The 276,631-nt window shown below is 52.3% G+C and overlaps 14 protein-coding genes, 1 long non-coding RNA gene and 1 pseudogene across 39 annotated transcripts in view; 6 read left to right on the forward strand and 10 right to left on the reverse strand.

The window, feature by feature from the left end:
- Positions 1-2,795: 2,795 nt before the first annotated feature.
- Positions 2,796-24,313, reverse strand: LOC146439053 (cullin-9-like). Its single transcript, XM_085054470.1, has 42 exons — positions 24,110-24,313; positions 23,821-23,882; positions 22,103-22,711; positions 21,166-21,320; positions 20,271-20,789; positions 20,009-20,144; positions 19,613-19,803; positions 18,743-19,118; positions 18,347-18,548; positions 17,858-18,065; positions 17,591-17,784; positions 17,241-17,458; positions 16,864-17,095; positions 16,363-16,468; positions 15,843-16,070; positions 15,588-15,678; positions 15,343-15,514; positions 15,059-15,164; positions 14,794-14,889; positions 14,529-14,704; positions 13,862-13,995; positions 13,607-13,783; positions 13,254-13,369; positions 12,775-12,957; positions 12,270-12,427; positions 11,751-11,961; positions 11,487-11,652; positions 11,216-11,361; positions 10,920-11,037; positions 10,284-10,480; positions 9,946-10,205; positions 9,505-9,868; positions 9,063-9,203; positions 7,598-7,762; positions 7,333-7,496; positions 7,101-7,194; positions 6,823-6,897; positions 6,295-6,405; positions 4,889-5,006; positions 4,411-4,544; positions 4,136-4,227; positions 2,796-3,758 (listed from the first exon to the last, which is right to left on the reverse strand). Exons 3-42 carry the CDS (start codon positions 22,695-22,697, stop codon positions 3,569-3,571), a joined length of 7,515 nt encoding a protein of 2,504 aa, XP_084910596.1. The 5' UTR covers positions 22,698-22,711; positions 23,821-23,882; positions 24,110-24,313; the 3' UTR covers positions 2,796-3,568.
- Positions 24,314-27,561: 3,248 nt separating this feature from the next.
- SRF (serum response factor) lies at positions 27,562-41,844 on the reverse strand. 2 transcript variants are annotated; one of them, XM_085054488.1, is made up of 8 exons: positions 41,292-41,844; positions 39,698-39,964; positions 34,350-34,608; positions 33,839-34,018; positions 32,113-32,232; positions 31,235-31,426; positions 30,631-30,707; positions 27,562-30,366 (listed from the first exon to the last, which is right to left on the reverse strand). In XM_085054488.1, the coding sequence occupies exons 1-8, from the start codon at positions 41,733-41,735 to the stop codon at positions 30,271-30,273; spliced, it is 1,635 nt and encodes a 544-aa protein (XP_084910614.1). In that variant the 5' UTR covers positions 41,736-41,844; the 3' UTR covers positions 27,562-30,270. The 2 variants fall into 2 exon arrangements, with proteins under 2 accessions (XP_084910614.1, XP_084910615.1); XM_085054489.1 differs by lacking the exon at positions 33,839-34,018 and having other exon boundaries at positions 41,292-41,843.
- Positions 41,845-47,313: 5,469 nt separating this feature from the next.
- On the reverse strand, positions 47,314-84,731 carry PTK7 (protein tyrosine kinase 7 (inactive)). Of its 4 annotated transcripts, none has more exons than XM_085054474.1 (20): positions 84,620-84,731; positions 59,595-59,888; positions 58,933-59,035; positions 58,238-58,428; positions 57,459-57,606; positions 56,376-56,506; positions 55,861-56,127; positions 55,525-55,658; positions 54,999-55,134; positions 54,769-54,888; positions 54,474-54,623; positions 54,058-54,208; positions 53,587-53,714; positions 53,109-53,312; positions 49,881-50,036; positions 49,473-49,705; positions 48,841-48,921; positions 48,609-48,760; positions 48,356-48,534; positions 47,314-48,153 (listed from the first exon to the last, which is right to left on the reverse strand). In XM_085054474.1, exons 1-20 carry the CDS (start codon positions 84,714-84,716, stop codon positions 47,993-47,995), a joined length of 3,216 nt encoding a protein of 1,071 aa, XP_084910600.1. In that variant the 5' UTR covers positions 84,717-84,731; the 3' UTR covers positions 47,314-47,992. The 4 variants fall into 4 exon arrangements, with proteins under 4 accessions (XP_084910600.1, XP_084910599.1, XP_084910601.1 ...); XM_085054473.1 differs by having other exon boundaries at positions 53,100-53,312; XM_085054475.1 differs by lacking the exon at positions 84,620-84,731 and adding an exon at positions 82,633-82,778 and having other exon boundaries at positions 53,100-53,312.
- A 117-nt stretch (positions 84,732-84,848) lies between these two features.
- Positions 84,849-89,524, reverse strand: LOC146439056 (heme-binding protein 1-like). 2 transcript variants are annotated; one of them, XM_085054505.1, is made up of 5 exons: positions 89,294-89,524; positions 89,120-89,205; positions 86,337-86,478; positions 86,008-86,191; positions 84,849-85,860 (listed from the first exon to the last, which is right to left on the reverse strand). In XM_085054505.1, exons 1-5 carry the CDS (start codon positions 89,439-89,441, stop codon positions 85,686-85,688), a joined length of 735 nt encoding a protein of 244 aa, XP_084910631.1. In that variant the 5' UTR covers positions 89,442-89,524; the 3' UTR covers positions 84,849-85,685. The 2 variants fall into 2 exon arrangements, with proteins under 2 accessions (XP_084910631.1, XP_084910632.1); XM_085054506.1 differs by lacking the exons at positions 89,120-89,205; positions 89,294-89,524 and adding an exon at positions 86,848-89,113.
- A 100-nt stretch (positions 89,525-89,624) lies between these two features.
- Positions 89,625-115,227, reverse strand: KLC4 (kinesin light chain 4). Of its 6 annotated transcripts, none has more exons than XM_085054482.1 (16): positions 115,072-115,227; positions 104,202-104,468; positions 103,783-104,013; positions 103,417-103,495; positions 103,105-103,330; positions 102,715-102,802; positions 102,306-102,407; positions 101,828-102,001; positions 101,573-101,672; positions 101,028-101,080; positions 98,522-98,589; positions 98,333-98,441; positions 97,435-97,557; positions 90,621-90,745; positions 90,450-90,507; positions 89,625-90,093 (listed from the first exon to the last, which is right to left on the reverse strand). In XM_085054482.1, exons 2-16 carry the CDS (start codon positions 104,448-104,450, stop codon positions 90,004-90,006), a joined length of 1,875 nt encoding a protein of 624 aa, XP_084910608.1. In that variant the 5' UTR covers positions 104,451-104,468; positions 115,072-115,227; the 3' UTR covers positions 89,625-90,003. The 6 variants fall into 6 exon arrangements, with proteins under 6 accessions (XP_084910608.1, XP_084910606.1, XP_084910607.1 ...); XM_085054480.1 differs by having other exon boundaries at positions 97,408-97,557; XM_085054481.1 differs by lacking the exon at positions 115,072-115,227 and adding an exon at positions 114,933-115,039 and having other exon boundaries at positions 97,408-97,557.
- Positions 115,228-115,257: 30 nt separating this feature from the next.
- Positions 115,258-116,907, forward strand: MRPL2 (mitochondrial ribosomal protein L2). Its single transcript, XM_085054503.1, has 6 exons — positions 115,258-115,545; positions 115,631-115,772; positions 115,860-115,975; positions 116,065-116,175; positions 116,500-116,573; positions 116,663-116,907. Exons 1-6 carry the CDS (start codon positions 115,296-115,298, stop codon positions 116,873-116,875), a joined length of 906 nt encoding a protein of 301 aa, XP_084910629.1. The 5' UTR covers positions 115,258-115,295; the 3' UTR covers positions 116,876-116,907.
- Positions 116,908-118,254: 1,347 nt separating this feature from the next.
- Positions 118,255-132,564, forward strand: LOC146439059 (cullin-9-like). The gene is made up of 29 exons (XM_085054472.1): positions 118,255-118,870; positions 121,084-121,238; positions 121,615-122,133; positions 122,260-122,395; positions 122,601-122,791; positions 123,275-123,650; positions 123,845-124,046; positions 124,334-124,541; positions 124,615-124,808; positions 124,941-125,158; positions 125,304-125,535; positions 125,922-126,027; positions 126,320-126,547; positions 126,712-126,802; positions 126,876-127,047; positions 127,226-127,331; positions 127,501-127,596; positions 127,686-127,861; positions 128,395-128,528; positions 128,607-128,783; positions 129,021-129,136; positions 129,433-129,615; positions 129,963-130,120; positions 130,432-130,642; positions 130,741-130,906; positions 131,032-131,177; positions 131,356-131,473; positions 131,913-132,109; positions 132,188-132,564. The coding sequence occupies exons 1-29, from the start codon at positions 118,276-118,278 to the stop codon at positions 132,470-132,472; spliced, it is 5,892 nt and encodes a 1,963-aa protein (XP_084910598.1). The 5' UTR covers positions 118,255-118,275; the 3' UTR covers positions 132,473-132,564.
- Positions 132,565-132,776: 212 nt separating this feature from the next.
- LOC146439060 (phosphofurin acidic cluster sorting protein 2-like) lies at positions 132,777-188,250 on the reverse strand. Of its 2 annotated transcripts, XM_085054478.1 has the most exons (25): positions 187,982-188,250; positions 153,029-153,116; positions 147,902-147,991; positions 147,454-147,579; positions 147,101-147,263; positions 146,858-146,949; positions 144,805-144,885; positions 143,947-144,006; positions 143,194-143,345; positions 139,079-139,172; positions 138,693-138,764; positions 138,257-138,387; positions 138,002-138,134; positions 137,771-137,875; positions 136,356-136,462; positions 135,918-136,072; positions 135,714-135,824; positions 135,516-135,618; positions 135,119-135,151; positions 134,714-134,756; positions 134,576-134,618; positions 134,343-134,484; positions 134,026-134,249; positions 133,716-133,829; positions 132,777-133,616 (listed from the first exon to the last, which is right to left on the reverse strand). In XM_085054478.1, the coding sequence occupies exons 1-25, from the start codon at positions 188,173-188,175 to the stop codon at positions 133,501-133,503; spliced, it is 2,772 nt and encodes a 923-aa protein (XP_084910604.1). In that variant the 5' UTR covers positions 188,176-188,250; the 3' UTR covers positions 132,777-133,500. The 2 variants fall into 2 exon arrangements, with proteins under 2 accessions (XP_084910604.1, XP_084910605.1); XM_085054479.1 differs by lacking the exon at positions 135,119-135,151.
- Positions 188,251-188,341: 91 nt separating this feature from the next.
- LOC146439061 (transmembrane protein 121 pseudogene) lies at positions 188,342-196,000 on the forward strand (annotated as a pseudogene). Of its 5 annotated transcripts, none has more exons than XR_014850661.1 (3): positions 188,342-192,198; positions 193,178-193,284; positions 194,468-196,000. The product of XR_014850661.1 is annotated as a transmembrane protein 121 pseudogene, transcript variant X3 (transcript). The 5 variants fall into 5 exon arrangements; XR_014850660.1 differs by having other exon boundaries at positions 188,343-192,198; positions 193,178-193,281; XR_014850659.1 differs by lacking the exon at positions 188,342-192,198 and adding an exon at positions 192,677-192,812 and having other exon boundaries at positions 193,178-193,281.
- Positions 196,001-197,225: 1,225 nt separating this feature from the next.
- Positions 197,226-206,906, reverse strand: RRP36 (ribosomal RNA processing 36). The gene is made up of 7 exons (XM_085054504.1): positions 206,716-206,906; positions 203,384-203,522; positions 199,972-200,038; positions 199,076-199,180; positions 198,879-198,953; positions 198,655-198,772; positions 197,226-198,417 (listed from the first exon to the last, which is right to left on the reverse strand). Exons 1-7 carry the CDS (start codon positions 206,876-206,878, stop codon positions 198,278-198,280), a joined length of 807 nt encoding a protein of 268 aa, XP_084910630.1. The 5' UTR covers positions 206,879-206,906; the 3' UTR covers positions 197,226-198,277.
- A 57-nt stretch (positions 206,907-206,963) lies between these two features.
- LOC146439063 (neuronal PAS domain-containing protein 4-like) lies at positions 206,964-211,391 on the reverse strand. 4 transcript variants are annotated; one of them, XM_085054492.1, is made up of 8 exons: positions 210,357-211,391; positions 209,649-209,815; positions 209,413-209,549; positions 209,146-209,251; positions 208,755-209,001; positions 208,378-208,487; positions 207,818-207,953; positions 206,976-207,602 (listed from the first exon to the last, which is right to left on the reverse strand). In XM_085054492.1, exons 1-8 carry the CDS (start codon positions 210,455-210,457, stop codon positions 207,302-207,304), a joined length of 1,305 nt encoding a protein of 434 aa, XP_084910618.1. In that variant the 5' UTR covers positions 210,458-211,391; the 3' UTR covers positions 206,976-207,301. The 4 variants fall into 4 exon arrangements, with proteins under 4 accessions (XP_084910617.1, XP_084910616.1, XP_084910618.1 ...); XM_085054491.1 differs by having other exon boundaries at positions 206,964-207,602; positions 209,413-209,815; XM_085054490.1 differs by lacking the exon at positions 209,413-209,549 and having other exon boundaries at positions 206,965-207,602; positions 209,649-211,391.
- LOC146439064 (uncharacterized) lies at positions 209,566-212,941 on the forward strand. Its single transcript, XR_014850665.1, has 2 exons — positions 209,566-209,706; positions 211,385-212,941. It is a non-coding gene; the product is annotated as an uncharacterized LOC146439064 (long non-coding RNA).
- KLHDC3 (kelch domain containing 3) lies at positions 212,373-232,853 on the reverse strand. Of its 5 annotated transcripts, none has more exons than XM_085054498.1 (11): positions 232,579-232,850; positions 225,542-225,777; positions 223,072-223,248; positions 220,775-220,890; positions 219,367-219,438; positions 218,950-219,163; positions 218,585-218,671; positions 217,204-217,312; positions 213,646-213,719; positions 213,219-213,297; positions 212,373-213,007 (listed from the first exon to the last, which is right to left on the reverse strand). In XM_085054498.1, the coding sequence occupies exons 2-11, from the start codon at positions 225,693-225,695 to the stop codon at positions 212,941-212,943; spliced, it is 1,149 nt and encodes a 382-aa protein (XP_084910624.1). In that variant the 5' UTR covers positions 225,696-225,777; positions 232,579-232,850; the 3' UTR covers positions 212,373-212,940. The 5 variants fall into 5 exon arrangements, 4 of the variants coding, with proteins under 4 accessions (XP_084910624.1, XP_084910627.1, XP_084910625.1 ...); XM_085054501.1 differs by lacking the exon at positions 232,579-232,850 and adding an exon at positions 232,210-232,231; XM_085054499.1 differs by lacking the exon at positions 232,579-232,850 and adding an exon at positions 230,363-230,476.
- Positions 232,854-232,974: 121 nt separating this feature from the next.
- MEA1 (male-enhanced antigen 1) lies at positions 232,975-234,181 on the forward strand. Its single transcript, XM_085054507.1, has 3 exons — positions 232,975-233,213; positions 233,293-233,407; positions 233,474-234,181. The coding sequence occupies exons 1-3, from the start codon at positions 233,001-233,003 to the stop codon at positions 233,635-233,637; spliced, it is 492 nt and encodes a 163-aa protein (XP_084910633.1). The 5' UTR covers positions 232,975-233,000; the 3' UTR covers positions 233,638-234,181.
- On the reverse strand, positions 234,045-261,729 carry PPP2R5D (protein phosphatase 2 regulatory subunit B'delta). Of its 2 annotated transcripts, none has more exons than XM_085054487.1 (16): positions 261,595-261,729; positions 260,697-260,798; positions 253,985-254,204; positions 252,647-252,846; positions 252,149-252,259; positions 250,697-250,789; positions 250,106-250,236; positions 249,935-249,994; positions 249,144-249,252; positions 248,219-248,272; positions 245,318-245,488; positions 243,214-243,341; positions 240,377-240,478; positions 237,805-237,877; positions 237,241-237,357; positions 234,045-236,896 (listed from the first exon to the last, which is right to left on the reverse strand). In XM_085054487.1, the coding sequence occupies exons 1-16, from the start codon at positions 261,619-261,621 to the stop codon at positions 236,759-236,761; spliced, it is 1,836 nt and encodes a 611-aa protein (XP_084910613.1). In that variant the 5' UTR covers positions 261,622-261,729; the 3' UTR covers positions 234,045-236,758. The 2 variants fall into 2 exon arrangements, with proteins under 2 accessions (XP_084910613.1, XP_084910612.1); XM_085054486.1 differs by lacking the exon at positions 261,595-261,729 and adding an exon at positions 261,247-261,359.
- Positions 261,730-267,913: 6,184 nt separating this feature from the next.
- Positions 267,914-276,631, forward strand: part of ABHD12 (abhydrolase domain containing 12, lysophospholipase) — a 38,381-nt gene continuing 29,663 nt past the window's right edge. The window contains exon 1 of the mRNA XM_085054508.1: positions 267,914-268,181. Coding sequence (XP_084910634.1) covers positions 268,021-268,181 — 161 coding nt within the window. The 5' untranslated portion in view covers positions 267,914-268,020. The remainder of the gene's footprint in view (positions 268,182-276,631) is intronic.

A 276,631-nucleotide genomic window follows, 5' to 3' on the forward strand; every position in this document is an offset into this window, starting at 1 on the left:
ATAATTAAATCCACTGCCTCCCATCACCATTCTCTTCCTAACTCAGAAGCTATTAATCACCATAATCCTTGCCTCAGCAGCCCTAGGAGACTGAATTGGACTAAATCAAACATAGATTTGAAAACTCATAAGCATTCTCTCTTAGGTTGAATAGCCATAATTATTATGGCAATAATAGCCAAACAACCCCTACTAACTTCCTACTTCTTAATAACTGCTACAATAGTCCTCTTAATGCAAACAAAGTTCAAAACCCACCAATGATAATGGCCTAAAGAACAAAAATACCCACATACTCAGTAAAATCTGTCTTCCTAGGACAACTTCCCCTGCTACCAGGCTGTCTAAATGACTTACAATTGAAAAACTTACTAAACACAAAATGACCATAACAGAGTCACTACTGTGACTCTCACTACTAGGATTTTTCTCGTACCTTCTTGTACCTTCTCCTCACATACTACTCAACAAGCACACTTCCACCACTCCAAAAAAAAAAGGCCCTAGCCATAAATCTATGCCTGTCACTAACCAAAACTCTGCCCAACAAAAACCATAAACCTAAATGATCATAACCCCTAAAAGCCAAAAAGAAAAACTTAGCCCTAATAATTGAACCTGCAACCCAGTCCCTAAGACTAAACTCTAGCATTAATCCTAATGACTGTATCTCTATTCCTAAAAATATTTAAAATTAACCCCTCACCTTAAATTGAACCCCAGTTCTTGCACTAACCCTAAATGTAACCAAAATGACTGTAAACCTAACATTAATGCTACCACCTACTGCTAACCCTATGTACAGCAGCCCTAGCCCTAACCCTAAACTCAAAGCTAACTCTAAATTTATCCCTAACGACCATAACCCTAACCTAAAACTCAAGCCTAACCATAATACAAACCCTACACCTAAAACCCTAACACTGACTATAATCCTAGTTCCTGATCTACTGGACAATGCCCACTAATAGGTGAGCAACAGGCTCTCAGCTAGAAATTACCTTGTGGGGTAGATTGTTCATTTTAAATGGTTAGGCACTAATAATCTTCTTGCTGGGAATGCCTCCTTCCAGTTATTAAATTTGTCCTTTCCAAAGTTGGTAATGTGGGAAGATGGGTAAGTTTGGTGTGTGCCTCAAGGGGATTTGATTTGGAGTGGTAACAGGCAATAAATTAAATTGTATTATGTTAATTATTACATAACACTGTATATTACCACTTCTTTTACTTACGTTCCTGACATGGCAAGCCAGCACAGTGCAAAATTTCTTCCTTCTCCAAAGGATGCCATTTGGAGAGGAAATCTGCCATTCAGAGACTAGGGTCTCACCACAGACTGCTTCTGGGATCACTATGTTGCTTTTTGATCCCAAATTGATGGAACTCTGTTTTCCCTTCCTCCTGGAGCAATCCACAACTTTCAGAATTAATTCCCTACACCTTCTTGATGAACTATCAATGTTTAATTTTAGCAGAGGAGTTGGCAATTTGGCGCAGTCAATATGCGTTTCCATCTCTTTCCCAAGGACTCAGGGGAGGCTGACTGGCATTTTGGCTCCTGGATTGTACTTCTTGACAATAGATATGTCATCTGCCTTTTCCCAGTAACTGGGAGCAGCCCCTTGACTGACCTTTTAAGGACGATGAAAAGTGGCCTTGTGGCATCTGCCAGCTCTTTCAGTACTCTCAGACACACCCCATGTAGTACAGAATCACAGAATGAGTATTGTTGGGAGGCACCACAGTGGGCCATCTGTTTCAAGCTCCCTGCCCAAGGAAGGTTATCTCAGAGCACATGGCACAGGAATGACAATTGAAGAAGGCCCTTTTGTTGTCCCTGACATGCTTGGCCAGTGTCAGGGAGGTAGTTTGACTGGGACCTGTCAAACCCTAATACAGGTGTCCTACAAGCTCAGGGAGGACAGAAAGCTCCCACAGAGCAGAAGAGCAAGGTTTGATTTGACTTTCAGTACAAATACTACATGAGAGCAGAGACTCACCATCCTTCAGACTCTTTGGGTTTTAAGCAGGCATTCAGGAGACACTGAATGAAGAACTCCAGGCGTGAGTCTCCACATAAGCAACTTGGGCATCAAGGATGTTCTGCTCTGTCCTCAACAACCTGGGAAATTCAGGTTGCTCTTGCAAGGACTGGTCACAATGGGACTCCCCCAAGTGCCCCTGAGCAGAAGGCCCAGAGAAGTGGCACAGGGAACCCATTGCCACATATGGGAAGCAGGGTTGGGACTTCCACTATGACAGACTGCAGGACTAGGAGTTATGAGGTGTGGGAAGCAGCAAAATCAGTCCTCTCTCCTGGTCTGTCCTGACAGTTGCTCCTTGTCCAGCATCCCATAAGAACCCCACATTCCTCCCAGATGACACCCAAGGCCTAAGAGCCCTGTATCTCCAAAACAATCCCACAAACACCCAAATCACCCCTCAAGCCCTGAAAGCAGTCCCACATACGCCTTTTGCTGAGCACCAGATGTTACCACCTCCATGAACATGCAGGCATCCTGTCATGCACCTGGTCCTAGAAACACCAACCCCACCACCCTGTAGGGTCTGGTCCCCTGCCCTCTTTCCCACCCTTTCCCATACCTCTCCCTGTTCCCTGAACTGTCCAGGAAGGAAAAGCCACTTTGCAGGGCAGACTGTGTGGTGCGGGTGAGGATCCCAACCACGCAGTAATTTCACAAATAACTTCTGGGATAAACACATCCAGGTCACATCCTCCTCCCCTGAGGATATCCTCCCTCCACTCCCATGTCCCCCACAGATAAGAAGAAAGCTTGTGCTAGAAGAAAACGGTTCATTTTTTTAAACAGAACTTTTTTTCAACCCTTGTTCCTCAGGGTTTTCCTTTTTTTTTGCAAAGATACAGTATAATTTGAATAACCTCTGCATATATATATATATAAAATATATGTGTGTGCATATATTTATAAACTTAAACAATCCTGCAAACTTGTGTCACTCATAGCAGCCCTTCCTGCTTCATAACAGAGAAGAAAACTCCAACAAAGGGCAAAAGTGCAGCCCCTGTCAACCAGAGGAACTGAACAACATCCATCTGTGGCTGGAGGGAATCCCACCAGCTCCAGCTGGGAGGCTTTAACTTGAGCATAAATGCATCTCTCTACATTTCTAGACACTGGCCATTGCTAGCCAGTGCTCTAGGACATGTGCCACCATCCCCTGTGCCCAGCCCTTGGGAAGAGCACACCAAGGACAAAGAGCAGCCCTTTAACAGGTGGCAAGTTGTCCTCACTCTGCAGGTGGACTGTGACTTTCTAACTCAATAAAATACCTATAGGCAGAACTGGAGACAAAGGAAAAAGGCAAGAAGATGTGTTTCTGAGAGAGGTGGCCACAGTAATACAGACCAGCTGCCCAGAGCAATGTTCCTGCATATTAAAGGATCACTGAGCAAGAAGCTACCCAAAGGAAATGATTGTTTGGTCTGAGAGCTCCTCCTTGCCTTTAAGGAAAAACATTAACACAAACTGGTAGAGACAGACTAGAGGCAGAGGTCCAAGCTGGCAGGCTGGGTGACAGAACACTTCTAGTCATAGCTATCATCATCATCAAAGTAAGAATCACAATCTGATCCATTATCAATCATAAAGTTGTCTTCATCGAGGTCATCATCATCATCATAGTGTTCTTGCCACTGTGGATCATACTCCTCATCCTCAACCTCTTTGCCAGCTTCCTCTGTGTTGGGAGAGTCACACAGGATGGTATGTTTTTGCCTGTAGAGAAAGAGAGCATAAGAGCAGAGCCTCTGCTGTGAGCATCAGCTGCAACCCAGCTCCACAACACCCTACTGTCATTGTCTCAGCATCCCCATCCAAAGAAACTCAAGAGAGTCCAGGGAGAGCAGCTTCCATAACTGAGTCTGCCAGTGATGGAGCTTTCTTGATCATGACTGCCTACAAGCACAGGTTTTGCTGGTTTCCCTACACCACTATGTCACTTAAATTGCTACCTCAAACCACAGAGCAGGATGCAAGCAATCAGTGTCTGTCATTCTCTCTTTTGTATGGCAGTGAGCACAGGAGAAAACTCTGCTCACCTGCTTTATGTCTGCACTCACTCACCTTCCTGTTACCTCACTAAGGAAACTCACCCTGTACACACAAGGCCTGAATTAGGCACATTTGCAAGTTTCAGCTTTCTCTGAACAGCATCTCCTGAAGTCTGGAGCCCAACATGGAAATCCTGTTAGCAGGAAAGAACAGCCAAAAGAGAGAGAAACAATATGTGATCTAAGGTGTGCTGCAAACCCCTTCCCTGCACACACACAATCCTGACTACCCCCTCAGCTGATCAAGCCCTTTGGTTTGCCCACAATCAAAATCAGACCAGCCCAAGACAAGCCACGAAGAGGCATGTGGCCTTCACCTGTGTGGAGTGCCAGAGAATTGCAAAGAGACGCTCCTTGATCTGCCGCACGAACTCCAAACCCGCACGGAAATGCTCTGCTTTCAGGAGCTGAAGAGAAGTGGCCAAGTCCTGGTACTGCAGCAGGGTTTCCTCTGCAATTCAAGGCCAACAAAGTCATGCTGCATCCCACACTCCAGAGCAGAGAGCAAGTCCTTGGCTCTGATTATGAAGTCACCCATAGCTACTTAGGTCTCCTGTGCACATACATCCCTCTTTCAGAACAGACCATGTTGCTCTGTACTGCATCAATCTCCACTGGCAGCCAAACTGCTCCAGTGGACTTCCTCAGAAATGACATCAAGAGGGCAAAAATGGACTGGGAGAAGTCAGTCCAGCTGGGTGTTAGTATGTATGCTATTGGCCCACTACAGAGCTGCTGCTCTTTGAATACAGCTGGAAATGCTAATCACTGCTTCAAAGAGGCTGCAGGACTTACCCAGAAGGATCTGCAGAGAATTAGTGAGCAGCTCTAGGTTCTCAGTCTGCTGTTCCACAATATCCATGCTCTCATTGTCCTGGTTATAGTAGCTGTACACACAGGAGTAGGCCAGCACCTGGAAAAGTACAAATAATGTTGCTAAGCACCTTCCTGCAACTGCAGAATGGGCAAGAAGAGAGCAGCACCAAACCCTTCCAGACCTCTCTATTAACAGTGGCCTCTGGTCTGTGGCCATAGCCCAGTGACCCATTATGCCAGGCTAACTAGAGCTACTAACAAGATTGGACATGAATGTGCAATTATTTTATATTGAAGTCTGAAATAACTGATTGTTGCCACCTGCAAACCATCACAAGAACACAGACTGTAAATGCGTAACAAGGGTGACTGACCAGACAAAGAGTCAAACCCACCAGCACACAGACCCAAGGCAATGCTGGGCAGCCCAGGCTGAACAAAAGTGGAAGTGAACTAAGAGAATGGAGCCCAAAGGGAAGCAGCCATGGGGCTGTACAGCACTAAGAGCCCACAACAAAGGCATTTCACCAAGTGGCAAACTTCACTTATGAATTAATAACCCCTAAAGTCATGTAGATACCCATCAGGAAATGAGATCACTGTTTCCGTTTAAAGAAATGGGCCAGAAAATTCAGTAACAGCAGCAGCAACAAGCACAAGTGATATGTACCCCAGAAAAACACAGGGAGTACCACATTGAATAGGTGAAATAGGGTCAGGCACCCTTGTCCCACATGCCTCTCTCAAAATCAAGCAAAACCAAGGTGTATATGCAAAGTCAGTACTGCAAAGACAATTCCCACCTCCTGCAAAGACAATTCCCACCTCCTGCCTATGTTTCAGGACAGAGCAGGCCTAAGCTGTCACCATTGGCTGCACTACAAATCCTTTTAATTGTGGCTATCAGGACATGCAGGAGGTAACTCAGTGCTTCCAAAATATCTATAGTTCATGAAATGAAGTTAAGAAAAGAAAATCATAACATAAGCATCAAGAGGAACCTCCTAACTGTAACACAGCATTAGGAGACCTTTTAAAGGTAAATATCGTCACTGTGGCATTTCAAATAAGAATGGACCAAACCCAGTAGACAAAAACCCTAAATACAGACTCTGTGTTGATTCCATGGTGTCAACTTGAGCTAAGTTCCTAATCCTATGACTTGACTGTAAGGAACACTGCAAACTGAGCTCAACTCAGACTGAGAGCAGGGAAGGGCAGACATGAGTTCTTCCCCTGTCCTGATGCTATTCCTCCCCTCAAGCTTTCTCTGTCTCCCCTTGTTTGGAGAAGAACAAGGCTGATGTCTCCTCATTTTAAGAAAGGCATGAAACACACCAATCAAATTAAGTCTAAACCTCAGCAAGACTATTATCCAGCCTTACCTTCCGTGCCTGTTCTAGCACTTTGCAGGCATCAAAAACAAAGGTCAAGTTCCTAATTTTTGGCATCTCTCTGATGGAAGAAATGCTGTTCCTCAGACTTACGGCAAATCCCTGCAATAACCAAAGGAGGGGGAAAAAAAGGTCAATGTCACTGTCAAGCTCCACAAGATTGAAAAAACAGCACTTTCCACACAAACAATTGCTAAGCATTCTGAAGTGCCATCCCAGAACATGCAGGCAGGCAGCAGAGCATTTATTTAATGCATCCAACTGTGTGATCTCTACTGCCATCACTTCAATCTTTTACAGTATCTCAGCTCTAGGCAGAGTTCACCCTTCAGTCACCATTGCTTCCAACCACTGCACCACTATGAGCCTTAATGCCAGAGCCAGGGCAAAATGATCAGGCATCCCCACTTGGATGTGAAGGCTGTTTCTCAGCAGAGAGGACACTTACACAAAAAAAACCTGCCCTGCACCAGGGCTGAGGCAGCAGTCAGCATGTGCAAAGGAAGGAGGAGGCCTTACCCTTGCATGGTGATGAAAGGTGCATCTCTCATTGTAATCCTGGAAACGCTTCTCCTGCCAAGCTGCTTTACTCACCTGAAAGGAAAAGTATAGGAACCTGGAGCAATTTCTCTCAAGTACCAGGGCTACCTGGAAATGGCTACCTCACATACAGACTTAGTGCCAGCATTACTGACAAATACACAAAGTCCAGAGTAAAGGGCCCAAGTGGAGATCCTCACCACCTCTGAGGCCTCTGAACACAAGCATGAACCACAGAGATACAGCAAACCACTCACCATAGCAGAGCAGTTGTAATAATCCTTGTGATTCGGCCTCCAGGGCTTGAGGCAGCGCCAGCAGAAGCCGTGGTTGCACTTTGCACATGTCATACTGCAGGGCAGAAGGACAATGGGAATCTCTCAGACCTAACAGCCACTTGCAGACAGCTCCTTCCAGTGCTCCCCTACACTACAGCAGTGGAGTGTGCCACCCAGTCAGAAAAACAGTAGCAAAAAAATGTATACTCACTGCAGGCACCCCTCATTTTTCTCTATCTGAGCCTGGCAGTTTGGGCAGTGCTTTGAAATGAGCTTAGCCAGATGTTTGCTTTGGGCTTCACTTGTCATGCCCTCATAGTATCCATCATCATCCACCCACCGAGACATGTGGCTGCAGCTGGCAGGATAATGGGCCTGAGAGAGAGAGAGAGAGAGACAGTCAGTCAACCACACAAAAGCAGAAGGGTGTGTGCCAAACCTAAGACAGTACAGCCTGTGATCCAGCTTGGCCTCACCTCTGGGAAGCTGCAGTTGAAGCAGGATATCCAGGAGCACTTGGAACAGGCTCCTCCATAACCAAGTCCATCCTTGAGGAGGATCTGATCACAGCCCTGAGGGTTGGTGCACCATGTCAGGTTGGAGCAACACTCAACATAGCGTCTGAGAAGGGCTTTTTCATACTGTAATGAGAAGCCACGAAGGAGATTTAAGCCAGAGAAGCTGCATGGTTAGGCCTTACAGCCAGGGTCTGGTGCTCTGGGCTATCCATCTCACCAAATAACTGCTTACAACAAAACAGCACTCAGTTAGTCATGTAATTCCATTATTAGATCTTCATACAGTAATCTAGTTATTTTGAGCACAGCATTGGACCAGAGACTTCCACAGATTATTGCAACCTAAAATATTCTGTGACTGTGTGTCTCTGCATGAGACATTAACACTCCAGCCATACCACTTACTCATCAAAAGGAAAACATTTCAGTGAAAGCATCAGAGCAACTTGTTAAAATTAGCTGCTATTTATGTCCACCTGCAATAATTATTTCTTTTTATAAAACAGTCACAGCAACAGGCTATTAAATCCTGCTTTCAGACACGTGTGACTGTGGGATTTACAAAGGCAGTAAGGATTAATTGTCCAGATATATGCACTAATTCTCCAAACACTTCCTATAAAAAACAAGACACAAGATACACCTGTCAAACAATAGAGCAATGAAAAGACACTTCTGCCCAGCAATTAGCAAAGGGTCTGTCATGTGAGAGCTACAGCTCTGCCATTAGGTGGGGAAGGCAGTCAGCACTAATAACTAGAAATTGAAAGAACAGAAAAAGTAGCTCCTGCCTCAGAACAAGCAGCTACTGCTGTAGCCTGATGACCAAGGTCTCAGGCAAGCAGAGTTCAGAAAGCCTGGTTTAGAGGTGTCTGTAGACTCACAGACTTAGAGTGAAGATTACATTTGATGTGGTAATTCCTGCCATCGTCAAAAAAACCCTGAACTGCTCAAAGCCAGAGACTGATGGAAGTGAAAGGACATAGGGGTCACTGATGCAGCAGTAAAATGAAATTGCTCATGTTTTCGTTTGGCCTAGATTTTTATTTCATTATTATTGTTTAATTGCTTCCAGCACACCATTAGAGGATACTTGTCATGAGCTGCTACCATGGCTCTCATCTGGTCCTGAACTAATGATGTCCCTGAAATGTTGTTTGCTGGAGACACATTTAGAGCAAACACCACTGTGCCCTTTTGTTGATGTTATGCTTTCCTGAATTGCTGGTATTGATCATAGTCAGAGCCAACAGAAGAAATACGGTTGGCCTCCATCATCACACTGCCAGCCTTAGTAACAGGAAGGGGAAAAGCAGCAACAAAATTATCTAATAATGATACCAAAATCATTATTAGTGCTGACCAAGTGCTGACCAAAATGAAAGAGAGCTTGGCCACACAGCACCCACCCCTCCTACCTCACCTTGGCTATAATCTCCTCCGAGGACACGATGGAGTAGATGAAGGCTGTGGTTGGCTGTGCACGGCACTCGGATATGGGACAGGTGCAGTTGACAACCATGTTCTGTTCAATGCGAGTCGTGAGGTATTCCCTCCAACAGGGCTGTCAGGGCACAAGAGGAGAGATCAGACCTAAACAGGGTTGTATGACTCTGGAAGCTCTCCCCACCCAGCAGAGGGTGCACAAAACCCCACAAATCACCGGGGAGTACTCAAAAGCACGAAAGTGGGAACAGACAAATCAGGGGGTAAAGGACCACAACAAAAAAAGTGAGCTGAGGAAAGAGAATGTGTAAGCTCTGAAAAAAACCCTGATAACACCACTCAACAAAGAACAGCTGTTCCAAGTAGGTAACAGCAATTCCCTGCCAAGTAGCAGGAACCAAAGACCCCAGGACCTTCACCTTGCAACAGTAGTGCATGCAGCAGAGCATTGGTGGCTTCTCAGTGGGACACAGCTGGTTCACACAGACTGGGCAGTGTGTTCCAGGACTTGGGGGAGGCTGAACATCCGGCACTTGCAGCCCTGAGGAGATGAGCAGGGCCTCACGGTTCTCCACATAGCACTGGATCAGGAAATCCACATTCCACCTACAGTGCGTGAGCAGGTGCCGAGCAACATCGTCTGGTATGCTCAGAGTATCCTGGACCTGCTGTACTGTCTGGTTCATGAGCAGCTTGGCCTCCTCTGGACTGAGCGTGTGCCCCATTGGCACCTGCAGCATTGCCATGAGATATTCTTCTGCCCTGTCTGTGCCAGGATTCAGCCTGGCAGGGAGAAATGTGTCATGTTCACACACGGTGGAGATGCACACCCCTCCTCCCCTGCTGACATGCATCCCTACCAGTGCAGGCTGTCTCTGCTGTACTCCTCTGGAGATGCCTGTGCTGGCCTGCACTGGAAAGTCATCTGTGCTTGGCCACCAAGAGGTGTTGTGGATTTAGCAGAGATGTATTCCAAGACATGAGGCCTCCCCTCCTGGCGCCGGAGATAGCCCTGGTTCAGCAGGTGCAGGATGCAGGACAGCACATCCACGCTGTGGCAGCAGAAGCTCAGGAACTGCACCCCTGGCCCCAGCTCGCCCTTCTGACAGGCATCGATCACCTACGGCAGCAAGGGAGCCCCAATGCAATGGCTGCAGCCCCAGGCAGCCCCTGTGCCCCCTCTGCACCACCCTCATACCCTGAACACCAGGTTGTCGATGTGCAGCTGCTTCTCCACCTTGAGGATGCGGGTGATGAGGCAGCACAGCACATTCCTCTTCCTCTCCAGAGCGCTCACCTCGGCCCTCTCTGTCTGCAGGTACCTCTGCTGGGGCAGCAGCCTCAGCTGGCGGCCGGAGGCCTGGGCCAGGGCTGCCTGGTTCAGCCGCAGTGCACCTGGAGCCAACGCCCAAGCCAGGCTCAGCCAAGCCTCGAGCTGGGCCTGAAGGAGCCCCAGGGCACACGTGTGGCTCTGGGACCCAAGCTGGGCCTCCCGCTGCTGCCCGCACCGCTGGCCACCCCAGCCCTGTCCCCAGGTGTGGCCCCAAGCCACAGCCACGCACACAGCCCCTGGCCCTGCCCCAAGCCCATACACAGCCCCGAGACCCGACCACCCACGCTGCCCCATGCCTTGTGCATGGCCCCCAGCCCCACCCCACACATCACCTACAGCCCTACGCTGGCCTCAGGCCCCAGCCTGGTGCACAGACCTTGCCCCGAGCACCAACACAGACCCAGCTCCCTTGCTGGCCCTACGAGCTCGTGCACCCTAAGCCCAGCACCCCCTTGGGGTTCAGACCAGCACCTCCCCTGGCTGCCCCAGCCCCACACTCACCCCCTGGAGTGCAGCTCCCCACCAGGACACTGTGGCCGTGGGTCAGTGGTGTCAGCGCGTGGTGCACCAGGTCAGCAGGGAGCCCAGTAGCCTGCAGCAGGGCCTCCACAGCCACCTCCTGCAGCAGGGGGTGGGAGGGCAATGGCCAAGACCCACTGGCCACTGGCCTGGCCAAACAATGGGGTCCTGTGCCCCAAACACTGCTGGAGACCCCACCAGAAGGGAAGGGAGGACACGGCCCTGCCATGTTCCAGCCTCTGCTGCCTCCCTCACCCCACCATGGCCCCAGCTCCTACCTCGGCGCTGTTGAAGCACAGCAGGATGTACATCTGCAGCGTGGACACATGCAGAACACAGTCTCCAAACTGAAGCTCAGCATGGCCCAGCCAAGTCCACTGCAACCGACGGGGCTTCGTGCACTCCCAGCCCAGCTGGCTCTGACCTGCCAGAGACAGTGTCAGGGACAGGGACAGCCCTGCCAGGCATTCCCAGCCCACCCCAGCACACCACCACTGGTGGCTGAGCTGCCCTGCAGGGTCTGGGCACAGCCCTGGCCACAGCACTCACTCTGCCGGCAGAAGTCAGCAAACTCGTCCAGGGGGGAGCTCAGCACCGCCGGGAAAAATCTCCCAGGGTTATCCATGTAACAGAGCGGAGAAACAGGCCAGCAGCGTGGGGACAGGGCCAGCACCTTCACCTCCGGCACATCTGCCACCGCGGCTGTCCCCAGCACCTGGGCACAGGGACATGAGAGCAGCTCAGGTCAGGCTCCACGATCCCCCTGAGGAATGTCAGCAGCCTCCGGCCTCCCCACTCCACCATCCCTCTCACCTCGTCCAGGCCTGTGTCCAGCTCCAGCAGCCTCTTGTCCTGCTCCTGCAGCTGGAAGAGGCGGAATTGCCGCTGGAGCTCCTCCGACTCGGCCAAGTTGCTCAGCATATCTTGGGGAAAGCGGCTGGGGAAGCACAGCCCGATCTGCTCCACGATGCCTCCTTCCAGCCACGACGGCCCTTGCGCCAGGAGACGATCCCCCAGGTAGTGCCTGCCACGGCCACCAGCGTCAGTCAGGGCTGTGCCCGAGCCCTGTGGCCATCAGCCACCCTCCAGCAGCCAGCCACAGCTCCGAGCCCAGCCTCACCCCACGGCACATGAGCCTGGCACACGCGTCTCCCCTCCCTGTCCCCGGCAGGGAATGTGCCTCGGCACACTGGCAGCACCCAGGGCCCTCTACACTCCACAGCCCCAAAAAACTGAAGCAGGAGCATCACTGCCACGCTGGGCCAGGCTCCCCCAGCACACCTGGCCACGCTGCACCAGGCCCCTGGTTCCAGGGAGACACAGCAGCCTCACCTGTAGAAGTGTTCAAAGGTGTGGGCAAGCTCCAGGCCACTGAAGACGACGAAGGGCTCCAAGAACTGCTGCAGCTGCTCCAGAGGCCCCACGCTGCCCGCAGCCCTGCGGAGCTCCTGGATCTGCACGTCAAGGTAGCGGGCAAACTGCTCACTCACCTGCGAGGGACAGGGCTGGCTGCACACAGGACTCACCAGGTGCCCAAAGGGCCGGGCTGGGGGAATGTCCCTGCGGGAGCAGCTGGGAAACTCTGGCATTCCCAGGACGGGGCTGAGGGTGCCCAGGCACCAGCCCAAGGCAGCAGTGTGCCAGGGCTGGGCCCATGCTGGGATGAGCACCACACACCTGAGCTGGGCACCACCCGGGGCCACCGCAGGGCAGGGCTCTGTGGCTCGGGGGCAACAGGACACCACCCACCCAGAGCTTGTCCCGGTGCCATGGGCCAGGGCAGCTCCCCAGCCCGTGCCCAGGGCCATAGCACCAGGGCCGCGCTGCCTCGACTCACGTGCAGGGCAGTCAGGAAGGAGAGCTGCAGCAAAGCCCCCGCAAAGCCCTGGCCCAGGGCCAGCACAAAGGCGGCCTGCTGCCCAAAGAGCTCCTCCGTGGCCCCTCGCAGGCGCTGGTACAGCTGGCAGTATTGCTCTGCAAGGTCTGGTGCCTGCCCTGCTGCCTCCAGGAACTGCTGCACCTGTGGGAGCAGTGCAAGGGCTGAGCCCGCAGCAGGACGTGCTGCAGCAATGTCCCCAGCCCCAGCCTTGTCTCCTGACCTGCAGCATCGGCCAGGGCACAGGGCCTGGCTGACACCCAAGCCATGCCAGGGGGGCAAGCGCAGCAGGGCTGTCCCCACATCACTCCAGGCTCTGGGGAGGTCTGATACAGCCCTGTGCCTTCCCCATGCTCCCAGGGCACTGCCAGACCCCACTTCCCGCTCCATCCCCCCAGGGCAGGTCCCACACACCTCCCAGGTGGCCCTCCAAGCTCTACCTGCTGCTGCACCACGCCACGCCAGCACTGCGAGATTCCCCACAGGCCTCTCGACTTCTCCACCACCGCCTTCGCTGCCCTGGCTGGAATCTCCTTGTTCTTCCCATCCTTCCCACCTGCCAAGGGTCAACCTCAGGCTCAGCGTGGCTCCATGGGCAGGCCCCACACACTGACTGGCCACAGCAGGGCTGAGGGGACACTGGGGAGGCACGGCCACCGCTGAGGTGTGACCACAAGCCTTCCCCAGCTCAGGAGCATCCTGTGCCATAGGACGCTCCCCAGAGGAGCCCCACGGCCACAGCCTGGCACTCTGGAGCCCACCCAGCCCCACGGGAGGGCAGCCCCAGGCTCACCAGCTGCTCTGCTCTCCTCTGGCTCAGGGCCACCGGGGTCCACGTGCACCAGCAGCTGGGTCAGTTGCCGCACGCAGGAACCAAAGGTAGCCCTGCGCCCTGTGGCACGGCGGGGCAGCTCCATGCTCTCCAGGTACTCACTCAGCAGCCAGGCCAGGGGACTCACACCGTCAGGGTCTGCAAGGCCAACCAGACTCAGAGCCAGGGCCCCTGCCTGGGGCACGGCACGGGTGGGTCCCAGAGAGCTCAGGGTACCTGGGCTGGTGATGCTCTGCACCAAGGGGTTCACCAGGGCCTCCCAGAACGTCCTGCCCAGTGCCCGGGCTGCCTCGTCGTCAGGAAGGAAGCGATTGGCAAAGCTCTGCTCATGCTGCAGCGCCTGGTTCAGCCTGCAACAGGGAGCGGGCAGCACACAGTGCCAAGGGCTGCAGAGCTCCCGTGGAAAGCAGAGCACAGTGGCTGCTCCCTGCTCTGCCCCTGCCAAGCCATGATTGCTCGGTAACCCCACTCACCCTCAGAACCCAGGGAGGGCCCCTCGCTGTCTCTGGGACCTGGCCCAATGGCCCTTGGGGCCCTTAGAGCCCCTGCCAAATGGGGGCTGTGCAGTGCCTGTGGCCACGAGATCCTGCTGTGCCTGGCTGACCTCTGCCATGTCAGGACATGACAGCCCCTGTGGGGGACCAGCATCCTGCTCTGGGGGTTAGCCAAGGCCACATGCCCAGCTTAAGCCCAGGGGACCCCAAGGTGGCTCTGGCCCTCCAGGACCACTGGTGGCAAGAAAGGAGCAAGAGCCCCTCCCTTACAGGTGGCACACCCAGCTGCTCCTTTCCTAGCCCCGAAGTCCCCTCACAGGCTGCCAGCAATGTTCTCCCAGGGCCCTGGGACACCAGGGACGCGATGGCACAGCCAGGACACAACTCACCTGCCAAAGAGTTGCAGCAGCTGTCCCCGGTCCTGGCAGATCTCCTGGCTCCAGGCATGAGCCCGAGCAGTGCAGGAGAGGAACGTCCGGCGGCGCAGCTGCTCCTTGAAGATGGGCCAGAAAGAGGGCGTGGGCCCCAGCACCTCGATGCCACGCACACGTGTGTCAATGCCACCCTATGGGACAGCAAGACCCTCAGTTCCTCAGGTATGGCCTTGACATCCCACACTGCCCACACCCAGGCCAGCCCCCTGCTCCCCTTCACCTGCTGGCACCGCTTCACCCGGATCTGGATGATGGGCCAGAAGCGAGTCATGTTCTCCAGCAGGATCACTCTGCTGTCCGACGGCAGGATGGTCACCTGCAGGGAGGCACTGAGCCCTCAGCATGACAGGCAGCCTGGAAGAGGCTCCTGCGGTGAGGCTCCTGCCATTCCCACCTCCCTGAGAGCACCTCCCAGGGCCTCACAACAGGGCCAGACCTCCCTGGGACACAGCAAGGACCAGCTCACCACTCCCACGGGGACTCACCGCATTGAGCTCCGTCCTGATGGTGGCAGGGCTGTCCCCGCCCAGCACCACGACCCGGGATGGCATATAGCTGGAGTCCTCGCTGGCCACCAGCATGCTCATCTCCCTGCAGCACAGCAAACATGGGGCTGCCCAGCACTCCCCACCTCCCTGCCCTGGCTCCCCACAGCACCACGCCCTGCTGGCCGTGTCCCACTGCCCCCAGGACGGGGCCACTGTGGCAGGGCTGGCACAGATCCCCAAAGCCCTCTCTTTCACATGCAGCCTTCCCGGCCCAGCCCCACCTGATCACCACACCACACTGCATGTGCACAGTGATGAAGTGGGAGCCTGTGCTGCCGTTTGACTCCCAGTAGGTCTTGGGGTTCCTGTCCGTGAGTTTGCTGGCCTGGTGCGAGTTGGAAGAGACCTGCACCTTCTCCCAACACTTGTCCTCCTTCACCTCCATGCTGGAGCCTGTGGGCAGAGCACGTGCAGCTTCCAGCCACCAAGCCAGTACCTGGGGTCACCTCCCATTGCCCGCACTCACCTCGGCACAGGTTGTGCAGGAAGACGTCAAAGAAGGGGATGCTGATGGGCTGGTGGCTCCGGCGGTGCTCCTCAATCTGTCCCAGGACCAGCTATGGCATGGGGCAAAGCTCTTACTAGCAGCCCCAGGGCCTCCTCCCCTCACCCCCTGCAGGGCTGCAGCACGCAGAGAGCACAAGGCCTTCCCTCAGTGCCAGGACAGCCTGGTGGCTCCCAGACCCAGAGCCCCAGCCCAGCCGTGCCTCCCCAGGCCCACCTGGATGCAGCCGGCCAAGATGCTGCTCGTCAGCTTCTTGTAGAGCATGGCGTACTTGTCACACTCTGTCACCAGCTCGAGCAGGGCTGCTGCCAGCGACGGGACCGTGCTGTGCTTTTCCAGGGCTTTGAACAGAGCCTCGTGGATGCCCACGAGGCACATCACCACCACACAGTCCTTGCTGGCACTGCCCAGGCGGTGCAAGAAGCCAACAACCTCCTGCAGCACCTACAGAGACACAGCTGTGAGCAGTTGGGGCACTCCTGGCAACTCCCTGGACCCCCAGCAGCTGCAGCTGCAGCTCCATTCGCCTCATCCCAACTCCAGCAGCACCTGCCAGAGCCTGGCCAGGCACAGCCAGACACCAGGACATGGACAAGGCCAGGACAGCCACTCCCCACCTCTCCCAGAGCCTTGGACACAAGGCCAGGCTGCCACCAGCAGAGCCCTGCTTGCCCAATGCCAGGCTCAGCTGAGGCACAGCCAGCCCTCCCTGACAGGAGCACCAGAGCCCCCTCACCTCCCAGCTGCTGCTGTGGGTGTTCAGGGAGGACACACAGGGCTCCACACACTCATGCCAGGGCAGCACATCCTCCTGGTAACTGTCCAGAAACTTGTTCAGGATCCTGAGTGACAGAGGGGGCCTGCTCAGGCTGAGGCACAGCGACAGCAGTGCTACAGGCAGCCCTGCTTCCCTGCCCCACCTCAAAGGCACCTCTCAGGGACTGGGAACCGAGGCTTCCCTGAAACCTTGGACACCCCACCAGCGCCCAGGCATGTCCTCAGCTGCCCCTGCATATCCCAGCCAGCACCCAGGCACACACTGCTCTGTCCCCACACCACCCTGCACCCCAGGACATCCCAATCTGCACCTGCCCACGTGCTGGGGTGAGCCTGCCCCCAGTGAAGAACAACCCCACCAGGACCCACAAACAGCTGCTGGCTCTCCCCAACATCACCACCAGCACTCACACATCTGCTGTGGGGGTCCCACACATCCCCCAAATCCTCCTGCACCCACCTGAGGATGCTCAGGCTCAAAGCCTTCTCTGTCCCCAGCAGCTCCAAGCTGCGCAGCAACAGCTGGAAGCAGCTGTGGTCCTGCAGCAGCTGGGCCACCTGGCCAGAGGCAACAGAGCCTTCGCCGCAGAGCTGCCGCTCCAGGGCCACCACCACCTCCTTGGACAGGACGCCGTCCTCCAGGCGATCCAGGAGCATCTGCACGCCCGTCGGGTCCAACGGGACCTCTCTGCCTGCCGTGACAGGGACACGTGAGCCCAGCCCAGGCACTCACTCGAGAGGCAGCAGCCTCCCAGGGTGCTCTGCCCCGTCAGGCCAGGCAGCCCTGCCTGTGGCACCCACGGGGCCGTGGCAGGGGCAGGGTGGGTGGCACGGTACCTGCTGCCTCCGGGCCCAGGGGCAGCCGGTGCTCTGCCAGGCGATTGATGGCGCTGAGGGCCAGCACTGCCTGGGGACAGCCGCTGCTCTGCCCATCCCTCCAGCAGCTCTGCAGCACCCCCAGGAGACCGCAGCTCGCCAGCTGCTCTGCCAGGCCCCGATGCCCATCCATCAGCATGTTCACCACCAGCAGGCCGTTCTGCACCCCTGAGGAGCCCCTGCAAGGACAAAGCCGTGCCACTCTCCTCCCCCACGCACAGAGCCTCCCCTGCACCCACAAGCCACCTGCCCACCCTGCCCATCCTTCCCCCTGCAGATTCCCCCCAGCCTCAGCCGCTCTCTGCCCCTACCCCGGGACCCTCTGCATGGTGCTCAGGGCGGCAGGGATGGTACTCAGCAGGCTGGCAGAGCCCTCGCTGGAGGCAGAGCCGATGCTGGCAAAGATCTCCCGCATCATCTGCGCGTCGCTGTGGTTCCAGGCCAAGGACTTCCCGGCGGCACCTCCCGGCTCACCGTCCGCAGCTCCCACCAGCACCTTCAGGGCCTGCAAGGACAAGGGCAGTGCAGAGGGCAGCCTGGGCACCCCTGCCCAGCCAGGGCATCCCTCGGGCACTCACCGCCAGGCCAGCCTGCTGCACCAGGGCGGAGCAGCCGTGCTGCTGCATGCAGGCCAGCACTGCCCGCACGCCACCCTCCGTGGCAAAGGGCACACGCCACTTGTACTGTGCCAGCAGCACGGCCAGCAGCCGCAGTGTCACTGCCACCAGCGCCTTCTCGGCCACCTCCGTGCTCAGCAGCTCCACTGCCACCTGCACCAGCTTCTCCCTGCATGGGAGAGGACACCTCAGCAGGAGCCTCCTGCCACTGGCATGCCAGCACCTTGGGCCCTGTCAGCCACCTCCTTCCTGCCCACACTGTGGCTGGGGCAGCTCTGTGAATGAGCCTGCCTGGGACAAAGGGACACAAAATCCACCTCTCCTCCTGCACCTCCCACCCTTTGCTCTCCCACCGCCTCCTCCCACACTCCCAGCTCAGTTCTGTCCCCCATCCTGCCTACAGGGCTCTGCCCAGGCAGCAGGAGGGGTGTGCAGCACCCCAGGGCTCACCCAGCACTCCTGGAGCCCAGCCCGCCCTGGGCTGTGCCGACTTGCTGCTCCAACTTGGGCTCCTCCTCCAGGATCTTCAGGATGTGCTTGAGCCCAGCTAAGCGCAGCCCCACCGCTGAGCTGCTGCTCTGGATCAGGTCCACCACGGCTGCAGTCTTGGCCAGTGAGTTGCTCTCGCTCAGCCCCTTGGAGCTGCCCAGCACTGGCCAGAGGGACAGAGGCGTCAGGGCAGCAGTGACACCTCCAGGGTGCCACACACCCACACACCCTGCACCCACAGGTCCCCCCACTTCAGGTGACTGCTGGCTGCCTGGCCCCCCATGCCCCGCCCAGAGCCTTTCCCTGTGGAGGCAGCAGTGCTGCTTCCAGCACCATGCCTGTGTAGCAGGACATTACCCTTGCTCTGCTCCTCTGTCACCTCTGGGAAGAACAGCCCTTCCCTCTCAAAGAGCTCGCTGAACAGCTGGCAATCCGACTTCACTGCCACACTGTGGGCTTGGGGTGACCCTGGGGCTGCAGAAAGGTCATCCTCCGCTGCCTTGGCCATCATGCCTTCGGGGCCAGCGCTCCTGCTGCCATCGCCCTCTGAGGACACTGCAGGGCTCCCTCCACCATCCTGCTCCGCTCCCCTACCGAGGAAGTATCTGGCGTAGACATGGGAGCCACGCAGGTCACGCAGAGAGCTGCCCTGGCACCGCTTCTCCAACACCTGCAGCACCTTCTGGGCCAACTCTGCAGGCACTGACAGCTGCAGCAGGGCTTCTTCATCCACCTGACAGCCACACCGATGGGGGCAAGTTAATCTCGGGCTCACCACAGACCCCACGCCCCTCGTGGCAGCCACTGGCAGAAGGGACAGAAAGGCTGCACCACCAGAGGTGCCCAGGGCCATTCCCCACTGCCACCCTCCCCTGGCTGTCCCCAGCCCAACTCCCACCAGCCCACACCTCCCACCCGAACTCACCACCCAACTGCAACTGGCACAATGACCCCACAGCGTTGCCTCGCCTGCCCAAACCTTGCTGGACAGTCCCTTTTGCAGTCTGGGGACACTGCCTCTCCTCTCATCTCCACTCACTGCTCTGCTGGGCCAAGCTCCCCACGCTTTTGCCATCTCTGCTCACCCTCCCATTTCTGCCCCATTTCTGCCCCATCCAGGCTGTCCCTGCACAGCTCACACTTGTCATCTCCTCTGGGCCTGGTCCCTTCCCTAATGTTCTCCTTGCTCCTCCCTCCCATTTCCCTGCTGCAGGCACTGGCTCCTACCTGCTCTCCCTGCTGCTGCTGGATGAGGCAGATGATCTCTTCCTGCTCCCATGCTTCCAGCTTCCTCACAAAGAAGAGCAGCTCCCACCACTCGGCACGGCTCAGTGCCTCTGCAGCCTTAGGCAGCCGCTGCCCCAGGTAAGGCAGGGAGTACAGCCCCGCCAAGGGCTTGCACAGGAATGGCTGTGGAACTGCAGGAGAGCAGAGCAAGGAAGGACACTGTCAGCTCTGCCGACTCACCCATCCTCTGCTGCACACTCTTCATTCCCCAAGGAAAGAGCTCATGCTGGGCAGAAGAGGTCCCCATCGTACCATAGCATGCTGGGGGAAAGGGAGGTGACAGGAGGGCAGTGGGAGAACTGGAACACGCTTGAAGGAGACCGATAGGCTGCTCACCTGCTCTCAGTCTGTGGTTTCGTCTCAGGGTGTTCATCTTCTCGTGGCCCTCAAGCTCCTTTTGCTCTGGAGGGCCAATGATCTCAACCATGTGCCAGTGAACCCAGTACGTACAGCCCAGAGCTTGCCAGTACACCTGAGGAGGAGAGCCAAACACACATCCAGCTCAGGGAAGGCAAGCCCAGCCCCACTGTTTCTACGCAAGGGTGCACAGGAGAGCAGCCAGGCCCCCTGACACTGCCTGCTCCCCCAGCAGGGATACCTGCACCGGGGGCATGCCGTCGTTGCTACCGCGGAAGTCACCCTCGTCGCCGGCGCTGACCTGCTCGTAGTCCTCGAGCATGCGCACCCTCATGCCGCTCACCAGCGTGGCCTGCACGTATTCCACGTAGCTGCTGCGGCTGGGGAATGCTGAGCGTGTCTTGAAGGTCACAGGCTCCTTTTCTGGGGATGTGGGGGCTGCTTCAACAGCAGTGCTGGCCGGGGTCTTGTGCTGGAAGATGGAGCAGGCGGTGCGAGGCTGCAGGTCCTGGCAGGGCAGCGGCTCTGGCTTGTGGCTGTGGCTCCAGCCCATCACGTGCACTAGCTCTGAGATGAGGTTTGCCATGGCCATGCTGAACTCAAATTCCTGCTTCACACGGCTCCTCTCCTCAGGGACAGGGCTGGGCACAGCACAGCCCTGCTGCTCCTCTCCCTGCTCCATGCCGCTGCTCAGCTTGGCCAGGAGAGACATCACACACAGGTAGCGCTTCATCAGGACAAACAGCTGCTTCCCAGGGATCTGCAACGAGCACAGCTGTCACACTCAGCCTGCAGAGCACCGCCAGCCCCCACCTCTCTCTGAGCCACCAGTTCATTCCCAGGCAGGCTCCTGTGAGATCTCCAGACCAGCTGGCAGCAGCAGAGACCTCTCAGCTCACTCTCACCTCCCTGCTCACACACAAGGCTCTCCAGGTGCCTCTGCACCACCCCCAGCCTCACACCAGGCTCACATCCTGTGCCAGCTCTCCCAAAAGACAGTCCTGCTCACCTGCCCACCTTCAACTGCCCTCTTGTCCCAGACAAGGGCACCAGCCCTGGCCCCCCACTCCCACCCCTCCTGGTCCCTCATGCCCCACAGGCCCAGCACTGGTGGCTCCCACAGGGTCTGCCACTACCTGTGGCAGGTGAATCCCCTCGAAGGACATGCAGTGCTCTGCAGACGACGTGATCTCAGCAAACAGCTCCAGCAAGGTGCAGCGGCTGTCAAAGTCCATGTGCTGCTCAATGCCATCCTGCTGGCTCAGGGACAGCAGCACATAGGCTCGGCTCCCTGCAACAACAACAACAAAAACTCTTCAGGCCCCATAGAAACAACCCTCACCCCACCCTCCCTGTGACAGATAGCTGCAGGGAAGGAACAGCTTTGCTGCTCAGTGCCACCTGATCCATGTTCTGTCCCTTCATCTGGACATTTTGCTCCATGGTCTATTTTCTTCTACCCCTAATGCTGCAAGATTCTCACAAAGCAGCAATCCCAATTAACTGATTCCAGAACAGGGTCTCAGGGAAGAAAAGAAGTCAAACTTTAAGCTGAATCAGCCCCTCATCTGCCCCACTTTGGAGCTGCATGAACTCAGGCACTAGGACAGGGAAAGCCAGATGTTCTGTGGGATACACCACAACCAGCAACCTTCCAGGTGCACCCAAGCCTCACCACGCACTTCTAAGCCATGGCAGCTCCTCTTAGATGAGGACTAGCCTCTATCCAGGGCCTGAGAAAAGGCTCCCTGGCAAGAAGCAGCCAGAGTCTCTCCAACTGAGAGCATGCAGCAGTCACTCCAACACTCTGCCAGCCTCCTTGGCCTAAGTTCTCTTAACAGTTAATCAGCATCCCAGCTCAGAAACCTGGCAGAGGAAAGAGTTCCTAACCTAAGAGCAGTCCAGACAACTGCAACCAAAGGAAGCTTGGAAGATCCAGACTGATTCTTCCCCTTTTGCCAAAAAGCCCCAAGACATGCTGCTTCCCAGGCATCTCACCCCTCCCAAAGGCCTGGCACCCCTCAGCTGCCCAGCAACACCTCCTCAGCAGCACAGAGCAGGAGCAGCCCCCACCTGCATCATGTGAAGCCAGAGCCCGCAGCCCCTCGCCGGCACTGCGGCGAATCTGCTTCTCCTTGTGGCACAGCATCCTCATCAGCAGCTCGAGGGCTCCTGTCTCCCTGAAGGCGCCCGCCAGAGAGCCGATGCTGGCGTAGGCGCTCAGCACGTGCACGGTGCTCAGGATGGAGCACTGGGGCGTCCCGGCCTCGGCCACCTGGCGCCCAGCTCGCTGCACCAGGCTCCTGACATCGGCCTTCATCTCCAGCAGCGAGGCATCGTCCAGCGGGACATCCGCGGCCAACGGAGCCGCCGCCTTCTCCTCTTTCGGCCGCGGCCCTTCCAGCCTCCTCTGGCCCAGCAGCGCCGGGCAGCTGGCACAGACCTCCTCTGCAGACATCCACATGGAGATGCTCTCTGCCTTGCTCTCTGCACAGGAGGCACTGCTGCCTCCCGCCGCTCTCTCTTCCGAGCTAACGATGCTCCACTGGACCAGGTATTCCAGCCTGCCGTCGTGGCCTCGCCGCTGACGGAGAAGCTCCTCTGGGTGGGCCTGCAGTTTGGGCCCCAGCTGCACGAGCAGGTTGCCATTGTGCTTCTCATTCACCATGGCAGCAGAGGTGTCTGCAGAGACAGAGGGGAAGCAGGGTCAAACTTTTATTTCTTAGCTGCATGCTGGGGAAAGTGTGAGCAAGGCCCTCAGTTGCTTGACAGCAAAAGTGGTTGAGGCACAGCTATTGATCCCGAGATCCCACACCCAGGATAAAGCTTTGAAGGAAAACCCACTTCACAGAGGCTCACATTCTCCTTCCAAGAAAGACAGTTTTTCATACACAAAACCTGTTCCCAGTATTACTGGCACACACAAAAGGAGGTTCTCCTCAAAAAAAAAAAAAAAAAAAAACTATCAAAATACACCAAGGCAAAATAGAAAATAATTATGGGAAACTTGAGTCCTGTTCTCATCTCTGCCACTGTCCACAACATGACCCTCACAAGTTGCTGCTTTTGCACACCTGTCTTCCCTCTTGTTATTTACCATTTACAATTGTTTACACTGTGAGTTTACCTAGAGCTCACATTGCTCTCACCATGCATAGGGACCTTTGCATCACCAGGCCCTGAAGAAAATAACGAGCAATTTCTCAGATCTAGTTCATACACATCAAATCAGGTCACTACCTCAAAGTCTCTCAGTATTCCCTCCTTGGCCTCTTCTCAGAATTTTTTGTCTTTACAATGTTTCATCAACGGACAAACTCAACAGAACTAAAAGACTGCTGGTCTCTGTTACCTGATTGTTCTGCACCTTGGGACTACAAAGAAGACACAGTGCTTCTCTGCTTTCATCCATGCAAAGAGGAGCATGGAAATAATTTGCTGTCCAAAACTGAGTGCCAGCAATCAGCAACCAGCAACAAATAAAACCATGGACTGCATTAACAAAGGATTCCAGATCAGACTGATAGGAAGGATCTCAGAGGAGCTCAATCAGGTGGCAATGGGAAACACTCCTACCATTTACACACACTGGCAAGGGAAGCAGTGAAGCAAAATGCTGTTCAGCTGGTGGTAACACCAGTCGTTAAAAAACGAGTGAAGATACCAAAGAAACAGTCAATCCATGTTCAACCAAAGAAGATACTAAACATCAAACACTACGACAGGCACATTAAAAAAATCTTCCAGGTGCAGAGAGAAGCAGTGTCAACTCCCAAGAAATTCATACCTACCTGCAATTGTGCTGCCTTCCTCGGAATTTGCAGCAAGCCAGACGGGAATCTTCTTGCAGTCTCTGTAATAAAAAGACCACGTTACTCTCCTGTGCTCTGTAACAGCGCTAAAATGCCCCACCATAAGCCAAATAACTGTTTTCTTTAAATGAGCTCGTATAGCGCACACACAGAGGACAGCTCGCACCGCCGCGCCTCGGTCCTGGCGCCGCGGAACACACGGGCTTCCCTCCGGGCGTCCCGGACACCCCGGCAGACACCGCGCCCCAGAGCCGGGCCCTGCGCTCACCGCTGCCCCGCCGCCCCCGGAGCCACAGCGAGCCCGGCCAGGGCAGGGCACGGCAGCGCCCAGCGCCGGGGCACGGAGAGCCGACTCACCGCCGAGGCGGGCAGAGGACAGCGGCCCTTGCGGCGCCGGCCCCACCCTGCCCACGGCCCGGGCGCGGCACACAGCAGCCCCGGCGCCACGAGGAGACGCCGGAAGCGGCGCGGAGCTTCCGTGCGCTCTACGGGAGGCGGCGAGGGACATGGAAGAGGCGGGGGCTGCGCGTTCCGTGTCCCCGCCCCGCCGCGTCCCCGCTGTCCCTCAGAATCCCGGGATGGGTCAGGCAGGAAGAGACCGCAGTGGGTCATCTGGTCCAAGCTCGCTGCCCAAGCAGGGTCATGCAGAGCACTGGCACAGGGTGGTGTCCAAATGGGTCTTGAATATCCCCAGCTGGGGAGACTCCACAGCCTCTCTGGGCAATCTGTGCCAGTGCTCAGGCACTGCACAGTAGGGAACCTCTGCCTCATGTTCAGCTGGAGCTTCCTGTGCCTCAGTTTGCCCGTTGCCTCTTGTCCCATTGCCCAGCCCCACGGAGCAGAGCCTGCTCCATCCTCTGAGCCTCCCTGCAGACACTGACAGACACTGATGAGGGCTCCTCTCAGTGTCTCTTCTCCAGGCTGGACAGCCCCAGCTCCCTCAGCCTCTCCTCAGCAGGGAGGTGCTCCAGTCCTTCATTATCTTTGTCACCCTCTGCTGGACCTGCTCCAGGAGTTCCTTGTCTCTCTTGTTCTGAGGAGCCCAGAACTGGACACAGCACTCAGCTGTGCCTCGCCAGGGCTGAATGGAGGGGCAGGATCACCTCCCTGCCCTGCTGGCAATGCTCTTCCTAATTCAGCCCAGGATCCCATTGGGAATGTGCTGCAAAAGACCTGCTGGCTGCCCCACACGGGTCCCTCGGGACAGCTCGTGGCTCCCACAGGGGTTTCAGGCCTGAACTGGCACTGGAACACAGGGTCTGTCTGTCCCCATGGGTCGCAAAGCTGCCATTCCCTCACGCTGGCTGCACACTGGGAACGGTGGCGAGAGGTGGAAAAACCAGGAAAGATTGGAATATCTTCTGATTCTCCTGGCTAGTATTAGAAACCAGATCAAATTGAGATTGTGAGCTGCAGACTGCATCGGCTGGAGTGTGCTGCTTTTTGGTAATGCTGCACTGTGTGTTGGTACCATTTCTCTGTGATTAATTGTCAAGGGCTTTGTCAAGCAGGATGGGTGGCAGGAAGGCTGAAAGCATGTCATGTCAGCACTAATATCATTACTGCAGATGCACCATTAATCAAGAAATACAGTGCAGCAATGTCAGGCCTGTGGCCCTGGGGTGGCTCCAGCCCTGCACCCACCCTCCATCCACCCTGGTGGCTTCAGTGACAGCTGCACTGGCTCCAGGCAGGTTTGGGGCTCTGAGACTGCCCTGTTCTCAGCGTTGCTGGGGAGCCAACTGCAGCCAGCTGCACACAAGTTTGGCCTACTTCCAGTTCCTTTCCAGCTTTGGTGTCACACCAATCTGAAATGCCCATACCATAAAATCTAAATTCCTATCCTTTGCCCATACTTCCCTTCCTTGAGGTGCAGGTTTGTATCAGTATGATAACAGTTGTTTTAAATTATAAACAAACATGAAAATCATCAGCTAACTGGATGAGACTCTGCTTTCTTACTTGATCCTGGAGCAACTTCATGTATGTGCCCAACCTAATTTCTACCCTCAGTACTAATGCAATGGATTAGACAATTTCCGTGTTTTACAATAGCAATCAGCAATTAATCCAAACAATATAATTGCAATTAACTATAGGCTGGATAAAACAGTGTTGTGCTGCATCAGTTTGTGGAGACCATCCTCTAAACCTCCAGTGGCACCAATGGTGGATTGTAAATGTTTGTATTTCCAAGCCACACTCTTGATTTCTGCATTAGTACATGTAATCTCTGTTGATGCTATTGATGCTCTCTTTCCAGAATCCCATGGATGCTCTAGAAATCTGTGTGTTCTCAGTTAATAAGTCATTTTCCTTCCCCATTCAGTACCACGACATCTTGTTTGTGACATGGAAAGGTTTTCTGTGGTATTCACATGGCCTGCTCTGATGTCTTTGCTCTGATGGTCTTAACACTGTGTTTAGGTCATTTATCCCAAAAGTAAAGATGGTATCTGTGTTGCCTTGCTCCATGGTACATAAGTGACACACTGTGCACAAGTGGCATGGGATTGCTTGTGCTGAAAGGAGGTTCATGGTGCTGAACCACAGGTTACACCTGTGCAGGCGTGGGGCTGGTAGTGGTGTAATTTGCAAAATTGAAGCACCTCACCTCCTAATGGGGAAACAGCCATTTCAGCTGTGTTTTGCTCCTAAGCACTTTCTGTACAGTCTTGTTCCTTCCTGAGGTGTTTTCTCCAAACTGCACACTCCAAACTGATGAGTGCTAAGCTTTCCTCACACTATACTGGCACCTGCTCCAGGAGCTGACACTATGGAGTGACCAGCAGTAGCATTTTTAGCTGGCCTACTCTTGCCCCAGCAGCCCTGCTGATTGTAATCAGCCCCTCTCCTTTTGGTTTTATTCACACTTTTAGACATTTTACTGAGCACCCATGTGCCCTTGGCCTGGCATCTAGGCCTCTGCCTGACTTTAAGTAATGTCTCTCCAGTTTGGATTTTGAATATTGCTTTATCTTCTTGGAGCAGTTTTCTGCAGGGAATTTAACAGTCTCCCTGCTCTTCCCTGTTAACACCCATGAATTAGAATAACTCTTTTTCAAAATTCCCCATTCCTGGTTTTCACTTCTCTTGACTGACACCATGCCCTGCTCACCAGGGACATCATTCCAGAGCTTTTGGGAAGGACAGCCCTGCTGTCAGGCACTGGACCCCTCTGGCCCATGCATTAAGTCTGGGACTCCAAAGCAGAAGTCCAGGTGGTCAGGAATCACCCATGCAGGAGGCAGTGGGGATGGAGACTTTTGCAAAGAGCCCCTTGTGGAAGTGCAGATGTTGGCTGTGAAGGTTGCAGCCATTGAGATCTTCAGATATCAGTTAATGTGGAACAATTAAGAGAAGTTAACCTAAATAGCCCCTAGCAGGAGCAGGAAACTGATGCTGAGGCAAAACAATGTTTACTTTGTGATGGGTGATTAACAGGGGTGATTGGGAATGATTAAGGCCATCATCTCTGACATTAAGACCAAGTTCTTGTAACGGCTAAAATTATGCTTTGTAACAGTATAAAACCGTGATGTTTCTGTTCAATAAACGGAACTTTGCATGAACCAGGCTGAGTCCCCAGTACAACGCCGACAGCCCTTCGCTCCCCATCTTCCTTAGTACCCAAGCAGGTGCAGGAATCTGCCCCTGATCCCCATTTGTTGGCCCTAAGGTGTGCCATCCCCTCCTGCAAAGCATGGTCAAGATCCCAAATCTGTGCACAAAATGATAACATTTATTGAAAGAGTAAATTTTTTTTTAATACAAAAAGAAAGCTCTGTACATAGTACTGTGATTACTTCCACATCCTTCCAGAAACACAACCCTGGAAACTGGAGGGAAAAAAAAAATAATCCCACACACACTTATGCGTACACACACACACACACACGCACACACACACCCCTCAAACCATTAAAATGAACTAAAAATGTCACCACACAATAAATGCCATTTCATCCCTGATACACAAGTGTTCTTACAAGTCTGCACTTAAATAAAATACACCATTAGCGTTTAACCAGCAGTTGCCTTTGGGGAGCCAGGGAGGGGATGCAGTCAGACACCCTGTTGCAGCAGGGGCTCTCCTGCCATTCTGGCCCAACAGCTCTGCTCCATAGTGCCAGCAGAAGCAAAGCAGAGCAAAGCCAGGCCACAGCGATGTGCTGGGGCAAAGGACAATGCAAACTCTAACCCCACGCTTCTCCTGGATGAACTCCTAGGTACCCAGATGGTTTTGGAAGCATCACGGAATTTTCCTACACCTAGCCAATGGGACATGGCTCCTTAGAGCAAGAATTCTAAGGGGAGGCAGCATGCAGTGTCACCCTCACCAGATGGGCCACCCCACTCCCCACAAGCCCTTCCCAGGCTGCTAACAGATCAAAGGCTAAAAGACCCTTCTGGGAATTCTTTGCACAGGGAACTTGGAGGGGAGCTGTCCACATCTGTGCTCTGCAGAAAGGCTGTAGAAGTGGAACTACAGCCCAGATCGTCAGCCAGGAGTTCAGGAGATGCTGCCTGCACAGCAAGCAGGGAGAACAGGGGTTAGCCACTGCTGGTCACTGATCACAGGGAGGAGTGGGGATGCCCATATCCCTTAGGCTGTCACAGGCAGCACTGCTCCACACCAAGAACAGTGACAGAACAGCTGTAGGTCCCTGGACCAGAAGTGAACAGGGTGATCATCAGAAAACCCAGCCCACCTCTGGCTCCTGGGCACACAGAAAACTCCCTGCTTCTGAGGAATGGGTTTCCCACTTCCAGACACGAGCCACTGCTTCACTTGCCTTCTGCCCATTAAGCCCAAATTTATGGGTATGAAGTCCTCATTACAGGTAAAGAGGAAACAAGCATCCCACTCGGTTCAGCTTGATCCCTGGCACATGCTGGTGGATGGAGAGTGCAGCTTAAACGCTAATGCTGAGGGAACATGTCCAAGGTTACAATACAAACTCAAAAGCAAGGCCCCTTTCCTGCCTCCATGCCCGCCCACCCACCCCTCTCCCATCCCCCTGGTACAAACCCCATTAAAACTGTACAGGAGCCAAACTTTTATTCCTTAAAGAATTACATAAATACTGAGTTTAACACTTAGAAAAATAAAGTAATTTTCTTTTTTTTTCTTTTTTTTCTTTTTTTTTTCTCCAAGGCTTCTTTTGTCTTTAACTTAAAAAAAAAAAAAAAGTTACAGTAGCTGCTTCTTTCCCTAAGGATTCAGCAGCTTCTCTCACTTGCTCACTCTCCCTCCAGGGACAGGGCTAGGTAGCAGAGCCATTCACAGCAACTCCCATGCAGGACCAAGCATGCCCCAGCCCTTCTCCCCCAGCCTTGCTGAGCCTGTACAGGCATCACAGCTGCTCCCCCACAGACCAGGATGGCCTGCAGGTCACCCTGGTGCTCAGAGGAAGAGCCTGCCACCTGCCCAGCAGCTCAGTGCCCCGTGGGCTCTTCCCTTTGACATTTGAGTTGTTTCTCCACCTTGCATCAGACACAGAGATCTAGAATGCGCTGGCTGGAGCTGCAGGGGGATGTAGTAGAGAACCAGCCACAATCCCCTGGGTGTATGGAGTCCAGAAGCAGTGCGAGGGCTGAGAGTGTGGGGCTGAGCAGAGCACAGGACCCCCGAGGAGCTCTCCAGGGCATCTCTGTGTTCCTGGGCATCTACCGACCACCTCATCTGTGCAAGGGCAGCCGCTGGGGCAGGGCCAGTCAGGCTGAAAATCTGCCAGGCAGCCCAGCGAGGAGGCACTGAGGGCAGAGGGCTCACTGTAGTGCATACAAGGAGGACAGGGCCACGTGCCACTGGCTGTGCCCTGCCCTCTGGGGAGAGGGCGTGCAGGCCCAGAGATGCACATGCAAGCTGGCCCCTCTCTCCTGTCCGGAGCCCAGGGTGAGTTGCTGCGGCCAGGACCTGTCACCCCCACAAAGGCACATTGCTGAGGCCAGCAGCACAGCCACAACCCACTCTGCTCCAAGCTGCACCTGCACGATGGCTCCGGGTCTAAGCTGAGCCCCATGCAGAGTAAACACTCACGGGCAAGGTGACTCAGAGCACCCAGAAGGAGCCACAGCCTCCAGCTGGGAATGGCCTGCAGCATTTATTTACAGTGCAGAGCAATCCTCCCCTCAAGAGACAAGTTTCTTTGGCTGGCGTGAGACAAGCACAGCTATTGCAGCATCCAAATGCCCCAAGCCCTGCATGGCCCCAGCACGGCTCCACCCCGGGTGGGTCCTGCAGCCCCACGAGCATGCCTGTGTGTGTGGGGGTGGGTGAGTGCGTGTGTGTGTGTGCATGTGTGGATGAAGGAAACGTGAAAAGGCAACAATAAATAACTGGTGCAGTCTGTACGAGAAGGAATTGCTGCCAGCCCTGACACTGGCATGACAAGCCAGAAACAGAAGGCCGGCAGCAGAGGCCTCTCAGTCACTCTTGGCGCTGTGTGAGGTGTCCAAGTTGACCACCTGCAGCTCCGTCAGGCTGCTGCCACTGCTGCTCTGCTGCCCGATGACAGCCATCTAGAGAGAGAAGGGAGGAGGAACCACTGGGGGACAGCACACCATAGGACCATGCGTGCCAGCAGCTGGGGGGCACTGTCCTTCCTGGACACCTGTCCAAGGAGGACAAGACTCCCTCACCCAAGGCTGGGTAGCACAGACAGATTTCCCAGACCTGAGGACTGACTCTACCCAGCCACGTCTGCCCAGACACACAAAGGATGTGCAGGCAGGAGAAGAGCAAGAATAAACCCTGAACACCTGCAAGTACAACTCTGTGCCTACCTGGTGAAGCTGGACAGCTGAGACTGGGATCTGAACAGTGCCTGATGGGGCTGTCAGGAACACCTGGGGGACGCCACCTGCCACAAAAAGAAGCACAAATGATACTGTCCCTTAAACAGTGTTCCCCCATGGATCTTTTCTTGGTGCTCCATGGAGCTTCACATGAACAAAGCTGCCTATTTAAACACATGGAGACATTCCAGAAGAAAGCCACACGCACTAGTTTTCCAGATGCTAGGAGAATCAGGCACAAGTCCTCAATCCAAGTCTTGCCCACATGGCTTCATGCCACTTTGCCCCGTCATGCAAGTACACATCCTCTCCAGAGCCTCCTGTCTCCCTCTGCTGCCTGCCCCACATGCTGCCCAACCCAGAAACCCTCACCCTTTTTACTCAGCAACAGCTCATGCAATCCTTCACATAAGAAATGACAAAACCTAAAAGCACACATCGAGCATCGCCCTCGCCAGGCCTTTGTGCAGCCACTAGGACTGCTGCGAAGAAAACCCTTTGAGATTAACACACACCATAAACACACGCGAGATGAGAAAAACCAGAGTGTCAGTGCATTCTCAGGGAGCACTGACCTGGACAGCTGCCTTACCCTGATCCTGGACCTGGCCGTGGGACACCTGCATCGCTGAGGGCGCCTGTGGGAAAGCGTTGAGCACCGCGAGCCCGCCGTCGGCCAGGCCGGAGGTTGGCGCGTACATCACCGCGTGCGGGCTGGGGTACATCATGTGGCCGCCCACGGTGGTTGGCACAGACGACGTCATGATGGTCGCTGGGAGGGTCACTGCCACCGGGACAGACTACACGTGAGCACACGAGAGGAACCAGCCACGCTCACCTGCCTGCTCAGCAGCCCTACCCCAGCCACCCTGGGTATGCTGTGCTGAAGCATGATGGATACCCAAGGATTCCCATCCTTGTCTCCCAAGCTCTTGGGCAAAACCCCCAGAGATCAAGCAGGAGAGCTCACACCTCTCCTTTCATGAATATGAAGGGAAAGCACAGTAGCGAAACATCCCAAGACTAAATTCTACTTGCATCTCAATCCCCTGATGAAGCCTTAATAGAGCTGCTGAACTAGATTCAGCCTGCATCCAGGCACCCGAACTCAGATTTTGCTGACAAAAAGACTGCATGGACAGTAGAAGTCTCAAGCAGATGTGAGCCAATGCCTTGTGCTAGAGGCAATGCTGCTTCACTAAGAAACCCCCTGACGACTGAGCAAGCTGTTTCCAGCTCCACAGTGCAAATAAGAGCAGATAATGTATCTGGAGAGGCTCGGAAATCCCTTGTATCTACTTAGATACAGTGTAGCGCAGGACATGGCAACAGGGACCAATACACCTGGGAAACTGTCAGAAAGGATCGGATAGAGTTGGTCTGAAGAAGGAAACCGGGCAGGGAGCAGGCAGGAGGCCAGTTGGTTATCAACAGGGGTTAGGAAGGCAGACAGAAGGCGGTTACCAATACCTGTTCCGCTGGAAGAGGTCTGGGTAAGGTCAGTGCTGCTGTCACTAGAGGGAGACGTTTGTTGCGGTGCCTGGTGCACCTGGATTGCCTGGACTGGAACCTGCTGAGCCATGGTACCACCTGGGGAGAGAGAGGAGCCCATCAGCCTGTGGCTCCACAGGGATACAGGGTATCTGGGCCATGTGAGAGCCCCCCCAGTCCTTCTCTGGCTGCACACAGCTCCACAGCACCACTCTGTGCTGCATTAGGGAAGGCTAGACAAAAGCAGTGTGTGGCAGAGACCAGAGACCAAAACCTGCTCTTTCCTGGCACATGGGCCAAGAAGGGGTTAACTGGCCTACAAAGCTCCAGAGAGTGAAGAAAAGGCCACAACAGCTTTTGCCCAACTCCCAGCCATGACTCAGGAACATCTGGGACCCTCCTTGCCATTCCTGGCTCCACCAAGACACAACAGATGTTGGGAGGAGAGGGCACAGCTTTTCCTCCCCAGTGCTTAGCCAGCTCTGCAAGGATCACCTTGCTGCACCGAGTGAAACCACAAGAGCCCAAATGCCCACACCAGCTGGGCTCTGCTGCCTTCATACTCTGGAGCCCAGCTCCATCCTCCACAGGGCACTCAGGGTGCAGCACTCACCTTGATGTCACCCTGCCCATGACCTCAAGGATAGCACAGTGCCCTGCACAGGGATTACAGAACACCTGGTTTCAAGGTGTGCATCCCAGACCTCCAGGGACCACACAGCCTCTGTCTCTGACCACTTCCTGCAATGCACTTCAGATCCAGAAACAGAGCTTGGCACAGAAAGTTTCCCTAAGGCTGAGGTCCTGTCTCCAGAGGGAAGAGCAAGGGATGCCAGAGAGCAAGAATCACTGGCCACCTTGCTCATACTGGGCATTTCCCCATACATCACATCCTAGAGACACACATTAGTTATTCTCCTGGCTCCTCCAGATCACAAGGGAAATCCAATTCCCTTGAATGGGAGCCTGCTGTCTGCCAAGGCCCCCAGGAGCCTTAAGCATTCCAAGGAAGCGCAGAAGTTATCAGAGTCATCGACTTGGGCACAAATAAGCAGGGCACGAGAAATACTGCATCACTTGGTGCTGGTCCTCAGATGATGGATGCCACTGCAAAGGAGAGCCTAGCCCTATTCTGAAACTCCATCCAGGAACATGTCCAGCCCCAGAACAAAACCTGGAGAGCCTCAACTCAGCACAAGAAGAAATTCCTACAAAGCACAATGCGCAGCAGCACCATTTCTCTGCTCTGGGTCTCCCCTAACCTATCCTCTGTGCCGTGGTTCAGTGGCTGACTGCAGATACAAACACAGAAGCAAGGGCAGCTGCTCAGAGCCAGATACCAGCACTCAATAAACAACCACTGGGCACTCCATCAGTTCTAACAGCACAGTTCAGCCTCAGCACAGCTGGACTGGGGACTTGTCTCCTCTGCATCTGTTAGCCGCAGGCCAAGCCCTGGGGCATGAGACTGAAAATCCGCTGCTTCCCTTGGTCTGCATCCCCAAGGACGCCACTCCTGCCTCTGTCAAGCATTCTCTGCCCTATCTTCCCATCTCTCCCCAGCAGCCACAGCCAGGGTTCCCTGTGCTCTGCCTCCTCTGTGCTCCCACCTCAGTCAGGGGTCAGCTCTGTGGCCAGGCCCAGGACCCTCACAGACACCTCCATCCCCCCATCTCTAGCAAGAGGAGGAGAAGCGAGTGCTGACCTGTCAGCGACACGATCTGCCCTCCAGCTCTGGCAGGGAAGTGGAAGACTGTCTGCTGTGCCTGCTGTAGCTGTCCAGCTGTACCCGTGACCACCTGGCCCTGCTGGCTGGAAAGAGCCAGGGAGTGCGGCTGTAACTGAGTGAGAGGAATGGTAGGGGTCCCCGGAGAAAGGGAAGCACCTGCCGAAAGGAGGGAGAAAGAAAGGCTTTGTCAACCACCAGCTCTTTTCACTCCCTCCAGGCTTCTTGGTGCTGCCCTGGGGTCCCAGCTCAGCTCCCTGCCACCTCCCAGCAGCAGGGCCAGCTAGTAGCTCTCTAAAGAAACAGTCACTACATCTTCAGCCACTGGCCTGGCTGCGTTTGAGCACGGAATCACAGCCAGGCTCACCTTACAGCAGCAGCCACTCTACTTCCCTTCTGCCACTAGGTCTCCTCTCCCCTGGAGAGAACAGCAACACACTCCAGGTGCAGAGATGGATGGATGCAATCCTCAGTCCCTAAAGGCACTGACCTGACATGAGGGTGAAGCCGGTGGGTATCGGCATGAGGCCCCCAGACGTCACTGCACTGGCTCCAGTAGTCTTCAGCACTGTCCCGTTGGCACTGGTGACGGCATTGGGGCTGATGCTGGCAGACACTGGCGCCAGGTAATTGGTGATGGGGAATGACGGGCCACTGCTGACCTGCATGGAGGTCGAGGTGGTAGGGGCTGTCTGGATGGACGTTGTTCCCGGCAGGTTGGTGACAGTGAACGCGGGTTTCAGGGCGTCCTGCGAAAGGAGAGATTGTGACAGCTCAGACCGGCCCGTGAGACATCTGCCCATGAGACCAAACCAGTCTCTGTAGGTTGCATCCCCTTGCCAAACCATAGCCCCCAGAGCCTGCTGCCAGCACGTGGAGCAGAGCCAGGGGAGCAGAGAAGAGCTGCTTGTACAAACATGAGGAGAGCTGGAGAGAGTTCAGCGTAAACTTTGGATACAAGCCCAGGGCCACACGGGTCCCCTGAGAGCCTTCCCTGCAACACACCAGGGGACAAAGCAACCCTTTCCCTCCCCAGGGGTCCCCAAAATGTTGAAGAGGAGAATAGCCTCTTTTTGGCACACAACAGGCAAAAGCAGCCCTTGCGGGGACAAACATAAAGGCATAGAGTCTCCTGTCAGGAACACACACCACTTCCCTTAAGGCAGGAAACACGACCAAGAACAAGCTGAGAATTAGCTCTTAAAGGCAGCTGAACACTGGAAGTGACAGGGGAGAGGTGAATAAAGGCAAACCTGGACACCAGGGAGGGCCAAACCCAGCCCTGACAACAGCTTTGGCAGGCCCTGGGGAATGCCTCCACACATCTCCTGGAGCACAGGCCAGGAAAACCTGACTGTAGGAAGCATCTATTTACCAATGCATTGGCAGGAGATGGGCTTGAGGCAAATGCTTCCAAAGGACCCCACGTGTTCACTATGGCCAGCACAGTCCTGCAAGGAGCATCAAAGCTCCATGCCTGCCTGAGGACAGCACGGCCAGAGGAGCTGAGCACCAGGAAAAGGGCTCTGTGCTGGGCCAACACTGGCCTGAGAGAGTGGCATCCCAGGTCTGGGAACAAGGGAGGAATGTGTATGCCAGGCTACAGTAACACACTAGTTTCCACAGCCACAAAGCACGTGGCTGGATGTGCCTTGGATCTGCATGAACCAACCAAGCCCAGCATGATGCCTGCTGCCTCTGGCAGTCACACTTCACCTAACATGCCTCCATCCCCTAAATCCCCTTTGGAATACCCACAGTGCCTGTGACTCTTCTCCTGCCCTGCTCATCTGGACAAGAGCACACTGAGAACACACTGCTTCACAGGAGCCCAAGTCACAGACCACAAGTGATCTGCTGTCCCCATGCCCTGACACAGCTGCCAGCATGCCTGGGAAGAGTTAAGGCTGCCACACTCCCACCCCTCCCACTGCAGCTGGTGGGCCCAGCTCTCCCACGTGCTAAGCCTTGTTCCCAGCTTGTCAAGCTGCCAGGAGCAAGGAATTCACAGCTCAACGAACAGCTAAAAAAGGGAAGGCAGCCCATTTTGGACAGGGGGATCCAATCCCAGGCACTCAGTCGTGCCCCAGGGCCCAGGGAGGGAGGAGAGCAACACCCCTCTGCCTTGGCACTGAAGTCCCTGAAGTCCAAATTAGAAGAAGCACGTGATAACAGAGCAAAGCCCAGCAGAGGCACTTTCCATTAGCTCAACCAGAAACTCCTGCCATCCCACATGGGACATGGGAGGCTGTGGGTGCCCTCCTCACGTGGGTGACAGGGCAGAGCTCTCCCCAGCCCACTAGGGAGCCAGAGCAGAGTTGGGCAGGACAGGTGCTGCTCCCAGTTGGAAAAGCCAGGGTTGCTCATCCTCAGCTATAACCCTAAAGCAGCATACCCCTGAGATAGAGCCCCCAAGCAGCCAGGGCACTCAGCACCCAGTCATACTCCACACTCCCAGGCCTGGAGGAGGCATCCCAGAAAGTTCACAGCACTCTACTCAGGGGGATTCCCAGGGCTCCCTGGAAGCACAAGGGCAAATCTCAATACAAAGCAAAGGTGCTTGGGAGAGATGCTGCAGCAAGAGACTTGAACTGTGCATATCCCATCTCTGCCCTCCCTATTCTGACACAGGCGAGACTCAGGTTCCTCCCTGTTACTGTGTTTCTCTTTCCCTGCAGCAACAGCTCCCAATACAGAAAGAGACCTGGGAGAGACTTTGGGATTGGACACCCATTGCTATCTCCCCATGACTGTCTGGGATGCCTCAGCAACCTCCTGGGCACCTTGGCTCTTTCCAGCACCCTGGAAAGCCCAGACTACACTCATGAGGCAAGTCATGGGTCACTTCAACAGACATTACCCAAGGGGCCATGGTCAAACTCTGAGGGAGACAGCAGCCCTGAAAGCCCTTCCCTTCCTGATCCAGCTGGGATCCACTCCCCACCACAGCTCAGTGCAAACCTCAGTGTGCAGAGCAGTGTCTGCAGAAGCAGCACACAGCAGAGAGGAGCAGCACAGCAGCACGTGTCTGCCCAGACCCACACCACAGCAGCATGAGTGGGTCACAGAGCACAGACCAGGCCACCTGATGCCCATCCTGGACCACAGTAGGGCCTTGGGGACAGAAACAATCCCACTCCACAGCTTTTGGGGACTGCCTGAGGCAGTGCCGTCCAGCATGGCCTAGAGCCCCAAGACAGAATCATTACACAGGCATTGCAGGACAACAGACCTTGGAGGTATATGGGAAATTCCAATCTGGTCTACAACACCTGGTCTGCATTCCAGATGCTGTAGAAAGTCCCACATTCTCCCATTCCGGAAAGAGATGACCAAATCAGGGCTAATCCCATGCTCTCATCCCAATCCATAGCCCCTGAGCTCCCTCCAAAATACCCTTTCCCACACAAGCACACCCAGGAGACTGCACACAGGCAGTGTCCTTTGGGGCACTCATCATAAGATGAGAGAGGTATCATCATGAGGATACAGCTACCATCTCAGAAGCACAACAAGCCCCAGTCCCAGCTGCAGACCAAGCTCAGCACCATGGCAGGGAGTTTGGGTCTGGCAGAGCAGGAGGATTTCAGAGCTGCTGCTGGTGTAGCACAGAGGAATAACCAGCAGGCTGCTGACTGTAGGTAACAGCCTGGCTGCATTGTCTTCCCACTCTGCTGCAGCAGCTCAAAACAAGCAAGTTTTGTCCATCCAGAGCTCTGGGAAGCAGAGCTCACACAGGAAGGTCAGGGAGTCTCTTGGAGCATCCCATGGGGCTGGGCCTGACGCTCTAGGTACTGAATCTCCTGCCATCTCCTCAGATGAGGCACCTGTAACTCAGCCTTGTGTACTACCCACCCCTCAGCAAGCACCAGCCATCCAGCATGGCCCATCCACAGGCTCCTTTCATCCTCAGAAGACCTCTTGGTCTAGTTGAATTGAGCTGATGTCTCCCAGAGCACCAAACAGCTTCCAGGTCTACAGGAGCCCCTGTCCCCAGCCCCAGGGCTTGCCATGACAGGCCAGCCAGGGGTGGGTTTAGTTAGAATGTCAAGCAGAGGACAGGGCTATAGGGCTCCTCCAGCCTCACATCAAATGCTGGCTGTGGCCACAAAGCACCCCAACACTGAGCATTACCACTGGGATGGAGCTTTCAGGGTTGCATCAGACAGTGAGAAAAGAGAAGTTGTGTTAAGAAGGTCTCTGCAGAGTAACTGCACCCCAAGGGCACAGTTCCCTTGGGGCCAACTAGCAGTACTTCCAGGAAGAATCCAAAGGGATGTGACGTGGACTAGTCTCATGCCAGGGACAGGTAATTTGTCTCATTACAAAATGCCCACAGGACTTGCCTTTTCACCCAGGAGAAGCCCAGGAGGCACAAGTCCTTACAAACACAGGCTGCACAAGGGAGAGATTGCTGGTGTTAGAAGGCTTCTTTGCCTGCTGGAGAGGGCTGGCACAGCAATCAGAGGCACTCAGGGAAGACATGCCAGGCTGGGACAGCCAGGACTGGTGCTGGGATCACATCAGTAGGAACCATTCCCAGGGACTCTCCTGGGCTCCAGCACAGGGACTCCAGCCACACTTTGGCCCACCACAGCTCCTCTGCCTGCAGGGATCTCTGGGGCTGCTGATGTTTCTCAGGTCTCAGCAGCAATAAGCTTTTGCTCAGTGCAGCACTGCACACATGTGGGGAAGTGGACAGTGAGGAACAAAGGCTGCCAGGTACCCAGCAGCACCGTGACCAGAGCTGTTGTGCTGCCACAGTATAAAAGCAGGCAGCTGAATACCCCTGCAGCCCCAGACATGCTGGGCTGCACTCACTGCCTTTGCAATTACAGCACAGAGACCTCAAGGTTCTGTCTGCTTACTGTCTAGTGGCTACTGCATGGCAAAGATGTCGTGGCTTGAGCACAGACTGTTGGAGAGCTCCTATGACAAGGCCACAGCTCACCTGGAAGGACACTTTTGCAGCAAGCCTGATAGCCATGACATAAGCACAGGTACAGCAGGGCTGCTCTAATTTCCAGCACCCAGTGGAACTGCACACAGGCCTGGGAAGCTGTGGCGAAGTCCCAAATGCAGCATGTCATCCCAGCCTAGCACCACAAATCCCTGCCTCCCATCTCCAAGCACCTGTGGATCTGAGCACCAGCCTGCAAAGGAAGCAGTAGGGATATAGGACACAGCTCTAAGGAACAGTGCCAGGGAGCACAGGGAAAAGACAGGGGCCTTCCAGTAGAAAAGCTGACTCTGCCTGACTCTGCACCCACAGGCAGAATTGCCACCCTGGGCAAAAGGCCACAAGTAACACGGGCAGGCAAGGGCCAGCGTCTGCAGGGACGACAGGCAGGGAGCAGAAATGGTCTGTCCAGCCAAATGTTTCCATTCCCCATGTCCTCCCTGCCCCCTTCCAAAACAGCACCAAAGCAAGAGACAGCTGCAGCTTATAAGGAATGTGAGGGGCCCTGCCAGGGACGCTGGCGAGGGAAACCAGGCCTTATAAGGCCATGGAGGCAGAATCAAATTTTTATCAATGAGTGCGAGAGCATGGAGACGCCTGGGGAGAGATAACAGTGCTGAAAGCTGGCCAGGGGGGTGGGCTGGGCCAGTGGGGAGTCATGCTGCAAGGGTCTGGACCAGGATACCTGCCACCCGCTTCCCTCCCTCTTTCAATCACCACTACTATCAGCCAAGGAGCCAGCCAGCCCCGAGACAACACAGCACAAGCTCGCTGCAGTCACAGCAAAAGGGGACTCATCCTCAGCTGTTTAAAGAGGGCTGGGGATGATCACAGTTCCCAGCACAGCCCACACCTCCCTGGGTGCCCAGGACCATTACCTTGGTCTCCCCACTGCTGTCCGACTCAGACACCTGGTAGGTGAGGTCCGTCTCCTCAAAACCAGTGGCACTCATGCGCTGGTCAGTGGTGGGGTCCGAGCGTGGCGGCGAGTCCGGGGAATTGAGGCATGTCTGGATCAACGCCTTCCCCGTCTCACTGGTGATCATGGGCTGCAGCTTCCGTGTGGCAAACGTGTACACATGGCCCGTCTCGCTGGCCACCAGCAGCAGGACTTGAGTGCCAGTCAGCGTGGAGAGCTCGTAGGCCTGCCAGCAGCACAAGGGAAGAACAGGGAGTCACAGGTGACAGGGACAACACACAGTGCAGGACAAGAGCCCCTGCATGTCCCCACACTCCCAGAATGCCCTTCCTTCTCTTCAAACCAGCTTCAGCGCCCTGTCACCCCAGAGGAGCTGTGGCCTCTAAAACTAACCCAAGACGGGCTCTCTGCAGGTTGAACTGTCCCATGCTGTGTTCCCATCTCCTTTAGCACACCCTTAGGGAATGTGCCTGACAAGAAGCCATGGGTAGAGTGGTCCCCTCAGCACAGTAGTCTGAGAACAGGGGGACACAGCGTTATCTCCATTCTGGGAATCCTGCTGGCTTCTCCAGACATGTCTGGATGCCTCCCTCACCTCACCCCTTGGTGATGTTACTTGGCACATGTCTCTGCTACCTCATTCCCCTCACCAACACCCCATCCAGGCTCTGACCCAGATTTCCCTCTCAGGCTCCACAGTTCTGAGCACAGCTACACCCAAGCACCCCTGCAGCAAGGCCATCGTCCCCCAGGTGAATACCTGTGGACTAGGAAGTGCACTCTTCATATGCCATCACTGCACACTCAGTGGTCTCACAAAAGCTTCTACAGACAGGATGGCCTCATTCTATGATCTGTGGTCCCGTACATCCAGGACGTGCCAAGCAGTACCCCACACCCATTCCCACCGTCCCAAGCTCAGGTGGGATGCAGCACTGCCCAGCTGTCCAGAAGATGCTCTCAGCACCACCAGGGATGCAGGTGAGCCAGCAGCATCCAAAATCCCCCAAGTTTCTAATCTCTGCACACCAGGAGCCACGGATTACACTCTGGACCAGCCAAGACGTGGCGTTGGTCCCTTCCGTGGCCGAAGCAGCCAGTCCTACCAAGCCTTTGGTGGGGCAGGGCAGTCCAGCTGTGCCACCAAACACTCGGTGTTTTGGTGGCGACTCACAGCGAGGGGTCCCGAGGGCGCTGGTCAGCTCCGGACGCTGCACCAGGACAGGCCTCCTCGGGCACACCACTCGTCTGGGGACCGCCGAGCACACCGACATCCCGCGGCCCCGGGGGCTCCCGCTCCCGGCTGCCCAGCTCCCTGCCGCAGCTCCGCCGGGGGCTCCCGCGCAGCCCCCCGGAAGGGGCTGGTGCCGGGCCGTCCCTCCGATCCCGCCCGCGGGACCGGGAAGCCGCGGCGGTTTCCGGGCACGGCCCGCCGGCCTGCTCGGCGCTCGGACCGGCGCGGGGCTCCCGCGGACAGGTGGGTGCCGCCCGACACTCCCGCCCGGCCCGGCCCGGGCCGCCCCCCCGCACCGGCCGGAGCCGCCGGGCCGCACCTTCTTCATGATGCCGGTCTTCCTCTTGCTGAAGGTGGTGTAGCGCCGCAGCTTGTTGTCGATGAACTCCATCTTGATCTTCACCCGGCCCCGCGTCTTCTTCCCGGGCTTGGCGCCGCTCACGGCCCCGCCGCCCCCGCCGCCGCTGTAGGCGGCCGCCGCCGCCGCTCCCGCCGCGGGCCCCGCCGCTGCTGCCGCCGCCGCCGCCTCGGCCAGGCCACGCTTCACGCCGCGCCGCTCGCCGCCCAGCTCCTCCTCCTCGGCCGACTCCGAGTCGCCCTCGCTGCCGCTGTACAGCGCCTCCCGCTCCAGGCGGCCCCCGGGCGCCCCCGCCGCCGCCCCGCCGCCGTTCGCCCCACGCGGCACCGGCGACCGCCCCAGCCCCGAGCCGCGGGCCAGCGCGGCGGCGGCGCCGTTCCCGGCCCCGGCCTGGCTCGGCAACATCGCGGCGGCGAGCGCGGGTCGGGTCGGGCCGGGTCAGGCCGGCCCCGCCATGTCCCCGCCGCGCTCCGCGCTCACGGCCCCGCTCCGCCGCCGCCCCCGCCGCGCCGCGCCGCCCCCATATAAAGCGATACAATGTTGCCTTTTATGGCGAAGGCGCTCCTTATATGGGGCGAGACGGCGCCCCGTCGGGAGGCGCCGTCCCATTGGCTGGCGGCCGCCGAGCGCCGGCGCTCATTGGCCGCCGGGTGGCGTTTGATTTGCATACGGTCGGACCGCGCTCGCGTCACGCCCGGGTTGAAACACGCAAGGAGGCTCTTAAAGGGACAGCGCGCCCGACCAGGGGCGCGGGGCGCTCGGCCGGGGGGCTGCGGCGGGGCGGGGAGGGAGCGGGGGCTGGGAACGAGGGCTGGGACACCCCCGCTGCCAGCCCTGTCCTCGGCCCCCCTCCCCTCTGCCAGCTCCAGGCACGCGGGTCCTCGTAGGGGACACACCACGTGGCTCCAAGATTCCCTGCCTCGCCATGCTCGGGACCCAGGCAGGAGGGGCTCCGCACCACCCCGCCTGACTCCCAGCGATGCCACCAGCTGTTGCTCAAGGCAACTCTGCACCCCGGCTGTTGTCACAGCCTGCAAGGGACAACGTGCCGTCCGTTTGTCTGCGGTGGCTGCAGGGGCACCAAGAGGCTCTGGGGACACGTGGGTGCTGGGGGTGTGCAGGGCACAGCACTGAGCACATGTGTCCCAAACACGCATTGCTGAAGCACAGGCTGAGCACTACCCAGGAGAAAAAAGGGCTCCCATTTAACAGGATGGGCCTCAGCTACCTTCAAGCCCACAGGGGGGTGAGGCTGTGTTTCTGGACCATGGCCACCCACGGGTGGGACAGAGCACAGGTACAGCTGGGAAGAGGCTGGTCAGACCCCGGCACAGACCCTGGCTCATGCCCACCCTGGCTCTGCACATCAGAGGGCTCCAAGCACTTGGCTCAGGTCACATCCTCTGCAGGTGTGACCCAGGACCTCCCCAGCAGAGGGACAGCCTGCAGAATCAGGATGACTGTACAAGGCACACTGCACATGGTCAGCAAAGGTGCAGGAGGGACAGCACAGCCCCAGAGCTCAAAGCTGTGAGGACAGAGAATCCTTAGGTGAGAAAAAGGTTCTCCCACACCCTGTCCTACAGACACAAACTGCAACCCAGGCAAGACCCCACCTCTAGCAGCAGCAGTCCTGCCACAGACCCATGTTGTGTCCTGGGCACCCCATGGAGGGTTCTGCAGCTTGCACAAGCCCTTTCCATATCTGCCTCATCACTCACAGGACACGCACGCTCACCGCCAGCCCTCACAGCTGTCCCCCACAGCCCAGGGCCAACCTCCTACAGAGCAAGGGAGTAACTGCAAACCCAAACACCCCCCTCACTGCCACCACCGCCTCCCCCTCCTCCCACCAGCCATGCTCCTCCAGTGAGCACACATGCCATTTATAGCTCCCAGCAGGGCTGCTGGAACTCACATGCCTCCCATCACATGCCCTGGCTACCCTCCCTTCAAGCTGAGCACAAACTACACCTGGCACAGGTGAGGCCGAGGCCTCACCATGTCCTGCCAGGCTGAGAAAGGGTCAGCAAGACCCTCTGCATGGCTGGAGGTACCAGTTAGGCTGGGAACAATGAACACATGGATCTGCTAGCCAGAGCCAGGCCAGTCTGCCCGCCTAGCACGAGTGTGCAATCACTGCAGGTACCAGGATTTGATTTTCCCTTGCTCGTAGGACAGCTATGTACTCCCTTCCTCCTCTTTCCTGGGCCTTCGGATTGTAAGGACACATGAAGGCCTTTTCTCCCCATCTGCAAGAGTGTCTGCTTAGGCAAGAGGTGGGATCTGGCTTGCTCTGGGCTGGCTCATCCCTTCTGTTGCAGTCCTTTCCTTCCCTAGCCTCATCCTGAGGATGCTTTCCAAGATGCTTGTACCGCTTGTGCTCTGAACAGAACCAGAGCTCCAGCCTGCCCCAGCTTCCTGGGATGGCAATCTCTCACCAAGGCAGTCAGATCCACGCTGTAGAGCCAAGTCCTGTCCCCAGGCCACCCTCACCCACAGGACACAAGTTACCAGCAGGACCTCCTTTAACCAAACCAGCAGCCACTGAAAACTGAATGCAGCTTGAAGGAAGTTTTCAGCCTCTCACAGCCCTATTTCAACTTTAGGGCTATTCTCATTTACAACTCCCACATCCTAAAATTCCCATTTCTAGCCCTGTTCTTACACGTGTTTAGGGCACAGCACTTGACAGTATGCCTTAAAAACATCTTACCTGATTACTCCCAAAGTTCCCTCCAGAAAAGTTGCCTGGCAGCTCAGTGTAGCACAGACCCTGCTGCCCCCAGCATTATACCAGCCCTCCATGTCCCGTTTTCAAACCCCTAGGCCATTGCAACAAGCCTTTCTTCATCCTTTTCCAGCTCTTCACCCATACTTCAACAGTGTGCTGAGGCTGTGATGGTTTCCATCCTGTTCCAGATCTTCCTACTATTGATACTCCAGCTGCTTTTTCTGACTGCTGCTGAACACAGTTAGCTGCTCTTTTCTTAGCAGCCAGATCTCTTCTATGAGCAGTTAACAGCTAGAATAGAGGAACTGCTGCACATGTAAAACTAGGTTATGGCCTTTCTTAATGTGGTTTTTGTTGGTCAGCAGACAGGTGCAGGAGTGGGGCTGCTCCCTGAGGGGTGACCCCATTGCCTCATGAACAGGTATGAACCCACTGTACTGGAGCAGGGCAGAGACAGGTGTTGGCATCAGGGTCCATCCACAGAGCAAGCCATGGACGAAATTCAGCATCCACTTGGTCGTGAGATAGAACCAAAATCATGACTGGGTAATAAGGCTACAATATATGCCTAGGAGAGAGGGCTAGAGGCAAGGCCAAAACAGCAACACCTGCAAACAAAACAAACCTGAAAGCACAGGCTTGAGCTTAAATGCAGCTCAAGAAGGTGGGGAAGTCCCAGGTGAGGTGCTCAGGACAATTAAGGCCCATTAGTTTCCACACAAGTGCTTGACATAGCTGCATAACAGCCACAAGGCAGCAGAGGAAATCAGAGCAAAGCAAAAAGCCTTTCCTCAAGCTGCCCAGCAGATCTGTGCACTCATCAACCAGAGGTACTCAAAGGATGCAGAGGTGCAGGGGGAATTTGGATGACTTTATGGCAAGACAAAACATCAGAGACTACTGGAAATGCCTGGTTTGGAGGTCTTCATGCTTTAGAGAGTTGGTAGCTGGGACTAACACACATCTGCTTGCTGTTCTCTTACACTGTTCAGTAAATGTTCCATTTTGGCCACAGCTGCTGGCTCAGTAGGTGGACCTTTGCTCTGATGTTCATTCTGGCCCTGGATACCACACATTGTCTTCTCTAAGGTGTTCCTTCACTTTGGGCTGAGGCAATTGGATTCCATCTCTGTCAACTGCCCAACAGCCTCTCTCTCCTGCAGAGGCTCTGATTCCCTGTTCTACTCTATCACATTTAACTAGGACTGTATTTGCTCAGCTTGCTGTTTCCAAGTCCTTTCGCCAATATCCGCAAGGATACAGAACTTTTTCATGACATCACTCCCAAAAATACACAATCCCAACCCCCGTCATTCTGTATTTTTTGGGTCTGAAGTTAGTCCTAGCTTTGGTGACTCTCCATTTGGGTGCTTCCCTGTAGTCACCAGGTCTTGACTGCATGGCAAACAGGCAGTGGAGTCTCCAGGCTGTGTTGGGATAAAGCAGAGCACCCAGTTCTGATGCTGCTCACAGAACCAGCTCACTGCAGCCATGCTAGACCCTCCCAGTACATCAGACACCTGCATGCACAGAGCTGGCAGAACAAGGACATTACTCCCCAAATCCTTGGCATCTCTGGTCTCTAGCCATGGCATCACTGAAGTTCTGCTTGGCTAGGCCACAAGTGGCTTGGCTGCAGGGATCAACCCACAGAGTGCTGTGTTCCTGCCTAAAAGACAGCAAAGTCCATAGGAATGGAATGGATGGAAGAAGTGGAAAAAAGGATATCAAACAGCAAATGCACAGGACAGGCCACTTGCAAGTTGGGAGAACACATTGGCAGCAGTGCTACAACACTCACAGGCTTCAGAAGAGTTGCACTCACACTGGGAGGAACTGGGGGAGCAACAAGAGGGACATGGAGCTACAAGGAGAAGGCACATCCTGCTACCTCTGCTCCTAACAGCTCTTCCCAGCATGCACAGTCCCACCAGTCCCAGGCTGTGGCCAAACCCTTGGGTCATGGAGGCAGCGAGGGGTCAGGGTGGTGGTCACCTGCTGCCAAGCCCACTACGCCAAGGAATACCAGGTCAAGTGAACCAGACCTGGTTGTCCTCCTCTAGAGATGGGCCCAACATCCAGCCACTGCCACAGCTTAGCTTGCCAAGAGGCCTTGGCTTGGGGAGAGCTGTCCATAGCTCCCAGCTGCAAGACACAAGTGCTGGAAAAGGGAAAAACACTTTCACCAGTGGCAGAGCAACTGCCAGCAAACTTGCTTGCACCCAGTTCCCAAGCCTGGACCAAATCTGAGCTCAGAGCCAGCCAGCATATTTCAAGAAATGAGCACTTTCCCCCCTACAGCATCTCCACAGCTTCTTTGGGGGGCGGGAAGAGGATACTGGACATTTCTGGTCCATCCCTGATTAAAGCAGAGCCAACTACACTGAGTAGTTTAGGACTTACCAGGATTGAGTATCTCTGATGGTGATGATGGAGATGCCACAGCTTCTCTGGGACTCAGGCCTTTATTACCCTTGAGGGTAAGGATTTCCCCTAATACCCAATATGAATGTCCCTGGTGCAGCTTATGCCCATTGCCTGCAGTTCAGCCCCCAGCAGGCCTCCTGGAAAAGCTCAGACCTGTCTAACTCCCCAACACAGCTGTGCAGCCAATTCAAACTGGTCTGCAGCTTGGCCAAACCCAGTGCCCCACTCTGGCTCCAAGGGACAAGCCCATGCTGGCTTGGCTCACGTTCATGCTGTGGGGACTGGGGCTTCTTGCACATCATGTGCGCACCTTTCCTCTCCCAGAAGACTGCCAGGACCCTGACACTGTCCTGGGCCATTAGCACAGGGGAGAGGGCTGCAGACCACATGTGACACCATGACATCCCCCAGTATGGCCATCCAGGCCTGGCCCTGATAGCATCCTGCAAGAAGCAGCAGCTGAAATCTGTACAAACCACAGCCCAAAGAAGGCCACAGAGGTGGGTGCACAAACCCAGTTATTACCTCCGCTGGGGGGAACCCATCAACCATGAGTGGCACTTTTCTTGGAGTCTGAGAGGGACATTTCCTCTTGAGACAAGTCCCTCTTGGACAGCAACGCAAAGAGACAGTAAATGCCGAGGCAAAGCGCTCCCTCAGGGCACACAAAGCTGGGAAGAGCATCTCAGATTCACCTGAGAAGGGGGCAAAGGGGTTAAAGACAGCAGACAGATGCCAGAACAATGAGCCCCCAGCCCTTCCCAGGAGCCACGTGGAGGAAAACCGCTATCTGACAGCAGGATTTTACAAAGACAAAAAACACAAAAAAAAAAAGCGCCATCTTTATTGAGAGCAGCACATAAAAACCCAACAAAACCCAACCCTTCTTGGCTGCAGTACCCTCCACTCAAGCAAACAAACTAACCCACTCTAGGCTGCATTCCAGTAACAGAAATACTATGGTAGGGAGGAGTCAGCGCTCTGGAAGAGGGAGACAGGGGCTCTGCCCAGAGTCTTAAGTACAAAAAAAGGCACAGGGTAATTGGGAAAGGTAGTGAGCTCCTTCATATGCCAGGCACTTTGTGCTCCTGTTGGCTGGCCTGTCTCCATGGGGAAGGGGAAGGCAGGCATGCCTAGCACAGACGGACGGAGAGAGCGCCGGGCCAGGCCGGCAGAGATGGATGTGGCGAGCAGGGCTGCCCAAGCTCTCGCCGTGGGAGGGGGAGCTGCGCTCCATCCACACCAGCAGCCTAAGGGCACCGGGCTGAGCAGGCAGGGGGCAGGAGGCAGCAAGGGCTGTCTTTTGGGACCCACTGGGGAGGGGGGTGGGGCTGGGGTACACTGGCTTGTGCTTTGAGTCCAGCAGCTGCTGATGCCGAGCTGCTCGCTGGCGCATTGGGGTCGGGCTCAGCAAGGGGCTGCGGGAGTGCCGGGGGGTTCCCAGGCACACACAGACCCCTGTCCACCCCGCCACATCCTTCACCAGCAGGGGCTGGGGTGCTCAGGCTTTGCTGTCAGCTGGGCTGTCCCCAAGGGTGGTGGCGAGCTCGCTGAAGGAGGGTCGGTCCTTAGGGCTGGGAGCCCAGCAGCGCTGCATCAGCTTGGCCAGGCGGGAAGGGCAGCCCTCGGGCTGTGGGAGCTTCGTCTTTCCTGACTGCAGACCTGGCGTGGAAGAAAAGTGCAAAGGGCCATTGGGAAGGGGTGTGATCCTCTCTGCGGGGTGCAAGGAGGGCAGCACTTCAGGCTAGGATAGCCTCCCCAGCCAGAGCAGCACCGTGTCAAGAGTGGGCCTGTGTGGTCCCCTTTACCACACAAAAAGAAAGTAGGCTGCAATTCCAGGGACAGCACAAGGTACTCCACATACCTGCTAGCACCTCATCATCTGCCAGTGGAGTGTAGGGCATCTCCCCATGCGTGAAGACCTCCCACATGAGCACCCCAAAGGACCACACATCCGACTTAGTGGAGAACTCATCTTCCAGCACAGCCTCGGGTGGCATCCAGCGCAGTGGGATCCAGGCCTGGCGGAAATGGTAGTACTCGCTGCGGGCAGGACAGGCAGGTAATGAGACTGGTGCCACTCCATCCCCTCCCATTCCCCTGTCAGGCTCCCTGACCTGTTGTACACATCCTTGCTGAGGCTCAGGGATGAGACCTTGACCTGCCGCTGGGCGCTGACCAGGCAGTTCCTGGCTGCCAAGTCCCGGTGCACAAACCTGCCGTTGGAGAGGTGCTCCATGCCCAGGGCCACCTGTGTGCAGAGAGACACCTGACCCCAGAGAGATGTCAGCACTGGCTGCCCTCCTTCGGCTCCCCAGCCCCACAGCACTTCCAAAGCTGCACGGTCACCTTATGTTTGGTAGTGAGTGGCTGTGGCTTCAGAGACTCATCTTTGCTCTTCGAGATTCTCAGAAACTGCTTCAGGTCCCCCTGGGAGACAAAGAGCAATTCAGAGTCAGCACCTCTACATGCTGCCAAGTCTCATTGGTCCCTGCAGTGCCTGGATGTGGCAGACCCACAGATCCTCATCCACTGGACCATGGTTCCTGCCTGTCCTCCTGGTCCCTGCCTTGTAGGGCAAGCCAATATCTTGTTTCTGGGCCTCAGCTGGCTAACATCAGGGCAAGCAGGCCTGAAGTCTCCAGGTTTTTCATGCTGCGAATTGATTTCGCTCCTACCAACTCCAGACTCCTCATAGCCCTTAGCATTCACAGCCATTCTGCAGCATGGAGTCCTAGAACTTAGCTTACATAGCTGAGTCCAGGACATAAACCAGTAATCAGGAGGATGTAGAGGACAAAGTCACTGCCAGGAAACTCCCATTCCCCTTGAGACTCTTCCAGAGGCTGGGAATAAGCCCAGCCTGGTCTCCCTACACCTTGACTGCCCTGTGCTGCCAGCCTCTTGTCACGCTTGCAGGCCCCACGCCCACTGTTGTCACATCCCTGCTTTACTGCAGGTGCTGCTGGTAGGACCCTTACCAGGTCTACGTACTCCAGGACCATGTAGTGTGGCTCTGCCTCACGGCACAGCCCCAGCAGCCGCACCACGTTGGCATGGTTCAGCTTCCCAAACATCTCTGCCTCCCGCCTGAAGTCCAGCTGCAGCTGCTCATCCCTCGTCTGCAGGCTCTTCACCAGCACCAGCGCTTCACCCTCACCATCTTCTGCACCTTTGGCTTTGGCCAGGAACACTTCACCAAACTCCCCCCTGCCTGGAAGTGTAGAGGAGCACAAGGGAAGGTGGCATGCATTAGGACAGCACATGTGCTTGACAGTCCAGTGGCTGCAGGGCCCTCTGCACCCCAGCACATCCTGTTTTCTGGCTAGGACCTTTCAGCCACAGGTTTCCTGCTGGAATGGGGTCAAGGCCAGGGTGGCCCAGCATACCCAGGGTTGTGATTGTCTGCAGGTTGGAACGCGGAAAGTGCATCTTGTCGGTAGCGCTGTGGCGCTTGCTGGCCCCAGAGCTGCTGCCCAGGTTGGTCAAGGCCACTTCTTCCTGAATCTCAGCTGTCATCTGCCCGTTTTGCAGCAAAGCACCACCTGCGAGGGAAGCACAAATAGCCTCAGCATCCTGCCACACCACACAATGGAAGTTACGCTGGTGCTCTGACACTCCAAGCACTCCAGCTTGATGTCCAGTCCCAGGCAGCAGAGTAGCCTGGCCTCTGCTTTTGCCCCACCTCTGGCAGCCCTGCAGCCACCCTTGAAATCAGATGCTGAGCAATGGCTTTGGTCCCAGAGCCAGCCAGTCCCATCTGGCCTTGTCCATCCCCTGCCACTCAGTCATCAAAGCAGAGGCTACATTCAAACTACCATTGACAAAACTCCGCAGGACAGCAGCAGGATATGGGATGGGTGAGGCAGAGATGGAGCAGAGTGGACACTGCTCATTATAACCACAGTCTTTCTTTGCCCAAGAGCCTCTCAAGTCTATCTGGCATCAGCTGCTGCAGTCTGATGTCCCTGCTCCTTACTCACTTCCCAGCAAGCCAGCAATACTTATGTCCTTGAAAATATTCAACCTGTAAGACCAGACCAGCCTGGATTTTAACTGGCTGGGCTAAAGCAGTGCTAGGAAGTGCTGTCCTTGCAATCAACCCCAGCAAGCTTTCTGCACAGGAACTTCACTAGAAATTTCCCTAGCACAAACAGAAGCCAGAGAACTGGACAAAACATGATAGCCTTGAGAAAGGAGAGAAGCCTGTGTTTTACAGGCAGCTCGTAGGGGAATGACTGCATAGAAAGCAAACCTTGATTGTAAATTCATTTACTGCTTGGATAAAACCTGGTTACTAGGAAGTGGTACTTTCCATAAGATGAAGGCAGGAGTTGGAATTTAAAGCAGGTCACAACCCTGAGCTAAGGTTGGTCACACACCTGCACCATCACTCTGTACTACTGTGCATACTCCATTTCAGCTGCTCCTGGAACAAGCATCAGGCAAAGAGCCATGCAAAAGGAAATCATAAAATTAAGACTTAACCCAACATGAGGCAACTCCAAAAGAAATCCCACTGCCTGTAGTTTCCACCACAGATTACTGTATTGCAGTGTACCTACATGCCTGCTTACAATGCACATGTGCAAGACAGGTACCAGCATATCTGAGCAGGTCTGGCTACCATGACAGGGACCATGGCTTTGTCACAGGTAGGACTAGAGCTGGGAACACTGAGATATGCTGACTTAAGAGCCGTGGCTACTGACAGCTGTCTGCCCTCATACAGCCGAGTAAGGTTTGCAGAAGACAAAAGCGAAAAAACATCACTTATCCTATAAATCAAAGCTGGATGCTCCTCACACTCTCCCTGATTTTACACTCATTATCAGCAGGACTGTTTGACCCTGTGCTGTCTGCACTCATGACTAATCGTGTCTCAAGACTACAAGCTTGAAGCCAAGAGGATAACACAAGACAACCACTGCAACTGTGCCAAAAAAATCCTGAAGGCTGCAGAGTGAGTGTGCTGCCACTGAGAGACAGCACCAGCAGGCAGCAACAAGAGACACTTTTGAGAACAGACATTCCCATGTTTCACAGAACTCGGACAAGGCAGCTGGTCACAAAGGCACAGGAAGCTTCATTGATGTAGTGAGCAGTCCAAAGGGGAAGCAAGTGTAAAGAGGCTGCCTGCTTTGCTCACCTGCCTGTAACACCTGAGCATCTCCTGGAGAAAGAGATAAAGCCATGCTGCCCTGGAGACACTAGCACAGAAATCAGCCACCACAGCCATGAGCTTCCCTAAACGCTATGTCTGTATTCCAAAAAAAAACCCAAAACAAACCAAGCAGGACAGTCAGACAGGGATACTGAGAGCAAGCACTTGTTAAAGAGGATGTGACACACCAAGGACATGACCTTGGAAGGTAGCTGAATGGTTTGGTTAGGAGTGCACTGATCCATAGGAAATCCATAGGAAAGATCCACTGCAAGTCCATGGAGAGCAGTGTGGATTCTGAGTGCGCTGAAAAAGTCAGCTGGTGGTCAGCCAGACAGTACTTGTAGGTACTGAGGCAGGTGCTGAGATTCTTTGGGTCACCCAGCTAACAAGGGACCACATCAAAAGGAGGTAGAGCCAGATCTTTGAAGACCATGGTGAATGGAATGACTCCACTAGAGCTGACAGCAAACACAAACCACTTCCCCAGAGAGGCTATAGAAGTACCAAAAAGGAGTGTAGACATCTGGGCAGCTCAGTCTGCTTCTAAGAGTGAAGATGCACCTGGCAGCTAAACTGGTTCCAGATGAAGGGAGTAAGAAGAGGAAAACTCTAGCAGAAGAAAAATATAATAAAGACAGGCCAAGATAAAAATCTGACATCACCTCAGAAAAGATGAAAAGAAATTCTTTTCCAGAAAAAAGATGCTGGCCAGAGCCTGCTGGCAGAGGTGAATTGCCCACAGAAAGAGCTCACAGGGGTGACAGATGCAGGGCACAAAGATACACAGATGTTCCTGCATCCCTGCTCCTAGGAGGTTCCCCACAGCCAGACTTCTCTTCTGGAGATTTGGCTCTGTTCAAAGTGCCAATGCAAGGGGAAAACCAGGAGGCAAACCCAGCAGTTGTGTTTTACCAGGCCCTCACACCAACTCACACATGATTAGGACATGGCTGTGTGCTGGAGAACTGGGAGAGAGAACATCTGCATTTTTGGGGAGATCCAGGGAATTAGGAACAGCAAACTCAACTGCATCCCACCACTTACAAGTCCTCATTGGAGATAACAGAGTGGGTTCAGTGAAACATCTCTCCAGCACCAGGAGCTTCTGAACTGTGATTTGAAGGGGCCAGGAGAGCACTACTATTCCATTACATTGCAATAGGGGTCCTTCCTCCCCTGGTACATGTGATGCCATGTGCAGGCACTGGGATGCAGGAGTGACACATGACTCAGCGGACAGAGATGCCACAATGTGAAACTAGGATTCAGGTTTCACACTAACTTGCCTATTTCTCACCTGGCAGCAGGTCTCTGCCACCAGCCAAAAACAAGAGCAAGAGACCATGGGTTAGGAGTCCCATTCCCTGGGAGCTCCCTGCCCCTCAGCCCCTCCAGCACAGGGATAGGGGACCAGCAGTGAAGCCCCAAGCCTCAGGCGTACCGGCCTCACCGTTCAGACATTCCATTTCAGGCTCCTCGCCCTCTGGGTGCTTCTTCAGCCTCTTGGCTTTTCTCCGCTTCTTGCAGTAGAACATCAGCCCCAGCACGATGATAATGTAGGCAACAGCTGCCCCCACTGACAGCCCAATGGTCTGGATCATCTTGTAGGGTGTGTGGCTGCCAGGTCCCTCATCCTCTTCTGCTGCTGGCTTGTCTGTGGGACAGAGAGCATCCAACACACGGGGGTGTGGAGGGATTTCCCAAATCCTGCTCAGGAACCTGCTGGAGGGGTGTGAAAAGCCCCAACCCCCACCCACTTTTGTGGCCACCTCCTCACCCAGCCACAGCACGCTGGGCACATCCCACAGCACACTGTGCTGCTTTCCAGTGGGTATGCTGCTGTGACCACCTGGCAGGTACAACTAGGGCCAGGAGCAGGGCCCAGAATTACCAGGGATTCCAGGAAGTCACGTCCTGGCTCTCCTTACCTACAACATATAGGAAGGCCTCACGGTGCTTGATATTGCAGCTGTTGCCAGCAATACAGGTGTATTTTCCAGAGTCCTCAGTGGTGACGTCGTAAATCACCAAGGAGCCATTGGGCATGATCTGAATCCTGCCAATCACACAGAGCTCTTTGCAAACATCAGAGGGCAGAGGCAAGCTTGGGGTACCTGCAGCCCCACTTCCCCAGGATGCCTCAGTCCCATGTCCCCACTGCCACCGGCTTCCATCTCCCCAGGATGCCTCAGCCCCATGTTCCCACTGCCATCAGCTGCCATCTCAAGCTGTGGCAGGAAGGGTAACCCTGGGGCCAGGAGAGTCCAGGTCGTGGCACGTGGAGTCAATTATGTGCCCAAGCTGGGAACCCAGGATTGCAGCATTTGCACCCTCATACCAGGCAGGCATGGGGAACATCCTGCTGTGCTACATTTCAGTTTGGAATGGAGGCTCTGTACCTGGGCAGGAGCTTGCCGGGATCCAAAATTTTGTCCTTCCCTTTCCACTGGATATGTGGTACGGGGTCCCCCTCTGCCTGGCACTGGAACATGGCTGTGTGGCCCTGGTACACCGTTGTGGGCTCTGGCTCTAGCTTGAAGGTGACGTAAACTGAAGGCAGAGAGGCCAACATGAACACTGTCAGGTCCTGGGAATGGTGCTGAGCTCCCCCAAGGGAGCACGACCAGCACTGGCACAGTGGCACACACCCTCTTGGGCTGTATGCAAAGCACTGACAAACCAGACACTCGAGTGCCATGGCTCAGGGTCAGGCCAGACACTGCTTTCTCTGCAGGGCATGCCAGGTGCCACCCAGGCAAAGCCAGTGCAGGGCCAGCACAGCAGAAAATGGCCCTGCCTGCCACAGAGCCCTCACCTGCTACCACGAGCTGCACGGTGGCGCGGATCTCGCCCTGCGGCCTGTTGGAGGCGATGCACGTGTAGTTCCCCGAGTCGCTCCTGCTCACCTTGTGGAAGGACAGGATCCCAGCATTGTGGCTGACGTGGGATGGCAGGCTGCTCCCATCTGCAGGATGTAAAGAGAAGGATGCAGCAGTCATGCAGGAAGCACTGGGCCACACTGCTGCTTTACCCACGCTGGAGGTGGGACAATGCAAAGTTCCCATGGTCCCAAGTCAGATACAGAGGTATCACAAGCAAATCCCCCTGACCTGTCTTAGTCCACTGGATGGTGGGTTTTTCCCGGCCCGTGGCTGAGCAGGACACTGTCACCTCCTTATCAAACTCCATGCATTGCAGTGGCTGAGGTGGTGGGGTGAACTTCAGCTTCTCTGCAACAAACAGAGGTGACATTTAGGCTCTCCCCAGCCACGGGAGACCCTGGAGCTGGAGGTATCACACCTGCAGCCACAAGGGAAGGGCTGAGGTGCTGTCAGCATACCCAGCACGTGCACCCGTGCATATCCCTCAATGCTGCCTGCTGGGGTGCTGCTCACACACTTGTACATGGTCCCATCGTACACCTCCACGTTGTTGATGCGCAGCGTCCCGTTCTCCGAGATCTCAAACCGGGAGTCCTGCCCAGAGGGAGGGAAGGAGCGGGGCAGAAATGACACTGTCACCAGCCCTGGGATCAGCCCTCATTGTGGCACTGCTGACACTCCACATGCCACACCATGCTTTAGATAAACACATCCCTGCTCAGACCCACGTGGAGAACTGAGACAAGCTGAGGGGACCCTTCTCTTGCCCCTGCCCCGAAAGCACAAGACTGACTGCCAGCCAAGTGGCAGGAGACAGTCAACTGTGCACCCATACATCAGTAGCATGGAGATAGTGCCAGGAATATGGGCAAAGTGGGGGTGACAGGGATGCTGGGCCTAGGAACAAGGTGAGAAACAGCAGGAGCAGAGCAGGTGCCCAGCAGAAGTGCCCAAGAGGGGCAGGGGCTTTCCCTGTTGCCTCACCTCAGAAATGGAGACACCATTGCGGTACCAGGTGACAGTGGGCTTCAGGGAGGCCTTGCTGAGGCAGTGCAGGTATCCTGGCTTGCTCTCCTCCAGCTGGCTGTCCTTGGGCATCTCCACCCATTTGGGAACCGCTGGGCACGAAAGCAAGGGGTTACACAGGGTCACTCACCACCCCTCTGGCCAGCACCAGTGCAGAACACACACAGGTAGGGTGCAGCCAGCCATGAGAGGTGCCTCTCTGTATCAGTGAGATGATAAGCCATGCTGCCCAGCTCACCCTAACCCCCTATCCAGCCCCTCTTCTGCCCCCACCCTTTTCAGAAAGTTGCCTACTAGCCACAGTGATGCTCAGCTCCTGTTTCTTCTCTCCAGCCTTGTTGGCAGCATGGCACGTGTAGATCCCTGCATCCATCTCAGTGATACTGGTGAAAATGAGCTGCTCTCCCTCTTGGTACACCCTGCCAGCAGTGGGAACTCGCTCCTGGTTTCTCTCCCACCAGACCTGGGGTGGGGGTATGCCTTGTGGGGCAGGGCAGGACACACGATGCCCCTGATTTGCTGTCAACACCTTCGGGGAGAAGGGTGCCATGTCTTCGATCTCTGAGAGGAGCAAAACACAACAAGACTCAAACAGCAGGAACATGTAAGCCAACCTACCAGCATCACCATTCACACGGGAGGCACCATTTAAAGGAGAGAGCACACAAACTGTGTTTGCTCCCATCATCCAGCCAGCAAGGATGAACTATTTCATGCATTGACCCACTGCTGTATCATCACATAGCTCCACAGTGACACAGCAACTCTGGGACCCACTGCCCACCCTGGCACCAGCCCCAGGAGCTCACCTGCCAGCCGCAGAGTTGCCTTCAGCACAAGAGGTTTCCCCCTCTGCCCACGGCCAACGCACTTATAGATGCCGGTGCTGCGAGCCTTCACCTGGGTGATCAGCAGGGAGCCATTGGCAAACACGGTGGTCCTGGGCACGTGGGGAGAGGAAGGGCTTAGTGGGCATCTCTGCAGAACATGGGCCAGAGCTACAGCACTGAAATGTCCTGCATGAGCTCATGAAACCAAGAGGGTGCCGAGCCAAAGCTTCCCAGCACACATAAACAAGGAGGTGGTGGGACACATTCTTTATGGAGGAAATGAGCTCATTGAAATCTTTTTCTTGGTGAAGAGCTGGCTCTCACCAAAAAAATGCATCACCAAGCATGAGCCAGTTGTGAGAGCACACAGAGCCAGAAGAAGGGGCAGGGGACACAAGGTGGCGCCCGGGGGCTGCCAGGCAGAGGACAGCCAGCATCCAGATGGCTCTGCTTGCCTTCCAGAGTCTGGTGGAGACACACCCCAGCTCCATGATCAGTCTCTGCGCTGCAGATTGCCCCACACTTAGGCTGTCTGGGGCTCACAAACGCTCCTGGCAATGGGGATCACCACACACTTGTATGTGGAAGTGCAAGAGAGCCATGGGGCAAGTGATTGCTGTGCAGATGCTGAGGTGCTGAGGGCTGGGAGGCCTTCCCAAGTCTGGGGATCATATGTTGGCATCTGGTACTGGGACACATCCCTGACTGTGAATTGCCCCAAGTGGGTGTCTGGACCTTGAGCTTCCTTGGCTCCACAGAATTACCACATCTTGGGCTGAGAGACATCCCTAACTGTAGGGCTATCATGCATGGGCATCTAGAACTGACACCCCAGAGACTTGTGTGAGGACAAAATGCTTCCTGAGTCCTATTCTGATAAATGCCATGCACAAGGACCAAGTCCCTGCTAAACCCAAGCCAGCCCAGCTGACAAACCAATCCCTGTGGCCACTCCGATGTTGCATGCTTGCCCTCATGCACAGACAGGGCTTGACCTCTCGCTTCTGGAACACAGTGCCCCTCTCCTCCCAGCCCTGCCCACATCACTGGGGTCCCTATTACTTGGATCTGTTGGTGATGGGGTTGTCTTCAAAGAGCCATTCCTGTGTGGGAGGGGGCACAGCTGCAAACTGGCAGTCAAACATGGCCTCTTCATTCTTGGTCACGATGAGGTCCTTTGGGAAGATCACTGCCTGAGGAAAGCTCTCATCTGCAATGGCAGAGACCACAGGAGGGTGAGAGGAACAGCAGGGCCTGTGGTGTTCCCATTCCAGTGCTCTGGGGAAAGCTCAAAGAAGAGCTGGGTGCACCCTGCGAGCCCAAAGGAGGCAGATGTGCCAGCACAGCTGGAGTTACAGACTCAGAACCCAGGACTGCATGTGGGAGCTGCTCTGGGGAAAACACCTTCGGCTTCCATCAAGGCCCTGAGCACCCTGGTTCCTAGCACACAGATCAATGCTGTCACTGGACTGCAGATTTCCTTGTCCAATTCCAAATACCTCTCTAAGGCCAACAATTCCTGCCCTCCTTGGGCCTTGCCTCCAAAGGCCAACAGGGCATCTACCCACATGGCAATGATATCAGCAAAACCAGCAGCACCTATAGCCTGTAGAGTCCAAACCTGATGCTCCATTATGAGAGAAAACAGCACAAACCTGTTCCAGAAAAACACAGGGGCAAATGAACACCCGCAGACAGGGCTGGGTTGTAACCTGGCCAGGATTTGTTAGGTCTGTCTCTGCACTGAGGAAAGTCACACTAGCCTGACACTTCCCCTGCAGCCTGGCTGCTGTCCTGCAGCAGAGGGGAGGCTGTGAGCAGGGTGGAGAAACACAACTCACCGATGACATTGAGCGTGAAGTTGTCCTGGCTGCAGACGAAGCCGACGGCGCTGCGGGCGCAGCAGTAGTAGAGCCCATTGTCATCGGGGCTGGCGCTCTGCAGGGTCAGCGTGCGCTCCTTGTTGCTGACAGAGTAGGTGCTGCGGCCGTCCGGCAGGGGACTGCCATCCCGAAACCACTGCCACACGGGGCTGCAAGACAGGGGCAAGCAGGTGACCTGGGGCATGGAACCGTCAGGGCTCCCCAGAGAGCAGGTGTGCAGAGGAGACAGCCCAGAGATGGCCCATTTCCCTGGCTCTCCGTCCCCGCTGCTGGCCCCGACACAGACACGAAGCCATGAGACATGCAGCCAAGTGGACGGGACACGACTGGAAAGCGACGGAGAGTGACTGCAGCACACCAAGCAGCTCAGCAACTGGACTGTGACAGCCCATCCTTACTGTGCTCCTCGCTACGCGGCTCTGGGGAAGCCGTTTGCCTTCTCCCACGGTGCTCAGCCACAGGCTCAATCCTGCCTTTCGCCTTCCCTGACTCTACTGAGTTCTTGCGGGAGAGAGGAGGGGAGGTGGGGGAGGAGGAGAAAGAAAAAGGTGGCGGGGGAGAGGGAGGGGGATAGAGAGAGAGAGAGAGAAAGACCACACAGCCAAGGTGCAGGGGCCCCTGGCAGGGTCCACTCCTCAGGAGGCAACCCTTACCGTGGGTGGCCATCGATGAGACACCGCAGCACCACTGTGGAAGAGGGCTGGATCTCAGCAACGCTGTCCGGCTGCTTCAGCATCACACTGCCTGTCTCAATCCCTGTGGGATCAAAGAATACCAACACAGCTGGCTCTCCAAACCTACAGAGCCCGGGTGGTGGTTATTGGTGGCTCACTGATAACCAGAGCAGGCAGCAAGGGCACAAGTGTGCTCAGAGACACATATGCTCTCAAGCCAGCATGGAGTAAAGAGACACCCACACTGCAAAGGTCCCACTTTGCCCTCTGCAGCTGTTCTCTGAGGGATAAGGTGAGTCCTGAAAGGACCTGCAGTGCTCAGGACCCACTTGCTGCAGTAACATGCCCATTTCACATGCACAAATGGGAAAGGCAGCAGGAGAAAGCATCTCTGACAGCCTTGGGGACACCAGAAGACACAAGAGGTCTGTCTACAGGACATGATGGACATGGTAGCTGGAGAGGAATCCTACTTGAGCAGCCCAGGAAGTCTGATCCCGCTCTGACCCACACAATCACCAGCAGACAACCTGGAAAAACTGTTTCCAGCCTTGGGCTCTCTCAAGAGAATGCTACTCCCTGTGTGCAGCGAGCAGCACCAGGCTGCAGCGTGTGCCCTGCTGCCATCACCCCACACTCACACTTGATGTTGAAAGACGCGTTGGCTGAGCGTGCCTCCTCCCCAGTGAGCACATTCCTGGCCAGGCACTGGAAGACCCCGGCATCCCGGTGCCGATCCACAGCAGCAAACTGGAGGTTGCTGCCTTCCTTGAAGCGCTGCTCCGTGTCCTGGACGGGAAGCCCGTCGTGCAGCCACTCGAACTCCACGTCCGCTGGCTCCTTCACCTCACAGCGGAGGATGGCGCTGCGGCCGTGCAGGGCATCCTGGGAATAGGGCTCTTTGGTGAAAAGGATGCTTGCCTGAGTCCCCACGGCTGCAAGACAGAAAAGGGAGGGCATGGTTAGAGCGAGGGAAGGAGGACAGTGCATCAGGTAAGCACGTGTGGTTTTCAAGGGTCTCCAGACTGTCAAAGCCATGGCAGGGAGAAACATACCCCAAAGCACATGTGTCAAAACTAATCCAGAGATTCAAGAGATCTATGCTCAGATGCCAGCACAGCTGCTTTAAGACTGTCTCCAGCAATCACTGGAACAGGGGTGCCTGAGCTTGCCACAGCCAAGGAGAGCCCTCTGCTCCAGGGCCAGGGGCATTAAGGTGAAACTCCCATTACCATCACACTTCCAGCCTGAACAGAGAGGAGTCTTGCAGTGTATAAGCCAGGAAATCAGTCACCAAAACACAGGCGAGCAAGCAGCTTCCTGAGGAGTTCAGATGTTTCTTTGAGTGCTTCTTGTACTGTTTTTTGGGATGCATCCTAAGTTTCAGCCTTGCATCAAGACTGCCCCTGATCAGAAATACCCATAGACTGTTTCTAGGTTTTCCTCAAAGTCCCTCTCCATGGGACTACATCTCTGTCTCACCTCCACATCCCCAGAAATTACCCAGAAAAACACTGGTCTGGAACAAGGATTGTCTATGGGAATAAACACAGCAGCTGCTGGAACACAGCACAAGAGGATGCAACAGGGACACCACAAACTTGTGCTGGTGACTCAGCCCACTCGCAAGTAGAAGCAGAAACAACAAATTGCAATACTTGTTCTCAGGGTCTGGTAGAGGCCTGAAAGGCTGGAAGCATCTCTCTACAGCGATGGAAACCCCAAGGAGCCCTCCATGACACTTTAATGCCCACCCAAGAGCTTAGAGTCCTGAGGACAGAGCAGCCAGTGCATCCCTAGGCACGCCTGGCATGGCTGCTGAGGAACCATGCTTGCACATTCCCAAATCTGGCTGCTGCCTGCACACAGCCAGCCATGCAGGCACTCTGCTCCTGTTACCAGCTGGAAAAGCAAGGAAAGCAGACAAAGGACAATTCAGCTCATGACCATGGCTCTTGGACTCTCTTCCCAGCACCATGCTCTAAAGGGAAGCGAGCCAAACCAGGCAGATTTTGAGCATCTTAGGATGCAGATGAACAAGAACGTGGTCACAACAGTGTGTTCCCACCACTGCAAGAGAAATAGCTTCAGAAAGTGGTTGCCTGGACAAGTTACATTAACAGGATTCAAATCCAGCTGAAAGGCAGTTCCTCTTTGGACACCCAGCCACATCTTCCTACCTGGTGTTTGTATAAAAGTCTGGTAAAGGGATACAATTTGACAACACATCTCAGTCAGCCAGAGCTAGGGGTAAGGAATCCTTCTCCAAAAGAGATGTTTTGAGTATCATTAAATTCCAGAAAGCCACAAGAGCCCTTCCCATGCTGGAAAGCCTTTGGAGCCTGCTACACAATGTAGGGGCCAAGTAGATGCTGCTCATGGGCATCCCAGTGTCAGCCACATATTTCCTGCAGGGCTGGTCTGAGCTACCCCACTCACAGCAATAGCAAGACAAGAGACACTCATACAGGATGAGGCTCCAGTTCCCCAGCTCCAAACACATCAGCCAGGAGCAGGGGCACCTCAGCCTGTATCTGCTAAAGCCTCTTCCCCATGGTCCAGACAGAGAGAGCAACAAAGTCCTCCCACTGTGAAAACCACAGAAGCCTCTTCCCAAAGACATTGGGACAGACCCAACTGTAGTCCAGGTCTTTCCTGCCTGCAGCCTTTGCAAGGTGTGACGGCGGGTACAATTCTAATTTTCAGTCACCCCAAAAAAAGCCATTGGGAAGGAGGCAGCAAGGAGTTGGGAGGTCACAGGAACAAAACAACAGCATTCCACAGGGTCTAGGATGTGGATGTCACTGCAGCCTGGCTTTCTACCTTCAGCATCCATTTGAGCCACTGACTTTGGTAAGCAGGCAACATCCAGTGAGCATTGCCCTCAGCCAGGTGAAGTCCCACAGCTCTTGGGTTGACATCACTTGTCAACTGCACTCACAGAACTTAAGGTCACCAGGAGTAGTCACAGACCGACCCCTGTGGCCTGGGTGACAGAGCTGCTGATGGTGACCAAAGTCCTGTTTCCTGGGTCTCATACTGAGCCAAGTCCCATCAACAAGCTGTGCTCCAAGGGTCAGCACGTCCAGTGAAGTTTCCATGGCCAGCTGCCACGCACCTCCCTAAGGGTAGGAACTATCCATCAGCCTGTGACAGCTGTCTCATGAACGCAAGACGAACACATGCCTCAAGGTGATACAACGTGCAGGAACATGTGTCACATCAGAGCTATCTCATTGAGAGCACTCAGCAGGGCAGGAACCACCCAGCCTCACTCAAATACAGCCATGTGCTCAATAGCCTAAAAGCTCCAGAGCATCAGAGCTGAGCTCACGCCAGAACAGGCTGCTGGGTGAGACAGGCAGGAAGAAAGGGGAACAGAACAGCCAAATCCACTCAGGTTTGAACCTACAGGAGCCAGGTCTGTTATTTTCCACAGACATGCCTCAGGACACCAGGCATATGTCCATCAAGCCATACCTGTATGGTACAAAGCACGTGCCAGGTAGCAGGCTGCATAAAGAAAGCTCATGAAGCAGATGGATTTGCTCTGCTCTTGGGGTATCAGCCTACTGGTCATGCTAGTGTTGAGTTTGTGATGAGGCACCTCTCTCTGAAGGTGTAGGCCATCAGAGTATTAAGATATTACATTTTAAATGACATGCACTTCTAGCATTAAATCATTGGCATTACTGATATAACACTGAAGAGCAGCAGAGCTGCTCTCACCCTGTCACTGACAGCACAACTGCACTTTACTCAGCACTGATCATCTGAGAGCTTTAGCTGCCTCATCACATGCATCCTGCTGCTTCAGCATTCCCCATGTCCAGGCAGAAGGACATGGCTCTGTGGACAGAGGACATGATGAAGGCTTGGCACAAGTCCCACATGGGAAGCAAGGATGTTACCAGGTGTTAGGAAATGCCAGGGTGCAGCTCCCTGGTGAAACAAGACAAACTATTTATGTTGTTGTTTTCCATGCTGGGGAAATGGACACAACCCTTTCAGCTCAAGCAAGATCCCTGTGATGAACATCTCGTGAGCACAGGTGTCAAGGCAAGCTCAGATAAATAAGTGTTAAAGTGCAGCCAGAGCCATAAACTTGTGTTTTGTTCTGACAGTAACACCCAAGGTGCCACTGATGAACTGGCTACACATGCTGGAAACCATTGTCCCAGCCATGTATCAGATTTGGGCTGCAAGGAAAGACCAGTAGCAGCTAGATGTGGTCCAGACAGTTTTGGGGTGGAAGACATCAGAAGCCCAGAGCTGGACACAGCTTTTCACAGTTCTGCAATCCAGAGCACCAGGACCCAGTGTTCGGAGATGGAAAGTGCTGCATTTGCCTGTAACAGCTGTACAGCCCTGGTTCAGGAAAAGGCTGCAGTCAGCAGGGCTCATGCATCCCCCCTCTACCTCTTGGGCTTTTGGGGCAGAGGCTCAAGGAAGCTGTCTAAGCAGGGGGCTACTATGTGGGATGCTATTATGCCAGAGTTTGGTTAAAACCTGCATAAAGCCAACAATCTCCGCATGTGCTGAATTAAGAAGAAAATGACTCTGTTTGTTCCACTCACCAGCTGGAGGACCTCCCAGCTCTCCTGTGTGGCAGAGCCACGGCCATGTGTGGCTCAGCCACCGGAGGCTGCTCCAGATGAGAGAGCAAAGGCAGCCCCAGCTCAGACTGGACACCTTCCCAACAGCATGCTTCTGCTGTGGTTTCATGAGCTCATCTGGGCTGGGACACATTGCTGGGAGCTGCTGACGAAGCAAAATGACTCTTTTCCCTTAGTGAGAGTCACCCCAAAAACTATCCAGCAACACCACATCAGCATCAGACAGTGCAGAACTGTCCCCTAACAGAGCTGGGCCAGCCACAGTCCTGCAAAGCCCATACCAACATGGAGCAGTCCCAAATGTGTGTGCTGGCAAACATCCGGCCTCTGCATATGCATGGAACACAAGCCACCCCCGGCTGGGAGAAAAAGAAACCCTCCACACATGTTTCTGGCCTAAAACCATCTCAACTGTGGCTACAGAAAGCTTTTCAGGAAAGCTTCAGCCAGATTAGATAAACATGTCTGAAATGCAGCACAATTGAAAACACCCAGTGGTGTGCTACCCAAAGGATACCTAATTGAAATACAAAAGCCTCCTGTTGAGGTAATAGATAAAGGTTAAATGAACTGTGTAGGGAAGTTGAACTAGTACCTGCAGGTCCTCTGGATATCATTCCCACACACCACAAAGCAAATCATCTGCAGGGAGGGGCTGTGCACTAGTAGGATGCACAAGGATGGAGAGAAGAGCAGGCTCAGGTCACATTCTGGCTCTGAGATCATCCTTACAGCAAAGATCTGAGTGCAGGAGCATGGCATCCTTCAGGCAGTGGTACCCCTGCTCAAAACTCATATCATTTATTTAAGGAGGTAAATAGCAGCTTCCCAGGAAAAACAGTGACACCATGTGCATTACCAGTCCTAATTTCCAACAAGTGCATCTCAATTCACCTTTTTGTCTTTGGCTGTCCCCAGGACTCAGCCACTGTCAGACTCCAGCCTGAGCACATGCAGAGCATTGCAGGGTGACAAACAAAATGAACAAAGCCATATCCAGGACAGACTTGTCAGCAACCCTATGAAGTCAGTCACTGCTGTTTGAAGCTCAGCAGAGTGAGTTTTCAATCCTATGGGATTGCCAGGAAGCAAAGGGCTCTCCACATCTCTGCTAAAGGAGACACAGCCCCATGGTAGCCAAACCTCTTGAAGGCTGCCACAGCATTAATGCAGTGATGTGGCAGCAGACTCAGCACAGACTGGCAATGTCTTTGGAACCATTCTCCACAGCTAGAAGGGTGAAATACATCAGTGCTGCTCTTTTCAGCAGCCAGAGCTGTAAGAAAATGCACCAAAAGAGTAATAAAGATCTGGGGGAGCCATGGCAGAGCTGAGGGCTAGCACAGGGAAACTGGGGCTGAAATTCTGGGGGCTCTCACATCCGTTTACCACCTAAGAAGCACCAGGTTTGGTATACTCTAAACAGAGAGACATTGTAGAGCTCTGGGGGAAGGAGTTGGCAGTGAATTGCCCAGCCCTATGTCTCAATGCTTGCCCTCTCAGGCTGGACACTGTCCCCCCACTCTGCCATGGAGATAGCTGAGCAACCTTATGGACTGCAGACCCTCATGGGGTGCTGGACTTCGGTGAAAGGCAGAAAATGTGTGGGGTGGCAGGACTCACCCTTGGCAGACCAGCCCTCTCTAAGGCTGTATTTAGGGCTGCAGCCAACGAGAGTGTCTATGGTCCTGGCACAGCCTGGACACGCCTGGCAGTGAAGGCACCTACCCCACCTTCTGCACCATACCAAGAGGCCTGAGAGCACCAGGAATGCTGCCTGGTGAGTCCCTGCCATGGCACCAAGCCCAAACATTCATGGTCATCTTCCAGGCTGCAAGGACATGGGACAACATTACAGGCCCAGGCTCGACCTGAGCTGGGTTTTCTATCCATTGCTTTAACACCTCAATGCCAATCCCATAGGCTCACCTGGGGACCCTCCAGTAGCCCAGCACCATCTGGGTACTGCAGAGCAACTGGGCAAGCTGGGGAGACCAGGCAGCACATCTCCTGCCCTGCCTGACAGGCCAAGCTGCCTACATCTTGAAACAATCCTAAAATCATGGTCTCCTTGCCTAACGACATCACTTGGGAATGCAGCCTCAACCACAAAGCCTTCAGCTGCTGCACAGCCTCAGATTCCTGCTGAGTCCACAGTCACCCCTCTCACCTACAGCCGTGCTGGGGAAGCAACAGGCAAGGCAGCTGGAAGAACAATGCAATGCTCCAAATCCCCAGCCCTGTGGGAGATCCATGCTCCCATCAACCCCAAACTGCCCACATCCAGGCATGCCCAGGGCAGCTCCTGGGCACCAGCTCCTCCAGACTAAAAGAGCTCTGGACAAAGGACAGAAAGGGAAAAGGAAAGGATCCATTCCATTCTGTACCCAAGAGTTTACCAACCCCAGAGACACCACAGGATATGAGTAATCCCAAAGCTGCTTGCAACCAAACAAGGAACTAAAAGCATGGGAATGGGATGGGGGAGAGGGCTGTGTGCAAGTATAAGGTTTCTTGGTTTGGAAAGTGAGCCCAGCACTGTGGTGCTTCTGCAGCTTGTAGGCCAGCCCCACTCTCCAGCCAGGCCTCAGGAGCATTATTCTGCAGATTTGCTTCCAGGAGCACTTCAGCAAAATTCACCCTGGGTCAGCTCAGCCAGATGTGCAAGCCAATTCCTTTAATGCTCTGCACCTGGAACTGCAGTTTGGAGGATCTGCAATTCATCTCCAGTGACCAGGACAGCACCCAAACTGCATCTATCCTTCCTCCCCTGAAGGGAACCATCCTCCACTACTTCTCCCCTGCGAGCCAGAGCATTAGACCTGTCCCAGCTACAGAGGGGGACATCTGGCTTACAGGAAACAAATAAAACTAAGACCCAGAAATACCAGGATGCAATGGAAGCAGCCAGCTGCAAAAACTGGCCCAGCCAGCTGTTCTGGCAGAGGACATGGCTGGACAGCATCTGTCTGGCCTCTCAAAGCAGAGTGGACCTCACATGCTCCCACACCAGAGCAAGGAGCTCACATCTGTCCCAGCTCCAGTGTGGAGCCAGATCTTCCTGGGGCTGCACAGCAAAGACAAGTCTGACCTGACGTGGGAGCTGAATGTATTTACACCACCAGCTCAGCACCTAATGAGACAGAGAGCTTGGTAACACACTGCTAAACATTTGCTCCCTGTCTGTTGTCATTAATAGCTGGCAAAGATGCCGTGTTCCCTGGGAAGGCACTGCTACAGCACACAGGTGGGAAGTCTTTTCCCACTGACTCCCCAAACCTGTGGGGCCCTTTGCAGCACCCAAGGAGCAGAGCAGTTCACTCAGGGAAGGCTCTGGGCACCTTGCAGCAATCACACAATGCACTTTGCTGTGGAAAGGAAGCCAGGGATAGAGCTGGGAGAGAGAAGGGTGACCTGGCCAGAAATGCCCTTGTCCCCACCACCAACCTGAGGTGAACAGCAGGAGTACCCTAAACCTACCCCCAGGCTGCAGCACTTCGGACTCAGACTGAAAGGCCAAGATTTACAGACCCTTTCACCCCTTTTTAACTAAGACACCAACTCTAGATGGGTCATTCAGCTAGTTAACAAACCTCAGCAAAGCAGGGTGGCAGCGACAGCTTTTAGCTGCTAGGAATCCATTTCTGAGACATCACCACCCCACCATATCCACACCGTGTCCTTTATGCTTCTGCCCCGGCCATTACTCAGACCACTGAAGAAACAAAGCCTCTGCAATTTGTCCAGCAGCAACACAGGCTATTTCTCTTTGAAACCACTAAGGAGAAAGAAGATTTGGATGAGCTAATGCACTCACTCATATCGCAGTGCCACACTCGCTCCCAGCTCTGTAAACCTGCAACAAGGCAAGGCAGACACAGGCAAAGCATCACTCTGAAGCTGCCACTGCATCCCTCAGCAGCATGTTTAGCTGCTGCTAGCCCCAAGCAAAACCAACAAACCAGAGCCACAGCTTGGAGGATGACTTGGAGCCCTGCAAGCCCAGGGGCAGAGCTAAGGGCCACAGGAAAGACAACCCCTGAAGGAAAAGAGCAGAAGAGCCTCAGAAGCTCACACTCAGATCCCATGTCCCAAACACAGGACTGATTTATCACCATGTTCTGTGAGAAAGACATTGGGCCACAGCAGAAGTCTGGTGTCAAAGGCAGCCATAGGCACGTTTTCAGAAAAGACCATGCCCTGTGCTCCATCCCAAGGCCACAAAAGGCACAGCAGGGATGGTGCTAGGGCTTGGGGTCCTGGCCTCTCAAAGGTTTCAATAACACATTCCCATGAAGTGTTATCAAACAGGTCTTCTCTTTAGGGGCAACTTAAACATCACTGTCTGCAGGCAGCAATTCCTTCAGTTGCCAAGTCCTTGGGAATGGCTCCAGCTCTTAGGCTTTCCTTTTAGTCACTCTTGGATCAAAGAGCAGCAAACTCTGAGTTCAAGCCCTGGCTCGCTTCCAAAGGCTGGGCAATGAAATCACTGAGCTAGAGCATCCTGAGCTTGCTGGTCCAGAGGACAAGCCGAGCCCTCTGTCAGAACAAGGCTCCACTGCCTGCAGGCAGGTTTAACTCCTCATGTGCTGGGTGTGCACTGCTCACCAGCAGCTCAGCCCACGCAGGCTTGGCAGCATTTCCTACAAGGGAGCAACACTCAAGACACTGAAGTGCTGCTAATGCTCAGGACTGCAACTCTCCCCTGACAGCCCTTTATCCTGCTGCAGCCAGGCACAGCTTGCACAGCTCCTCTGCCCACATGATACCTAGGGCCCAATGGACCTCACACACTTGTCCTGTTCTCTCTCATCCCCACCCACAATTCTCATCCTAAGCTGTTAGCAGCACTTTGCTGACCTGCAGTGCCTGGGCTCCTTCCAACCCAGCCTTCACTGCAAACAGCCACATTTGCAGAGCAGCAAGCCAGGTCTCTCTAGACCAGAGGTGCCACAAAGAGCAGCAGGCAGTAAAACCACTCACCTGGCCTCCTCTCCTGTCCTGTCCTCTGCTGCATCAGCCAAGCACATCATACCTCGATTCCATCTTCTGCTCCCACAGGATGCAGACTGCCACAAAGCAAGCAATGCACCCCGGCATCTGCTCTTTGTCCCTGCGAGGCTCTCAGTGAGCACAGACCTCCTATTCATGTCTCCAGCGAGCCATGTGTTTCCTGACACAGTTCATTATGAACATGCTCATATAAAAGCAGATTTTTGGCATGCCAGAACTGGGAACAACACATGGGTCAGCTTTTCCTCCCCTCCTGGTCACAAGCGCAGAGCCAGCAGGCTCACTTGCGCCAGCTGAAGCCGTAGAAGCAAGCAAGGAAAATCATGAATGCTCAGTAACATGAGCAACCCCCTGCCTCCTGGGCTGGCCCCTGCAGCCACATAAAGCAGCTGCTGGGAGCATGTCTGCTCCACACACAGCCCCTTCCACTGCTTAGCAGATACCGCCGGAACGGCAGCCAAGCCAAACACCCAGAGATATTTGCATCTCCAAATTATTTCCAGCCAGCATGTTCCTCCATGCAAGAGGTTCCAGTCAAGAAAGCCTCTCAGATGGGTAGAGTTGCAATAAACCACCAGGCCAGATGGAAATGGTTTGATTCAGGCAAGGAACTCTGAACAGAGTGAGCAGTCCAACATCTGGAAAGTCTTTGGGCACCCATCATATAAGGTTTTTAAAACGACATCTTTTCCCATTCCAGTTAAAGTAAAGGCAAAAACTCACTCTGCACCCAGGAAAGCAATCAGGGGCGCAAAGGCAGAATTTCCAAGAAATGCTCCGCTGGAGTGGCTTTGGCTTCATGAGCCAGGAGGAACTGGACCAGTACCTATGAGCTCCAGGTCATATTGGTGTGGATCAAGATGATTGGGAATTTGGGAAAACATCATCCATTCGCCCCTACAATTGCATCATGCACCTGGATCCACCAGCTCTGCTGTGAGAGTGTGGCTCTGCTCAGATGACCACTGAACCTCTGCCTGCTGTGGCAGTTCAGTCCAGATTAGCAAGAGACATGATGCCTGCACAGCACAGCACTGCTGAGCTCACTCCAGGTGGCCCACAGCACCTCTCTCCACTGCTTTCTGTGAGAAGCACAACCAAGCAAATACTGAGAAGCCAATTCTGCCCTTCAAACCAAGCTTTAGAATAGGAAACAAAAAAGAAAGAAAGGAAAAGGGCAAAAGCTGCAACTACTTAGCACAATTCCCATTAGTCTCCCAAAAATTGTTCAGAAAGGCTGCAAGCTGTGGTGTATCCTTGCCCTTCCAGGCCCAGAATCCCATACATAGGAATGGCCAAGCCCAGTTTCTGAGCAATTATCAGAAGAAACCAGAACAAAGCCACTGTTGTTTGAACACTGTGAATCAATCGCTGGAACAGATGTAAGGCAGTGCTGGCAGTGATGTGTTGGGGTACAGCTGGACCCTGGGAAGAGCTCACAGCCACACTGCAGGGCAGCCTCTGCTGCACACAGCTCCATCCCAAGGCAGGCAGGCAGGCACTGTTCATGCACCTGCTGCAGGAGAAAAGGCCATTAGAACTGAGAAAAAGACTCAGGACAAGCACAGTGAGCCCAGGCAACCAGCTGCAGACTCTTGACAGCTGCCAGCACTTGTCAGGATAGCCAGGCTATCCTGGCACTGACCTCACTCACCTGCCCAGTTCAAACTAGTTTGGGGCATCCCTACCTCTGGTTCTCATGCTACCCATCCTATTACCCCAGCCCAGACCCTGTCCTCTCTCCAGCCACACATCCCACAGGCTTGCTTCTTCCAAGAACATCTCAAGCTCAGTTTCCTAACTCTGCCATAGGAGCTCCCTGGCAGTGAGCTGAGATCCTGCCTCCTTGTGTGCCCAAAGCCAGGCGGCAGCCAAACCAAAGCAGCAGGATGTGGTGATACCCTCTGCAGTCAGGGACAGGTGGGTGGGGAGTGAAGTAAGAACTAGCTGCTACCCTGGCTATCAACAAGAACAGCAAACAGGGCTGCTACTCTGCAGCCACAGAGTGATGGAAGTATTTCAGGAGGTTCCTAGTCATTCCCAAGCCAAGCAGGGCTGTTTTCAACCAATACTGCACTGCAGGCTGACCTGATCCAGTGGGGCAGACACCATGCTACACAGTTTGTCCCCAAGGCTGTGGGATTTGATGGTGGTCTTTGTGGAGAATGTGTCTGGGCTGAACTGTGAGCTGTGCTTTGCCCCACAGTTTCTCCCAACATCTCAGCACCTTGCTCAAACAGGAAAAAGCGGGAGCAGGAGAGGGAACTCCCATGGCAGCCAAGCTCCTCGTCTCCCTGAAACTGCTGGGGCTGCTGAACCAGAACAACTGGCCTTGGAGCTGCAGGAGTTGTCTGTCTGCCCTGGGAGCACGTTGACACTGCTCCAAGGCATGCTCTGCTGTGCCCATACTCCCAGCACCCACTGCAAGTGGCATCTACAGAGGACACTGCACCCAGGGAAAGGATGCTGTTCTTTTGGGTCATTGTGTGGTCCCAGGACCCTAAGAGAAGCCCAGACACCCTTCCTGGGCACCCAGCCCAGAGAACCAGCCCAAGCCATGAGTGCAGAGCTGTAGTCATGCAGCTGGGAGAGGAACAGGGCAGAGTTAGCAGCCAGATCACTTCTCCTGCCCCAACTCTCAGGGCACAGCTGGGTTCTGGCAGCACCACTTGGCCCCTGGCTTGTGGAAAAGGCAGCTTGCTTTGGCTGAGTAAGTGGGCCCATACCTGAGCATCACAGACAGTGGTGGCCATGAGACTCCCAGGAAGGTCAGAACAACATCTTCATAGCAGATGTACAGAGACAGAGGGACAAGTGAGAGAGAGAAGACCTCAAGCCCAGCACAGGAGATGGGAATCCTGCTGGCTCAGTGAAACCATCTTTAACAAGGCATCAGCCAAAGGCTCCTGAGCAGACATTGCCAGCTGCACTGCCAAGCCCCAGTGAGAAACACAAATGTTTCAAGGGCGACTCAGCACCACTGACAGGCTTGCTGCACCCACCTGTCTTGCCAACCAACTCTCCCAGGCTTGCTCTCAGCCCTTGAGCAATTCCCTGCTTTCCTCATAAACACCTGATGTCTGCTGCTGGCAGGAGACATAGTGATCTGAAGGCTAAGCTCTCTGGCCAGCACAGCACAGCCACTGCACTTTCCTACCACTAAAGGAAACATGGTATACAGATGCCAAGCAGAACCAGGATGAGCACAGTGGTCTTGAAGGATGATGCTTCCCCTGCAATTTAAGCAGAGCCATATGAGAACACAAAGGTCTTTACCAAGCAGAACTCCTCTGGTGGTAGAGGAGAGCCCTGGTGGTGTTGAACAGGCAGGCAGGTCCTGCCAGCAGGGAAGAGCTGTGACAGAGCTGGCTCAGCACTCCTTGCCCCAGGGCTGAAGGCAAGGTCTGGTGGCAGTGAGGCTGCACTGCTGCACCCACAGGGTCTGTGTGGCTCAGAGCTCATCCCATGGCAATGGGGCCAGCATTCCAGGTATCACACCAGTTCTTGCCAATCCATCCTCACATCCTTGCACTCAGGCTGAGGGCCAAAGGCTGATGCTGTTCCTGCCATCCCAAGCCCAGCCAAGAGGGATTCCCCCATAGCAGCACTGTGTGTGTGGATGGAGCTCCTGGCCAGGGCATTGCGTTTTTCCTGTTCCAGCTCAAACGCCGTTCCAGATGACGGGAAAAAACAGAAGAAGCTCCATAAAACTGTCTGGCATTTCCCTTCAGCAAACAGGAGCCCCAGCCAGCCGCTGCAGAGAATGGAAGCTCAGGCTGTAAAGACAAAAGGGCGTGGGGGTGGGGGTGGGAAGAGGCCAGGGCAAGGGAAGCAGTGCAGAGAGGAGCAGCACGCACACGAGCCCTGCAAGCAAAGCCAGCTGCTTCAGCAACACACCATCGAAGGCAAAGCTGCTGCTCACAGCAGCAAGGTGGCCAGGGCTGCACGTGGGGCACTCCTGCCAGCAAGCCCTCCTTGCCCTCCCAGCAGTGTTGGCTGGAGAATGAAGCATGTTTGCCCCTGGACGTGCTTGAGTGAGCTGTTTCTCTGCATGCTGCCACCAAACCTACTGAAAGGAAGAAAACCTCGCCAGTACCACTCAAACCTGTGCTTCCCTTTGGATACGCTTGGTCTGGACATCTTGCAAATCCTGCTTGGGGCCAAGTGAGAAGGCTACAACCTTACCCAGCCAGACCCCAAGAGATGGCTCACCAGCAAACTCCACAAACACCCCAAGAGCAACAGAGCAGGGCCAGCAGCTGTAGAGGCAACGAGGGGACAGAAGTTGTAGTCAAAAATTCACATCTACACTACTGCAAATACCCTCTCCATTTTGCTGACAGCTATATGTTTACACTATCTGTATGGACTTCAAGCCCATCCATAAGCAACTTGCTGGTCCCAAAGAGGACTCAGAGAGCTGGGGACAAAGGGACAGCTGCACTTCTGAGCCTCGCGTGCAGGGAAACAGACAGGGAGCTTATTTATATCCCAAGCTCTGCTCTAGGATAAATATTTTAAATCTCTCTCCAGGTCATGTCAGTATATTTACAGCTAAGTTTCCCTTAGTTATATGCCTGTGGAGACTCAGATGGATTTGCCATGAAGCCAGGAAGATCCAGCTGGCCAAGCTCTCCACACAGCTTACAGCTCATGGGAGAAATGGTTCATCCAGTGCCATGGTCTTGAAAATGACACCCATGCTCTGGCAACTGCTGCAAGCATTCAGTTGTGCACCCCTTCCTGCTGCTGCCTCTGTACAGCCCACCCACAAGCATGCACCCAGCCACTCTGCCTTCCCAGGAACAAGGAGAAGTCATGGAGACTGGGAAATGCCACAATACAACACTAGAGCAGGGGCAATCCTACTGCAGGGCTCCCCACAGAGCACAGCTGCATTGTGTGTCTCACTCGAGGTGAGTCTCTGGAGCATCCTGCTTCACCACTTGATTTACTGAAGGTTTAACCAGCTTACTCCCCTCCTACAGGAAGGAAAGAAGCTCCCATGAGAGGCACATGCCCTTCCTAGAAGCCACCACAGTGCTGCAAACTAAAAAATGCAGTGAAAAGGCAACTGAGGAGACATCTGAAATAGGTCTCACTCCATCAGTTGCATTGGTGCCTCTTCTATTTATACAGGCTCTGCCCTGTTGGGTTTTGACCTCTGGCTGCCTCTGAAGCTTGAAGAGGATGGACTGGTAGCCCAGGGCTTCCCAGTGGGCTCATGTGATTTCTGTGCCAACCCTCACGAGTGTTTCAGGAACACTCGTTCATCAGCACTGCCTGCTGTGCACTGCTCGTCCATTTTCCATCTGTGTGGCACTGGCTTCTTCCTGGCTACAAAGCACCATCCACAACTCCCCACATCTGTCTCCAGCTACGTCCCACAGCTGTGCAGATTTATCCTAGATCCTCTTCTTTTCATTGCTAGAAAGCCACAGACCAGCCCCATGTCACAATCATCATCTGTGATTGTGCAGGGAAGTGCTGTTGTCTAGGACCTACCTCCTGGGAAATACATCACCAGGGAGGCTGGACTTGCAGTGTCACTTCTGCAAGCATAGAGGGCACAGAAAAGAACAGTTCCTTGTTTATGTTCATTAAAGCCATTTATGAATCTATATTAAAAGCCACAAAAATAGAAAAGCAGATGGAGAAGCTAATATTTCTTCTGCTCATGCAATATTAATTGAGAGGTAGCTTCTCTATGAGACGTTGCTACATTATCTCAGCTAAAAATGGAAAAAAGTCACTGAATGGGGAGAATATGTAGCAGGGCACTTTCTGGAATATTTTACAAATCAATAACTAGGGAGAACATTTGCTACAGATAAACCTAATGCAAATCCCCAGTGTCAAATTAAAGAAAAGCTTGGCTGAAACAGACTCACTGAGACAGAAATTCATACTAACCACATCTCCTTGATGAAATATAGTGCTTTTCTCCACTGTGGCAGAAAAGCTGATTTCCAATATATCTGGAGAACACAAAGTTCTTACTGGACAGACACAAAGCCACCAGTGTGAAGAGTACCTGGACATCCAAAGCAACCAAAGGCCAAGGAAGCACACAAACAGTGGCAACAGACACTCAATGCCACAGACACAATACATGATGGCCAAGGATGCCCAGTATGACCTTTGTTATTTTTTTGCCAAAATGTTAACCATTCAGATAAATGCTTTCTGCTTCAGACCACATGGCTTTGAGACTTTGCTTCAGCTGAGCGAAGAATCCTTATCCAGAAAGTCTCATGATTTCCAAGAACCACCTGAACATCTCAGCAGCCCTGTCCCAGCTCTGCTCTGATTTCTCACCAACTGGTGTGAACTGGAGGCCTGACTCAAGAAGACAAAGGCAATCTCAAGATGGCAGGAGGAAGCCACAGCCACACCTGGCAAAACAGCAGTGCCCAGAGGCAGGCACTGGAGAGAAACCAAGAAACAGCAAAGTCTGGGAGGGGGGCGTGTGGCATGCCATGGCAGGTCTGGATACAGAAGAGGAATCAGGAAGAAGTGGAGATAGGAGGCACAACTGGAAAAGGAGCAGCTGCACTCGCACCAGAACAAGGCATCTAAAGGCTGCAAGCACACACACAACATGCAGGGAGAGCCATCAGGAGTGAACTCAACAGTGAGGGGAAAAAAAATCAGATGTGCTGCCGTTGTAGCTCAGCTTTTGCTTGAAATATGATGGACAAAGAACTGTTCAAACCTAGTTGGAGGAAAGAATGATCACAAAACAAGATCTCACTGCTACAGAAGAAGTCTCAGCCCAGAACTGGCCACTCCCATAGCACCTGCCAGGTGCTCACGTGTGGATGGTCAGGAACAAACAACATCAAGTAACTCATGAGAAGCTCTGGTTTCTTTGGTCCAGGACAATTTGCATAATTCTTGCAACTGCTGAAGGAGACTTTTGGTGTTGGCAGAGGCAACTGCATGACTTGACTTCAGCAACACAAACCCATCTACACTCCCATGAATGGTTAAGGAGAATTGGACACACTGCCCTTTGTGACACCCTACAAGACTGTCTGGCTTTATCCTCTCTGGTCTTGTCCTTACTGGGAAAGATAAAATCCATCATCTTCTCTCCCATAAACACTTCCCAGTGACCCAGACACTGCCAGTGCCTTCGAGAGAACCAGCAGCATGGAGCAGCTCCCTGCCACAGGAGTGCTGGGCTGCCCCAGCAGAGCCAGGACACATACCAAAGCACACTGCAGTGGAGAGCAATAAAGGCACTTGCAAGCTGCAGCTTGTCCTGCCCTTAACCATTTGGACAGCCACTGTATGGTTTGAATCAAAGGCTTCCTTTGTGCTCCCCAAGAAGCCAATGAGCAACTGCAATGAGGAGAGCATTTATAGCTGGTCTTAAGCAATACCATGCCTACCTTGTGCCAGCATCACTCACAGAAAGGACAGCCTCCCCGGAGGCACATGAGCCTCCCCTCTGCAGCCAGAATGGGACTTGGCCTCCACATGCCATGGCTCTGGGGACAGACGTGTCTGGCTTTCTTCTGAGGTGACAGAGGACAGAGCCAACCTGCCAGTCTGCCCAAATTGACAGCACTAGGCTGCAGTCTTGGCTGCTCTGCAGGGTGGCCTGAGATGCATCAAAGTGTAAAATCCTGCTGCTGGGACAAACCTCGTTTCACAACAGCATCACAGGAGGGGAAAAGGTATAAAGCCTGTCATCTTGGAGCTACAAACATCTGTCATTAGCACTGAGGCCTGAGAGCACAGCGCTCACAGACACTCCTGTCTTACAGGACAGGATTCTCCTAGGAACTGAACACAGGTCAACCAGGGGCTGAAATACAGGGAGACTTGTAATCCTCACTCAAACCCCAGTCCCTTTCTGCACCAGCTCCCAGCACAGACAGCAAGCCTACACTGCTTTCACCCAGCATGCAACATCTTGTTTTCCAGAGAGGGAAGGTTCATGCCCTGAAATCAAATGTGTCACACCACCCTCCAGACAGGAATCTGCTTGTATCAGTTTTCTTCATTCATCATCCTGCACAATACAACCATCAATCCAAGACATCCCAATCTCACAGAAGTGCAGACCACCTGACAGTGGTGAACTCAATTCATGCACGCTCAGGGACCCTCTGCACACTCCAGTTCACAGATGCCAAAATCCCTGCCTGCTCCATTCAAATCAGAGCTTAAATTGACAAGGAGAAGACAGGCCATTGGTATCCCACTGGCAAGCACTATCTCACAGGAGGAATCATTAGTTAAAACCAGCCATGCCTCCTCTCCTGACACACACACTGTGTGCATCCACCATGCAAGGTGACAGGAGTTCATGAGTGCTCCTCACTGTCTCCTCCTGAATTCTACAGCTGGACCTGGCTGGTTTTCATTCTGTTCTCTGGGGCACCTGAACACCTCAGAAATTATCTGTTCACTACCAGCAGAAATGTTTTAATGACAACATGGGCCTTGCCTGGATGCCACCTATAATTTTTAAGGATAAGAATGCATTTTCAAGAGAAGCCCTTGCAGAACAATTCCAGAAGGTCAGAATTGGAGAAGAGAGGAGGGATTTTTGAAAGCTGATCAAATAAAAGGAGGAGCCCCAGGCAGTAACAGTCTGCAAAGAGTATCAAAATAGCACCCACCCATCAACTTTCCCAAACTGCTAAGACAAGCAAGCTTGGGAAAGTCAGAGCTGGGCAAGCACACCAAAACTCCTCATCCCAGGCACACAGACCAAGCTTTCAGAAACTTGCAAACCACTCTGAAGTGCCTCCCTTGCCTTTCTCTTTGCTGATCAGACAGCATTTATTAGTTATCAGAGCAGAGGTAAGCAGTCTGTTCTGTGACCAGACAGAGACTGCTTCCCTGAAAGACAAGGCTAAAACTAAGACTAGAAGTACTGTACAGGTCAGCCTTTTAAGCTCAGGAAAAACATTTCTGTATGAAGTTTAAAAAAGAACTGGCAAGAGTGAGAAACAGAGCTGGAGCAGCAGTCAATGAAAAGCACATGCACCGCAGACCTGGCTGCCAACACAAATTGATGCTTTGAAACAAAGACCACTTGTGTTTTGGCTTAAAGATCTTCCACAGCTACTCAGCAAGGGCTGCTCAGATTAAAAGGAGACACAGGTAAACACAGAACAGTGCTTACTGCCAAGTATTTCTCTTGAATAAAGGAATGACCAGAAATGGAATCCTTGCCTTGACTGGGTGGCATGGGTTCATCCTCACTGCGTTGCACTGTGCCAGAGAAGGCAGAGGCAATAGGAAATGCAGGACAAACCTATTCAACCTCTATTCAAGCAGCAGGGACCTGGAGAGCTGCAGCTGCTTAAAACACTGAATATGCCTCCAACCTCAAGAGCCCACAGGAGCTTCACTACACCCAGCCTTCACCATCTCTTTCACCCATTCCAGAAGGAACCCCAGACAGTTGTTCTTCCAGTGCTTCACTCCCTGAGACTACAGACACCTGTGTGCCTCCTGCAAAGCAAGACTCTGGTCTAGCTCCCAAACCAACCTACATCCATATTAAGACAAGCCTTGCAAGCCTCTGCTCCTTCCTACTGCCTGCACAGTGATACATTCAGAAGGCACAGGAAGGGTGAAATGGGAGATGGTCTTCCCCGCAAAGATGATCCTTCCTTCAGTCTGGTCCTTTTTTAGGCACACCAGCTGTCCACTCTAAACCAAATGGCAAAAGCAACAGCTCCCATTGCAATGGAAAGGTGGATTTGCTGGCCCTGTGTGACTTCAGAGATGACCTGACACTGCTCCTTCACATAACACCCAAAAGCAGTGCAGGAAAGCAGCCACTGTGATGGGCAAGGAAAAGCAGAGAGCTGACAGCTCATCAACACAACCAGCATAGCAGATCCTGACAGGGTCTGGTAGGATGAAGGAGGTGGAAGTGCAGGTCTCTGAACAGGCCACATCCTCCAGAATCAAAAATCCACGAGCTTGCTTCCATATGCTGTGGTTCAACAGTGTTGAAAGGCATTAAGAAGCAAACAAATGAGTTTCTAAAGAACTTCAGGGCCCATCACCTTACTCACAACTCCCTGTGAACAATCTCCCCAAAAACCACAGGAGATGCCCAGTGTTTCTGGACTGCTGAAAGCTCACAAGGACATCAGGAGCAAGAGGTGAACCATGTGCAGAGTCTCCAAACCACGGCAAAGCCCAGGGAATGGCCCCCTCTCCAGCAGCAGCAACACGAAAAACCTGAAAACCTGCAGCATTCCCACCTCCTTCCTCATCAGGTCTCCCTCAGAGAACAAATCCTTCCATGTCCAGCAGTGTGATTGCTTCTTTCAGGCAAGGCAGCACATAAGGTATGCTACAGGCACAGCACAGCCCTTTAACCCCTCTGTGCAATACAACATCTGCTCTTCAACAAACTAGAAGCATTTACAAGCAGCTCTTGGACGCCACCTCCCAATGTCCTCCAGGCAAGGAGCAAGCCATGGAATCAGGCCACCCACCTTGGCACCTCTGCCATGCTGAAATGCACACTGAGCCCAGGAAACAACATGTTACCAACTGCCAAATTATCATTTCTCCATCTCTCTTCCTCCTCTTCTCGAAGACACAGTTGATTTCTTATGAAGGTAAAAGACACTACAGTTGCCCTTCTCCCAACTTGGACATGATCAGCCTTCTCCAGCAGGTACTGCCATGCCAAAGGTGGGGCTGCCTCTTTCACTTAGACTGCAAAACCCACTGCGCTGGTTCACAGCCTTTGCAAACCCCACCAGCAGCAAAGCTAACACCCTGTACAACTTCAACCTCATCAAGAAGAGTGTTCCTGTGCATCCACCAAGCATCTTGTTAGTCTTGCTTCCCTCCGGACCTCCAAAGAGCTGCCTGTCCCAGCCCATGAGACCAACACTCTTGTTAAGAGAATGAGAACTGTTCCTTGGGGTCTGGACAAACAATTGCATGTCCTCCAACCTCAGGGAAATTTCCCTCCAAACACCACAGCATCAACTGCCTTCACAAAGAGCACGTTTGTACCCAAGTCTGTCCACTGCTAAATAAGCATTTGTTCCAAGTTCCCAAATATCGAAAGCTGTGGAAACACCCACTGCTAATGTGAAATATTTTGCATTCCAGGCCTGAGAGGTATGCTTGAAAATGTTCAGAGAGGAAAGAGTGTTTATTCACTGGGAAGAGGTGTACTAGGTCCAGCTATTTACTTTAGTCCACGTGTGCTTGCTGGAATACAGCTTTGATCTTTCTAACTTAAATAGCAGATGAATTGAAATGAAGGCAAGAGAAATAGATCCTCTAGTAAATACTTGTAACCAGGCCTCACAGCCTTCAGATCTTTTTGAAGTGCCTTATCACAGCCAAACTGGCCTTTGTGCTCCTGTCCATTGACCCAAGGCCAGGCTCTTCTCTTCCTGCCTTCTTCCCTCCATTCCCCTTGGGCTCCATGGCCTTTAGAGAAAGTGCAGCCCACCTTCCCAGGACTGTCTGCTAGGATGCAGACAAAGGCCAAACAAGGTGGGACCTACCCATCTGAGCCATCCACTCGCCTTCCTTAAACAACAGAGATTCAGCACACTGGGAGGAAACGCACTTCCATCAGCAAGAACATTCATCACCCAGCACGCAACTAAATACAGGTGCTTGCTGCAGTTCAAACATCTGCCCATCAGCTTTTAGAAGATGGCCTCATTCCAGGTCAATTAAGAGCTCAGAGGACATCTTTAAAGGATCTTTAAACATGACAACCCACTGACCAGTGCCAGTTCCCCGTGGTTCAGGACCCCACTGCACAGACAAAGAAGTGTCTATGGCCACGACTGTGCAGTTGCCATGCCTTTGAAGCTCCTGCCACATCGAGGTTCCAGCCTGCCCACAGCACTGTCTGAACACAGCCAAGTCCCAAGGGGGATCAGATCATTCCTGTTTTCAGAAATTTTCTTCTTTAAGACCAGGCTTAAAGCAAGCACGAGAAAAGAACTGCCATGCAGAAATACACAGCTCAACACAGGACATGGAGGCATTTCCAGAACAAAATAGACCTTTTGGGGTTTTCTTTTTGCTTTAAAGGAAAGTTGACTCAGCAAATATTTCCTCTGCTAGCATTTCAACCACATGTTCCAGCAGAAGTCAGCACACATCTGGCACGCTGCAGTGCCACTACCAGAAAGATCACAGCTTCACTGAACAATGGAGTGGAGGAAGAGGGACCAGCAGTCCAGGCACCCAGCACTTCTGGAACACATACGTGGCAAAGGACCTGTGTGAGCCATGGATACTCCACACCTCCCAGGTCTTTCTCCAGTGCTCTTTCCGAACAGTAGCCACAGGCAAAGAGATACAATGCCCTGCAGCCCACAAAACTTACCACTAGCCTGTAAAACCTAGACATCAAACTGCACGTTTCAGCTACACTGATGGCGCCTGAGATTTTTCACAGTGTCTGTGAGCTGCATGTTTCCCCCAGTGCTGTATGATTTGGTCCTGCCCAGCAAGAGAAACAAGGAGTACACCTGACTGGAGCGGTGCAGAAACTCCACCAACTGTGGAGTGGCAGGAAAGGTGGCAGACAGCCTCACAGACAGGTCTGCACATCCAGCTGCCAGTGGTGGCCTGCTGGCACGTAGATGAATGCTGTGCCAGGTCCACAGGACCCTACGGCTGCAAAACTGAGCCCAAGATAAGCATGCACTCCCCCTCCAGAAAGTTCCCAGAAGGCTGCCAAGGCGGGCAGCAATCACGGTGCTAATCAGCTAAGTAAGTGCTGCTTTTCGTGCTTATCAGCTGTAAATTGGACAATACTTGCCGCCTGGCAGCAGGGCTCAGCCACGGCTCCAGATATGGACGGGCAGCAGCGCTAAAGATATCTTTCCCTCAGAGGCAGTATTCTACCCAGGTGCTAAACTAAGATTGCTCTTGATTTTACAGCACAATCTGCAAAGCAAACTCTGCAACTGTGCACGGTGAGACAGAAGGCACGGCAAAACAGCTACTGGCAAAATGCGGGATCCTCCCTGTCTGCAGGTTTCCTAAGTGAAGAAACGAGGCGATGTGGCATGGGGCAGCCGTGGGACCCTTCAAATCCAGGCTGAAAGACAGCTCGCGGCCCCTGTGGCTCTCATGCACAGCCAAGACCTTGGGCTTCTCAGACAAGGAAAACGGTGCTAGGAGGTCAGTGGGGCGAAACACCACGGAGCAGAGCGAGAGAGGGAGAGTTTGAGCCTTGCAGCTGGACACGGAGAAAAGCAGCAGCCAGGAACATCAAGGAGCCGCAGAGCCCGGGCGGGCAGGGCGGGTGGCACGGGGGGCGGGGCGCAGGGCTCATCCAGATGCGCTCGGCAAGGGACAAAACCCCCTCGGCGGCCGGGAGGTCAGTCTCCACGGGTGGGAACTCACCGCGCGCCCACTTTTTTCTCCGAGCTCGGACCTGACCAGAATTCACGGGAAAACCATCGGCTGCTGCGCGCAGCCTTCCCGGTGCTAACGCTGCCCCCGGGGCCCGGAGGGGCCAAGCCCGGCTAAAGGAGTCTCCGGCAGCCCTCCGCGGAGCGCGCTGCTCCGGGGCGCCTGCTCGCCATCTCCCAGACGGCAAACGTCTGGGGTATTTGCATCCCCGCGGATCTCGGCACGACGCTCCCCCTTCGGAGCGGGCGGGCGGGCAGGGCGAGCCGGCGCACGCCGGGGAAGGAGAGCCGGGCGAGGCGCCCCGGCGGCTCCCGGAGCGCAGCGGGGCTGCGCGGGGCTGGGGCGCGGCCGCCCCCGGCGGGGAACAGATGGGGCCCCACGCAGCCCCTGCTCCGCGCCCGAGTCCGGCGGGACGAGCGGCCCCCATCGCCGCCGGGCTCACGGGAACCCGAGGCGGGCGCGGACCACCGGAGGCTCGGCCCCGGACACGGCCGCAGCACCTCCAGCCCCGGGGCCGGCCGCGGACCCCCGCCCGCCGGCCCCAGCGCGGCCCAGCCACGGACGCGAGGGGAGGCGCGAAGCTCCGCCGCCCCCGCCCCGCCGCCGGGACCACATTCCCGGGCTGGGGGAGCCTGCGGTGGCTGTCCCGACCCGCACTCACCCAGCACCAGCAGTGCCCGCACCGCCGCCATCCTCCGCACCGCCGCCATCCCCCGCGCCGGTCAGCGCGCCCGCCGGACCCCAGCCATGCCGCCGCCGCCGCCCCGCCCGCCGCCGCCGCCGGGAGGGGTTCCGGAGGAGGGGCGGCCACCGGAAACCGGGCGGGGTCGGGAGGAGTGGGGTCCACCGAGCAGCGCCCGGCTCGGCCCCCCGTGCCTCCGTCGCGGTGCTCGAGGCTCAGGGCTCGCTGGCGCCATCCCCCGCAGAGCCCCTCGGGCGCGGCGGGCCGGGAGGGTGGCGCCGGGAGTCCCGCGTACCCCATCTGCTCCTGCCAGCGCCTCCGGGGTACCCCGAGCAGCGAGGAGGCGACGGAGCTCCCCTCCCGCCCAGGGGCTGCTTGTAGCCGGGCTGTTTGCTAAACTGATGGCAGAAGCTCCCGGTCTGTACCGCTGTGAGAGACACTGTGAAGGCACTGGGGCAGCGAGGAGCCAGGAGCTTCGCACGCTGCTACGGGCAAAGGGCTGGACACACAGCCTTCGTGCACAGCACACTGCCTGCTCCTTGCTGCTCTTCTGCAGGGCCCAAGCTGGGGCACAGCAGCAGGAGCTGGTCTGGCCATCTGCATGGCCAGAGTCTTTCTGTCCGACCCAATGCCTCCAGTGAAACCTGCTGCAGCCCTGCACCACCGGCTCTGGCAGTTGTCACTGTGAACACCAGCTTTCCAGCCGGTTTGTTGAGTCGCCAAAATGCTGGTTTTGGTACTGCATGGAAGACTCGCCATCAGACATGGCCCGGAGCACTGCTGGATCCATCACAGAGGATGCTGGAGCTTTTGCTCAGCAAAACCTGTGGCACAGGTTTGGAGTGTATCTGCCACCCTATGTGGCAGTGCCAGCCTGGTACTGCACCAGAAGCCCCCCTCATTACCACATCCTGGGAGATCACAGAGCTGCTCCCACAGGCCATGCAGTGGAACTCTGCCAGTAACCACAAACCAGTCCCCTCTTGTGGGAAAGCCACCACCTCCTGCCACCAAAAGCTGTTCTGGTTTTGGTTGGGGACCAAGCAGCCTCAGAGGAAGTGGTAGCCTACTCAACATGATCTAGAAAGGAAGTTTTACTTCCACCTGCAAGCTCAGAGCAAGCGAAGCAGCTGAGGTATAGTAAGAGAAAGGGTCTCTGTCCCACACACACTAGCAGACTTTGCTCTCCCACTGATGCTGAGCCACCTGACCCCACCCTCACATAAGGAAATTGCTGCTTTCCCCAGGAAGTAAAGTGAGCTAAGCACTGCTGATCCAGGTGTCGTGACTTCTCTGAGGAGCACTTGCTGCATCAGCCCTCAGTGCTGCAGGCTGTCACTGCATCTCCTGGGTCCATACTGCCTTTAGTGCCCCAGGAGCAAGAACTGTATCACAAGATAGTCAGGAAAACACTGTCTGCCCTTGCTGTGCTTACCCAGCCTCTGCCTGAAGCTGCCTTGCTCCCCTGCAGAGAAGGGTGTAGCCTGCTCAGCCCCACTACCCACAGTGACAGGCTGGGCAGCCAGGCTCCTCACTGCCAGAGAGCAATCCAGCCTGGAGAGGACAGTGAGGAGCATCTGACTGAAGAAAGGAGTAGCAGAAGCCACCTATGCTGCTAGGGCAGTGAGACCACAGAGCTGGCTGGGCCTTCCCCTATTCCTACCCCCCAGCTGCAGTGCAGGGCCAGAGCCAGAGTTTGAGCAACAGCAGCAGACAGCAAGACATACAGCATGAGGAAACTCATTAGGAACTGGGTCTGAAGCAGTCAAAAGTCCCTCCACACCAAGCCAGTTAAGCACATCCCTGCAGAAGTGCAGCAGTTACTGCAGCCAACCAGCACGATGTGCAGTCACATTTGAATTCTCGCTCCCAGAGATCAGATGCCCACGTGGAGTACAGCCACAGTATCCACCTTCTGCAACAGGGAAAAATGAGGCAGACCTCATCCAACAGAACACCACCTTACCTGCAGGAAAGTGTGCCCACAGTTCTTGCAACAGCAACAGAAGCAGCCTGTGCAGCAACGCATAGGCTGTGCTTGGCTGAACAGGAAGCTGTAACATGGACTAATTAGAGCCCCTCTAATTAGCCACAGCTTTGCAGCCTGGAGCATCTCCAGGAAGGAGACAGCAAGGCTCTTCCCAAGCCAAACCAGGCACCCCACCACCCCCACCATCAGTGATCTGTAGCTGCAGTGGTTTGAGCTGGGTTTATTTACTGTTGGCACGGCCAGCTTTCCCCAGGAAAGCATGATGGTATTCATGGATGTGAAACTTACTGATCAATGCACAACACAACACACAGTGGTGCCGCTGCCGCTGCTCTCTGGACCTGCCCCTCTCAGCTCACAGCAGGTCTGCAAAACAGCACCCACAACACGTGGACAAAGGCTGCCAGCGCCCCAGTCCTGGCTGAGGAATGGTGAGTGACAGACAGGGAGGACTCAACAGTCCAAAGAGAACCACCCCAGCAGGAAACATTCAGGATTTACACCTAAATTCAAGCCCTTTTCCCCTGTGAGCCCCACTGTCCCTGTAGCAGCATTTCAGTGGCTGGTTGGGACAGACAGCCATTCTTACAGGAAGCAGGCCAGAGGCTACACAGAGCCCCACATCTTGTACAGTCATTTGCCTTCTAGACACCATCACCTTGTGATTCTGCCGACCACTAGACCGACTAGCCTCCCTGGCACAGCTCTGCAAGCCCAGTGCAGGTCAGGCTAGCACACTGCACAAGCCCACACGGTTACTGCCTTAATGAGCCCCCACCATGTGCTTCCCATTAGGAGCTTGATCTAGAGCTTTTCCTTGGTGCCAGCTCCAGCCTCAGCTGTGGGGGCAGGTGAAGTGCAGACCAGGCAGGATTTCCCCTGGCAGGACCCTTGCAGGGCAGGCTGCAAACCCACCCCCCAGTCTCTTGGTCTCTCATTGTGTGGGTGAATAGTGGGTCAGGATGTGCTCCGTCTCCTTTGGGTCAGAACTGCCATCTACACCAGGTCCAGTCGCACGCTGGCTTGCGGTGACGGAGGGGATTCACTCTGCCTGGCAGATGAACCAGATCTCATTGCGGCGCTGAGGGATGCTGGGATTTTCGTAAGAAGCCACGATGTAGGTTTCCCGCAGCACCATGTCTGTGGAGCCCAAGAGCTCCCAAAAGAGATTGATCTCCCTCAGAATAGTCTCCTCAGTGGTCATCCCATAGAAAACCCTGCAGCAAAGGGAGCAACATAAACAACATAGCCAGCACATTCCCACCGCCAGAGCTCCCATCCCTCTGCCCAAGGAACCACAGCAGCCACGCAGGGACTTTTACATCTCTGCTGAGCTGAGAAAACACCTCCGGTGCTGGGGTCACCTGGTTATAACCCGGAGCGGTGCCCTCTCAGTGATGTGGATTTCGGGGTCCATAGGAACAGGGGGGTTTTGCTGGAACTCTCCTGGCAGATAATAGGCAGTTAGGACCTCACGCTCCAGCTCGGTCCCCTCCTTGGTCAGGTGGATTTCGTTGAGCACTGGGACTGTCATGCCCAGATAGCAACCTGGAAAGAGGCAGGCAGGCAGTGAGACAGGTGTGTTAGCAGCAGCAGCAGCAGCAGCAGCCCTCCTCCCCACTTCAGCTGGACAAGTGGCAAAGCCCTCCCTCTGTGCAGTCTGCCAGTCCCTCCAGCCCCTGCCTGCACACACCTACAGAGTTCTCCTTGCAGATGTAGCGCATGAGCTTCATGAAGCTCATGGAGATGCTCTGCTCATACATGGGCTCCCCCATGGTGACACAGGCCCACTTCCCAGCTGGGTACCGCCGCTCCTCGTAGGCTGCTTCCTCGCACTGAAACAGGCCACAGACAAGCCAAGTCAGAGTCAAGCACACTGACAACACTGCAGCAGCTGGCTGGGAAACCAACACTGACAGGCAAGAAGCAGGGAGACACGAGCCTGCCAGAATGAGAAGCCCTGCTAGGTGGTGGTTGGCAGAGCAGGACAAAGGTGAGGGGAGCTGGCATCACACGCATCTCAGACAAGGATACTTATAAGCACTGGGCAAAAGTCAGCAGAAGTCAGCAAAAGGAAAGGCACAGACAAGGGGCAGGGTGCAAGGGGGTCTGGAGGCTCCTGGCATGCACAAGGAATGCAGCACATCCTCAGCAAGGGGCACAGGACTTTCAGTTCCTCTTGAGTCTCTGTCCAACCTACTCACAAGGATGTTCCTGATTCCACGCACCCAAAGGCCTCCAGTAAGGTTGATGTTGTTCTCAGGTGTAGTGCCTTTTCCCTGGAACACTGTGTGCACATAGGATAACAGAAACATTCCTGCCCAGTACAAAGGAAAATCTGGCAGAAGAGCTCTAGCACCCAGAAAAGTGAAAACTGGAATAAAACTCAGATCCCTCTCCCCTATGAAGAAGTGACAGGAGGAAGAAGAGACATGAACCCAGCTGGGGAATTTTCTGGGATAGGTCAGAATCTCTATTTCCAACACAGAATGTCCAGTATTCTGGACATTCCTGACACAGAAGGAGGGCAAGGGGAGTGGGGAAATTGCATCTGGATATGTTCATAGTTCAGCTCATGGCATGTTTGTGACCACAGGTAACACATAAACAGGAGCTGGGAAGTTGCAAACAGCACTGATCTTCCTGCTCTCAGCTTGTTCTTCAGATCAAAGTGGTCTTGAGACAATCTTGTTCCACGGAGCTCAGGGCATCTTCCCAAATTTCTTGTTTCCACAGCTGTGCTGGCAGTGACAGAACCAGGAAGCTGTGACCAGACTCAACACTGGGTGCAGCCTCCCCTGTGCCACCACCCAAATCAGTTGTCTAGCCTGAAAACCAAACCAAAGGTAGAAGGAAGGCACCTGGCCTGTTTGTGTGCATCAGTGGAATGCCAGTAAGAAGAGCGCCCCAAAACACTGTGGGCCAGGCAGCATTCACCTTCTAGCTGGAGCCATGCCTGCCATTGTCCCACCAAGCAAAGCAGTGCAGAGCAGAGCAAGAGAATTTTCCAAGCAAGGAAACTGCCAGCCCCTCTACACTATCTGCAACTCTCATCTGCCATACCATCTGCAACACACCAATCAATCCAGTAAGTCACAACATCTGGTTGTGCCACAGCCTGATCCTTATACTAAGCACCACCACTCTGGATGACACTTGGCCAAGAGGAATGTTGAAGATGCTTCACACAGATGCAGCAGCAACAGTTCCCTGCAAGATGAGCTGGGAAACTGAGTCCTGACTGAGCTGGGGACTGAGTGCTGACAGAGCACAGAGCTGTAAGAGACATAATAATGCACTTGCTTCCAAGAGTATGAGGGCTTGTAGCACTGATAGCTCAGGAGAAGCAACCAAATAGTACTGATCTGCCTGATCCTGGCAAACGTATCCCTAGGAGCCCCAGTTTCAATGTCCCCTGAGCATTGATGTCAGGCAGTGGCTCTTCTCACTCAGCCTCACACTCCAAGAATCCTCCTCAGGCACAGATGGGATGCCAACAACAACAAAAGATCTTCAGTTCCCACAAAGTCTTGGGGCCCCATTCCTGCCTGGGATTGACACAGGCGGAGAAAAGGCCAGATTAAGTCCCTGGGACCCAGAACAAGGAAAGAGGCAGTGTGGTGAAGCCCCAGTTCAGAGCTGCACAACCCACATGCTCAGACATGTTCTACAGGGAGTGCTGGACCTCAGCCCAGAAGAAATTGGTTAACCACTTCTCATATAGAGGACAATTGACAGATGTCTTCTTGGTAGAAAGCCCAACTAGGCCTGCAGAGACACAAGAACCAGTCTGACAAGCAGTTATTTCTCAAAGCACAGAAGCACTCTTATGTACGAGATGAAAGTAAGTGTGCAACTTAGCCAGCACGAAGAGAAGATCTTCAGGCAGAAAATACCATGTTTGGATTGGCGGTTGTGACTAACAACAACACATGCCCAGGTCTGACAGCCACCATCACAGGCCTGGTGTTCCCACAGACACATCTTTATCTTGTGCCAGCTGAAATCTCCAGCTCAACCAGCCAACATAACCAGCACAAACACACAGGCAGCAGGGCTTCGAGCTATGCAACAAGGTGTTTTGAGAACGGCAGGGAGCAGGCTCTGAACTGAAAATTCACTTTCTTAGATGTGCCCACCCAGCAAGAGGATAGGCTGATAAAAGAGGCAGCTGGAAGTCAGAAGACCAGAGCAAGGAGCAAGATTTGTCCCATTTTAAGATAAAGACCGGGAGGCTGAGCACTGCCATCACTCTACACAGGAGGAGGTGCAGGAGCGGCAGAATACTGCACCGATCCAGAGGTGCCATCCCGGCCGCGGTGCTGCAGGAACCCCGGCGAGGCTGGTGCGCGCATGCCGACACGAGGCACCTTCCCTGCCAGGGAGAGGCTCTTCCTACCCCCGGGCTGGCGGCAGCACCCGAGGCAGCCTCACCCCGGGCGGGCAGCCGGCTGTGCGGAGAGGGTCAGGCCTCACCTTCCCGTGCTGCGAGAGGGAGACGTACGGCACGGGCTCGCGAGCCTGGCTGTGCCGGGCCATCTGGGCGATCGGGCCTGCCATGTCTGCAAGGCAAAGCACACGAGAGACGAGGCTCGCCCCGGCCGCAGCGCGGAAGGAATCCCGGTCCGTGCCGTCAGCCCCGCCGCTCACCTCGGGGCAGGTTCACTCGGTGCGTGCTGGCCACGGCCTCCCAGTGGGCGAACAGCCGTCCCTGCTCCTCCTGGTCCTCCTCGCCGTCGCTGCCGTCGCCGGGCTCCTCGCCCAGCCGCTCCAGGTCCTCCAGCGTGATCCGCGCCATCGCGTCCGCCGGGATCCGGACGCGGACCGCCCCGGGGCGGCACAGCCCGGCCCAGCACAGCCCGGCGCGGCCGAGAGCGCCCCCTGCCGCTCCGGAGGACCGCGAGCGGACTGTGCCACCTCACTCCCCCAGCAGGCGGCGCTCGCCCCCTCCCCCCCCAATCCCCCTCAGGCCGAGGCGCGGTCGCTTCTAGGGTCGATTTTATTTAATAAAATAAAGTACAGCGATCATCCGGCGGGGGACCGGCGTCCCGGGGCACTCCCGCCGCTGCCCCGGCCCGGGGACAGCCCTCCTCCCCGGGCTGGCGATTCTACCTGGCGAGCGTGTGTGACCGGGACCGAGCATGCGGCCACCAGAGCTGCGGGCCCCGGCGAGCAGCAGAGGAGCATGCGGGCGGGCTGCGGTGCCCGAACTAGCTAGGGACCCCCGGGGGAGGCCGGGCTGGGCAGGCAGACGGTGGCACGAGAACCGGTGATGGGGAGAACAGAGGAGGTGGTGTGGGGAGGTGCCGGGCGCTGCCCCGTGCAGCGAAGCCAGGGTGCCCAGCGGCAGAGCAGCCAGGTCAGTTGGAGGAGAGCAGGGAGCTGTGGGAGGACAGGTCCATGCTGCTGGCGCTGAGGCCTCTGCTCTCCGCACGGAGGCCTTGGGTACCCTGGAAAAATAAAACGCCCATGAGGTACCTGCAGTCCACTTCTGTGCCCCAAAGCTGCTATCCTAACTCCTGCACCCCCTGCAAGCCAGGACTGCCCTGATGCTGCTGTCACACAGAGTAGCTGCTGCCTCTGCTCCCTTTCTGTGGCTGAGCTCCATGGGGAGGGGGGTGGGTGCTTGGAAGCAACAACTTCAGATTTGGAGATCTGACCTTGAAAGAGGGGCTATGCAGCTGGGGGATTCTCAGCACTGCACCTGGGGCCCGCTGTTATGCCCTGTCTTGCTGCACCCCTGGCCCCACAGCCCCCAGCACCATGCCCATTCCTGCACCAGCCCCACCACTCACACTGTGCTTACCTCAAATGAAGCATCGCTAGACTTGTGCAGGTAATTTAAGGACGCAGCTCGTTTCATGCTACAAGAAAGCAGAGGAGAGCAGATGTGATCATGCTGTGAGTGGTCAGCCCCAGATGCACAAGGTAGCAGGGCCCCCACCTGCCCTGTACCGAGCCGGACCCTTGCACCTACCTGGTGTTCCTGGGCTCCAGGGGACCATTGCCCTGCAGTTTCTTGACCAACATCTCACTGCTCCTCCGTATCACATCCCGGATTTTCCCCAGGGAGCTGCTGCGCTGGAGAGTGCCACTGCCATCCTGGACACAGAGACACAAGCCAGGGTGGTGGCTGAGTGGCACTGATCAGGCTCTGGCATGCTGCTGATGAGTGGCTGGAACTGGCTCCAAACATCCTCTTGCCCACTTGTGCTGAGGATTTAGCCCTGGCTCAAAGCAGGCTTACTGCTTGCTACATGGCTTCCCCTCAGCCTGGTTCTCTCCAGGACATGATGACCATGGAGTCAGGGATCCCTGCCACTATTATCTGGCTCATCCAAACTGATACTCCCTCCTGGCCAGTGCAAGCTCAACACCCAGACAGTGCACAAATGGCACTGGCACCGCCACAGCCCTGCTCCAACATGACACAGCTCCAGCACCTGCAACAGCTCAAGCAGCAACTACCAAGGAGGTCCCAGTGGCCAGGAAGGCAACAAGCCCTGATGGAATACCAAGATTAGGGATATTTTGCTGCTGGGACTTTCAAGGACTCTCCTCTTTTGCTGCTGGCTGGAGACCATCCTCCCCCTCCCCTTGCCCTTCTTCACCATATCATCACTATTTCTCCTCTCAGCACTCATCCCAATGCACACCCTGGTCCTGCAGGCTCACTCACATCACACAAGACCACTCCACATTGCACACACAGCCTTGTCTCACCTCTGACATCCCCAAGACAATTAGCTTTGAGCCTTTGGAGCAATTCAGGCAGCTCCACTGGGGATGCATTAATTTGGCTGCATCAGTACTGTGTTGCCAAGCAGGAATCACTACTGCTACCCCTCCTAGCTACATACAGCCCTAGTAGCTGCCCCAGGGGTGGCACTTTGCAGGGCTTTTTTTTTATGTCTGCCTGCTTTTTCTGAAGATCAAAACCAGCCTAAAATCTTGTCCCCCAGCCTGTTTTCTCCCACATGCCTCCAAAAGCCCCCAGTACTTAGCAAGGGGCTCTCAGACCTTGACAGCCTCTAGCCCACCTCCTGCACTTAGCTCCACATGCATGTAAGGCATAGGTTGCCAGCATAGCACACCATGGCCCCATGTCATCATGGCACCAAGCTCTTCCCCTGTGGCCTGGCCTGCTTGTTACATAAAGTTGTGACACCACTGCTGATGTGGAATTACTTTTGCTCTGATGGCCTGGTAACAGCAGTCTTCCCTGCTCCTACTTCAAATGGCCCCTAGAACATTGGGGCAGAAGAACCCAAGGTAAGGTGATGGCAAAATCCCTTTACTCCTTAGGAAGGTGTGAGGGAAGCACTTTGAAGCATGCTAAGTGACCAAAATGCCTTGTGGCTCAGGCTAGCAGGAGCAATTACCTCAGGACTGCCCATGCAGCTCTGCAGGTGAGCAGGGTCTCTGCCTTAGGTCAGTCACCCCCTTGTGCAGGCCACTACAGATTGTGGTGCTGGAGAAGGCTTTTCCAGCACTTCTGTGCCTTGATTTACCCAAAGCTGATCCAGCCCTAGACTGCTATCTAAGCTGACCAGGACTTTTCGTACCAGCAAACCTTTCACCTGGTACTCATCTCATCCCTTCTTAGATAAAACAAGTGCATTGAACATCTTCACTTTCTCATTGGGATGAGGATTTTCCAAATTGAGAGCCATGTGTTGCTGCTGCAAAGGGACCCACTCACCAGAAATGCAGAGAGCACTAAAAGCAGCAAAGTAAACAATTCAATTCCTGCACGAGGCATCCCGGGCAGGTTTTGAATGAGCTGAACATCAGTGTGTAGCATTAGCAAAGATGGGGAGGTATCTTTTGCCTCCTCACCAGACTTACACTGGGTTACTACTCTCCCTGCATGGTATTGCTATGCCAGGCACTGTTCCTTTTCCCAGGGCACACAAGCCAGGGGTGGAAGAGGGAACACAGCTGAGGATAGGGGAGCAAGACCGTGGTACAAGGGCAGCAGGATCAGGCCAGGAAATGTGCTCTTGTATCAGAGCTGGAGGATGGAGCCACATTTTCCCAGCTGCAGTGATGCAGACTGACTGCAGACCAACACCAGAACCAAATGCTGCTGCATGCTGGGTTAAAAATAGCCTCTCTTCTCCCCCCACTCCCTTTTCTGACGGGATATTTTTAACCCAGAACATTTATGGGTTTGGTTTGCCGCAGAGCCCCCACCCCATTGCACCCACCAGGATGAGAGCATTCAAAAAGAAAAAAAAAAAAAAGCAGCTCTGCCACTGAGCTCCTCTCTCCACTGCATGCTCCCACCCTGCCTAATGCATGGAGGCAGAAGGCTTGGGCAGGATCCACATGCTGCTGAGCATGTGGAGCTCAGCACTGAGGGACACAATGGGGCATTTCTTTGGCTAAATAGAAATGCCTGTTGGGGAAGGTCCAAGCTCAGATGCCCCAGGGCAGCCCTGCCACACACAGTTACAGAGCTGAGGTTAGCAGCAACTCCAGTTTGGAGGACAGGGAGAAGCTCAGTGGAGCTGGGTCGTTCATCTGCAATACTCAGCCTGGGAGGGATGCCCTGGGGGCAGCACATGCCCCTGTACACACACAGACACCAAGCACCCCCACACCTGCTCCAGCAGCATTTGCACCCACCACCCCAGGGCTCACCGACGCTGGCCTACAGAGCATGGAAAGAAGCACAGGGCAGCAATTTGGGTCAGTCTACCTTTAATTAGAGGTATGGTTGTTACAGCACCAAGTCCAGGACATGGCAAAGCACAGTGGCAGGTGGCCCTGAGGTCCAAACACACCCTGCCCTGGGAACTCACCACTCTCCAGAAGCATGGAGCAGCACTGGGACAGAAAAGCAGGGAAGGTACAGCCCTGGAGCATTCAGCCCTGGGCTCCACACCCCATGGTCCTGAGGACAAGCTTCCTTCCAGTCAGCACAAGCTCCCAGGGAAGCAGCATGCATGTATCTCAAGGCCTCTGCACCACCACAGGAAAGCCAGGCCCAGACAGACACAAGCACATTTAGTATCACAACCTGCCAGATAACTAGCATAAAAGAAAGGCTCTAGCTAAATAAATAAGGAGGAGTCCTGCGCTGGCCCCTGGGCTCTATCCTGCTGGCTACAGCCTCCCCAGCTTTCTTCCCAGACAGGAGGGCCAGGGAGTTTCACTTCCTGTAGGAGGTGGGATGAGGGTGAACACCCAAAGGTGTGAGACTCAAGACAGCAGAGGTCTGGCCCTGGGACACCTTCCATGTCCCAGTAATGACTAACAGAACCAGACCCTGTGAAGGCCTGAAGCCATCAGAGGCACTGAGCCACCCCCACACCCCATCAGGGTCAGCACTGTGATCCTATCAGTAACAGGGTTACAGATTTCCCACCCACTTGGCTAGGGACAGCAAGACTGCAGTCAGCCCCAGGGACCTGTGAGCAATCCAGTCCCTTCCTCTGTGGCAACCTACCTCCAGCCATCCCATCTGCTCCCACATGCTCAGAGCATCTCCAGCCCTAGCACTTTGCTTCCTCATATCCATCTTTGCACCTTCTTTTTCTCCCAACTGCTCTGCTCCAATCCAGTCCATTCCCCATCTCAGCCACTTCTAATGGTCTGGGGTCTGGCCCCTTGCAAAAAAAGTTCTTTCCTCCTACCCCTCCTCTGTCTTCAAGGAACAGTGAACAACTTCATCCTAGCTTCTCCCACCAGCCACACCTAAGAACCCTGTAGCAACGAGGGGCTGATTCACCCCTTAATGCCAGATGAAGAACCTGGATATAGCATCCAGTCAGGAGGTTGCAGCCAAATATGCTTGTGCTGGCCAGTCCTGTGCTGGCCTGTGGCTGTTTCCCCCTCACCTCATCTGGGATGTACAGTAGCTCTATGGGCTGCCCTAAACTCCTGTGCTCCTGTAGAGAGACCCACACACTGCTCCTGGGTTACAGAGCTCAGCAGGGAGGAGGGTAGTAAGGTGGGGACTGCCCTGTGGTGCAGGGAGAGCCCAGCTCACTGGGGACCAGCACAGGTTTACTACAAGGCACTAATATCAGCTAAGCCTACAGGGAAGAAAGCAACTGGGGCACATGACAGCCCTGACTAGGCCAGGCCGCACTGTCCTATAACAGCCCTCCATCCTTCTGCCTCTGTAGAGATGGAGGCAGAGGATGTCTAGTAACAATGGAGTCAGCAAGCCTGGAGTGAAGACAATCCCCCGCAGGCCTGGGCCCCAGGGATGTGCAAGGGCAGGCCAGGGGTGGGGGCACGCAAGGGGACGGTGGCCCATCACCCTGGCCTGGGGGAGCTGGCAGCTCCTCGCAGATTCTTCCTGCTCTTGCTGGCCACGGGACTGGAGCTGGGCCATGTGGCCAGGCACTCCTCTGCAGGCGTCACGGTGCCCTCGCACGCCAGGAGGGTTGGGGGACTGGCGTGGAGTTCTCGCCGAGGAAGGAGGGATGGTGTGGAGGAAAAGTCGGAGGATACAACACAAACATCCAGGTGACTGCGGTGGAGGGGAAAGAGGGAGTCTCGGGAGGCATTTAAGCCTAGTGCACAGAGAGGAGAAAGACACAATTTACAAGGCTGTGAGATTGCAGGTCACCTAGGGAGCAGGCAGGGCAAGGCCCAGGCTGCATGCAGAGACCACAGGCCACATCTGGGCAGGGAGAGAGCCTTGTGAGGCTGAAACTGCAGCCTCACTTCTTTGCTAGTGGGCTAAGTGGGCTGGCAGGGACAGCTAAGCTCAGGGAGGAACAGCCTGGGTCTCCTGCTCCGAGGGCTCCCTGCTTCTGCACCTTGGGTACCTGCCAAGGCCTCTGCACCAGAGCTGCTGCCACCCCCCTGCTCTCACATCCCAATTACCTGGGCAGCAAGCAGCTGGTCCAGGCCCTGGGGTGCTTCCAGAGCTGCCTATGGGTGCAGGGCACAGAGGCCCCTGGCACCCTGGGTGATCCCACAGCCCTTCCTGCAGCAGAGGACAGCTAAGGGAGAGCAGCAGAGGCTGCTTTAAGGCAGCACATCTGAGGTCTCTGGACCAACACAGGGAACAACAGGCTGTGACAGACAGGAGCAGGAGGAGCTGCCTCAGCTTTCTTTTGCATGGAGCTGCAGCACTGCTGGCTCAGAAGAGAAGACTGGCTATATGTGCAGCAGGCTGGAACAGGAATCATGGCAGCAGCTGTGTCCCCCAGCGTACTGGGCTAGCCTTCAAATCTGCTATTTGCAGCTGTCTGGGTCAGGGAAGCTCTGCTAAGACCCCTGGGCAAGGGCCATGAGCAGGGACTATTCCCCCTGCCTGGGACAGGCTGGGAGAGGGTGGCACTGCCTACTTGCCTCAGGATGATCAGCTCAGAGACTGTCAGGAAGGTCCCCCAGTGCAAAGAGATCACCCAACACCAAGCACAGCAAGGAGGAGCTGCAGAGAGACATCAGCCAGCACAGGGACCAGGTGATTCTAATCCAAACCTGCAGCCCTCCCTCTGTGCTTGTCTAGCCCCCTTACTAATGGTGAGTGCAGGGGCCTAGAGTTGGTGCCTTGCTAGAGCTAAGACTCTCTTTGGCCCTGATGTCAAGACCTGGGACAAAGGAGGGCCTTGCATCTGGCAAAGCTGCTGGGTCCACTTGAAGGTCTGTTCTCCAGATCCCCTTCAGCCACCTCCTGTGTACAATCCACAATCAAGAGAGCCACCAGGCCTCGGGCTTTGGGTGTTGAAGGGCTGTCATGGCAACAGGGAAGAAAAAAGAAGAAGGGAGGGAGCTCATGCAGGTGAGGATAGAGCAGAGCCAGGTGGGGAAGAGTTAGTGACAGCAGATGTGAGGGGGCAGCAAAGGACTCTGTGTGCTCAGTGTCTTCCCTGTGCCATGCTGCAACAACCCCAGCTACTCTATGCTCCCAGTCAGAGTTTGCAGAAGGAATGTAAGCATTAACAGCTCTAGCAGCCCTTGAGCCGAGCACCCACCAGCACCATGCTCACTTGTTGCTTCTCCATCCTCCTGCTTGCAGGACACAAAAGGCACCTGTTTCAGACCTGGATCACTATTTTCCTCCAAACTCAGTGCTAGTGACCAAAGTCACCCTCAGCCTCAGAGCAAGCCTAGACAGGTTCAAGTTGCCCTGTTTGTGCCTCAGCTAACACCAGTCTCTTGTCTCTACTGGTCAGCCCAGCTTGGCATTCTGCAAATACCTACCTTTTATCACCCCTGCTTGGCCAGAGCCTGCTGAGGGCACAAGACCAGCAGAGTGGGACAGCAAAGATGCTGGCTGCAGACTATTCCTGTGCCCTGCAGTCAGTCAGTCAGTCACAGACACACCCAGGCATATCACACACACACAACCCTCCCCAGGCTCAGCATCAGCAGTGGCACAGTGCAGGACAGACAGCCAAATGGCTCTCACAGGCTGGGTGAGCCTGAGACAGGGCTGATGCTCTCAGCCAGGGCCTCCAGAGGGGAGCAGCAGGGAGAGATGTTAATAAGGTTACAAGCCTAAGATTAAGGGCAGACCAGGACCAGCTCATGCTGTGCACTGCCAGGGCCTGGCAGCTCCCTGGAAGCAGGAGCCCTCAGCTGAGACTATCTGTTCTGTACACCAGAAGCCAGACCCAGACACACACCTTTACGGGCTGGCTGGCTCATGCCAAGAAAGGGGAAGGAAATGTGCAGGGAATGAATGGAGGCAGACAAGGATGCCACGACAGGCCACGCGGGGACAGCCCTCAGCCAGGCTGTCCCTTCCCTCTGGCAGCCGGCTGAGGCCATTCTTGATGGTGTCTTGTACTTACCCCGCTCCATTCCACGCCCATACTCACTTCCTCGCTACCGTCTGTGGCACTCTCGTACTTGACGCTGCCTCCCAGGCTCCGACGTCTCTCTGTGCCATCCCCCTCCTTCAGGATCTCCACCACCTTCGTCTGGTTGATTGGGTCAATGCCCTGCAAGTTGCAAAGGGTAAAGAAGAATTGTGTTTTGTCTTTCTGCATTCCTTCCCTGTAGAGATCTGCTGTGCCATCACTGTGCTTGGCTCCTGTTCCCTCTCCTGGCCACTGCCCCATCACAGCCAAAACTGCCCAGCATGGATGGAGCCAAATGCCATCCAGCACTTAGCCGGACTGGACTCCCAGCTCAATGAGTCCCCACAAGGCCATAACCAACCCTGTGAAACAAGGGCTTGCTACCCTGAAGCTGACAGCTTTTGTTCTTCACATTTTGAAGTGTGAAGGATTCAGCTGTCCTTCAGTCTTTGTGCTGGGTGCTTACAGCTCCTGCTTTATTATTTGAGGATTGAGAGGAGCTTAAGGCAAGAGGTACTCTAAGAAATTCTAAGTCTGCCTGTGGACAAAAAAATTAGTGTGAAGAAAACATCCCAGTAAGTGTAGTTCTCCCTACTAGCTGACAAAGCCTGGTACCTGCCTTAACCCAGCTGCAGAATTTCTGCACTCAGTGAGCCATGCCTTCCCCAAACATCCACATACAGACATCTGCTCCATCCATGCACATATGCACCACCCCACACACCTAGTACCTCTGCACAAATGCAGCCCCAACCACTAAGGTGCTCAGATGTCATGGGAATGTAAACCAAGAACATCAGAGACTGCAAGGCCCAGGAGAGTCCCTCACCCCACCCCAAACCCAAGGCAGTGCCATAAGCTGCCACCCCAAACCCTACAATGCCCCCACACCAGGGAAGGTCCCCCTGGGGGTTACCTGTCGCCGGGAGCGAACTGCGCACTCCTCCAAGGTCTCGGCTGCCTCCAGCTTGCCCTGGCGCCGGTACAGCGCACCCAGGTTCCTCAGAGTGGTGTTCACAGTTGGGCTGTGGTAACACAGGGAAGGTGAGCAGGAGCCCTGGGTCACCCCTCCAGAGTCCACAGCTGCCCAAAAACCAGCTCTTACCTGCTAACCTTACAGGCCTTGTACCAGCCTCCATACTCAGCATAGGGAGCGCTGTCTCTGTGCTTGCTCTACAGGGTGAGGAGAGATGAGAGCTGTTAGTCCCACACCTACTGCCCTCTTGGGCCTGTGGTCTCCCACTGGATGCCAGGGTCAGACCCCAGGCTGCCCCCCTGCACCAGCCCAACCTTTGGAAACACAATATGCAAATACAGTGATGAAGCCCAGCAGGTTCCTGGTAGGAAAGTTAAAAGCATATTTGCTACAACAGATTTGGGCCAAAAGCAAAAGTGAGATTCTGGTTCCAGGAAGGAGCATAATCCCATCTCCTTACCCACTTCCACGCTACTGAAGGCAGCGAGGACAACACAACCCATTCTCATGGCATAATGGAGGGCATGACACCCCAACCAACACACAAAAGGGAGACAAAACCCCACAGACATGCCAGTCACCATTACTAAATCCCTCAGCCAGGACCAGCCAGCCACATCCCAGCCTTCAGCCTACAAGGTCAGGCCTGCCCCCCAACAGCTCAGCCCAGTAGCTGTCTCCTCCCCATGCCCAGCCTTTGCACCCCAAAGCTGGCTGGCTGGCCTTGTCCCAGCGAGCTGCAAATGGGCTGCCAGCCAGAGCAACAGCAGAGGAGGAAGAGCTTGATGCTTGAGGAGGAAGATCTGGACAAGCCACACTGCAGAGCAGCAGCTGCTAGCCCTGGGTCGGTGGGACTGTGGCACCAAGCAGGAGCTGGGAGTCACTGCTCCACAGCACAGGTTACCCTCTAGCCCAGACGAAATTTTGTCCATGGGAACCACTTTTCTTACTCAGTCCCACTTCTCAGCCCTTTATCCCATATGCCAATCTCCCTGTGCCATAAGCACGTGGTTTTTGTCACACCAGAGCCTACACAGCCTGGGCAGGCACCAGGGACAGGAGAGTTCAGGACTCCATATACCTCTGGAGCTTGTTAAGGAGCAGCCCTAAAAGGTGTCTGAACCTGATGGGAAAGGTGTCAAATTCTCTAGGGCAGATAAAGCCTTGAAGGCCAGGGCTGCCAGCTGTGCCCAAGGCCCTGCTGCTGGCTTGAGCTGGCCTCCCTCTGCCAGCAAGAAAGAGGGGCAAGGGACAAAAGTACTGAAGCTGTCAGGGGAATTTCATGCATTTTAACAGAAGATACAGAAACACATCAGCCCCAGCTGATGGGCCAGCAATACAAGCAGGTCTGTGACTACTGCTGCCTGGACAGGAATGCCAACCATGCTGTGCCACAGCTGCCTTGGGGACAGGAGCCCCAGAGTCAGGGAAAGAGGCTCAGACCTTACCTAAGATTCACATGTAAAATTAATCTCTTACTCCAACTGTGAGTCTCTAAGCCTGCTCTCTTGCCCCATGTCAATGCTTGTATTATCTGGAGCACAGCTTCATACTACAGCTATCTACATTTGACCCCTTAATTCTCCAAAGATACCATCAAAAGAGCCTCAATCCCAGAGTGGGCAAGCAGAGCCTGATCTCTATTCCAACCTGTGTTTCTCCAGGATGGTGCTGCAGCAAGGGCAGATTCTTTGCAGCAGAGCCTTCAAAGCACAGCAACCAGAACAGTGTAAAGCTGAGCAATGCCCTGCACTGGGAGCCATGCAGAATGATTCAACAGGCAGACACAGGATGCTGGTGGGAAGCACCTGGCAGTGCCCTGCTTTTCAGGGCTGACAGGATAGGATGCATCAGTCACAAGTCAAGCCTGCCAGACTGCTGCCTGAGTCCTTGTAGGGTTGGGGCCTGCTCTGAGGGCAAAGGAAAAGGGGGGTCCCACTGCAGGTAGAGCACTAGATCAGAACCCTTCATTCTGCTGCTTCACCCACCTGCCAAAAAATAGATGGGGCCTTAGACTTGGCAAAAGCAAAGACAACTCTGCTGCATTTATTGACTCACCACAGAGCAGGACCTGGGCTCTAGGAGCAACAGCAGCTTTGCCTTTCAGCCAAGGCAAACATAATCCATTTCTATCCTCTTTCAGAGGCCAGCTAGGACCTGCCCTTTCCAGAGATATTTTTCAGATTTGGTTCCATTTAGGAAATGGTGACAGCAAGGTGACAGCAGCAGTTTCTTCTTGACCTCCATTTTTCCCCAGACAGCCTCAGAGCTGCTTCAGAAGCTGCTTATGCTCTGGGTACTGGCAGCTCTTCGAAACAGAGTGCCAAGGCCTTTCAGCACAACCCTCTGCCATCTGCCATCTTCCATCATCTGCATGCCCAAGAGGGACCAGTCACTAAAGCAGAGATAGCATGCAGCCATGGCTGAGAGGTCAAACAAGCCTGACCAAGGAAAAACACCCTGCTCTCTGATGGGCCTTCCTTTCCTGCTGCCCCAGGGAACAGGAGTGCTGTATCCCCTTTCTCCAGACACCTCCTGGCCTTGGCAGCTCTTCAGACTGCAGCTTCTCCAGGGAAGAGGAGGTAAGGGATAGGCTGTGATAAAAGAAGATCAAACCCCCTGGGATCAGACTCACCTTGCTCATCTCCTCTCTCTCCTCTGCATGCATCCAGATTGGCTTGTGCTCATCTGTGTGGAGAAGAATGCAGAACAGGTCCACTCACCACTCCACCCTGTTGTTCACCTCCTACACAGCCCAGCACTCTGTCCCCAGAGCTAGCACCTCATCAGAGGGAAGTGACAACACTTCCAGATCCCCCTCAGTCCCTGGCCCAGAGTCCCAAGAAAGGCAACCAACACTACAAGGGCAGGACAGTGGAAGGAAAGAACAAATACTTCCCCTGGGAGGACATGTATCAGGTTCACAGGAGAAACTTCAGCCTATGCCTGGCAATAATAGTGCAATTTACTATTCCCAACCCTTTAAAGAGTGGGTTCAGACTTCTGAGAGAGGAGAGAGAACAGCACAACACACTAGAATGGAAACATCTCAAGGGCTGCCCAAAGCAAGGGCCCTGCAAGGCATCCTATCCCTCAGTCTGGGCAACATCAGAACCAGGCAAGTCTGGGCTGAGAACCAGGAAACCCCTCCCCAACCCTGTGGGCTTCTACTGTACAAACCATCCACAGAGCCAAACTCCTTCACGTGAGCACGGGTAAGGATCTCCTTATACAGCACCTCTGCATCTTTGTATTTGCCTTGCTTCAGGTAGCAGGAAGCCTGCAATCAAAATAAAACAGCTCCAGCCTCAATGGGAAACAGATTAATTCTGCCCACCTCTTGCAGCTATTGCTCTGCATCTAAGCACCAGGCAATGCTCACTTCTCCCACAGCACCCCTCCCCAACACCACACAGCCTCTCCCCAGGGCCTCACCAGGTTGTTCTTGGTCTTTGCCACATTGGGGTCATCAGGACCCAGGCAGCTCTCATAGATCTCCAGGGCCCGGCAGTAATAGTACTCCACCTCCTCGTATTTGCCCTGGTTCTGGCACAACAGGGCTAGGTTGTTCAGCTGCTTGGCCACATCAGGATGGTCTTTGCCTAGAACCTGGGTCAACAAAAGAGAGAAGCCACAAAGACTGCAGCAGACTCCTGGAGTTAGCAGACACTGTATTCCCCCCAGCATATGCCTATGTCAGACAAAAGCCAAGGACTGGAGAAGAAGAGAAATTCCAGCTTCCAACTCCTGGCAGACCCCTCTAGGGCTGCAAACTCTGGAGAGACAGGAAAGGTGGTGGCACAATCAGCAGGTAAAGAGACTAGATAGGCTCTGGATCTCTCATGCACACTGAGGTAATGGGAGAAAGCCCACAGGGAGAAATGAAAGGAAAAAAAGCTTTGGAAACTCCTACCTTCTCACGGATCTCCAGGGCTCGCTTACACAGTGGCTCTGCTTCTTTGTACTTCCCTCTCTTGCCATAGAGAACAGCCAAATTGTTCAAAGTTGCTGCCACCTACAGAGCCAGAAGTTTCTTCATGAAACAAAGCAAATTCCAGTGGGACCAAACAAGGGGTGCAAGCAGCAGTAACAGTGGCTCTCCCATTTCCTCCATGCCTGCAATACTGCTGCTTTTTAAGAGAAGGAGGTCCAGAGACAGACAGCTGCCCTGCCTATATCGCAGGATCCAAGAGCAGCCAGCTCCTTACAGGCCATACTGAACCAGGCAGCAGGAAATATTAAAGCAGTAAAACACTGCTGAAACAGTGCCCCAGCAGCACCCAAAGGTGAAGAAGTGACTTAAAGAGGAGGGAGACACTCACCGCTGGGTGGTCTTTGCCTAGAGTCTTCTCACGGATGGAAAGAGCATCATTCAAGAGGTGTGCTGCTTCTTTGTATTTATTCTGATCCCTGCAGTGCAAAAATCAACCAGCTATTTGGGATTTGGACACTACAGCCCACAGAAGGCAGAACTGTGAATAGTCCTCCTTCCACACAGATCCAGCCCTCACTTTCATTTCTCCATTCCTCCCTGCTTTAGTCAGTCTTTAATTATATTGGGGAGTCTGGCAAACCATATACCCCATCTAGGCCAAAACCTTTCTGAAAGACAAACCACTGTAAGCTGAGAAAGCCTCAGGATGTGCTGTAAAGGGACAGAGGAGATGCAGAAAGCTGTCCTGGCCCAGTCCTGCCCTTCCCACCATGCTCACCTGTACACTAGTGCTAGAATGTTGAGCATGGTAGCCACATCAGGGTGATCATGGCCTGATGTCTTCTCCAGGTCCTCCAGTGCCTGCTTGCAGAGCGGCACAGCCACCTCATAACGTCCCTGGGAGGCATACTGGATGACAAGGTTGTGGAGAGTGCGCAAGCGTGCGGGAATCTCATAACCTCCCTGCTGGGCAGCTGCCACGGCACTGCTGTGCTGGTGGGGCACTGTGGGCACAGAAATAAACACAGCACAGTTGGCCCAGCAGGCTTGAACAGAGACAGGTAGCAACCATGCATGAGCAAACACTTACATCCAGGACCATGCTCCTCCTCCTCATTTGGGAATAGGTCGTCCAGAGAGTCCTTGGTGGAGTCACCCTCCTTCTCCTCCTGAGAGGATGAGAATCACATGTTGGTTCTCAACAGAGACAACAGCAGCCTAGGCTGAGTCAGTTGCCAAGCTCTCATCCCTTCTGCAGCCCACCAACTCAATTTCCCCTGTTGCCTCTGCTTCCATCTCCTCCCACAAAACAAAATTCAGAGACTCTGCCCCATGCAGGCCCCCTTCCCCCCAGGGAAGGCGCAAAATCCAGGGCAATGTTATCACACCTAGGCAGCTCTCCTGGTCCAACCTCCCAGACCCACAAAAGCAGATGCTCAAAAGGACTGGGGCATACCGAAGGTGAGACATCCTCATCATACTTCTTCAGCTGGTTCATGAACTCAAGGTGTTTCTTCTCCTCCTCCAGCTGAGCCACGGTCTGTTCACTACGCTGCAGCTTCTGCTGGGTGTTGGCAAGCTCATCACGCAGCCACTGGTTTTCCTGGCACAGCCTCCGCACCTGTGCACGCAGCTTCTGCTTCTCTGACTCCACGGCATTCAGATGGTTGGACAACGCCATCATCACCTTGGTAAGAGGCTCAGTCAGTAACAACCACAATCCTGTCTCTCCCTCACATGCATGCTCAGGGTTCCACCCATGCCAGCCTTCTACACTTAGCTCTTTCCCATCCCTGCAGTTTATAGGAAATGGCCACACACCCCCTTCCCCTGTCAATCCCAGGTAACACGTAGGGGATCACCCACCACTCTCACCTGAGCTTCTCCAAGCCCCAGTTCTATCATCTCCACTGATTTGCGGAGCAGGTTGGATTTCTCATGCACAAGATTGGCTTCTTCATCTTTCTTCAGGCACTTGATGGTCTCCAGCAAGCTGTGCAGGATGGAGTTGTGTTCATTCTTGAGTGCTTCCAGCCCTTGCATTACCAACTTGGTGTTGGAAATTATCTCCTCTTGGCTCAGCTTGTCCAGTTTCTCCTCCCTTGGGTACACCATGGTGGACATAGTCCTACTCCTGCAGCCCTGCACAGAGACCAAGGCAAAGCCTGAGTGCCCCAGGGCTGTTGCAGAGAGCCACAACCGGACACAAGTATAACAACCTCCTTCAAGCAGTCAGAGACAGCATTTAACTGATTGCCTACTCTAAGCCCTTCTCCTTCATCTTCCCCTCTCCCTCTGGCAGCAGGCAGCTGTCAGGGCACGTGCCTCTGCTTTTGTGGCAGGGAGTTCTGGCAACCAGTGCAGGTGGCCCACGTGGACAGGGGACAAAAAGGCCACAACCAGTGCTGACCTCCAACACCCCCACACTCCCAGCAGGGGGAAGACTAATTTAGCTTCCATTTAAGAGCAGAGATTTGCAGTTGCCAGCTGGGGTAGCAATTCACACACCTTCTGCCCACAGACCACTGATGCAGAGAGGCTTTCAGAGCTCAACACCTCTTCTGACTGCAGAAGAAAGGGAACACAAAGTGAAGGGATGCCAGCTCAAAGCTTTCTGCTTCCTCAAAGGAAAATCTCCTGGAAGAGCATCTCAGACAGGGAGGCATCAGTGGCATTACTGTGCCAAAATACTGCCTGACCAGAAGAGTACATCCTGAGGCTCACATCCTCAGCCCAGAACTGCCATTATGGCAGCAACAGACATGCCACCAGCAGCACACACCACACCACTGCCTGCCTGGGGAAGCTACAGTCACACTAACAATCTTCCTGCAGGTGTCAGCTTGAAACACCAACAGCTTTTCCATCTTCATCCACCCTGCTGCCAGCCCAAGGACTTCTCAAGATGGCCTAAGAACTCTATATTCCTTCCCTGTCCTGTTCCCCCTAGATATACAATGGGAGAGTACCAAACTACTGCTTTTGCACAGGGACACAAAGCGCTACAACCCACAATGCTAGTATGGCTGCAAGATCCCTGCATCCAAAGTCCAGGAACTAGGGAAACACAACAGGCCAGAGGGTGAGAGACACAAGAGGCAAGCAAGACCCCTTACAGCAAGACCCTGGCTGTTCTGTGACTCACTCACCTAGCCCAGTCCCAGCCTTCCCTCCAGCTGGGCCACCCCAGCAGCTCCTCACATTACTCAACAGTAAAGCCACCTCCCACCTTGCTATCAGGTCACTCCAAAACCAACCTCCTGCAATGCCCTGTGCAGGCAGCACCTGCCCAGCAGCACCTCCTTGCTACCTGGAGCTGGCAGAGGCCTCTGCAACCTGAGTGCCCAGAGCCCTGCTGCAAGGAAGCTGGCAAACTGCCCAGAAGCTACACAGGACGAGGTGAGGTAATTGCTGCCACCAGATCTGCTTTTGACCTCCTGCAGGACCCACCTCTGCATGGTTTGAGCTCTTAGTTCAGCAGCTGCCTTCTGCCTGATTTACTGAGTGAAGAGAAATACTGCCCCAGCTACAGGAAGAGAGACAGCAGAGCTCCCTTTTCTGCCAGGGCTCTTCTCCTCATCTGTGCACTCTGCCCAGGGTGATCCCGCAGTCCAGCTGCCAGGGAGCTACTGGGGAACACACCCTGAGAAATTGAGAGGCCCAGCTTCCTCCTCACTGCAGCACTTAAAGTGAAGATGACAAACAGCACCAGGACAGTCGTTTTAAGTACACACATCTCATTATTAAACCCACTCATCTCCTTCTCTTTAGTCTCACTCTTCCTGCAGTTGTTTTATAGGCCTGAAGTCTCCTCTCAACTCTTCTTTGGTTTCTGTTCCAATGATGTACATCCATTCCTCAGGAAGGGGAGCAAACCCGCGACACACAGTGGAGACCTTACTGAACCTCAGCAGGGCAGAAACACCTCATGTCTCTTGAAGACTGGGTTTCTGTTCACACCTCTGAACAAGAACTGAGTCATCCTCCCCCAAAGTCACAATGCTGACTTCACATCCACTTCATGATCTAGCATCAGCACCAATTCTGAGTCACACTTCACTGTACCCTTCACTTTTGGGTATCTGTCATACTCCACGTGCAGTTAACCCTGTACGTTGGGCATTTGAGACCAAAACAGTCTAATCTGGACCATGACTCATGCCAGTTTGCTTTGGAGAAGACCATATGATAAGAATAGCAAGAAAAAACTCATTAAGGTCAAGATAGAGGACACAGACTACTGTTTCAAAAGGAAAAACAGGTCTGTTGAGAGTTGGTTGCCACTCATATCCTATCTTCCAAACTTGTCCTCCTAAGCATTCTGGTCAACAGTTCCCTGGTTATTCTTTTTCCCACCATTATAAAACATCTGGAGTGTGATGAAGTCTTAAAGCAACAAGGGAAGCCTTGCTTAAGACAGACTTCTGCAGGCAAACACAACTCAAGAAGAAAGGTGCAGCAATTCCCAGCTCAAGAGAAAAGAGGTTGGCAGCCCAAAGGATGTTAGTGCTGCCTCACTGGCCAAGCACTCTTGTGCTCTGAAATAGGTCCAGACAGCTTCCCAGGAAGGCTCAGCAGGCACTTACCTATTCCACAGAACCCAATGTGATAACTGCTAAAGCATCAAATGGCCCCATCACTGGCTTCAACTTGTAAGGAAACACAGCCCCAGACTTGCAAACGGGGAAACAGGCAAGCGGGAGTTCTCTGGACAACAGGCAATGCTTGGGACACAAGAACAGACCCAAGAATGGCCTCATACCCAATGTACAAAAAAACTGGAACTCTGCTCTAAAACTCACACAGCTGAGCAGTACAAGTCCCCCTGGGTACTGGGCCAGCTGTGAAATGCTGACAGTTTTCACAGCAGCATCACTTATGTCTATACAGAAATCTTGCTGCCATCTTTTGAGAAGTACAATACAAACATATTGGGAAGAGGAACACGTTACAGGATAAAAAGCCACCAGAGCTCACACCTTCCTAGGTAACAGAGTCAGACAAGACCCAGATCCATAGAAAATCAGCCTAATTAATTCCACTGTACACAGAACTACTTCTCAACTGTGAAACTGCTGTGTGTTAAACCACCAGCACCTCTACTATAGCAAGATCCTTTCTTCAGCCCTTCCAGTAGAAAATATTCAAGCATTTCACAGTTTCCACAATCAACTTGGTTTTTGAATCTTTTGAAAAAGATTTCAGACTGAGAAGCAAATATAAATCAAAACATCATGACCCACATCATGCTACCCTGCAACTACACCCTCAGACCCTTCAAGGCATACCAACAGAGGCTTTTCTTCTCTCACTGGCTGTGCAAACACCTGTAACAATCTCGGCTTTTCTTCCCTAGGTTGACATCCTGGAAGTACAGCTCTGCTGGGTCCCAACACACTTCCAATGTTCAGTGGTGGACAGAGGATTGCCCAGACTGGACAGAGGGTGCAAAACCTAAGAACAACACACAGATGCTCAACAAGAAAACAAACAGAAGCCTCGAGAGAAGTCATTTGAATGCTGCTACCTCTTGTACAGCAAAGAAAAGTAACAAAGGTGGAAGCTGACTTATCCTTCTGAAGCATGAATTTTCCCCAAAAGAGCCTTATTTCTAGTTCTCCCCAGTGCTGGCAGGTCTACACTCAGTGCTCAGCCCTCCAAAGAGGAAATGCTGTGGCAGCCAACACCAAGATCAGGCAGGCTGAGGCTGCTGTACATGCACTCTTCCTACTCCCTTACATTTAGTAAAGGGCACTGAGTGTCCTTTATCCAGGCAAACACTCGAAGATTCCTGCAGCACGGAGGGGATGCATCATGGTTTGCCTTTTGCAGGGTGGGGCTCAAACTGGAAAAGGAAGAAAGAATGCTTTTTTACTGAGCTCCTTGAGAGATGGAGAGCCCTGTTCCTAGCTTATCCTGCTGCAGTCCTCATGGACCTGCAGGTGTCCCAGCCCAGGTCTCCACCCGCACGTTTCCGCTCTAGTTGGCACGTCTTCCCTATTTACAGTGAGCTGCTAGAATAGCCTGGCTTTCCAACACCCATCTCATCTCCCCTCTTGTGCTCCCATTTGGAAGACAAGGAAGGAACATGCGTGCACTGAGCTTTGTGGCAGCTGCAGCAATCAGCTGGGAATCCATCAGCAAGTACATCCTGCCAGGCAAAAGCCTTCCTCCTGTATTCAAGTGCATAACCGCGAAATCACTAAGCATCAGCAATTTCAGCAGCTCATTTTTCTGCCTCTCAAAACTGCTCCCACATGCAAGACCTTTAAGAGGAAAGAGCTGGAAGCTTCACTGCCTCTATCTTCAACCCACAACAGCTACAAGGATGCCAAATTAAATGGGTCCAAGTGAATCTTAAAGCTTAGGTTATGATGCCTCATGCTAGAAGACTATGGGGGTGGCGAAGGAGAAGCACCGGGGAAATCAGGACTCAACTACAACAGGACAGAAATTTCAGGTCTACAAACTACTCAACAAATTCAGTTCACTGCCTCCCTGCATGTCCCTAGACCCACATGAGACACAAGGTACCATTCCAGCTTGCACATAACAATAACTGCAGCTTCCTTCAAACAGCAGATGGTCTGCTAGTACTTTCTGTAAAGAAGTGGAGGAGATTTTCAGCGGCAAATTCTTCCGCAGGAGAAGGTGATCCAAGGATATAAGTGATATAAAGTAGTTGCAGAAAGCTGGGTTCTAGGAAAAAAGCTTCCTGTGGAAAGGAGTTTGACCCACAGCAAGAACAAGTGACCACATTTGGGAGATAGATAGCAATGGTAGCACTTAGAAATGGAAACACAGGGCTTTGTCTTGCTTCACCATAATTATCACAGTCTCCTGCTGTGAGACATGCTTTTGCTACCTGGAGAAACAGCAAGGTTATACATTTGGGAAGAAAAATTACATGATAAAAGCAGGGAAGGTTTTCTGGTTTGTTTGTTTGTTTTTCTTTGGCCCTCTGCCAGCTCATTACTGTTGAACAACAAAGGGTCTCTGGAATAACTGGTTGACCTCCAATGAATCTAGAAGTGAGATTGCAAATAAGACAGTGAGCCTTCATTCCTAAGAGAGGCTGCAACAAAACCTAGACCTAATACTTTGGACGCTGAAAAATAAAATAAAAGTACTAAAAAGCAAACAGAGTGCCAAAGTTGCAGCCACCATAGAGACTATAAAACGAGCACAGATTTTCTTCTCTTGATACCACAGCGCCAGAAAGCAAACAGACTGCAGGAGATTATAGTCAGCTGTGCAGAGCCTCTGAGGCTTCCACTGCACAGCCAGGACACATTGACACTGCCAGGAACACCTGCACACTGACACACCACTGCTAGAACAGCCACTGTGCTCACGGTCACCACCCCAGGCCACCTGGAGCAGAACCGCAGAAAAGAGACAAACCGGCACTGCTGAGCTCCACATCCAAGTTGGTATTTCCAGAGCTGGTCTAATATGGGCAAAATAAGAAATGCTGATGTTCACGTGAGGCACAAAGCAAGGAAAGGTGCTCTGTGATCCTTGTTGCATTTGCCAGAAGTGCCTGCATGCTCCCTTAGAGCCACTAAGAACACACAAAGATGACATCAATCAGGAGTCAGCATTCTGGGAGTTCATACCCAACGCATCTCTGAGCGGCAATCATAGTCAAAAGATGTCACTCAAACTCTAATGTGCATGACATTCTCTGCTCCCAGCTGTCTCACAAGTTTCTACACCCTATTGCCAAAAAAGGGGTCACCTAGAGAGTCCCATCTTCTGCCCAAAGTTCTTTCCCAGCCTGGAGCTTTCTTGCACTGCAGACAGTCTAGAGAGTTAAACCAACACACAGGTGACTTCAAGTACTATAGAAGGACTGTTGTGTTGTAAATTTCTTCTCAGTAAGAGTCTGGCTTGAGTATTACTTGAAGAGTACAGCTTGGAACGAATGTTTAGAGGTCTTTGGTCCATTCCCTCACTCAAAGCAGGTATGTAATCAGGTATCTGTGTCTAGCTAAAGGACTGTCTCCCAAAAGTGAGATCCCACAAACTCTTCAGACCCCTGTACCATGATTTAACCATCCTCTTGTGGGAGAAATAAAGATAGGAAAAAAAAATTCTTCATCTGAATTCCTTAGATAAACTCATTGCATTTGCCTTTAGTGAACATCTCTTTAGGACAAAGGGCGAGGTGCCACAGCTCTAGTAACTGACCCAAGGCCCAGAGAAAGGGAATGCAGTGCCTGCTTGCTTCCAGCAGGGTCCCACAGGGACAGTCCTTTTGTCCCAAAGCAATCCACCCGCAAAAACACAGCATGCAATGAAGGCAAGAAGTTGTCTCACATTCTCCTATGCCCTAAAACCAGGACTCTCCTTGGCATTCAGGCACCTCCTCACACAGTTTTGAAGACAATCTCCAAGCTCAGAAAGGCTTCACCCAACCAGTTTCCCCAATCCTCTGAGTCACATATAACCCAGTACAAGTTGACTGTGCTGCTGATATGCCTTGATCCCTGTCCAGGGGATAGGGAAGGCTGTCCAGAGATCAAGGCTAGGATTGCTTCTTCCAGCAGCAGCTGACACATGCTACTGTGAAGCTGGTGGTGAAGCTCCAGGGTTTTTTTCCTAGATACTGGAAGGCTTGTGTTGGGAACATCTGTGCTAACCAGCAGGCAAGAGGCCCAGAGGACTAGGACTAAGGAACTAGATTTGCAGCTCAGGTGGAAGGGTTATCCTGCAAGGACACTGGAGCTGAAGGGAAAGAGTGTTAAGGGAGCCTCCTAATACTCCTCTCTGTCCCAGAACTTTCAGCTCCCTACCACCTACAATTTCTAATAAAACACATGACGTAACATAACCTTCCTGAAACCCAGGGCAAGTTGGTGATAAGGTGGCTTTACAAGGACTTGGCCACAGTGACCCATATTCAAAGCACTACAGAAAGAGCACAGGAGCTTCCCATACCCCTCACACTTCCCAGGCCACAGCTGGAAATGGACAAGACAAAAGGTACTGGCATTTATTCTGACTGACCAGAGCAAGCAACTCCTGTATTATCAAAGCATGATCCAATTGCAATATGGATTGTACTCGGAGGAAGACAGAGCAGGTAGTCTGATTGGCTTTGTATCAGATCATTCATTCCTTTCAAGACCAGAAAGGCCTCACTCCATTCATTACTACCAAAGAATACAGATATTGGAAGCAACAGAGATTAAAAAAAAACCCAACAAAACAACCAACAACAGCAAAACCAACCAAACAAATCAAATAGCCCCAATTTGTGCCATTAGCAGAAGGCCATTTTGCTCTGATTGTACATCATATTGTTTACAACCCCAGCTGGCTGGGAAAACCTGCACCTTCCAGCAGGCCATTGGAATGAGAACAGCAGTCGTCACCACTCCTACCAGCAAGCTTATGCTGGCACCTCCAGATCAGCTGATAAGACCTTGCTTTTAAACTTGCTCATGTCTGCAGCAGCTCACCAAATCCGTTCTGCATCTGCTGCGCCTGGGACTACAGCAAAACACCATTAAAACATGTTTCCAGGCTAGTGGAGACAAGAGCTAAGCAGCTGGAACAGAGCCAGGACAAGCATCTCTTCCCAGCTTCAGAATCTGATTGGGAGTCTCGCACTATAAAAAACAGAACGAGAGCCATTACCTTGCCCTGACAGCATGAAGCAGTATTAAAGCAGGCAGAGTAATTCCCAGGAGCCAGTGCCTTTGCAGGCATCTGTCTAATGTGAGGGCTATGCACTGGATGTGCCTGAGCAGTACGGGAGATAACCTGGATGCAGATGGGAGCAGCAGTAGCTCTGGAGCCACTCTGTGTGCCCTGAAGGGCTCTGGAGTGCCCACACTCCCTCCATGGTGTACCTGGGGCACCTGCAAAGACCAGCTGACTGCAGGCTGCAAGACTGCGCTACTATTTCCAGAAGCAAACAGGTTTTGTAAACCATAGCAAGGCAGTCAAAGTCACAGGGACAAACCTCTACCTGCCTAACAAGCAAAGGATCTGTTTTATCTCTGGCTCCCCTTTCTGGCTAGAGGTCTTTGAGGAGCTATGTGGCTCTTTCCCAGCAAATTAAGCATTTATCCAGCAACTCTGCCAAGGTCAGAAACTTGCCACGTGTCCTTTATGCCCCAAGAGCCATTTTGGTATTTGGGGTTAACGTTGTTGTTTCAACCTGGACATTCCTCCAAAACAGCAGATGAGAGAACACATGCTTCCTGCTCCTTCTGCCAATTACAGCAAAGCACAGCCATGTTTATTTACCCTGTGTCTGAGCTGGCCAGATCTTTGACCTGATGTATGCTGAACACCACCCTCTTTCCCCACAAGCACAGGCAGGGGTGGGTGTTTTCCGTATCTCCAAGGCGGCACGGCAGAGAGGAGACCAAGGGCACTAGAGGAGACCTGAGCACAGAACCGCAGCAGAGTGCCAGATGCCAGCTATGCAAGACGCAGGGAAGCCTGCTGTTTCTGGTAATGTGCTGCTGCCTCCCACCATTGTGCAGATTTCTCCCGGCTGCCTGGCCAGAGCATTCTACCGCAACACCATCCCCCAGCTCTTCTTCAGACACCTCCTCCCAGGCGCATCCTCTCCTTCACAGAAGCTTACAAGCATTTTCCCCAGCCCACCACCTTCGGTAGGGTGCACCTCCACGTCGGAACAGCTTAGGAAGCAGTTAATTAATGGAAGGAGGGTTTGGGGCAAAACGAGGCTCTTTGAGAGCCACTGCTGTATGACCTGCCTCCGTCATCGTTTCTCCGGCTTTGTCTGGCAGCAGGAGGCACGCCCGCTGCGTATCCTTGAAACAAACAAGCCAGAGAAACCCCTTCACCCTTCAGAACCACCACAGAGAAATTCTGCGCCCACCTGGCTAACTGAAAGCTTCGCAAGGAAAAAAAAAAGTTTTCACCAGCTCTGCCCGAAACTGCGCATCAAAGCGGTCCTTTGTTCCAGGATGGCTGGGCACCCTGCCCGTCTCAGTCACCGGATGGGAATGTCCCCCGCCCCACGCCGCAGAGGAGCGGTACCTGGCTGCCTGCAGCGGCTTGTCCAGCGCCGGTGCTCGCGGAGGCGGCGGAGGAGCGGCGGCCGCGGCGCTGCGCGGCTCTGTGTGCCGCGCTGCCCTCGGAGCTCGCAGCGGCGCAGGCACCCGGCGCTCGGCAGCCAACCACACTGCGGCAGGGGGAGGGGAGGGATGCGGACAGGCTCCGGGAACAGGACGGTCGGACGCTCTCCTGGGAGCGCAGAAAGCGCCACGCACGCCAAGCCCGCAGCTCCCTCCTCAGGGATGCACAGGAGCACCCAGGAGCAGGGCCGAGTCCCCGAGGTGCCGCCAAATGCTGCCCAAGGAGCACTGGACACCATCAGGCTCCTGCTCAGCCCGCCAAAGCCCTGCTCCATCCCACCCTCCATCCTGTGGCGGATGGTTTTACATCCTGTTTGGTATCACCCTCGCCTGTGTCCACATTGCTGACCCCATCCCAGCCCCTAAAGCCAAGCTGGTTTAGCTGCAGAGAACCCTTCAGCTGCGTGGTGCTATTGCTGTGCCCACAGCAATGGCCAGATACAGGAGATCTGGGAAGGCTGGAGCCCTGCTGTGTCCACACGGCACAGTGTGGAGCTGGGCTGGTCACCACTGGCAAGTACTTTTACAGTCTGTGGCTGCCCTACTCAGAGAGAAGCAACGACACAAGATCCAGCCTGGACTGTTGCTACAGCCATCCCACCCACGGTAACACACAGTTGTCATGGTGCTCCCTACGATGTCCCCAGTTACCTACACCTGCCTGAGCCAGTACTGCACTGGTGCTCCTGTCCCTCCCCACAGATCTCCCCAGAAGCGGAAGGGCTTCAGGTGTCCCAGGAGGAACAGCCCAGCCATGTTGACACGCAGGTTCTCTCTTGCCTCATCTCACAAAACATACTTCTTTCCTAAAGCACCTTGCTGTCCTCTCTTCCCTAGTTCTGGAGGGCAAACCTGGCTGGCTGTGGGGCACATATTGCTATGGTGTGGTCACACGTTACACGTGAAGTTACACAGCAGGAGCGCAAACATACATTATTTGTGTTACAGTGCAAGCCATTCCTGGCAATGAAGACACAGACTAATTATAGAGCAGTGAAATCCCGCAGTCTGTGCCCACAGCACCCTGGAAACAGCCAGGGCCGGCACTTCGGGCTGACCCACCGTTACTATATACACACTCCGCTCCTCCCTCGGGGAGCACCCGGTCTCCGCCAGCCGTCCCTGCGTGGCAGTCGGCCCTGCCCGGGGGGAGGCCGGGAGCACCGAGCCCGCGTACCGGGAGCTGCCCGAGCAGAGCGGGCACCGGCACGGCTCCCCGGGCGCTGGAGGGGGCTGGTCCCGCAGGGCGCGCCTCGCCGGCTCCAAAGTCCGCAGAGCCGGCAGCGCCCTTAGCGCCGACCCCGCTGACCCGCAGCGTTACCGCGGCCCGCCGGACCCGGGCACGGTGGGCTCGGCCCGAACGCTGCCCCCGCCCCCGCTCGTTCCGCTGCCCCGGCGGCCAGGGCGCGCTGCCACGGTCCCCAAGCCACGCCAGCCCCAGCCCCACTACGGGAACCTCCGCAGCTCCTCGCGGGGGTCCCACCGCCCCCTCCGGCCGGCAAGGGAGCGTCGCGCCGGGAAGGCCGCCCCGCTCCGGCCTGCACCGCCGAGCTCAGCGTGTCCTCCCCTCTCCAGGGCCGCCGAGGGGAGCGACCGAGCCCCCGTAACCCCGCCCGTCCAACCTGCTCGGCTCGAGAGCTCGATGGCGATCCCGGTCGCTGTCCCGGTCCCGGCGGGGGCGGGGCGAGACCCGCAGCCGGCACCACCCGCCCTCTCGGCGGCGCAGCCCCTTTAAATCCAAGATGGCCGCCGTCCTCGCCCCGCCCGCGGCCGTGCGCCACCTGCCGGCAGTGCCCCCTCGGCCCCCCGGCGGCCCCGCCCCGTCCGGCGACCCCTTCCCGCGGCCATGGCGGCGCTGGGGCTCTGCCGCGCCTTCGGGGCGCTCCTGCTGTCGGCGGGGCCCCGCCGGGCCCGGCCCCCCGTGCTGCCGCCCGGCCCTCAGCCCTGGCTGCCGGGGCCGGTGTCGCCGCCTGTCGCCTGCCGCGGGCTCAGCGGCTCGGCGCCGCGCTGCACCACCGACCCGCTGTGGAAGTGCCGGGTCAAGTACACCGTGCGGCCCGTGGGCATGAAGAAGACGGGCGGCCGCGATCACACAGGTGTGCGGGCGGGCGGGCGCGGGCGGGCTGCCGGGACCGGCTGGGCGAGGAGGGTCCCGCCTGCAGCCGCTCCCGTGTCCCGCAGGCCGCGTCCGCGTGCGGGGAATCGGTGGGGGACACAAGCAGCGGTACCGCATGATCGACTTCCAGCGCCTGCGCTACGAGGAGGGGGCCCCGCCGGGGCCCTTCACCGAGAAGGTCATCAACGTCCGATACGACCCTTGCAGGCGAGTGTGGGGTGCGAGCTCGGTCCCGGGCCCGGGCAGTCGCGCCAGCCGTGCCCCCTGCTCACCCGCCGCGGCTTCTCCGTGTAGGTCGGCTGACATCGCCCTGGTGGCCGGCGGCAACCGCAAGCGCTGGATCATTGCCACGGAGAACATGCAGCCAGGGGACAACATCACGAACTCTCCTCACATCGGCAGGATGGCAGGTGCACGCCAGGGCCGGGGGCAGCTGTGCCAGTCTTGCCGAGGGCTCGTCGGCTGCTCCTTGCCCAACTTGTCAGCTTCTGTCTTCCAGTGTCAGCCAACGAAGGGGACGCATACCCGCTGGGGGCTTTGCCTGTCGGCACACTGATCTGCAACCTGGAGAGCCACCCTGGGAAGGGAGCACAGTACATCCGGGCAGCTGGTGTGTCCTCGCACAGGGAGCCCACTGTTTGTCGGGATTTGGCGGAGCACAGATGGAGAGGAGGGCAGGGGGGACATTGCTCTGGATAGCCAATAACAGGGAGTTGCTGTCTTCTCCTCATGTTAGAGTGCAACACATCCCTCCAGAGAAGCGGGGGCAGCTCTGTCCTGTTGATTCCTCAAGGCCTTGTCTTCAGCCAGAAGTGCTGCATTTAGTACAAGTGTGGGGCTTTGAGGAGTTACCAGCATGGGCATGTGCTTGCCACAGGGTGGGATACTTTGTCCTGCTGCTCAAGGCATCTGCCTCCTCTCTTGCCTGCTGCAGGTACTTGTGGGGTGCTGCTGAGGAAAGTGAATGGGACAGCCATCGTGCAGCTGCCCTCCAAAAGGCATATGCAGGTAAAGGAGCTGTGTTGTCCCTGGCTTGACAGCCTGAGCACACAACCGTGTGTCCCCAGGGAGGGCTGCAGCTCTTGTCTGTCCCCTAGGTGCTGGAGACCTGTGTGGCCACGGTGGGCCGCGTGTCCAACGTGGATCACAACAAGCGGGTGATTGGGAAGGCGGGCCGGAACCGCTGGCTGGGCAAGCGCCCACACACGGGCTTGTGGCACCGCAAGGGTGGCTGGGCTGGGCGCAAGATCAGGCCTCTGCCGCCCATGAAAAGCTATGTCAACCTGCCACGAGTCAAAGCCGTGGAGTGATGCCTGGAGCCAATAAAGCGTTTTTTATGCCACTGCTGTTGCATTACTAATGTCTTTTATGCACAGGGCCTTGGGGTGCTTTCCTCCCTTCCCCATGGGTCAAGTTCAGCTGTGTTCAGTCCCTGGCAGGAGTGGGGTTCCCGGGAGAGATGAGTGTGGGGCTGTGGACTGCCTTGGTTTGAGTCTGAGGTTGGTGGGTGACTCGGTGCGGTCAGTTGGCTCAGTCGTGTCAAATCTTGCTGTAGGACACCCGGGCTCTCCTCTCACCCTCAACCTGTCGAACAGCGAAAGCAAGCGCACAGGAAGGTGGCTTCCAGCCAAGGTGACTGGGAAGCTGGGGATCGCGGACCTCAGCGCTTCCCAGCCCCGGTAGCGCCTCATGCTCCCCAGCCCCATTTCTGCCGCCGGCCGCTGCCACCTCTTTCCCTCGCCGCCTTCCCTGTCCCACCGTGCCCCGTCCCTCTGCCCACCAAGTGCCACCCTGTGCCTCATCAGCGCCCGGACGAGCTCCCCGGTGCCGCCCGCCCAGGCCCGGCCTTCACGGCCGCCGTCGGGCGGGGTCTGCGCAGGCGCCCGCGGCCGGAGCGGCGCGGAGCGGTTCCGGAGGTAACGCGGCGGCCCCGCGCGGCGCCGCGGCGGAGGGAGGGCGGGCTGGGCATGGCCGGGCGCGGCCGGCGGCACCCCGAGCGGAGCTGGCCCGGGGAAGGCCCGGGCCGTTTAGGGGAGGTCTCGGTAGCGGCCCCCGGCCGGCCGCGGAAGGGGTGCGGAAGCCGAACCGGGCCGGATAAGGCGCTGCGCGGTGCTCGGCGAGCTCTCGCTTGGCCCGCGCCTGGAAGGAGCTTTGATGCTGCCGCTGCTTCGCCGGCCCCGCGAGCCCTGTGCCCGGGGATGGCAGTGCCGTCCCGCATGCCTTTAGCGTGTGGGCCCCGGGCACGGGCCTATCCCTGCACTGTGTCCCCAGTCCCGCTGGGGTGATGCGCGGCGGAGCCCTCCAGCGCAGACTTGCACTGACCCCCCTGGCCCAGCATGGTAGCACGCAGCCACGTGTTGTAGCTGAGCTTTCTGGGGAAGGCTGCCCTTCCTGGGCACTGCTGTCCGTATTCCTGCCATGCCCACAGCTTGCTTGACAGTCCAAAAATCACTAGGTTTTGCCCTGTTACCTTGTTACTACATATATGCAGTTTTCCAAGGAGAAAGTCAGCTATATCTTAAAGTTGTCGTTTTAGGGGTTTACAGCACTGTCCTTGAATACAGCCAGTACAAAAGCACATTTTATTGGTTGCAATGCCATGTCACCAGCACTGTGACACACAGGAACACAGATCTCTAGCCATAGCATGCCTCAGTCACCTCTCCCCAGCTCCTGCTTCCCCTCTGTCTCTGCAGACACCTCTGCTGCCATGGTGAATGAGAAGCACAATGGCAACCTGCTCGTGCAGCTGGGGCCCAAACTGCAGGCTCACCCAGAGGAGCTTCTCCGTCAGCGGCGAGGCCACGACGGCAGGCTGGAATACCTGGTCCAGTGGAGCATCGTTAGCTCGGAAGAGAGAGCGGCGGGAGGCAGCAGTGCCTCCTGTGCAGAGAGCAAGGCAGAGAGCATCTCCATGTGGATGTCTGCAGAGGAGGTCTGTGCCAGCTGCCCGGCGCTGCTGGGCCAGAGGAGGCTGGAAGGGCCGCGGCCGAAAGAGGAGAAGGCGGCAGCTCCGTTGGCCGCGGATGTCCCGCTGGACGAAGCCTCGCTGCTGGAGATGAAGGCCGATGTCAGGAGCCTGGTGCAGCGAGCTGGGCGCCAGGTGGCCGAGGCCGGGACGCCCCAGTGCTCCATCCTGAGCACCGTGCACGTGCTGAGCGCCTACGCCAGCATCGGCTCTCTGGCAGGCGCCTTCAGGGAGACAGGAGCCCTCGAGCTGCTGATGAGGATGCTGTGCCACAAGGAGAAGCAGATCCGCCGCAGTGCCGGCGAGATGCTGCGGGCTCTGGCTTCACATGATGCAGGTGGGGGCTGCTCCTGCTCTGTGCCACTGAGGAGGTGTTGCTGGGCAGCTGAGGGGTGCCAGGCCTTTGGGAGGGGTGAGATGCCTGGGAAGCAGCATGTTTTGGGGCTTTTTGGCAAAAGAGGAAGAATCAGTCTGGATCTTCCAAGCTTCCTTTGGTTGCAGTTGTCTGGACTGCTCTTAGGTTAGGAACTCTTTGCCAGGTTTCTAAGCTGGGATGCTGATTAGCTGTTAGGAGCATTAAGGAATGTTAGGGGCAGCTGTATCTAGCAGCCCCAACACTTCTCCTGCTCTACTGGATCCCAGGCTAGGGAGTCGAGTTTCTCAAGCTGAGACATGCAGCTGCCACTTTCCCATTTGCAGGTTCAGCCAGTAGCAAAGGTGAGTGCCCATCCCAGAGCACAGACATGTGCAGGACTCTGACAGCACACACTTACAGGACTCACATAAACACAAGCACAGCCAGCCATGTGTCCTCCTGCTCTTCGTCCTGCAGACACAGAAGGTTACTCCTGCCAGCACACACTGCATTTTCCAGGTTCACAAGTAAACACATTTTCATGGATCCCTTAGATACCAGCATGGCCCTTCTCTCTGTCCTGCACCCATGCCTGGATCCAAGCCCCTCTACAAGTCTCAGGGGTCCCCCTGCTCATCAGTTTGTCAAGCCTGATGCTTGCTAGTAAACCTGTATCACTCTTGTTTCACAGTCACATTCATGCATCCCTTGTGACTTCCAGCAACAACCACCACCCATCTCATACCTTGGTCTGGACCCAGGACCTCTTCCTTGCTAATCTAGTGAGAAGTTTTGCTAACGAATTACAGGCACAGCAGGGTTGGGAAAAATGCAGACACCCTTTCCCCCTGGCACCAGGCACTGCAGTCCTGGTTCAGCTGCTGGTGCTGAAGTCCTCAGTTGCCTCCCTTCCAGTAGATGTTCTTTGGAACACACACTGTTCTCTCCCCAGTGGCTGATGACTGAGGATCCTGCCTATCCAGGCACTAGCACTGAGACACTTGCACTTGCCCCAGTAGCTGGCATCTCAGGCCAGGGATTCCTACACCTCTGATCAGGATAGGGCAATTTGTACTGGGTCAGCTGTACACCAGTCTTCCCGATAGCTGGCATTCCAGCCTCAAATCCATGAGACCCTCCTCAGATCCAGAGAGCGATGGCACTTCCAACTGTCACTCTCTCCACTTGCTGACTCCATAGGTCTCCCACACACCCAGTAAGGCTCCAGTTCATGGTACCAAATGCCACTTATGCAGGTCCCACCAGCAGCTGGCACTCGGTCTTTGCAGCACACACACATGGGGTAGAGAGACAGTTTGTAAAGATTTAATAAGAGGGTGTAAGAAAGTAGGACAAACTGTCAATCAGGTACAGGGCTGTCAGACAAACACACTGACCAGCCGTGCTTTAACCATGACTGGCTCCTTTCACATCCCTTTCTCCGCACCCCCTTTTGTGTTCCCTGCCAATTCCAATTAATCAGATAGTCTTACTGAAAAATAATCATTCTCACATGCCAGATGTCCTTACTGATCGTTGTGACTGACCAGATTTGTTTCTCCTCACTGCCTCTATTAGCATTTGTCAGTCAGGTTTGTGATTCCTTATGTTCTTGTTTATGGCTTCCTTCTTATTTTCGCTTTTTGCAGTGAAAAGGTGCTTGACTGGATACACTTAGAGGAACAGGTTCCTTCCACATACCCTTGCAATGAAGACCACTGCCAAAGGCCTTGACAGAACCTGGTGGGTAGAGGCTGGTCCTCACCCAGTTCTCTCCTTTAAGAGGAGCTGCCATGGCTTGGAAGTGCGTGATGAAGCTTGGGTGCACCTGGAAGGTTGCTGGTTGTGGTGTATCCCACAGAACATCTGGCTTTCCCTGTCCTAGTGCCTGAGTTTGTGCAGCTCCAAAGTGGGGCAGATGAGGGGCTGATTCAGGTTAAAGCTTGACTTCTTTTCTTCCCTGAGACCCTGTTCTGGAATCAGTTAATTGGGATTGCTGCTTTGTGAGAATCTTGCAGCATTAGGGGTAGAAGAAAATAGACCATGGAGCAAAATGTCCAGATGAAGGGACAGAACATGGATCAGGTGGCACTGAGCAGCAAAGCTGTTCCTTCCCTGCAGCTATCTGTCACAGGGAGGGTGGGGTGAGGGTTGTTTCTATGGGGCCTGAAGAGTTTTTGTTGTTGTTGTTGCAGGGAGCCGAGCCTATGTGCTGCTGTCCCTGAGCCAGCAGGATGGCATTGAGCAGCACATGGACTTTGACAGCCGCTGCACCTTGCTGGAGCTGTTTGCTGAGATCACATCGTCTGCAGAGCACTGCATGTCCTTCGAGGGGATTCACCTGCCACAGGTAGTGGCAGACCCTGTGGGAGCCACCAGTGCTGGGCCTGTGGGGCATGAGGGGCCAGGAGGGGTGGGAGTGGGGGGCCAGGGCTGGTGCCCTTGTCTGGGACAAGAGGGCAGTTGAAGGTGGGCAGGTGAGCAGGACTGTCTTTTGGGAGAGCTGGCACAGGATGTGAGCCTGGTGTGAAGCTGGGAGTGGTGCAGAGGCACCTGGAGAGCCTTGTGTGTGAGCAGGGAGGTGAGAGTGAGCTGAGAGGTCTCTGCTGCTGCCAGCTGGTCTGGAGATCTCACAGGAGCCTGCCTGGGAATGAACTGGTGGCTCAGAGAGAGCTGGGGGCTGGCGGTGCTCTGCAGGCTGAGTGTGACAGCTGTGCTCGTTGCAGATCCCTGGGAAGCAGCTGTTTGTCCTGGTGAAGCGCTACCTGTGTGTGACTTCTCTCCTGGACAAGCTGAGCAGCGGCATGGAGCAGGGAGAGGAGCAGCAGGGCTGTGCTGTGCCCAGCCCTGTCCCTGAGGAGAGGAGCCGTGTGAAGCAGGAATTTGAGTTCAGCATGGCCATGGCAAACTTCATCTCAGAGCTAGTGCACGTGATGGGCTGGAGCCACAGCCACAAGCCAGAGCCGCTGCCCCGCCAGGACCTGCAGCCTCGCACCGCCTGCTCCATCTTCCAGCACAAGACCCCGGCCAGCACTGCTGTTGAAGCAGCCCCCACGTCCCCAGAAAAGGAGCCTGTGACCTTCAAGACACGCTCAGCATTCCCCAGCCGCAGCAGCTACGTGGAATATGTGCAGGCCACGCTGGTGAGCGGCATGAGGGTGCGCATGCTCGAGGACTACGAGCAGGTCAGCGCCGGCGACGAGGGTGACTTCCGCCGCAGCAACGACGGCATGCCCCCGGTGCAGGTATCCCTGCTGGGGGAGCAGGCAGTGTCAGGGGGCCTGGCTGCTCTCCTGTGCACCCTTGTGTAGAAACAGTGGGGCTGGGCTTGCCTTCCCTGAGCTGGATGTGTGTTTGGCTCTCCTCCTCAGGTGTACTGGCAAGCTCTGGGCTGTACGTACTGGGTTCACTGGCACATGGTTGAGATCATTGGCCCTCCAGAGCAAAAGGAGCTTGAGGGCCACGAGAAGATGAACACCCTGAGACGAAACCACAGACTGAGAGCAGGTGAGCAGCCTATCGGTCTCCTTCAAGCGTGTTCCAGTTCTCCCACTGCCCTCCTGTCACCTCCCTTTCCCCCAGCATGCTATGGTACGATGGGGACCTCTTCTGCCCAGCATGAGCTCTTTCCTTGGGGAATGAAGAGTGTGCAGCAGAGGATGGGTGAGTCGGCAGAGCTGACAGTGTCCTTCCTTGCTCTGCTCTCCTGCAGTTCCACAGCCATTCCTGTGCAAGCCCTTGGCAGGGCTGTACTCCCTGCCTTACCTGGGGCAGCGGCTGCCTAAGGCTGCAGAGGCACTGAGCCGTGCCGAGTGGTGGGACCTGCTCTTCTTTGTGAGGAAGCTGGAAGCATGGGAGCAGGAAGAGATCATCTGCCTCATCCAGCAGCAGCAGGGAGAGCAGGTAGGAGCCAGTGCCTGCAGCAGGGAAATGGGAGGGAGGAGCAAGGAGAACATTAGGGAAGGGACCAGGCCCAGAGGAGATGACAAGTGTGAGCTGTGCAGGGACAGCCTGGATGGGGCAGAAATGGGAGGGTGAGCAGAGATGGCAAAAGCGTGGGGAGCTTGGCCCAGCAGAGCAGTGAGTGGAGATGAAAGGAAAGGCAGTGTCCCCAGACTGCAAAAGGGACTGTCCAGCAAGGTTTGGGCAGGCAAGGCAAGGCTGTGGGGTCATTGTATCAGTTGCAGTTGGGTGGTGAGTTCGGGTGGGAGGTGTGGGCTGGTGGGAGTTAGGCTGGGGACAGCCAGGGGAGGGTGGCAGTGGGGAATGGCCCTGGGCACCTCTGGCGGTGCAGCCTTTTTGTCCCTTCTGCCAGTGGCTGCCACGAGGGGCGTGGGGTCTGTGGCGAGCCCGAGATTAACTTGCCCCCATCGGTGTGGCTGTCAGGTGGATGAAGAAGCCCTGCTGCAGCTGTCAGTGCCTGCAGAGTTGGCCCAGAAGGTGCTGCAGGTGTTGGAGAAGCGGTGCCAGGGCAGCTCTCTGCGTGACCTGCGTGGCTCCCATGTCTACGCCAGATACTTCCTCGGTAGGGGAGCGGAGCAGGATGGTGGAGGGAGCCCTGCAGTGTCCTCAGAGGGCGATGGCAGCAGGAGCGCTGGCCCCGAAGGCATGATGGCCAAGGCAGTGGAGGATGACCTTTCTGCAGCCCCAGGGTCACCCCAAGCCCACAGTGTGGCAGTGAAGTCGGATTGCCAGCTGTTCAGCGAGCTCTTTGAGAGGGAAGGGCTGTTCTTCCCGGAGGTGACAGAGGAGCAGAGCAAGGGTAATGTCCTGCTACACAGGCATGGTGCTGGAAGCAGCACTGCTGCCTCCACAGGGAAAGGCTCTGGGCAGGGCATGGGGGGCCAGGCAGCCAGCAGTCACCTGAAGTGGGGGGACCTGTGGGTGCAGGGTGTGTGGGTGTGTGGCACCCTGGAGGTGTCACTGCTGCCCTGACGCCTCTGTCCCTCTGGCCAGTGCTGGGCAGCTCCAAGGGGCTGAGCGACAGCAACTCACTGGCCAAGACTGCAGCCGTGGTGGACCTGATCCAGAGCAGCAGCTCAGCGGTGGGGCTGCGCTTAGCTGGGCTCAAGCACATCCTGAAGATCCTGGAGGAGGAGCCCAAGTTGGAGCAGCAAGTCGGCACAGCCCAGGGCGGGCTGGGTACCGGGAGCACTGGGTGAGCCCTGGGGTACTGCACACCCCTCCTGCTGCCTGGGCAGAGCCCTGTAGGCAGGGTGGGGGACAGAACTGAGCTGGGAGTTCGGTAGGAGGGGGTGGGAGAGCAAAGGGTGGGAGGTGCAGGAGGAGGGATGGATTTTGTGTCCCTTTGTCCCAGGCAGGCTCATTCACAGTGCTGCCCCAGCCACAGTGTGGGCAGGAAGGAGGTGGCTGACAGGGCCCAAGGTGCTGGCATGGCAGCGGCAGTGGCAGGAGGCTCCTGCTGAGGTGTCCTCTCCCATGCAGGGAGAAGCTGGTGCAGGTGGCAGTGGAGCTGCTGAGCACGGAGGTGGCCGAGAAGGCGCTGGTGGCAGTGACACTGCGGCTGCTGGCCGTGCTGCTGGCACAGTACGAGTGGCGTGTGCCCTTTGCCACGGAGGGTGGCGTGCGGGCAGTGCTGGCCTGCATGCAGCAGCACGGCTGCTCCGCCCTGGTGCAGCAGGCTGGCCTGGCGGTGAGTGCCCGAGGGATGCCCTGGCTGGGCGGGGGTGCCCAGGCTGCCCTCTGCACTGCCCTTGTCCTTGCAGGCCCTGAAGGTGCTGGTGGGAGCTGCGGACGGTGAGCCGGGAGGTGCTGCTGGGAAGTTCTTGGCCTGGAACCACAGCGACGCGCAGATGATGCGGGAGATCTTTGCCAGCATCGGCTCTGCCTCCAGCGAGGGCTCTGCCAGCCTGCTGAGTACCATCCCTGCCGCCCTGAGCACCATGCAGAGGGTCCCGGGGTAGGGGCAGAGAGCGGCTGAGGCTGGGGGGAATCTGCAGGGGGAAGGATGGGCAGGGTGGGCAGGTGGCTTGTGGGTGCAGGGGAAGCTCTGTGCGTGGGGGAGGAGAGTGGCACGGCTTTGTCCTTGCAGGGGCTCCTCAGGGGTGCAGAACGGCCTGCTGGTGGTGAACATGCTGATGGATGGGCATCGGGGCCTGGCGGAGCAGCTTGCAAGCTGCGGTCTCCTGGCGGTGCTGCAGAGCTGCTGGAGGGATGGGCAGAGCAGCGGCTGTCCCCAGGCAGTGCTGGCCCTCAGCGCCATCAATCGCCTGGCAGAGCACCGGCTGCCCCTGGGCCCGGAGGCAGCAGGTACCGTGCCACCCACCCTGCCGCTGCCACGGCCCCGCGGGTGCCACAGGCAGGGCTGCCTGGCCTGACGGGGCAGAGCACCCTGGGAGGCTGCTGCCTCTCGAGTGAGTGCCTGGGCTGGGCTCACGTGTCATTGTCACGGCAGGCAGAGAGGTCCCGTTGGACCCGACGGGCGTGCAGATGCTCCTGGATCGCCTGGAGGACGGCGTCCTGTCCAAGGAGGTGGTGGTGGCCCTGGAGCGGCAGCTCTGCGGCGAAGGCTCTGTTGCCTCTGGCCAGGTGGCCCAGCTGCTGCAGGACCACAGCTGCTTCCAGCTGTTGCTGCGCAGTTTGGAGCTGCTGGGGACAGAGAAGGCTGTGAGCCTGAGCATCCTCAGGTGGGTGCAGGAGGATTTGGGGGATCCCCACAGCAGGTGTGTGAGTGCTGGTGGTGATGTTGGGGAGAGCCAGCAGCTGTTTGTGGGTCCTGGTGGGGTTGTTCTTCACTGGGGGCAGGCTCACCCCAGCATGTAGGCAGGTGCTGATTGGAGTGTCCTGGGGTGCAGGGTGGTGTGGGGACAGAGCAGTGTGTGCCTGGGTGCTGGCTGGGATATGCAGGGGCAGCTGAGGACATGCCTGGGCGCTGGTGGGGTGTCCAAGATTCCAGGGAAGCCTCGGTTCCCAGTCCCTGAGAGGTGCCTTCCAGGTGGGGCAGGGAAGCAGGGCTGCCTGTAGCACTGCTGTCGCTGTGCCTCAGCCTGAGCAGGCCCCCTCTGTCACTCAGGATCCTGAACAAGTTTCTGGACAGTTACCAGGAGGATGTGCTGCCCTGGCATGAGTGTGTGGAGCCCTGTGTGTCCTCCCTGAACACCCACAGCAGCAGCTGGGAGGTGAGGGGGCTCTGGTGCTCCTGTCAGGGAGGGCTGGCTGTGCCTCAGCTGGGCCTGGCATTGGGCAAGCAGGGCTCTGCTGGTGGCAGCCTGGCCTTGTGTCCGAGGCTCTGGGAGAGGTGGGGAGTGGCTGTCCTGGCCTTGTCCATGTCCTGGTGTCTGGCTGTGCCTGGCCAGGCTCTGGCAGGTGCTGCTGGAGTTGGGATGAGGCGAATGGAGCTGCAGCTGCAGCTGCTGGGGGTCCAGGGAGTTGCCAGGAGTGCCCCAACTGCTCACAGCTGTGTCTCTGTAGGTGCTGCAGGAGGTTGTTGGCTTCTTGCACCGCCTGGGCAGTGCCAGCAAGGACTGTGTGGTGGTGATGTGCCACGTGGGCACCCACGAGGCTCTGTCCAAAGCCCTGGAAAAGCACAGCACGGTCCCGTCGCTGGCAGCAGCCCTGCTCGAGCTGGTGACAGACTGTGACAAGTATGCCATGCTCTACAAGAAGCTGATGAGCAGCATCTTGGCTGGCTGCATCCAGGTGGGCCTGGGGAGGCACGGCTGGGCTGGGGCTCTGGGTCTGGGAGCCACCAGGCTGTCCTGGCACTGAGGGAAGGCCTTGTGCTCTCTGCGTGCTGCAGCCCTGCAGGGGGTGAGGGGAGGAGGCCCTGGGGCTGCTGGTAAGAGCTTTGCCCCATGCCATAGCTGGTCCTGGGACAGATTGAGGAGCACTGCCGGAGCCACCAGCCCATCAGCATCCCCTTCTTTGACGTCTTCCTGCACAACCTGTGCCGAGGTGAGTGCGGGCAATGGGAGGTGACCCCAGGTACTGGCTTGGTGGCTGGAAGCTGCACGTGCTCTGCCCACAGGCTCCAGCATGGAGGTGAAGGAGGACAAGTGTTGGGAGAAGGTGCAGGTCTCTTCCAACTCAAACCAGGCCAGCAAGCTCACGGACAGGAACCCCAAGACCTACTGGGAGTCAAACGGCAGCACAGGCTCCCACTTCATCACTGTGCACATGCAGTGTGGTGTGGTGATCAGGTGGGGCTGGGCCGGGAAGGCTGCATGTGAAAGAGAGGGCTTTGGGGATCTGTGCCAGCCCTGCCACAGTGGCCCCGTCCTGGGGGCAGTGGGACATGGCCAGCAGGGCATGGTGCTGTGGGGAGCCAGGGCAGGGAGGTGGGGAGTGCTGGGCAGCCCCATGTTTGCTGTGCTGCAGGGAGATGAGCATGCTGGTGGCCAGCGAGGACTCCAGCTATATGCCATCCCGGGTCGTGGTGCTGGGCGGGGACAGCCCTGCCACCATCAGGACGGAGCTCAATGCGGTGAGTCCCCGTGGGAGTGGTGAGCTGGTCCTTGCTGTGTCCCAGGGAGGTCTGGCCCTGTTGTGAGGCCCTGGGAGGTGCTCTCAGGGAGGTGGGAATGGCAGGAGCCTCACCGCAGGAGCCTCTTCCAGGCTGCCTGTCATGCTGAGGGCTCAGTGCCTCCCTGCAGGTGACCATCCTGCCCTCAGACAGCAGAGTGATCCTGCTGGAGAACATGACTCGCTTCTGGCCCATCATCCAGATCCGGGTGAAGCGGTGCCAGCAGGTGAAGGGGAGCAGGGGGCTGGCCTGGGTGTGGGCAGTGTGGGATGTCAAGGCCATACCTGAGGAACTGAGGGTCTTGCTGTCCCATAGGGTGGCATTGACACACGTGTGCGTGGCATCGAGGTGCAGGGGCCCAAGCCCACTTTCTGGCCCATCTTCAAGGAGCAGCTGTGCCGCCGGACGTTCCTCTCCTGCACTGCTCGGGCTCATGCCTGGAGCCAGGAGATCTGCCAGGACCGGGGACAGCTGCTGCAACTCTTTGGCAGGTGAGTTGTGTCCTGGCTGTGCCATCGCGTCCCTGGTGTCCCAGGGCCCCGGGAGGACATTGCTGGCAGCCTGTGAGGGGACTTCGGGGCTAGGAAAGGAGCAGCTGGGTGTGCCACCTGTAAGGGAGGGGCTCTTGCTCCTTTCTTGCCACCAGTGGTCCTGGAGGGCCAGAGCCACCTTGGGGTCCCCTGGGCTTAAGCTGGGCATGTGGCCTTGGCTAACCCCCAGAGCAGGATGCTGGTCCCCCACAGGGGCTGTCATGTCCTGACATGGCAGAGGTCAGCCAGGCACAGCAGGATCTCGTGGCCACAGGCACTGCACAGCCCCCATTTGGCAGGGGCTCTGAGGGCCCCAAGGGCCATTGGGCCAGGTCCCAGAGACAGCGAGGGGCCCTCCCTGGGTTCTGAGGGTGAGTGGGGTCACCAAGCAATCATGGCTTGGCAGGGGCAGAGCAGGGAGCAGCCACTGTGCTCTGCTTTCCACGGGAGCTCTGTAGCCCTTGGCACTGTGTGCTGCCCGCTCCCTGTTGCAGGCTGAACCAGGCGCTGCAGCATGAGCAGAGCTTTGCCAATCGCTTCCTTCCTGACGACGAGGCAGCCCGGGCACTGGGCAGGACGTTCTGGGAGGCCCTGGTGAACCCCTTGGTGCAGAGCATCACCAGCCCAGGTACCCTGAGCTCTCTGGGACCCACCCGTGCCATGCCCCAGGCAGGGGCCCTGGCTCTGAGTCTGGTTGGCCTTGCAGACCCTGACGGTGTGAGTCCCCTGGCCTGGCTGCTGAGTGAGTACCTGGAGAGCATGGAGCTGCCCCGCCGTGCCACAGGGCGCAGGGCTACCTTTGGTTCCTGCGTGCGGCAACTGACCCAGCTGCTGGTGCACGTGGACCCTGGTGACCCTGAGCCAGAGGAGAGCAGAGCAGCTGGTGAGCCTGGGGCTGCCCTCCCGTGGGGCTGGGTGGGCTCCAGAGTGCCAGGCTGTGGCCGTGGGGCTCCTCTGGGGAGCGTCCTATGGCACAGGATGCTCCTGAGCTGGGGAAGGCTTGTGGTCACACCTCAGCGGTGGCCGTGCCTCCCCAGTGTCCCCTCAGCCCTGCTGTGGCCAGTCAGTGTGTGGGGCCTGCCCATGGAGCCACGCTGAGCCTGAGGTTGACCCTTGGCAGGTGGGAAGGATGGGAAGAACAAGGAGATTCCAGCCAGGGCAGCGAAGGCGGTGGTGGAGAAGTCGAGAGGCCTGTGGGGAATCTCGCAGTGCTGGCGTGGCGTGGTGCAGCAGCAGGTAGAGCTTGGAGGGCCACCTGGGAGGTGTGTGGGACCTGCCCTGGGGGGATGGAGCGGGAAGTGGGGTCTGGCAGTGCCCTGGGAGCATGGGGAAGGCACAGGGCTGTATCAGACCTCCCCAGAGCCTGGAGTGATGTGGGGACAGCCCTGCTGCGCTTGCCCCCCTGGCATGGCTTGGGTGTCAGCCAGGCCCTGTGCCCAGGCCGATGCTGCAGGTCAGGAGACAAGGCTGGGGCTGGGGACATTGCTGCAGCACGTCCTGCTGCGGGCTCAGCCCTTGCACTGCTCCCACAGGTGCAGCAGTTCCTGGAGGCAGCAGGGCAGGCACCAGACCTTGCAGAGCAATACTGCCAGCTGTACCAGCGCCTGCGAGGGGCCACAGAGGAGCTCTTTGGGCAGCAGGCCGCCTTTGTGCTGGCCCTGGGCCAGGGCTTTGCGGGGGCTTTGCTGCAGCTCTCCTTCCTGACTGCCCTGCACGTGAGTCGAGGCAGCGCGGTCCTGGTGCTATGGCCCTGGGCACGGGCTGGGGAGCTGCCCTGGCCCATGGCACTGGGACAAGCTCTGGGTGGGTGGTGTCCTGTTGCCCCCGAGCCACAGAGCCCTGCCCTGCGGTGGCCCCGGGTGGTGCCCAGCTCAGGTGTGTGGTGCTCATCCCAGCATGGGCCCAGCCCTGGCACACTGCTGCCTTGGGCTGGTGCCTGGGCACCCTCAGCCCCGTCCTGGGAATGCCAGAGTTTCCCAGCTGCTCCCGCAGGGACATTCCCCCAGCCCGGTCCTTTGGGCACCTGGTGAGTCCTGTGTGCAGCCAGCCCTGTCCCTCGCAGGTGAGTGAGCAGTTTGCCCGCTACCTTGACGTGCAGATCCAGGAGCTCCGCAGGGCTGCGGGCAGCGTGGGGCCTCTGGAGCAGCTGCAGCAGTTCTTGGAGCCCTTCGTCGTCTTCAGTGGCCTGGAGCTTGCCCACACCTTCGAACACTTCTACAGGTGAGGCTGCTGTGTCTCCCTGGAACCAGGGGCCTGGTGCAGCGTGGCCAGGTGTGCTGGGGGAGCCTGGCCCAGCGTGGCAGTGATGCTCCTGCTTCAGTTTTTTGGGGCTGTGGAGTGTAGAGGGCCCTGGGTGCTGCCAGTGTGCTGAGGCACATTCCCTGCCGGGGACAGGGAGGGGAGACGCGTGTGCTGCCAGGCTCATGTGCCGTGGGGTGAGGCTGGGCTCGGAGCTGTGGCTGGCTGCTGGAGGGTGGCTGATGGCCACAGGGCTCGGGCACAGCCCTGACTGACGCTGGTGGCCGTGGCAGGCACTACCTGGGGGATCGTCTCCTGGCGCAAGGGCCGTCGTGGCTGGAAGGAGGCATCGTGGAGCAGATTGGGCTGTGCTTCCCCAGCCGCTTTCCCCAAGATATGCTGAGCAACTTGGCCGAGTCGGAGGAGCTCCAGCGGCAATTCCGCCTCTTCCAGCTGCAGGAGCAGGACAAGAGGCTGCTGGAGCTGGACACAGGCCTGGACGAGGTGAGAGGGAGGGTGGGGTGGGGACGCCAGAGGCTGCTGACATTCCTCAGGGGGATCGTGGAGCCTGACCTGAGCTGCTCTTTTGCCCCTGTGCCCAGGTGCTGGGGACAGCCACGGTGGCAGATGTGCCGGAGGTGAAGGTGCTGGCCCTGTCCCCACGCTGCTGGCCTGTTTCTCCGCTCTGTTACATGGATAACCCTGGGAGATTTTTCCCAGCGGTGCTGAGCTCCCCCCTGGACGAGTTTGCTGACTTCTGCCGGCAGAGTGAGTGCTGTGGCCAGGACTGTGCCCAGACCCTGCAGGGCAGCTCAGCCACCAGTGGTGGTGTGCCGGGGTGGGCTGGGAGTGCCTGGCAGGGCTGTCCCTGTCCCTGACACTGTCTCTGGCAGGTCAGAGTCAGCTGGGCTGGGAGTGCACGAAGCCCCGTCGGTTGCAGTGGACTTGGCTGGGCCATGCCGAGCTTCAGTTTGGAGACTGTGTTCTGCATGTGTCCACGCTGCAGATGTACATCCTGCTGTGCTTCAACAGCGCCGAGGTAGGAGCTGGGGCCATGGTGGGGTGAGGGAGGCAGCAGAGGCTGGAACATGGCAGGGCCGTGTCCTCCCTTCCCTTCTGGTGGGGTCTCCAGCAGTGTTTGGGGCACAGGACCCCATTGTTTGGCCAGGCCAGTGGCCAGTGGGTCTTGGCCATTGCCCTCCCACCCCCTGCTGCAGGAGGTGGCTGTGGAGGCCCTGCTGCAGGCTACTGGGCTCCCTGCTGACCTGGTGCACCAGGCGCTGACACCACTGACCCACGGCCACGGTGTCCTGGTGGGGAGCTGCACTCCAGGGGGTGAGTGTGGGGCTGGGGCAGCCAGGGGAGGTGCTGGTCTGAACCCCAAGGGGGTGCTGGGCTTAGGGTGCACGAGCTCGTAGGGCCAGCAAAAGAGCTGGGTCTGTGTTGGTGCTCGGGGCAAGGTCTGTGCATCAGGCTGGGGCCTGAGGCCAGCGTAGGGCTGTAGGTGATGTGTGGGGTGGGGCTGGGGGCCATGCACAAGGCATGGGGCAGCGTGGGTGGTCGGGTCTCGGGGCTGTGTATGGGCTTGGGGCAGGGCCAGGGGCTGTGTGCGTGGCTGTGGCTTGGGGCCACACGTGGGGACAGGGCTGGGGTGGCCAGCGGTGCGGGCAGCAGCGGGAGGCCCAGCTTGGGTCCCAGAGCCACACGTGTGCCCTGGGGCTCCTTCAGGCCCAGCTCGAGGCTTGGCTGAGCCTGGCTTGGGCGTTGGCTCCAGGTGCACTGCGGCTGAACCAGGCAGCCCTGGCCCAGGCCTCCGGCCGCCAGCTGAGGCTGCTGCCCCAGCAGAGGTACCTGCAGACAGAGAGGGCCGAGGTGAGCGCTCTGGAGAGGAAGAGGAATGTGCTGTGCTGCCTCATCACCCGCATCCTCAAGGTGGAGAAGCAGCTGCACATCGACAACCTGGTGTTCAGGGTACGAGGGTGGTGCAGAGGGGGCACAGGGGCTGCCTGGGGCTGCAGCCATTGCATTGGGGCTCCCTTGCTGCCGTAGGTGATCGATGCCTGTCAGAAGGGCGAGCTGGGGCCAGGGGTGCAGTTCCTGAGCTTCTGCTGCCACAGCGTGGATGTGCTGTCCTGCATCCTGCACCTGCTGAACCAGGGCTATCTCCGGCGCCAGGAGGAGAGGCCTCATGTCTTGGAATACATCTCTGTTGAATCTACAACACTCCCCACTTCTCAGGTCCAGCCACAGGTTGCCTTCCAGACTGTAGAGATCAAGACAACAGCCAGCCTGGCCTCTACTGAAAGGAAACAGACTTTTTCTACATTCAGATAGAGGAGGACCTGGCTGGGAGGACTCAGGCTGGGTCCAGTCTGTCTCTTCCTGAACTCTTATGAGTTTTATTTTAATAAATGAGCGAAGCTCCACCCAGTCCCAGCTTGTACTGTGTTGGGGAGCTCAGTTGGCCCATGGCTGGGAGTGTGGCCAGGCCATACCCCTGTGGTTGCTGTGCTCAGGCAGCCCTGGAGTGTCTGTTCTCTCCTAGCTGTGCTCAGTCATGCCCTCAGTCATGCCCACAGACATGGGGGCTCACACACCCACACCCACACCCACCCCCACACACCCCCACACCCTGCCATAATGGTAACAGCATTAATTTATTAAAATTAATCCCGAAAAGTAACCATACAATAAATTTAAAAAAAATAGAATCTTGTAAAAAAAAAAACTCAGGTGCCCTCATCCCACACCTCCAGCTGGCAGCACCATGGGGTAGGGCTGGTTAGGAAGGGATGGGGAGATGAAGAGGACAGCCTCAGCAGCAGGGCTGCAGGGGGACTGGAAAAGCTGCTGAGGCTGTGCTGCAGAGGGCAGGGCCAGCACAGCAGTGCAAGGCTGGCAGTGGGGCTGGCAAGGGTGATAACAGGGGTTGGTGGGCCCTGCTCAGCACCTGCCCCCTGCACAGAGCAATCTGGCTGGCTACAGCACTGGGGAACCTGCCTGGGTCCAGCCCAGCTGGGGCCCTGGCTGGCTACAGGGCTGGCCTGGCAGGTGCATCTGCAGAGAGTGGGGCCCAGAGCCCTTCCTGGGGCCCTGCTGGCTGGTGCCAACCCTTGTCCCAGGCTGCTGTTGGGGGTCACGGGAGGCAGATGGCATGGTGTCCTGGCTGGTGTTGGAGGGTGCATGGACCCGGTCTCACTGGCCTCACCTTCACGGGTCTTGGCCCACAGGGTGCAGGTGTGGTATCCCCCACCACTGAGCAGGCAGAGACTGGTCTGCAGAAGATGGGGACAAGAGCATGTCCATCTCCCTGTCTCCTCCTGCAACCCACTGCAGCTGCATTCCAGGGATGCCCCAATGTCTCACACACTCTTCGAGTAGCCGAAGATGCCCACAGGGAGGTACTTGACGTGTGTTGGCCACTGTGCTGCCAGCTGGAAAAACTTCACATCGTTCCACTCCACCCCATCTATGGAGACTGAGAGGAGAGGTGCAGTGAGGTACAGCCCTACCACAGCCAGCCTGTGCTGCCTGGTCTGCCCCGCTACAGCCCCAAGGGGCTGGTACCTCCCCTCACCTCGCAACATGGTGTTCTGGTGCTTGGCTGTGCAGATGAGGCGTGTGATCCCTTCAATGACTTGGCTTTTGGGTTCCAAGTCCTTTTCTTTTGGTTTCTTGCTCAGGAACATCACTGGGGACCGAGGCCAGACAGGACCAATGTTAGGGTGTCCCCACCGGGCCCTGGATGGGAGCCCTTGCCCCAGTGCATTGACTAACCCCTGCTGGGCCACATCTCAGCCCTGCCCTCCTGCAGGCTCCTCCCCCACCCTTTTTGCAAAGCACTGTGGCCCCACAGCCAGAGATCACCCCAGAGTGGGCTTGGTTACCTTTCTTGTTTTTCTCCTTGGTGACCACGGTCATGGCCATGGTGCTGGGGGGCACCAGTTCCCCTGTGCTGGGGATGCGGCTGACCTGGAGTGAGCGGAAGTTGCTCTTGAGTGTGTTCTTGATACCCGTCTCCCGCTTGTCACCCTCCTTCTTCCTGTCCAGCCCTTGTGTTGTCCAATAGTCCACCTGCAGGCCCATCACCTCCACACCAGGGCTCAGAGACCTGGAGAAGATGAGCAGCACATGCAGCACACAGATGCTGCCCCTGTTCCTCTCCCCACCGCTGCCCCAGGCTGAGGGGGCCTTGTTTTCTTACCCAGCACCCGAGAGGCCGCTGCTGACGGACGGAGAGGGTGGCGGGGTGCTCACGGTCTCCTTGCCATAGGGAACAGCTGCGCTGGAGGCTGGTGTTGAGCTCAGCAGGGAGGGGGTGCAGACTGTGGCATCATCCGAGTCCACTGGGGAGGAAAAGTGTGGGTTTGAGAGGTTGGAGGACACCAACAAGGGCCTCTCTGAGTGGAAAAGAGCTGAGGACTCCCACGGACTCACCGGAGGCACTGAAAGACTGCTCCACCAGGCCCACCTTCACCACCTGCAAAGACAGACAAGTCAGAGGATCCCTAGCATCAGCAGGGCTGTGCCCTGCCCGTCTCCCCTCAGCCCCTGCTGGCCCCTCAACACACTCACCCCCACAAAGGGGACAAACTTCTGGCAGGAGTCCTCGTCGGGGCTGCAGAAGGAAGAGAGGCTGGTCAGGGTCTGGGTGTGCTGAGCATCAATTGCTCTGTGACTACTAACCTTGTGCCCAGGCAGCCCTGCACTCGCAGGGGTCAATGCTGGCTCACATCCACTAGGACCATCTCCTTTGCCCTCCCTCCCATGAGACCCCCTGTCCCCAACATGGCAGCACAGGGCACACTACACAAGGAGGCAAGGAGTTGTCCCCTCCAGTGCTGGGAAAGGGCTTGCATGCGGGAGGGCAGCCCTGGCCCACTGTGGGGTCACGGCTCCCCTGCACAGCAAGAGGGATGGACGCACATGGGGAAAGGCAGGGAGGGGCCAGGCAGCGGCACAGCAAGCACAAGCCAATACCTGATATAAAAATCAAAATAGAGACTTCTCTTCCTTGGGTGCCAGAAACCAAGAGAAGGGAGAGGTGAGAGTGCAGCTGGAACACGAGCATCAACCCCCGGGCAGCACAGTACCAGCTTGCAGCCCCACCCAGCCCATCCCAGCCCTGGCAGCTGGTCCCCACCATTGGGGCTGTCACAGCCACAGCTACTGGAGGGGCCAAGGACACCAAGAAGTGGCACGGAACGGTGCTGCACGCCTCTCACTATGGGACCCCAGCTCCCCTCAGCACCATGCTGCTCCTCAGTGGAATGCAGGGCCTCACTCACTTGTCCCCTGTGTCCCTCATTCCTGTCCTGGGCACGTCCCAGACCGGGGCCGCATGAGGGGAGGACAGGCGCCCTGGGACCAGACTAACCTCTTCTGCTTGTAGGTCAGCATGGCCTCAGAGATGGGGAGCTGGTGAGAGAAGCTGGCTCCAGCGATGAACTGGGCGACACGGCCTGCTATATCCACAGTGTCTGCGGGCATAAAGAGCCATGAAGACCTCAATGACAGCTGATAGAGAGCTGTCCCCCTCAGGGCACTGCTGACTCCAGCCTGCCCTGCTCCTCACCTGCGGTGGGTGGCTCAGCCCTGCTGAACAGCTCCCGCCACGCTGTGTCCAGGAAGAGAGTACTGTACTTGTTATCCACCGAGGCCAGGTACTTGGCCAGAGGGTGAGAGCCTGCAGGGCAGAAAGGCAGCATTGGCTTTAGGCAGGGGAGTCTGGGGAGGTGGGAGAGGACAGGCCTGCAGCTGGGCTCCCAATGGCTCTCACCCAGTGGCACAAGCAGGAAGCGAAGGTAGTTGAGCCAGTCGGGTGTCTTGCTGGCCAGTTGCTCCACAAAGAAACGGAGGACAACACTCAGGTAGCTCTGGTCCCCTGCCACTACCACCTTCACCGGGGGAGGCATATGGGAGTTACAGTTACAGCTGCGAAAGGGAGAGGAAAGGAGACCATGAGGGATGTGCAGTGGCTCAGTAGGTGGGCCAGGGGACATGCCCGGCCACGCCAACTGACAATATCCAGCTTGGTGTGCACTGCCATGGGCAAAAGCAGTACCAGCACCCCCCACTTTCCCCAGGGTCTACACTTGTTTCTATAGTAGTGTCCATAACCCCAAAGGGTCCTAATGAGCCCTGGGGAGCCAGGGCCATACCCAGCCCTTCTCTGAATCCATACAGTGCCACCAGGCTGAGCCCAAGCTGTACTCACTATCGCTGGATGCGGGAGACAGTGGTGTTGAAGGCTGCCTGGATGTCTGCCACGGAGCAGGTGGATACAACCAACTGCTTGTGCGCCTGGAGCTGCTCACTCACGTACTGCCAATGCAGAGAGCTCAGGTTAAGGCACCCTGGAGGCATGGCAGTGCTGGCCAGCACCAGCCCATGCCTGCCCTGGGTGCCCCCCAGATTAGAACTGGGACACCTGTCCCCACCCGTGCCATGCAAGGAGGCCAAAACCATCAGGTCACTCACAGCTGCATCTTGAGCATCCCTGCTCCTCCCAGCTCTGCTCTAGGGGCCAGCCAGCCCCCTGCTCTCACCTTTGAGCACAGCAGTCACCACCCTTGCCATGACAAGGGCAAAACTGTGCCAAGAACCAGGCTGCGCTTCTTGACATAAGCAACTTGGTCCAGGGACCCTCTGATTTAAATCCTGCCATGCCACAGCAGGGCCCAGCTCTGGGCTCAGTCTGCCTCTGCTCACTCCCCTCCTCTTGCTCTGTCCAAACGTGGCACTCCAAAATTGTTCTGTCTCTTCAGGTGTCTGCATGCTGTTCAAGAGTGGTCCAATAGGCACTCAAGCCAGATGGGGGCTAGGAAGGACTAGTTCTGGGAGTGGGCATTGACCCTTTTTTCCCTATCCCAGTGGAACAAGCCAAGACTGCACAGCCTGAGACAAGATTTCACCACCTCTCACTGAGAAGTCCTTTCTTCTGCCATAAAATTTTCCAGCACCGTTTCTGGATGTCAGGCATAGCTGCAGGATCCTGAAAGGGTCTCACAGGTGTTATATCTAACTGCTTGTTTGCATGTTTGCACGCAGGTACATTTCCCTGCTCACCTTTAGCAGTCAAAAGCTTTAGCACTCCAGGTATGGGGGAGGCAGGAGCTGGGCCTCTCCTTGCATGGAAATGAGGCAGGAAGGCCTCACATCCCACCCTGCCTAGAGACCTCAGCTCTGATGATGTAGTTAATCCTCCCTGGGAGTGGCAGGTGACACACTCTTCCATCTCTCAGTGGGAAATACCTCCCAGGGCCTGGTGCCCACAGAGGAAGGGAGCCCTTTGCCAGGAAATCCAACAAAGCTCTGACCCATGGGGTTCCTGGGAACCAGGACCAAGCAGTGAGAGCCTATGGTACAGTCCACCAGCCAGCCTTTCTGGGACTGACCAGGACATCATGTTTTGAGGATCCAGTGATGCCACATGATGGAGGAGACACACCTGACTCTTGTGTATGCAGCTCAGAACCATGTAAATGCACTGCCTCCCTGAAGGAAGTGCCACAGTGGGGGAGAGGAGGGCACAGCTGGTGCCAGTTTCCCTAGGACACCCTGCTATGACTGGGAGAATCCACCCTGCTGACAGCTGCCTCTATGCATCCAGCTCCCATCACACCTACTTACCTGCCCCTGCCACTCAGCGACATTCACCAGCACGATGCTCTCAGGAAGCTGCTCATCTGACACCAGGATCTGGTTCAGCTGGTCATAAACAGACTTTCGGGGTACCTGTGACAGCATCACCACAAAGGTTAATGCCAGGCAGCAGCCACCCTGGACACTGCCCATGGCTGAAGACCTGGCAGGGTTCTTGAGTGAGAAGCCTCCAGGCAGGCTGGCTCCCAAGGGCCTCACCTGGGTGCTATGCCATGAGTCTGGAGAGCTCTCACTGTCCAAGCTGCTGGCACGGCCACCCTGTCCCTTTGAGCTCTGCCGGTCCTTCACAGACGTGCTGCGGGGACGCCACAACTGCTTGCTCTCTGCCTTGCTGTGAGGGAGAAGCAGGAGAGGCAAAACTGTTGAGGAAATTTCATCTCTATCAATCCCCACTCAGTTCAGAGAGCCAGTGTGACCTGCTCAGCCCTGGCAGGGGGCACAGACCTGCCTTACCTGGGCGATACAGCACTGGGGAGCTCGGTTTTGGTCCCAGGGACCAGCTGGGCCAGTCTGTCCATGCTGCCTTCCCTCATGGCAGCCTCTGCAGGGGCCAGCCGGGAACACGGCTCCTCTGCAGCCAGCTCCTGAGGGCCACACACACAGTCACTTCACACACACTGCTCTCCTTGCTTCTACAGGGAGCAGCCCTACACCCATGGGTGCCCATCCAATGATGGGCCTGTTGGCCCCCCTCAAGAGCCAACGCTGCAGGGCCTCGGGAAGGCTGGGCTGCACCTCCTGTAGACTCTAACATTCCTTTAACTCATGCTGCTCCCCAGCACAATCTACTTGTCTTCCCAGCCCTGCTCCCAAGCTGGTAGACAACCCAGGTACTCCAGAAAGCAAGGCGGGGTCTCAGAGAGTCCCACATCCCATAGCCTGGACTCACCACTGCAGGGACGTCTGTTCCTGGCTCTTCTTGTGGTCGCTGTGCTCCTGGCTTCCGCTTGTCTGCCTCGCCCTGGGGGACAGGGAGTGGGGTCAGAGCAGGACGGAGCACACTGAGCAGGGTAGCTGCCAGTGACCCACACTTGGCTTCACAGAACACATGCTCCCACAGGGGAGCCCGGCATTCCCCTGGGACTGGCCCCAGAGGATGCCCCCCATCGCTACCTGTCTGCCTGTGCTGGGAAAAAGAGGAAGAAAGAAGGAAAGGAGCAGCCCCAGGCAGGTGCTGCCAGGAGCTGTGGTCTCAGAGTGCAGGCATTGTGGGGGTGCTGGGCTAGCTGGGGAGGGAAAGGGGCATGAGGTGGTGGTGGTGGTGGTGTAACTCACAGGGCTGCCCGACTCTTGATCCTGCCCTTTCTGGCTGTGCAGACTGCCGATCTCAGTCTGGGAACCAGAATGAGAGACTCCCTCAAAGAAACGCCTGCAGAGAAACAGACAGACGAACGGACGGACAGACAGACAGACGGGAGAGAAAAAGGCAGGAATAAGAGAGGAACAAAGTCACCATGACCCCAGCACACCCCCACCGGCCTGTCCCAAGCACAGAGCCCTGTGGAGAGGTCCTCAGTGGGACACAGGGCCAGAGAGCCAAGTGTCTGGGTGATGCACAGCTGAGGAGCAGACCTGCCAGCAGTGCCCCCTGTGACCCCGGGGAGCTGGAGGCAGGATCTCCCAGTGCTTTCTGCCTCAGGTGATCCCCTACCCCTGGAGTGCAAGCAAGGAACTGCCACCTTGCCCCATCTCACTGGTACGTGGTCTCTGTCAACACCACAACTCCAGTGTGCTGCTGAACCTCTCTGCCTCTTCTGCACCACCACAGCTTCCGTAGCTTTCTGCTGCCTTCCCTTCTGTTTTCCCTTTTCCAGGGATGATTCCTTGCCTCTGCCTGCTGCTGCTGCACACTTCCAGCTGCAGTGCTCACCTTCCCTTTCTGCCTTCCCCTTTCCCAAGGCTCTGAAGATCACAGTATTGCACACATAACCACACCTCAGGCAGTGCAGTACTTAAATTTGCCAAGTTTTAGGTCTCTTAGTTGACATTTTGGTAGAGCTGCAGAGTGCAGCTCCGATGTTCTGTTTTCAAATCACCATGGTTCACACAGGAACTCTTTTGGGGCAGCCAGGACAGTCTCTGCCACTACAGTGTGAACTTCCACCTTTGCTTACTCTTTTTTCACAGATTATTAATTTGCCAAGGACCCCTTTCACAGCCTGTGGGCTGCTCAAAGACCAGTCTTTAGGAAACAAGCAGGGTCTGTCACTGGATCTCACTTGCCAGTTTTCCCAGGACCTTTACAGCAACCAGAATCCACCTGCAATGTGTGACTTTGCTGCAGGAGATCTGAGCTAGATTCCCTCTAAACTATGTGTATGTGCTCATTAACCCCCACTAGGCACCTCTCCTGATTTGCCTAGTGTGCAGATGGGGATATCAGGTTGCAGGTTTCCAGGGATGGCCACAGAGGTGTAAGATATAAAGAAGTTCTGTTAGGACTCCATCAGAGTTTCTTTCCATTGTTTTCTACTTTCCTCATCAGGATATACCTGCAGCTTCCTGCAGGATTCCTCCAGACCTGTGAAATCCTGACTGCTCCTTTTATTTTCCTTTTAGCATGCTTCCTCATTTGTATACAGCACACTGTACTGCCAGGAACAACAGTGTTTGTTAGGTTTTACTGCTCCTAAAAGGACTGTCCATCTCTGTAAATAAATGATTGCTCCCACACAGAGCAGCTCTTCAGCAGCAGTGTTTATGCACTGGTTGGGAAAAGTCAAGGCTTGATTTTCCCCTCACTGGCTCTGTGACCAGCTGCTTCACATGCTCGCTTAGCAATGCTTCAGGTTTAGAGTCACAATAGTGCCCTGGAGAGACATTTTCTCCAGGTCACACTGGTATAAATTATGTCTCCTTTTACTAACATATTTCTTCTCTCTCTGCCCTTCCATTCTCTGCTACAAAATCTCAGGCATTGTCACCACCTGTACAGTCATTACTCTACACTTGCCTTTCCCCATCCAGAAATTGCAATCCATACAGACTATATTAGTAACTTAAAAGTCAAACCAGAAGAACATACAAGTTTTCCAATAGTTCACCCCTCAATCAGCCTTTTTTTCATATTCCTCTGTACTGTCCCAAGTAATCCCACCAGAATGTGACATACCCTTAGAGCCACTGGCACCACGAAGAGCAATCTTCATTCTCTTCTTTTTCTTAGGCACTGGATGTGTTTAGACTGTATTATACTTTCTCTGGCTTTCAACACTCTATTTAAATTGGGCTGTCTTCCCCTTTCCCCATGAAAGCTGTGTTTGTTTGTGCCTTCTCTCACTTGCAATTCAGAAACTTTCATCCCTTGAGGATGTCACACTAAGCAGAGAGCTCTTCTGCAATTTCCTGCTCTGCAGTTTAAACGCTCTCCTCCTATAGGCATGATTGAAGCCACATCTCAGCATGCTGAGATTCAGGTAAATCCCAGCCCTTCTGCACAGCCTCCTTCTGTTCTAAATTAATTTAGCTGCCCTCGCCTCACCCATTTTCCCAGTCATCTATGAAAACACTTGCTCCTTCACCTCTGACCTTCCATCAAGAGGTCTGACTTGAGGTCCTGCCTAACAGCCTTGGTTTCAGCTCATTTTGCCCCAGTGCAGGAGCAAACTGATGCTGCATGGCTTTGCTGGCTGATCAAAAGGATCAGCTCCCAGCACTGTCCACTTCATACCATTAATGCCCTTGCTCCACAGAGATCTTCACAGTGTCTAGCAAGACTGTCTATGACAAGAAATCCAACGTGAGGATCATCTCAAATTTACAGGCTGGGCTGTAATTTACCAGCTGAGAAGGCTACTTAGCACTTGGGAACCACAAAGAATACATGAAACACCTTGGCAGGTGGCTTCCACATCTCCTTAGAAAAATACAGTCCCAGTAATGTGAATTCCAGGAATACACACACACTCAGCACTGCCAGAGACTGAGGCACTAGAGACCAAACCAAGCCAGGGACACTTTGTGAACAGGATGAAGAACAGCTCAGAGCCCAGTATGCTGTCCTTCCAGAAATAGCACCAAACACACCAGGAGACTGTAATGGCAGGTACCAGCACAAACTCTGGAATGCTGCTCCAGTGACCAGATGTTCACAAGTAGGCACTTGCAGAACCAGGGTGGGGGTCTTACATTTAAATACTCTCTACAGACTTCTCTTACAGTTTCACATAGCTTATATGCATAAACCTTTACCTGACCACATAAAGACCTTTCTTTTTCTCTCACAGCACCTTTGTCTCCTTTGATGAGAGACCATGTGAAACTCCTTTTGGAGTCCAAGTAGACCGCTTAAGCAGCTTGCCCATGTGCCTACTGTCTCCTTCACAATGATTTGAGGGTTTGTGGAAAACCCGACTTCTGTCATGTTTCTGTTTTTTCCCAAGTGGCCCATGGGTTCCAGAATCCAGCAGATTTAATTTCAAACAGATTGCCTATGGCAAACCATCCCTACTACTCCTGCTAAGTACCTTCAGCAGGGATACCAGCTATTCCAAATAGTAGTTTTAATATATATATACATATACATATATATACATATATATACATATATATATATACATATATATATACACACACATATATATATATACACATATATCTTTACATGGCAGAGAGGTCAGCACTAGATGATCTTTCAGGTCCCTTCCAACCCAGGCTATCCTACAATTCATTGATTCTCTATATGAAAGCTATAGAAACAACAGTACCAGGGGAGCTTGGTTTGACTACAAGAAACCCAGCGCACTATGACACAGTCAAGTAGAAAGACAATAAAAGACAACTTTTTCACAAAAAGACAGCACAAAAGCACAAGAGCCATGAGCAGAGAGGCCAGGTGAGCACAGATCACATGGGAGCAAAGCCTGGATTCACTGCATGGTCCACCAAAGACCTCTGTGCTGTGTCAGCACTTCTCGGCAGAGCAAGTCACCAGTGCCTGGGGAATGGGGTGAGGAACAGTGCTGATGGTTGCTAGTCACATCTCCACAAAGGGTGGGAACACAGCATGCACATCTCACAAGGACTGGTCCAAGCAGTTACAAAGTGCTTAAAAGACAGGCATCATTCAGTGTGGAGAGCCCAGAGAACACCAGGATTGTCGGCAGAAAATTATGCGAGCTGGGAGCAGCCAGGACTTAGATCAAACAGCACTCTTCCAGCAGATCAGTGTCAGATGCTGGGCTGGCAGAAGAATAAATGAGACTATATGTGATGGAAGCCAGATTTAATGGGCAGTTTTGAGTGAGGAGCCGGGGTGCCAATAGAAGGTGGCAATGGGAGCAGAGACAAGACAATGCCTGCATTAGCCCAAGCAACAGAAAGGTGTCGGAGAGCATTTCTCCAGGTCCCATAGACTGTGCTGTTGGCCAGAGACTCTCTGCAACCCTTACCTCAGGGTGGGCTTGGGTGTGCTGTGCACACTCTCATTGTCCTCAATCTCTGGGCCGCTGTCACTGTTGTTGCACTCTTCCAGGCTGTCATAGAGCAAGCCCAAGTCTTCTTCTGCCTCCTGAGTCTGATCTACGGGGTCAGAGTCCAGGACCTGTGGGACCAAGCCCAGAGAGCAGTGAAGAGATATGGAGTTACTTGCAACAGGCATGTACAAGCTGCCTGTCAGTCCTGAAGCACACCATGGCACTGTTCCCATGTCAGGGAGACAAATCCAGGCTGGGGAAGAATCCAGTGACATTGTCCTTGGGCCAGGAGCATGACATCCAAAGAAGTCACAGAAACCCATCATACTTATTGGCAGTTAAGACACCTGGGAGGACCTTCACTGGCTGTGCTGTACACTTAGCCTGTCAGCTAAGACAAGCTATCCACAGGCTGATGTTAGCCTGCTGTCAGTCATGGACAGGATTGTCCCTCCAATGCCAGCTCCTGGTGCAGAGCCAGTGTGTGACAGTACTCTTCTTCCCTGGGCACCTCTCCCCAAGAGGAAGGTGCTTTTTGATTTGAGCACATGGCTCAGAGCTGCCTTCTTGAGGCAGAAGGCTTTGGAAAAGCCAAGGCCTAGTCTCTGGTGGGTCTCACACCACCTTTGGCACATCATGAGCCTTGTGTGCATGAGTGGGAACCTGCACTCTGACACCTATACATCTGCAGGAGACACTGCCAGATGGAGCAGACCTACTGCTTCTTACCTCTTCTGTCACTTTAAACCTCTTCAACAAAGCCACAAATTTCTGCTTGAAGTTTGGTTGCTAAAACAAAAGAAGGGAAGAAAAAAAGATCAGCAAAATTCTGAACGATGTTCCAAGCTGAGTAACATACAGGCTGTGGTTATTCTCTCAAACATGCTTTCAGCTCCCTTCTGGGTCCAGAGGTCCAAGGTCAGCTATGATTGCTCTCTCTCTCTTTAAATTTGCTGCAGGACTTGGACTACATCTGTACTCTACAAGAAGCCACTGTCTGGGCATGAGGGAGGATGCAAGAACTCGTACTTTCTCTGCTACAGGCTGGAAAAGCACTTATCTGTCTATTTATCTGATTTCTCCCCACACCATCTGATTGAGCAATACTGCCTTCAAGCAAGAAAAGATGGGGAACAAACACAGGAAGAAGGTGGCCAGGGATCTGCAGGGCTGAAGTCAACAGGGATGAGAAATTTGGAGAGCAAGGGTCTGGCAGAGCAACTTCTCCATTCTGCAGACATGCAGAAGAGCTGCTAATAGTTCACCTTTCCTTGTGCCTACCTTCCCCTTCCTCAGGAAAGGAAAGGGACCTTGTCACAGGAGCAAATCAAAACTGTGTTGCATACAGATCACCACTGATAAAAAGCCAGGCTGAACACAGTACAGACCATGAACTGTACAGACATGTACAACTCTGAACAACAAGTTAGCTCATTAATAGCAAGAGTTTTGCTCCTTCTCAGAGCCAAGGGCTCTCTTCCCTGCCTTGCACCAGTGCCAGCATGTCCCCAACACCCTTCACTGCCATCAGGGAGGGGAGAAAGAATGGAAGAATCCCTTCCATCATGTTGTAAATGCTAATGTTACTCTGGTCATTGATGTGGTTCGGATCATTTTCCTCCTGGCCTTCTTGGTTTTCCTCAAGTCATCCTCTTCATCAAACAGATCCTGCAGGCAAAAAGTCACAGCACATCAGAACAACTAAGTTCAGGGAGCAGCACCTCCTAAAAGATCCCCTGACCCACATTTGCCCTCCATTTTGAAAAGCTTTGATCCACTCTGCTCCCAAAGTCTTGTTTCTCACTTCTGCTATCTCTCTCTATGGAGCTCCTTCTCTCTCCTTAGTACTGTCCCCCCTCAGACCTTCATTCCCAGCACTTCTGTCCCCAAGCCCCTCCAGAGAGGAATGTATCACCAAGATTAAGAGGAAAGACAGCCTTCTCATGACCTTTGTGTTCTCATGCTCTCCTCTCTCCAGAGTTAGCTCAGAGGGCACAGCACACGAATGACAAAAAGCCATTTATTCCAAGTATTAGCCTTAACAATATGCACAACTCCCAGGGACATGGGCTCCGGATGTATTAATCCAGCATGATGGGACAGGTAATCTGGAGGATCCTTGTGAGAGACTGAAATGTTAATGGTTAATGACTCAAACAAATGGCCATTTGCAAAAGCAGCACGTGCTTTGCTGAAGCCCAGCAAACTGAAGGAGAGGAGGAGAATCTTTGGATGCATGGTGGAGAAACCTCTGATCTGCATAAAAACAGCTTAGGTGCAGAAGGGTGAGCACCCATAACCAGAGGTTGACCACAACAAACCAACCTTAGTTTAGCAACAAGCTGTGTTTTGAGCCAGATAAAGGAAGAGGCCACAAGAAGCAGATCCTGCTAGGTAGGATAATGCTTTTTATCAGGCCAAAATCCTCCCTTACACAACTGGCTCAGGTGTAAAACTTCCTCCCCCATCCCCCCTCCCTTAGGCCTGAGGGTATTCATCCCCTCTGATGGGGCATAACTGGCTCAACTACAGTGAAGTGAGAGAGAACTCTCATGTCTTAGGAGGTGTCAAACTATCAAAGACCCCCAAAGCACCCCCAGACTCATTTCTGAGGCCTTTTACCAGAGGACTGCACTTAATCCAGTGTTGCAACAGAGCCACAATGTTACACTAGACAGTGTAAAACTCCCCACTCCAGGGAAGGTATCTGGGCATTCCTACCTAAACCTAAATGTATATTAACCATTGGACTCCCTGTTTCAGGATCTTCCCCCACCAAGACTGTGACCATCACTTTGACCAAGCAACAGTCAAGTCTGATTCCACATGTGGTGGTATCTTTCCTCTCCACTGTCTACTCTTATCCTTTCTTTACCTCTCTTTCTTTTCCTTATATATTTTGATAAGTGATATCTTTTTATACTCTTGTATTACTATAGGTGATAAAACCAAAATGGCTACATACCTCCTTTCCTTTGCAACCAAGTTGTTCTGAAATAAACCTGCCATATACACATATATTTATAAGCACTGGTCATCCAGTGTTGTTTCACTCTAATCTGCCTCAAGGGATCTATTAACATGAACCTCAGTTACCCCAGATAACAACCCTGAACAGGGGTTTGTCCCTGTGCTTTATCAGCACATTACCACAAGGCTTTCTGTGGCCTCAAGTACAGGCACCAGAGCAAGAGGACAGCAAACAGCAGTGACAAAACTCATCACAGTGCTGGGATGGGTCTGCTACCTCTGACCATTTTCAGACCTAGACAGTACTTCTTCCTAAAATCCCTGTTCGCTCTCAGACAGTGAGGAGTCTCAGACTTGTTATCACAGGGAGAAGGGAGAAAACCATGGTGCAAGGTGGAGGGGGCTCAGCAGGGATCTTCTGCTGCAGATCAGACAGCTCCAAAGACAAATGGGTGAGATCTATGGCTCTCCAAACTCCTTTGCCTCACCGTGGACTTGACAGCAGCCCACAGTTCTTTTTGCTGTCAGGTATTATGGCTTTCTGCCCTCTGAATCAGTGTCAAATGTTTATGAGGGGATGAGAGGCTCAAGGTGATCAAGAACCTCAACCCCTGACTCTTGTCCCTGAAACAGGACCAGGACATAAGGCACCTTGCCAGGCCTCCCTTACCTGACCCTGCACAGCATCATCACTGGCTTCCTGCTCCGAGGAGAAGCTGTCATCCTCTTCTTCAGAGTAGTTATCAATGTCTGGGGAGCGATCTGAAAACAGACAGTGCAAATGCCCCAGCTAAGCATGATGCCTGTCATGGCTCCAGTGAAAGGACTGGCATTGCTGGCAGCACTGGGGGATACACTCCGTTCGTTACCCATGTCCCAGACGTTTGCCTTCAGGCCTGAGCACTAAACACACCTGAAGCTTTGATTTTAGGACCTGAGGGGACGTTCCCATCCTCATGGTCAATGGGCTGACTGGACAAAGAGTAGATGCTGATTTCAGCCACTCGAATGTTCACATCCTTCATGTTGCTGTGGAGGCCCAGAAGTTGCCCACCATCCGTCGGGTGCTGCATGACCTACACAGACAGACAGATAGACAAGATCCCTGACAGGGTGACACAAGGGCAGCTGGCAGCCCACCCCCTCTATATCATAGCCAGCCAGCAAGCCAGAACACTCATAGCAATGAGACCCAGCCCAGTTCCCTGCCCAGTGCTGGCACAGGAAGGTCATGTAGGACTCCCCTTTGTTCCCAGCAACCTATACCTCAGCCATGTTAATGATTCCCACTGCCAGGGTCTTGTAGCCCAGGATGGTGCGGTTCTTATATCTCTTCCTCCGCTGCAGCATGATCTGTAGTTTGTTGCCATCTCTTTTGAGGAAGTGTGGGTACTGGGGAAGGGAAGCACACAGAAGACGGCAGCATGAGGGCAATGACACACAGGCAGAAAACTCTTCCTCAATGCTGATGAGGTGCCCCTCAAAGGCCCCCAGCACCTATCCATCATCCTCCAAATCCCAATGCCCAGCAAAACAATCTCTGGAGCAATGGAGCAGCCGGCCAACAGCAGAAATCTGTTCTGCTATGATGTGGGCTTGGCCAACCACAGGAGGCCTCTCCACAGAGGCTGTGCCTTTCACACTCAGCCCTCAGGTCATGCTTGCTGAAAAATGCCAAGCAAGGGAGCTCAGGGGACCAGGCAACACCAGGTACCTGCAGTGAGAAGGTCAGCTCCAGCTCAGTCTCCATCAGGCCTCCAGGCGGGAGGACGTATTCATTTGACCTCAGGACTCTCTTTGAACCCTAGAACAGACAAACACAGCTGAGCTTGGCCACAGACTCCACTGCATCACACACACAAGTCAATGGTGTTCACAGTCCACGAGGAAAGAGAGAATGCCTTGACTCTGTTGTGTTCCACCATGCAGAGCCACCTTTCACATGCCTATCAACACTTTGCAAAAGCCTGCAGTTGCTGCAGTATCCCCTGAGCTGCCAGAGGCCCCTTCTCCTTGCCCACCTGCCAGGGAGCACTTGCTCTTCACAAGCCTGCTCCGCTTCATCTGGCTTTCTGCACCTGGAGTGCCAGTCCCATGCTGTGGAGGGACACTCCCTAGGGCCACAGGGAGCCATGCAGGGGGAAGGAAAAGGTCCCAACACACTGCCTGGCCAGGAAAGGGACAGAACATGGAGACATCTCTGCCCCCAAGCCGACAGACCTGGTGCAGATCCCTATCTAAGCACAGCTGGCAGGGTGGCTCTGCCAGGACCAAGTCAGGATGTCCAGGAGCACAGGGGCTCCCCTGCTTGCTCAGCTCATGTCTCAGAAAACTCTCCTAGTATTTTCCTCAGGCAACAGTCTTTATCTCTATAACCATATAGAAATGGTTATTACCAAAAGGGCAGTAAGAGAGGCACTTTTATCATATTCTCAATCCAATTCTTTCCTTTACTTCTGTCCTATCTTTACTATCTCTATGTCTTGATTTCTGACAGAGACACTGAATGACTTGGGGGATGAAAAATGCTGTCTGCATGCAGCAGGCTCTCTTGGATGCAGGGTGGCACAACCCACAGATCCTCCCAAAAGCTGTCTGCAATGCTGTTCCCAGAGACCATGCCAGGAGCAAGGCTTTCCTGTGAAAGGCCTTCCTAAAATGGAAGAGAGGAGGTGGAGCTCATCCCCTTCACCATCTGTGAGCCTTCCTGGCCAAGAATGCACTGACCCTTCCTGAACTCTTTGATAACAGATAATAGGCAGTCACAATGACAGTGACCATTTATTTTAGCACATTTACCGTTTGCTCTTTGTTGCAGAGAGATTACCCACCAAAGATTCATTTATTCTTCAAAACACAAATAGAAGTGCAATTACTTTTCTTGAAGATTTCTGGGGAAAGTGCCATGGCAAAGAAAAGGTGAGGATACCCAGGGTGGTATGTCCAGAAGTGAAGGTTTCATAAACATTATTGTCCTTTGCCTTAGCGTCATTTACCACTATGATAGTTACATGCCCAGCCTCAATCCCAGCTGAATCCAGTGAAATGCCAGTGCATATCCATGTGGTATTGCAAGGACTGGGAGAAAGGCTGCTTCATTATCACAGTGCAAGGACAAGGACATAGAAATAGTGAGGACCCTCCATCCTTGGATGAATTCAAACCTCAACTAGACATGGCACTGAGCACCTGATGTAGCTCAGCTGTTCTGCAATTTGAGTAATGTCAGGCAAGACCAATTTCTTAGTAGAACAGTTGAGTACCCCTATGAGTACTACAGAAAAAAGTAATACCAGACTGTTGCAGTGAAAATCACGGATGACAAAGAGTGTCAAGGAAGGGAAAATCAATAGGGACAAGTGGTGGTCACTGATCTTTCCTACCTAAGAACTGAAAACACAGGAGCTTTCACTACAATACACAGGCACATGATGCCCAGGTCTGGTCTGCAAAGTACAGTCCAAAATTTCAGGTATAAATCTGTCCTGATGGGTCTGGTTTATAAGAGGGTTGAGGCTAGAACAGCATACCACACCTGGAAAAGGAGAGAGAACTAACATAAGTACTGCAGACCTGCACTACGCAGACAGCAAAGCACTAACCAGAATTCAAGCTGAAGGTGCATTTTGGGAGAGAACAGCTCATTAATATAATCAACAAATTTAGGGTTTAGCTAGAATTGCTCAGGTAGGATTGAAAAATACTACAAGTGGTTGCAATGAGATAAGAAGCAAAGCATGAGTGAGGCATAAACAGAAAACTCCACACAGTAAGAAAGGCCAAAAAAATCCAAGTTCCTTCAGGGAGCAGGGGTGGGGCAGGAGGCAGACCTGGCAGAGGCAAACGACCTTTTTAACCTGGCTTATTTTGTAGCACACACTCTCACATGCTACATAGTGACTGCCAATATCATCTCTCTACCGCAGTACCAAGGCTTGAACCTGAGTAATGAGCTGTATCCTGCAAGCAGATGCAGGAAGATCTGCATGCACAGCACCTGTCACAGGAGCTGAAAGTTCCGGGAGTGCTGGGGCTTGCTTTCTTCTTTCTTTCTTTGATTGTTTCCTCTATTCATGGCTCAAGGCAGGATGTTTGTGAACTACAGCCTCTCTGCTGAGAGGGAACACTGTGTTTCCTTTCATGCCAAAATTAGTTATGATACCAAGGCAGGTATCTGCAGCTTTATGGAGCTGAGCCAGCATATCCAAATCTCTAAATGCCACACTGAACAACACAGGGAAGGAAATGCTCTATGACATCTCCAGTCTGTTAAAACAAATAATAAGGAATAAAGGTTTAAAAACCACTCAAGTGAATGAGAGCAAATCCCCTTTTTCGGAGTAGTTCAGGCTTTATCTCACTCAAATCCATGGAACATCATATATTCAAGTCACCCCTGGGAAATGGGTACGTTCTGCAGACGCAGAAAGCTCCCTCAGTCCTTTCACAGTGGTATTTTCAGACAAAGGAGCAAGTAACAGCACATGGCACACTTGGAAGCTGTCTTTTAAGACTAGAAAGGCACTGTGAGAAGGAGATCAGATGTTCTAGACAGGCCTACACTGTCCTTTGGGTCACGAACATTTTTTGAGCAGACTGGCTCCAGCACTTGTCTGTTGTCTGGGTGCCAGCCCCATTCAGGCAGGGTCAGAGCTTTGTTTCCATGCAATCTGCCCTTCAGAGCAGCAACTTTCTGACATGCAACTCACTGAACCCAACAGAACTATTACTGAAATGAGAGAAAATATAGCTCTCCTTTCCTCTAGTCCCCAGCTGCCCCCTTGGGAATTTTCAGGTCCTTTATAAATTATATGCATCAGCTGTTTTCATCCAAAAGATGGAATGCTCACTGGGCAGCCTTCAAACAGCTTCTTCCTAGTGTGACTCATCTGTTACCTAGGAGAGGAGCAGGAGGAATGGATCCATCTGAGGCCACTCTGTAGGCATACTGTGCTGAAGCTGCCTACAGCCTCCATCTGCCTTCCAGCAGTCCCAAACCCTGCCAAGGCAGCTCTGGTCAGGCAGGTGGAAGCAGCCTGGCGAGGCACATAAACTCAGCCCACTCCCACAATGAATGCTGATCCACAGGATAATGCAGGCAAAAGCATTCTCCTTCAGTTTTCTTCAGCTTTGTAGGGAGTCTACACCAGCATGCAGCCACAGCTACGTGGCCATGCAGAGAGGAGGTGACCATGTTTAAATTAAGTCCCTGAACGCAGCCTCACTTGCCTGACAGGAAAAGGAGCCCTGCAGTGTGGAGCTCCTGCGGCTTCAAACTGCTGAGGCCTATTAATTTCCTTTGCCATCAGGGTGGAAGATTGGCCTGTGGCAGGGATGGGGGTGGTCTGATTGAAAGAGCTGCAGTCCCACTGTGCAGTCTCTTCCACAGCCCCACATTTGCAGTGTGTAAGGGCTGCAGCTGAGGACATGCACACTCAGCACATGTCAGCCCCAGCATCAGCTCGGCTGCACAGGAACCCAAGGTTCCTCAGTGCAGAGAAGCAGGAGAGAAGTGAGGGACCAGCCCAGCCCTCTCAGTCAGGTAGGACCCACAGCCCCCAGCTGGCTGCCAGCCCCCCAGTCCTGTGCTGCTGTCAACCATGCCCAGCCCTGATTGCTTCTGCATTTCCAGGCGCCAGGCAGCCCTCTGCCGCTCAGGCTGTTTCCTTGCTAAAGCCTGCATCAAAGGGGCACAGGTCTCAGGGGTCCCAGTGCTTTCAGCTCTCCTGAATGACACCACACATGCAGTGATGGAAAAGCCAGCAAAGTGGGACACTGACCAATAGCATGAGGACCACAGCATCCTGAGGATGTTCTCACTCCCTGCCCCAGGTTTCATACATTCTGCTTTCAGTTTCTTCTGTGCAAGTGAATCAGGTCTGCCATGAAGGCGAACTCCAGCCCCCAGAGCTCCACTAATACTGCAGCTTCCAGCATTAATCCAGGATTTAGATTGTAATGTGTGCAGCACAAAGAGCTCTATGGGAGCACAAAGCTGCTGAGCTCCCGACCCACGGTGCTTTCAACGGGATCAGCTGCTTTCGTGCCAGCTGACAAGAACAGAGGAAGGACACCAGCTTCCCTAGCTGGGTCAGGGGAGCTGTGGCCAGGACAGCATACTCAAGATGCATTTTGTTTCCATGCTGTCCCTTGGCAGGTGGAAAGGATGTGGCTGCATCCCCAGCAACCCATCTCTCCACCACCAGCTGCAGAGAGGGTGAAAGGATCGCACATACCAGGATGGTGGCAAATTCCCTGTCCCCTTGGTGATAAAGATCCTCTCCCCTCCCCTCCCCTCTGCCTGGTTCAGAGTAGAAGCACCAGGCCTAGCAGGGATGCACGGAGAAAGGGAAGGCATAGTAGAGGCAAGTGTAAGATCAGACAGGTCACAAATGTCAGCAGAAGTTATGCACAGAGATGTGGATCCCTTGCACCCTTCCCTTCCCCCCCTTCACCCTCCAGGGAATGATCTGGATAGAGGGCACTGCCAGAAACCACCCAGCACTGACCCTCTCTTAAAGGGTAGGGAACAATGGGATGCCAAACTCTGAACAGCAGTTTGAGAGGAGGGCCTTGGCTGAGGCAGGCAGGGAGGCATGACACATTCTGTCCCAGTGCCTAACCAAATTCATTCCTGATACAAACCAGCAGCAGGTAGCTTCCTGCTGTCCCTGGGGCATCATTCCCACCTGCCTGAGAGCCAAAATCTCCGTGAGCATGCTAACTGAGACAGAGGGGTTGGTTGGCATTAGGCAAGGGACATGTAGACCAGCACTTCACAGAGGGCACAAGGATGGGCTTGGCTTGCTGCCATCAGGCAGCAGCAAGGAGAGGAGCCTACCTGAATCTTCACAGCGATAAGCACAGAGCTCAGCTCTTTGTCCAGCTCTTTCAGCACTGTGAGTTTCTTCAGGCGCAGACTGCAGAGCCTGTAAGACAGAGAGAATGGGATACATTCAGGCACCACCATCCCTGGGGCCCTGCCACATGGTACCCGGTGCTCGGAAGGCAGCCTGGATGCTTGGCCCAATCGCAGGCACAGGCTTGGCCTAGGAACGCTGGCATTCACGCGCCACGGAGACAGCCCATCGGGGAAAAAAGGAAAGAAGGAAAATTAACAGAGCTAAAGCAGGCTTAAGGGATTAGCATGCAACAGGAAGTCCAACAGCAGGCCATGTGGTAAAGAGATCCCTTCCCAAGCAGGGCTGCTGCCAGCTCTGCTTAAATCGACCTTGGCCACAGTAGTGTTTATTTATAAACCAAAGCACTTAAATGCACTCTTATGCTGGACTTAGTTAAGGCAAATGTTCCCATGCAGACATCACCACGCAGCTCTTCTCTTGCCCGGTGCCACACAGAGCTGGCTTGGGAAGCAGCCCCACAGGAAGCTTCATACTGCTTCAGCTGCCCTGACAACCTCAAATCCTGGGGACGCAGCATGGTAAGTGGCACTTCCAGGAAAAAGCTAGGAAGGATCCTGAGGCTAAGTGAGAAGAGTCACTTTTGCTGCTCAAAGGATTAATCAGTGCCTGTGAGACAGCCAGCCACTCTCATCTCTTGCCTAGGAGCCTGCAGCAGGACTCCCATGGAGATACTTCCAAGGAATTCTGTGTCAGGGAGCAAAGCCAGATACGGTTTTACCAGCAATAAGAGCATGCTGATGTTCTGCAAGTTACCCTCTGTGCTCCACGGCTGCATTGCTGCAGACTCTGATTTGCAGGACTTCTGTAGATATCAGCATGCTGGACCCGAGATTTAGCCCACCCTTTCTGGATTTGGCTACTACCAAATACCTTTCTGTCTGACACACTGTGCTCTCTGAAAGCCTGCTTTATTTATTTTGAAAGGAAAAGTAACTGCTCTTGCTATGTTGATGTACAGCAGCAGTGTAGAACAGCCCAGAGATAGAATGATAGTGAAAAGGGAAGGACAGCCAGCCAAACCACAGGAAGGACAGTTTTAGGGCTTAGCAAGCACTCACCTCCTACCATGTCCCTGTCCTCCCTTCTAAAATAATTTTAGCTTGTGCAGAAGGTTTCCTGAACTGTGACTGCAACCCTGCTGCTCTGCCCCTCATGTTCTGGTCTCTCCTGCTGGAGACCAGAAGCCAGGAAGCTGTGCGTGCAGGGAAGCTCTGCACACTTGTTTGCCAGATGGCTATATTCTTTCAGCCAAAACCCAGGGCTAAAAACCCCAAGCTCTTGTAGTCTGTACAACCCAGCACTATAATAAGTAGTCCCATCTCTGTCCACCCTTCCCCTCTGAGTCTCTGTTTGTAGGAAGGGAGAAACCTTATCATCTGGGGCAGGTTTCTTCCTCCCCAGAAATACTTGGGCATGTTTAGGAGTGAGCTGTGGGGAGCATGGCCAAAGACAAAGAGGCACCTCTCAGGCAGGGAGGAGGGGACTGAGCGCTCACCAGAAAAATGGGGTACAGCAACTGCACCAGATGTACCAAGAGAAAGCTTGCAAAGAGGCTAAGTTTAGCTTACACCACCACTAACCAGTGCTAAATTTGACCATGCCCAGACAAGCCACGGAGAGAAATGAGGCTTGAACATGTAAGACAAGCACAGTACATCTACTCAAATTTTCCTTACAGCACTAATTTAGTCATGACAATTACTTGCACGGAAAAGTTATCCCTAAAAGATTAAAACCTACATAAGGATATTCAGTCCTAATTGGAGGACATTGAAAGGTTGTAATTCTACCTGGCAGTCGTTCTTGCTGTAGAGACACACTCCTTATCCAAACTAATTCACTCATTAGCTCTTCATGCTCCTCTCTGAGGCAGTACCTGGTGTTTTTTCTAGGGTAAGAATGAATGCATACTGCTCAGCTCTGCCCACTTGGGCAGCTCTTTCATCTCTGATAAGGCACTCAAAAGCTTCTTTCTTCTCTTTCTATCTGTCTCCAGCTTTCAAGATCTATTTTACACAGTGAGAGCCACTGTAGTCTGTCCCTGGTCCTTCCCACACCACGTGCCAGAAGGTGGTTGCCCTCTTCCACCCTCTGCTCTTCCTCCCCTGCAGCACTCAAAAGATACAAGGTACTCAAAGGTATAGCCTGCACCCTGCAGCTCCAACCTTTCTCAAAACAGTGCTTTCTAAAATACGACGACCCTTCCCACAGGGATTAACATGCAAGTTCCAGAGTCTGAGTGTAGCACAAGAGCACACAATTTTTAATCAACTTGGCTGTCCCTGATGATCCTCTTTTGATCTGTTACTTAACCAATCCCTGCATCACCCAGATTTACATCAGTGCTGAGTGTTCAGTGCCAGTACTGGGCAGCAGAGGGTCTCACACTGATGTCTGCAGATCGACAGGATCGATCCACAGTGATCAGATGCTGCTCTGAATATTTCAGCCAAATCCCATAGCAACTACCCCATGGTTTTGTCCAGAACTGATCACAGTGTGATCCCTGCAAATCACTTTTTGGTAGACAAATTATAAATCTGGATTTACTTACTCCTATAATTAAACAGAACAAATAGCAGCTGTTCTTGAGCTACGGAACTACTGCAGGGATTTCCGCTATACTGAGTTGTGGTAAATATGACTGTGAACATTCTGACAGCAACAATGACTGACAGCAACAAGGAAAATGAGCTCCAACAGGAGAGTCTGACAGCCTCCTGGAACCTCAGTACTCCTACACTCCACTATTGCTCGTTTACTGGCGAGAGGTATTCACTGTTCCCTGGTATTATCTTAAAAAAATGCTGCCTTCTTTCCATCACTAAATGATAAATCTGAAGCTTTTGCTCTGAAGTCTGACTGAAACACTTATAACACCTTCACCAAGCTGGCCTGTGAATTCATCTTGAAAAGCAAAGCTTCTATAACATGCATTTTGTGAAATTCAGTGCCAGCAGCAAAGCACTGCCTCCAGTGGTTGTTTGCAAAAGCATCCAACCAAGAGGTCACTGCTGCTCACAGAGGACACACACAGTGGCTTATTTTCCTTAAGGAAGCTTTCCTGTCTGACCATTCAGGACCACAGGCAACTGTACTAATTCTAACAAATTGCTATTTCCTCTCCAGGGAACAGATACTCTTCCCTGCTGATGTGAAGAATGCCCGTTCTTTCCATACCGTTCTTGCTGCATGACACACCCCAAAAACATTCCCAGAGTCCACAGAGATGTTAATTCATTTTTCCTCTTCCCTGGGGTGCTGCATGTGCCAAGGCCACTAATTCTGCTCCCTGTGCACTTATCCTTGCTGAGAGTGTTTCTGCTTCTAATACTTTTACTTGGCTCACCACAGTGTACCAAGTCCATGGCTGTCCTTGCAGGCAGGAGAACAAAGTATCTGCAAAAAGAACTAAATTTGGGTAACATAAGGGGAACATCAGTTAAACCAGTCTGTGGTCTATTTGAAATATGCATCACACAGGTGATGCTCTCCATTAGAGAATCATAGAATTGTTAAGGTTGGAAAAGACCTCTAAGATCATCAAATCCAACTATTAACAAAGCACCACCATATTCACCACTAACCTTGTAAGCCATGTACACAAGTGCTACATTCACTTGTTTTCTGAATACTTCCAGGGATGGTGATTCCACCACTTGATAAAAGAACTTATTCTTTTCCTAATATCCAGTTTAAACCTACTCTGGTGCAACTTGAGGCTGTTTCCTTTTGTTGTGACACTTGCTGTCTGGGAAAACAGACAAACCCTTGCCTCACTATAGCCTCCTTTCACGGGGCTGTAGAGAGTGATAAGGCACCCCTGAGTCTCCTTTTCTCCAAGCCAAACAGCCCCAGCTCCCTTAACCACTCTTCATAAACTTATTCTCTAGAGTCTTCACCAGCTTTGTTGTCCAACTCTGGACACACTCCAGCACCTCAGGGTCTTTTGTGCAGTGAAGCACCCAAAACCGAACCCAGCATTCAAAGTGGAGCTTCAAATCATCAGGCAGAGGTGTGAGGCCTGCTGGCTTCAAGGTGTCACATCCTTTTAAGACAGTATTATCTGCCAGTAAGAGGCTCAGCTCATATCTATGTGCCCATTGTGGCAATAGAGCTTGGATCACACACTGTATTTCCACTGCACATGGAACGTGGACTGCAATAGGATGTCCCAGTATAAAGGGGCAGCTTTCACAATATTGCTGCTGCTGCTGCCAGTGATTTACTACTGGCTGGTCTTCCCAACACAATCGGATTCAAGAATCAAGTTGAATGAAATAATATGCAACTGGTTTGTAGAGTAGTCACAATTTCTGCATTATCACTCCACTGAGCTTATCTTTACTTCAGGTACGTACAGACTGAAGGGGTTTGTATGATCTGGGAGCCCAAGGGAAGGAGTAGACACCATTTTATTGCTTTAAAAACTTGTTCCCTCTCTGGGCCCCATGTGACAAGTTCTGTCTTTTCATTATTGGTTGCTCTGTCAAAGGCGTAGTCAATTCCCCTAACCCAGGAAACTACAGCTGATGAAATCCCACAATTCTGAAAAATGCTCTGAAAATTAAAAATGCTTCTTAATAACCAGACATGGGAGTTTAATTATGGCCTCTATTCTTCCTGGGTCTATCATTCACTATCCCTTCCTCAAAATAAATCCTAAACATTTAAACTTTGATACAGCTGAAGTTTGGCTAGAGCTGCACTGCATCCACTTTTTTTGCAACAGCAATTCATAGATGTATAGGGTCTACTTTACAAGCATTCTCGTCACTGTTTGTCATAGCAAACCATGTACACATTATTCAAGAACCAATTCAGTCAATTTTATGTCTTTATTGCAGTGCAGTGAGTGTCAATTCTCTGCAGATGCGATAGACCTAATCCTCTACCTCCTGGAGACCACAGCAAGAGGACTCTAAAGCATTTTCTTATCTACTTTTTTGTTTCATGTCAATAACAAATAGTAGTTTTTTGCTTTCCTTTTCACTGAAGGGGTAATATAAAGCATTATGCAACGGGACCACAGTTTCCTGCTTGGGCAGTACTCTTTGCATAGTTTCCTCCTTGAAGAAAATAAAAGTGTTCCCCAAGTTAAAATAACTAGCATTGTTTTGAAAAGTAAAAAAGCTTTCTGCTGCTCTGACTGTGCCACTAAACTGGGTCACAGATGATGCCCTCCATTTACAAACGGAACTAATCAAATCTTCTCCACAACAACTACAACAGTCCTCCTTATTCTGGAGGAAGTCTTCAAATATTATTTGTACATTTACCACCCTCTTACCTATGTATAAAAATACGTATGTATAAAAATACGCTTTTAGAAATTTTTTCGTAAGTATACAAAAACATTATTGTAAGCAAGTACTAGTCCACAGAAAATCTCATAGAAATAATAAAGCAGTGTTTCAGCTGATGTGCAACATCTGGAGAATCTGCTCTTGGCGTGGTGCCCACTGCAGCTGGAACAAGCCAGGGGAAAAGCCCAGTGTTGCATCCAGAGTCAGTGCCCAGTGCCACTCTGTGCCCCAGCCTCAGAGCCAGTCCTTATCCCCAAGTTAAGGGTCAAGCCCATGAAATCCTCTCACTGACACTGCTCCAACATGCCAGGCCAATGTGAACACCTGACCTGGGAATTCATCATCCAGACACTGCCGCAGAAAAGTGAACTTTTGTTGGTCAAAGGTTCCTTGTGATGGCCATCATTCTGCTGAGCTGCCATTCCAGGTTATACCTGGTCAAGCCTCTTGGCACAGCACTACTGCACTCTCTCTGGGTAACTCTGCTACACTGGCCATTTTCTCCCAATTTTGCACAATCTCAACCAAGGGCATTCCCTTTTCCATGCTGGATTTATTTCCGATTACTTGAAGCACTAAGAGGAATTTGAAATCCCATTTTACATGCTAACAGGGGCCTTTTATAATGCAAAAACCCCCCTTCCATTATGTGCTTTAGGAGGACCTTTTCCATGCCCCCTTCTTTGTGCACTTGAACCCTCCTGTGCCTTAGGAGGGACTCCAACCCACTCTGTGTGTGCCTTTCACTGATCAGGCTGCACAGATGTAAGGATGCTGCAGCAGAGAAAGGACCTGAACCTTCCCCAATACTGACAGGGACTCAAACTCACTGCTGTAATTTCACCAAATCAGAACAAAATAGTGCACCACCAGAGAAACTCAAATCTACCATTACAATTTATACTGAATCTGCTCAGACAGTTTTTACACTCACCCTTTGTCTCTCCCCTGCTCCAAAGGTCCAAGTAAACTCAAATAGTGCCGGCAATTGGTCATTCCAAAGTTTGGAGAACAGAGACTCCAAAGGTTGTGGCCTAGGGTCCCATCTGGGTCACTAAACTGTTTGGGAATGCCTCTTGTCTAACCATTCAGGACCACTCCGGCAGTCACACTCTCACCATCCGAGACTTTCACTGCTGGGACCAAAGCTCCTTCGCAGCAAGAAGCTCCAGTGAACTCACAGGTGCCCAGCTTGGCTCCCACTATACACCACATTCACCATCAGATGAGTTTCCCTCAGCAGCTCAACCTTGGGTTTCCCATAGCAGAGCCCCAAATGCCTGGTCCTCAAGTGATTTAATCATGGTGCAGGCACACCATAACAGCTCAAGCTGGGTGTCCATGGGGTCAGCAAAGCCATCCCGGGGCTTTTGCACCCTTATAGCCTGTGTGCCTGCACCTCTCATGCTCTTTGTGCCCCTTACACTTACCTCTCAGTCCAATGATGATATTTGCTCTGGGGTCCTCTGCTTGTTTATCTGGGCTCTGCAGAGTCCCTGGATAAGTTTGCCAGCCAGCACCTCAGATGCCAGTGCCCTCTGTTAGGCAACAGGTCACTGCCAGTTGCCAGCTCCTTTCCTGGTGCTCCAAGACATTTCCTGCCATCCAGGGCACAACTTACTATTTGTACTGCAGCTGCACACACAGCTACCTGCATCTAGGTATATTCCTCCACAGCTTTATTGCTGCATTTTCAAGGCTGATGTTTCAGTGAATGCTACACATTTCTAAAGCCCCTGATTTCAGGGGAATACAAAACAGAGGTAAAGCTCCTAAGGCTCAGAGAGAGAAGGAAAATAGGACAAAAACACATACGTACACAGTAGAGAAGGTGGTGTATTTTTTTCTGCTGACATCCCAGGCTGCTCAGTGCTTGGCTTACCAACCACTCGTGAGTGGCAGCTCATTTTCTAGACAAGACTGTTTCCCTGGACATTTGCAGTGATGTCTCCAAGTAGCAGCAGCCAGGGACCTTGGATTTTCCTCTAGCTCCCGTGCTACCTACAAATGTTAGAACACATCCACCTTTCCCAGCACTGGCCCTCTGTGCATCCTTGTCAACACGACCACCCTTATTAGATGCACAGACATGGACTAAGCCATCAACAGTATCAGTTTAGCTACTCTTCTGTATTTTTCCTGACTTTGACAGCTCAGGTTTCCATTCAAGGTGATATTAAACTCTGAGACTGGGCTTCTGGAGAGATGCCAGAATTTCCGCGGGGCTCACAAGGTACGGGATGCTCCCGACACGCCTGTTCCCGCGCCAACCGCTGGAGCAGCACCTATTCCCGACGCAAGTTCCCGCTAGAGGGCAGAAGGCAGCCGGCCAGGACCAGAAACGCGGGACACCCGGACGCCCTGCAGACTGGCCGGTCGCACGGAGCAGCTTGTAAAAGCAGTTTTACTCCCTCTGATCAGAGGGGTGACCATCCACAGAGCTCACCTCTGATAGCGGCCAAAGCAGGTGTCAAGGGAAGAGCACACAAACGATGTGCAAGTGGTGAGACACCACCCGAAATGTGCCACAGCTTTCTAAGGGCAAGATGCTCCCTGAGCCCCAAGTGGTGTGTTTGCATGAGACACCGCTGATGCACGCAGAGGGGAGGAGAGACCTACTCCACTTTCGGAAACCAAGTCCCTGTTGCCAGCAAACAGGAGCAATGAACTGGGACAGCAGCAGGTTCATCAGGCTCTACAGATCAGGCATCAGGACAGGTAGGTGGGCCAATGACAGATGGATTGGGATGAAAGCCAACGTCGGCCTGCTTTGAGAACTTCCCCAAGGGAAAGAGAGACAGAGGACTTAGGGCTTGCTAGCACACTCTTGACACTGCAACTGCTGCAACCTGGGAAGGACAAGTAAAGCACGGTGCACTGAAGAGGTGTAACACAGTAGGATGCAAAGGCCAAAAACCATGACAGGACCCTCCTGGGATAACCAAGGAAAGAGCTAAGGCCAGAGTCACCAAATACCTGCTGTGTCTCAGGTCCCTCTGCTGAGCTATGCAAGGTGGTGTGCAGCACAACAGCCCTGGTGCCAACCAGCATTCCTCTTTCTCCTTGCCCTGAGAGAGGCATTTTGGCTCATCTGCATCCTAGCTGACAGCAGCTTGCTACCAATAACACACAGCTGTCCTGATGCTGGATCCAGAGCAGGGTTCTGTTAGTGCAAATTGCAGTAGGTTTGACTTATCCCAGTTCCCAACTGACACTCACAAAGGAAATCCTAAAGCATGAAGGACAGGAAGACAAAACCTCCCCCAGGTTGTTATGCCCCTTCATTTCCTGTGAAGCATTTCCCAGGATGCCTTATGGCTCTGCCTGCCTCAAGAAATCCAGCCTGTCTTCCAACATAATTATTCCTCCCCTCCATCATCCCATCTCCTTCCAAGTGCCTCTAGACAGACCAAACCCAAGGCCAAGGCTCAGACATCCCAGAGGACCAGATGACACTCTTCTTTTTGTCTCTGAAGGTTTTAACAGCAAAGGAAGGGATTTCTTGTCCTCACAGCAGCAACTTGGCTGCACTACATGGGAGGAGGACTGGCAAAGTCATGCTGGGGAGGGCAAAGAATAACAGTATCGGTAGGGTATACATCACCAAGAGCAAGGTGTCATCCTCAGTCAGGAGGCAAATGGGAATAAAATAGTGTCGTGCAAGTAGATACATCTACCTTTCTCTGTCTTCATGGCTAACTGCTTGCAGCTGCCTAGAGTTTTTCTCACAGCCTTGTGGCCTGGTTAACATTTTCCTCCTGGAACAGCCATGCCAGATAGACTGCAGTCACTGAAAAGAGGCCAGGGCAGTACAATAAATGGGACCTCAGCACCACTGTATTGAATTGGAGCACCTCATTTTTTTCATTTTCCTATCCCCATGGAAGGGAAAAGCCCACACCATCAGCCCCTGCTGTTCTCATCTGACTAGGCAGGCCATTCTTAACTGCATCAAACATCACCATTTCACTGTGTAGGCACATTTATTAGGCATGCCCTACTCCAACCAGCCCTTGGAAGAGTGCCCAACTCTTTACTCTCTGGGCAGATGATCTCTGGTTTGGTCAGCACCCAGCTACTCTTAAACACTCTGAAACACTAAACAGCTTTCCCAATCGCTGCAGGGACCACACACAGCTCTGCCCCAGGGGCTCTGACTGCCACCCAGAGGCCTCCCAGAAACCATCTTCTCTTACATCACAAGAAGCTCTTAGCACTCCTCTGAGCACAGAGATGTATTTCATAGTACTGCAATACCACTGAGACAGCACACAGCCACTCACAACAGATGCACAGGAACAGAGCAGGTCATGTCCCAAACAGACACAACAATCAGGACAAGGCATAGCAGGCATTCTGGGCTGGGGCAGGTGCACCAGTGGGATAAGGAGGCTTAGAGAAAGGACAAGGACATCAACACTGTGTGCATGTCTCAGCCAGCAGCAGTAACTACTAGTGATCACCAGCAACAGCTATCAGAGCTGCTTGCTATGAGTGTGAAAGCAGCCAGGTATAAGGGAGGAAAGTGCAGACAGGTACAGAATTCTCTGATTTTGTCTGGGAGAACTAAGATTCACTCAGCATTACAGAAGAGATTTGTTGGATTTATCTAAGAATATAAAAATCTTCCTAAATACCTAACAAGATGTACAAAATCATCCTCTTCCTCAGGGCTTTCAAAACTGGTATCTGACATCTGTAGCCAAACTGCAGCCAAAACTGTTCCTGAACCAGCCACTGTTTCCTTCACAGGAAGGGTATAACAGGTTATGCTTTAGAAACATCCCTGCTAGAGGAGATCAGCCAACATGCATCACTGAGTGTACACCAGCCCCACACCCAGGCAGTCACATGAGGAGTGGCAGATGGACCAGCAGCAGTGCTGTGCTCAGGATGCAGAGCACTCCTCATTCCAAAATGCTACATCTACTACAGGCTCTCAGATGCTTTTGTGCTGCCAAAAGGTTACCATGCTAGTGCTGCACACCGAAGACTTGAACTACTCACAACACTGCATTTCCAGTGAAAGAATGGCTACTCAAGACAGGAGCTAACACTGAGATCCCTCTGCTTGTTTGCTGCCCATGGTATAGTGTGACTATTCCAAGCAGGAGGGCACTGATGCAGAGGTCATGATATCCCAAACCAGGACAGAGCAAGCCTGGCTGCAATAGAAAACCAGCTCTCACACAAATGCTTGGCCAAGGCCATACTGGAGTATTCCCTTTTCTCCAGTATCTTCACAAAGCATGGACAGCAGTGATGCTCAAACCAGCAAAGATCTCTGGGATTCCCTCTGGTCAGGCCTGCAGCCAACAGCTCCAGAATATGTGTGCTCTCCTTCTTGAGCCTGCTGAACCATCCTCTGATGTATGGCTGTGCCTCCTCACATGCACAAGTGTGTGCCATGATCCCTGCAAGCAGAGCGCTTCTAAGCGAGACAAATGCTGCTTTCTCAAACCAATTCAAACGCAATAGCGGAACCAAGTCAAAGATAAGCCTATATTGTGAAATGCTCCCTTCCTGTTCCCAGGCAGATTTCTTGATGTGCAACTGTCCTTTACAGGCTCCATAGCTACAGACAGCTCCACAGTTTCAGACTCAGTAACACAGGCAGCCTGAAAAAGAAGTGGACTACTCTGGCCTACTACCTTTTGTAGTTGTGTTGTGGACCTGTGTCTGGGAAAAGGGTGGTACACTGCAGGCAGCAGATAGAGATATGGCTAACATCAATACATAACTGAAATGCTTCCTCCTGATTCTCCCTGCTGTGGACTGAAAGCTCCCACGTGTTTTGCTAGCCTGGAGAGCAGATCACACACAAGACATCCTTCCTACCCTGATCTCAGGGGACATTCCTGCTAATATGGTGAGTCCCACTGTGGGAGGAAAGAGCAGCTGCCACTGTGATGCCAAGCTTACCCAGCACCTCAAACTCCCAAACAGGATGAGCACTGCCTGTCAGCACTGGCAGGGCTACTCCTGCCTCCCCTTCCTAGCAGGTCTCCTCTCTCTAGATAGAATTCAGTACAGAGCTCTGTCCAGCAGAGTTATTTCCCAACAGGTTTATAAACCTCTCTGTTGCACAGGTCTCTTAAACCACTGATCTAGATCAGTGAGGCCACTGTGCAGACCACACACAGCAAACCCTTGTCTGAAAAACAGGGAAGCTATGAAAGGGCAATTGTTAAAATCATCGAAGAACAATCAGTCTGTGTATTCAGTGACAAAATCAGGATCAGAAGATGGAGTGAAAAACCTGACATCTGTCTGGAAAGACACTGTTGGTTGCTCCAACCTGTCACTGTCACAGACATGCCAGAGCTATCTCACACCCCACAGCAAGGAGCTGCAGGTTACCTGGTGCTACAGAGCAGCTTTCCCTTTCACACAGAGGTGCCTGAAAACACTCCAGTGTGCACTGCTTCCCCTCACCAGTCAGCTTCAAAAATAGCCCCGTCCTGGCAGACACATCCCTCTTGAAACACTAGGCAATACAAAGCTTCTGGGTTGTTTCTACTCAACTATGCATGCTTTTCTGAGGCAAGGATGCCACACAACCCATGCAGCTGTAGTGGAAGTGAGAAGCCTGCACACATTGCTATGGCTCACACTAAATTCCCTAGCTCAGGAATACCATGGTATTTACCAGAAAATCCCAGCAGCAGAATAGTGCTTTGTGTCCAGGTCCACTGACCCTGTAATATCTGGCTCTCCAGCAGCAGGCATCAAAAAGCATGAACCAGCTAGGCTGCAAAAATAAATGTGCTCAGGGAGCAGCCTGAGCTCCAGTGGACCACAGTAGAGGCAGTTCCCCCTCAGGGCCCTCTCCAGGCAAAGCATGCAGGCAGCTGCTGTCCACAGTCATTCCTGCTCGCTGGCACCACAAGATTTCCCAGCAGGCTGCCAGGCTGTCCAGCAGACTGTCCCCACTCTCCAAGGTGCTGCAGCTTGGGCTCAGCAGTGTCAGACAGTTACTCACAGGCTGGCAGGGTCCCTGGGGGCCCCAGCAAGCAGCACACAGACTAAACAGATGACACTCCATGCACCTGCAACTGCTCACTTCCACACACTGTCCCAGTGGAACAGGACATTCTTTCCAAGGATCACTGTGCCCATTCACCTTCTCAGCAAGCTGCAAGCAGAGCCAGGAGCTATAATGGCACACATTTCACCTAGCAAAAGGGTCCATAAATAACTTGGTGTGCCTCCCCACCACATCCTGTACTAGAGCCACACCAAGCAGGGGCAACCATCCAAAGACACCCTAAGATAATTTGAATTTGTAACAAAGTTCAACACCCTACCAACCACTTTGACTATTTAAAGCAGTTTTGTAGAGCTCACTGAAGCACCAGAATGCCTATTGAATAACTCAGGAAACAGAGAGACAGGTGATTTATCATACAATCCTTCCCACCAACCCACGGGAATCTGTGGCTGAAGTGAAGGATTTCCTGCACAATAGATGCACACAAAACCACTTGGTGCAATAGAGGCACTCCTTTATGCCCATTATCTGGGCATATGTTGTCCTGTATATGTTCAGATGCAGCATCCTTGTTTTCTCTCTAAGTACTCCAAATTTTATACTGGAGGTCATTAAGCATTTCTGAAATGCTTTGTCCTCAGCTCTTGTACACAGACTTTTAGAAAAACATTTGCCAGTGCACATACCTTGAGATTGGCACACAGGAAGCTCTGCACCAGCCAAGTGAAGCAGAAGAGACAAAAATGTGGCTTTTTTGGTTCACTGATCAAACTGTAAAACAAGCCTATAAAAGAATTAAAAGCTAGTTCCAGCCCAGAATAATACTGAAAAGTTTTAAAAACAGACATGAGGGGACACCTTTGAATCTGACTCTACCTATCTAACAGTGGTTAAGGGCAGGAAATAAGACTGCAAGTAACTATGAAATTCCAGCCAGTTACAATTTCTAAGAGGACAAAAGTCAAGAGACATTTATATCAGAGAAGGAAACTTCTGGACACACCAAAAGGGTTACCACTCAAAGCAAAAACTTAGTTCAGAAATATCTGACAGTTCCTTAATACAAATGCTGCTTACAGCTATAAACAGGCTGCCACTTCAAAGGAGAGGTGAATGTGTTTCTCAGGATAATCACATATGGAGAAGAGATGGAAGAAGCTGTTCCCCAGGGAAGGCAGGTGCCAAAGCACAGGGTCTTTGGCACAGCGAGCAAACAAACCAACATGTAAATAACTACTCCAGGAGAGAGCAACATCTATGGAAGAAAGTGACATGGAAGTCACAGTTGCTCCCAGCACTGTAAGGCAGCCTCCCCATCCCAGCAGACACACTGGTCCGATACTTCTCACTCAGAATCTGCCACCAAGCTAGTGAGCATACAAGTGCTGGTCCTGAGGGCTGGCCTGAAGTGTCCTTTGCACTCTGCTCCAGCTCGAGCTGCCATGCTGCAGGAAGGAGGTGGACAGCAATATTCACACGGCCCCGACAGGCTGATTTCCAGTTGCAGGAGGGCACCACCACACCTCAATTAGGGTAGTGCCAACAGCAGGATTCCAGGATGTGTAAGGCAGAAAGGGAGAAAAGACTGCTGACACAAGTCACCCACATGAACGATATTTGTTCATACAAGCCAATTACAGGAAGAGTTGAGAAAGTTATTATCATTATTTCTACATTTGCCTGCTTAATCTTGTTGTCCTAGTTACCGCAGCCCTGGTGACTAAGGCAACCAGTCCTGGCAAGTAAGGCGCAGAATGCAATGAGATGTTATACAAATATTTAAGATGACTCTCAAAGAGCAAAAGCAGAAACAAGTAAAAGCAATTCTGTGCCCCCAGCATCACTCCCAGTCTCCCTTCATCTTCTACGTTTCTCATCCTCTCCACAGGAGTTTGAGAATGGATACTCAGGTATGTTTGTGATATACCCAGAAGACCCGAAGTGGGCTGCAAACCTTATTAAAATGCGTCAGAGCTCCCCTACATGCTCCCCCTTCACACAGTGAGCTAACTGTACCAACACTAACATGGAAAGTCCTGTGCCCAGACTGAAGATCAGAACTTGTGTTATTATTCAATAAACAGCTCTTCTCTATCCATGTATGGTCTCTGCAGCATCCAGGCTCCAGGTTCATAATGCCCTGGAGCATTTCACACAGGCATTTCAAGGCATCTCCATCTAGGAACTGAGTAACATGACACTCCTGTGGTTTCTGAGATCTCTATCAGCTCTGCAGCAATCCCAGTCCTGAGCACATATTTGCTTCACTGTTATTTTTATCACAGACATGCAATATCCAGAACATCTTAGGATCAAGGCTGTGTAAAGTTAACTCAAAAGTACTTTATGTGAAACACATGACTTGCACTTCTGCTGTCCACAGTCCAGAACCTCCAACTCTAAATTCTTATGATCATGATCTAAGTGCATATAAAGCCCAAAATATAAGCAACTCTTGCTGTCATAGACTCCAAGAAGCATTTCACTAAGCTTATCTTTTTTTCCCCAATTGCTACTGAACTTCACATAAATGGGAAAAAACTACATGCTTTATATTTTAATGAAGATATCAGTTACACAGAACCTGTTAGACTGAAAAATAAAAACTGGTACAGTTTTTGATGAATACTGCATGTTTAGCTTGCCCTGAACACTAAGTATACACAGTAGTGCTGAGCACCTCACGAGAAACATGAAAACAAGACTACTATGCTGAGATGGGTGGTCAGATCCTGAGAAGAAGATGAGAAGATTTCAATCAAGATATGCATATAATAACCAATGATGCATAATAATAAGGACCCAGGACCTTGTAGACATCCTCATGAGAAGGCGTGGAGCTTCAAGAAGAAAATTTGTGAGTATGTGGAGCCAACAGTGCTGCACACTGAACTCACAGGAGTGAAAGGGATGGTTCTGCACAGGCTGCATGTTCCAGGGAGTGGGATGGACTTCCAGCTAGGAAGCACCAGGTCCTAAGTTACCTTGGAAGCTTGAAAACTTCTGCCTTGCAAGGGCTTTGCTCAAGGCCTTGTTTGAACTACATTCCACCCAAACAATCTTCAGAGGAATGAGCTCCCTTGCGGCAAGCACTGTTTTAAGAGCCATGTTTCTACTTAAGTTATCAATATTTTTTCACCTCAAATGAAAACAGCATAGAGTTTTCAAATCAGTCTGACCTAAATGCAATGGGGCCAGGACACAACAACTTTAACTACTTTTAAACTACAACTATGGCAGGAATAAGCAAGCAAAGTCAACAGAGAGGTTGAAAAGAGGCAGAGGCTCTCGTTCATGTGCCCAGCTGGTGGGAAGGCAGGCAGGCCCCAACTCTTCCTTCTCCAAAGTGGGATGAATAACGAAGCTAATTCGGAAACCAGAAAGCAGGCAGGGGCTTGAGGAAACCTATGCAGGTTGCCACAGCAACTCGGCAAATCCATGCCACCGGAGACCACCATACTCAGAAAACTCTGACAGCAAAGCCCTTTTAGCACCTGGATGACAGCCAGTTTTCCCGCTTTCTGGCAACAGGATTGCAAGCCTAAGTAAGATCAGCCCCGCTCAATCTTATGAATGGAAGATCTCCAAGGGACACCAGAACAGCTGGCACGTCCGGTGCAGGCTCAGCATCCAGCAAAGCCAAGCTGTGAAGGTACTATAAGGCAGATCATTGAACTGCCATTGTGATTGATTCCCTAAGTTTTTCCATTTAAGAGAAAGACACATGGGAGATCTACACACGTGAGCTTCAGAGCAGCACACATGTGGTGTGCAGCACAGATTGTTCTCTGTTAAAAAGTAGCCTGAGTTTCTTCAGCACAACAGGAAACAAAAGCATAAAACTAGACCTACCGGAGTGAGTAATTCTCAGAGAGCTATTTTATAAAGGCTGAGACTAATTCAGAGCTCAGCAGCCTTCTGGCATTTTCCAAAATAAGAGAAATAAAACGGGGTATTTTCCCTTTCTTCTTGTTTATATCATCTCTCAAAACCTGAACTCAAGTACCTGACATTAAATAACTGGCTTAAGCCTCAGTCAGACAATACTGCAATCCCTCTGGCTTGCAGCATTAGCAAGTGTTAGTAGGCTTAATGCAATTGCTCTTGTCAGCCCCTCTGACTGCTTGTAAGCACCACATAGAAAGATCAAATTATTCCAACAATTCTAGAGATAACCTGAAACAAGAGACTAATCTACCACTCACATTTCTGTCAGTGTGGCTTTTGCCTCCCTCTGGAATACCCTGATTTGACAGCAAGTCCAGCCTCATTTTTGGTGATGCTGTGGGATGCCAAAATTCTGCAATTGAATACAGGTGAAACATAATAAACCCCAAACATGCACATGTCATTAACAGAAAAAAACATAAGATCTCTTAACTCTTCCTGCAAGAAAAGAGATTTAACCCAGCAATGTGAACAGCTATGAAATACAAAGGAAAAATCCAGAAGATACAGGTGACAACCAAACCCTTAGGACAGAGATCAGGCACATGACAATGAGAAGCTCCTGCATCAGTTACAGCCACCTCTGCTTCCAGGTTTGGTGGCTACATAAAGCACAGAGTTCCTGTCTTTGGGTCTTCACAAACAGGCTCTGTGTGCACACCCTGTGTATGAACCAGCACTCCACCTGCCCAGATTAATGCTGCTTACTCCTCAGAAGGCAGGCTGAGACAGCCTCCCACACACTTGTATTATCTGCTCAAAGGAGCTGCTCACACACACTGAAGCACTGGATTTCAGACTCAAGGTCAGTTTCCCCCCTGTAAAAAGACAGGCTTAAAGGGAAGACTTCAATCATAGAACAAAAGAGTGAGGGGGTATTTGTTAGCTGTTTCTGGCACTTGTTTCTTCAGTTTGCACTGCTTTTGGTAAAGCTGGTATCTGAGTACTAGTGACAATCTGTCCAGCACACACCCCTGAGTGAGAGCTGCACCCCTATGTCTCTAGCATAAGATTTCAAAGCCCTCTGAGTATCCCTGCCACTCACTTGCTGAATGACATTTACTTCCAGTCCCAGATACAACATGGCAATTGGGCTTAAAACACCTCTGTGCACAGGAAATTCTGTAACAGCTTCAAACACAATGAGAAAAGATGATTTCTTACACATGCACGCACTGCAGCAATGTCCTTGGGAATCCCTGTGCTTCAGTGCAACTTCACTGTGCTTTGGTGCTTTTGGAAGATCCTTTCTTTCAGTCAGAGACATATTTCCATCTCTGCAGAGAATTTTCTTCAACAAGTCACCTGGAAAACGTGCCAGGGAAGAGAACACCTGCTAACAGCCCCATTAGAACTGGCACTCAGTGAGAAATACCTTATTCTACTTAGTTATCCACGTAAATCATTGTTAATTTACAAATTAACATAAAACAGCACAAAACATAAAAAAAAATGTAAAGAGGACTACCTACCCCCACTAATCAAAGGGAAAAAATACATTTGTGAAGAAATAAACAGGAGGGTTTTATCTGTTTACACTAGCACTAAGTCAGAAAGATATTTTCCTTATACTACTGCCTTCCTCCCAGGGACAAAACAGCATGGCTCCATTTTATGGACCTTATGCTACAGGCTGTGACCATCAGAGAGCACACAAAGGAGCAGACAGATATCTGGGGTGACCTTACTGCCCATAACCACGTTGCCTCAGCAGCCCCATAGGAGCTCAGACAGCTCCCTGCCAGGCTCATTTTCCAGCCCTTGTCAGACATGCTCACAGAAATCAAGCAGCACCCCAGTTCTTTGAGAACACTGACAATCCCCCTCAGAGGGTGCAGGCAGAGAAGCTGGTGAACCAATCCCCACCACCAGAAGCCAGTGCTGCATCCTTCACCCCCTGTGATTCCCCAGCACTGCTGTGTGTTTGAGCACATGACACATTGACTCAACCTGTTAATCCAGCAAAGAATGAGCTCAAAAAACAATGAGTTGTTTCCTTCCAGGCCAGCACTGAGATAGCTTGCCACATAATCAGGCATGTGGTGGAACTAGTGCCAGAGAAGGGGTGCCAGTCCAAAGCTGTGAGGCTGGGCTGCAAATTCATGCTATCCCAGGTGTCCCTACCAAGTGTAAGTAGAGAGGATTTGGAACTGGGCCTGAGAAAGGAATAAAGCTTTCCCACCTTCTTTCGAAACAACCCAATCAATGCATGAATCACCCACAGGAAGCACTTATAATGCCAACCATACATATAACCCAGCATCCCAGCAGAAATGTGTGTAACTCAGGGAGGCTTCCAGTTAAGATAAGACAACAGCAATTAGCTGCTTTGGGGTGCCTGTCACCTTTCTCTCTCTCTGCACGCCACAGTTCTAACACAGCTTCCTGAAGGCAGTATTTCTGGCTTTATTTGAGTACTTTTATTTCCCCTATTTCATCCTGTGTTGAATCCTGCAACCTGCTGCACAGATTTCTATTGACAATGCTGGCTGTGCTGTGTTGAGAGCTCACACACAACAGCTTTGGGTCATGCATCCCAGCTACCTGCACTGCAGCCCATGAAAGGTGCCACACAAATCATGCTCTTTAGGGAAAAAAACCCCAACAAGTTGATATTTGAAAAGATATTTATGAGAAAACTATTCAGTGCTAGCATCTAATATGTAAACCTCTAAACCTCAGCATGTAAGACTTCCCATTGGGTTTTTTCCATATGTTGTTAAGATTAGGAGGGCCATAAGTCATTTGGGTCTGTCTGGCCTGACCTCCTGTAGAGTGTACACAAACAACATATTTGCTCAGGCAAAGAGAAAATGGCAACACACCAAAAACCCGCAGAGAAATGGTCCATCTTGTATCAGCAAGTAACAAAACTTGGGCCGGTGTCAAGCCATCTCTGAAATTTACCACTCGTTTTGTAAAGTATGTCCTGAGAATTAAGGAAAAAAAAAAGCAACACAGCTGAAAAAGCACCTCAAATATTATATGTGATTCCTTTTAACAGACAGACAAAGTAGCAGCCTGATTACAGGAGTGATTCCTCCAGCAACACAGTGTCCATTACTCATTTACAGGAGCTGAATTCAACACCGAAGTTCAACAATTTCAACATCATTGTTGCATCAAACAGCACCAAAATCTCTACACTTAGAAACAAAGTTATAACTTTTTGGAGAGCTCTGATTCCCATCCTGAACTGACACATAGCCAGGGAGCTACAAGATGTTCTTCAGACATGGGGACAATTATCACAGAATCATAGACTGGTTTGGGTTTGGAAGAGACCTCAAAGACCATCTAGTTCCAACTCCCCTGCCATGGGCAGGGGCACCTTCCACTAGAACAGGTTGCTCAAAGCCCTGTCAACCTGGCCTTGAACACTTCCAAGGACAGGGGATCCACAGCTTCTCTGGGCAAATCAGTGCCTCACAACCCCCACAGGGAAGGATTTCTTCCTAACATCTATTCTGATCATACTCTCAGTTTAAAGCCATTCACCCTTGTCTTATCATTAAATGCCCTTGTCAAAAGTATCTCTCCAGTTTTTCTGCAGGCAGCTTTTACTTACTGAAAGGCCACCATAAGGTCACCCTGGAGCCTTCTCTTCCCCAGGCTGACAACCTCAGCTCCCTCAGCCTTTCCTCAGAGGAGAGATGCTCCAGCCCTCTGATCATTTTCCCAGCCCTCCTCTCCGGATCTGTTCTAACAGGTCTTTGCCTTTCTTGTACTGAGGCCTTCTCCCCAGAGCAGAGTAGAGGAGCAGAATTATTTCCCCTTGACCTGCTGAACACACTGCTTCTGATGCAGCACAGGATGCAGTTGTTCTTCTGGGCCGCAAGAGCACACTGACAGCTCATATTGAGCTTCTCATCAACCAACACCCCAAATCCATCTCCTCAGGCTTTCTCTCAATCCATTCTCTGCCCAGCCTGTATTTGTGCTTGGAGGTTGCCCCAGTCTAGGTGCAGGATCTTGCACTTGGCCTTGTGGAACTTCATGAGGCTTGCATCAGCCCACCTATCCATCCCTCCGGACAACATCCCTTCACTCCAGTGTATCACCTGCAACACACAGCCTGGTGCTGTCAGCAAATCTGCTGACGGTGCACTCTATCCCACTGTTCATGTTGATGACAAAGATGTTAAAAACAGCACCAGCCCCAACACCAACCCCTGAGGAACACCACTCACCACTAGCACCCACTGGGATATCAAGCCATTGACCACAACTCTTTGAGTGTGACCATGCAGCCAATTCCTTATCAACCAAGTGGTCCATCTGTCAAATCCGTGTCCCTCCAGTTTCAAGACAAGGATGTCAAGTGGGAGAGTGTCAAATTTGCACAAGTAGATGACACCAGTCACTCTTTCCTCATCCACCAATGCTGTAACCCCATCATAGAAGACCACCAAATCTGTCAGGCACAGTTTGCCTTTAGTGAAGCCATGTTGGCTGTCACCCATCATCTCCTTATTTCTCTTGTGCCTTAGCAGAGTTTCCAGAAGGACTTGCTCCATGATCTTGCCAGGCACAGAGATGAGACTGACCGGCCTGTAGTTCCCTGAATCTTTCTTTTTTGCTCTTCTACAAAGAGACAGCTTCTCAGCACCCATGCCACATTGCTCCATTCTCCTTTGGACTGGTGAGAAAACTAACTCAGAAGGCAGAAAACAACTACTACAAACTTATTCCCTGCTAGGGATGTCAGCTGCTGGGAGTTAGTGCTGGATTTCCACTCAGATTCATACTAACCAGTAACCCCAAACACCACTTCCAGGCTTTCCATCTGAACTCCCAGGGCACAGCACAGCAGAGTATTTCACACACTGCAGCCACACCACCTCATGCTTGCTGTAATTCTCATGTGTTACTAAACTACTCACACTGCAGATGATTTAGCAAGGCAGCAAGGGACTGGAAGTCTGCCAACAGCCATTGAGAAACAGCTTGAAATGCATCTGAAAGGACAGGGGGAAAACTCAACCATACACCTCACAGTTCAGCTTTCTCAGTTCTGTTATGCTCTGGAGCTGTGGCCTCAGGAATCGTCCGGAATTAGGAGCAGGATTTTACATCCAGTTTTATCACTGTAATTCACTGTAATTATCACAGTAATTCACAGCATAGAGACAGATCTGATTCTAAGGCATATGCTTCAGGAGAATCTCACCCATCTCATCTAGTAGCTGCAGCCACCAAGAAACACACAGCTGACGGAAAATTCCTTATTTCATTAGACACCTTCCTTCACAGCAAAATCTGCATACATCTTCAAAATTAGATCTTTATTCTTAAGCAGAAGAAAGCTGCTAGCCTTGCTATTCAGAGGATGACAACCCTCCAAAGCATAACCTCTGCAGGGAAAGTAAAAAGAAAACGAAGCCTGCCTTTAGGAATCAAAAAGCTTTATAGGAAACCTCCTACAATCACTGCAACAGAAAGCACATGCCAAATTCTACAAGGGCAGGGAAGAAAGATGGGCAAGGAAGAGATATCACTGTGGGTCCTAGGGAGCTCTAAACACTTTTGTTCTCAGATGTGTCCACATGGAAGAGCAGGACTTTTTCCCAGTTCCTAGTATCTCAAGGCCTTACATCAGAGAACTAAAAAGCACCGTATTTAGGGCCTATTTGTTGTATACCTGCATACATAGGGCAAGAGAGCTTACCAGGTGCACTTCCTAACGCAAAGCCAGTGTAAATCAGAGGAAAGGAAGCATTCAGCTGAGGTGAATTTGCTCCATTGGGACAATTTAATGACAGTGAGAGTGGGATGAAACTCAGCACAAGCAACAAATCCTTGTGTTTCAGTCTGTAAATCTTAAGACAACATGTCAGAACCAAAGTCAGATCTGAGACTGGCAATGGCTGCACTTTGGCAGCTTCAACTGCAACACAGTAAAAGACTGAAAGGCTCTTTTGAATCAGTTGTACACAACCCCTTACAAATTCCCAAGACTGAAAAATCTCTCTGCTATCTTCTTTCACTGGCCTGGTCATTTTACTACCACGCAGTTGCAACGCCAAACCATCTGTCATTAGCAGACCTAGTCCACGAGGAATTTGTTCAGGAGCTGCTTCTCCTACCAAACACTGTGACTGCCCATGCACAAAAACAAGGCTGCCAGGCATAAAACAGACTCCTTCCCTTAACAGCCCTTTTAGCTAATCCTAAACATCAGGCTTAATCCTCACAAATATTTCTATCATAGCTGAAATATGGGAAACCTCAAGGAAACCTGAAAATATAGAGGGAAGAAAATTAGCAAGCACAAAACATGGGTGGCTTTCACCCAGCCTTCCCTGTCCTTTATATAATCTACATGTTGCCAGATATAGTGAAAAACTGGAGAACTGTGAGAACCAGGGAGATAATAAGCAAATAGCACAGGCTTGAGTTCCTACTGTGTTGACAGTTGTCACACAATTATACAATTAATGACACGTTTGCAAAATGTCTTCCACTTCAACAGAATAGGAGAACAGAAATTCTCCTCCATTTTTGTCCCCTCTCCCTGGACCTGCACCAGAGACGTGAACAACATGCCCTTCTATTTCAGTTATGTGCCCAAAGAGCAAGAGATGCTCCATAGAACATACACACCACTTATTTTGTGGGGAAATTTCCTATTGCAAAATAAGGGAAGAAGTTGTTCAAAAGTCTCCTTTTGGGCAACCTGAGATTATCTCTCTCAGCCCCAGAAAAAAACACGTTATTTCCCCTTCAATGGCTTCATTTCCCACAGACAACAAATAAGAGCCAGGACACTCAAAAGGTACTTCTACAAATCTTCACATTTCAGCAAACAATCTCTTTTTTTATTCTCTTCTCTCTTTTTCTTTCTTCCTTCCTTCTTTCTACACGATTCCCTTTTTTTTAGCATTTGTTCTACCTGCTGTTTCTGAGAAAGCATTCCCCCCCTGTTGCCATCTGCCCTTAGACAGAGAAACTGTATCACACAGGAGGAATTCACCTCCACTGTCAACAACTCAGGGATCCTTCTAGAGAGCTATCAGCAGCAAATGTTTGTTCTGGATAACAGGAACTGAATTCTGAAACTTCACATGCTTTAATTATAAAGTGTATAATTAGTGCTGGCAAAACACCACGTAACTGAACACTTCCTTTTCATAATCTCCTTTGGAGTGCTGTGATGTCACAAGGAAGGTGTTCTCTAGAGCTGGATAGCTGAGGCTGAAACCACCCTGGGACAGATCTACACTGAACACTTCTAACCTCAATGGAGAGTTTGTCTGGCCTGAGTACACACCTACTCTGAAGGCAAAGACCATGGAGCTTCTCTCACACAAATCTAGCCTGGATTTCAAACCTTGATCTATTAAATTTTGCCTTCTTCCCAAAGAGGGTTCTGACATCCTGCACATCTCACAGTCAGCTCTCCTTGAAAAGTCATTTACTCTCATAGTATTAGAAAAAAAATAGGCTGTAATTAAGCAGAGTTATTAATCTTCTGTCACTTGGGACCTGAAACCTATTCATATTCATGTCAACAGGAGTGTTTGCTGCTACAATCAGAACTACACACAAGACAAGCGTTTCATCATTTCTCAGAAGACAACAGAATCTTCTGGGGGCCAATACTTGCTCTGCCTTCTGTACACAGCAGTGTTTAGCTGGGATGTTGACCACTTATGCCAGCCCATCACCAACCAGTCTGTATTTCTGCATCTTGCCCAAAGAACACCATTGCCTTGTCACAGGCACAAGCTGCCACAGTCTACAGCCTGGTTTCTTCCCTGTCTCACAGCTCTACCAGTTACCCAGAGGAGAAATAACCACGGCTATGGTAGCAGAAGTGGTCTTTGGAAAATGCTTTTCAAGATTCCTCTTCTCAAGAGCACAGAACTATCAGGATCTGCTAAAAGCTTCAAACTTCCCCCAAAAGACATTTAGATCTATGAAGGAAGTCATTCCTTACCTAGACAGATAAACAGGACTCAAATTTTGGGGCCAACTGTTCTCATGCTCTTTGGACAAACTCCAAGTGCTCAGTGTGGAACCTCATCACAGTTTCTTCAGGCCAAAGCAAGGGGAGATTTGGTGATTTCCTTTACAGGTACCACATCCCTCCCTGCAAGGATATGGAACCAAGACTTCCCTGTTCTAAGTGGTATCCAACAGCACAGGGATTAAAGTATTGCTGTAACTGGATTGCTTCTTGTAGTCACAAACAATAATCAGGTTAAGAGATTTCCTTTCCCTCCTCTTGGCTAGGCTGTAAGTAGGCAGAAGTTAGAAGGCAAGTGGGTGGCTGTTAAACCTTTCCTACTCCAATTGTTTGAGAGGGGTGTTTAAGGTTGTTAATTTTGCCTCCTACTCATTTGTTTAAAGGCACATTTACCTATGCAGGAAGCAAGTGCACCTTGCTGCACAAACCATGAATGAAACAGACTCCTTGAAACCAATCTCTCAACCCTGCATCCTTTCACACCACAAGCCCACACAGATGCATCACTGGAAAGAATACAGCTGAAATGATTTAGCCTGAAAATGCACCTTTCTCTCCCACCCCCTTTCCTGCACTTGTATCAGCTTTTTCCAGGCTGTCTTCTCTCCTTCTTTCCATCTCCTGATTCTCAATACCAACCCACTAGAAAAAGACAGCAAATTTTGAGGGTGGTTGAGTTACCTCCACAGTACAACCAGCCAGCAAATAGGGAATTGGAATACAGCCAAGTTCTCCATTGCAGGGGAGTTAACAGGACCTCCAACCTCCCTTTAACAACTGATTTCTATGAAATACAGTCCTTTGAGGCAGTTGACCTTGACAAGACAGTACAAAACTGGGCAAATAGATCAGATGCTGAGAGAACTGGACAGATACTGTGTACTTTCTTTCTTTCTTTCCTCTGTGAGACTACAACTCACTGGCTGTGTAGTTCACAATACCCAAATATTTGAGAAGGGGTAACAAAAAATAAAAAGGAAAATTAATTGAGGACAAACCGTACCAAACAACTGTTGCCCTACCAAGTGCACAGGAGAGCTGCAGTGACATAACTACATTTCCTGGGCCCTGCTACAGCAAGACTTTATTGCTCTTAAAATGAAGCAATTTAGAGTTAAGATCTGGATTCAGGCAGAGACACAAGATTTAATGTCACTGCCATTTTTTAACTGTTGGGGGAATCTCTTCACCTCTGCTTCCCCTTCAGCTATGTTTATCCAAACCATGGAGTAAAACCCCCAGAGGAAAGCAGCATTTCATTGTAGCACATCATGTAACATCTACCACAACAGGACGTGAGACTCTGCCATAGCCTCCTGACACGTCCTGTCACACAAGCTGAATTCCAGATAATAAGGACACTGTCAAGAAGCATCTCTTGAGGAAGCATTAGGATCTGCCCAAACAGCCTGTCCCAGCATGCACAGCATCCTACTCAGTCACACAGCCATCAGCCTCTCTCATGTTCCACTGCAAGCTATGCAGATAGTCACTGCCTTGACCAGGAACAACGTCTTTTCTCAGCACAAAGAGCCCTTAAAACCTCAGCAGAAAGTCCAATTAACTTCCACGCACTGCTCCCCAAACCCTACTCCAGACTCCACCAGTTCCCAGCAGATTCCCATCTGGCAGACTGGACAGAAAGGAAAACTCTGCCAGTGATCTCGCTCTAAGGTGGTTTCTCTCCACAGTCACCCTATCCCATGCAAGCAAAAGGCAACACTGCAGCACGGAAACAACTGTGAACAAAGTAGGGAGAACAGGAATATGAGTCATAGCTGTGGCTTCAGGGAGGGAAAGGGCTATCTCAATTAGAACAGCAAGCAACTTCAGGATCTGAATCTAAGCCTCACTTCAGTGTCCAAACCACAAGGTCATCTTTCTGCTTTATTTTCAAACAAATTACTTGTATAACAAAGAGCATGTGACCAAATTCACTGCTGATGCATAACAGCCTCCCTAGAAACCTTAAAAAGAGCTTACTAGCCAATCCACAGGGCAGTGGTAACATGCTGCAGTGAACTTTTAAAATTATTTTTTCTAGGCAATAGGAGGGGTACATTACTTGGGAAACATCCCATATTTACCTGGTCATTGCTTTACTTAAAATCACTGTGTTAAAACTTCAGCTGTTCACTGGGGGTCTACCCAAAAGGCACCTCAGGACACACCAGAAAAAAGTGGAAGTGTGTAGCATCACACTGATCTCCTCTCATTTTGGCCGTGCTGAAATTAGGCATCAGCAATACTATGGCTAATGTCACAGAACTTTCTTCACAAATGTAACAGATTTTGAAATTTTCTGTCTCCATATGCGGCAGAATCGCTGCACCAGCTGTCCCCAAATCCAAGGCTGCTTTAACAGAAGATGCTGCAATGCCTGTTTAGTGGAAAGTGGCATAGCAAGGTGCAAATGCACCTGCACAGAGCCTCCACAGCTCGAGCAGCCTGTCAGGTACTTATTGCTAAACAGCTCGCTCACTGTCTCCAGGCTAAAATAAAATGTGTTAATGAATTAACAACCACAAAGTGGTGATTACAAAAACACCACTTGCAGCCTTTTCTACAGAAAGGAAAGCACAAGTACTTAAACACGGTGACAAGTAGCTTTGAACCAAGTGAAAAAGTGCTAATGGGGATGCAGAACAGACCACATTCTCACACTCATCACCTGGCAGAGCTTACTGGGATACACCTCCAAGTCTGCTGTGCCAACGCAGCTAAGCTGGGAAAAGTGGTGAAATGAGGTCAGGGTTAGGTCACTGATACACACCAACTCCTTCCATTATCCAGACTGTCCTGGTAAAGATCTCCACACACACTGACAAAAGGCAATCATGTGCCACACAGCAGATTCCTTAAAGCACAGTTAACAATTTTCCTACTAATGCTGAACATGGAGTTCACATTTCATTATAGCTTGGTACTCCTGAAGTAGCACAGACACAAGACTGTCATCCCATCCACTTCCTCTGCTTTTATCTTGAGCTGGCAAACACCTTAGATCTGAATCCCTGCAGGCTCAGGAACATTGCACCGTGTTAAGTTACATCTGGGACAAGAGTACAGGGGAGGGACTGAAGTGATACAAGCCCATGAAAGAGACACGGGTCAAACCAGCATGCAAATCCATTTCTGAGTTTTCTTCATAAAATTAAGGGAAAAAATTACATTTAAAAAGAAGTTTAATTCTAAAGAGTTGCAGAGTTAAGATTCTTCACTCAAAAGAAAGATTCTTACCAAAGCTGGCAAATTTCTGCTTAGGCTTTTCATCAACACAAGCCTTTAGTACCCAGTGTCTGTACAATGCAGTTCTCTGCTCAGACCCTTGTGGGTGGAGCAGGAACCTAAACAAGGTTGGCATGTCCATACTTTCACAAATGAATATGGCAACAGATAAAATCACCTCCAAATAAATACAAACATTTCAGCAAGATACAGATGAGATGAACACAGTGTAAATGCAGAGTAATGGGAATGCTGTTCTTTTGTCTGACTGGAGATTAAGGAACATAACACGCAGTGAAAAAAAGCTTGAAATGTCAAGGGACTTGACAAACATCAAGGAAAAATTTAATACATTATTCATACACACAGCAGATGAAATCCAAATGGGAGATCTAGAGATGCTTCTGACAAAGGAGCACACAGGGAAGGAAGGAATACCTGGAAAAAGCAGCCTTGAGCATAAGGTACAAGAAAACTGAAAAGAAATGTCAACTTATGGGAATTTCAGGGATGTACATACAAGAAAGTTCCACAAGTCTAGAAGAAGAAAAAAGCTGATATTCATTAGCAGTGAAAAAATGTAAAAGTCATTAAAAAACAACCCAAGCAGATCAAGAACATAGTTCAGCTGAAAAATACAAGCCATACAAGAAAAAGACATGGTCATTATCGCTTCACAATGAATAGTCTTTAAATTATGAGAAAAAAAATCAAACTACTTTGAGAAGGGAAAAATTAAGACTCAAATTGAAAGACTGTTCAATTACATATATGCAAGTCAAGACAGAAACAAGAAAAAACAAGTGAGAATAGTATCAAAAGTATCAGCAGGCATGTGCAGGGCTTTTGAGGGAAAGGAGAAATGAGAAAAAAGTGAATGTATTGATAAGGCAGAAAATAATCAGACTACTAGAAGACAGCTGAAGGAACATGGGGGAAATGCTAAATACACATGAGCTCTTCTGAAAGTATATAAATAATGTAAATCTAAATTACACTTATCTAAATAATACGGATTCAGAGACACTACTTGAACTGTTACTGAAAATAAGACAGCAGAAGAATCAATGAGAGGCTTTGCACAAACAAGATCTTCTTCCCTGGCAGAGGAAAGGTATCAAAGAACAGGAAAAGAGTAGCAAAACCATTTACCAGGGAGTTACTCTTATTCTAACCCTGCTACCACTGCAACAGTACAACACCTAACTGTTAGTGATCTTCAGTTTTGGAAAGCGGAACTAAAGACATGAGCTCTGCTATCATCCTGAACTGCCTATACTGATGAAAATTTATTTATCACATATGCAGAAAACAGTTAAAAATACATAGCTGGGCATGGAACCTAGACATTTTTGTCCAGGAAATGGTCCCACATGCACTGGCTTTGAATCTCATACCACATAAGATATTCTTGCACGGAAGGATAAGAAATATGATAAGAAGGATTTACAGTGGAAGTTTAAAAATCAGTATGAGTAGGAAAAGAAGGACAACATAGAACAAAGGACAACAGGAGTTCTAATTTACTAAACAGAATTGCTCACTGAGACAGACCACGATACAGAGAAACAGAGCATGAGAGATGGCAGTCAGCAGCATTATACACGGGGGGCACTGCAAGAGGCCAGCAGAAAATGCCAGTGTAATTTTGGGCTGTGTGCACTGAAGCTGAATCACACTGCAGAGCAGGGAGTGGTCTCTATAACCACAGTTGCAATGTGTCCAAGCACCTGAAATATTGCATCTCTCCTTCCAGTCCACTGCAGTGAGTATACTGAAATATCCAAACAAAGCCTCATTTATCTAAGAGACTTCTAGCAACAAGAGTAGTATCACTTAAGCTGCCTGCTTCCCTAGAGGCAGACAGGTTCCTGCTGCCACATCCCACACAGAGGAGTAAGACACTCTCACTTCTTGTTTCCCAAAACAGTATTCACCAGCTTTGATGTAGTTAAAATAAACCAAAACAGAAGCACAGCTTCCCCATCAGCTGGGATGCTGAAAGCTTGGAACAGATAACAACACAAAGTACTTGGAAAATAGCTCTGTCCATATGCTTGCCTGGCATGCTATAAAATGCAGTATGTTTTTCACCTCTGGCTCTTTTTTGGAAAATGCTTTTAAAGTTGACAGGAGACATAGTTTTCAATCTAGAATCATTCCACACTGGAAACAATTACACAAAAGCATCAGCACAGATTTAATCAAAGAATGGATCTGCTGGGGGAGCCCCGTAAGCTGTTGGTGCTCAGCAATTTATTCTTTTGACAGAATAAAGGTCTGGGGATCTTGATGGCAGAGGAGGGTGCCCAACATACAAATTACATGGCTGCAAATCATCAGGCACAAGGAAGAGGAATGTGTACTCATGGTGTACTAGCACAGTAAGAACAATGCAACATTTTTGATAAGCCATCAGCCAACTGTTGCAACACAGCCTGGCCAATGAATGAAGCACTGGAAATCAAGGCTAGGATGCAACACGACAGGTCCTTCAAATAAAATTAAACCCTCAGGGAAGTCACTATTAACATTTTGCAAAGAGCACACCCCCCCATCAACCATATTAGCAGGGCACACTTGTCCTGAGTTCTACTCAATTACTGTATGCTCAGAAGGAAAACAAAACACTGCCAGAGAAGAAATCCCAAACATGCTCTGCTGCCACAGTGAGCTACAGATAGTGGACAACATATGAGACATATTATGCTGCAGGCCTGTAGCCAAGCCCACAATATTAAGAATAATAAGCAATCTGATGGCTGTTTAGGACATTTTGTTTCCTATATAGGACTAAAAGGAAATCATAATTCAAATATGGCATCTCACCAGTTATAAGAGACTGTTTCCCTACAAGAAACTGTGGCCTCTCCCAAGCACTCTGGGTCTGAAGCTACACCACTTTGTCACGGCATCACAGTATCTGTTGAAGGAACAATCTGGAATCATTTAACACTCCCAGAGGTGCAACTCTGTAGCTTATCCAAACAGAACAGATTTTGCTGAGGTTGGAAGTTTACCATGAAAACGTCTGATTTACCGAGGAAACCACTCAAGAACATCTCAGGCAGATAAATACATATTATTCCAGCTGGAATAAGCATTTCTTAAAGGAACACCAAGCTCAGAGGCTCTTCATCACCACAATACTCTTAGGGGTTGTAGAAAAGACAGGCAATGCTCTGTGCTGAGAGTAAACAGATCCCTGAGCCCACAGCAGCCCCTTCGTGTAGCTTGTGCCAGAGGTGAGCACGTTCCTCCACACCACACAGCAGGAACTGTCACTGAAAGGATTGCTGGACCTCAGGCAATGGAAAGCATGCAACCACACCTGCACAAATAAAGTGTTAACCTACTCTCCATGAGATGTCAGGTAATGGACACTGTCTGCCCAAACAGGAAAACTGGGCTGCAGAGACGAGAACATTCACCTCACAATATTACAAAGGATCGCCCTAGCCGGCACTTTGGGGATATTTGCAGTTGTACTTGCAACAACTGCTGTCATTGCAAGAAAACATCCATTAGGCTATAACTTTACAAAACAAAAGTTTGCAAGTTATAACAACAGAGAATTCAGAGCACCTTCTGAAATGTAATATCCTGAAGGTACACGTACACAGTCTCACCAAGTGACCCAAAACCACACGTATTTCCCTCACTCAATGCTTTTCTAACTACCACAAGCAGGATACACTGTGTTCAAGCACACTGTGTGGGCGGCAGCAAGACTTGGAATGTTTGCTCATGCATTGTACTGAGATACAAGGTATTGTGGACGAAATGCAGTGTATCTGAATCCTTGCAGTGCCATTCACAGCACATTCTGTGCAGGTAGAATCTGCGTTTGCAGCCTGACCTCAGCAATACTGACGCAGTAGCCAAAACACAACTCGTATCTCTCACCTTTAACTAGAAATATGACTACTTATCACTGAAACGACATCCACATAACACTGAACACAGTAGCCGTGTCATGGAAAAAGTGAACACAATCACACAAGCTTATCTTGTTTCCTAATTAAGAACTTGCATTTATGGACGCACAGATGTTAAAAGAAAAAATAAAAAAGAAAGAGAGCACTCCTATTAAAAGAGGTGGAAAATACCACTATGTGGAAATAACAAGACCTCAAGCATGTTTGCACAGTCCTTTGACACATTTTTTCCCAATGTACTTCTTGACCAACATACAAAACAAGGAAATCACAGTAAGACATTACCTTGATGCAGATGGACATTTTACCTTGGCAAAGCTCTAGCTCATTCCTTGCTGTATAGAGCATTCCTGCACTCTATACAGTGAAAACCTGCTACTATCATAAGGGGATTTATTTGCAAGGCATCTCTGTAAAGACACTCCCAGCTCAGAACACTGCTATAAAGACTTCTACTAAGATAACTATGAGTGGAAGTTCAGGCTGATAGATGGACTATTTTAGCCAAAGCATGCTTCACACCCTGCAGCATGAATCGATCAGATTTGCTTGCTTTTCTTCTAAGGCACTGTGATGGGAAGCCAATAATTCCTAGCCAACGGGTGGCCCCAGTGAAGATGCAATGAGCATTTTGTTTGCTGTCCAGGTGTTTACTTCCTTCTGCCTCTCTGCATAATAGCCCACTGCCCACAAAATTCAGCTCTGCCTCCCCTGGGAGCCACTTAAGCCAAAGGCAGCTGGGCTTAGGCTGTGCTCAGTCAGTTCATAGGAAAATCACCAAGAGGGCACAGATCTCTCTCAACCTGGCCCTGAAAAGAAACAGATACCAGCAGGAGGGATGATACCTCCATTCGAAGAGGAAGGCAATTTCCAAAAATAAATGTGGACTTAGTTCAGTGGCACATGCCTGATTCCACCAGAAAGAAACTTCCCTTACAGGCAACAGCTGAGCTAGAAAGCAAAGATCCTCTGACAAGGCACCAAAAGTCTTACAGTCATCCCCTGAACCATTCCATGCACTGGGCTTATACTTCCCAGTACCCATTTTTACTGGCCACACTCCCTCTGGTATCCTGAAGGCCTGGATACAACCTTCCAACTGTCCTGCATTAACAGCCAAGCACAGAGCATCCCCACAAAGACTGATCCAGCCCAGTTTCACACCTGCAGAAAATCAAACACCTAAGAAGGAGCAGAGGGACAGCCAATAGATACTCTAGAAAAAGAAATCATGTTCTATAGCATTAAAACCAGAGCAAAGTTCTCGTTTCTTCAGATATGCATAAGTATGAAAAAATTAAGACTACACATGCATAAGAGACAGAGAAGCCCAAGGGAGAAGCATTTTTGCCTTGAATGGATATTATTTTGCCACTACCACCTCCAAAGCACAGTGAGACCAGAAACCACCTGTGCTGGGCACCGGGACAGTACAGCAGAGCTTCTTCCTTGCAGAACATGTTAAGACTATACCATATACAAGCATATCAGTAGAGAAAAAAATTGAGCAAGCAATAAGGAAGCATAGCACACAGATACACCATCAACACAGCTCAGGTTTGGGGCTTGATCTCCCTTTAATTTCAGTGACTTAAAACACCTGCCTGACAGTTGCCCACCTGTGACCCGCTCACCCAGGAAAGCTTGGGCCAGCTGAGGACAGGAAAACACAGAAGTACCAGTCCCACACAGGTCACTGTGGACTGTGCCCACTAGCAGGACTTCTCCAGACCTGCTGACTCTACAGACATGCCAGCACACCATGCTAGAGCCAAGGCCTCTGAAAGAAGAATCAGTTTCCATTTGCTTCTTCCCATCTTAGCTGATGTCGTGTTTGAAGATATTCCAGAGACTAAATTTCAGATGAATTTTACAGAAGTTTCCTGCAAGCAGCTGTGTCAGATGGCTACCCCCCAGGCTATCAGCACACAAAGAAGCTCGTGCATTAGAAAAAGCATCTACACAATGCTAATGGAAACTGTCCCTGTGAAAAAACACAGGATTCACTGGGCGAAAAACCAGTTCTACAAAACAACTTTCAGACTGATTACACACCGCTTCTTCTCATCCACTGGCATCCTGCCACCCATGTAACCCACTTCTACACTCTTCTACACTTGGTTTCACTATTCTCAGTCATTCTGTCCTTGTTTTGCCCAAAGCAGTTCTCCTCTCCCTAGCTCCTGGAGCACATCCATTTATGAAGCCTATGTACCTACACATCCTTCACCATCACTAAGTTCTGTGCTCTGCATATGCAAATGTTTTCTACAGGAAGTCAACCTGGTAATTCTGTCCTGCTCTCCAAATTCCAGCTTGGGAGTAACCTGCCCACAAATAAACAACACCTCAAGTCACTTTAAAGCTATGAAATGATCACTCCTTCCTGCTCCATACAACAGCCTCAGCATGTGTCATCAAGAGGTGCATAGGCTTTTTGCAGACACATGTTGCAAACTCCTTCCACTTGCTGCCTGCCTAGCCCAGGACTCCCTTGGGCACCACAATCCTCCCTTGGGCACCGCAGTCACAGGGGCTTTCTCCAGTAGCTCAGAGTATTTTGGAACATTTCTACTCTGGCCCGTCTGTCCACTCAGTCACTGAGTTTCTCCCAACAAACATATCCATCTAGCAAAGCCCTTTCACAAAGGCTGGTATCCTGCTGCCCTACAGGAACATTTCTTTTTCCCCCTCTTGAATTTAACACCTCTAATTTTTGTGAAGCACTTGAATACATCATTGCAGACAACACACCACAGCCCAGAGATGCAAGGAACCACGGTGACTTCCTGAATCTGCCCTGAACTCTCATGAGAAGACCTTCTGATCGGAGTCTGGTAAGATAAGTGGGCCAAAAGACAACCAGCTCGCTACCACACCAGGCACCTCCTGGCTCCAAGACAGGAGTTTATAAGCACATCCAGCCTAGACCATACCTTTAACCACACAGACAGCGATGACATCTACACCGCTCAGCCTGTCTCCTAGGTCTGCCAAAGATACAACTCTGGCTTCAGCTGGCAGAACAGTAAATCCTTCCTGTTGTTCCCTGTGGTCTGCCGTGTAGGTGACACAGGCCCACGGATGCCCGGTGGCCACTGCCCGGCCTCAGGGAACCGGCTGTAGGGTCACCGCCGCTCACTCCGGGGGCAGAGAGACAGCTTTCCAAAGCAGCACGGCCACGATGACACACCCCGTTTTGAGATCCATGGCCATCGCGGCACACACTCGCCAGAGGCTGCAACATGGAGGCAACGCAGCCGCGATCCGGTGCTGTCCCCCTGCCCCGCCGCTCCCCGGGGCCGCTCCCGCTGGAGGCACAGCGGGGGCACGGCGGCCGGGGATCGCTGCGCATCAACCCCTTCCCGGAGCCGGGCCTCGCCGACACCGAGGAGCGCGGCCCGGCGGGGCAGGGATGCTGCCGGGGCCGCCTCCTCCCCGGCCCCGGTCGCGCCCGGGCTCAGCACAGCCCCCGCGGCGGGGCGGCTCACCTGGGCACGCAGCTCGGCGCCGAGCGGTCGATCTCCCACGTGGCGAAGAGGTTCATGGGCACCGGCACCGGCACCGGGCCGGCCACCGCCATCGCGGCTGCCGCCGCCACCGCCCCGCCGGCCGCCGCCGGAGGCCCCGCGGCGGGGCCCGAGCCCAGCGCGCCGCCCGCCGCCGCCGCCGCCATCGCCGCCATCCCGCCGCCGCTGGCGCTGGGGGGCGGCGCGAGCCCCTCGCCTCAGCGACGGCCTCCACCCCGGCGCGCGCGCGCGCGCGCGCCCGCTCCTTCGCGGCCCGTGACCAATCAGAGCGCGGCTGGGGCGCGGGCACGAGCCAACCGGAGCCAGGAAAAAGGGCGAGGACCGCGACTAATGGCGAACGGCCAATCGAAGCCGAGCGGGAGGCGCGGCCGGTGCAGCCGGCGCCCAATCGGAGAGGCCGGCGGGGTGGGACCAGCCAATGGGAGCGGCGCCACTGCCCCGGCTGGGCGGGGGAGGAGGGCGCGGTGTCGCTCCCTTTAAAGCGCATCAGTCCCGGCCCGCGAGAGCGCGCCTAGGGGCGCGGTTGGGCGCGCGCCCGCCCCACAGCCGGGCTGATCCATCCATCCGTCCTTCTGTCTGTCTGTCTGTCTGTCTGTCTCAGCACCCGGGCGGAGGCGGGGGATCCCCGGGGCCGGCCGAGGGCCTCGGCCCTGCCCGAGCTGCTGTGCCGGGAGTGGTGGCGGCGAAGATGTCCGCTGGAGCGCCCGGGGCGATGGTGAGCCATGGAGCGCCGCGAGGTGCTCAGCGGGGTGGAGAGCCGGCCGGCCAGCGGACGGGCCTGAGGAGCAGCAGAGCAGATGGAGCAGGGGGCGCGGCGGGTTGAAGCCAAAGGGAAGCCGCGATCTCTGACTGGCTCTTTCCTCGAAACATCTGGGAGCTCCAAACACGCAGCGGAGAGAGAGACTGAAATCCCCTTCAGTGTCACTGAACAGTCCCCAGGGGAATGCAGCAACAGCAGAAAGCTCGTTAGCCAGAAGATGCAAGTGGCAGCTGCGATGGGCAAAAGCCATTTGTGACCTGGAGACCATGCCCAGAGCTTCAACAGCTCTGAGAAAGCGTCACAGATTGTAAAGCATGTGAGGGCAGAGCATCCTCAGGGACAGAGCTGAGGGCAAGCCTGTGGCACTGCAACCAGACAAGTGCACTCTGTTCTGGCAGAAAGCATGAAGGTTCCCCTCCTGGACTTTGCCTCCAGCAGGCCCTTAGCAGAGTATCTGTGTGAAATGCTCTCGAAAAGATGGGACATCAAAGAAATCAAATCACCAGAGAGGGCTGGTGCTGGCTGAGGGACCTGAAAGGAGGCAGAGGTGGACTGAGAGCTGCAGTGCCCCTCATTAAAAACTATCAGAAAGAAACAGCCAAGTCAATAATGGTCAAACCAGAAAATTATGAAAAGCCTGTTGCTTCTGCAGTGACCTGTCCCTGCTCAATGCATTTAGCAGTGACAGAGTTTTCCGTAGATGTAGTGTTATTCCAGGCAGACTGTAAAATGTGGCTCATGCCAGTGGAGGAATTAGACTTGGAGAAGTGGCAGCAGCATAATCTTGCAAAGCAGCCTCAAACATCTATGGTTTCTACTGTCAGTCTTGAGTACAGCACTGTTGTTTTCAAAACACTAGCAGTAAACATTTCAGGAGCACCTTTCTAAATACTGATGTATAGTTTGTAGTCTGTCCCTTGGACGTCTTCCTTTTACTTGCCTTTGTCAGTTCTAGATTTCCTCTACTGTTGAGGTTTGGGTTGCTCAGTAACATGCTGGTAATTCACATCAGATTCCAGTTTGACTAGATGAATAATTTGAGCCATCATCAAACTTTTACTTCTTGTTCCCTGCCCAACTTCCTAGCCCATTTCTGCGTCTGGTAAGGGGCATGGATCACAGCAGTTCCCTAGACATCCTGGCTCGCTTGCAAAACAGCTTGATGGCTGCTTTAATGCATTTGCTTTCCTTTAAATAAGTCATTAATGCACAAGAGGACCTTTGCTTTCACCCTTGACAGCCTTGATTCTCTTAAGAACATTTGCTAGGGGATCTTAGCAGAGGCCCTTGTGGAAGACCAGCTGGACCAAGGATGAGCTGCATTTTTATAGCATTCTGCCAGTGAATGTGGAAACCTTGGTTTTGCAGCCAGAGAGAGTCACACAATGGCCATGGCCTTCTCTCAGCATTTTCACCCATTATTGTTTCACCTCAGCTGGGTATCACCATCACCTTTCCCCAAAAGCAGCTGCCTGCTGCTTTGCAACAAGTGCCCCTTAATGTGCTGCTTTTCCATTATGGAAAAGAATTTCATTCTTCCTCTGAGTTGCTTCCAGGAGAAGTAAAAACACCCACTCTCTGTCCCATCAAGGCGCGTGATGCTGCAGGTGCCTGTGTTTGAAATTAAGGTTTTTCATTAGACACCATGTTCTCAGGGGGCCAGCTTGCACCCCAAAACAAGCTCTGTTCCCTCCATTCTGTATTTTTGACAAATGGTTCCTTGAATTAACTCTGTACATTAATTCTTTGTTTTCCTACTTGTCGTAACCAATTTCTTGCTCCTCCATTCCTATGTCACCTTCCAACACCTTTTTCACATTAGGCTTTTTTTTTTTTTGTGATGTTAAAACACCATTCACTCAGAAGCTGTTCCCAGCTTGTTTGGTTTTTTTTTTTTAATTGACTTCCTGAGTGGGGCCCATCAGTTCCAGCCACCTCTCACACAAGCTGTGGGGGCCACAAAACTCTTTTGGAGCAGTTGAAGCTCTCAGCATGGTCCTCAGGCCACTGCCAGCATTTCCCCCTTACAGCCACTACTTGCTGTTGCTTGCTGACAAACTTCCTCTGCTTCCCACAGTTCCCCTTTGAAGATGTTAAACACAACTGATGGATTTCTCCATCTTTCTCCCAACAGCCCTTGAGTGCATTACTGTCCCCAAAGGGACTTTTCAGTGTCAGTGGTGGAGTGCAGGTGTCACAGGAAGAACAGGGCTAAACGGAAGATGCTCTTCCACCCAGCTCTGGAGCCAACAGCAGCAGAGAGCAGCTGTGTGCCCAGGAGCCCTGGTGTACCCTCTTTGGTTTCCTTCCATTTTATCTATGACACAGATGCATCCACACACCAACTGTGGCACCCCAGTTCCAGCATCATGTTTCAGAGAAGCACATACGTATCTGTTCTTGCTCTGGCTCTTTATTTTTATGTGCCTTGTTACAGCAGCTCTTTACTGCTTCCCACGCGAATGTTGTCACCTCCCGTCCTCGTCTCTAGTGGAGACTGAGGGGTTGTATGATTCCAGCTCACAGATGAATCATCTTGCACTTAGCCCCATTGCTTGGTGGTTTCCTCCAGCACCCCTCTCCCACCTCTGTTGTGTGGGTACCTCTGTGGTGTCCCCCTCCCTGCGTGCCTCCTTGTTAAGGGACCCTTTGTTCCTCCCTGCATCCTGCAAGAGACTGCTTGGATAGCAAGTGAGAGCCAGCACTTCTGTGTTCTGAAGGAAAAAAGTAGTTTTTTCAGTGTCAGCTTGCCCTCTTGTGCTTCACAGTACTCTCCACTTGAGTTGCAAGGGTTTTTTTCATTCTTGGGGGCAGGTTGCTCTGGCTGCATTGTCTCCCTGCTCTCTCAGCCCTTCTGGGGATTGCTGCTTATTCCTGGATTAGGAGAATGCTCCCACAGCCAACCTCTTTACCTTGCTGCACCTCTCTAGCCCAGAGCTCTGCTCCCATCACACAGGATCTCCACCTGCCTGCATCAACCAGTCCACACTCACTGTGGGACATATGAGCTAAGATGTCTGGATGCTGGTCCAGTGTCTCCTTTTGCCAAGGACACCACAGATGGGATTTATATTCCTGGAGCCAGCCAAGATGCCCCAAAGCACTGGATCCAACAGGAACCTATGGCCACCCTGTCAGCAGCTGGTTGCAAGGTGGGCTGCACTTCCCCTGGCACTCTGTCACTTGCACTCGTCCTTGCTCTCAGGTCTATGCCTGGTTTTGCTCTTAGCCCATCTCCAGAGATCTTAGAGCTTGCCCGTCTTCCCAAATACATGTATCTACAACGAGCACTTCAAAGTCAGAGAGGAAGTAGACTGAAAAACCTTCCCTGTGTAGCTAAGACCTAAATCACCCAGAAGAAAGTTCGGAGTTAGATGCAATAAGCTGCTCAGGCTGATACAAGAGCATTTGCAGAGAGGTATGTCCGCCAGGGTAAGGGAAACTTTTGCCTTCCTTGGCCTGGTTTATCTGCCCAAAAGTCCCTGGTGGTGCCAAGCCCAGCTCTGCCAGAGCCCTGCGGAGCGGGAGCTGCCCAGGATCCTGCAGAGCGGCACAGCGGGGTGTCAGCTCATGGTGTATGCGTTCCCCTGCCTTCTCCATCCAGCAAGGAGAAGTCCCGGCCCCAGTCCCTCCTGGAGGGCTGACATCCTTGTCAGCCCAGGCTTCCGAGGGGCCTCTGCCGGGCTGTGGCCCTGCGGGGTCTGGCTCTGGCTGGGCCAGGGCGGAGGGGCCGGGGCAGGACGTGGGCTGGAGGCGGGTGGGGGTGCAAGAGGTGGCCCCGGGCCGGAGCTGATGGGGACAGGCGGGCAGCGGGAGCGAGCCCGGGCAGACGGAGCGGATCCTGAGGAGCGGCGGGCGGCGCCGGGCCCGCGGGTGAGGCGGGGGCCGCCGCAGTCCCCGCCCGCCGCCCGCCGGGAGGGGCCGAGCGCCGCCGCCGCAGAACCGCCGCCGCCGCCGGGCCGCACCGGGCGATGCCGCGCCGGGCCCGGGGCCGCCGCCGCCGCCGCCCTGCGCCCCGGGGAGCCGCCCGAGGTAAGCGGGACCGGGGGGGACAGGAGGCCGGGCATCGCGGCCGGCGGGCAGCGCCCGCCCCCGGCAAGGCCCGGCCGCTGCGGGCAGGGGGCTCGGGGCAGGCGGGGCCGGGGGCACCCGGCGCTCCGTGGGGACACAGCCCGGCGGGGCTCCGCTCGGGCCCCGGGGCGGGCGTGCGTCCGGCGGGGCCGTGCTGAGCCGGAGCCTGGGGCACCCCCAGCCCCCGCGGAGGCTCGGCGAGGCCGTGGGGTGCCAGGCGGGCGAGCCCCCGTCCGTGTGGCATGCTCCAGATGTGCCACATCCGCGGGCTCCCCCATGCCCGCCGGCTCTGATCCCTCCCCCTGAGAGGCACCTGTGTCTGACAGGTTCAGGCTTCGCTGCCTCCCGCAACGTGCCAGGATGCTGCTGGGCCCAGGGATGCACGACTGCGCCGGACGCCTGCTCCCTCAGCCAAAAAGCAGGAGTTCAGGTAGCTTGTGCCCAGGGCCCTGTGCCATCAGTTTCAGCACCAGGAGCATCCATGTGCAGGGGTGACCATTAACTCTGCGGCCTCCATCCTGCTCCCAAGTGCTTGCTCCATGGTCAAGTGCCACCTGCACGCTGCCCCCTGGATGACCGGGATGTCCCAGGGCCCCCGCACGGCCCAGGCGTGGCAGAGGCGGGCTCTGCGTGGGCAGCCTTCGTGCAGCACTGTGCCACACAGTCATCAGCCCAGTTTCATCCTCAATTTCATCCGGGGGGCTGGCTCCCCTCCAGAGCAGCTGCCAAGTTGTGCCTGGCGAGGCCCCGGCTCTGTCCTCCCTCTTTGCCTCTGAAGGCAGCTGCCTGCAGCTGTGCTTGGTCAGGGGGAGGGAGTCTGACAGCCCTGATGCCGTGCAAGGCAGGCAGGGTGCTTTTGGGGACAGTACTGTGTTCTGCCCCAGCCCTGGAAAGCTGAGCATCCCACAGAAATTCAGGGCTTGTTGCAGAGCTCCTTGAGCTCTGGGCTTGTGCTGCTTTTCCTTTCAGTTTATGGTATTGTGGCAGGGTGGGCATGGGCAAATAGCTCTAGGCAAAGCTTTTGGGGAATGTGAACCTGAAGGAAACTGAATAGTGGGCCAGTTTTTTACCCTCCCACCCTACAGGACAGCCAGGCTGAAAAAGCCAGGCTTTGTCTTATGCTATACATGAAAATAAAGACACTGAAAAGAGCAGTCCTGGATTACAACAGTTAAGGGCCTGCTTGGGTTAAACACTTAAATCTAGTTTTACTTGCCTTGGGGATGGGAAATATAAGCAGTACCACTGGCTGGGAAATCCCATGGAAAACAAGGCATGTACCCTTCATGGTGGCAGAGGCTAGTGAGTGTGATGAGCTGCTAGAAGCAATAGGATCTCAACTGCTTGAAGAGTCACAAGTGTCCAGCCTGCCCCACCATGTGCTTCCCAGGAGGTGGGTTTCAGCCAGGATAGTCTGGTCAGTCTCAGGAGCTCTTTGGCTAGAAATCTGCAGGTTTGGAACAAGCCAGGCACATAAAATGGGAGAAATCTATGAATGGCTCCCTCCCTTCTTGCAGCCATCCATAGCTGTTGAGAAGAGGGTGGCAAAGGGGACCCAAGGGGGGGATAGGAAATCTCAGCAGCTCCCTGACGACCCTGCCTGTTCCTCTGTGCAGGATGGTTCCCCCACCACCTGTCAGCAAGCCCCATGTGTGCCTCTCCACTGTGCTCATCATGACCAGCCTCGTCCTCATGGATGCCTACCTGGTGGAGCAGAGCCAGGGCTCCAGGAAGCTGGGCATCTGTGTCATGGTGGCAGTGGGTGACATATGCTTCCTGCTGGTCCTCCGCTATGTGGCTATCTGGGTTGGGGCAGAGGTAAAGACAGCTAAGCGAGGATATGCCATGATCCTCTGGTTCCTGTATGTCTTCGTTCTGGAGATCAAAGTCTACTTTGTATACCAGAATTATAAAGCTGACCGGAAAAGCTTGGATCTCATAGCCCGCAAAGCGTTGACCTTGCTGCTCTCCATCTGCATCCCAGCTCTCTACGTGTTGTTGGTGGCCACAGAGCACATGGAGTACGTCAGAACATTCAAGAAGAAGGAAGATCTCCGCAACCGCCTTTTCTGGGTCATTGTGGACATGCTGGATGTGCTGGACATCCAGGCCAACCTGTGGGAGCCTCAGAAGAAGGGGCTGCCGCTCTGGGCCGAGGGCATCATGTTCTTCTACTGCTACATCTTGCTCCTGGTCCTGCCGTGCGTGTCCCTGTGCGAGATCAGCATGCAGGGAATCGGCATTGTGCCGCACCGGATGATGCTGTACCCCATGCTGAGCATGCTCACCGTCAACATCACCACCATCTTCATCCGAGGCAGCAACATGGTCTTCTTCAGGGATGCCCGGGTCTCCAGCATCTTCATGGGCAAGAACATGCTGGCCATTGGGATGAAGGTCTGTATGTTTGTGCAGTACCAGCGGCACCAGCACCACACCCCGCCGGGGCCGGACCCGCAGCACACCGCCCCGGCCCAGCCATCCACGGGGCTGCGCAAGGCCCGGGAACAACCTGCCTGCCCCGAGGAGCTGGCCCAGGACAACACGTGACAAGCCAGCAGGAGCTACAGCCTGGGCATCCCCATGCCTGGCCATACCTACAAACCTGGGGCAGGTCACTGAGCTCCCTGCCTGGACAGAGGGCAAGGACCCTGCTCCCCCCTCCTTCCCTGGGCGAAGCTGCTCAGGGCCCCAAGGGGTGCATGGCGAGGGCCCCCGAAGCAGCCCTTGTAAGGCTGCAGAGCAGTTTGGAACCTCAGCACCCCACCTGGTAAAACAGCAGAGCCGAGGAGAAGGCCAGGGTGACCTGCCATGAGTTGTGTCTGGCTGGGGCCAGGCAGCCCTACCCTGTGCCAGGCTCCCTACCAGTGCTCCCCATACAGCACGGCTCTCTGGCCAGCCAGGGTGCCACACGGGGACACAACGGGTCACCCACTTTGCTGTTGTGGTTGGCCCTGGCTCCAGTGTGGTCTTTGGCAGCAGCCTGTTCCCCACTGTGTGAGCCGAGGTCCCCATGCAGGGGGAGCAAGGCCTGGGCCTCCCCCTGCTGTCACCCCTCTCAGCCAGCTGCAGGCCTGGGGGGACCCAAAAAGGGGTGACTGTCCTTTTTTTGTATCTCCCTCTTTGCAATAAAAGACCTGAGCCCTGCAGCCTTTTCCTGTCTGTGTCCCTGCCAGCAGGCAAATCCCCCAACTCCTGTGGGGACCTGTCCCTTGTGTGACTAGATGTCCAGCTGCAGAGCATGTGGAGAGGCTCACTCAGCAACCACCAAGGCCTGGGGAGACAATCCCAGGCAACTGGGTCTGGAGCCACTCCTCCTGACCCACAGATTCTCTAAGTCTGGTGGGCTCTGAGGGTGTCACTGGTGGGGTGTGCGTGGCAGCTTTGTCAGCCACCACCGCCTGTGCAACCAGTGCAGTCACATCAGCTGGGGACACCACACTCCGCCTGGAGGGACAGACAGTGGAGGTCTGCCTAAATCATCTTAGAAACAAGGAAAAATAAGCCAACTGCTTGAGGCTAGGAGGCTACTGGAAAGCCTGGAGATGTTGGAAGCATCTCCTTCCTTTGGATCTGGAGCTGCCATGCTGCTGCCTGCCCAATACCAGTGGCACCTCACCCCTGGCTGAGCCAGCTGATGCCCCAGGGCTTCCCCTGCTGCAGAGTGCTGTGCCCAGGAGCTGGCAGGCACACGGGCTGCAGGCTCACTGCTCACCACCACTGTGCTTAGAAGTATGTGACATCCCAGTGAGGATGTCCTCCTTGCAGGCAGGCACACAGACTTTAGCAGGAATAAGACCTTTAGCTCCAGAGGGGCAGGAGGGGAAAGCAGAACCACTTTGGGGGTGCACCAGCCTTGCCACCTGCTGCACCAGACCTACAAGCAGCAGAGGATGGGGACACATGGACTCAGGAATGCTGAGCAGTGCCACCTGGCCCCTCAGCAAGGCCCTGGCAGCAGGTTTCTAGACAAGCTGGCACATCCCATGCCTACTGCCTAGTTTCTACTCCCAGTTCCACTAAGACCTGTCACCAGAGCAGAGCTTGCACAACCCAGAGAAACTACAGTGGAGGCAGATGCTTCAGCAACACCCTCAGGCTGGCTGACCTGCTCCTTGTTCCATGTTTTGCTCCCAGCAAGGCCTCTCCCCAGGCCCCAAACACCTGTGGCCACCTCCACAGGCACTCTCGAAGCACACACTCTGACCTGTCACTGGGGTCATCTGAGTCATCCCCTTGTCAGCACTGCCACAGCAGACAGGGGCAGCCAGAGCAAGGAGAAACGAGAGCTGGTGTTCAAACCTGATATTGGAGAGAGGCATTGACTCCCCTAAGTTCCAACACTTTTGCCTGTGACAGCATGGACAGTGGGAATAAAGGAAACCAGGTACTTTATTTCATACAGGATCAGTTTCCTACAAGCACTAATAACCCTGTGGAAATGACCTTGAGAAGCCAAGCTGCTCTGAAGGAGAGATCCCAAGCAGCAATACCTGAGCAGTCACAGCATGCCCCGTGTATGAGGAAGGGCAGCCACACCTAGATCTGCATCACCAGGGGCAACCCATGTAGAGCACAGTGATTGTCTCACCTTTACTCATCTCTTGTGAGACTTCATCCAGATACTGATCCATGCTGAGACACCAGAAGATATATGTTGGTTGTCTGGGCAGACTCCAGTTGAGTATGTGAAAGTTGTCTGGGGCTGGAGCACTGCAAGGAAAGGCTGAGGGAACTCGATTTATATTCACCCATAGGAAGAAAAGGCTTTGGGGAGACCTTACAGCACCCCTTTCCCTCCCACACCTCAGACTTGTGACAAAACTGCTGAGAAGACAGAGCCAGGCACTTCACTAAGAACAAGACAATGATTATGGACTAACACCAGGCAGGTTTCCTGGATGAGGGAACAAAAAGTTCCATCTTAAGAACCTGAAGCAGTAGAGCAGAGGCCAAGAAAAGTGAGGGCATCTGTCCTCAGACATTACCAGACCCCACTGGAGCAGCCCTGGGTAACCTGATCTGAAGTCAGGGCTAGCTCTCCTCTGAGCAGGCATTGTACCACATCCTTCTCTGCCTCAGTGGAAGTCTTAAAAAAACTGGAGTAGAGCCAGCAGTGCAGAGCAGGACTCAGGCTTTCCTTGCTAGAGTTAGAAATGAGCAGGTGCAAGAGCAGACAGCTGTCATCACCATCAACATCTGCACGACACACTTATCACCACCCAGGCCTGATCTAATCCACAAGCAAAGATGATACTTCAGCTACAAAAAACACCACTATTTTCTTCAGTTCAGCCTCTGCTCCACTGCCTTACAGCATTGCTGTACAATGGCAGGCAGATTCTGGGAAGAGGGATAGCCATCTTCCAGGCCTGGCCAAGGCAGAATGAGTCCCAGTGCCAGACAACAGCGTGACTGTCCAACAGTCACAAGTGCTTCTGTGAGGGCAGATGGCGCTTGTCTTTGATGGCATTCCTCTTCCTCTTCTTGTTCAGGAAGCTCTCCAGCTTTCCACTCCTCTTCAGCTCTGCATATTTCTCAGCTAGCTCCAATTTCCGCTTCTCAGCTGTAGAGATACAGGGAAGTCAAGTTTTATACTGGAGCTCAAAACATCTCTACAGAGCAGCCCCTCCTCACCTCTCTCTCCCTGGTCCAGGCTTAGCTAATCCCTTGAGTACCAGCACTAGAACAATCCCTCCACAGCTCCATGGAATAGTATGGACACCTTGCTTCCAGTGCTTCAATTCCTGTCAGCAGTACTCCCTCTAGATCTTCCTGCAGCATGCTCACACCAAGTACTTACATTTCTTTAGGAAGAAGGGTTTCTTTCCCTGCTTGGCCAATTCCCTCTGTTGTCTCTTCAAAGACAGCTCCCTCTCTCTCAACTTCTGCTGTTTTTTCTGTGCCTGTTCCTGCTGTGTCTGTACAAAAAGGATGGCCTGTGTCAGCATCAAGGCAGACCTCAGGTCACACATCCTCTCTTCCAGTGCCTCCTCTCACAGAGAGGAGATGCTGCACTCAACTCACCATACGGTTCAGAAGCCGCTGAAGTTTCTCCTTCTGCTCCATGTTCCGGCATTTCTTCAGCTGCTTCTGAACCATCTGAAGAAGAAAGCAGAAAGCTGCATGACTGCCTGTCTGTCACCTCCAATGTGAAAAGCCTTTCAAGAAGTAGCCTGGGCCAAACAAGGTTCTTCCAGGCAAGGACAGGCATAGAGCATCACCTCCTTCTCCTGCTTCTTGATGCTGTCCAGGAAGCTGTATGTCTTCATAAATATTTCAGGCTTATACTCTCCAGACAGGTCATCAAATCTAGGGTCTCTCTGGACCTGAAAGCAGGGAAGGCAAAGGCAAGAGCTGTAGCCAGTGTTAACCCTGTTAACAGCGTGCTTACTCTCCTTTCATGAATCAGACCTTGCCATATTTTTCCCCAGCAATATTATGCTTCCACCATTGAAACATCTGCAATTGGCAAAGGCCAAATGCAACGATCAAGGTGACATCTCCAAAGTCATGCCTGCATCCAATCTACCATGCAACAGACCACTCCATAGGCAACTCTGCCACCCAGGAGTATCCAGGAACAGCAGCAGGAGTGCTGCCTCCAAACTCCTGCAACTCCCAGACCAAGAGCTGGCTGAATATGTGTTGTCAAGGTGATGGATTTGGGAACACAAAGCTATCTAGATTTTCACAGATTAATTGGGTCAGGTCATGCAAGAAGGGAGAGACAAAAAGAGGTCTCTAACTGTGGAAATTACCATATTCAGATGAACCAGCAATGGTAAGTCAAAAGTTACAATCAGATTGGAAAGTAAACAGGCATCTGAACTTCTGGAACTAGTACTGAACAATTACCATGGTTTGCAGTGAAACTGTCACTGCTGGCAGTCACTGCACCTTCTAGAAACAGTTGGGTGACAAACTCTCAAGTTAACCTCCAGCTGCTCCTGCACCAACCCATTGTTCTCCCCAGGGAAACATTATCACTGCCTGCACTCCCCAGCGGTCCAGCCCTCTTCTCCAGAAGTAGCCTGGGCCATCTGCAGTAGCCCCATTCCCATGTGTGTGCCCTGGAAGCACTAAGGGAAGTCATGAACTGGGGAGGGGCAGCACCCACCTTCTTCCTAACAGGGACAACTTGTCGCAGGAAAGGTACAGGCTTCTTGGCAGACATCTCCAGTGGCCTGAAAACAAGGAAAATGTATTTAAGAGGAGCAGACGTTAGAATGAGGCCCAAGCTAACATGTTGGGAAGTCTAAAAACCTCCGAAGAGTACTGCACAACAGATTATTCCAACTCAATTCTCACCATGATACCTACAGAGAGCAAAGTGACTCAGTCAAAAGCCACAGAAGGCTCCAACAACAAAATATATCAATATGTGGTTAAAACAGTCCCACACACAACCTAGAACAGCTCCACTGTATCAAGTGAAAACCCACCACCTGAATCAATAAATGTGCTGTACTGATTATCCCTCACATACAGTCACAGGATGGCTGGGGATGGAAGAAACCTCTGCTAAATCAAGGTCACCTAGAGCAGGTTGCACAGGATTGCATTTAGGTGGGGGTATCTCCAGAGAAGGAGACTCCACAGCCTCAGTGGGCAGCCTGTTCCAGTGCTCAGTCACCCTCACAGTAAAGAAGTTTTTTCTCATATTCAGGTGGAGCCCCCTGTGCTTCAGTATTGCCTCTTGTTCTGTCCCTGGGCACCACTGAAAAGAGCCTGGCCCCATCCTCCTGACACCTTACAAAACATAGTTGTAAGCAGCGACAAGGTCCCCTCTCAACTGTCTCTTCTCCAGGCTAATCAGGTCCAGCTCCCTCAACCTGTTGTCATAGGAAAGATGCCCCAATCCCCTCATCTTTTTTTTTTTTTTTTTCCTCTGCTGGACCCACCCACATCAGGAGCTCCATGTTTCTCATGTTCTGAGGAGCCCAGAACTCGACACAGGATTCCAGATGTGCCTCACCAGGGCTGAGTGGAGGGGCAGAATCACCTCCCTTGACCTGCTGGTAATGCTCCTCCTAATAGAAGGATCCCAGCCCACAGCCCAGGATCCCATTGGCCTTCTTGTCCCCCAGGGCACTGCTGGCCCATGGACAGCTTGTTGTCCACCAGCACCCCCAGGTCCTTCTCCCCAGAGCTCCTTCCCAGCAGGTTGGTCCCCAGCCTGTGCTGGTGCCTGGGGTTGTTCCTCCCCAGCTGCAGACCCTGCACTTTCCCTTGTTGCACTTCAGAAAGTTCTTCCCTACCCAACCTGTCCAGGTCTCATGGAATGGCAGTACAGCCCTCTATGTACCAGCCATTCCTCCCAAATTTATGTTGTCAGCAAACCTGCTGAGGGACACTCTACCCCTTCACCCAGGTCACTGATGAATGAGTTGAACAATACTGGACCCAGTACTGACCCCCAGGGACACCACTGGTGACAGGTCTCCAACTGGACTGACTCTGTGCCACTGATCACAACCCCCTGAGCTCTGCCATTCAGCCAGTTCTCAATCCACCTTACTGAATCCACACTTCCTGAGCTTCCCTATGAGGATGTTAAGGAAGTCAGTGTCAAAAGCCTTGCTGAAGTCAGGGTACACAACATCCCCTGCTCTCTCTCATCCACCCAGCCAGTCATACCATCACAGAAGGCTACCAGATTGGTCAGGCATGATTTCTCCTTGGTGAATGCATACAGACTATTCCCAAGAACCTTATTTTCTTCCACCTGCTTAGAAATGGCCTCCAGAATGAAGCACTCCATCACCTTTCCAGGACTAGTCTGTAGTTTTCCAAGTCCTTCCTTCTTGCCCTTTTTGAAGACTGGAAGGACACTGGCTTCCCTCCAGGCCTTAAGCACCTCTTCTGCTCCTGCTCTCCATGCCCTTTCAAAGATGATGGAGAGTAGCTCAGCAATAACATCTACCAGCTCCCTCAGCACTCATGGGTGCCAAAGCTGGGAATTTCTTCACTGGCCCGGTAGTTACTAAGACAGGCCAATTCCACTGTGGCCAAGCTCAGTGAGAAATCCCAGTTTAACACAGTAAGGAATGAGTCAGCCCCCAGGAAAATGGGCTGCACAGCATATGGCACATAGCCCAAAAGAGACTCCACAGCAAATCAGGACCCTGAGGATCACAGTGACAACCAATTAAGGGAACAAGTTCTCCTTGCAACACAGGCCTTCACAGCCTGATATTTCAGGCATACGAGGGGGCCAGGATAAGGTGGGAGAAGAGGGTATTACTCTCACCATATTACTTGGGTGTTGCATCTGTGATTTGTCAGTTCATCAGGCAACTTATCAGAAACATGAGAAACCTGTGAACCACCTGCTGAGAGCACCCACAGCCAGCCACAAGGGACACTGGGGCAGGAACACAACCTCACAGGCACAAGTTTTCCAAATCCCTCTTTGGGCAGCGTTCAGTGTATTCTCACATCCACTGATGTGGCTACAACCCTGCACAATGCTCTGGAGTCAGCTTTACACAGCATTGCTGAAGCCAGCTCAGTGCCAGGGGATTTTCCTGAAGCCCTTTCTTTAAGAAGCTCACTTCCAGAACAAAAACATGAGAGAAAAAGCATGTGGGATTTACAGCAATACATCACTTAAAGGATTAGAGGAATTAAACAAAAGCAGAATTATGCAAACTGTGTGGCAGAAATAGAGACACTGTAAGAAGATGTTGCACTACACAAAATCCCCCAGAGTCTTGGGTAAAAAGTAAAGCAGAAACATTATCCTAATCAACTCTTTATGGCAGGAGAAATGTATTTTGTGTTCTCTGCTTGTGTATTGAGCAGATATTCAGAAATAAGTTAGGAAGTGCCAGCGTAACAGAGGAAACCCATTCAAATCACTTGGATACCACTCTGAGGACTAAAAACCAGCTAAATACTTCAAAAAAAGGATAAGGGTATTGCTGTTACCAGTGGGGGCCTGTGGAGAACTGTAAAAAGGTATGATAGCTTTTGTTGTGTTGAATACAGGAAAAAAGTCTGTGACAGTAAGTACTGTAGAGAGGGGAAAAAAGGAAAATGAACACGGACAAGCCACAGATGAGAGCAGCAGCAGGATGAATGAAATTCCAGATCAATTGTCTGTGACTGTAACTCCTGCCAGTGAGAGCCAGGCAGAGGAGACTGATAAGCTGGAAGGGGTTTAGGAACCAGCAGGGCAACTATTTCAGGTCACAGTGGACACTATCACAGAGCCTGAGAGGCACACCATGCCGAGGGTTACAAGTGCCTTAATATAGAGGGTATAAAGGCATTGAGTGCCAATTTAACTGTCAAGTGACAGGTGGCTGCTGGGGATTTGAGGAGGACAGGATATTAAGAGCTCTGAAAACAGCACCAGACCATTCTCAAATGAAACACTATAGTGACAGGCATTATTGTCTAATACATTAAAGGAGATCTATGCCAGCTCCAAGGCAACACCACCGCTGTGAGGAGCTCCCAGTGTAATTTCTGGAGTACAGAGAGCACACATGCACATTTTTGTGATCACAAAAGAGGCTCTTTACCCCTTTTTGCCTTGTTGCTGCTTCACTGAAGCTTTGGTAGGCTTTGCAGTTTTCTTCCCACCAGTCACTTTCTTTCTCACTCTTGTCCTTGCATCGCTCTGCACCCGCAGGAGTTCCTCAAAAGACATGTCAGATTGATCTGGAAGAAAGCACAGGGCACACTTGAACTGAACAGCTTCTCAAGGCACTTCTCACACCCCAGCTCTATCAAGAGGGATGTCTCAGAGTTTGAGACAGTGACACAAGCATAGTGGTGCCATCCCTGTACAACTGCATGGCAGAAAGAAACCACTGCATCCCTCAGCCTTTGACTCCTCTCAATAGTCACTTCAGTCTTTACCACTAGAATAGAGCAGCCTCCCCCTCTCCCCAGGGTGTCTTTGCTTTTCTCTCCACTCAACAGCACACACAAGACCAGTACAAAGCTTCTACCTGGTACTATGAGCAGTACAAGCCACAGATGAGACTGCAGCAGAAGGATGAATAAAATTCATTCAGTGGGCATTGCAAATTCTGAGAGGTCACTTCCCAGTCCTGACTTTCCCGCTTTAACATTTCTTTAATATCCCTTAGCGTCAGTAACCTTTAACACTTCTTATAACCAAAATGTAAAATTATCATCATTATTATCATACTATTCTTCATGCTAGATTTACACCTCAAGGAGTTCAGAACTAACTGAAACTGCTTCAGTCAGCACTTGGATATTCTCATTCCGTTCCCTCAGAAGGGCAAGAAGGGGTTTGCACTGTGTCCCTTCTGGGAGGGAAAGCCTTGGCAAACTGACTTAGGTGGTGTTTGCCTGTCCAGCACCTCTGAGCAGTGAGAGGAACATGGTCTTTTTGAGCCTTTGCAATATAAAACACCCCAACCGTGGCCCAGCAGGGACAATCACAGCCTGTCTGTGGCCATGGCTGGTGCCTGACTGGGCACAGTGGCCATGGCTGGGTGCCAGGTGCCCACTCACTCCCAAATCCTTGCCACACAAACACGATACACTGCCCCATGAACAAGATTTGCGTGTGCTTTGCCAAATTCAGGAAGCAACGTGAGGTCAGTCACACTGGCTCAGAGCATGGACTCATCCCAAGCACTCTCATCCTGGCAATAACTAAGACTTTCTGCTTCAGAAACTACTCTCATCATCCAGAAAACATAATGGGCACAGCCAAGAGCTGCCTCAAGAAATGTTTTCATTTTGCTTGCTCTGAATGCTCAGGAACTCTGCTCTGATGATGCTCATTAGTGCTCTGAGGTGGGATATGGGAACAGTGACTATCCAGTCTGCTGCACAAGGGACAAAAGAAATGTGAATACAGCATGATTTCCTTGCACTGCTTCCCCAAAACACCCCCTTTATATGAACTCTGAACAAGGACAGTCAAAAGTACAAAGAAAGCATTAAAGGAATAATGATGTGGAAGATACTCTTAACACTTGATGAAAACAGACAAGGCACCATCACTTGCACTCCAACATTCCATTTGGCTGCAATTCCAAAACAATACTGCTTAAATGGCAAAGGCTTACAAGATGTCAATGAAAATAAGATAAAGACACCACATAAAAAGATGCACCATTTAGCAAAGGATTAAGAGGACATTTGGTATAAATCAAAGGAAAGGCATGCAGTTTCCACTGATAAAATATTTCAATACTGGTACAGGAGACCAAGCTTGACTACCTGAAACGTAATAGGGAAAATTATTTCCACGCAGTAGCATCAGTCCATGAAATATATCCAACTGTCTAACTGTAGGAGACTGAAATAGCCACTCATAGTTATAAAAACATCGTTGGACATCAGTACAAAAAAGGAAACCTGTTCAGGGGCAGATGTGAATGGCCCAGCAGGCATTCACTGCTGGGCAGCAGATCTGGCAACTGTGTGAAAAAGTTCCAGTTAAAAAGGCAGGATTAGCTTATTTCCCTTGTTCCTTGCATTCTTTCTGGAGGCCTTAATTTCCCCTTTCTTTCACTCCTTTTCAGGCCCTAGAATATAACTTACCTTTTCTCTGATGTCTCTATAGTCCATTTTATTTTCCCTCCTGCCATTTTTTCCCTTCATCCATTATTTTGTGGATTGTTTCCTCCTTTTTGCATCCCTTGATAAGCTACTGTTACCTGCTGATAACAGGGACATTTCCTGCTCACAAGCACAGCCTCCTCGTGTTTCCTCTCCTCCCAGACTCCTGTGACACAAGGAAACCTTATGCCTTCCTCAGCTGAACCTGTAGGGAGCTATACAACCTGCTGAGCACATCAGAGTGTCCAGGATGCAAGAACAGATGGCCTAAAAAAATACCTGATATCTGCCCAGTCATTCCCTGCTGAGACAAAATCAGTGCTGGATTCTAACATAACTCCTTCTGTTCCAGAAACAAGATCACAGAGGGCCCTGACAGATGGCAAAAGCAAAACTGCTGTTCCCATTCCCATCCAGCTGTGGAAAGGAAAGGGTGCCTGTCGGTGGTTCTCTCCTGAGCTTTGCTCACCATTTCCTCACCAGAGGAAAACAAAACGCCTCCAACAGACGGTGGGGCACCTTGCCCACCACTGAATCCCCACTGCCAAAAGCTCACCCTTAGAGATGTGCCTCCCACACAGCCCCACAAAGACACACCCTGGAGACCCTTTCACAAGGCAACAGTGACTCCTCACACCTGTGACACGCTCTGTTGGGCCCTGTATTTGACACCAATGTCCACTCCCTCACAATTCCCTTCAAGGACTTTTGCTGCATTTTTGGTAAGGGTTTCTTTCTCACCTGGATCGTTCTGAGAGAAGCACACCAAACTGCGTTCACTGCCTGCTGTGAACCACCACCTCCACCCCCTGAAGCTCAGCCTACACTGTGCCCACAGCCACACATCGCCTGCTTCTTCCACCCTCCTGGCCTGAGGGCCTCTCGAGCTCCTGCACGTCGGAACTCGCACAGAGCAATTCTCTCTGAGATGTCTGACATCTTCCTCAGCAGCCTGGCCTAGTGTGAGTTGTGTCGCTGCCCGTGGCAGGGCGGGTGGAACTGCATGATCCTTAAGGTCCCTTCCGAGCCAAACCATTTAATGGTTCTGTGATTCCACACACTTGGAAGGAGACTGGGGAGAAGAGGCCCCTAGACGTGTTTGTTCCAGGGACCTCTCACACGGCTCCAGCGCCAACCCTGCTGTTGATCCCGAGCTGCTCGGCTGGGCAGGCGAGGGAGGAATGCAGGAATAGTAGAGCGCACCGAGCCATGTCGCAGCTCGTTTCTCACTGAACGGGCGCCGGGAGCCGCAGGGCGGGCTGAGGGCAGCGCCGGTCCCGGAGCCGCTCCCGCCAGGCCCCCTCACCTTTCCCGCCAGCCCCCGCCACGCTCTCGCCATCGTCGCTGCTGTCGCTGGAGCCGGAGCTCTCCTCCGCCGCTTCCAGCCTCCCGAGCAGCCGCTCTGCCTCCTCCTCGCTGTCGGTGGCAGCGGCGGCTCGGCCCCGTTCCCGCTCCCGTCCCGGCCCCATCGCCCCGGAACGGCCGCGCGGCACCGCGGAACCGGAAGCAGCGCACGCGCAGGCACAGGCGGTCACGTGGCGGAGCGCCGTTTATTGTCTTTTTTTTTTTTTTTTTTTTTTTTTAAAGCAAAAGTCGCTCCTTTGTGAGGAATGAGGAACGTACACAAAGACCCTCGCGATATCCAACTAAGTATAAGTGTTTAAGTGCAAGATCTGGATCGCTCTGCACGGCTAGACTGAGTCGAGCTGCTGCTGGATTTATCGCAGTCCAGACAAAGTTTCTAAAACAGCACTAAGTGTACAAAATGAGGGTTTGCCGTTGCCTGCAACGGGGTCACTGCTGCTGTCAGAAGTGACCAGCAGGCGGAAAGGAGATGTGGTTTATATCAGTAGCCTGCTTTAGGAACGGTACAGCCAACAAACCAAGGGATGTCAGCATCGCTGTAGACTTGACACCTGTGGGAGCATATTTGGAATGTTGCATCCTATTGTCTGTTCAAAAGGAAACCGGAGGAACTGGGGAGGGTCCAGCAGCGAGTTCCCAAGGCATGCAAAGGCATCGTCCTCGGCTTCCTCGGGACGGGGCCAGCGGCGGGGCGCGGGCGGGGCGGCGGGCGGCGAGAGGCTATCGGCGAGAGCGCGGAGCTGTGCTGCCAGCCGCCCGAGATGCCGGTCCGCGGGCGGAGCGGCGGCGCGGGGCTGCCGGGCGCGCAGATGGACCGCTTCCTCCTCCCTGCGGCGGACACGGGGTAAGGGACAGCCTGGGGACCCCCCGCTCACCTGAGGCAGCGGCAGGTGATGCTGCAGCCCCCGCCCCACCCCGGGCCCCCGCTCACCTGAGGCAGCGGCAGGTGATGCTGCAGCCCCCGCCCCACCCCGGGCCCCCGCTCACCTGAGGCAGCGGCAGGTGATGCTGCAGCCCCCGCCCCACCCCGGGCCCCCGCTCACCTGAGGCAGCGGCAGGTGCAGGTGATGCAGCCGCCGTCCCGCCGCGCCCACACACGCAGCCAGGTCCAGGCGCGGTCCTTGCGAAGCACTCGCAGTACGGCGGTCCCCGCTGCGGGCCCGGTCCCGGCCCCGGCCCCTAGCGCTGCGGGCAAGGGAAGGGACAGCGTGAGCCGGCTGCAGGACACGGCCGCAGGCTGCCTGTACAGCCCGCAGGCTGCCCCGATGAGCTCTGCATCTGCTCGCTAGTCTGGCACCAGCAGAACAGAAGTCAAGTCCGTAGCAGTCCTGCTCCTGCAAAGAGCTGGGGCTCAAGTGGGCTTGTCCCTCCTCTGTACACTGTGGCAAAGCAGGATGCCCACCCCGAGCTTGGAAACTACCTATGACCTAGACTGTGTATGGGGTGTGTAACCACTGCCCTGCCTCATCCTTTTTGGAGCAGGGAGTCACAACAGGGAGGACTGGATTCCCTTTGTTGCTGCTGCCCTGGATAGCCACGTTTCAGACATAACCAACCCATGGAGCCAGGGACAGCACGGCCCGTTCCCAGGCCTGACACTCACCCACGGCTCTGTGCTGGGCAGCTGCCAGGTCAGCATCCTCAGGGTGCAGTAGGCTGTACCACGACTGACCGACCAGCTCCTCCCTGTGGTAGCCTAGATGGTAGGTGACACTGAGGAAGACAAGGGGAGTGGAGACTGAGTGCTGTACAGGGCCTGCACCGTGTCAGCAAGGAGCAGCTGCTGCATAATGGGGAATTAAACAACAGAGGTACAGAAATAAGCTGTAAATTAGGGAAGAGGTTTGGGAAGTGTTTGTAAGTCTCAGTGGTCGTGCAGTGTCCAGCCTGCATCCCATACATAGGCTTAATGAAGGGAAATTGCTCTTGGGATCTCAGATATACAGCTGTGGGGCTGTGGTGCAAGCAGGCACCACTCACCTCTCCGTGACATCAATAAACGTCATGTCCAGGAGATGCATGCTCTGGAATATGTCATCCTGGGAAGCAGCTTCGCCATCTGTGGGGGACTGCACAACGGGTGTGCAGAGGGCCAGGAAGGCTGTGGTGGAGGGGGAGGGTGGCCAGCGCAGGGTCACAAAGCGCCCACACACTGCCACAACCCGATTGCCCCCGTGCTGCAGCCGGAAGGCCTTGGATGTGCGCATCTCGCTGACAAAAGTGACTTCTGCAGGGAAACAAACCATTCAGAACGGGTCAGCAGGGTCATTCTGCCTCTAGCAGGACTGGCTCTCTAGGGCTGGCTCTCTCACAGCCAAGGGCCAGAGCAGGGTGGCAAGATCTGTGAGTTGCCAGCTGAGGCCTCCCTTACCCCTGCCTGGCTCCTCCTGGGCAAGAAGGAGCTTCTTGTGCACATCCTCTCCCACTTGCCCATCCAGGATGTCAAAGACTGTGTCTCCCTGGGCGAGCAGCTCCACCTGACAAAGAGGGAGATACTCTCAGAGACTGTCCCAGTCTCAGTGGGCCCTGGCTGACACAGTGGGTGCACAGTCTGCTGGAGCCATGCCTGTGCATGCAATAAAGGCACCAGGATGGGTATGGGGACAGTGACTGCAACTGCCCAGTGAGCTGGCCTTACCACGGAGAGGCCCAGGACCTGAGCCACGTTCTCTGAGATGTAGACCAGCTTGCTGTCAGCTGAGAGCACAAGCAGAAACCCGGGGAGCAGGGAGAGTAGTTCTGTGCCAAGGGCCGGTCCCGCAGGAGGAGCCAAGCCTGCGGGGGGGATATGGGTTAAGTGCTGTCTTGGATGGGGCAGGAGCAGTGCCCCACACAGAACCAAGCCAGTGTGGAGTACAGCAGTGCTGCGGGTACCTGGAGGGAACAGCTGAGCCCCCCGCAGCCGGAGGCACACCAGGGCCATGGTGTGCAGGTAGGAGAGCCGCTCCTTCTCCTGTGCAGAGATCGGCAGCAGGGAGCGCAGCGCCTGCAGCTCCGCGTTGATCTGGTCTCGGCGAGCCTTGGAGGCACTCTTGGTTGACCTGCAAAGCCAGCTGTCTGGGACACATGTCCAGGGAGGGAAAGGGACAGCATTTTCTGCCTGTCACTATGGGAAGAATTGTGAGCTCGGGGATATGGAGTGGAGATGCTCAGCACCGGTGACAGCTGCTGCCTCTCTGAGAGCAAACCTTGTGGCCACAGGCAGAGGTGCTCAAGCTTACCCAGGGGGACATGCTGCTGGTATGGCTGGCACCTCTCCTGCATGGGACCAGGTTGGACAATAACCTGTGCTTTGGGGGGGAGCCCATGTGGTATAATATCCCCATCAAACCCCACATGGATGGAAACTACATCCAGTACCAGAATGTTCACCCCAGCCCAGTACAATATGCCTTTTCTCTTAAACCACTTAGGTACCCCTGCCCCTCCAAAATCCTGCACCCTTCTCCCCATGCGCCAGCCGGCAGTCCTGCTGTCCCAGGCTGGTGTCAGCACCTTGCAAGGGCCATCACACCCTACATAAGCTGTCCCCGAGTTCTGGAGGGCCATGCCAGCCCTGAGGGAGGGCAGCAGGGAGCTCACCTGAATGGCCTCGAGGCACTGGGCACCTGCTTGGCCCTCCTGGGCAGGCAGCTCATCTCTGCCTGCAGGGGCCGGTGGCAGTGGCTGCAGAAGATGGTCATGCTGCCGGGGCTGGGATGTCCTGAAGCTGGCGGGGAATCGCTGCCTCCGTCGCCTCTGGCTGTGGCTGAACCTGCTGACCCTGCTGCTCCCGGCCTCCTTTTGTACCCTCCTGGGGTGCAGAGGCCAAGCCACTCGCGGAGAGAGTTACCTCTTGTGACGCAACTCCAAACAGCTCGGGGCTATTTTTAGCAGCCTGCCTTCTAAAAATAGCCCTTGCAGCCAGCTGCAATTTGAGAGGGGAAGTAATAAAAGGAAGCCAGGGTCTTTAAAGCAAACCTGCTGCTCAGGAGGGGGCAGTGACAAAGGCAGCAGGGATCCCCCTGTGGGGCTTAAGCCTGCCCAGCTTCTGCCAGCCCAGCAGAACATCCTGTGTCTAGCCTGCCTGCCTGGGAGCTGCTCTCCAGCATCACTGATGGCTGAGCTGGGTGCTGGGAGAAGGAGCTGATAAGCCAAGAAAATGCACTGGAGATACCTGGACCAAGGTGGTGAGCAGTGTCCCATGCCCAGAGCTGCAGCAGGGTCCTGGCAGAGGCAGGTTAAAGCCACAGCACCCCTGAACCCACGAGAACCCTTGAAGAGGAGTGGGGTGTCAGTGACCCCTCTTCCTGATGAAGCCCTTCTTTTCTTCCCAGAGAAGACCTCTCCCCTGCAAAGGTTTGTTCTCCTAGAGGCAGCTGGCATTGGGTGCTGAGCATTTCTGTGGCCTGTTGTCTCCCCTCAAAGCCCCAGAGATTGTGAGTCTTCCCAGGGACAGCCATTCATGGACAGAACTGAGAGAACTGGGGAGCCTCTGTGCTCAGCATCATGCAACCCAGCCCAGGGACTCTGGGTGCTCAGAAGGTGTTTCCTAACACCTGGTACCCTGCAGGGAGAGTAAGCTTGGTGCTTCAGTGCACAGCAAAAAAACTCCACCATTTGTTTCACAGCTTGAGAGAGAGCCTGTGCCTGAGGCAGCTGATTGAGGAGGGGAGTCAGAGCTGCTGGACAACACAAGGGTAGATGTTCACCCAAGTCCTTGCGGGTAACCTGCAGGTGCCAAGAACCACAAAGCATGAGACCAGCCTGGGGCTGCTCTCCCTCAGCCAGATGTGCTGTCACAGCACACCTTGTTTCCCCTCCAGGCCATTGATGCTCATCAGCTATCATGGTGAGGTGCTGCCAGCATGTGAAGAACAAGCTCTTGTCACAATTGTGGTGCCTTCTATTCTCTTGCCACGGAGTTTTCACTGCTTTCACGCCACTCCAGACCACTCCATTGTGCTTGCATTGGCCACCTCCTGCAGGCTGAGAAGCCCAGGCACCTCTACAATCCTGTGCCACCAGATGAGCACTTGACCATGGCTATGTGCCAGCCCTCCAGGCAGGCGAGACAGCCTGGGCCCTCTGCCACCCATTCCTGGCATGCAGCCACCACCATCTCGGCTACCCGTTTGACTTTGCATCCCAAGAAACACCCTGAGAAACACCCAAGTTTTCTGCTCTAGGCTCACTGCAGTTGCCACTGGAGCTCCTCTTCACATCAGACACCTCGTGCCCATGGGAAGAGGCTTGAGCACAGCCCTCTTTGTCACCCAGGAAGGCTGTTGCAGGCAGGCCTCCACCTCCAGCCCTGAAGCAGGAAGCTACAGAGCATCCACCTACCTGAGGCAGCACAGCCCAGGAGACACACAATTTTCCTTCTGTCCTCTTGCAGGACAGTACAACTCTGGGCAGGAGGCAGGTACCCCAGAGCAGTGCTGCTGGGAGGCCCAGCTTCCCTTCCCCACCCCAGGCAGGGCCGTGGCTCACACCAGCCATGCCTACTGCTGCCAGAAGCTACTGCAGCTTCAAGGAAGAGCACCTGGTTCAGTCCCCCCCCTCCCAAAACACATTTTCTCCCCCAGTTCATTTGCTAAGACACACAGAAACCACATCTGCCTCACCATTTATAAAACTCCCCCAGTTGCTGTTTTACAATGGGAGCTGGGCAGAGAGTCCAGCTGGGCTCAGGCCCCCACACTGGGCTCAGCTTGGAGCTGGGGCCTGCCTTTTAGTGCCAGGAAGCTGCCAGTGCTGGCAGGAGCAGGCGTTGAGGTTCCTGCTCTCTTGAGGCAATGCAGGAACACTTCAGGTTGACTCTTGACATCAACCCCAGGGCCGTGGCTGGTGGTAAGAGTTGATTCAGGCCCTTGGAAAGTGGCTGGGGACCAGACAGCACAGCTGCAGTTCCACAGGCAGAGGGAAGGAAGCTCTAGAGCCACCAGCAAGGAGAAGGGTCACAGCTGTGCTGCTGGGGCCAGACAGCTTTTTCCCCAGTGGCCAGCTCTGCCTGTCCACTCGTGATGCCCAAAGCGTGACAAGGGCAGAGGGAGGCCTAGCTAGGACAAGACAAACTGAGCTCACACATTCCTTGCTTGAAAGGGCTAAAAATTCATGCAGGCAGTGGAGCAGGAGGTCAGTATGTGGAGGGGCGAGGGCAGGGTGGTAGAAGGACGAGTTGTCTTCAGCCCTGGTTGGAGACAATGGGGCGGCTGATGGTGCTGTTTGTTGTCATGGCTGAGAGCTCCCATCTGTAACACACCAAGAGCATACACTGAGAGAAAGCACAAACACAGTGCCCAGGATTGCAGCAGCTTTGCTTCAAGTCAGCCCCAGCTGTAGTTTCCAGCACAGCCCACCTCAAAGGTGCACAGTGCTAAGGGCCCCAGGCAGCCCTCAGGGGCTGGAGTGCCTCAAGGACAGGGAGCACCCACAGAGTGACCTCAGCAAGGCACACCATACCTGATGTCGTGGGGAAGGCAGGACTGGTCCAGGCTGTACTGAATCACTGCGAGCTTACACAGTGTCTTCAGACTGGGGCCTGTGAAAAGAAGGCAGTTAAGCTACAGCAGGCCTTGACTGGACACCGTGGAGGCTCCAACATCATGCAATCAGTGCCACAGGAAACGGGGCAGAGCATCCCAGCCACCCAGGGACAGGCTGGGATGCTTTCTGTGCTCCCACAACAGGTCTGCATGCAGGAGTGCATGAAGCATGGCTGCACCTCTGGCTGCTCTGCCTTAAGCCAAATACACTGGTCAGACACAGCTGGCTGGCTCCGGGACAGCACCTGGAGCCATGTAGGGCACAGCATGGTGCCTCACAGCAGGGCCTGCTCACAGGTACCTTGGGGCAAGAGGTACAGGCTGGACAGGAAGTGCTCACGTACTGAAGTCGAGGATGTAGAGATCTGAGTGATCCATAAGGTCGAATTCATCACCCATTCCCTCTTCTGGAGATGGGCTGCAGAAACCAAGCACAGTGTGTCAGTCAGTGCCAAAATTCTTGTACACCAGCTTGCCAAGGGCCAAGCAAGTCCAGGAATGTTCCTGGCCTACCTGCCCCATGCAGGGGCCCTCTGATCCCTCCTGCCCCTCTGATGCCCCAAGCAGCACTCAAAGTCATCACTCTCCCAGCTCCTTGCAGAGTAGGCAGAGCTGCACAGAGCCAGGGAGCAGACACCCACACCTGCAGGCCTCACAGAGCATGGGGATGTGCCTCCCGTTCATGGATGACCATGATGATTCCAGCCACGAGCCTCCCCCTCACCTTGCCTGTCCATTACTCCTGTTCTCATATAGTTAAGATCTACTACAATTATTTCAGCTTGGCCACTGAGAGGCTGCAAGAGGAGTGTAGAGAAAGGAGCTAGAAAACATCTGCATGGCAGGGCAAGCACAGACATTTCTCAGTCCGACTCAGGAATCACTCTGGACTCCAGCCACAGCTGGAGTAGTTGTGCCAAAATGGGGATGGCATTTCAGAGGACTGTAAGTGAGCACTGAGCAGTGCAGCAGTCATGTTCAACCAATTCCAACTTGCTGATACCTCCATCTGATGTTGGTCCTGGAATGCTAATGAAGAACTACAACTTTAGGCATTTCTAGGGAACAATCTCACCTATGGTTTCCTGCCACAGTGGTCTTGATGGAACAACCAAAACACCTGAGACACTAGACACTACATCTCCCAGCACAGAGACTAGCCTGTGCTGGAAGAGGCAAAACCAATCCCATGGCTGATGGTTGTTCGGAGAATTTGAAAGAAAGGAAAGGTGTTTTAAATCCTGCTTTGGTTAGTGACAAACCAACTTAGTGTGCCCTCACTTCTTAGCTGGGACTGACCTCATGCAATGACTTCTCGCCCCAGTGTCACTTGTTTCCACACCTATGAGCCACTAAGCTTCACACTTCATGGGCCATGAGGCAGTACCTGCCCTCCCAGGTCCCCACAGCCCAGGCCAAACGGCAGAGCACAGCTCACTGCTGGCAGAGACCTGTTGCTGATGGGACCCATCTGCCCGGATACAGGAAAGAGCCCCTTTAATTCCACCTCATGTGCTTACCACATCACAATCTAATCTCACATCCACGTCACAGGAAACCCTAGACCATCCCTTATCTATCAAAGGAAAGCCAGCAGGCACCATGTCTGTGGTTTTAATCACCAAAAGGCAAGTAGCAGGGTAAGCCTGGAGTTCAAGACCAGGCAACCCCCTGCAACTCCCACGGTGCAGGACATGCCTTTGCCAGCCAGAGCCCAGCAAAACTGCTCATTCCAGCTGCAAAACAACTCACCCTGCACTCAGTGACAGCCCCTATTCCCTCAACAGAGCCAGGCAGTTCTAAGCCTTGTCAGGGAAAACACAGGCTCAAGCCAAATCTAGATCAGTGTCTCTTCAGCTAAACTCTGTTTTATAGCATTCCTTCTCCACCTCCTCTTTCCCTCTGGATGGTGTTTGCATGCTGAGGTGCTGAGGGGTTTGGGAGGAAACCAGACCAGGGCCATAACTGTGACATGGCTCATGGGAACACCAAGCTTCCTGGTCCCTTGAACAGGACACAAGTGATGGATTTATCCAGGCCACAGCAAGGGACCACAGCTGGAGCAAAAAGACCAGGCTCTGGGCAGGACTACCAAAGGAACAAAGTTTTTGGATGCCACAGGAGCAAGCAGCCTGTAGAAAAGCCTCTTCAGCAGTCTACAGGATGTGTGACTCCTGGAAGGCCAGGCAGGACACAAAGGGGTTTTGCCTGCCCATCCCCCAGTGCCATTCCTCAGAAAACTGAGCCTGTCGGCTCATCCTCTGAGAATCCCCGCTGGATAGCCCGTGCTGTGTGACCCCTCCCCCTCCCCAGCCAGGGGAGCACAGGTCAGGAGGCAGACCACTGGGAGTTCTCCATTACAACGACTTCCTGGAAAACTTCTTATCTCACCAGGCAGCTCCAGAATACACCTGATAACTGTTACAGGAAGCGAGCACAGGCCCACCCCCACCTCCCATTTCCCCAGCCTGCAAGACCCTCCCTCCAGTTCAAGCATTCCTGGCTGCCAGCAGCTCTTCCTAGCCCACACTAAGTACTGATGAACGTGCCTGTATTGGGGTTGAGCCTGACTTAAGAAACAGGCTGAATTCTGAAGTGGTTCAGTGGAGAAGACAAGGCACTGCTGCACTATTGCCTGGCAAGGGTGGAATAAACTCCAGCAAGATGGTGTCAAAATTGTTGTGGTTTGCTAGCATTTCCTAGGAGTGCCAAGGCTTAACATCAGAGTTCAGCTGCTGCTGTAACACAAATCTACACACAGCACAGCATCTGGGACCACCCAAAACTCCTGTAAAGTCCTACCAAGCCTTCTGCTATACTAAGCAGCAGCCAGTATCATTTGAGAAGACTGGATAAACTCAGCACCTCTGCAAAGGTCACCTGCACTAAGCACTCCCTCACAGTCACATTAATATCCTACAACTAAGCACACCCTCCCAGAACCCCGGAACCTGAAGGCCCTTCACCCTATTACACACTGGTATGGTTGGGCCATCAGCAGAACCTGTCCTGCCTGGTCCTCTGCCCCAACCTGGCTTCAGAAGCATCCCCTAAAAGCCACTGCCAGGATCCCAGAGAAAGCCCCAAAGCTTTTCAAACCTTGTAGAGAGCTGAAAGCATTTAAGATGTCTCTGCAAGGTAGATACTGGCAAGCAGGCCTGTGCTCCAGAGCTGCAATTTGTCATTCCAGACAATATCGAGTGTGTCCTGGTGATAGGCTACTTCCTTTCTTTTAGCAGCTGTTAAGGCTCTTGGCCACATCCAGCTGCCCTGCACCCTGACAGTATCACTTCCAGTGTTTGACAGCTAAATCCATAACACCAGGTCGCTGTTGTGAATGGAAATGTTTCTAAGGAACACTGGCACAGAAGGCAACATTGTCTTGTCATGTGTGTAAGCTCCTCAAACAGCTCCCAGCTGAGATGACATCCCACTGCAGCTTGGCAGCAGAATCCACACTTGCCAACGGAAGAAAGCTCTGGTGGGAGAAGCAGGGCAGCATGTAGACGAAGATAAGTCAGTCTGAGGTCTGCTCCAGCACAGCAGACTGAGATACGTGTCCTTCTGACAGCAGGATCTCCTCTCTTATCCCCACCACCTCTTTCACAGAAAGCCTGGGCACTGGAAACCCCTCCTGAACAGCCTGTTACACCCTTCTGTCTCTACACGTACAAGATGGCTTTTCACCAGAACCTTTACAAGCTTACATGACACCTTCAGTCTCTTCCATGGCCTTTTTCCAGAGGAGCCCTGATGTACATAATTACTTACACTTGTCAGATAGACTGACACTTGCCATGTGCCTCTGAAGTCAATCTGATACAGCGTGGGTCAGAGCATGAAGGGACACGGTGCTGAAAGGAGTGGCAGAGCCTCTCACTGAGCCACTTCACACAACTCACCTGGTACCTCCAAAGAGGATGATTCTGTCCCCCACTCTGCAGCAGCACTGCCGGCGGCGAGGACATGGCCCTTTCCCCTTGGGTTCAATCTTCCTCCAAGAAAGAGAAACTAACAGGAGGGAAAGAGTGCACCAGCTTGTCACAGGAGCCTGGCCAAGACCAGCTACAAGCAGGTTATGAATTCAAACAGATTACAGGAAAAACAGAGGCCCACTACCCCACAGACACCAGCTAGCCAACATCCATCCTCCCCCTTGACCTCCTCAGTAGTGGCAAAATGATGCACTTCTATGAGGTTGTTACTGGAGTGCCACTTAGATGCCAGTCACAGTCTTGGAGCTCTGCCTGCTGAGACAAGAGTTGCAGGTCATATCATAGAAACATTTGGGTTTGAAGGGACTTTAAACATCATCTTGTTACACCCCCCTGCCATGGGCAGGGACACCTTGCACTAAACCACGTTGCTCAAAGTCCCATCAAGGCCTTTCACTTGCACCAGGACCCACGGGCTGCCATGGCAGTGGGTCCAACATCACAGGGAGCTGCACGGGGCAGAGCTGCAGGAGCAGACAGGCAGCCTCCCTTCCCCAGAACCTGCTGCGGTCGGGATCTGGAGGAGGGAGACCCAGGAACCAGCTCCATCTGCTGGCAGGCTGCGAACGCAGAGCACCCTGGCAGAGGCGCATCAGCTGCTGGGTCAGCTCGGCTGCGGAAGGAGGGCGTGAGGAACTGAACCAGGTGGAGATAGCAGCCTTTGCTCTTGCTGCTCTCTGTGGCAGGGATGCTGGGGGTGACAATGCACAGGATTGAAACCTTCAGGAGCTCTGACTCTAGATAACAGATCAGCTTGGGGAGTCACAGGTTGGCTGCTTTCAGGTAACTTTACTATGAAAAGCAATTAGTAAACAAAATCAGTCTAACGACTGCAAAAAGTGCCTGAGGACAGAGGACCCCAAAACAGCTCACAGCTGACTGATATTCAGGTTACCAGCTGCAGAACCACCCCTTCAGCTGCACAGTTTGAACTGGTACCAGTATATGATCCTGCAGCTCAAGCTGAATGGTTTCTCCAGATACAGTCTCTTCCTCCCCTAACCTTATTGCTTTCCCATATTTTCTCTTCTGCCAGTACTTTTGCATATTTAAGAACAAGACAAAATTTTTCCAATGAAATATGTCTTCCAGCAATACCCCCTTTTCCACTTTCTAACTGAGATTTGGAAACATCATAACGAGGAACATGCACTGTAGCAAGTTGCTGTCAGAAGTCATTCCCCTCCAAGCAGTACTCCTTGGACAGCATGTTCCTCTGAGCACTCACATGCCTAAGGGCCTGGAGTACTATCACTGCAATATTATTTTATGTTTAAAGCATAAATACCTGGATTGAATTTCCAGAGGTCATGGAAGTGTCTGTTCAGGCGTGCATTGTAGCCACCAAATACATATAGTTCCCCGTTGTAGCTGACTGTGGGGAGCAAGCACAGACATCAGAGGGCCATCCAGCAGGTCCCTGACCCAGCATCAAACACAAAACAAAGTGGTGCTGGCTGTCCACCTCTGCTTATATCACCTTCATGTGCAGTGTGGTGTGAAAGGCTTTTCGGTGGGCAGCAGCTTTCCACAGAAACTGGGCTTTGTGCATCCCTTGCTAACCCACAGCCCCACCCAGCAGACCAGACACCCCTTCTGAGGCAGGCAGAATTTCCTTGCACCATCCTCCACCCTCAGCAGTCCCACACTCACAGGCTGAATGGCTCCGCCGGCCCTCCGGGAGCACGGGGGTGGGAGGGGAGTCCAGCCAGGAATTGGTTTCTGTATCAAATACTTTAATGCGGTTACAGTAGATCTCATTGTTGGAGTGAAATGGCCCAAAACGATCAGCTCTGCCACCAAACACGTACATTTTTGTTCCAATGATGGTGGCTGAATGAAAGTCTCTCCAGCGAGCTGGAGTACCCTAAAGAACAGAGTAAAAAACAAAGATGAAAGAATGCAGATTACCCAAGGAAATAACACATCTTGCCTTCTCCTGGAGAACTTCCCATCCTGCAGATTCCAGCCACACCAGCCAGAAGCTGTGAGACAAGTGTGGGCAGCTACCCCAGAAAATAGCAGATGCAAAACTCCCTCCACAAACCCAAGCGAAAAGCAGACACTGACCTTGGCAGAGATTAAGGTCCACGTCATGTTTGTGGTGTCCAATTTATGGATATCATTTGAAAAGCAGTCAGCCTGCAAGACAGATGAGCAGGTTGGTCACAAAGGGACTGAGAAGCCTGCTCACATCCAGCCCCAGAAAGGATGCTGTCCTACAGACCTGGAGCATCCCTCTGGAGCCAGTACTTCCTAAGAGACAAAGTGCTTGCTCAGGCAGCACGTATCACTTAATAAAATGCAAAGTCCGTTTCTTCTCAAACGTGTTTTGTCTCTTCCTGCAGCTTTGCCTTTATTTGGCGCTCAGTTCCTCCTCAAAAGGCTGTCCTGCACACAATACATTCATGGCAGAAACCTGCCTCCTCTCCATGTAGCAGAAGAAAGAAGCACTAGCAGGACAGTCAAACTAGCTCTGCTTAGGCCACCTAGCAAGATGCAGAAGCAAAGATTACTTCTGGGAAGCTGAACATGCAGGAGCAAATACACTCCAGGTTCTGAGGTCCCACAAAACCCATCTGCAGCTGGCTGCCTGGAAGAGATTGGCATTCACACAATGTGGACTCCTCCTCTTCCAGGCAAGGTAGAGAGCATCAAAACAGCTACAGGTTTATTTGGTCATGGTTAAAAACAAGACACATCTGAACCGGTCCTACTGCTGTAATCAATATAATGGATTTGGCACGCTATCATCCTCAGAAAAGAGGGATTAAGCCAGAGACTGCTGTAACAGAGCCCCAGCTTTCTTCCAAACAAACAGATGTGACTTTGCACAGCTTTTCTGCAGACGGGTGATAGGCTGAAATTATATTTACCCACTTCGTAAGATCAGACCATAAGGATTTGCTCAAAAGAGCATTAGGCACACTGACAGCTATTGCAGGATGAACTTTAGCTCAAGGTATTCTTAATGGGAAGGCAACCAAGTGTTTGCTGAAGGGGATCAGCAAGATGTCAGAGCAGGTAGACACTACAGGGGACATGCACCAGACTAGGACAAAAACCTCACAACAACACTGCAGAAAGTGATTTTTCTGGCTCATTTCTGAGCCAAATTAAAACAAATGTAGCTCAATATATATTTATTTAAAATGTGTATTTATCTATCTACATTTGGCTGAGAAACGAGCCAGAAAAAAATTATATACAAAAATATTCATATTCTTACCTCTTACCAGTAAATTTGTTTTGTGAAAATTAAAAAAAATCCACCACCTTTTGGGACTTGCTTTTCCAACCATCTTCTCCACAAAACAATTAGCATAATCTGGGTACTAATGCCATAACTTTACTAAATTACAAATGACAGTGACTATAAATACAAATACACCCCCGTGTCCTGCCTCTATCAGTGTCCTGGGTATCAACACCCTCTTTCCCAAGGGCTCACCAATTAACAGTTATAGAGACTACTCACCAGCTGTTCATAGCCTCCAAAGATAAACATGCTCTTTGCCAGGACACAAGCTGAGTGCCCATCTCTTGCCCCTGGGACCATTCCAGACACCTTTGGCGTGAACCACTTGTGCGTGTCTGAAACAAAACAAGAGGCAGTGCTGAGAAAACACAGTAGGTGCTGGGGTGGGATAGCTCTATTACTACTGTTCTTAATTTCTAAGGCAGAAATTATTCTCTCTTTCTCACACAGCACCTGATCTGACAGAGAGGCTGTAAGCTTCTTTGGGCAAGGCTACCTGCCTGAGCCTCCACAAAGGGACACAGTAACAGAAGTCTCAGCCTCTGGGCATGGCCACCGACTGCCTGACCTGACAAACAGCTCCCATTTTAAGTGTGAGTAGCACAGCACTGCTTGAGCAATGCTATTTTTACTGAATCTCTTGCGAAGTGTACTTGTGAGTCACTTATCAACTCTGCATTCACAATTTCAATTACAATGAAGCTATAATGCTAAGTGGCTCAACTAACCTCACAGCGTGGAGATGCTCAGTAACTGAGCATGACTGAGGAAAAAAAGTTCACAAAGCCAGATAGAAATCACTTAAACACAAGCTCTCCACGTTAGCTGACATGCACATCCCCACTTCTGTGGTGCAGCCCTCCCTGTCTTATCTGCCCCACTTGTTACATTCTCATCCCCTCTTCCTCACTGCCCCCCTTCACAATGCTCCCTGCAAGCCTGCACCAGCCAGATTCAGCCCCTTAGCCTGCACACTCCAGGGGTTGGCTCGATTTAGAAGATGACTTATAATCCAGCCAGAGCTGTTCTCCATGCCAGGGCAACACAGAGCCAAGCCAGCAACTCACTGCCAAGCGCAAACAGGCACCTGCCCCGAGAGCTCAGAGAGGCACAGATAAGCCTCAAGGCTGCAGGAGACATTCCCTCCCTAACTGCTGTTGGCTGCCAAACGCAGGGCTTATTTCAGAACATTATAACACTCAAGCCAAAGCATGAGGGTGACTTCTCTGAACTTGGCCTGTGGGCACAACTGTCCACCTATGCTCCATCTGGCACCACACAAAGGGTCTTGCAAGGTCAGCAGAATCCCTGGGGAGCCTCTAGTGAGACAGCTCAGGACTATTAAGTTCCTTTCCTTCCTGGGGCTGCTTCCAAACTCAGTCACTCTATATGAGCAACAGCTCACCCAAGTGCAACATGTTAAATTAGAGATGGAAAAGACCCCAATTTGTGATCTGCTCAGCACTCCAGGGACAAAACTGCACTCAGACAGGACTTTACTTAGCCTGATGTGACTCCTACAGTGGAGCTTACACTACAGACATGGGACTGTGACTGCCAGCCTTACTTTCCAGGAATGGCACGGCTGTGCGTACAGACAGCTGCAGAGGGTTTAGACCAGGATTTTCTGTTAATTTTCACTTAATGCTGAAGTGCTGGAGCTGCCAAGGAGACTAGGCAGGTCCCACTACAATGCCCCTGTGCACGCAAAGGCTTACTGGTGGCTTCTCAGCTCCATGTGTCAGGGGAAGGGGGAAACACTATGCCCCAAGCCATAAGGTATTTCCTGGTAAAGAAGAGAGCCCTTGACCAAGCACCAGAGCAAGCAGTTTCCTTGCAAGTCCAGCAAGACAGCTACTGGCCAGTATTTAGACGGACTTGCCTCCAGAATCCAGACAAACTCCTTTTCTTTCCTGACACTTGTGTCCATGCAGTTCCTGATGGTGCCTTTTCTCCAGAGATGCTCCAGCAGTGCTATGGAGAAGCCAACCAAAAGGCTCAAGGAGTTTATTTTTCAGGTTTATCTAACTTGACTCATGTCTCCCCTTATGTTGATGTTGCCATCCTGTCCCTGACTATTTCTGTGCTTTATTCCTCACTCTCCTTCATACTTTCAGAAAGAAGGACCACACTGCAAAGGAACCACAATTCTCAAGAATCCAGCCCCTTCTTGCTGCAACCTTCAGCCAAAATTAAGGACTAATACATCACAGAGAGAACCCTTCAGTTGTAATTACTATCAGAGAGAGTGTACAGAGCTGATAGAAGAATAAAAACCATTTTGACTATTAGACAAAATCAGCAATCTCTGTTCAAAGGCTTTTACAGAGATTCAAGCATGCAGACACAATGACCACCCTGCTCCCCTTCTAAAACTTCTGAAATAGACAGTGACACCATTTCCTCCAGACTGTCACTGAGGGACACAAAAACAAGTTGGGGAGCAGTGTAGGGTGTAGAGAGAAGATCTGACCAAGAACACTTTTAACAAGGAACAGTGAGAAGCTGGAACTTACTGACATCAAAAGCATAGAGCACATTGCAGGCTCCCTCAGTGTCGTTGCGACCACCCCAAATGTAGACGATGTCATCGATGAGCACTGCTGAGTGCCCATACCTCATGTAGGGCACCTCCCTCACGTGGTCCCGGCTGTTTGTCCACACTGGAGGCAACTTGATCCAGCGCAGAGACACTGGAAACACAAGTTTGAGCCCATGTCAAATGCTAAGCCTGCTAAATCGCTCACAGTTCGTAACCCATCCCACGCGGTGCTTTTCACCCCGTGACAAGGTGCAGAAGCAGTTGAGTAAACAAGAGAAAGCTGCGTCCCACCCTGAGTAGTAGCTAGCTAGGAAATACAGAAGAAAGCCCTCTGGAGGATCAGAGAATAAAAACAGACTCTGCTCTTCAACAATTCACTGAAAACGTTTTCACTCTGGCTCATCCAAGACTGTGAGTGAAGATACAGCACACACACAAAAAAATAGGGAAAGAACAAAAGAAAAAGTGTGCAGGTGACAATGAATTCAGACACTACTTCAAGCTAGTGAGATTGCTGAAGATACTCAAAGCTGGAAGAATAGGCAGCACAGGAATAATTCACTGCAATAACATTCACAGAACACCTAAAAGCATCAGTCAGACTTGCAGAAGCACAGTTTAAGTAAAGCAACCCAGTAGTTTTGTAGGAAGAGAATTGTTTGCTTCTGTTTTGTTTTTCAACCTATAGATGAGGTGGCTGTCTGTCTCCTTTATCCCCATCCATATCCAAGTTGTCCCTGCTAATCTTGTATTACTAATAGGAGTTCCTTGTGATTACAGGTTCCTCTTCCTGGCAAGGAAGCCTGTGTGCCCTGTCCAGCAGCAAGCCAGGACAGTCAACAGGTATTACAGGGTTTAATGACAGTGCAAGAGCCACAGCAAGTGTTACACAGCCATTACATAACAGAAGCAGTCACCTCCCTCTGCCTCACATACAGCCTCCAGGTTTGTTTTCTACATGGAGCTGATATAAAATATAGCAGAAAACAGTCTGCAGTTCCTCTAAAATACTAACACAGGGAAAGGGAGAAGTCAGGCATCTCAAAAGGTCAGCATCTACCCCACAGGCAGAAAGGGCACTGAGGAAGCAATCCAGTGCTAAAGTCAAGCTAGACTGGATGCTTCCTATCTAACCTCATCTTTGGAAGACTAAAGAGAGATCATTCAAATCTGGTATCTTGGCTTTAGCACTGGCACCTGACGATGCTAGCTGAGCAAGGGCTTGGGAAGCCACTGTCACCTCCCATGTGGTGGCTGCAGCATTCTGACACTTTAATATTTGGGAGTGGTAAGAAGGAAAGACAACACAAGAGCATTCCTTTGCACATGGTCATCATGCTTCCCCAGAAGAGTGGTGCTCTACTTGGCGTGTTCTACAACATTCAACTGTGCTGAGTGTGAAAGCCCAGTCCCTCTGGACAGAGGTGAATGTCACTGTTCACAGGATCCTGAGCTACACCCCTCTCTACACTGTGAGCAGTCACCTTGGCAGCCCTCTGTTACCAATGCTTTTATCCCTGCTGCACATTAGTCTTAAAAGAGTGAATTCAATGCTTCTTACAGACAAACTAGATTTGTCTACATGTAGGTGTTAGCAGAGCATTCAGTGTGCTGTCCAGTCTCCAAAACTGGTCACTGGTTCTCTGTCCTTGGCTCTGTTTAGCTGAACCCACCCAAGCATCTGTGCAGTTATTCAACCACCTGCCTAATTACAGGAAAATATTTTCATGGACCAGCTCAGTAACATCTTCAGTTCAAAGAGCACTCAATCAAGAAATACAGCCTCTGTCAGCACAACCATGGCTCCAACTCAGCCTCATGACAGGTCCTGGCTACCCTACACAAATGGCTCCAGTTGCAGATGCTTTTCTAAGCTATGCTGTGAATCTGCAAGATAGCTGCTACCAAAATGGGAAGGCCTCCCTCCTAGCCACATGCCCCTAACTGACTCCACTGTGCTGGCACCAGTTGTCAGATGCCCTCACAGGAAAACAGCTTATATGTCCAGATTTCTACACCCGTGGTCATAACTGAGAGCACCGGCTCCCACCCTACCCTTGCCACACTTTGGGCAGCTGAGCATGGACATGTTGCAAACTGGAAGGGGGACCTGAGCCAGCTCGATATCAACTCTCTGCACCTGGCTGAGTTTGTGTTCAGAGAGAACAAGGACAAACCAAGCCATTGGCTATGTGGCTACTTCAGTGAGTCCTTATCCTAGCAGCCTGCTGAACTACAGCCCTTCTGTGTCCTGCCCCTGAAGCTGAAAATGCAAGGTTGCACAAAGAAAGAGGCTCCCATCTACTCCAAAACCAACCATTTTTTTGCAAATTAGACCCAGACAGCATGTTACAGAGTACAACATGTCAGGCAGCAGCAGGCAAGAAAAGCAAAACCTGAGCCCAGCAAGCCAAGTGCTTTGTGCCCCAAAAGGACACGTTTACCTGCGTTGAAAACGTGGACGTCGATCTGCCGCAGAGTCTCATAGTCCTCTCCAGAGCAGTACCCACCAAAGGAATAGACCTTGTGCCCGACAGCCACGGCCGCGTGGTTCACCCTCCGTGGCCCACCTTCCAAGTGCACTGCCCACCGTAGCATTCCTCCCTGCAAGCCAGGCGGTCTTCAGGGCCCCCACTGCCACAGCCGCATGCTTCCGAGGCCACCACGATGCCACCTGGCTCTGCAACACAGACACAAAGCCAAAATAACATGATCCATCTCAAAGGTCTTCCTATGTTCCTTGAATGCCAGCTGCAAAGGTTACCTTGCTGTATCCTCACTCATCTGCCTCCCAGCTGGAAGCAGTTTTACATTCCTCTTGGGAAGGGGACGCAGGGCAAGGCTCAGAGGAGCAAGCAGAGATGTCCCCGAGTACAAAACCCCCCAGAGTGGCTGCACAGGCAGCCCCAGCCTAACACCTTGGGCGAAGACAGCTGAGGTCACGCGCCTGGCCGTGCCCTGGCCATGCACACATCATGTACACGTCACAACCATTTGTCTGCATGAATGAGAGCACACAGCACGAGCCAACGGTGAAGGTGAAAAGGACACACCCAGAGGGAAGAGTGTGCTCGTCGGATTAGTTCTGAGAAACAGCAGAGGAAAATATTACAACAAAATACCCAACAAAAAACCTCAAAGAACCACCCCTACATAAAGCAACCAACTTCCCCTTGTGGGGGTGGATGACAACATTAGCATTTGGACTCATTGAGCACTAGGGGTCAATCTAATTAGACACAAGAGAGCAGAAACCCCCTAATCTAGGTAGAAAGCTCTTTGCTAATGCTAGAAAAGGTCTTTTCCTCCCACAGCAAATCCAAGCATAGCTATGAAATATGAAAATTCTGTAGCATCATATCTTGTTAAGCAACTGATATCCTTTGCTCCTCAAACAGATGGCATAGATTATATCTTAGGGAAGTTACCACAGCTGATTCTTGCAGAGATTCTCCTTTGGATCTAAGAATCTAGAGTACAGTCCTGCCTGGTTGCTTCTGAAACAACAGGTCAGTTTGATTTTTAACAGTTTTCTCCCAGCTAAAAAACAGCCATTAGAAGAGATGTCAATGTGTCAGACAGCGTAAATAAAATTGCCTTTTTTTATTTCTTGGTTCGAGGTTATTGAAAGATGCAGTCAGCATACTCCCACCCCATACCCAGTTTTAGCATTTGCAGGATCCAAAGAAATTTGGGGATGCCTTTGAACGAGGACTAAATTCCCACACACAAAATTCCTACACTCTGTCCCTTTTCATTTTGTAAAGCAGTGAGTTTTGGCGAAGAGGACTTCCCTCCTGTTTCAGGTTTCTGAAGTAGCTGGAGGGCAGCAAGAGGGGCAGTGCCATGTTGTTCTGCTCCAGTTGGCTACCCCCAGCCCTTCAGTCAAGTGGAGTCACTGCTCACACCCAGACCCATCAGCATACTGACCACCTCAGTGCCTGGCCCACCCACACAATCCCATTTATCCCCACCTGGCGGAAGAATAAGAGATGCCACCAACAGGGAGCTCCTGGCATGAAGCAGAGCTTAGGCTTCCAGCTTCATCCACTGACTCCACAGACACTTCAAAAGCATTCAGTAACCAGTCACCTCGTTCCAGAACTCCCAAATGTCATCACAATTTGAGTAGTTTCTTTTTAAAGTTGTTTCTTTTTCACGGTCTTTTCATGCTCTGTACATGAAAGTTACAGCAACAGGACACATGCAAAGCCTGAAAAGAGACCATCCTGCAGCCTTATTATAGCAGGAGGCCCTCCTGCAAACCCAATCGCTCCTGCAGCAACCACCCTAACCTAAACTGCAGTCAGCAGCACAGAAAGTCACAGCAAGATTTGCTCCAGCAGGGGTGCTCTAGAAGGGCCCAGGAATAGCCCCTGCCTTCTACAGGCCATGATTCAATTTCAGATCTAGCAGGTTTGAGTTTTTTTCCTTAAGCAACTTTTTTTTTTTTTTTAAAGCCAGGCAGCACTCTTGTATAAGTCCTCTGCAAAGCTACAGAACAGATGAGTTTCCATGGAGCCCACCAAAGTCACCTTCCAAGCTATTTTGAAGGCTTCGCATATCTAAATCTGTTTCCTGCCTCAGTCACAAGTTATTCTGAAAAATCTTACTCATGTTTTCCTCCAAATTTCTTATTGCTTAAGCGATTCTGTAAAAGACTCCTTAAGGAGCTTAACTGGTCTTTATCACCAGCATCAGTATTTTGACCACCCTTTAGACTGAGCTCAATCCAGGATGACCAAGAGGATGAATCTTACTTCCAAGTTCTCTCCTTGGTTCCTCCTGAGGTAGAAGAGCACAGCTGCTTGGCACAGCAGGCAGGCATTGCACCAAGGCCCCTGCCTTTTTTGTCAGAAAGGCTGGGAAAACTCATCCTCACCCTTGGGAGTTCATTTGAGCCAGGTGCAAGGATGCTGGTCCTGTCACTGCCACAGGAGCTGGCTACCCTGCCCCAGCAGTTCTGCCATTCTGATCACCAGGCAGCTCATCCCAAGGGGTTAGTCTGGTCCACTGAAAAACAGCAGCTACAGGCCAAAACCCTGGCACTGCAAGAAAGATGCTGAGGTTGAAGCAACAATGTTGAAATGTTCTTTCCTACAAATACTGGGAAAGTTTTTCCCCAAATGAGAGCTTCCCAGGCGACTGGAAGGTCTGGAGTGGTGGCAAGGGCAATGGGATGGATGATAGTTGGCAGCGCTTCGCCTTGGCTCTGTCCGGGGATACCCCTTTAGAGCAAACACAGAGCTCTGCCAACACAACCTCCTGCTGCCCCTCTTCAGAGCCAAGAAAAGCAAACACTCATCTGAACACTTCACAAAGAGAGAATGACCAGAAGTGTGAAGTAATCTTTACAGGGTCATATTTTAAAAGGCACGGGAAAACACAGGATTTAACAAGCTGTCAGGGTTTTTCCAAACCCAAGTGCTCTTCTCTACACCGTAATAAAAGCATCCATGCAAATTCCCATTTTCCTCTTCTGCCAGTGGCCACAACCCTACCCTGAAACCACCCCAATGACTTCCTGCCATCACCAAGCACTTGTTTGCCCCTTTTCAGCCACACACAGTCCTGGCCTCCCCTCCTCCCTGCCCAGCCCTGTCTCCCGAGGATGCCTCCCCCACTCCTCCCCATGCTTTCTGTGCACAGCTCCAGATTCTCCTCTCCTGCCTTATTTATAATTGGTTCATTACACCAGTCTTCTCTCCCAAAGCATTTTCCTCCTCCAAGGCCCCTGTGTGAACTATCTGCAAATATGAGTTAGACATGTATTTTGAGAAAAAACTGTATTTTCTGTCCTACAACTATGGACACTGCTAAGTTCCATTTCAAATTTGATTTCCAGTGGTAATTTATATGATATAAATGAGGACATAAATAAACCACTTTTCAACCTCATTCCTATGAGGATTTCTTAGTAGGAGAAGTGCACTTGACATTAAGCTATGCCTTAGATTTCTTTAAAGATCACACAGGACACAGCCAAGGAGAGAGGGAAACAGCAAAATGGATAAGAAACAACTTACTAACAATTTCCCCCAACTGTACAATATTAGATTATACAAAATGCATTCTGTGGTTTCTCATTGAGGACACCAGCAACAGTGATGTAGGCTATAAAACACAAAAATATTGATAAGACAGAGGCAAATTGTATTAGAGAACTGGGAGGGCAGTGCAGGATGTGATACACAGAATCATGGAATCACAGCTTCTATTCAAGCCACTGCTTGCTTCCACTGACTCACGTTAGCTCCTCATTTTCCCTCTCCAAAACCAAACATCTTACTTCCAACCATGCAATCTTCACAACCCCTCATTTCCCTGGCTCTCACAATCTATTCAGAGATACAGTCAAGCACAGAGGATGCAGAGAAATTTTCAAACCCTGATAGGTCCTGTCACTATCTGCCAGGAATAAGAACATTTCTAAAAATCGGGATATGCTTCACCTACGGTTGAAGTACCTGATGCTGATGATGCTGGAATTAAGTGAGCACAGCAGTAAGTTCTTCCTCTGCCACAAAGCACCTGGAGCATTTCACTGCTAAGCCAGGGAACAATCAGATTTGTTTCAGATCTGCATTCTTCAAAGATAGCACCTATAGACAGCACTCCTTAATCTCTGGTTGGGCTGTTGTGTGAAGATGCACTTAATGCCTGAAATTACCTTCATCCCAACTGCTCCAACTTACACCTAACAAGAGCCTACCAACACAGCCTATAGACATCTGAGATAACTCAATAATCTCGCTAGCATATCTTCCAAAACTGTTGTGGTAACTTGAGCACAGTGGCATATATAGGAAAAAAGCCCCCCAAAACAACAACAAAAAACCAAACCAGTAATCATAGGTTTTAAGTCAGACTTTTCACCTGTTTGTTCTATTGGCTTTAGACTTACTATTTTCAATCCCTACAATCAGTTATGAAAATACTTCATTCAAGATAGGAAGCTACTGAGCATCTCCAAGCACAGTAGCCAGGTGATAATCTTAAAACAAGCCCGTATATCCTTGGATCCACTTCTTTGCACAAAGGGAGTTCACTGGGCTCTCTCATTCCTCTATGCACACAAAAGGAAACCTAGAGCCATTTCTAAAAGCTGCTCAGATTAGCCTTGCTGCAGCCAATTCCCAAAGCAAGGGGGAGAAATCCAGCAGCAAGTGGCCTGGATTTTCAAGGACTCATTGTCACCCCCAGAATTACAGCACCCCAAGAAGAGCAGCCTACCCTGCAAAGCTGCCCCACAGAGCAAATCCTACCGTGTGGCTGCCTCAGTCCTGTCTCCCAAAAGACACCAGCCACAAGGTTTAGTAACCCTTAAAATAGCCCAGCCAGTTCACAGCAGTCCATATAGACAGTTCTATTTCAAGCACATCCAACATACTGTTAGAGATAACACGAGAACAACCCGCTTTCTTCACTTGTGCTTGACATTTATCTAATGGTTGGAGTATTTGTGCTAAGGCAGTGTGAAACTGCAAGCTTGCACATTCAACAGCTTGGGCACTCACAATGCAATTCCAGCCCCAGTAAACTAGACGGTGCTAGAACAGCCCTTGAGCTCCTGAACTGAGGCTGCTCTGGAAGCTCATGTTAGCCACGGGAATCACAGACCACACTGCTCAGGCAGAAATCTATTTCAGCGGCCCCCCCTGCAGCCAGCCTCACCATCTCCTTATTTTTCACCAAATATTTTGCCCACTGCTGACTTACTTTTGCCTAAAGCCTAGCTGAGACTCTGCACCTACTGAGCTGACTTCTATTCTTCACCTTGCCTCCCAAAGCCCAGCTTCTCTATGGAGTGTGCCTAAGCTTTAGAGACATTACTGGACCCCCTCTTCCCCACCAGGAATTTGTCTCAGCCTGTCAAGCTGTTTCTCCCACGCCAAGGGCAGCCTTTAGGGGGAAGCAGGCTCAGGAAAGCCAAGCTGACAGCCAGTGGGGCATTTCTTGTTTTACACAGGGCTGCATCAGTTTCTTCCTCTGCTGCACTGACACTGATCCCCAGGCAGAGTGGTCTGCTTGGTTGGGCCACACACAGGGCAGGGTCACTTACCTCTGCCTGGCACATGGGGCTGGGGAGGACCAGCCATGACTGGGTGAGAGAATAAATTGTCTGAAAACACACTGTTGGAAAATATACCAGTTTAAAAATTTTCAATCAGGGGTTTTATTTGCCATTGCCCTAGAGGAAGGGAACTAAAGTTTCTTTCCAAGGCACTGTTCCTCTAGATGAGGCCTGATAAGCTTAGCATCTCAACAGGCTGGGAGTGGCACAGAAGATACACAACAGCTCTCGACAGTCATTAAGAGACCATCAACTCCAAACAACAGCCCTGGCTAGTCGGAGACACCTGGTTAGGAAAGAAAGGAGTAAAAAAGAGTATCTAATTAACATCGGAGTCGAGGAGATTCGGGTCCAACGAAAAACTGAATACTGGGGGTTGCTCGACTCTGGACCATTGAACTTTGAAATAGTGCATCTCTATGGATTTTGACAGTATAAAGTTTGGAGGGAAATCCTGTAAAATAATATGTATCATGGAATGATTCCCTCTGCACACCCGGGCCATGTGTGGATGAGATGTGGCACATCCTGGCCAGAACAACATCCTGGCCAGATAATAAAGTAATACCTTGATTCTCTAACATTAGAAACGTTGTTGGAGGGTTTTTGTTTTTCCCGCAGCTCTGGTGACAACATGAGCCCGCACAGATGAGAGAGAAGGTGCAGTGGAGATCATGCTGGGGCAAGGGGCAGCCTCCCTGACACAGACCTGCCAGGGGAGGATAGGGATGCATAGGCTCACAGAATCCTTTAAGGATGGAGAAGACCATCAAGATCACCCAGTCCAGCCATTAACCCAAAACTGCCAGGCCCACCACGAACCCATGCCCTGAAAGTGCCACATCTCCAGGTTTTTTAAACACTTCCAGGGACGCTGATTCTACCATTTCCCTGGGCAGCCCGTTCCAATGCCTGACTACCCTTTCCGTGAAGAATTTTTTCTTAATATCCATTTTAAGCCTTCCCTGACGCAGCTTGAAGCCATTTCTTCTTGACCTGTCTGTCACTTGTTCCCCGGGAGAAGAGGCCGACCCCCACCTGGCAACAACCTCCTTCCATGCAGTTGCAGCGAGTGATGAGGTCTCTCCTGAGCTTCCTTTTCTCCAGACTGAACACCTCCAGGCTGAGCTCTCTCAGCCGCTCCTCGCAGCACTTACTCTCCGGACCCCTTCAGTAGCTCCTCTGCCCAACTCCGGACACACTCCGGCACCGCTGGCCGCCCCTCCCCGCCCGAGCCCCCCTGTGCCGCCTGGCGGGCCCGGCTGAGGGCACCCGGGCAGGGCGGCGGCTCCGCGCCCCGGCTCTCACCGAGGGGCTCGGCCGTGCCTCCCGGCCTCACCCTCCCCCAGCCCCGGCACGGCCCGGCCGGCTCCCCCAGCCCCTGCGGCCGCGGCCCCAGCCCCGTACCTGTACCCGTACGAGCAGCACCGACAGCCCCGCTCCGGCAGCCGCTCCCGCCGCTCCCTGGGACTTGTAGTGCGGCGCGGCCCCGCCCGGGTGCACGGGCGCCCCCCGCGTCGGGGCGGCGCGGCCCCAGCAGGCCCTTCCGCGGGTGCCGGGCCCCTGCCCCCTCAGGGGCGGCTCCCTGCCTTCCCCGCCCCGCCTGGGCCCGGGCCCGCCGTGCTGCTCCAGCTCCGGCCCAGACCGAGATGGCGACACTCGATGGCGACGCTCGATAGCACCGGCGGCGCGTGCCGGCGGCGCGTGCCGGAGGCACCGCCCGCCGCGCCCGGGGCCCGCTTCGGGACTACAACACCCACAGTGCCCCGCGGCGGCGGCGGCGGTTCCGGGCGGCGGCGGCGGCACCTCCTCGGCGCCGCGCCCGGTGCATGGCGGTGGTGCGGAGCATGGGCCCCGAGCGCGTATGTCCCCGGGAGCCCGGGCCGCCGGAGGGCCCTGACGGCGCGGCGGGGTGGAGCGGCGATGAGGAGGAGGAGGAGGAGGAAGAGGAGGAAGGTGGCGGGTACTTGTACCAGCCGCTGAGCCAGGAACCGGAGCAGGGCCTCGGCGACGCGGGCCCCGGCCTGCAGGAGAGGCTGCAGGTAGCGCCCGGCGCCTCCCCCGGGCCGGAGATGGGGGGTACCCGCGGTCCCGACCCCCGCTGCCCGTCTTTCTCCGCAGATGCTGAGGCTGCACCTGCCCGACCCGCCGGTGGACAGCGAGGAGGAGAACGACGAGGAGGCAGCGGAAGGCGCCGCGGCTCAGAGCAGCCACAGCTCCATTCCCATGGATGCAGGTAACCGCGTCTCCGGCAGGACCCTCCCGGGGCTCCGCCGCGGTCTCACGGCCTCTCTGTCCCCAGAGCATGTGGAGCTCGTGAAGAGGACCATGGCCAGCGTGAAGCTGCCCACCCTGGGCATCCCTGCCTGGGCCAGCCAGATCTCGGAGGAGCAGTGGAAGGACGTGGTGCAGCGCACGCTGCAGGCCCGGCAGAGCCTCGGCGGCCCCCGGCCTCAGTGGAATTGAGGGCTGAGCTGTGGCACAGGGGCTGCAAACCCCAGCCCTCCCTCCACCCTGGAAGCACCCACTGCCTCCGAGCCAGGTGCTGACAGGACGTGCCAGTATCGACCTTCCAGTTTGTCCCACTGACATTGTCTGATTTTCCTTCCCACTCCTTTTTCTTGGTTCTGGCTGGTGCATAAGTCAATGTGATGATCTTGTGTTGGCTTTCTCTGCCTCTGAGGAGGCAGACTGGCTTCCATGCCTGTGTGCATGTGGGGTGATGGGGCTTGGCTGGCTTTGCCCAGATTCCCTCAGGACAAACACAGGGCTTGTCCCCATGCTGACAGTACCAGAGAAGTCACTCTCCAGGCTAGGGCCCCTCCTCCCAGGGCAGGGTCTGTGTGTTGGAATATCATAGGCGGAGCAAGATGTGTCATTCCAAGAGATTGGTTTTATTTAGTTCTGTACATACAGGGACATCTGTACAAAATCCAACACTTTCATACTATGTAATGCTCTACTGAAAATAAAGTACACCATATGTACATATGAACTGTAAGCAGCTTAATACTTGTGTCCAGGGTGTGAATGCAGTAGTTTCGCTTTTTCCCTTGGGAGGAGCAAGCCAGGTGGAGTGGAAGAGGCAGCTCCAGTTCTGTCCATTTGGCTGATGTGGGGAAAGGCGTAGGCAGAGATGAGCAGCACTAATGCTAGAAACCAAGTACTGAGCAAGGGGCAGCTGTAGCGTGGCAGATGCAGGTCTGCCTATGAGCAGTACATGTGGTGAGAGGGTGAGTGCACTCCCCCCTGTCTCACATGGTCCCCTTCTGAGGTGTCCAGGACACTGGAATGAATAGGCAGCAAACAAAGGATGATGTGAAGGTACTAAGCCTAAGTTCCCTGACCCAAAACAAGACACAAAAAACCTATGGGAACATCAAAGCTGTACAGCACGTAATCATGATGTGTTACAATCCTGCCCCTGCACATGGCACAACCCCAGCACTATTCCTCTGGCCAGGGTCAGGGGCTGCCAGCAGAGACCGATCATCTGCAGGACAGCGCCAGCCTCTGCACACCACAAGATTCTGTTCCCTCCGCAGGCAGAGCAGCCCACAGTGGGGAAAGGCAGCCACTGCCCAGCAGCAAGCAGGCTCAAGTGAGGGCACACCATGCTGTAGCAATCTAAAAATGAGGTCCTGGCTTACAGCGCAATGCTAAGCAGCCAGTTGGAGAGCCTGTACTGAAACAGGAAGGAGCCTCCTGCCCAGCCTGAGCCTGGCAGCCCTCATTTCCGCTGTGCTGCTCTGGCGCCATCAGCACCACCCAGTGCATGTCCACATGCCGTGCCAGGCGTGAGGTAATTGATTGGCAGCTGATCATGAGCTCAGACTAATGTTCAAAATAAGCAATAACCTCCCTGAGGTGTTTCTGAAGTCTCCTGACGAACTGGCCCGTTGCGTGAAGCGGAGGGGAGGTGGGGTCCTGCATGACTGGGGGGGATCTCACACCTGTGCTGGCCAGCTCCTCCCAAGAGATGGTGGCATTCCTGGTGAGAGCTGAGCCGGGAGAGAGCTACACGGGGCAGGGATGCAGGATACACAGGTCAAAACAGCCTCATTGGAGGAAAGATGTGCTCAACACCAGCAGAAGAATTAGAAGGGGTGATCCTCTGACGTGGGAATGGTTTACTGGTGAGGACAAGCAGATACACCAGAACCTTCTACAACATCCCATGCTGCTGCAAAGCACTGTCAGGGTAGCACCAACCCCACAAGAAAGCAGGTGCAGCAGGAAAGAAGGAAGGACTCCCTTCTCTATGACAAAACAGCCTCTGAGGTGGCACCTTGGTCTGGCACTAAATCTGCACCACAAACAATAGGGGTGAAAGCTGGATTACAGTAGCACCCAAGTGCTGCGCAAGCCCCTGGGCTATCAGCAAGTATCTCTAAATGCTAAGTTAGCACGAGTCCCTGATGCACCATGTGATAACTAACAAGGGCCTCGGGCCACAGCGGGTGCCAATGTAACAGGACGTTGTGAACTTTGCTCAGAGCACCCATGGAAGCAATTCAGCAGTAGTGCTTAGCTATTGATAATAATGAGGAGACAACTGAACACTCGAACTCAGCCACGCCTCATGAGGTGTATCCATTGCTTCCACTAGCTTTGGAAATGACTAGCAGCACGCGCTTCCTAGAAACCCTGGCCCTGAAGAGCTAAGGATGGGATACAGAGACAAGGGGACAGCTGCAGGAGTATTTTAATTGAGCAGGTAGAGGGAGAAAGTAGAAGTCAGTGGCTTACACCTGCTACAAAGCGGGAAGTTAATTCTGGGCCCACAATTAACTCGAGACATCGGGAAGGAGATGAGTCAGCACGGACCAACACAAACAGCTGAAGGAATTCACTTTCTCACAAGAGAGCTTCTAAGGATGCTCTAAAGGGAGGACTGCAATAGTATGTAGTGCTTGCACCCAGCTTTACTGGGGGTGGCAAAGCACTGAACCCCCACTCCACTGACAGGGGAACAGAACAAGGGGCTTGTAACAAAAGAAAAGTGGAAGTAAACATTTCCTCTGCTATACATAAGACCCTTCAGCTTTGGAGCTGCACCCCAAGGCAGGGTGGAGAGGCAGCAGAGTCTTCACAAACTCTGCTTCTGCCCCAAGCTCAGCCTGGGCTCTGATCATGGCAGGGCTCAGCTGCACAGGCAGCACAGGGGCAGCTGTGGCAGAGATGGGCACTTGTCTGGAGCAGCACACTGAACCACGTGTGACAGGCTCTGGCAACACAGAGCCTGAGCAAGGCTCCGGCTTCCTGGCAGAGTAAGAACCTGGTGGCAGCTCACAGTGAAGTGAGTCCTGCCTGGACTGATCCAAGCAGAGGTCAGGCAGGCTCCCTTCACGCCTGCACAACCAAGGTGGAAAAGCAGGAGGACTGAGAAAAAGCAGGAGGACACGACAGTGGTGAGATACAAGTTATAACGTAAAACCAGATCTACCCTGGAGGTATGCAGATGGAGTGGAGGACAGGCACAGCTCACCATGTTCATTCCTTACTTATACATGAGAACCGAGTGCATTTCCATGACCCCTGGAGGAAAGGGATGGGGCAGAGCTTCCTGGGCCAGCTCCTGAGCCCGTCAGAGAGCCTCTTGGCTTGAGGTGAGAAACTCTTCTGCTCTCTTGTGGGCCTCCAAGGCTTTTATAGTGTAGACGTCCTGTGGAAGCTCAGATTTCCGGCGCAGCAAAACTTTGTCCTTCTTAATGTCTTTCAGCATCTACAAACAAATCAAAGGAGTCAGGCATCAGTAGCAAACCCCTTAATGCCTTCAGCCTCTGACTCCAACTGCTCTAGGATGTGCTGGGTGGCACTGCAGCATACCCCAGAACAGGCTGAGAGCCAAACACAGACCAAAAGGACACAAGAAAGTCCCACTGGCACTTTTTCCAGAGTGAGAAGGTTAAATAAACCACTCTTCAGACTACAGGTTGATCTCTTAATGATCAGGGATGAGAGTAGTGGCATTTACCTCCAGAACATTCGGAAAGAGGCAGTTTTGGCTATGTTGATGTCCTGGCTGGATTGGGAGCAACTGTGAAAGGACTCGAGTCACCTACGCACCTGCACAGCCTCCGTCTCCACCGTTTTCTTCAGCAGCTGTATATCCTCTGCAGTCGGGGTCTCCGTTTCCATACAGCACACAGAAGGCAAGGGTAGAGGTGCATAATACATGGGGTACTGCAGACAACACAGACAGCTGGAGAGTCAGCACTCCATCCAACACCAAGCCTTCTCCCCCAGCATGCTAACACAGCATGGCACAGTTCTTCCAGCTGTCCTCTCTGGCCCCCGCAAAGGCAGCAGGAGGGACACAAACAGGGAAGGAATATCCTCTCCTCCCCATGCCCTCTGACTCACAGCACACTGCGTGTGCAACTGCAGCTGAGAGCGTGGTCCACAAACACGTATGTCCTCTCTATAAGGCAGTACTTGGAGGTCAGTGCTATGGAGGGACAGGCTGATAAAACCCTGCCAACATTCCCAAGACACTGCTTTTTGGGAGGGACAGCCAGTGTGCACAGGACTGAAATCAGGTGCTAAAGCCTGCTCACATGGGCTGAGGAAGCAGGTCAAGACCCCCAGCACATTCTTATCTCATTCATCCTAGGTCCTGTTGTTACTCACCTGGGGGTTCAGCCGAGCCAGCTCCTCTATCTTCTGCCACATTTCTTCTCGTTCCTTCATCCTGAACCTTCCCCTGTGGATAGAGAGAGCAAGAGCAAGTGTGAACTCCTGGGGAAAATGCAGCTTTCATTCACAGGATGACAGAAACAAGAGACAGCAGTGAAATGCAGGCAAGGGGAAGAGCTGCCCTGTCATTTAGAGATCCCTAATTCTGTCTAATTCTAAATCTACAGGTGAGATGAGGCAAGAAGAGGGGACACACTGCAACTAGCAGAGGGTAGGCAGGCATGCTCCTTGCTCACCTCAGAGCACAGGGCGGCAACAATGGGCTGCACAGGTACTTTGGCCCTGCTTTGTGCTGCCAGGAGGTAGAGCAATGTCTAGTTTTTGGGGTAAAGCCATGACACCAGTTTGGATTTCAAACACGTATTTTCCTGGTGTCCCACAGATGCAGAGAGACAAACTGTCATTTCCAATAGAGCTGGGGTTCCACTGCCCACTGTTCCTTCTCTTTGTAAGACACCAGAGAGCTGCCCAAACACCCCTGGCACAGCTCTTGAACTTGGCACAGATACTGGCACACATTTGAAATGACTGTTCACCAGGGCCACTTATAAATCCCAGGACAGTGAATGTTCCTTACAAACCCAGGTGAGCATCCACCACCCCTTGTTATTCTCTTCTGCATTTTAAACACCTGCCCTAAAATCTCTGCTTTATTTCTGATTTTGACTATCTGGCTTTCATCCCAGCTACTGGTCGCTCTAGTGCCCTACCTATCCATGTTAAGGAAATTCTTATACTCTGCAATCACATCACACTCTTGAAATTCATATAAGCTAAGAATGAGAATGAAGCTGCCAAGGTTTCAAGCATCAGATTATTCCACCAGAAAATACAGAATCACAGAAAACCATCCAACAAACCAACCCCAAAACACCCAAATGAGTAACTCATTCAGGACAAGACACTATCTGCCCCAATTTCCTCACTGGTTTTCTTAGGGATTCTGATAATCCAAACAGTTTCAGTATATCTGGGGAGATTAGAAAGGTGCATTCAGTCCATTTGCACTGAACAGCAGAGAGACAGCCCTGCCACATGTCCCTAAAGAGTCTGTCCCTCATGATCACCCTGGCTGTAGCTGCACAGCTGGTGGTACAGTGGTGACAGGCCTGAGCTGGCATGTCACTTGTAGGCATGTTAACTAATTAAAAATGAGGCTAAGCTATAATCAAGCCTCTCAACATCTGGTTGCAGCCTAACAGTGAACCTACAAGTTCTCTTTCCCATTTCCTATTTGCTGAGTTTGTTTACATGTGAAATCCCACACATGCTATTTTCTAGCTCACAGCACAAGGTTTTCTGAAGCCTAATTAGGCACAGAGGCACTAGACAAAATAAAAAGAAAAAAAATCATCTTAACATGAACAGAAAACAGTGCAGCACTACCCATCCTTTTACTGGACAGTTCTGAGCTGGTTTGTTGAGCTTTTTCAGAACAATTCTCCACCAGTCACACACTAGTGCTGGGAACAGTCACCTTCAGCAGGTCAGCGCTAAACAGGGAGAGAAAGCTCCTGATGGAAACACTAGGTAGATCTTGTAAGAAATGTGCTGTCACTGTGACTTAAAATATATGTGAAGATATTTGTGGGCTTCACAAACGCCCTAGAATGGGAAAAAAAGAAATCTTGCTTGCTCCCATTTTAGATCTTAAAAAAACCTTAATTTTTCCATAAGCAGGTTACCCATCAAGTTCTGATTCATGTATCAACTTATTACTTATTATCAAGCTATTTACTCCTATTTCACAAAACAACAGAATGTACTCCAGAGTTCTCCACTCCCAGCAAGGAGTAGCTCTGCTCTCCCCACCATCAGCCCTGGTTCATCCAGGAAGGAGGACCACTATTTTATGTCACTAAGTCAGCAGAAAACAGACCCTTCAGGAAAAAAAGTTTTCTTCTAGCTTACTGGACTGACTCAGCTCACCAAGCCAAGCCATAGAAACATCAAAATCAGCACAAGGCAGCAGAAAAAGTGGAGTTCTTTCCTCTTTACAGCACCATGGCACAGGTACTCACTGAGCTCAGATTTTATCCCCACCATTTGCTCTTTGAAATTGCAGGAATTATTCCATCTTTATAATTGGAAAATTGAAAGCATCCTGTGGCATGAAAGATGCATTATGTCCACTGCAGAAAAACTCTTCAGAAAAGTCTTTCTAAAGCAATAGGATTCTACTGACATCACTACAACATTTATGACCTGGTAAATATTTCCAAGGCAGAACAAAGCTGAGTATCCTCTACAAGGCAATCTATTTCCTTATGACTCAGCAAACTCTGTCACTCTTTTCTAGACTACCCGTTTTAGCAGGACTGAAAGGATTTTTATCAGGGCACACCTCATCCCTACTTAGACTTATGGCTAAAGAATCCTACTTTTGGACAAAATTACTTATCACCTTTCCATTTCCCCTCTGCCTTCTGGCATCTACCATCTTTTACTGAACCCCAAGGAGACTTTAGGATGAGCTCAAATTACTTGTCAAAAACCTCTTACTCACTTCTGTTTCTCTGCCTTGTATTGCTGTGTGCAGTCATCAAAAAGCTTTTGGTTCATCTCCATGAAGAGCTTCAGTGCATTGTAGATCAGCCCATGAATTGTCCTGCAAAGGAATGAGGAAAGGAGAACAAGTCATGGTGGGCAGGTTCTTAGACCTGAGCTGGTACCAGCAGCACAGACAAGAGGTAACAGCAGCAGCAACTCATTCTATAGCAATGTGACAAAAGATTCTCACACAATCCCAGCTCTTACCATGGCAAAACCCCTTCCACAAACACAGCAGGAACTATACAACAGGGAAAAAGAGATGGAGAAAAAAGAGAAAGACCCTGGGACAGGCCTGCTGTGGTCAGATTAATGAGTGCAAAAACATGCATTCACATGTTCATTTCTTGTAGTTAGAAGTGGGAAATGAAGGATGCTAGGGGCCTGTTCAGGGCTGTTTTCAAGGGGGCTTTAGTTCCTCCCACAGTTCACACCACAGATACACAATGACTTTTTTGAGCTGCCAGTATTTGGTCATGAGCTCTGCAACTCAGCTGCCCAAAACACAGACAAGGCAGCAGCCCCATAGAGATGGGAATCAGCCCACAGAGTATCACAGAAGGAAAGTCAACTCTGTGCCAGCAATTTATGGATAGATTGCACTGTGTGTGAGCTCCCTATGGGACAAAGACTCTCCTAGGGAATAAAAAAAAGTGTTGAAGCTGTCTCAGAAATACCTGACCCAGAGGCAAAATACGAGACTCAGTAGATTAAGCTCTGTCTCTACCAGCTCTACAAATGAAACATGGAAGAGAGATGCAACCCTGCGGGACTTAAGCAAGCTGTCTGACCAAGTAGAGAAACTATGGGAAGGAAAAGAAGAATCTGAGATACTCAACCTGCTCTGAAAAGATGTGGCTATTGCTTAAACAAAGACAAGAAAAAAGAGGAAAATACTTTCAGGACTTCTGCGATACCACTGGGAAGCAGACCAGAAAAGACAGAAACAGCAGAATCATGAATCTTGGCTGCTGCAAGGACACAGAACTGGTGAATTGATTTCAGACAAGAACATGAAGTCCTTTTCTGAGGTCTGGACTTTTCCAGCCTCCCTAGAATTAATTTTTAGCTAATTCATTAAAGGAAGTGTGTTAAATTAAATTAATTAAACTTGAATTAACCAGGTAAGGAATTAAATGAAGAAGAAGTCAGAAGACAGGAAGTTGATAAGAGAACCATAAAACAGAGTAGTGTCTAGGAATCAGACACAGAGGACAATATTTGACATGGACAGCTGCCCAGTTCTGCTTCCTCTGTTATTCCTGTACTCAAGGAGTCAGGCACTGCATTAGCCAAGTTCTCTGGTTGCAGAAAACATAAAGATGGGACATTAGTTAACAAGCCAGAAGTCAGATGGAAAATCTACTGCACACCTCTGAGAGACTGGCAACATCAGTGACAGGCAGATACCAAACTGTATGTAGACTCAATGGCCCCAAGGCTGGTAAATGCAGGTGCCTCAACCCTTGCAGAAGCAAGCCACTGGTCTGCTGTGGCACTTTTTCATGGTGTGGAAAGATGGCTGGGGGTAAAAGCAGGATGTGAATATAACTTTTCAGTTTCCTCTAACAGAAGCTATAACAGTACAGGAATTATAGAGTAAAATGCAGCTGCTGCTCCCTCAGTGGAATGCTGCTGGCATGCTGAAAGCCTGCTCCAGGATGGTTCCTCATACACACAGCCTGCAGCCCCTGCTGAGGGGCATGGAATGGAGGGTGGAGCAGAGTGGAAACACCACGGCCAAGTTCCATTAGAGTCCTGGCAGGGAGGGGAACTCGATGGTGCTTTGCAGCTGATAAACTGCACAGAGCCTGTCAGCCAAGGGAGATAGGAGATGTCTTGTGGCTGAGCCAGGAACTGTGGTGAAATCACCCTCCTGGGATGAACCTGGTTCATTATAACACAGCTGTATTAATGCACAGCTCCATTCCAAAGTCACCCACCCCTTATGGGTATGCCCATATGGGTATGGCATGCCCACCCCTTACTGGGCACCCACTCTGTGCTGTATTGCCTACACCCTTGAGACCAAAGCAAGAGAGTTTTACACCCATCAGTAACAAAGGCAGGGTATGACTAGGAGTCACTCAAGCTCCACCTAAACATAAAGAAATAATATAAAAGTAAGCTGAGAATAGGGGTAAGTTAGGGAAGACTCCATTCTAACTGCTGGGATAGGTCAATAGGCTAAACCCATCTTCTTCCCCTGTGGGTAAGAAATGTACTCTGGGCACACTGGGTACTTTCATTGCGAATTAGAGCTTCTCTGTGAATTGCTTTGAATACATTTCTGCAGTCAGCTGCTATCACTGGCAGTCCTTGAACCTTAACCTGTCACAATTTTCTCCTTATTAATAAGGAGTGTTATTCTATGAACTGTTAGTGTGAGTCCTTTCCAGTTGCTGGCAGTCACCAGTAGCGGTGAACATAATCAAATAAAATAGAAGACCTGCTGAGGGGTCTCTCTCATGCTGTTGGCATATTTTCCTGAATAAGTCAGTTGAACTGATCCAACAGGACTGTTCAGCAAAGGGTCCCCCTAATAGCACACTGACAGAGTGGTTGGGCACAAGGGTCTTGGCCTTCCTGGGGTGCTGACAGACAAATCAAACACAGAGGAAATCTCTCCTTTTCACGTGATACAGACCAATCCCACCAACAGTCCCCCTGGCTCAGCAGCTGTCGCCACCAAGCACTATGCATTGTTGCACTGCAGCAGCATGCCCCAAGATGGCCAGTGGGTCAAACAATCCAGCATGCACAGCAAGTGTCAGAGCATGGGGGAAAACCTACTTGTTCCAGTGACTCTTGGAGTTCTTGTAGAGTGCTGGAAACATGATTGGGAGGATTTTGGCTGCATTATCGCTGATCAGGCTCATGATATATTCATTGTTCCAATAGTACAGCGCTCGCTCTGCCACCTGCAGTGGGAGAGAAAGCCATCCTTGAAGAGGTTCCTTCCAGTAACACCCATGGTGCACAGGGAAGCCACCACCCAACCAAGGAGCCCACATGATTCCTCACAGCACAGGGATGACCTTCATAAATGTCTGTGAGGTCATTCATCCCTTCTTCACCTTAGTCTCTGCCAGACACTTCTTACTTTTCTGAGAAAAAACTCATGTTCTTGAATAGACAAGCCTACTGTCAACATACTAATGACTTCAACACCCTTTACACAACACTTAAGGACAGGAGTGTCATCTACTCCAGGTCCCAATTCACATTAGCTCCAAGCCTTCTTCATTTCCTCAGACTGTCCTCTGTAAAGCTCCATTCCTCCCTGGCTTTCCCACAACAAGAGTCTCTCAGAGCTTTGAAGCATGCTTCAGTCACCAGTTCAACCCCCTGACTTAGTAAGGGTGAAAACATGGAAAATCTTGGGGCAGGCATCCTGCTCTAACAAGACAAACAAGTCTGACAAGTTTCCACACAGTGACAGACAATGCAGGCTAATTTCTGCATTTGGTGCTAGCTTGAGAATGGCTTAAAAACCTAGGAAAAGAGACATCCAGACTTAGTTTTATATTTCAGATGATGGAGAACTTGTTATATCCCCCTAACATATTGTTTCACATATGTAAATGAAGTGAAACTCACTTTGTGTTCACTTACTTAGCTTTTGGTTTTTGAAATCTGGTTAAACCTTTGTATGCTAGATTAACACACAATCCACTCAGAGAAAACTCACTCCCACCAAGGTGCTCCGGTTCACCAAGAAGTCAATTCCTAATTTTGCTCTTCAGACAAGCTGTAGACTGTTCAGCCTGACCATATGGGACACCTTTGGAGTTAATTTTCTTAGGCTGCAAAGTGTTTGCACCTTCTGCAGGTTTCTCAGTATTGTCCTTCAGTTTGGCAGCAGATGAGGGCTGCTATCAAGTACAGGATGTCTCTCTTCTAGCCTTTACCCTGCTTTATTCAAGCTCCTTAGTTCCTTCTGGTAGCTCCCTCCACACCCAAAGGTCACATTAGTCCTTTGGCTCCAATCACCACACCAGTAATCCATATCCATCTGGTTTCCATCATGCTCCCCTAGCCTTTTACAGGAAAATTATTTTTTACATACACATGTGACCTAGACTGACCTTCTTTTTGGCTTGTAAACACATGACTTGGTACCTCTCTATACCAAAAGACAGACTGAAGCCAGCCTGCCTCACTGTGCAGGCACTCTCACTTGGAAGATGGCTGTATCACTACTTCTTTAATGATCCACCTATACCTCAGTGAACCATCTGTTTCCCTGGTAAGCTTCTTGTTCCTGGGCACTCTTCATGGCAGTCTAAAACAGTGAGCCAAGAACATCTGCTAGGAACTACCAGCAGGTCCTACCACCCTGTACATTTTACACCTCAAGACTCCCATCCACAGAGGTTGTATTAGCCGGGAACTGCAACCAGTTTCCCTGTTTTTTTCCAGTGAAAACAAGGAAGAAGCAGACTCCAGCACTCTTCCAGTATACCTCACCCTTTACTACCTATGCCAGAATAAAACAAAGGACCTTCTCTGCACAGTCTCTTTGGTTGGCCTCCTTCCAATACTGCAGAGTGCTTGGTTTTACTTCAACAGGGTGACCTTGGATGGATCTCCTCTGTCCTTGCTAGTCAAAACAGGAGGTGGCAGAGCACCTGTGCTCCAGCCCCAGTCTGCTGCAATACATGGTGCTGCATAGCACAGAACAGCAGGAGAGGCTCCACTGATTTGCTGTTTTCTCTTTGGATGAGCTCGTGCCCTGGTTGTGGTGAGAATTCTCACTGCTTTCCACCACATGTCACCCCAATACTCACCCTGGTTACACCCCCACAAATACAAGCCCCAAAACTGTGGTGTCATCCCTCACATACCAAGTGGATTACAAGTCAATGCTTTATCCTCTCCCTGAGCTGCAACCTACCTGGAAGTGTGGGCTGGAGACACATTTGGCCAGCTGCCTGAACAAGGGCTCCATAACTTTCACAAACTCAGATGGCTCAATCACATCCAGGATCTCCTCCAGCTCATTTAAAAACATCACCTCTTTGGGACTGTGAGTTTTGGGCCAGAACTTCAGCAAGCCCACAATCACCTGAGTGGGGAGGGTACAGAGACAATGTTAGATGCTGAAAGTTAACACCAGCTGCAAAATAAATTTTTAAGTGTCTGGTCACAACAGCAGAGGGAAGGAATGAACAAAATAGACTTTCTCAGAAAGTCTGGGTGGGTAACTGGAGAAGAAAGAAGACAAAAGCCCAAACTCTGCCACATTACATTCATGGCAGCAGCTCTGCCTAGGCTGCTACAATTTCATATTACAAGCACAAAGTTTAGAATCACTTTTTATCCCCAAACATAGCTTAACACAGAAGGGTGAAACTGGAGTGGGCAGCAGCTGGCAGACAGTGCAAAGCAACCATGGAAGATCAGCTAACAAAATTGGAAATGCTATGGAGAAGGTCTCTGAAGAGTCATTATTCAAAACACTACAGAGCTTGAATACTGGGGAGCACCAAATAAATAATGCAATGGATGGGTTTGGGAAAAGGAAAGGAAATACTACTTCACACAAAACTAACTGGATTATGGAACCCATTCTTGCAAGACTTTGTGGAGACTCAAAGTCCAGAGACTCCAGAACCGAGTTTACACCTAATGGTTATAATTAAATATGACAATGCAGATGCAACTTCTGGCTGAGTAAAACTATTGCTTACAAGATTAGGGAAGGGCTATACCTCACTAGATTTTATTTCTTTTTAATACTGCTTCCTGTCCTACCCATCTGCTTCTAGACACTGTAAAGGCAGAATCCAAGATGCTGCAGACCTTCACTCCACTGGAAGAAGAAATGCTTACTCTGTGGACTCTGGAGTCACACACAGCTGGCCACAGGAGTTGCCCTTTCAAACCTCTGTACTTCAGCTACCTGATCCTGAAGCCAGCACTTGAAAGGAAGTCCAAAGCAGCAGAGGAACAGTAGTGTGCAATGCAACAGCAGGATTAGAGATATCTGAGCATTATGTTCCTGCCAACTCAAGGCTTGAGAAGCCAGCAGTTTGTTATCATCAATGTTTGTCATTACTCATGTCTGCCATTCAGGCAAGAGTTAGCTTCAATGACTCAGAAGTAACTTCTCCTACAACTAAGGTGGTGTGAGGTGTGTGGACTCTGTTTGCTCTTACTGAGCACATCTGAGCCTTGCTCACCTGGTAGTCTTTCAGACTGCTGTTAAGGCAAGAGCTACCATGTGAAGCCTTGCTGAGCAAGCTTCTGGAAAGCCCACTGGAGGCAAGTGTGGACTCAGGGAGTAACGTGGCCTCCTTCCTGCACTCCTGGTAACATCTCCCAGTGCATTCAGACTCTTGCTGATGCACAAGCCTTGTAATTCTTCCAGACTTCAATAACCCCAGTCATCTTGGGGGTCTACTCAAAACCTTCACAAGCAAGGTGCTTCAACAGAACATAAGTTGTGGCAATATGGCCTTGGTATGTCTGGTTGAGACACAACACCCACTGAAGGTAATAAAATTGGGTCATTCCACTGCTTTCCACAAGCACCAAACCAAACCTGGGTCAGTAATCCAGGGCCCACCAAACCGTTACCAAGGAAGCAGTGATGAGCTACACAGCTTTACTGAGTAAGCTGCAAAGTGAAGCCTAGAAATGCTGACAGGTTTCTATTTCTCTCTTCTCCCTCACCCTAGGAGGTGCTTTGGCAGGAGGCTGTTGGACTGGATGTCAGCCACAGGAAGTACTCAGCACAATCAGGAAGCTACTTTATGCAGTTTGTTTCAGAGCAGGCTTTTGGGAACAAAGGAAATTGAGGACCCATGTTTAAAGGAAAAACTAGGAGCTCTGCTTCAGCTCTGCTGGTGTCAGAGCTGTGGAGCCAGAAAGCTGACAACAGCTGACCAGCTTCTACCCAGCACAGGCAGGCTCACCATGAGCACACACATTTCAGCCAGAGAACAGAACGACCTCAGCCAGCATTACTCATTAAAACACTCACACTTTTGGTGCTCCCTGCTACAGCGACAGAAGTATGTGTTCTCTGCCCATCTGCTGTTTTGAGCCTGTGAAGCTCAGCTCTGTAGAAGACATTTCCTGGCCTGCAGTGGGTGGAGAAACACTTGTCTCCTTCTTGCACCCTCTGCCAAGCTGGCATTTAGCCTGATTAACACTGCAGGTCTGTGTAGCCAGTAACTTAGAATATGTGAGGTCTCTATCTACACTGCTCACACATTTTAGAACCTGCTGTATCCCAGCACTACATCCTGAAGGCAAATGTGTCTACAATGTGACTTATCTCTATGAAGGTAGCAAACTGATGCTGAAGCTGGAAGGAAAATGCTTTCATGAACGAACAGTGGCATGCCTAAGTAGACCTTATGCCCCAGGTTCCTAACCTCCCCCTCACAATTCTACAGCCAACTCCAGCAGTCTGGAGGGGACTCTTACTATTTCAGGGCCCCACAAGCTCTGGTTCCATCAGATGGTCACGTATTTTGTCTCTGCAGCATCTCTCACTAGCCAAAAGTTCTGGCCTGAAAGAACAGTTTGGTATCCTGTTCCTTCTGCTGCACCAAGATCTGTAGCACAAAGATTACAGCCCACCTTCCTGAAGCTTTCAGGAGAGAATGCAAAAGGCTTGCAATGAGCAGTACAGCCCTTTCTGTCCCCAGGGAGCCAGGCAAACTCAGTAAACAATACCACTGACTCCCAGCCTCTTTACAGCAAGGATGAAAAAAGGCTGCTCTAAGGAAGCTGTGAAGCTTTTTGGGACTTGACTGTCACACAGAAGTGAAGCAAGGTTACTCACTGGCTCTGTCAAGCTGCTGTCTTTCTCCAAGAACTGTACAACACAGTACGCCAGCTGTAGGAAAAAAACATGGCAAAATTAGAGCTTCCTCAAGTGCACCTGAGATTAAAATGCCACCACCCTCCTAGGCTGGAAGTAAAACCATGTCCATTATGGTACAGCTCTAAGCAAATCCAGTTTTCTGATGGTAAGTGAAGGCTTCAAGATCAAGCAGGCAGGGCCTGAGCTCAGGATATTTGTGCCACATAAAGGATAAACCTTCAGTCACCTAGAACAGTCCACAGCCAACACATTCAGATACAAGCACAGCTACACACACAGTAGGAAGAACAAACCTGACTGACACAAAGCCCTGCCCCATAGAAACAGGGCTGAGAGAATGGGCATCTCTACTTAGTACCCATACATTTTCACTTCCTAGCCCAAGCTCTGGTCTTCTCTATTTTTATGTTATGTACTCAAAATTGGAAGAAATTAATCTCTAAACCAATCTAGCAGACTAGCACACCAATTTCTCCACATATCTCAGCGGTGACTAACAGCTGATACACCACATGCACAGGCTGATGACTGCAGCTAGGAATTTTACCTCTGTGGTTTCAGCAGGGCCTCAGTATTTCACAAGCTTCCAGCACAGAAAGACAAAGCAAGCCACAGCATTAAGACAGAGGGAAACGTCAGGATACCCTCCTATCATCCAGTGGCACAGCCCCAGGCACCACAAGAATGGGACAACCACTACAGCATGGGACTAGGGCAGAGCCTGGAACACCTCACAGCAAGAACTTTGTACAATGCAGTAATGTGGCCTGGTGAATAGCTATAAGCAATTAGCTTTCAAACTAATACAAATATACCGAGCTTATAATAGCAATAAGCTTTTGAAAAATCCCAATCTGCCCTGGGAACTTGAAGCACTTCTCACCTGTGGATGGTAGACACTGAGAGACTTCACTTTGTGCAGTGGTAACAAGACTCTGATGAGGAACATCTTGTGCTCTTCCTTCAGAGGCAAAGCAAACCCATTGATTATGCTGAGAAGAAACAAGAGTCTTGTTAAAATTTTTACCCTGCATAAATACAGTGTCTCTCACCTCACAAGACACACTAGTTCTCATCAGCCCCTCGAGGAAGCAGCCACCAAAAGTGTGGTTGCTGCAGCCCTGGCTGCACACTGAGCTCAGTGAGAGCATTCTTGGCAGGCACCACAGGGAAAAGCATCTGATGGAGCCTGAACTCTGCTCTGTCCTGTGCCAGGCTGAGCCCACACACACTTAGGCAGAACCTCTGGGGAAGACCAGCACTGAAGCAGCTCAGTGCTTGCTTGAGTCTTGTGCTTTACAGAACAGGAGGATGGCAGCACAACAGGGCTACAAACAGAAGGGAAGCTGAAACCCTGGAAAAAGCTGCCCATTGCTAAGGCTTCTCGGAGCCGTGAGGAGCTGTTCTCTTTTACTGCCTGCTGAGGCAAGATAGCAAGTGTGACTGGACTCAGACTGAAAACAACAGGAGACAGTTCTGGGGAGGAGAAGGCTACCACTGTATTTATCAGCAGGCTGGAGAGTACTTTACTTCATGCTCTGTCAGACTGAGACTCTCTGGAAGAGGTGCCTCCTGCAAGGATTGCTGAAGGAAGCACTCCCTGTTCACACAGTGCATTGGGCTGGGAGGCCTCACTCACTATGGGCCCTCTGGGACTTCCAAAAGTGGCCTTACCTTCCCAGGATCTCCAGTAGCTCTGCAATCCCATTGTGGTGCTCTGTTTCATAGATGAACCTAAAGAGAAGGATGAGAGGTCATTGCCAAATGCTGGATACAGTCTGGTAAGCAAGAAGAATGAATAAAGCTGGAGACAGGAAGTCTAAATGGTACTAAGAAAGACCTCACCTGTAAAATATATTATTGATCTGCCTCCTCACATATGCTCTCAGACCCAGGAACTTCCCATAGATCCTGTGCAGAATAGTCTTTAGGAAGTCTCGTTCTCTGGGATCTTCACTGTCAAAGAGATCCAGCAGCTATGGGGAGAGAAATTCAGTCAGTGCCTGCATACTGCCTGTCTGGGAAAAGCTACCAGCAACACTGGGCACTGCTCATGCTTGGCAAAAACAGCTCTTTCAGCTGAGTGATGCCTTCAGCACCCTGAGCACAGTGGTCATTTCCCTGAAACACATGACCTCCTAGTCACAAGCTGTAACCATCATCATTTCTTTCACCTTCAGAAGCACAGAGATGGCATGGACATTCTACAAAGCTGCATGTCCCCAGATCTCCCTTGCAAGGCCCCCATGCCCCTTTCCACCTGTACAATGAGTTATGAGTTACAGTGACTACAGCTCGCACACAGTCTTGCCCTGCACAGAAAATTCTGTCTGCTCATTCAAGACAAATAAAGAAAAGTCACATCACCAAGCACCAAAATCTGCTGCATGTCCTTCATAAAGGTGGTACATAGTGGCAGGGGCAACAATTACTTACAGATAGCACAAACTTCTGGTCAATGTATTTCTTGGCTACATTTGGTTGAAAGTCTGGCGATTCCAGGAACCGGAGAAAGAACTCATACACCAGCTGTGGAGGAGAAGAGGAGATTATTTAGAAATCCCCCTGTCCTCTCACCAGTGTTTACTTCAGATTTTGTTTTCCTTCTCCTTAAGGATTCAGTGAAAGGTTGGGAAGACTGAACAGGAGCACCAAACTCAGTGTTTCCTTACCCAGTGGGATCAACTCAGCTGCCCTTGCTCTAATGGGAAGGGGTCTCTGGTGGCACACAACTGCCTAAATTTGCATGAGCTCTCATCACCTCAGGTCCCCTCAAAGATAACATCCACCTACTCAGATTAAGACACTAGGTCTGGGAAACTCTTCTCCCATCTTTAGCACACATCTCCACAGAGAACAGAAACCTCCAGAGATGGCAAAGGCTCAGACTCACTGGATGCCCTTGAGACACGCCAAGGAAGAACAGAAGAGCAGAGAAATTAAACAGACCCCAGGAAAACATGCAGTGTCCTCTGCCTCCTGGGTACTGACTCAAGGCTGGCTTGGCCTCACTAAGCCAGGAGAGCTGCATGCTGTGTCCCACTTGGAAAATAAAGGGCAGCTTGCTTTAAGGCTGTCAGTGCTGAAACATCAACGTCTGGTCCTGCTGCTCTCTGAGAGGGATGAGTCCACTCTCATCCCTCCTAGTGGTTCTGAGAGGCCACTAGGCCAAAAAAGATAGATGCATTTGAAACATCTGACTTTGGAATTGAAGGAATTGTAGGAGCATGCATCCACAGGTAGGGCCTAGCTGCCAAGGACTGCAGTAAAAAAAAAATGAGGTGTTGACCAAAAAGCTCAGCATTCAGTTGCCACAGATCCATGTTGGCTGCTGCTGACTCAATTCTGAGAAACAAATGCTGCCTAGCATTCATAGCACTTTGGTGCTGAGGACACGCTATTTCTATCAACGCTCACATCCCTATGTCAACTGCAGCAGTGAGAAGTGATTAAACACTGCTGCAGAACACCACCTTATTTCTTCTCTGTGTTTTCTGCTTCATTCTGCAGTACCTGTCTCTTTTTCTGTCTTTGTCTGCTTGACAACACGTTCCTGTGCAAGTGCCTGGAGCTTTCCTCCTGACTTCCACTGCTGAGCTCTGCTAAAACATGCTCACTGTCACTTTCCTACCCTTTTTCCCCAGCCTGTTTTAAAGCCACCTGCAAATGAATGCTGTACACGGGCATCAGCCAGTTCCCAGGACACCCTTGCTTCCTGCACTGCCTAGAAGCCACCTCTGACCCCTGGGTGGCAGGCCTGGTCTTTCCCCAGGAACCCTTGCAGGCTGGTGAAGCAGCACTGGCAGGGCTGGCAGGCTCCAGCTCTACGTGGACTCTCGACTTCCTGGAGATAAATTCACCAGATCTACATCCCCCCCTCCTCCTCACCTGAAGGTGTGGCCAGGCAGCCTCTAATGTAGGCTCATCTTCTTCAGGGTCAAACTCTGCTCCTGTGGGATTGGACGATGGTGGGAGTGTCCGGAAGAGGTTCACTGAAAACTGAGGTGAGTGAAAAAGTGCATGAATGACATTCTGACACCTCATGATGGCCCTCCACATAGCAAATCCTTCGCTGCAGAGCAACACATTGTGATTTGTCACAGCTGTGCCGACAGCAGATCCCTTCTGCAGGCTGTAGAGTTACAGGCTGCACAGGACCTTCTCATGTGCAGTCTGTGCTGGAGACAAGAGCTTCCACCTCTCCCCACAGCAGGCATTGTCACTACCACCACTCTCACACATACTTCTCTTTCAGGAGGTGGGTAGATAAGGAATGGGTAGGACTGGGGTCACTCTCCTCTCTGACAAATCCCCATCCCCTCCTCCTCCTCCACTTCCCTGTTTCTTTGGCACACAAGCCACACAAACACTGGCTCCATGCCCTACCATGATAACAGCTTCAGGATAGATGGCCTCAGTGACGACATCACGGTTGTGTGTGATGTATTCCACCATCTCATTGAGACCTGCTCGCTTCACCTCCTTGAATTTCAGGTCACTGAGGGGGTCGGAGATGAAGTCAAAAAGAACGCAGCACTGCCGCAGCTTCTGGATGAAAAGCTCTTCTCGCTCGTGTGGAGGAGCATCTGTCAGAGAAAGCAGGGACATCTGTCCTTGGAGACAGGCAGAACATCTTCCTGGTTTCCCCAGGTATCACTGTGGTTTGCTCCCTATGGTCTCCCCCTCCCCATCACATCCCCCTTGAACTGTTGGAGGGCAAGAGGGAGAGGAAGTGTTATCCCTGGTATGGATATGGGACAACAAAGGCAGAGGGATTGTAAGGCCTCTGAAGCAACTATCCCATGAAGGGATTTCAAACATGGTAGCATTTTCTAACCTGATAAGCACTGATCTCTTCCCCGTACAGAGTGCACTGAAAAGGGAACTCAACCAGCCCCCATAACACACCAGTGACAGCCATGTCCTGCACCCCACAGACACAAAGGGAGCCGGGCAGCACACACTGTAGCTTAACCCTCCTGCCAGAGAACAGGGTGGAAGAGAGGGGCCAGGGTGGCAGAAGCTACACATCAAGAGGTTCTCTTTTTGATATGACTGGAAACTATGCACTGCCTTGGCCAACGACACAAACTTATCTCCGGCTTGCAGAATGCTACTGAGCTGCAAGGCAGTTGCCCTTCCTCAAAGGCTTGTCTGTGTCCATAAGCAACATCAGTGATGAGTCTGGCTCAATGACTGCTGAAAATGCTTTCTCCTTGTCCACACTCATGTTTAATTGCAACATAATGTACACTAAGTGCTAATACCAAGTAGCTGCCCTAACGTGGACAGGTTCAATTGCACTATTATAATTTGCAATGGAAACACAATGAGGAGGAGGCCTGGTCTTCCCCCAGGAAGGGTTGTCTGTAGAAACCAAGGGCAGTCTGCATCAAGGTCTCTGCACTTCACCACCTTCCTGCACAACCTGCTGAAGAATCTGAGGCAATGCTCAGTACATAGAAACACGAGGGGTAAAAAGCGCAAATGGGAAATTAAGTGCAATGCTTGCATTGAGAATACTCTGATTATTTTAGGTCATCCATCAATGCTCTACCTGCTAATAAGCCAAGCACCTTTCCCAGAACTATCCCTGCTGCACTGCCCATAAAACTAGCTGGACACTGGCAGAGTTGCTTTGGGAAGAGCCCTTACACCACCACACTCTGCCAGGACAAAGTGCAGCTTCTCATGCAGGTCACTCCCACCCCACAGCCTCTTTACCTTTAAGGGCTGGGAGCTTTTGCAGTTCCCGGTTTTTGCTCAGATTGAAGCGGGAAGAGCTGTGCCGGCGCTCCTTCTTCACAATCTGGGGTCCCCCTGAGTACTTGATTTTATTCAGCTGGGTTGGGGGGGGAGCACTGTTACTGGGCCGCTTGTTTGAAGTTGGCTGCTGTTGCGTCTGCTGTTGTGGCTGCTGCGGCTGCTGCTGAGGCTGCTGGGCCTGATGAGGGAGAGAATAAAGCAACTCAGAAGCTTTTACCAATAAGCCTCATAAGCAGACACCATCACCATCTTCTTGGAATGAAGAAACTGGTCAGGTTTTTCACTGTTGCACTTGTAATTGAGTACATCTCACATGCTCCTGCCAGCTCTAGAGCTGTTGGTTACATTTGCAGCATACCTGCAGAGTAAACATCAGTTTTACTCATGTCTGTGAGGTACCACAAAGACACCGGAGCCTCATGGCACAGCAAGTGCTATGGATATGGAAAGCAAAGTCATATCTTGCAACAAATTCAGTTTGTTGACAGAAAAAAAAAGCAGAAATAAGAACTTTCTGTGGTCTAAACAGAAATCTCGGTCTCCATACAACACACAGCAAGCAAGTTTATAAAATCAGCTATTTGCTTCTTTGTCCTTGTACAGGGAATCACCTGGGAAAAAGCAAAGCAGTGTGTAGTACAGAGCAGACATAATGGTCTTGGTAAGGCAATAACAAAGACCACTAAAATCATTGCTGCATTCATGGTCCAGGAGCACCTCATCTACAAACCACATGAATCATACATACAAACATATGCGACCTTAGGTCCCAGGCTGTGGCCTCTCCCAACCCATCCTGGCTGCTCTCTCCACCTCTGCCTTGTCTCTCTCACTGCTGTTTGGTCTTCTGCAGATGTGTCTTTTCCACATCAACCCTTTTTGCCACACAAACTCTTTGCCTGCATTCTCCTCTCCCACTTCACTCTTGTTAAACTGCACTAACAGAGGCACTTTCTCATGTTTAGCATGTGACCAGAAACTCAAGCCAGTGTTTGCCCAGCTCAGCTCTGTTCTGACCTTGCTGAAGCTCTGCTGATTCAAGTTCTACTTGGACCATAATGACCCAACAACTGACCCTTTAATTTCACACTGACCCAACCTGTGGGAAACTCAGCACAGAAAAGGGCAACATCCTGCCAAAAACCAGAGGGATTAGCTGGAGACAGCCCCCAGCCTACTCTGGCTGTGCTGCATGATCCACCTCCTTCCTGCTGGTACATGAAGCCAAGGAGCTGCAGGATGAACCTGTTTAGGATACAACAGGAATGGCACAATGGATGGGGAGCAGAGGTGAGTGAAGTCCCTTGGATGTCACCCCCTTCTTCCCTCGTAACTCTCAGCTGCCACATAAGTACAGAGATACAAATGCACACCTCACCAGAACACTGACGAGGACTGTTTTGAGGGATTGCATGAACTCAGCAGAGCTCTCCATCCTCCAGATGGCCAGTCTCTTCCTGTGAGGACCAGCTGAGCTGCAGCTAATCTGCACAGTCCTTTCCCTGAACCGGTTTCCAAAGAGGAGCAGCACAGCACTGCAGTGCAAGAGCAAGAGTTAATGCACCTGCAGCATGTGGGAAGGCAGCAAGGTAGGAACAAGGAGAGCTGTCTACAAGGAGATACCGCTCTACAGATTGGGATTTGTAGAGCAAGTGCAAAGACTCCTCATGGAAAACAGGATCCAACACAAAACACCAATTTTTTGTCAAGCCATTACTTTCAATGAGAAATCAGAAAGATTTTCTGGTCTGGCTCTGTTTGAAGGAAATCTTGAGTGGTTCCTTTCCAAGCTCAGCTCCAAGCCAAAGTGGGGGGAGACAAAAAGATTTGAACTCTTTACAGTTTACATTTGTTCTGATTGCCTTCATGGAGCAGCATTGTCCCATGATGAGAGGAGGGAGCCAGATGAGCTTGTGATAAAAACAGCAGTGTCTGCCAAACAAAGCAGGCCCAGACTACAAACTGGAGGCAACTTATCCTAAACAGAGGTCTCTACGCAGTTAAGTCAGGACAAAGCCTTGCTGGCCAGCTTCCAAGACTGAGAAGTTCATTCCTCACCCTAAATACTTGGGTATCAAGGCAGTGTGAGCCACTCAAGATGTTGTCCAGATGCTTTTGGGAGTCCTCGACTCTACAACACTGTCCTTCCACAGGGAAGATGGGAAAAATCTGAATGCTGAGCCATCACAGAGAAAACATGGTACAGAGAGAAACAGAAGATGCAGCGGTGGCCTCCCAAGTAACAGTGAAGGAAGCAGTACACATGGCCCCTCCTAGCTGATGGGACATGCCTATGCACTCCTCACCCACTCAGAAACACCACAGGTAAATGTTCTGAGCATGGTGCTTTTACTGCATTTGAACAGGCTGCATCGGGGGCTGGCCTTGCCACCAGTCTTCAACAGTGTACAGTCTTCAGTCTTCAACATCTTGCATGAAGAAAGACAAAACATAGCTTCAGGTTTAGCTGCCAGCTGTTTAAGAAACATTTATATACCTGCAAAGGTCACACAACTGAGATTGCTAGAGAAAACTTGATGGCTGAGGAGCTCAGATATACTCATAGGCTGCAGTGCTCAGAGGGTTTATGACGGACTGCTGCTACAGGCACTTTCTGGTAAAAGTTGAATCCCTGCTTTCAGGAGGTGCTTCCTGTGGCAGGCCTGCTGTCCTGCTGCCTTCAACACCTCCTACCTTGGTCACATGAATCAGAAGAGGCTTATTTTAAGTTTCCTAACACTTTCTTCTCTGAAGTTTCCATCCCTGAAAACACAGCAGACTACCGAACCTGAAAGCTTTTCTCTTCATGCACAGACCCTTTCCCTGACACCAACACCAGCCAACTGCTCCATGGCTGCAGGCACCCCTCTGCCTGAGCAGGCTCAGCCCCATCTTGACAGGCAGGGCTCACACACCATGGCAAAGCCAACAGCTTGGGAGGCCCTGTTTGCTGTGGCTGTTACTCTGCATATACTGAAGTGACTGGAGAACAGCACAAGGCAGAGTGGGGCAGCCCCACTTTTCCCACTGCAGTGGAGCAGCTCTTTGTGCCAACAGGATGGGCTAGCCCCAGCTGCAATCGAATTAGAACTCCTGCAAGCACAGGCTCCCTGCCTCCAGAGCACTTCCTCCCCACTGGTTCCCACCACCTCTCCTCCTTGTTAGGAACTTGCCTGCACAAGTCAATGAGCCCCAGGCCCTGAGCTTGTTCTGTGCCATTCCTCTTCAACCCAGAGAACAGAGATTCTCTTCCCCCAGCCATCCTGAGCTGTGCTAGCGTCTCCTGCGCTCCCCTACCCGTGCATGACCTCACCTCTGCAGGCACTCCTACTGCAGCTGGGTGCATTGCCACTCGGGAAGCCCCTTCTGCCTCACTGGTCCCTTGAGCATCCCCTGCTTGCTAAGCTTCCCAGCCCAGATCTGCTCTCAGCTCCTCCTCCTCAGATGACTCTTCCCTTCCTATCCCTCAAGTCAGTACCTGCTCTCTTTGTCTGCTGTTACACAGCTTCCCTATTAAAATCAGGCTCTCTGCCTCAGAAGTAACATGAACACGCTGTAATGCCTGTCTCTGAATAATGAACTCCAGGTACTGCAGTAACAAGCCCCATGGAGATATCTGCAAAACATGAAAATACAGCAGCTCAGTGAAAAGGTGCACCCTCTCCCAGAGCTGCAAATCTCATCAGCAAGGCTCCAAGCTGCCCTTGAGGCGGCAGAGCAACTCCCCTCTTTACTGCTGCTAATGCCTGCTCCCACTTCCAGGTCATTAACTCTCTTCCCCACCCAGCTGCCTCTCCCAGTCATTCTGGCCAGAAGGAGTAACTCTTTCTCATCCTCTCATTCAGCGCTGCCTTGGTCTCTGACATTATTTCTTTTTTCTCCTTAAATAGCTACACACAAATTCTCTGCATTCGTATATTCATCATGTTCCAGAGCGACTAAACTAAACATACCTTTCATTTCCCACTCCCTGCTCTCATGTTTTACTCCAGTGCTCCTTGTCTCTTCCTAAGCAAACTGCCCCTACAAAGCCAGGGGTTGGCCAGGCTCTGCTGGCTATTCACATCAGATAGATGCTCATCTTGGAGTAAAACTAAAAGAGTGCTGCAGTACCCCTGTACTTAAGAGGGAATCCAATGCTTGCCTTCCCTTGTGGGGATATGCCTGCTTTTGAACATATCTGCCCTTCCAGATCAGCTCCACTAAAAGCTCCTTTGCTGCAGAGAACAAAGCACTTTGCTTAGGGGGTTCTCTTCATCTCCCTCCACAGAGATCCCCATAGGAGCTCCTAGTCCACAGCCTTTGCCCAGATCCATCAAAACTGAGCTGCTCTGCAACAAGCTTTACTCATCCCACCAGCCAGACAAGTAGCCTGCAAAACAAGTCACAACTTTCTGGTACCAGGATAAATTAAAGTTGATTCCTTCCCCTGCTCCATGGAGCACAGTGTGAGAGAGGAAAGCACATACTGGAAGAGGGCTGCCCAAATGCTGCTCCCCTGCTGCAAGCCCATTAAGCATCTATTGAGATATGAAGAAAAAGGAAAGATCTCTTTAATGCACCCAATTTTCACCCTAGAACAGGCAACCAAGCAACCATAACTCCACAGGGGAATTCACAGGGCATGAAACTCTTACAATGGCAGCAGAGGTATCGAGGCTGGGCTCAGCCCATCAACCCCACCAGACAATACCACTCCCAGCGTTTCACAAGTCAAACCACCTCTTGATTCTGACAAAAGGAACGAGTTTTGCTCCCAGCACACATTACCTAATTCCTCACACAATGTGAAAGTCAAAATACCTTTCTGTGTTTCCTGAAGAGCAAGAAAATCGCATTCAAACTGGTATACATTTCTTCTTATCAAGCAAAGAGCTCTCTTCCATTCTGCAGCAGAGCACTCCAGAGACAGGAAAGCACCAAGAGGGAAAAAACTTCACCGCAGACTCAACACAGAAAGGAAGAAGAGACCTGTGGCAGTGCACACTGCAGAGGTGTCTCCTTTCTGCTCTGCTCTCTGTTCCTATGATCAAAGGAGACCCAGCTTTCCATCTTAAAGAAGGGCTGGATTTTGTCTGGAGTATGAGGAAGTGGCTGGGTATGTTTTGTGGGAGGGAAGCTTAGACACATCCCTTCTAAGTTTCTTCTGCACACAGGCAAATATTACATGCCATTTCAGGTCACAAAAGGAAGCTTGTAGCCTGTGACATTCTTCCCTTCTTTCTGCACCACTTGTAACCAGGAGAGCAGTGCCATGGCCCACTGCTGATTTGGATGGGCACACCAGTGTGACTTGCTTTTTTGGCTATCCATTGCAAGACCCAGGCTTTCCTGCATCTTTCCACAGCTGTGAACTCAGCAATGAGTGCCACATAAATAAAAGGTAAGTCTGACCCATAATGCCAATGCAGAAGTTCCCTCACTTCCTTGGAGTCTGCAGACAGCTCTCCACCAAACTGTTTTCAGCTGTACACACAAAATAAAATGGACAGAAGCAAAGGCCAAGATGCAGGATCTACAAAACTGCTGCCTGTTCCAAGGCACACAAAGTTAGACTCTGGTTCCTTGCTGGCCACACAGCAGGTTAGGCATGAGAAGAAAACTGAGTGGCTCATAGTAAGGATATACTCTGAGGCTCTGCAATGCAGATCAATGCTTTGAAGTAGACTCTAAAATAACATTGACTACAACTATGCCACTGAACTACACATTTCTTCCTAGTCTTCATTAGCCCTACATGTCTCCCATGCCCAACCCTCTGAATTATGTTCCAGACAAGACTAGAGCTCGCAGGCTTCTATGGATGTAGAAGTGGCACAGCTTGTTTGCCAAATTGCAGTATTAAAAAAAAAATAAACCACACACACATGCATGCTTCCTCAGACACGCGTACAACACTCTTCCGAGCCAAATCTCAAATTCCACAATCACTGCCTGAGTGCCACATAAACTCAGGACTACCAGAAAAGTTCCAGTGTACACGTATTTGCACTAATTTTAAGCACAGCTTATCATACTATCACATTCTGCTGAGGCCATTCTAATGTGTCTACCTTGGCAACATCAAAACTGAGAGTGAGACTGCACATCTGGGAATACAGACTGTGCCTTCTTGTGAGGAATGCTGCATTCAGCAACAAGGCTGATATACCAAAGGAGAACCATTTAATCTCTAGCAGTTTATTCTTTCAAGTGTTCCTATCCATTACTTCCTAATCTCACTCCTCCAGAAAACGCCTCAGAAGAACAGATCTTTTCCTATTGCTTCTCACTACTCTCCCACTCTGACACAAAGTGACAACAGAGTTTACTGCGCTTTGCTCTGACAGGAGCACTGAAGCTGCTCCCATCTGTCAGGCTTCCACCTCGATAATCATGGCTTGTTCCTTTCTGCAGCCAACTTTGCCATGCCCTGCCCACCTCTGCGAGCAGCACTCGCCCTCAGCTTCATGTCAAATGCCTTTTTGCAGGTCTGTAGGGTATGAGACGCATCCAGTCTCATCCATAGTCATTGTTCCCTTTGGGCCAATTTTCCTTCTCCGAATTCTTAAGATCTTGGTGACATGTGTTTTCTGGTGGAACAGCTTGAAGCAGCTAAAATGAAAGATTTAATTCCTCCCCAAAGATGAGCTGTACATGCACACTGCTGTACCCAAGGTGAAAGCCTTACCTCTTCTGAATTCTCTGCCCCACCATCCTTTCCGCTACTGCTGCTGCTGCTGCTGCTGCCGCTGCCAGGCTTTGTGGTGCTTTTGGTAGACTTGGGAGACTCCTGAAAGGATGAGAACACATTCAGAGAAAACTTCACCTTGCTCAGAATTTTAGCATTTCTCTGCAGAGTTCAGGTGTGCCCTGCTACAGACCACTCCTGCAGCACACCCCGCTCCAGGCATCCACTCCTAGCCCTTTTTCCCTGGGAAAGGCACCCTGAACGGCTCCCCCGGCAGCTGACGCCCAGGGCGAGGCCACGGACCCAAGCCCAGAAGCGATGCCGGCATCTCCCGCCTCGATCACCGCAGGCTGACCCCGGCGAGCCACCTGCGGGCGACAGGGCCCCGTGTCCACCCAGCCCTTCCCCGGGGCGCGGCCCCATCGGAGATACACGGTGCCAGGGCACCCACAGCCGCGGCCCGGCCGCCCTGGGCGGCGGCAAAGGCGGATCCGGGCCTTCACCCCGCCGGCGGAGGGAGCAGCGGGGCCAGACGCGGGTGCGGCCGTACCTCCCCCACCGGGAGCATCCCCGCGGCCGGCGAAGCGCGCAGGGCGGGCCGGGCCGGGCCGGGCTCTCACGGAGGCACCGCCGGCCGCCCCTCGCACCCTCCCGCCCTCCCCGCCCGCCTCCCCCGGGCCCGCGCGCGCCCCCGCCGCCCTCCTGCGCCACCCGACCCGCCCGCCGCGGGCGCGCGCCCGCGCCCCCGCCCCCTGCCGGCCACAGCCCCGCGCGCGCCCCCGCCCGAGGGCTGAGCCGAGGGAAGGCCGCGCCGGGGAGGGGCGGCGGGAGAGAGCCGTCGGTCGCCGCGCCGCGCGCGGGAGCTACCCCGGCGCCGCCGCCGCCCCCGGGACCGCACCTTCTCCTTCTTCAGCTTGTAGGGCATGGTGAGCGCCGGCCCCCAGCCGCTCCGCGCCCGCCGCCGCCGCCGCCGCCGCCTGCGCCCGGGCCCGGCCGCAGCGCCCCGCTCCCATTGGGCCAGGCCCGCCGGCCTGCCTAGCAACAGCCTCCGCCGCCGCCGCGTGCCGCTGACGCAGGGCGGCCGATTTTTCTGATTGGCCGCAGGGCGCGCGGGCGCCGGGCACGGCCCCGGGGGCGGGGCTGCGGGAGAGCGGTTCTTCCGGGGCAGCGGGCCGGGCGCGGGTTCGGGCTCGGCTTCCTCCCGCGGGAGGGACTTGGGGCGTGCGGGTCTCCCCGGGACACGGCAGGCGCCTGCCCGCGGCGAGGAGGCGCCGAACACCTGCCCGGGGCTCCCGGTTCCCCGCAGCGTGCAGGTGGCTCCCGGAGAGCGGGAGGAAAAGTGACTGGGCTCCTTGTTCTGCCGCGTCCTGCCCGGCTCTCTGCATCGCTCGAGGAGGAGGAGCCGCAATAGCCTGAGCTGGCTCCAGGGTCCACATCCCACCTTTTCGGGGCAGGTGCTTGTTAGTGCTCCGATACACGGCTTTGGGGAGGCTGCCCGTGGGGATAAGGGGTCAGTGAAGCTGGTGGGTCCAAGGGTGGATGGAAATGTCTCCATAAGCACTGCGAGGCCCAGCACAGGCAGAGCTTTGTGCCTGCTGATAATGGAGAAGGCTGTTCCTGGGTTTTGGGGTCAGGACACTTCCCTGCTTACATGGGGCAGCCCGACCAGGTCATTGGCAGGTGGTTGTGCATCCTCACAGAGGGACGATGGTGTCCAACAGCCTGTACATGTCACCTTCAAGCTGGTGGTTAAGGTGGGGAAAAAGCAGCCAGCAGAGGAGAGCAAGCTGCCCTTCAGTTCATAGATCTGAGCAGGGCCTGCTGGCAAAGGGACACTGTTAGGGCTAGCAGTGTCTAGAAGGTGTAAGGTCAATCCTTTTTGTCATTGTCCTTAAGGTGGTGGCTGCTGGCCTGCTGCCAGAGGTGCAAGAGCTCCCATTCACTTTAGCCAAGCCGGTGGTAAGGATCTCATGGAATGTGGCACATGAGTGGGCAGAGAAGCAGGGGATTGGGCAGTGTCAGAGATGCTTCAGCAGAGATGGGCAAAGTGGCTGGGGGTGCAAGTCAAAGGGGAGCCAGCGGAGGGCAGGGCTGTCCCATGCCTAGCCCCTGTGTCACGGATCCCCAAGGGCTCATCTCGCTGAGCCAACGCATGGAGACAACTTTTGTCTCCTCATAGAGTCGGCCCCCTCGGGGAGCATCACAGAGGGGGTGCCTGGGGAATAATGTTCTCCAGCCCAGGTAGTGAAGGACCTCCTGGAAGCCTCTTAGTCTCCACATCTCTGACTGTTGCACTGCACCCTTGCCTATTCTCTCCCCACACCACTGTTTGCCTGTCCAAGCTCTCCTCACCCCTCCCCACCCCTCATCTACACACAGCTCCTTCCTTGGCCCCTGACCTTCCCTGCCCAACACCTGCCTTCTGCCCCTGCCTGCCCACAGCACATGCTGCCTCTCCTCTGCAGGGATTTAAACCTGGAGAACATTTTTGTGGACAGTAAGGAAAACATGAAGGTCCCCATCTCCAGATCTTCCAGAAGAGTGATACTGCAGAATGTCAATGGGGAGTCCCTCAGGGTCTCCCCACATCAGGGGCTGCCCACCAAGGCAACGCTGAGCCAGACCTTCTGCCAGTCCTATGCTTGTGCCTGTACTGAGATCCTTCAGGAGAGGCCCTGTGACCTCTTCCTGGCGAACACGTGGAGTCCTGAGGTCATCCTCTGCACCTTGCTCTGGGGCTACAGACCTTGTTATGCCACCAACCTGCGGCACCTCCTGTGCCACACCCAGCAGTCCTGTCTTGCCCCAAAGGCAGCCCCTGCCGCAGGACTGCAAGGTGAGGGGCTGAGAGCAGCTTGGGGTGGGGGAAGCATATGGATTTTCCTGCCTTCAGGAAGGATGCATTCAGCATGGAAGGATGGCTTGTCCTTCCTTCCATTCAGAGTGGAAGTCCCTTTTATCTGAGTTCTGCATTATAATCTCCACATGGTTCAACTAGGAGACAGTTGGGTAAGCAGATGAAGAAGCCCATGGTGCTAGCTGTTCTCCTAGCAGGCCTCTCTGAATTTCCAGAGGCTGCCTTTATCAGCAGCTTGCAGTGTCTGCTTTGCCTCAATTCACCTCTCCTTGGCTTTCATTCCCCTTTCAAGTACCATCTCAAAGGAGATGGCTCTGCCCCTTTTCTGATATCTCTGCTGCTTTGAATATCCTTGTGCTCTCCAGAGACTTTTCTCACAGTGGTTTCCTAACCAGAACTTTCTCCTGGTCTTCCAGGTCCCTTCATTGTCTCCTGCTCTGGATTCTGTCTTTTGGGGAAATTTGAGCTCATCCACAGCCAAACACAACTCTTGTTCCTTCTCTTGAAAGTGCTACTTAGCATCAGTGCTTACTTGCTGTCCTTTGCTTTCCATTAGTCTTCCTCATCTCCAGATCAGGCTGGTAAATCCAGATGTGGCTGCCTCTGAAGAATACCGTATGGAGAGGAGATTGACACTTGTGCAGTCCATCAGGCTGTGTTCTTGCCCCATGGTCTGTCTCCAGACCTCTTTGGGATCATTCCACACATACAGAAACTCTCTGGAATGTGTCCTTGCCCATAGCAATAGTTTCTACTATTGCTCTGTTGTAGTCTTTATTCATGCCTTGAGCTAAGAAATCCCAAAATCTTTCTCAGTCTTTACTCTGACTGGATTTTCCTGTTCTTCCTGTACCTGTTTTGTAGAACTACATGGAGCTACAGCCTGGTAAGAAACCCTGTGTCAGCACATTCCCTCAGCTATTTTGCATTGTTCAGATACAGTATTTGTTGACCCCAGATGTCAGAATTTCACCCTGGCTTGCTTCTAACAGTAGCAGAATCAAGGTCTGTAGTGGACTGTTGCCTCAACAATCTCTCAAGTCTACCAGAATTCCACCATGGGGGTGAATTTGGAATTCAGAATGGATGTTGTGCGTTGATTTCTGTGAGCAGGTTAATTTCTGAGGCCCACTCACAGAAAGGCTCACTACCCTCTTTCAGTAGGTCAGAAGGACAACTACTGATCCCAAATGGAAGAACCTCTTTGTATTGGTGGGATGACTGACACTACTGGAGTGCTGCAAGGGGTGTCTATAAACTCTTCAGAAGGGATAGGCAAGGAAGGAGAAGGGTTGGAGCGTAAATCTGGTGAGGAGCAGCTGAGGGAGATGGTGGAGTTTAGCCTGGAAAAAAGGATTCTCAAAGGAGATCTTATTGCTCTCTACATATTCCTGAATGGAGGTTGGTCTCTTCTCCCAGGTCACAAGTGATAGGACAAGAGGAAAGAGCCTCAGGTGCCATTTTCGCAGGGGAGGTTTAGATGAGGAAAAATTCTTCACTGAAACATTGGTCCAGCATTGGAACAGGCTGCCCAGGGTGGAGTCATTTCCTGGAAGTGTTCAAAGAATATCTAAACGTGGCATCTGGGGACATGGTTTAGTGGTGAACATGGCAGTGCTAAGCTAATGGTTAGACTCAATGACCTTGAGGGTTTTTTCCAACCCTAATGATTGTATGGTTCTGCAATTCAATATTCTATAAATTATGTACCAGCAGCACAGAGGACATTGCACTAAAAAAAAAAAAAGAAAAAAAGACGTGGTAATTCCTGAATCTCAAAAATCTGATATGATGGGAGAGACCAAGCAAGCACCTGTTTATACACCTACGTAGTTAAGCAAGGGAAGCATTTAGACATGCTGAGAATAGCTTAAGGCCTCCACAAGAAAATAACTTGCTTCTTCCTAGCACAGAGAAAAAGCCAACTGGTATTAAGACTCACACCACAAAGACTGACTTGCAAGTAATTTTCCTTAGTCTTCCTCAGTAGTAAACTTTACTCTGAGGCATCTCAGAGGATTTATGACACCTGAGTCTATTCCCCTTGTATCAAAGCCTGTGGAGCAGCTTGCAATTCTCTCCTCACAGGACTACATTGCCATTCCCAAAGAGCCCCATACAGCCTTTGCAGAGCCTGCTTTTGCAGTGACCACCACTCAGGACACTGTCACCAGGCAAAGCTCCTGACAGTTGTCGATTGCAGAACTCGGTCTTCCCAATGAGACACAGAAAATGAAACAAAATCAAATGGTCAAGAACATGCTCCTTTGCTGTTCAGTGCATGCAGAAGTAAAACCAAACCAGTCTTTCCAAAAGCCTGGCTGAAAATGTTAGCAATTGTGGTATGGTCAAGAGAAAATTTCTGAAAATCTCAGATGTTAGGAGAATCTTGTAGAAACAAGACAAAATACATACCAGTTCATTACACAGTATTTTCTGCTAGTTATCCATAACTGCTGAGATAGTTGAGGCTGGTATTTTAAGAATAGCTTCCTCCTTTTTGGTCTAGTGCCTTGTCTTTGCTCCTGAGATTAATTAATTTATGTATTTCTCTGGAATCTCAATGTTCCATCAGGTACAGGATCACTCAGCAACAATTCAGAAGAAATGGATGTAAGACAGCTGAGGTCACTTGTCCGAAGAGACATTTTCCAGAAACTGTTCCACTTTTTCATCTCACAGGAGCACAGAAGGTATCCCAATGGATCAGCCTAGCACTGGCAGTGGCAGACAGGACAGAACACCCGAGCATGGCTGCTCTCTGCAGTGCACTGCTGTCCTATCTCTAACCCCAAAGGCAGAGATAGAGCAATCATAGCTAGTGCAGATACTGCAGGGAACGTTTCACTTGTTCTTCATTTGCCACCACTAGTTTTGAGTGACTTCTCAGAAGGTTGAGTAGTGCTAGCACATTTGGATGGCTCTAAACAGACAGAGGGCAGGTTTAGATGTTAGGAAGAAATTCTTTACTGTGAGGGTGGCAAGGCACTGGCACAGGTTGCCCAGAGCAGCTGTGGATGCCCCAAACCTGGAAGTGTTCAAAGCCAGGCTGGATGGAGCTCTGGGTATACCAGAAGATATCCCTGCCCATGGTAGGACAGTTGGAACTGAATGATCTTAAAGTTCCTTCCAACCCCAACTATTCTGTGATTCTATGAGAGCAGGGAGCCCCATGTTGTCTGCAAAAATTGGATTTGTTACTTGGTGTGCAACAAGCCAACAGTTACACACTCAAGAGAGACATAGATTATTTATTTCAGAGTTTCATAAGCCTGGGTGCTTGGTGGTATTCCACAAATTAAGCATGCCAGCTATCAAAACTTTTTACTACTTGTACGTTTTAGCAAACAAAGGAATTAGTGCTCATTGGCTACAAGTTACATAGTTCTCTTATTAATTATCATTCTGTCTTGTATTGGTTCATGATTCTCTTGCTCCTCATGCTAATTTGTTTGCACACCCAGTCTTTCTCTTCTTTTGGGTCTGTGGCATTCTTGGGTCGGTGGTCTCTGAGCTGGTGGCCACAGATCTCTCCCAGATGGAATCACCTTTTACCCAGTTGCAGCTGATTTCAGCACAATTGCAGAGTTGGCTTTATTAATTTCTTCCTTGTCTTATAAATTCCATGTCCACTATCAGTGGGCATCCTTCTTCCAAATCTGTGTTAACTTCCCCCCAAATCTGAGACCACTGAAGCACCTCAAGACCTAAACTTTAACATGGCAATTATTTTGTTTTTCTAACACATAGAAAACCGCCTTTCTTGCAGACTAGGCTTGAAAGTATACAAAGATCAAAGAACTTCCTTTCTTATGAGAAATTTTACATATTCCACACTTCTCAGCACCCACACAGAGGCAGGGAAGCTCTGCAACTTCCTTGTCTTGCCTCTTTAGGCGCAAGGCAAATGAGGACGTGCTTTCCAGTGTATCACAACCCTCCTGTGCCATCGAAGGGCTTCGTTCCTGCTCCGGTTCCCACTGCCGATTCTATCAATAGGCTCTGACTTTCCCCTCATCCTTGGACCAGCCGTGCCCAGGTGTGTACCGCCGCCCGAGCGCGGCCTCCCAGCCCTTCCAGGGGTTAGAGGCTGATCTCCTAGCAGGCTCCCAGCGCCCTGCAGCCAGCTCGGGGGCAGTTTGGCGGGCACACAAACTCCCGCCCTCAGCGCCGCGGGGCCCCGCCCGGCCCACAGCGAAATGGCGGCCGGCCTTTTGCCCGCACTAGAGATGGCGCCGCGGCCGCGCTGAGGCGCTGCCGGCCGGGTCGGCGTCGGAGGCGGGGATTGGCGGGGGCGGTGGAGGGGCGGGGCGAGGGGCGCGGCCGGAGGCGGGGATTGGCTGGCGGGCCGGCGGGGCGGGGCGCGGGGCGTGGCCGGGCAGGGCCGGGCACGGCGCGCGGCGAGTGAGCGCGGCTCCGCTCCCCTGCCGCCGTCTCCGCCGCCGCCGCTGCCGCCCCCGCCCCGGCATGAGGAAACGCAACGAGTCGGTCACGGTGGAGCATGAGCGCGCCGCCGCCGCCGCTGCCGCCGTGCCCGGGCCCCTCGACAAGGGCTGCAGCCTGAGGCGAAGCCTGCGCCTGCCTGCCGCCGCCGCCGCCGCCGAGGGCATGAAGCGACCGCTGGGCAGGTGAGCGCCGCCGTCCCTCGGCCGGGCTTTGTTATCAGCGCCTGCCCGCTGCCCGCGGGGCACCGGGAGCCCGCCGGGAGCGGGGCGGCAGCGGGGCTGTGTGTAGCCAGCAGAGGGGAAGGGCCGCCGCCGCTCCCCGGCCGAGGGAGCCCCGGCACGGACAGGTACGCGGGCCGTCGGGATGTTCCCCTCCTCAGCCCTGCTTCCCCGGCTTTCCCTGTGCTGCAGGAGGGCAGCTGCCGGCCCGCTGTGCCTTCGGTTCTCGGTGCCAAGAGCTGGTTAGGGAGCGGGGCGGTAGCGGGACCGGCGGACCCAGCCCTGGCCGGCAAAGGATGGAGGGTTTGGTGTTCGCACCTGGGCGCTGCTGCGTCCAGCCCCCTTCTGGTACAGGCAGGCGTTCTCCCGAAAAAATGGCTAGCACGGAATCCTTCCTTCCCAGAGCGTCTGAGGAGCAGCAGGGCCCTGCAGGTAGGATGTCTGCGTTTCTGGAAGAAGCTGGTGGCTGTCAAAGTGATGTCTTTCCCATAAATGAATCAGATTTAGGGGTCAGTAGGAGAAGCTGAGTCCTTTGGAAGGAGTTTAGCTGTGGATTTTTGCCAGCTGTGTGAACGATTTAAACGTTTTGTGCGTGTTTATAATGGGGTAGTGTTTGTGTACCTTTCTAAAAGAGCTGTAACAATAGAAGGTGCTTATCACCTGGACCTTTCATCGTGCAAGATTTTGAGGGGATGAAATACACGATGAAGACTTACCTCCTTGGCCCTCTGCAAACTGAGAGTCAAGACACAACCTTTTTGTTTCACCTAAGCTAGTATCGTGGTGTTCTTCGTGTTTTGAAAGTGTGAAGAATATGTAATGATCAAAATAGCTGTGTGGTTTGGGTAGCTGAAACCAAATTTGCTGTGCTTCAGCAATACAGCAGCGTGATTAAAAAAAAAAAAAAGGTGCTTATCAGTGCATTTCTAGTAAATGAGCTATTGTGGATGTTTCCCTGCTAAATTTTCTGAGATTATTTTTCTGTTCTCGTAGACAAAATTAACATTTGAAAAGAGCTGTGGATATTTGTCGTGTTGAAAGGCAGGCTTTAAAATGTGATTTCTTTTATTGGGTAATAGCTATTTAATTTTGTGCCCTGGAGGTAAACCTTTGGGATGCTGTCAGTGCTCTGTACATGTTATGACATGCTTTTGGTAATTGAAAATGGCGCTGGGTTGATCTCTCAATTTCCATGACTGTGCAATGGATCAAACCGTGTCAGTGCTCTGCTTTTATAGCATTTAAAAATTTGTCATATCTATTCTCTTTGCCAAAATGGGTGACTTCTAGACCGGTGGCACTCAAATGATGGCTTGATGGCTTCTTCAGCGTTATGAATGGCACTCAAGTACCTTTTACTCAAATGGAAATGCTCTACCAGTGGTGAGCATTGAGCAAGCCCTAAGAGCACAGAGTGCAGGCTGTTGGCTTGGGCTGACAGGCAGGTGCTTTGTGGATACCAGACACAGCACAGCTGTATTGAAAGGGCCAAGCTAAAAATAGGGAAAGCATATCCTGTCTGTGAAAAATGTTCTTGTGTTTATTTCTCCATTTACACATTTGAAAATGGCCGGCAGGCAGCTTTTCCTCATTTTTCTCTGTGTTCAGCCTTTGAAGCTTGTTTCAGAAATTCCTGAAGTCCTACATGGATTTTGCCCCCCACCTTTTTTTTTTTTTTCTCCCTCCTTTTTGGGTCAGGTACAGTATTCCACGCAGCAGTGTTTCTCAGACTCATGACACTGTAGAAAAACCTTGTTGGAAGCTTGTTTTTCCTCTTCCACATTTTGAGATATCTGTCATTCTGTGATTTTTTTTTTCTTTCATGCTGTCCTGTGTTGTCTGCCTTTCTTACTGACTTTCAGTGGACCTTCTCTGACTTCCTCACCCTGTGAGCCTTCAGACAGTGGTTTGCAGCCAAGGTATCTCTGTCTGCTAATACCTTCCAGCACTGTTTTTTAGGGGATAACAAACACACTGCTAAACCATGAATCTGAGCGTGCAGGAGGGGGAGGTCCAGGCAGAAGAAGGTATAATGCCCAGAGATGAGGTTCTTGTCCAGAACAATCACCCTGAGTCGGGTCAGACAGCTTTTTAGCTCCATATCCCACCTTTGATGGATAGCAGAGAGTGTTTAAGGAAGAACAAGAGTGAAGGTATGTATGCAGTGGACCTCCCTTGGGGGGTTACCCTGACCATGGTCACTTATGTGGCCAACAAGTTGCTGTTAGACCATCTAGAGTCTCATATTTTTGTATGCAAGGTCATGCTGTTATTGCAGCGTTCCTTATACTGCTGGAAATAAAAGTAGTCTTTGACTGTGGGTTACATCAGTTTTACTCCCCACCTTGCAGAAACTGTAAGGTGAAAATTCAGCTGCAGGGTTGCTGGGATGGTGGAGGTGGCATAATATCTGAAACTGGAGATTTGTGCCACAGCAGACTATTTTTAGCATGCTCCTTGATGAAATAGTTAAAATCAACTCCTGAATGCTGTGTTAAAGGGGAAGTGGGGCTGTCTGCATTTCATGCTGCTGTTCTTTACCCTCTGCAGATTTGAGGAAGGAGCACAAATGTTTGGCTTCATCATGTAGGTTTCCATCTCTTATTTGTAAATTATACAAACCACTGGCTAGAAAGGCAAACCAATCCCCAGCAGCATGGAGAGGCTGCGTAGTTCTGCAGCCAAGGGCTGATCATGTGGCATATTCCATGGGTCAGGAGCACAGGGAGGGGTGGCTGCAGAGGCAGCTCTGTCTGTAACTGCAGCAGTGACCAGGAGACTGTGGAGCAGCAGCAGAGCTGGTGTGTGCCCTTCTCCAGCACAGCTTTTCCTGCTCACATCCAGCTCCTCAGCAAAGGCTAAATAGCACTGTAGGTGATGTTTATGGAATACATTCTGGCTTACCACTGGCAGCAGTTTGTTCTTGCAGCAGTATTTTTGAATTTTACCAGCACTGTGTTTGCCCCTCAGTTTTTGTTCAGTCATACCATCACAATGTGCTCATTCATCCAGGAGCTGAAACTCATTCTGAAGAGGTGCCTGTGCGTTTTGACTGGCAACTACTCTGTTGCAGAAAGTGATGTGTGTGCTTCTAAGTGTAATGGAGATGGATATATGATAAATAAGATTTATGTGGCTTTGGCTAGTGCAAAAGACAGTGTGGCTTTTCTTAAGTGGTTTACAACCAGAAATGAACTAATTTAGGTATTTCCATTTTTCTTCCATAGATAACAATACAATCTAATATGAGGGTTGCCAAAGCACTTTACCAGTTGCTCCTTTAAAAGTCTCTGAATGTTTTTTTTTAAAGGAGCTGTTATGTCTAAAATTATGAAATGCAATAACGCAGTAAGTAGAAAACTAATATGCAGTGCTTACTTTTCTTGGTATGTGTATTTTGTGTGATTGGCCATTCCTCTAATATTTCTATCATTAGGCATTTTCCAGGTGACAGTGTTGAAGTGCTAGATGGATATTAAGATAGCATTGTGTTTTGGGTACATGCTGTGACTCATTTTTGTGGTTGGTGGCTGCGATGTTCTGAGGAAATGTGTTTGAGCAGCCATAGATCAGCCATAGATCTGGAAAACCTTTATGTGGGAGTACAGAGAATAAAGAAAATCAAATGAGCTTAATGCTGGCATTGATACCAGAGCAAATTCTCCTATCTCATTTCTGCTGAACCCTGATCCTGGTGATAGAAGGTCACATGCATGTTACCCTTCACTTCTCTGACCTCATCATTATCTAAGCCTCATTTAATCCCAATCAATAGTCAGACTATAGATATGAAATATGAACGTTGCCGTTCTCCAATTCTCATAGAAACACTTGTTTGCTACAAATGTTAAAACTTGTTTCTGTCTCCATGCTGTGGAGCAGGGAAGCACTTCAAATCCCACATGTGTGAGCTGTGTTCTTTGATACTTCTGTGTTCTCCTTGCTGGATGGAGAAGCAGATGTCCCTCAGGCTCCCTTCTGTTGTCCCTGTGACTTTCACTCCTCGAAATCCCTGGTTGCTGGGACAAATCCCTGGAAGGCGTGTTTTTGGGACCCTCCTACTGGCTGTCCAGCCCGGGTATCCCACAAGCTGGATATTTTTTGACTGACACTACAATTTGATATAGTTTCAGTTCCACTCTAGCCACTCTTGTTTGTTGTGAGCAGCTTCCTCAGTGCTTTCTCTTGAGAGGCAGAAGGTTGCTTTTGCAGTTTCACAGTACAGTTTCCTGGGTATTTTATGAAAATGCAGGGAGGTGCTGAAGGCAAGAGGCTGCAACAGCCTGCTCGTGTCTTGCCCTCTGATGCAGCTGAATTTTCCTGGAACAGTGAGTGTGCTCAGGCGTGTCAAATGCGATGTGTTGTGACCCTCGGTGCCATCCTGCCCCAGCAGCTGAAGTGCTTCATGCCTTCCCGTGTCTCTTTGGATTTAACCAGCGGTATCTTTCCTCTGACAGAAAACTTGGCCATTATCTATTGTCTGCCCCCCGTGTTGTCTCACTGCCCCTGCCTTATATGTCTAGACCTAGCCCCATTTCTCCTGATGTGACTTTTTTAGAAGCATTTGCAGAGTCTTTTATGATTGTTCCAGTCTGTTCCATTGTAGCAGAGATGACAAATACTTTTTCTCCTGCAAATTTTCATCAATATATTTAAGGGGTTTTTTTCCTCAAGTGAGTTTTGTGCTATTGTCTCTCTTAATTGCTGTCTTCAAGTTAAACCAGTTACTTGTCAGTGCTTTCAAAAGAGGAAAGAGGCTGCTTGTGTAGAGACTTTTCATCAGCCATGCAGCTTTTTCACCAATTCCACCTTCCTACTGGGTAACTGCCTCTATTTCAGTTCTTCTTGAGTAGAGTTCACAAAGGAGCTGTGAAATGGTTTCCAGTTGCTTGACTGTGCTTTCTTTCATAGGTTGAATCACAGTCACTCTGATGTGTAAAATATGTAAAAGCAGTTTCCTTTGTGTGAGTTTTTTTAAGTGGGTTTTTTTGCTGTTTGTTTGTTTTATTTTGGGGGGTTTTGTGGTTGTTGTTGTTTGTATTGTTTTTTGGTTGGTTGGGGGTTTTTTGTTGCAGTTCTGTTGAAGAGTGTGCACAGTAATATTCAGATATGTCAAAAATGAGGTTGTGTAACTATTTCCACATGTATGTCTCCTTTTTAATTTTTTCTTATTTATTTGAATGGCATCACAGTAGCTGTGCCTCCTGGTTTGTCCTGTGCATTGTCAGCCATTTTGGCAGCTTATGGCTAGGGAATGCCTCTGAATTGTTCCCAGGTTATCTATTTGGGGCATTAGGTATTCATTCTCTGCATCATCTTCCCAGTTTGTTCAGCCTTTCCAGCCATTATAATTCTCTTTCCTTGTGCTCATCTTCTCCCCTCTCTTTCTCAAAGATGCATAAGTCATTCAGCAAAAAAAGCAAAATTCCCTTAAATGTGGGGAATTAGTTTTATTATTGCAGGTTGTTTTAATCTTGGATTTGTTTTTTAGGACGTAAGGATTTGTGAAGCCATCCTGTTGACACATAGCAGTTCTGTGCCTCAGTGTGTTACTGTTAAAGCCTATCTTTTTTGCCATTTTTAACCCTGACTTTGGGGTTTATTTTTTTCTTTTGTGTTAAATAAGCATGCTTTACTCTCTTGAGCATCCCTTGAGCTTCTTAGCATCCTCCTGCAGGCCTGTCTGTACCATCTAAAGTTTCTTTCCTTGGATCCAATGTGTCCATGAACCTCTGGATTTTCTGTAATAGAGCAGAGCATTTTTTTCTGCTGCATCTGCTCTGTTTTATCTTCTAGTCTCTGAGCAGTTTTCTCAAGTCTCCATACTTCCCATGGAGAACTCTGCTGAAGCAGATATGTTCAGGCTGAAGAGAGTTTGCCCTCTAGTTTTCTGCTAATCTCCTTGAACTCATGATTCCATTGCAGTCCCATTTCTGACATCACACTTGCCCCTGGGTTCAGTTGCTCTGCTTTCATGGCTTATGTCTGAATTAGTCATTACAATGGTATTGCTAATTGCTACTACTTTCTAATACTTAGGAGCTGTATGAATTGCAGACCTCTGCTTGTTTGAGTATACCTAAACTTTCCTTTGGTTTTGGGTAACTCCTGGAACCACCAGGATGTTCTAGTCACTTCTGGAGTGTTAGTGCCAGTGGAGATCAGGGTCTTCTCAGAGTTGTCACATTTTTTTCTGTCTTTTCTGGCACGTGGTTGCTGAGCCAGAAATCAAATTCTCTGCAGATGCAGTCAGAGGTCATCACAGTGAGTCTGTAGGTTTTCTCCAGGATGCAATGCAGATGCGTTTCTTTTTGGTGAGAACAGCATTGTGGTGTCTTCATTAAAACTAATGATGGTGACATCATTTCCTCTCTGGAATCCCCCTGCTGCTGTATGTTCAGGAGGCCTGGTGTACCCAAACAGGACTTCTGCTGTATTTGAAGAGCACTGCCTGCTGAGTCTGGGCTCCTTTGAAAGGAGCAGTGGTGCCTGCTTCAGAGGCTGCAGCCAAGTTACTTTATCCTCTCCGGCCTGAAGGGCAGGTCAGATTATTTTGGTAATCATGTCAGGATGGGAAATTAGAGAATAAATTTCTACATGAATTCCCCTATAAAACTTAGGGGCTTTGTAAACCCACTGGGTAGCTGTACTGTGTCATGCTGTTGGTGTTACAGCAGTGAACAGCTTCTGACATTGGGAGTGAGTGACTGCAAGCAAGGGAGGTTTACTAAGGATGTAATGTGAGAGCACTATGTTAATGTAGCTGTGACTGAATCAGTACCACAAGAAGATTAAAAGAAAGTGCTTCAGCTGTATTAAAAGGGTAACAGGAGACCTAGGAGACTTTAAAGCCATTAGCCTGAGGTGGAGTCTGTGCAATTTAAATTGCAAGAGTTGATTTGAAATTCAGTGGAAGGAGATTTAACAGCTAAATATATATACTAATGAAAGAAGATCTGTCCTGTGGAAAGACACTGTAAAATGTGACAGGTTTGTCAAGATTACAGCCTGGTTGGTCAAAGTATCAGCAGTAAAATTATTTCTCCAAAGCACTTGACTTTGTACTGTAGTTTATTTTATTGAAATGGAGATAACTAATGGAGAGCATGTTATCTCTATTGAAAAGTGACTCAGTGGAGAGAGACACAACCAGGGAATTATAGTGGGATTGATGCTTGGGTTCAAGGGTGTGTAATTTTGTCAATCAGCCATCCCAAGGATGAGACAGTTAGTGCTGATAAAAGTGGGAGGAAGAGAGACTTGATAAGGGTTGATGAGTAGGGAAGTCAGCAGTTTGGAGCAGATGGTCAAATAGTGAAAAGGTCACCAGGACACAAGTGTAGCTGGCAGGATGGTGGGGGAGAGAGGATAGGGATTGTAACTGGGGGATAGGAATGGTGACAGTGCGTGAAGCTGTTCTAGGTAAGTCACCTCTGTAAGCTGTCATGTGTCCCTGAATATCCCTTCTCCAGACAGTGAGGCTGCCATCTAGGCTGTGGACTTTTGCCTTGCTGGCACGCATCTCTCTCTCTCTCTCCCTCTCTCAAAGCAGTTGGTGAAACTAGTGCAACACTTGGCTTCAGAAATCTGCTTCTTTATTATTGAAGCTATTTAAACTTTCAAGCAGAATTGCCTAATTTTAGACTCTATCAAATGCCTTGATCATTCACTGAGCTAACAGGAGCCATGACTATTTACTTTCCGAATCAAAGTGTTTGTTTAACCCAGATTTATTTCAAGATTGTAACTCTTACTGAGAAGTAGAGCAATAGAAAAGATTGTTAGACTAGAAAATTAACTTCTAAAACACAAACACTCAAAAATATTCGAGATAAGTCCCACAGCTGCCCTTGTTCAAATCTATCCAATTTGTACCCACTTAAAATGGTTTTTAATTCCTCTTGCAAAAGAGATTAGTGTTGAGTAATAAGGGAAATAAGGTCATGTGAAGCCTCATCTCCCTTGTTACTAAAGGTGTGTAGAATAAAGGATTTCATGTGGCATAACTGAAAAAATATTCTTTTGGAAGGGTACTCTTCAGTGGCGTTGCACAAGCTCAGAGCAGAGAACAGAAAATGCATTTACCCTGTCCAGAGCCTGGTTTCCTTTCCCCTGGCAGTAAAGCTTCCCCTGGGGTGAGTTTTCTGAGAAAGAGAAGCCTGCACAAATGAGGATGATGTAACTGGAAATTTGGAGTTGGAGCTTCCAGGTTGCAGCATCCTTGCTTGTGGAGCAAAGTGTGTTCAAGGTGTTTAAGAACTGAGTAGATTTTAAGGCATCCTTGACATCCTCAGGAAGGGAAGCCTGGCACTCTTTTCTCCCTTAAAGCTGTCCTATCGCACTTTTTGTAAAGTTTTGATTGGTTTCAGAGCAGCATTAGGAAGCAGGAATAAAGCTGACAATGTGAGTTTTAT

The sequence above is a fragment of the Lichenostomus cassidix genome, chromosome 3, assembly GCF_008360975.1.
Source record: "Lichenostomus cassidix isolate B80296 chromosome 3, HeHo_3.0, whole genome shotgun sequence".
In the NCBI taxonomy this organism is placed as follows: Eukaryota; Metazoa; Chordata; class Aves; order Passeriformes; family Meliphagidae; genus Lichenostomus; species Lichenostomus cassidix.

Excerpts from the sequence above, each read along its gene's own strand:
- LOC146439053 (XM_085054470.1), bottom strand. The coding sequence starts at position 22,697 with ATGGTGAATGAGAAGCACAATGGCAACCTGCTCGTGCAGCTGGGGCCC. Across the intron at positions 15,165-15,342 it reads CAGTGTGGTGTGGTGATCAG|GGAGATGAGCATGCTGGTGG; the intron begins GTGGGGCTGGGC and ends GCTGTGCTGCAG. Across the intron at positions 10,206-10,283 it reads TCGACAACCTGGTGTTCAGG|GTGATCGATGCCTGTCAGAA; the intron begins GTATGAGGGTGG and ends TTGCTGCCGTAG.
- MRPL2 (XM_085054503.1), top strand. The coding sequence starts at position 115,296 with ATGGCGGCGCTGGGGCTCTGCCGCGCCTTCGGGGCGCTCCTGCTGTCG. Across the intron at positions 115,773-115,859 it reads GTCCGATACGACCCTTGCAG|GTCGGCTGACATCGCCCTGG; the intron begins GCGAGTGTGGGG and ends TTCTCCGTGTAG. Across the intron at positions 116,574-116,662 it reads CCTCCAAAAGGCATATGCAG|GTGCTGGAGACCTGTGTGGC; the intron begins GTAAAGGAGCTG and ends TCTGTCCCCTAG.
- LOC146439059 (XM_085054472.1), top strand. The coding sequence starts at position 118,276 with ATGGTGAATGAGAAGCACAATGGCAACCTGCTCGTGCAGCTGGGGCCC. Across the intron at positions 127,597-127,685 it reads GGGTGAAGCGGTGCCAGCAG|GGTGGCATTGACACACGTGT; the intron begins GTGAAGGGGAGC and ends GCTGTCCCATAG. Across the intron at positions 132,110-132,187 it reads TCGACAACCTGGTGTTCAGG|GTGATCGATGCCTGTCAGAA; the intron begins GTACGAGGGTGG and ends TTGCTGCCGTAG.
- KLHDC3 (XM_085054498.1), bottom strand. The coding sequence starts at position 225,695 with ATGCTACGGTGGGCAGTGCACTTGGAAGGTGGGCCACGGAGGGTGAAC. Across the intron at positions 217,313-218,584 it reads CCTCTGGAAATTCAATCCAG|TTTCTCTTTCTTGGAGGAAG; the intron begins GTATTTATGCTT and ends CCCTCCTGTTAG. Across the intron at positions 213,720-217,203 it reads ATCCTCTTTGGAGGTACCAG|CCCATCTCCAGAAGAGGGAA; the intron begins GTGAGTTGTGTG and ends TGGTTTCTGCAG.
- KLC4 (XM_085054480.1), bottom strand. The coding sequence starts at position 104,450 with ATGTCCACCATGGTGTACCCAAGGGAGGAGAAACTGGACAAGCTGAGC. Across the intron at positions 104,014-104,201 it reads TGGGGCTTGGAGAAGCTCAG|GTGATGATGGCGTTGTCCAA; the intron begins GTGAGAGTGGTG and ends CCTCTTACCAAG. Across the intron at positions 102,002-102,305 it reads CCCTGGAGATCCGTGAGAAG|GTTCTAGGCAAAGACCATCC; the intron begins GTAGGAGTTTCC and ends TTGTTGACCCAG.
- LOC146439056 (XM_085054505.1), bottom strand. The coding sequence starts at position 89,441 with ATGGCGCGGATCACGCTGGAGGACCTGGAGCGGCTGGGCGAGGAGCCC. Across the intron at positions 86,192-86,336 it reads CTGCAAGGAGAACTCTGTAG|GTTGCTATCTGGGCATGACA; the intron begins GTGTGTGCAGGC and ends GCCTCTTTCCAG. Across the intron at positions 85,861-86,007 it reads CCGCTCCGGGTTATAACCAG|GGTTTTCTATGGGATGACCA; the intron begins GTGACCCCAGCA and ends CCTTTGCTGCAG.
- RRP36 (XM_085054504.1), bottom strand. The coding sequence starts at position 206,878 with ATGGGGCCGGGACGGGAGCGGGAACGGGGCCGAGCCGCCGCTGCCACC. Across the intron at positions 203,523-206,715 it reads GGCGGGGGCTGGCGGGAAAG|ATCAATCTGACATGTCTTTT; the intron begins GTGAGGGGGCCT and ends GCTTTCTTCCAG. Across the intron at positions 198,773-198,878 it reads AGCGGCTTCTGAACCGTATG|ACACAGCAGGAACAGGCACA; the intron begins GTGAGTTGAGTG and ends CTTTTTGTACAG.
- LOC146439063 (XM_085054490.1), bottom strand. The coding sequence starts at position 210,323 with ATGGCCCTCCAGAACTCGGGGACAGCTTATGTAGGGTGTGATGGCCCT. Across the intron at positions 209,002-209,145 it reads CCAGGAGGAGCCAGGCAGGG|AAGTCACTTTTGTCAGCGAG; the intron begins GTAAGGGAGGCC and ends GTTTCCCTGCAG. Across the intron at positions 208,488-208,754 it reads TTTATTGATGTCACGGAGAG|TGTCACCTACCATCTAGGCT; the intron begins GTGAGTGGTGCC and ends TGTCTTCCTCAG.
- LOC146439060 (XM_085054478.1), bottom strand. The coding sequence starts at position 188,175 with ATGGCGGCGATGGCGGCGGCGGCGGCGGGCGGCGCGCTGGGCTCGGGC. Across the intron at positions 147,992-153,028 it reads TTATCGCTGTGAAGATTCAG|GGTTCAAAGAGAGTCCTGAG; the intron begins GTAGGCTCCTCT and ends TGTCTGTTCTAG. Across the intron at positions 143,346-143,946 it reads GGTTTAAAGTGACAGAAGAG|GTCCTGGACTCTGACCCCGT; the intron begins GTAAGAAGCAGT and ends TTGGTCCCACAG.
- PTK7 (XM_085054473.1), bottom strand. The coding sequence starts at position 84,716 with ATGTTACAGCTTCCTGTTCAGCCAAGCACAGCCTATGCGTTGCTGCAC. Across the intron at positions 56,507-57,458 it reads CCCATCACCAACAGATCCAA|GACCACCGTGTTTGCCAATG; the intron begins GTAATAGGGACC and ends CCACGTGCCCAG. Across the intron at positions 55,135-55,524 it reads ATGGTGTCTCCATTTCTGAG|GACTCCCGGTTTGAGATCTC; the intron begins GTGAGGCAACAG and ends CCCTCTGGGCAG.
- PPP2R5D (XM_085054487.1), bottom strand. The coding sequence starts at position 261,621 with ATGCCCTACAAGCTGAAGAAGGAGAAG. Across the intron at positions 249,995-250,105 it reads ATCAATAATATATTTTACAG|GTTCATCTATGAAACAGAGC; the intron begins GTGAGGTCTTTC and ends CCTTCTCTTTAG. Across the intron at positions 237,358-237,804 it reads TGGCTCGGCTGAACCCCCAG|TACCCCATGTATTATGCACC; the intron begins GTGAGTAACAAC and ends TGTTGTCTGCAG.
- MEA1 (XM_085054507.1), top strand. The coding sequence starts at position 233,001 with ATGGCGGTGGTGCGGAGCATGGGCCCCGAGCGCGTATGTCCCCGGGAG. Across the intron at positions 233,214-233,292 it reads GCCTGCAGGAGAGGCTGCAG|ATGCTGAGGCTGCACCTGCC; the intron begins GTAGCGCCCGGC and ends CTTTCTCCGCAG. Across the intron at positions 233,408-233,473 it reads CTCCATTCCCATGGATGCAG|AGCATGTGGAGCTCGTGAAG; the intron begins GTAACCGCGTCT and ends CTCTGTCCCCAG.
- SRF (XM_085054488.1), bottom strand. The coding sequence starts at position 41,735 with ATGTTGCCGAGCCAGGCCGGGGCCGGGAACGGCGCCGCCGCCGCGCTG. Across the intron at positions 31,427-32,112 it reads GACCTCTTCCAGCGGAACAG|TGACCCTCCCAGCGACCATC; the intron begins GTATTGGTAACC and ends TCCCGGTGGCAG. Across the intron at positions 30,367-30,630 it reads CAGCTGTCCAGCTTCACCAG|ATGGCTGTCATCGGGCAGCA; the intron begins GTAGGCACAGAG and ends TTCTCTCTCTAG.